This window comes from Streptopelia decaocto (assembly GCF_964273445.1).
Source record: "Streptopelia decaocto genome assembly, chromosome: 2".
NCBI lineage: Eukaryota > Metazoa > Chordata > Aves > Columbiformes > Columbidae > Streptopelia > Streptopelia decaocto.
Genome location: NC_138655.1, coordinates 138274200 through 138499947, shown reverse-complemented (window position 1 = coordinate 138499947; position 225748 = coordinate 138274200). Strand labels below are relative to the sequence as shown.

General features: G+C 39.3%; 1 protein-coding gene across 2 annotated transcripts; it reads right to left on the bottom strand.

The window, feature by feature from the left end:
- Positions 1-23668: 23668 nt before the first annotated feature.
- Positions 23669-187200, bottom strand: CALCR (calcitonin receptor). 2 transcript variants are annotated; one of them, XM_082045848.1, is made up of 13 exons: positions 186887-187200; positions 96120-96207; positions 86139-86292; positions 82367-82477; positions 73536-73648; positions 69331-69422; positions 63504-63630; positions 47784-47937; positions 42907-42967; positions 42750-42816; positions 39927-40145; positions 32214-32255; positions 23669-24664 (listed from the first exon to the last, which is right to left on the bottom strand). In XM_082045848.1, the coding sequence occupies exons 2-13, from the start codon at positions 96189-96191 to the stop codon at positions 24443-24445; spliced, it is 1434 nt and encodes a 477-aa protein (XP_081901974.1). In that variant the 5' UTR covers positions 96192-96207; positions 186887-187200; the 3' UTR covers positions 23669-24442. The 2 variants fall into 2 exon arrangements, with proteins under 2 accessions (XP_081901974.1, XP_081901975.1); XM_082045849.1 differs by lacking the exon at positions 186887-187200 and adding an exon at positions 141085-141473.
- Between the last annotated feature and the right edge of the window lie 38548 nt (positions 187201-225748).

Sequence of the window (225748 nt, the reverse complement as noted above, 5' to 3'; positions counted from 1 at the left end):
TTTTCAGTATTTCTATAGGTTACTGCTATGTTTCTCTGACAATAAAGCTTCTCAGCAGTGAGCACTAACCTAGTGTGAAAACTCGTGCATGTAGATATGTCCAAGAGAATACTTATCACAACATGCAGCCTATGACTGGGCTGCCAATGCAGTTTGTAACTGTGCTAACCTGTACCAAAACACGTCAGCAGTGTTTTTTTTTTCATGAGATCTGTTTATCCTTTCAACAGAGTTCTCCAGGAAACTGCCTGCCTTGTCTGTTCTGAAAGCTGTGTCTTTGCTGTGTCTTCAGTCAGCAGAGCTACAGGAGACAGGACCAGATACGTGCAAAATGAGACACACATCTCTTTCCTGGACAATAGCTTTGGTAACAACAGTTATATATGCCATGGGCTGCATGGAGGGTCTATGTCCTTTGCTGCTCCCCAGTCCTCTGTAACACTAAATCTGAATTGCCAGTCTTCACTTTGAGTCCAAGAAGCTCACCGTGGTCTCTACCCTGCCCACAATGACAGCTCTTCTCCCCATATTGACCAATTTCCAAATGACTATATTTGTGCTTTCTCTTGTTCTGTGCCTTGTGTCTGGGGAAAAATGACTTACCAATAACACCCTCCCACTGACCCTACTGCTCTTCTGCAGATCACTCCTTCAAATTCTTTCCTTTGCTTCAAAATTTTTAAAACATAAGGAACTTCATATTTCCAATACTAGCATCTGTCATGGTGACCAGCACTATCTCCCTGGTTTCCTGAACTCCCTGGCTGTCTGTACTTGTTTCTCTATGGTGCTGAGAACAACGATGAGAGTGACACCCACACAACAGCATAACACAGAAACGATAACAACATCTCATAAAATAATGGATGAGCAGTTAAAATAAAAGCATCTATTAAGGGAGCTGAGGGAAAAAAAAGAAAAAGCTTAGCTGTTTGGCTTGACTCAGTAGCAAGTGGACAGCACAGAGCAGAGGACAGGCATAAAAGGAATACTTATGGAAGGATGACTGTATGATGCACAGATTACAGGTATGTGTTCTGATGGGAGAACTGGCACTCCCCAGATTTTTCTGGGGGAAGGTAGGTTCTTAGAAACGTTGTGAGACTTGTTGACTAAGTTGACTCTTTGTATACAGTTCTCTTGCTACTACCTAATAATGATTTCTGGCTACAGAACTCACGCTTGAGCACCATGTGCAAGTATTTTTGTAAGCAGACACTGCTACAAGCCTGCCTCTGCATCACAAGCGGAATTGTGCCCTATGGTCCCTTCAGTGTGAGTGCAGGGTGTAGGGACAAAAGAGAGGTGCTTTGTGTCAAGAAGTACAGTAGAAGGCTACGGTCAAGCTGTATTATGAAATGGAAATTCATGTAGAAAAGAAAAAAGGTGTGTGAGTGAAAAGCAACGAATCAGATGTCTCCTCAGATTAATTTATGTTACCCTAGAGGCCCAAAGTGTCTGAGATGTCAGACTAGGACTGGCAGGGAGGACATGGGATCTACAGAAAATCTGTACCTTTCTGGAGGGGCAGCACCTGGCCAGGGTATACCAAGACATCTAACTTAGCGCTAGATAGGACTTGTGCAACGAACAATAGACTTGCTTTCTCTTTCTAGACCTCAGTTTTGGGCTTTAAGGAAACTGGACATTTTACATAAAATATAGATCTTCCTGTGAAATTACTTTAACAATGAGTTTTTTAATCCACTAGTATGCATCAATTATCGTCATCTTTGATGGCTTCAGTTTTCATGTACCAACTATTAAAATGCAGTTTCAAGATGTGTTGATTTTTAACTGAACAAAATAAATATACTGAACATGGCATCCTATGTTTGTATGCCCAGTTAAAAAGTAACATATACTCACTATCACTTTTTATGTCCCTTGATATCTTCCATTTTGTTCAGAAACTTAAAAAAAACCCCAAACTATTTTACTGTAGGATAATCATTTAAGTCACTTCACCAAGGTTGCTGGATGTGACAAATTACTTCCCTGACAAATGCCAGGACCATTAAATGCTTCCTTGTTTAGCAACAGATGTAGAAATGGCAAGCTTAGCTTCACACAGGTTTAAGCAGGGGTTCAGGCAGCTGGTTGAACAGATTGCTTTAGGGACCCAACATTTAATATAAAGGTAATTTGTATTTTGGTTTCTTTGGCTCTGAGTGTATCAGTATGTATACAGAAGTGGCAGAGAAAGGGTGAGAAAATCAAGAAGAAATTCAGAGCAGATGCAATGATGGTGACCTGGAAGCAGATCAAAAACAGAGAGAGAGTGAGTGACTAATTTTTTGGGATTAGATGTGGCTGAAGGAGGCATGGAATTAGTAGCAAAGGGTCTGCCTTCCTGTGTCCTTGGAACGAAGGGTAGGTACATAGTAAGTTTGCCTTATTAAAATAAGTTAAAGCTGTTTGATAAACTAAACAGCTGTGGACGGTAATGAAACTGAAAAGAAATTCATAAACCACAGGTTACAAACTGAGGCTGGCTGTTTCTGAAGAGAGTGAGGGAATGAATGCTGATCTCCCCATAATTTTAGAAAATAAAAATTTAAATATAAGAGCGAGGTTGATGTCCTCTCACTTTACCCATGTGAAGACAGAGTCCATCAATAATGTCTAGAAATGTCACTTCACTCTCTCTTCACTGACTGTGAATGAAATTTAGCCGTTTAACAGACTAGATACAAAATAAAGTGAACAGAGAGCTAAAGCGAGGTGAAAATAAATCTCAGATGTGCCTCTTGCATATCTAGAAGGATGATATAAATTAGTAATATCCTCTGAATGGAGGAGTTTCATTCAGTCTGGCAAGGACTGATGGATTATTTTTCTGTGTAAAGGGCCATTACTTTGGATTTTTTTTTCCAAGTTTCACTGTTGTTTTTGTGATATAAATATAAAGAAAACCATCAACCTAGACACTGTCTGTTCTGCATTGCCACACTTTTTTTGGTTTGTAAGAGGCAAGCATTACAAAAAAATGAGTAATGATGGTAAACTTGCAGGCTGTCTTTAACATTTGTGAAAATATCCTTTGGGAAGAGTTGGTGGACATCGGACCGTATATGCCACAAAATGACAAGGACAAAATTAGACAATGACTTGTTGCTGTCTGTATGCTGTTTATGATGCTCTGACATGAATGTGGAAAATGCAGCAACAAAAAGTGAGCATTGTGCTCGCCTGGAAGCTGTGGGGTACAGATCAGGTAGGATGGGTGATGAGTCCCCACTGTCACTTTTGCTGCCATGAAAGAGTTGCCTGGGTCACATATTGGTGAAAGCACGGACTGGCTCTTTAGGATTTTCAAGCCAGCATTTTTATTTGCATACACATTGAAATACTGATAAAATTCCCAGTCACGTGGCCGCATGCAAGGCCTTAATTACTGTGAGATTCTAACAGCCACTTTTGCACACAGGAGAGTGACCCACAACCTGTAAAATTTATTTCTGGCAGGACAGTACATTGCATTTGCCAGGTCTTACAGTTACCTGCTCAGTAACATGATGACTTGTGCCCTGGGATGTGCTGCTCGACACACACAGGCAAGTGGCCATATATGCCAGGGTGGCAGGGAATGTCAGCAGGGAGGACGCAGAACCTGAGTGACCAGGGTGAGGGACATCTCAGTCCAAAGCTCTTCTGGCCTTCACAAATGGGAGTGCTGCTGAGTTGGGCATGGCTTGTTGTGAACAAAGGCACAAAATTTAATGTCGTAGCTGAGGCAAACATGTGGCAATGGTGTCCTGTATCAGTCCTGATGGGCAGGGAATAATGTAGGCAGCTTTCCTCTGTCTGAGTGCAAGCACAGGAATGAGCTCGCTGAATTAGAGAAGTCCAACATGGGGTGAGTCTCCTGTCAAATGGCAATCTTCAGGAGGAAAGAGTTATAAGAAATTATTGTCATCTTTAAGATGTTCCCAGTTTATGTGATGAAGCTCATGAGAGGAAGGCAGATCTAATAGAAAATTTGAAAATGCATTATTTGACCCTGAGACAGAGGGAACAGTGAAAAATTTCTTCTAACAAATTAGAACCACCTGAGATTTCTTCCCCTTACATTATAAAATAAATTATTCCTCCCAAGCCTTTCAAAAGATGGCGAGAAAATAAAATTAGTTAATATTGCTTTTTACATCAAATTTCAATCTTTCAACCTATTTTTATAAGAAAAATATTTGCTGGAGTAAGCAGTTCTGGAAGATTGTTGCATGATTTATTTTTCCTTATTGTTACATAGCATTTCTGCTCTGCAGGTGTCAGATAGATGAAGTAAAATTGTCTCTCATTTCACCAAATAGCTTGTGAAAATAAGATGATGAAAAAAAAGAATATTTCACAGGATTGAGATCCCTAGAAAAAAGCTCCATATTTAGCAGAGTCCCTCAAGATTTCCCAGAGAAGTCTTTGGACAATTCTTGAGGTCTTTCCTTTGCCTGTTATATGAAGTTATTTTTCTGTTAACTTTAGGGAATATTTAATGTCACTGCTGAAGTCAGAGAGAACTTAGTACCTCCTTGAACTCAGTAAAGACTTCAGGATGTGAACAAGTTCAATTTCTTTCATTCGGCTCTAGGTAGGGAAAGCATGTTTTACAGAACAACCACTGAATTTCGAAAAATAATAATTAGGGCCTCACTTCAGTGAAACACTTAGGAAAGTGCTTAGCTAAACTTTGAATAGGGAAGTGTTTTATGGCTACTACATTGTTTATCTGAACAAAACTATTTTATTTTCATTCATTTTAAATGGTCACCTTCTTTCTATGGTGAGATCAGTTTTCAAACCTGTGACTTCAGACATAACGAACGAAGAAATGAATAGGGTGGGTGTTCAGAAGAGGAATTGAGGTTATCTGAGTCTTTTTCATCAACTACCTTTTGTTTACCTAAAAAAAAATGGTCTTATTTAGCTTAAAGATTGCAGCTGTATCATTTTTCCTTATAGTCAGAAAGAGTCTTGCTACACCAAGGGAAGAGCCTTCACAGGGTTTAAACAGTTGGGGAAGCTGGAAGATGTCCACTTGTGCTGTTTGTTGCTAGAGCCATCAATCTTGATCAGAGCTGGCAAACATATCAGGCTTTTGTACCACTGTCTGAGATAATATTCCTCACTGATTGAGTGAAAGAGCCATTCGGGAAAATTTCTCGGAGAAAAAATCGACAGCTTTTTCTCTTCACCCCATTAATTAAAATTGCCACATTCTGCCTGTCAATATGTCCTTTGAAGGCAGTGGAAAAACAGAGAGCTGATTTTTGCCTAAGGACTTATTAGTTCCAAAAGCAATGTAGTTCTGCACTTGCAGTCCTAAGGGTCTGTCCACTTGGCTGACGGCAGAGTCAGAAAACCAAAACATTTTTCCTACACCTTGTCATCAAGTTTATCTATTAATGATCCAAAGACGGTAAACTTTCCCTATTCTCGGTAACTTTTGTGAAGCATATCAAATGTGCAAAGCTTCAGAGAAAACTATAACTTGTCCTTAAAATGCCCTTCTGTTTTCGTTTATCCTATTGGTTACGGAATAGTTATTAAGGCTGTTTGTCCTGGTGCAGTGTTCTTCTCACACAGGCAGCAGAAGATATGTTATCCTCTGGTGTAAGCTAGAACAGAATAGGAAAGAAATGGGTGACTGAATATGAAACTGAAGTAAAAAGGAATTTTATTCCTTTCACTGAGGTCCTCCCCACTTGGACCCTTAACCCTCCCCATCCTTGTGCCCCTGATCCTGCACCCCTTCATTTATAGGTAGACCTGTGGCCCTGACTATAGCTGAGGCTGAAAATAGCCCTACTCTCTGCAGGCAGATCACAGCCCAGAAGAAAATGTCAGGGGATGCTGCCACAGAAGCAGCTGGATCAGGAACCACACCACTCATGTGAGCCTTGGGGTCTCTGGTGTTTTAGTTACAGCCACTACTCTGGGGATGAACTGGGAAGCAAGAGCTTCTGCATGCCACTTCAAGAACCCTCATTATTAGTATTTTTCCTAATGCTAACAGCTAGTGTTGAACCGTGTGGTTTTTTTTCTGAAGTAAAAGGTGTTGCAAGACACCTTTGTAAGACACCTGTGTTTGTATCACAAGCCCTCTCAGTGTCTGGCCAAATGAAACCTCCAAAAGTGTATATTTCTCTTTGCCTAGCCATCTGATTTTATTCTTTCTGGCTGTGGAATTACTTGTTCATTTGTCTTAAAGGCAGGGGAAAAGTTGTCAAAATTTTCTTAAGAATAATCGAGCTCTTAAAGTAATGTTAAATAGCCTCAGAAGATTTTTTTTACTTGTGCAAAGGTGCTGGTTTTCTTTGCTAGAAGAAAATGAGATGATTATAAAAGCAGTTTTAAATCTGTTCTGCTGAAGACAGGGTAGTGTATACTCTTCTGCAGCATCCACACGTGGATGTTCTTGCCAAGTCTGAAACAAACCTGTGCTGACAATTTGATCATCTTGTCCATCTGGTTTTCTGCTTGCACTGCTCCATCAAAAGCCTTCTGTGTTGCTGGCTCCAAATACCCTGTCAGGTTTAAGAGGAGATACTAGTCCAAGGTGTATCCAAGAGAGTTGTGGAGATTTCAAATAAAATCACTGGGATCCTGTGGGGATGTGACACCTCACAGATGCCTCTTATGTGCTATCAGACAACAGATGGTATGTATTTTTTGTCTTAAATAAAGCTGCAAAAGCAGGATGAGATTGGAGCACTAAATGTTGTTTAGTTAAATCAGAGAACCTACTACTTTTACTACTTCTTGAAGCCTTAGAATTAAGCACCTTTGCTCGGGTGGTACAACTGTCTTCTGGACCTTACAAACTCCCTGTTGGGCATCTCCTTGCTACAGACCACTTTACAGCCCACAGGGTAAAATACCAAACCATTTCCTCCACTCCAGTTAGGATTGTCTCTGAAGCAGCAGATATAAAGGCTGTAATTAGGGTAAAGAGGGTGACAGTGCCAGGCTCTGCCTCACTGCCCCTCTCAGCAGCTCCCACCAAACTGCTGTAGACTGCAGGTGATGAAGCCAAGGGCTGGAGGTCATGGTCAGCTGTTTTACGTGCCTGTGTGGCACAGTGCAGCTGCACTGCAGGAATCATGGCTATGAGTCTGAGCAAAGATAACTCACCTTGCTTTTCCTGCCCTTTCCTGTCTGTCCCACTGATTCTTAGCGTTTTGCCTCAGGGACTAGCTGACACTATACACCCATGTGTGGGTCAGCGGGGATGAGAACTACTTTTGTCATACAAAGACAAGTAGTCTTGTTAGTGAATCACAACCTTAACCCTGTTTGAGCTGATGTGAGTTACCTGTGTGACCAGAAAGCAGTTCTGATGCATCGTCAGGATGTGTTCCCAGCTCTGCTCCAGCTCCTGCCTGTTGTCAGGGCTGCACTACATTGGGCCATGTGCATCAGTCCAACCATCGTGCAGATCATGGTGCTCCCTGCTCTAACATACTTTTGAATGAGTTTGCAATCTGCTCACTCTGCTTCATTTTAATGAAACTTTGAATTACTGTGAGACTTGACCTTCACCTCAGGTGCAGTGCTGCTATCCAAGCCTCTTTTTTTTTCCCTCCAGCAGTACCCAACACATTGCAGTACAGCTGTGGAGTTCGGATCTTCATGTAGCCATCTCCGGCATGCAGAATATGTGCTTACCACGTCCTTGGTTGGCTTGTTGGGAACAGGACTCCAGGCAAGGAAATTCATCTCCAAACCCCAAGTGGGTATGAACAAAGGGAAAGTGGCTTGGATGTAACACTCCATGTGTTTGGAGTGTATTTCTTTCCTATGAGCAGTTTATTCCAGATCGTTTTACAACACATCTGCATCCTCTTCTGCCAACATGCTGCTTTGAGGCGGTGCCCATGAAATAAAATACTTTAATTTTTATGTGTGCTTTTATTTCTTTACAAAAACTGCAATACAGGTTTTTTCTTCCCTCATCTCTTTTGTACCACTGGTACTTTTCCCAGATGGCAACCAGAAGCCTTACATAAGGCAGCCTTACATAAGGCATGGTTCAACCACCAAAAAGAAATACATATATTATATAGAAATGTAATATCATTATATCATAATACAATAAAATATTAATATATAATATATAAATACATATCATAGCAATATGATATAATGCAATATAATGTAATGATACTATATATTATGTCATCCCTGGGGCACCCTTCAGAGCAGATGTCGCCAGTGCAGACTCTGTTGAGTATTTGACCTATGAAACCATAGCTCCTTTAAGGTGAATCCAAGTCTGGAAATTCTAATTACAGTAATACAAAGTTGCTAATAACTTCTGGGAAAATGCCCCAAACCCCCTGTACTTTCCTTTCAAAGACCCGGACAATTATATTTTTTCTTTATTCACACAAAACAATTTTTTTTTTTTTTTTTTTTTAATTTTCATGCTAAGCACATTTTCATGGTGGATATTGTGTGTTTTGCAACCAGAGATAAAATGCTATTTATTGGCTTCCTTTGCAAGATTTCTGAATAAAAGTAGTCGCTACTGTTTATTTTCATGAAATGATGAGATTATTTTTTTCCATTTCAATTATAGATATTTGGAACCTACAACCAACATAATTATTGTATTAGCCTTCTGACACTGGGTTTGGAGTTTTCCAGTTTGGTAAATTGTTTGAAAATATGTTAATAGAATATGCTTTTCTCTTACATTTTTTAATGTAATTTTATAGCAAAGTATAATTACTTTTGCTTCTACAATTACTTATTTTGTTCTATGTCATTGGCACATCTGGCAAAATGACTCAAGGAAAAGGACAAGTGTACATATTCCTTGAACCTAATTTGTCAGAAAATTCATAGAATACTCACTATCAGTTAAAACATTGATAGTGATTTGGGGTCTGAAGGGTACTTTCCCTAAATCAGAGGCAGCAAAAGTGCTTTCAGCTCAGTCTAAGACCTGAATTGACAGAGATTTGACTTCATTCTGACCAGAAAAATGATATATTTCTGTATCAGCTGTGAAGACAGTAACATCTGGCAGAATGAAGGGTAGGCAACATGGGAATAATAATTTTCTTTTAGAGCCTTTCCATCAATCTTTTTGGTTTCAGTGCTTGGAGGCTGAACTAATTTTGGTCCTATCAGCCTGTTCTGAATCTTCAGTGAATGTATAATATGGCTGTTACAGGGAGACGTGTTTCAGTCAGCCTTAAAGTGGGATTTGGATCTGCCTAGAATTTAATACTAAAACTCCTGAAAATGGAGACAGTAAAAAACTGCAGACAGCCAATTAATGAAATAGATAATTGAGAGGGTCAGTCCATCAGACTGAGTCTCTGCCATTCTCAGCTCATTGTTTTGATCATCAGCTGCAGTGGTGTAAAATTCCAGTGCATCAGTGTTGGAGAAACCAATAGATTTTCATTTGTGAGTCCTATTTTGTGGAGATTGGCAGTTGTGATAGTTTGGAACCATAGACCTGAAAACATAACTAAAAGGTTTGTAATTAGAACAATTGCTTAAGTTTCCATGTCCTAATGAATTTCTGGAGACTGAGGTCTTTTGCGATAAACTATAGAACATTTATGTTGAAAGTCAGACCAGATAATTTCCAGACTTCATGTTAGTGGAAAATGGAGAATGACTTGTTTGTTGAGGTCTTCAACTGGACAAAAAAGAAAAAAAAAGAGGTTTTGAGAAATGACAGGAAGGCCACATTTAATTTTCAGGGAGAAAAATGTGTTTCCAAATCCTTCCTGTTATATTTCTGCCTGTCTTCCAGATAAACACATAACAGGTGTTCCCTATATGGTTTTTCAGGTCTGAGAGCCTATGAAACCTTTCTTCTCATATTCTCACAGTGTCCAACCCATATAATTATGGTATAAAATACCTTCAAAAGCTGAGCTTGAGCATTAAAGTATTAAACAACAAACACCTTAAGAGAAGTAGAGTTTTGATTTTTTTGCACTTTTCTCCGTGCTCATCTTCTGCCAACTCATCTTCTCTTTAACAGGTGACATCAGCTCTTCTGCCATCTCCTTCAGCTCTACTGGTGTGAAGTGTGTTTGTCGCTTCCAGAGCATAACTGAAGAAGAATGTCCACGTATTCAACCTTCAGGATGAAGGAAATTCAACACAAGAAGTGTTTTCACACTGCATTTTCTCTGGAAACCAAGCCAATGCCAGGGTCTTCCTTTTCCCTTTCTTTTCCTGTATTGCAGTTTACCATCTCCTCACTGCCTCACTGCACTTTCCTCTACAAAATCTATGAACCGTTTGAGATAGATGTAGGAAAAAAACAACCAACCAACCAAACAAAAAAACCAGAATGGTTTCGGAGGTGTGGTGTTGTTTTGTTTTGTGGGGTTTTTTTGTGTGTTTTTGTTTGTTTGTTTTGTTTTGTTTTGTTTTTTTAGAGAGAAAATAATCAAAATTCATCCTGGTGGTGTAGAAAAGTCTCTTGATCTCAGAGAAGGAGGAGTGGAAACACTTAAGGTACTTCCATAAATGTGCATTAGTCTGGTTAGTAACAAATGCTGTTCTACCTGGATAAGGAATCTGGCCTAAGAGAAGGTAAGAATAGATTAATGCACATCAGAATTAAGTAGTCAATATACTTGGACCCCCAAGACAAAAATGTGACACTATTTAGTTCATAAAAGACTACACTCCCCTGACTAAGGCACTGTGAAAAAATGTCAAAGGAATTAATTAGTAAGTGAGAGATTTTTGAAAACTAAAAAAAACCCCAAAACGAAAAACAACACTCCCCAAAAAAACCCCACAACACTAAATAAAAAGAATAAATGTGTTATAGACAAGAAGGTCAAGAAGCCAAGTGGCCCTACTGATGTGCATGGTCTCATGATATTCTGACACTCTCAAACCACATTTTGACTGAGTCAGTTGTAGCAGAGAATTAGGTAGACAATGAGAGTTTTGTGAAATATAGAGGTGAAGGAATGAAAAAATGTGCAGTAAGAAAAGATGTCCAAAATCTGAGTCTGGTTTAAATTTTGCATATTGAATTCTGTGCAAAAATGCAACTACAACACCTATATTCTACTGCCATAGTCCACCATGGCTCTTTGTTAATCCCACTTTCTCCTTAGTTCCAGTTGTAACATTGTATTTTGCATATTGTAGTTTCCATCTTGGAAATTAGTGTTTAATATTTCAGCTGCTTCTGACCACACTGAAACTTGACTTTACTACTTACTCAGATATATTTCCCAAGGAATCCGATGATCTGTGTTTTTTAAAGTGCAATAAAAATAGCAAACCTCTGTTGATTTCAGATATTTTTTTCCAAGTTACTATATCCAACACAGCTTGGTTTTGAGAAAATTGAAATGTGCAGGAAAATTGCTCTTGGTTCTTGTCTATTCTGGATCACTCACAGCTAACACACCAATGGTGGAGATGGATTCCAAACCTAAAAAAAGCTGATGGAGATTAGCAAGGACTTTTACTGCTGTAGCTCTTGCCAGTGGAAGACAAAACAACACTTTTCATGTGAAGCAGAATGTCCCCAGTGAAATCAGTCTGAGAAAGGCAAAAGGATGGAGGCTTTGCAGCATGAAGCAGTGGGAATTTTTAAAGGCTTTCACTAGAGGGAAGAGTTTGGCCTTTTAGGAGAATAAAGTGGCTATTTTGTGGGAGCAGTCAAGGGCTATAGTCACAATAGGGGTACGGATCTGCTATGAATCCATCCTGCTATGGCGGATTATTTGGGATGTTATTTTAAGCTTAGACTTGCGGAAGTATTCACTGCCTTGCTCCTATGCCATTAAGGATCAGAGTCTTGCATTGGAGATATTACTATGACATAATGTTGATAACATCTTTCATGCTGTGCCACATGGCATCGTGAAAATGTGAGAGATTTTTCAGGATGAATGGTACAGATATTTGAGCTACCAGAGACAGTAGGACTATTTTCTAAGCTTGACCCTCTAATGCATTTGGAGAATTCATGTTACTAAATACATTTAAAGAGCTAGGCTTTTCCTATTCTTGTAACATGTAAAAGATTTCATGACCATTCTACATGTCTCTGCCACACAGTCTGAACACTAACCACCCCTTACCCATGATCTTGAAATCCATATGAGCAAAAATGTTTGATTTTGTTTTGTTTGTTTGTTTCGGTATTATAAAATTCATTCACACTCAACAGCCATTTGTGAAAATCAGTAATATCTCTCAGCAGAGAAGAACCTCAGAGCAATACCTGAAAACAGCAGAGAAACATACAAAATTCTCTGTGAAGCAGAGTGGTTTTCAGTTTTGAAATGGAGTGATCATCTTTGGCTGTTGCTTTTAAACTGCAGCCATGCATACAATTATTCTGCATTTCAAATCAGAACTACTAGCAATATGATGGAAAAATATTGGTAGAGATGAAGTCTATTTTGATGTGCAATATCGTGAATGCTTTGCTACCAGGAGAAATAAAAAGCAGCCCTCCAAAATTCAGGTGAACATTTGAGGCTTTTAGGGGAGTTCCCCATTGAAAATGAGATATTGCAAACTAGTAGTTATTTGTTATTACATATTATTCTGTGATGGAGTGACTACATCAGTGGACAAAGGAAGAGCTATGGATGCCATCTATCTATACTTCTGTAAGGGCCTTTGACATAGTCCCCCACAACATCCTTCTATCTGAATTGGAGAGATATGGATTTGATGGGTGGACTGTTCAGTGAGTAAGCAACTGGTTGGATGGCCACATCCAGAGGGTAGTGGTCAACGGCTCAATGTCCAGATGGAGACTGGTGACAAGTGGTGTCCCTCAGGGGTCTGTACTGAGACCAGTACTGTTTAATATCCTCATCAATTACATCAATTACATAGACAGTGGAATCCAGTACACCCTCAGCAAGTTTGCAGATGACACCAAGCTGAGTGGTGCAGTTGACATGCCTAAGGGACAGGATGCCATCCAGAGGGACCTGGATGAGCTTGAGAGGTAGGCCCATGCAAACATCACGGGGTTCAACAAGGCCAAGTGCAAGGTCCTGCACCTGAGTTGGGGCACAGGCTGTAGGATGAAAGCACTGAGAGCAGCTCTGCACAGGACTTGGGACTTGGTTCTACAGTTATAAACTAAAAGAGGGTATATTTAGATCAGCTATAAGGAAGAAATTTTTTACAATAAGGGTGATGAAACACTGGAACAGGTTGCCCAGAGAGGCAATAGATGTCCCATCCCTGGAAACATTCAAGGTCAGGTTGGATGAGGCTCTGAGCAACCTGATCTAGTCAAAGATGTCCCTGGTCATTGCCGGAGGGATTGAACTAGAGGGCCTTTGAAGGTCCCTTCCAACCAAAACTATTCTATGATTCTATGATTATCAAAGACAACAGTTAAGTCCATATCCATCAGTTCTGAGTTTGTCTAATTTCCTTAAAATATCTCCCAAGACAGACACTCAGGATCTCCTGGGGCCATCCGTCCCCCAGATGAGGAAGGACTTTCTAAGACAGAAATGTGTAACTGCTAATTGAAACACATTAGACTTGGAATTTATCCAAACAATATGAAAAAAGGTTTTTCCCCCTTTTTCTTTGCAGATACTGTTTGGGTGCAGAAGGCTTCATTAAATAAGACATACTTGATGCCAAAAAATCATTTATTTCAGAGTTACATTTGTCAGCCCAAGGAACCTGATGGGTAGTGATGCTCCAGCATCTCCTGAGCAGCTTTATTATTCACGGAGCAGAATAGCAAATGCAACTGTATTCAGGAGGTGCCACTGAAAGATTTCATCTGTTGGATGAATGAAAACATTCTTAGGATATGCTTGACTGCCACCGTGCCTCATGCTTGTCTAATTGCCTAATGTTATTTGTGTATATTGACCACCGGTGATGCTTTGTCTAATAATATACCTTGTTCTGGGCCGGGACATTTTTCTCTTCCACTGTCTTCCTGTGCTAGCTGGCTGCTGCAGCTCATCTGCATTGCTTTAGAAGCCGGTCTCTCTTGGCAGGTTGACAAATTCTCTGCCAAAATGAATTCTGCTGAAGACCTGGTGGTTTTGAATGTTATAGAACCAGTTTGGGAAAGGGCTTTGGGGTTTTGTCTTTCTGAGGACTGCTGACATTCACAGACAGTGTAGGGATGCTTTGCCTAAGTCTGTTTTGCCTTTGTGCCAACAGAGGTGTCATCGTGATGTGAAGGAGACTTTAACTTTCTTGCTGACTTTGTCACGGGTAGTACCCACGGTGTTTTTCAGTGTTCTCTTGTTGCCCAGAAAGAGGCAGTTTTATAGCAGAAGTTGAGAAAATGAATACCAAAAGGTTACTAGCAAGGCATACAAATAGTACTGTGTGTGTTGCATGCATTTGATATGCTCATCCTTTTTTTTTTTTTTTTTTTTTTTAATATATACTAATATACAGATGGGCCTAATTAATGGAGAAGGGCTCAGTTCTCTCAGCTACATGAGACATCTAAAAAGTATGAGCAATTTAGTCAGGCCTTCTGCACCCCAACCCCTCCTCAGCTTAATAGCCACCTTTAAGCAAAGTAGTTGCTGGAGTGCAAGAGCTGAATCCACTCCCTGACCAACACTGCCTGAAATTGCATCACTTTCACCCTAGTCAGACAATTGGGACTATAAGTGTAGAGTCTATGTAGGTATTTTGTATTATATGTGCATGTTTAAATATATGCATGTATGTAGTCTCTGAATGCTAGAGGGCTCCCTAAGACACAGCTCTCAGAAAAAACTGTTGAATATTTTTATTTCTAATACTTCAGAATGTTTTAAATATTTTGAAAAATTCACTAACTACAGGGAAGAAATCGTTTATCTCATGGCTAAGCACTATTGTGAAGAAAGAGATTTTGGTATGAAATTCTGATCAGAGAGCAGAAAGACAGGTAGTCACTCAGGAATAGGTGGTTCAGGGGGAGGAAGGGACAGCTTTTCCACACTGACTCCTGTGAGAACTTTGGTTAGGACTTAGAGGCAGTTTTAGATGTGTCTAGAATACAATGATCTGACAGGTTGTGAGTTTTTACCAATGAAAACATGCTTGGAGGAAAAGTTTAAATTTTGAGTGTAGGAGCCTAAATCTGCCAGTGGTAGCTTAAATGGATTCAGTGAGGCTAGCACTTTGTTTGTGATCATTTATCTCAGGACCACACAGTAAGTTTGTGGCAGGGAAATGACCCAAATGTAGCTCTGCTGAGTCTATGAATTTCAGTGTCTTAACCACAGGTTTTTGCTTGATTTTAATAGGTATTTCTGTGACTTTTAATGCTATTGTGCTACTAGCTCATTTTTAGAGACTTTAAGAAAGTTCTTGATGGGGTCAGGGTTATTAAACTGTTTAAGTAATAGTTGTTTTGTATTCATTTATACTTGATTAACTTAAGAGATGAAGACATTCTAACATTTTAAAAATGAGTCTGACTTTAATTGCAAAAATAGAAGCCTCTCATAAAGCCAAAATTTCCTGAATGCTCAGTTCCACACCAAAGAAATTGCATGTAAAACTCACCTGTGCAACACAGAAAGTAAACTAAAGAAGGGGCAATTGACTGGCACCCAGCTCAGCATGGGCCCCATCAGGCATCACCTGATCCGAGGGCTGGAGCAGGCCAGGTGTTCCAGGATATCTGAAACCTCTCTCTTGGGCTCCATCCTGCTGTATCTGATGTGATGGGAAATGTCAGAGTGAGGTTTCACTTCTGTGTTGTTGCCTCCATCACTGCTCTCTGAGCAATCTCCCCGGTTCTTTGGGGGAGTGACCTGAAGAGACGACAGCAGCCTCCACACATTTGCAGCTCCCGTGGAGGAAGTGTGTGTTGCAGGGGCAGTACCAACCATCCCCTCTCTGATCCATCCGTAGCCATTAAAGTTCATATTATGGGAACCGTAAAGGGTGAAATCCTGGTTTCCACAGAACTCAAGCAGCTGATGTTTTTGATTTTAGTAAGCTCAAGATTTCAATTACATCAGTCAGTATTTCTTCTAAGAAGGTTTTCTACAAGACCACTTATTTACAGCAAGGTTTAGCTTACGTACAGCACACAATGAAAAAGAATAATCGGTTTACAATCAGAAATATACATCACCTGGTGTATAAAATCATTAGGATATTTTTATGGCATAAAAACACATTATGCAGTAAATGCTAAAGTAGACAGTTTCCCAGCTTATACAAAAGCAAAGGGATAATTCAGTTAGAACTGTGTTTTCATCCATATCTGTCATAAACAATGAATTTGTGGCTTATAGACTGTCCTTCAGATTTGCCAACATGGGAAGCCTTGCTATGTTTTCAAGCCTTTTCAAATTTGTGGACCATGCCTTTCAAGTATAATGCAAGAAAAAATGATCGTATAAAAATTTTCTGTCATGAACATACAGCAATATTTTATCTAGAGGTTAATTAAAAAAAGGGAAACTTTTTGTATACACAGAGAATCATTCAAAATATATCCAGATGTTATTGTATATGTTTTGATTCCTGAAGTTCTATTGATAATTTACAAAGATTGTATATGCTAAGCATAACATGAATTTATTATGTTTCTGTGTCCTGATTGTATTAATTTATTTTGCTGAAGTGCATTATTGGTAACTGATACACCATCCTGCACTCAAGAGTTTTAGTACTCGTGTAATGTAATAGAAATGGCTGATAAGCAGGGACCTTTGTTCACAACATCTTGATCTATTAGAAAAATTGTTACCAAGTTATTCCTACATGGACCATAGATAGAAAGGAGAAACATGCTCTGACTCTTTTTTGGCATTTTCCCAAATTTGACAAGTCATGACAAACTGTCCATCACGTATGTGGCAGTACCTGTGTAGGTGATGGGACATCTAGAGTGACCTGTTATTCTTCCACATCCTTACTGACTCTGACTTCCCAAGGAGTCTCTCATTGAGGAGAAATTCTACAGCAGAGGAAAAAAGGAAAAATCCTTGCACTCCTTTTGAAAATGAAGGCTGCAGTACAGATTGTATCTACTTTGTGCTGGACATACTCGTACTCTAATTCTTGTGAAGGCTCTAAATCACTGCCACTTCAAAGCTACAGGCTCTGCCAGAGGGGCATCTCGCTTCGGTTGCTGGAAAGAAATTGCAAGCATGAGGTCTAAGTCCTTGGGAGTTAAATAGTTGCTATACACCCTAAGACAATACAAGTGCTTGTAAAAAAAAAAAAAAAGCCCATCGTACAATACAATTCAATAAGCAAAACCTTCAGCTATTTCCTGTTCATTTGCTGTGGGCCTGAACTTGATAAACCTACCCATGCAATCTGCAGCAAGGAGAATATGAGCTCTGACCATTTGTAGAGCAACACTCATTATAAGCAGCTATTCTATGTAACTTGCCTCCCTTCGGAGGCCAATAGTGGTCATGATATCTCTAAACCAGAGACATGGCCTCTTTCTTCATGAAACTCATGTTGTTTAAATCACACGGTACTCCCTCCCAGATCCTTCTCAGAAGGGATGTTAATCATTATGGTATTTATCCATTAAGTGTTTATTCATTAAAAATGTGTGTGCATGTGCACACACATATGCATTGGGAGAAGTTAATCCCTTGCAATGATTATTGGGAAAAACTGTACATCTCCTTGCATTCCAGTCGCCTCCCAGAAGCACCTATCCTTGCAATGCACTGGTGATCAGCCTTGTGCCACCATCTGCATTGAGATACATTGGCCTTGCTTGTTCAAAACTAAAGAAATATCAGCCTATAGGTAGCATAATAGAGATTAATCGGGTTCTTTCATGTTAAATCGAAGGTGAGACTGTATTTCACCAAGTGTTTTCAATGTTTGCTAGATATTTAGCTAACCTCTAAAGTCAGAGAGGGAGAAATCCTGCCCTTAGCCACACTGCTGAAGTCAGTGAGAACTACTGTGTTACACAGAGTACAGTGAAATAAGATGTTATCCATAGCAAGGAGCTCTCCGGTCTCTGATCAGTCTTTTTCACAACAGTGGGTCTTATGCTGGTGACATGAATGAGGTTACCTGTTGGAGAGCAGCCATGCAGCTGGCAAAAAGGTTATTTCTGCTCACCTCCCAATCAGCCTCTTTCATCAGCTCAGTGTTGTTTTAGCAAGCTGAGAAATACAATGCAGCACACCTCTTGGCCCAGTGGTTCCCATCAGGAACCCATCATAAACCCATCTGGTGTGGGAGTGGGCAGATGGGTGAACCTGGTTGCCTGTGCTCCATATGGAGTCCCCAGAAAGCATTAAGGTAGATAAAAGAGGCTACATATCTTCTCCGCCTCACAGTTTCTCCCACTCATGACTTCTGCTTTGTGCATTTTGTGGGGACTGTGGGTCACTGTCTACCTGAACAGAGTTCTTATAAAAATTCAGTGTATATATATTCATATATATAATATATATACATATGTATGTATGCTATCTTGAATTTTCAGATATTTTCTTTTTTGTACCTTTTATCTAAAATTCAACTTCTCAAGAGCTTTTAGATGTGGTGTTTTTTTTTTTTTTTTTTTTTTTTTTTTAGATGCCAGGATTACATTCTGTCAAAATGAGAAAGGTAGTGTTATTCTGCTTCTAAAGATACTTGATCTTTGTGCTCAAACTTTAATCCCCAATTTAGTTCTAAATCTGCACCTACCATTTCATAGTTCCAGTTCTGTATATTTTTATTTTTAAACAGGATGTTGGCCAAACACCTGAATTCCATGAACTGGTTTGGAATAAAATGCATACTTTCCAGTCTGACTTTCTGTGATTACATCCTGGATCAACAGCAAGACACACAGGGTGCAAACTGTAAAAGAGAAATGTTCCTCCTGAAAATGCGTAGGGTGTACAGATCGGGGAGTAAACACTTCTTGTGCTGGTGATACTGAGGTGGGGAGAAATGCAGGGCAGATGAGGGAAGGAGCTGTATCCCCTTGACCATATTTAGGTAAACTAACCTCACCTGCAGTTGGGAGTGGAGGAGTTGCATCTAGTCACACTGCTGCACATTAGATACCTCCTGGAGTCACTTCTAAAAGTTGCATTTGCTCACAGTGACAGAAAAGGAACCAGATTCTTAAAATCAGTGTAGGCATATGATGTCCTTTAAAAACTGACTGAAGATAATTTTTTCTTTTAAAGGTAGGCTTACAAGAGTCTGAAACTCGGCTATGAAGAAAATCTCAAATGGCATACAATGAGAGTTAAGTACCTTCCTGGCCCAGCAGAACACAGTGCCCATCTCTGTTGCTATAAAATCATAGAAAATACATCTTGACAGGAGTTTGACAGGTCATCTTAATGGTCCCTCTGCCAAGGCAGATGAATGAGGTCTAAATCATCCCTAATACTTCCTGTGTCTATTTGTGTTTTATAACACTCAGATACAACACTCTGGTTAGTCTCATTATGATGCTTTCTTTTTATGCAGCAGTTTCACATACTCAGTAATGATAACCTTCTCAACACTTAATTTTACTGATTAAAACAGTTGCCCTTTATTAGGCTGAGAGAAGTATACTGATCTATACTTGAGATTCTGAGAAATACCTTATTTTATTTTCTTGATATGGTCTGAGAACTCAGCAAAGGAGTGCTTAAATATAGATTTGTGATTCATCTGGAAGTACCTGCAAAATTTTGTGCTGCACAGAAAAATCTGCAGGTCATAAAAAGGATATTTTGAAATTAAACCTTACAGGTACCTTTATTACTACAACTGCCACAGAACTACAGGTGTCAAAGCAGCATAACTGGCACAATCCAAAATCCCAGGGCTGACCAGAGACTTGAACTTCACTAGAGAGTTGACTAAGGAGTTGATCATGTTCTTCCTCCCTGCTGTTATTTCAAGCTGGAGGTCTGACTTTCCCTCACTGTTGGCTGATGACATTTTCTGCGTAGGATTCACACTTTCCTTTAGCCAAGTCCCTCTGAAACAGGTATTCCCGGAGCAAGGACAACATGGTACACCGCAACGATCCAGCTGCCCCAGGAGTTCAACATTCCTGGTTTGGCACGAGCATTTCCCCTCCATGTGTTTAGCACTGAGTCCAAATTGCAAGTGGTTGGGTTTAGGCTCTCTATGTAGCCAGAGGGCAAAGAGGGCATATTCACATGCTGCAGAGTCTCATTGGCTTGGGATCAACTTCTATTTTGATGCAAATGACTTTTAGCTTACAAATGCTCATATTTTTGAGCAGTAATCAAATAACTGTGTATATTTAGCTTCATGATGACATTTCTGACTCTTAAAATTCCAAGCACTGGAAATGCAAATATCCCCACATTGTTAGTGTTTAGGATTTTCACCTCTGAAAAATGGCTCAGATTTTGTTTATTAAGGTTGGCAAAGGATGGAGGATGGTTCAGGAAAAGGGGACAAAAATTGGCCACATTTGCATGGTTGGTTTTATACCAAAAGAAAGTTAAGTTGCTACATTATAAACACATGAGCACTTTTTAATGGCAATATTGTCAGACATCTAATTAAGGTAGCACGATTGCTAAGAATTTTTATACAGAGAAAATTGCCTGTTCTACATTTGTTACTGTTCTATTTCAGCTATAACATATTTATTAAGTAAATAAAATTAAAAAGAAGTCTTACTTTTGGCATCCCATACCACAACAAGTCTTTTAATTTGTGCTGTGTTTCTGTACCTAGTAAAGAACAAACACTAGCATCTTCCTGATATAGCAACTGCACAAACCCATCTGCCAGAGTGAATGTTCACTGAACTGGGTTTTCATTTGTCAGGTGTGGTGTATGAGAGGAAATTGGTACTGCAGAGTTGATTAATGTAAGGTTGGTTTCCTTTTAAAATACACCTTCAATGCACTGATTCAACTGTCACTTCCTTTCCTATTTTTTGATACACTGATACATTAATTATGCATTTCTTCTGTTCCTGTGAAATGTATTAGAGACAAAACACCCTACTGCCAAGACATTGTAATTATTGAGGTCACATTGGAGTTTCCAATATTGCTGTCACTAGTGTATGGTACTGTTTATAAAGCAGAGAAGTGAAATTCATCTTATGTGTGCAATGACAACATTTCAAACCATCTTGAGATGAAGAAAAATAGCATTTTCCATTGGAAAATATTTTGAGTAGAAATTATTAAGGCTCTACAAAACCAGCATTTCCTGCAAAGCCCAAGGGTGATGCCAACCCTAAACTCAGAATGTATGTTCAATCAAATTTTTAGTCGCTCTAAATTATCATCACTCCAGTGAAACCAAAGCTGCCACAAGGACTGACATAACCATACAGTATTTCCACCACCTGAAGCTCAAACCGAGATCCTAAACCCCAGATCCTGAATTTGGCTCTTCAGAAGAGCATTCTACTGAACAGAGCAATATAATTAGTGAAGAACAAAAACAACCACTATGATGGCAAAGCATTTCCTTTTTGTACATCCACATGAGCATAATAGACTGTAAGACAACTCATACTTACATGTTGCAAACATGTACATTACTAAAACCAACATGTTCATTATTAAACTTGCTGTATTATGTACACTTCTTTTACAATCAGCTCATTTGTGTCTTTAGAAACTAATAATGCCTTCTGGAGTTCTCCAGGAAAGTATGGTGTGCACCAAAGCTATTCAGAAATACAGAATTCATAGCAGAGCCCCATTATTGTCTTTAATAACTATAATAAATCCTCCACTTCCCATTTTTCACTGGTAAAAGTAGAAATAAGGATACATGAAATACTGTTGTCTGAAAAAATAAGTGCCTTCATATTTCTTGAAGTCTGAAAAACAGGTATGTGGCTTGAAGGAATGCACAGGATCATATTTTCTTGCAAATGTTCCACTGGATTAATAATGTGATGAACCACATCATGGTGGACAGTTAGTTCTTGTTTCCTGGCTCCTCTCTTGTTCTACGGTGGCAGTCCCAGCAGCTCACTCCTCCCAATGGGGAGGAAGCTTTGGTGGAGCACAGTGACTCTGTGCATGTGCCGGTGACACAAACGGAGCAAACTCCTTCCCTGCAAGGCAACAGTAGGAATTTGGTCCCCTCTCATAGTGCTGGGTTTACACCTATCCCTCACGAGCTCATTCCTTTTCCACTGAGATGGCTACTCATGTAGGTAGACACATACAAGGGACCTCCATTTAAAATTTACAAGTGAAGGATAAAACTTTGTGTCTAGCTGAGTCAGTGAAGGAAAAGCTGCACCTGACTGAACACAAAACTAAAAATGGTTTCAAATTGCTAAGGACAAAATTGTCTTTGGTTTTCAAGGTCTACACTGAACTATGTTGCATGTCATTCATGAATACTGAAGAGAGTTGTTCACTACTCATCTAAGTCAATGGGGATTTGTCTGCTAATTTCAATAGAATCTGAAATAGATTATCAAGATTTATGGCGGGACTAGCTTATAATCTCTTTCTATGGAACTCTCTAAGGTGTGTTTCACCCTGTGGTATACAGACTGTCCTGCAGCCCTTCCTCCACAGTTCTGCAGGATTAGGTCCTCTGTCTGTAGGCTCCAAAGTCGCCTCAAAAAACCTGACATTTAGCTCAAGTGCCTTATTTTGGTTTTTCTCTTCTCCTTTACCACCTGACAAGATCTAGATTTAAGACTATTCTAACCCATGATATTTTAAGTACCTTTTTCAGTGTTAAAGAAAAAAATCATTATGGATGGAACTGCAGCAAGCAAATGAAGGAAAGGAAAAAATTTTACACCAGCAGAACTCTCAGGTGAATGCAACTGCAGTATAGAAGATGGTATTCTGCCTCTCCCCATTCACCTGCCATGCAGGGCAGTATTTTTACAGCTCCCAGGACAGGTATTCAGACATTTGAGATGAGCAAACATCACCACTGGCACTTGCAGCTGCCTCCACCTCTGGCCATGTCTTCCTGCTTGGTCTGGAGTTGCAACATCAAATGCAAGGGTATTTAGCAGAGAAAACAAAGGAGACTGGTACCTTTCCAGCTTCCTTCAAAGTTAAAGACTGTGATGAGTACCTTGGAGTTGTTAGCATTTGCAATGCTCCATGCATATCTCATCTGAAGGCAAAGGAGTGGAAAATGTGTAGGACACTTTTTCAGAGATACACAAGAAGGAATTACATTATATTCATTAGACATTTTATGCATAAAACTCCATAAGAGTCACAGGCCTGCAAAAATTCCTTGGCACCAGTCTTGCTGCTTGAAGATTCTTTACTGTTAGAATGTAGAATGTACTATTCATATGGGAAATTAATCTATTTTATTTCTTTTGTGGTTTGCAGAACTTTTGCAGTGACAGTACTGTAACTTCTAACTGCAAATCAGCTTCTCCCTGACCTGATTTCTGCCTCATTAATCAGAGACTCTAATGCTGATTTGAACGTGTGATAAGAAGTCCTTGTTACTCACAAAACTGTATATTCGTCATGTTATCCTGATGACAGACTGACATATGAAACCATCACTTTCAACAATTAGGGACTCAGAGCAGCAACCAGTTTCTAAAAATAAATGCTTCCTGTGCTAAGACATTAGTTTCTTATTTCTTACCTGGGATCCTTTACTGCCATGATCATACTTTTATAACAGAGACAAGCATTCATCTAGCGTTCATCTCAGAATAGCTATTAAAGAAAAACATAATTTCCAAACAAACTGCACAGTTTATTCAGAGTGAAAGAATTGTGCCTCCATGATGAGTTTCTGGGCAAAGTAATAGGGTGACATTTTTGCCTATAAATAAATATTCTTTTACTACTAGCATTGTTGAACCAAAACTAGTTTGACTTCAGGACTTGTGTGATGCTGCTTACAATACTGATCTGTTTCTTTGAGGGTGTTTGAGATCTTGGCATGCAATTACTATTTCACCATCATTTGCTTTATGCTCCTGCTAATGGTTTGATAATATCCTTTGGAGATCGTCAGAATTGGAATACTTTGGAGTGACTCTTTTTCTATTTTTCTGATTTTTCTTTCAATGTGCAAAATATTTCAAGCAGTCATCGAGCTCATTAAAAGGGGAAAATAAAAGACTCCAAGCCAGTTAAATCTTTTGAATGTTGAAAGTTCAAAAGCTAGAGTTAAAGAAAATTTCTGAAAGCAAAAACTGCTGAAAGTTTCCAATTGCCAGGTACTGGTTCTTTCTTCCCTATTTGCTATGGAATACCTGATACCGTTACTACCTGTTGCATGGTCACTTCATACAGCTGGTATCAGGAGAGGTGGAGATGACAGAGCCTGGTGGGCAGGTCCGTGTTCACTCCCTGCTGCAGCACACAGGGAGAAATGCTGTTCCCAGGTCTGTGTCAGACTCTCTCTATGCCATCACTGTCAGAGGATGATGTGGTTTGAATATGATGTGTCCTTTCACCTGGTCTTGCCCTCTCATTGTGGCTCCCACCCTTTTCCCCACTTTGTTCAGAAGCAGAATGTAAATGATGAGTTAGCAATGGCTGGTACTGAGCTAGGCAGATGTCTCTCCAGATTTTAATGCAACGAGTTCAGAGTCCTCTAAGTATCTTCCATTTAACTGTTCGTTATTGGAATCATGATGGTACAGGTAAACGGGGACCTCTGTGATTGATGTTGCAGTGTAGGAGGTAGATCGTGTGGAATAGTGCTCTCGGCGCCTTTGGCCCCACTGGGTTTTGTACTGTGTCCATTGCCTCTTCAAAGCTCCTTGTACCTGTTAAAGAAACACATGCTTAGGGTGAAGCATAATCTAAACCCCCATAATTGTAGCAATTTTAAAATTTGCTACAGGAAATTAAAAAAAAAAAAAAAGAAAAAAAGAAGAGGAAGGGGAAAAAAAAGAAAAAAGAAAAAAAGGAAAAGAAATAAAAAAAAATAAAAAAGAAATAAAAAGAAAAAGGAAAAGAAAGAGAAAAGAAAAGAAAAAGAAAAATATATAGAAAAAGAAAAAGAAGGAAAAGAAGAAGAAAACAAAAAAGAAGAAAAAAGAAGAAAAAAGGAAGAAAAGGAAAATGAAGAAGAAGAAGAAAAAGAAGAAAAAGAAAAAGAAGAAAAAGAAGAAATAGAAGAGAAGGGGAAAGAGAAAGAGAGAGAGAGAAAGAAAGAGCAAGAGCAAGAGCAAGCTCCAGGTCTAGATCCATCAGGTTCAGTCTGCCTCTCTTCTCCCCTCTGCTCCCAGCTCCAGAAGCAGAAGCAGTTGCTCATCTCTTGGCCTTAACTCTGTCCCTGCCTACCCTATGGCAGCAATTAGAGTTTCTGCAATTGTTGTTGCTTATGAAGAGCAGGTATGGGTTAGCTGTTCCCGTAAAAGGTAAATGTGGAACAGATGCTGCACAGGAACACAGTAGGGTGCTGTGGTAGAAGAGGGAAGAAGGATGGGGTTTAAAACCCATCTGATGCTACAGCTGGATCATTGCCCCTGGAATGGCTAATGCATTGTGATCCCTGAAGAAACTTAACCTTGAGTAAAACTGTCCATGATTGGCAAAGTGTGAGCACACTTCAAGAGCTTGCCAGGCCTAATTTTGTAGAGAAAAAGAGCTAGAGGATTAGTAGAGCAAAACAGATTTTGTTCTGGTAATTTAAGAAGAGGTTCTGTGCTGGCAAAACACCCTAGCACTGGACTCTGTGTACTAGAGAATTTCAACCTTTCAACATTCATCTACTAGGAATAAAATATTTTATTCAGCATTTACATTAAGAGTGATATATATGTCTCTAGGATATGCCTTTAAACTTTTGAGTCCTGCCAGAGAGTAAGAAGCCCTTCTCCAGCTACATGTTCAGGCATGCTGGCGCACTCTAGCTCCTTCCCAATGGTACGGTGTGGGCAAACCCTGGCTCTGACCCTTGAGCTCAACTATTCCAGCCATCAAAATATGAGAACTGGAGCAGTTTCCTGTAATAATCTGCTGTTAATGACCACTCTTCCAGAGGATGGCAGGTGCAGGTGAGGCACTGTGACCACTGGAGTGTCCCAGAAATTCTGTGCTCCTGTTCAGGTGGACGTTGTATGTCATTTTTGCTCAGAGAGCAGTCTGAAGTCACTCTCTGCACAACAATATCTTTGATTCACTTAGATAAATCTAAATGACTTTAATATTTCCCAAGTCTCCACAAATCTAATCCTCTATTAATATGTATATAGCAAAAAGTTCTCTACTCACCACCCACAGCTGCCTGGAAGAAAGCAGTTTCATGTCACATAAGGACAAGGCTTCATAAGGAATTACTGTGAACCTGAGATGCTTACTGAGTGTACAGCATGACTGCAGCATGCCAAGAGTGGATATTTCAATTGCTTTGGCTTTTTATTTTTAATCCTAGATGCAAGCCAAGGAATGAGGATTGATGCCTTAAATCCTTACTCATGCAAGTAGTTGCACTGACTTTGGTCTGACTCCTTTCTTGAGTAAACAAATGTTTGCTGGACTAGTCCTTTAAAACTAACTGAAAACTATATCCATGCTCAGTTTCCAATACTAACTCTTCTTTGCTATTGTTTTGCTTAAGACAAAGTAGTTAAGAGTTCTTTTCATCTGATGATATGTATTCCTGTTCACCTTCTCCTAAGACATAAAGAAAACAAAGGGCTGAGTGCATGATAATTAGGTATCAAGCACAGAAAAGGCATATGGTTACAATGGAACTTTAATTACTGGGGCTGTGAGCAAATCTTACTATGCTAATATTGAGATTTAAAGTGAAATGTTTGCATGGAAGGATGTTTCATATCACACCATCACCAAAGTTTACTAGTGAGAAAGAATTACTGCATGAAAGAACAATGCAGTTGTAGCATATGATACAGAAATATTACACATAAGGTAAACCCTGTAAAGATTTTAGTCACTTTAAGAATGCCTCTTGATATTACAGTATGAATATTTTAGCTTAGCAACCCTAGAAACTATAGGAGGGACTGAAAGAAGAAATCTTCAGAAGGATTAAGTCAGTGACTTTCCCCAGTGTCACGCTGGAGCAGCAGTTCCTGTGACCTATGGCCAGACACAACGAGGACAATGCAGAAACCTTTGGTGGGCACAGCAGCTCTGTGTGCCTGCAGCCGTGTCTCCAACACTGCCACCATGGTCATTAGCAACTGTAGCCACTGTGCAACTCTGGCCATCACCTCTGCCCCTAAGTATTGAGAGTGTTTGCACTTCACATCAGTTCATCCATTCAGAATAATCTCAGTGTATTTAGTGAAAGTAGCAAGAACATGCTCTTACAGCCTTACTGTTCCTTTCCTAGACCCCTGTCCCCTGCAGAGACACCAGGACTTTGCCCACTTTTGCGTGGGGAGAAGAGTCACTGTGAAGGTGATGAGCTCCTGCTGAGCTGTCAAACTGCCCTCGGTTGAATTGTAAACTGATGGGCCACCAGGGCAACCACAGGTCTAGAGATAACACAGTTAACTGAAGAGGGAAGAACAGTGTCACTGAGTTATATAAATCCTGCTGTGAGGAGCTTACAGGCTTGTTCTCAGAAGGGAGTGACACTTATATTTTATATATGGTCAGGGAGAGAACAGGCACGTCCCTTCTAGTTCAGCCCATGATTAGAAGTGCCAGGTATAGCCAGGTTTAAAAGGTTCCACAGAGCAGTGAGAGCACGAGGTCAAAGCAGCTGTGTTTTTATTCTCCACTGAACTGCTGGCCAGTACAGGAATCTGACCACAAATAGATGATGGATAGTACAAGCTGCTGCACTTCAGTAAAACAATGCGTTAATCTAGATTTTTGCTATGATTCCAGGGATCTCAGATGATGATAATTCAGTGCCAAATAAAACTGTTCATGCATAGGGTTTAAATGTGTAAGCAACATTACTGAAAATCACATGAACAGGCATAACATATTAATGACCAGGGAGGCTCCTCGGGACAAGGCTGGTCAGGGCGATACCTGCCACATTTTCCTCTGTGGTAGCAGATGAAAGAAAGTAAAGTCTAAAGAAATGAAAAGCCTGAGTTTATTTACTCTGCTCTTCAGGACTTAGAAGATTTTCTGTTCTCTGTTATCCATTCACGCCTTTCTGGCACACAAGATATATGGCTGGTTTTCTTCTAGCAGACTTTCCATTTTGTTGGCCAGCCTTGCAGTCTAGAAGCAATTTCAGGCCTGGAAATATGGTCTGGTGAGCAGACTATTGCAGAGACCTTGTATCATCTGTACAACACTATTGTTGTTGGACAGAAAAACTACAGTGTTGCTGGACACTGAGATTTCATATGAAAATGCACCAGATCTGTCATTTTGAAAGTCCAAACCAAATCCGTTGTTTATGTGTTCTTCCACATGAATGCAGGCAGCGCTACAGCTTCTTATTACTATTTTTACATTTCTTTCTGTAGATGGGCTCATGATACTAAAGTGAGGTTGGTGAGGTAGTAGGCGATGAATGCAATACAAAACAGTCAGGAGGTACTGAGTTTAGCATTATTTGTCCTGGCTAAATGTCATGTATTTCAGCCTTGAAGTTAAATATTCCAATAGGAAAAAGTAAATCCTAGTACATCCAGGCTCCTATGGTAATAAAATCAATTTCCTCACCCCACACTGAATTTTCTCATGAGAAATAATTTTGAGCTCTATGGCAGCAGATGTACACAGCAGCTTGGAAACAATCTGCTACCATGACTGGAGACCAAACTGTGGCTTTGGTCTATGTCCTACTACACACAGCAAAAGACTAGGGGAGGTTATCTCAACTTAATTCTCTTGGGCTGCCAAACTCAGATCACTGCTTCCTTTGAAAGCACTTAATGCCATCTTGGCATCAGTCTGTTGCTGCTCCTCTATATATTTTGTGTTATACATCTGCACCTTGTGTAACTTCAGGAATAAATGGGATTTGGAGGAAAGGGATCATAATCCTTTCATCTTCTTTTCTGGTGCAGCCCAGCACAACTACTCCAGTACATAAACTTGCTTGATTTTGCTTGGTAATGTGCTGATGTGAGTAGCACCAAACTGTCTTGAGTCTATATGAGAGGTGTCATCCTTGGCTTTCTGTCCACCTTAATGGGAAATTAAAAAAAAACCCTTCTCTTATTGTTTGGTAAATAAAATTTTGTATGATAAAATAATGAGAGTGTTTCTCAGCATCCCAGCCATTGTGCATGTTAGACAGTCTGTAAGTCTGCAGTAGATATAATTTTAAAAATGGGTGTCATGTTATAAAGTTACCCAAGCACCAACAAAAATCACACTCAACCTGTCTGAAAAGCCTAAATCCCCATGGTTGTTCTGTGGGGGACTACGGTGGGTCCGTGGATTCCCTGACGGAGGGCATGGGAACAGAAATTAGCCTTGAAGATATGAAGGCCTACCCGTGAGAAAGATGGGAGTAAAGGAGTATCCGGAGATGTTAAGGATGTACCCGTGAGAGAGAAGGGAGTAGAAGAGTAACATTGATGATAGCAAAAATAGCCAATGACATGTTACTGCTGTAACTTGTAACCAATAGTGAAGAGACACATGAATTAGTAAAACTGTATAAAAATGCACTTGTGGCAATAAATGGCATCTACTACTTTCTTCTTGAAAGAACTTGATCCATGTCGTTTGTCCGTCTCAACCGCGACATTGTTCTTGCTGCCTGACACTGATGAACGTTTCTGATCACCCACTGAACCGAGGAGTCATTAATCCTGCATGCAGTCTGGAGCCACCCAGAGGTAGTTAAACCATCCACGTGATTACTTATGGGAACAACTGAGTAAAAAAACGGAAACCACATTTCAATATCCAATTCATTTTTGTCTCATTTTGGACACCATCCTTTCTAGATGTGTACCCTCAGTGATGGCTGCTGACAATTCAAGTATCAAAAGTAGATATCCAGGTGAGAGCCTTTCACAAGGAAGAGGTGGTTTTCCAAGGCGACTAGGGCCTTGGTCACTACTGCTGTTATTCAAGATGTGGATCTAGACCATGCATCTCCAGTCCGTGTAAGGAATGACTGGCTGCTATTGCCACTTCCTAACAGCAGCCCAAACAGTGCAGAAGTCCACAAGGTGTAGTATGTCTCTGAGGTTGGACATCTGAATATCATGTAGGAATGTGGTATATTTTGTTAGTTCAATTATATTTATTCTGGATTCTAAATGTAATATAATACTTAATGAACAACAACAGCAAAAAGAGATGTGCATTTATTTTAGACTAATTTTCATATCTGGAATGTGGCTTTTAGTATTCTGCCTTGCACACTGTAGTTTTGTTCATGTGACAGATAAACCCATTCATATCCTGCAATCTAATTTTGAATTAAATTATGTGGTCTGCCATGTCACTGGTAAGCAGAACCTCCAGATATATTAATTATTGGGTAACTTGCAAATTGTATTACTGGACTTGTAAAGATAGATATACTTTTCTGACATTGTGGCATTGCCAAAAGTGCTTTCGAATTAGAGCTATCTGATGAAACACATCTAAAGAAAAACAGCCTTTAAGATACTTCACATTTTCAGTGCATTTTCTTGCCGCCTTTCCTCATTTTTAGCAGTGCTACAGCACAAATCCATATGTTCTCATTAGAGCTGGAGAATTGCAGAGTAACTGACCTTTTGCCCTAAAGCTATAAAATGTTGAGCAAATATATTTTGCAAAATCTAATCTGAAAAAAATGAAGCTGACACTGGGGAGAATGAAGAAGGCAATGTTCAAGACCAGGATTTTGCAGGTAACACACTGTTTGGAGGCAAATGAAAGACATTGGAGCTCTGCCTGTACATAGCTATGCAGTCATTGCTATGTGAGTTCAAAAATTGCATGGCTGGTCTCTTCTTTCTCCATGCCAGGTCCTCCCTACCAGAGAGAATCAGAAGTCTTCCTGTGTTTCCAGGGCATGGAGACTGGACTGTACCAGGAAGCGATGACACTAAGGGAGAAGGAGAAATGCAGTAGTAGCATGCAGATTCCGGGGATAGAAATGTGGTAGGAAAAAGTGTTGTACATCTCTCCAACTTTGTTTAGTTGGACTCATGAAAGCATAAATTTCTGTAGCATTGATCTTTATAGATGTCGTTTCACATTAGGTTCTGGTGTCATTAACTGCCCATATTTTGCCTTTCTCTTTTATTCTACTGAGAAGTCACGCTGCAGAATTACAGTGGGAGGCCTCTCATCTTTTCTGCTGTTTCATTTCTCTGTACATTTATGCAGCAGGCTAACCAGAAGCAAATTAATAGAGATGTTGACGACTAGTAGCATAATTTAATACTCTTTTCCATCCCAAGAGTTAGTAAAACAGCCAGTAGCACCTTATCCATAACATAACTTTAAGCAAGTCACTATCAAAACTTCAGTATGGTCACATCATTACTGGGAATTTACTGCTTTCTAGTAGTATACAGGGATAAACAGAAACACTAATATCTCTTTAGGGCAACATACTGAATGTTAGCATCACAAAGCTTCCTCTGTATCTAATTCATCTGTGCTGGATTAAAAAATAACCTTTAAACAGCCTTTCTAGCTTTTCTAAGATGTAGCGTTTTATGTTGCTACAGTTGAATGCTCCTGATGTATTGAAATAGCATTTTTCTGCTAATGATTTTTGGTAAATGGCTTGCTGAAGGAATTTAAATGATTCTTGACATATTTTAACCTGCTATTTTTTTGTAAAAAAAAAGATGTAGTGAAGTGGACCTAAAATCAGCTGTAGGCATATTAATCCAGCTCTAAGAGAATGGAAGACATCTTTGACTCAAGGGGCTTTTTTTCTCAGTTACTACATGAGAAACACGGACCTTAGAAAGGCCAGCACCAATCCTCAAAGAAGTTCAAGTAATCACACTCTTCCAGGCTCCTCTGCTCTGTCAGTGCTATCGGGGATGGCATCTGCCACAGTTCTGTTTACAGGACAGACCCCCAAGATGGCCACTACTTCTTATGGGGCACTGTGGTTCTTCCTGCTGTTCCAGAGAGGGAAGGGAGGTAGAACATTTGTCTCTTCTACTTAGATCTCTGTCTCAAAATCGCAGAAGGTGTGGGGAGAGACTCATGCCTGTACCTCATTTGGTGCCCTCTGCTTTGTAATGGTAACACTCCTAATTCATCTGCTCAGAGATATTGAAGTCACGCTCTGCACAGAACTTTCAAAAATGCACACTGCTGCTTATATACAGACACTAAAGAGTGACTCTGTGTGGTTTCAAATTTTGTAGCATGACCTGCTTCGTTTCTGCATCAATGACCAACAAAGTGACTATTTTTCAAGTTCTTTTCATTTGCTGTATTTTACAAGCTTACCTCACCATTGAAGAAGCAGAATATAGTTGCCACAAGTAAGCCCTAAGAGAAAGGAAAATAAAATAGTTAAATATCAGAATATATAATTTTGTTGTTGTTGTTTGGAAATTTGGGCTTGATGGATACAAGATAAAAACTCAAGTCCACTTCCTCTGCATCACAGACACTTCACACAACTTCCCTGCCATTTCACAGTTATGCTTTTACACTGATTTTAGTCTTTTCAACATGTTTTGCCGTTTTCTTCTATACTACTAGCATTTATAAATTATCTATTTTGCCTATTAAGTTATTTTTCTGCAAAGGGCCTAGAGAAGGAAAACTAAATGCTTACAGTGGAGTACGATACCACACTGTTACTGATGTTGCTGAAAAGATGGCAGAGTAATTGTGTCCTACATGCTGCCACTCATTTTAAAGTGTTGGCCAAGGAGAATCCAGTTGACCCAGGAAGGCTTTAAACTGAAGTGTGTGCCAGAATAACTGAACTTGTACATGGAGAATCATAATGGATGGAGAGTATAGGAAAAGAAGTATAAGTGGTAAGAAAAAGAAAAAAACCCCAAACAGAACAGGTGAATTAGAAAATAGGGGGGCAGAAAAAAAAAAAAGAGCAATTGCAGACCATACCTTGGTCCTAAATGGCTTAAAGTTAATTATTACCACAGATGCTCAGACCGTATTTCACTACTGCTACAAGATTAAACAGGGCCAAGGCAGGAACACGAGGAGAAAAAGTATGAAATTAATGAGAGAAAACTCTCACACACAGAACCTGCCATTCAGAGTCATGTAGTTACACTATTCCGTGTTCTAAACTGCACCTGCTCTTATTAAAACAGCATTACACAGCATCATTGGGAGCTAAATGCCTTCATTTTAAATTACTTAAAGCAGTTATTATAAACTAAAAGCATGGCAGTTTACGAAATTATGGGGAAAATGGCAATACAAAAGTTTGTGTTCCCAAGGGCTGCTTTGAAAAGCTTTACAGCTGTATCTTTTTTATAAACCCTTGTTTAATTGATTACCAGTTAAATTGTAGCTAACATTTTGTAAAATGTCTTGGACTCTCAAGTGTATACATTAGACCACAAATATCAGGTAAGTAATAACTGTTTTAACAAAATACTTATGCATTAGGAACACACAGGCTGGTTTGAAAAGGTGATGACCACCTGAATTTTGGCAACTATTTTACTCCAATAAATTTCCTCTAATGCACAACGTGTAGTTTGATATGACTTCAAATATAAAAACAGAAGAGCATGTGTGAGGAGGAAGAAGGGTAGACATAGTGAGAAAAGGAAAGTTTCTTTTCATGTTTTGGAAAAACAGTGAGTATTCTCAAAAAAATAAAATCCCAGTATATGATATGCAATGCACAGTAGTTTGTCCATAAGCTCTGGTCTGAGAAACACCCCAAAGTCAACTAAAACCATACACCTCTAAAGCAGGACTTTGCCAGACCAAAGATTCCTGAATCGAAAATTTATGCAAGGGGAGAAAATGTGTCACTTCCTGGTGGCCTATATTGATTTTTTCCTGTGCCGTGTGCTTTACATGAATTTGCATACCCCTGCAAAACATCTGATATTGAACTGCGTGGTACATGGTTGCAGCACAGGTCCTGCTACTGTGCTAAAGTGTGTTTTTATCAACATCAGTCAGGGAAGTGAGATGGATCTTGATCTCCTCTGAGAGTACAGATGCTCAATGGGCAGTCCACGTGACGCACAGCAGGTATGAAAGACAGCAGGAGAAGAGAAAGAAGCAAACAAATTTTCTAAGTCTGTTCTTCAGTGAGAGTGTTTATGGGTAATCTTGGAATTGTAGTACCTTAAGGCAGAAATTGAACCTGAACTGTCGAAGTGAAGCCATTTTCCATTTCAGTTCCTGTATGGTATTCAGATTCCTCTGTTACATCCTGCAATTTCTCTACTTTTCTTCTGTTGGAGATTGTAGTTCCCTTAACTGATGTTTTCTCCGGACAACTTCTGACAGAAAAGCTCAAAAGGAAGCTGCGGTGATGCCTCGTATCCCTTCAGTTGCCTTTCTGGTTCAGAGTGTACTGAGAGCAGACCTGGCTTCTTGTTATTTTGAGACCATGGATGCTGTACATCTCGCTGAAGAAAATATTTTCTCTAGTTTGTCCCATGTAAGTCTCAATGCTGTTCTTCTATCAGCAATAGCTCCCTGGGCTCTGCCATCTCTATTTCTATTTCTATTTCTATTTCTATTTCTATTTCTATTTCTATTTCTATTTCTATTTCTATTTCTATTTCTATTTCTATTTCTATTTCTATTTCTATTTCTATTTCTATTTCTATTTCTATTTCTATTTCTATATTTCTATTTCTATTTCTATTTCTATTTCTATTTTGTTCTTCCAATTATACATAAAGTTTTTCCCATAGTTCAGGGTACTATTGTTATCTTCAGCTGTAAACCTACAGAGATATCAGTAGCAGACACCAGCTTGGTCTCTTCAGAGCCATGAGGTCTTGGAATTTTGATAATTTTATAGTGAATCTATGAAAAAATATGACAGGCTGGATGTAAGTTAATAATTGAATGTAAGGCCCATGGCTTATTTCTCATATCTCTTTGACATATATCTTACATAGCTTCTCTAACGGCTGCTGGTTTTTGCTCAGAGTGCAATTCTTGTTGAGGATGATATCTCTAGGTAATTTTTTTCCTTCTGCCACTGTGTGGAGTTGTAAAACTGACCTGTAATATATTGTCTGCTGCCAACAGGATCAAATTGGCTGTGTTACTGAAAGTAAAGATGAAGAATACATTTATTTTGAGATTAAGGCCTCTAATGACTGCTTCTGAAATTCTTTATTTCTGGACCATGTGAAGAGTAGGTGAATGAGAATTTCAACTGAATCATGCCTTAGGGATTGCCAAGACTCAGCAGCTGTCAGATCTTCATGTACCATACTGATGCTGTAGTGAGTTTTTCCCTGTTGTTTATGTGTCTATACTGGTTCAAGGTCATTCTTTGCTCAGCAGGTATTTAATCTGTATCTCACTCTCTAAGAGGACATAAGTGTCTTCAAGAGAAGTTCCAATAATTTGCTTAGGTTAAAAAGAAGCAAACAAAAATACCTATGCAGATACTGCAAATTTACATGTTTCTGATACCTCAGTTGTTTTTCTTCTAGCTTATGTCTCCATAAAACAAATAAAGCATATATAGAAGCGCTGTTTCTTTTGTTCATGACCATGTCCCTGGCCTTACTCTCTGCCCTAATTACACACTGTGTTGCCATCCAGGCTTTAGTGGGGTGATATATTCATTGTTGATGGTAGAAGATGATGGCACATGCAAGTGTACAGATGGCCATAACATAAACAGTTTCTGATTTGCTGTGTGGGTTTTCGTCCATATCCGTTCACTTCTCACTTCTGGATATGAAGGTCCAAGTCCTTCATTCAGGTGATCCCCATTCCCATCTCTTTCCTTTCAGAAAAGATAAAGAACTTTGAGAAAAAAAATACTATGTCCCTCATCATCTTCATTTACAGCACATTCATACAGCAGCTGTGAGGTAAATGGCTATGTTATAAAGTGTTCATTTATATTAGGTTAAAAAAAATAAGCAAATCAAAGAATGCATCTGTGTGGTTTCTGCTGCTACTGAGGTAGGAGGTTGTCACACTTGCTGCAAAATGAGGCATCCCATCAGCCAAAGCTCACACTTTGCTTCTTCTCCCTCTTTCTGCTGGAGGTTTCATTTCTGTAATTTTGTACATGATTTCTTCATACAAAAATGGCACTTTATACTATCCAGCTTTCAAAAAACTAATTTTTCCCAACTTTTATTGGTTCAAAATATTAGAAAGTTTTGAAATTACTAACAATGCAAAGAAAAAAAAGAATGGGAAACAAAAAAATCACTTATGTTACCAAAAGCAATCTGATGACCTTAACTTTGCACAGAAGCAGAAAATGTTTCTGTGTGGTTTGGCATCACAGGGCATATTTATTTCCCTTTAAATGGAGAAACAGATGGAATGAATGCCTTCTAAAATGCATTGAAATATCTTACTGTTTTTAAGACATTACTTTTAAATTTTTAATTTTATTATGCATAAAGCTGCATAGAAAGTTAAATTCACAACTTGGAGGCAGGGTGGATATTCATGTGACCCAAATCCATGCCTAAAAAATACAAAATAACCTCTACACAAAGGTAGCCCCTAGGATCTATATCTTGCTGTGTTGCAGGGTGTTGCAGGCCTGAGTATGCTGCTTGGAAGCTGCTGACTGAAACAGAAGTAATTGTAGTTGGGGAGCAAGAAAACTGATTATTCTCCATTTAATTAAAAAAAAACAACCCTTATTTGCCAATAAGAGCCAAGACTCTTATACTGAATAACATTTTAATTTATCATTAGAGGCAGACTCGCATATTTAGGGCCACAGTCAGCAAGGTATTAAGAAGAGTAATTTAAAGTGCTTGCATAATGCTGTTGATTCAGGGACTATTTCTCCACCACACCAAGGGGACCTCCACAGCTAAATCTTCTCTGGCATAGTGACAGTGCCATGCCAGGTAACGTGATGGCCTCTACAAACCCAGATACAAGATGCTGGAGAGAGAATTCTGTGAGAAGCTTTCAAGTAGGAGTGTGTTAATTGCTGGGCCTATTTGAGAACATCTGGTGTGGGAAAGGGGCAGGAGGGGGTGTCTATATGTGGGATTAACCGATGTATCATGGGGTTATTACATTTTTCTACTCTCCCTTTTTTCTTGTGAGGCCTCTGCTATGAACCAATGTTGGGGATCAGAAGCTGGGATAATGGGCTGTCCTCACTTGCAGCAGACCCTCTGACAGGAGCTCAGCACCCTGATCTCTTTGCAGCCTCGACTCCTCAAAAGATGCCCGGTGATTCCTGGGGTGGGGGAACCGGCAGCAGCAGCCCCAGGGCCAATGGAGGTGCAGGCAGCTCTGGCGTGTTGTGAGGCATGAGCGACATCCCTCCTGCCCTCTCGCTGCAGAGACCTGAGTGCAGTTACAGGCAGAACACAGGGCTGCTGCTGCCTCACTCCTTTCTAGAAGGCACCCTCTTTGCCCAGGTGTAACCATTTCATCTTCGCTGGGCAGCACGATGGGTCTTTTCAGGCTTTGAAGTGACAGTTTTCACAGCAGAGGTGTGTAAGGAGCCAGTGCATCCTGCACCTTAATGTTTTACACCCTGAGGAAGATTACATCTTTCATGTGCTTCCAGCATCATCTAACAGGCTTTTGCAAGTCAGGTCCTCTGGGAAAATCTGCATCTCACTGGCTCTTCTGGAGTGCAAATGTTTGCTTTGTGGTTCCTACTTCAGGAACTCTGTTTAATAAGCTGTGTGTTCAGCAATGCACCTATAGCACCCCACTCTCTGCATAAGTTATTCCACTTAAGGTCTTGATTTGGTTTGGTGCAGTCTTCATTTCAGCAGTCTGGAGACTGAAGAACTGATACTGGTGATGGTGAGGGGAGATACTAATCTTTACTTTTACAGGATCCATGGGAAGTTGGCTTGCTGGGCTAGAAAAGTACAAGAGTTCATATTTGCAGCATAAAAGCCAATCTTCATTTTTTTATCATTTATACATTTACTGTACAGATCTATTCAGAAGAATCTGGTCTATGTGATGAAACAGACACAAGCTGATATAGGGGAGGTAGACATACAGTGTTTTTGTGAATTGTTCATATACAGTATTTACAAATTGCTCATATAGTCATATTTGAAAAAACATTTCTGCCAAAAATGTGAGCATTGATGACAGTAATTCAAAAAGAGCAGGTCAATTAAAAACCAGACTGGCTTCTGTAGTTCAAAAGTGCCTTCAGCAGAGGAAACCTAGCACATGACCTCTTGATGCATTATTTTTCAACCGGGAAAAACATTCTCTGAAACAAATACCATTACACAGTTTCTTGTGGGAACAAATTCTTTCTTATTCATCATCTTCAATCCTCTGATTTTTACAATAGACTGCAGTGCTTGTTCGCACTATTTTTGTGTACACAGACAATGTAACTAATATGTCAAACTAGTGTGCTCACTTAAAGCAGTGATGTGCTGTTGAAAAACAGTCTCTCTTTTTGTTCTAGAAAAGGTATAAAAAATTAATTATTTAACCAGTGCAGAAATGGAAAATGTATTGTATCTACCACTAAAAAAACCCATAATCTTCTGTGAGGTCTGGATTGCAGCCCTGGCTGGGGGACAACTCTGGGTGGCCTGTCACACCTTGGCATGCCCCGTGGCCTTCCCTGGACACAGCGGCAGTGGGAGAGAGGCAGCCTCCACCATGTGCCCGTGCTGGTGTCCCCAGCATTGTCCCCACTGCTGAAACAGGACAAAATTTATTGGCAGGGGTTGATCAGGATCAACAAGCCATGAAGAGACATTCATTCCTGATCATGGAGACAATGGCAGGAAGAACCCACTGGAGATGAAACTTTGCCTCCTTGGATCCCTCCCTCATCTAATCCCATCCATCAGTACAACAGTTTCTCTATACTTTGAGTTTGTTTCCAGTTTCCTTTTAACCCGCTTGGTGACTTTCTATTGCATAATGATTATAATTAGGATTGTTAATTAACTTAATCATTTTTTTTTTTAAATTCTCCAACAACTTCATAGGATTTTGAAGAAGTTTTAAGAGTAAAATGATTAATTTAGCACTATCTTATCCTAACTTGCTAAAACTTAAAGCAACTTGTGACCAAAAAGACACCACTGAAAAGATGCTCCTTTATAGCTCTTGAGACTGAAGATGTCACAACACAGGTAACAATAGAAGAAACAAACCTATAACTTCAGTTATTCTGGCACACAGTAGCATGCACATCTACAGTTTTGAAGGGACAAAGGTGATAAGCAGAAAGTATAATCTAAGATGACAGGATGCATAGATTTTGGTAACTTTATCACTTCATTTAAGGAACAAAGCACCACAGTTTTGTTTTTTTTGTTTGTGTTTTTTTTGGTTTGTTTTTAACTGTTTTCATACTACAGCATTAAAATAACTTCTGCATTTAGCTTCTGTATGAAATGAAACAAGAACTGTGTACTTGCCCATGTTGACTGCTACTCACAAATGCAATAGAAACCTGCCATTCCTAGTCAATATAGGACAGGATATATTACAACCAGTCACGAAGCATTTAAAGTCACTTAGGTTTGTTTTGGTTTACTTTTACAAGAAAATAAACCAGGCTTACTGAATGAGGCTGTATTTTTGAAGCATTTCTGACATGAAAATGTTAGTGCTACATCTTAATTTAAACTGCCTAAAAATTTTAACTCCTAAATGAAGCCTCATTGTCTCAGTTTTTTCTTCTGTGTAATGGCATTCCCTCTGTACAACAGCTTGCATACACAATAAATAAATTTGAGCACTTCAACAGGAATCGTGCTTTGAACATAAGACCCCTCGGTAATCTCAGTTTACAGGCTCAGTTTAAGTCTCTGCTTAGTCTAGTAGTAGTGCCATCTGATCATTTGTTTCCCCTATCTTTTCGTTCTTTATGTAGAGAGGCTACTTGTGCCAAGGCAGATAATCCAATAATGTGAAAGTACTTGGAAAAGAACTGCAAAAAACACAGTTGTGCTCAATTTCAGGGCAAAACAACTGGAAACAGCACCTTCTGCTAAATTAACAGCAAGCACCTCCCCTAAGCTGAAGTTGATACAATACCTGGTAATGCATCAGTATATGCATGATGTAATCATATATTTCTCCAGCAAGTCGGTTTTCTGGTCTCCAGGGAATAATCACAAACTGAATTCCCAGTAAGGGCACCAAGATTAAAGTGGCTCTGACAGCTTTCATATACATGTTGGACTCAGCACGGTGGGTATCTCTTAGCTTTGTCACCAAAACTCGGACAATGTTAAGCAAAAAGAAAAAATTGACCTGCAAAAGCAAAGCCATTATAGGTGAAAGCATTCAAATTAAACAGCCATTCAAAATAGAAATACATAAAGCATATAAATGGCAGTAAATGTAACTTTCTAGCTATATCGTAGCTCACAGCAGTGCTATGTTAATGCTTGGACTTGATGATCCTGAAAGTCTTTTTTAACTTAAATGATTCTATGATAATGGGCAACTCCTTGGTAGTCAGGCCTTGGAAAGTACCTTGAATGTCTTCAGAAAAGAGATATTAAGCTGCTCTACACGCTTCCCTTAGGAAGCCTTCATGGATGTTTCAGGCAGGCAGGGATCAGTTCCAGGAAGCACTCGGTATTTTGATACTGATGTGAGCAAATTTAAGATTTCCAGGGAACAATTAATCTGATTTTTATGTCTAAAGTTCAAATAGGATGGATGGATTGTCCCTTAAGAGTAACAATGTCTCTTTTCTGAGTCTAAAGGTCACCTAAGTATCTTGCTTCAGTCTGCACTGAAGATGTCTGCAGCCAGGTGAGAGAAACTCCAGTGTGTCCCTGGGCATATGGGACCTATGGAGGCAACAGAGTTCTCCCAGGAACATACTCCAGCTTACATGGGCCAATACTTCAGGCTTGTGTATGAGCAGGCAGGCAAGGCTACCTAGACTATCCCTCGCCTCCACCCACCTGCACAGACTCTGTGGTATATTACCCACAACTAAATTTACCATGTACTGGCTCAGGGCAAGAATGCCAGACACTTCAGAAAGTTTTGCCCCTGCCCCTTATGGTCAGCTATGTCAAGCAGCTCAGCATTGCACCTTAGTCATTTCTGGAAATCGGATTCCACCTGTGGGTACTTAGCACATGGAAACCTGCTCTTGATTCACAGAGACCTTCTGGTGTAATGTGCTGAGAGCTGCTGAAGGAATAGGGAGGGCAGACCCAGGCTGATAATGAGCCCAGAGGGCACCCTGTGGATGCTCTATGTATCACAGACCTCCTCTCTCTTCAGTGTACCCAGATCACTCTTTCCCACTCTGTTACAGTTAATATCAGGCACCTATGCTTCTGGACTTCAACAGACTTTTTTTTCCTATGATTTTTGTTAAATAAGCATGTAAGTTGCATAACTTACACAGATATTTTAATAGCCTAAATTCAATAGATACGTGAGAAATTTCAGTGGAAGCTTTCAGAACAATAAAATATGAATCAGTAGGCTTTAGTAAAACATTTCATCACTTCTTAACTACTGAGAGACCTTCCAACTGTTTTACATTTGTGTTCTACTGGAAAAAGGGAATAATAAATGATTTCTGAGATCCCATTCAGCATTAAATATAAACCTTATTCTCCATCTTCCTCTGACTTCATTCACTCTGCTTAACCTTCACTTAGAATTTCTGGAAGTAACTATGAAAAGTGGATAAAAGACTTTACAAATGTAAAAATCCTCAGCTCTTCTGAGTCAGTCTGTCACTATGAGATTTTTGTGGCAAATCATGCAGGACATTCTGTAGACACTGACATCTTCACAAGAAAAATAAGACTGGAAATGGCATAAGTGCAAGGCAAAAATTATAATGCCTTATTCTGAAAACAGTTGAAGATTGCTCTTTTTCCATTAAAAAGCCAAGTCCCTCTTTTTTACTTTGTAGCTAAGATGTACAGACTTAGAGCATGGTGATAAAAATAAAGGTTGAATGGCCTTTCCTAGAATTTATTTGGTATTACAACAATAAACAATTAAACAATAAACAATAAAGATTGAACCAGCAAACCCACACAGATGTGATCTTATGATGGGATTCTATGGCACAGAGGAATGGGCTTCTTCACATTGTTGATGTGCAAGACTGCCTCTCAAGAAAGGGTGGAAAGATTTCCAGATTTTTCAGCTATTAGATGGAAGGTTGTTTCTTTATTCAAAGTTGTCCCCATTGTTCACTGCTCTACTGTTTAATTTCCAAGGTAACTATTGCAGATACATCCATGCTGATGTTTTCAAGCAAGAGACAGCTCAAAAGCTGAAAGTGCATTTTGGGTGACACACTGAGGTGAGTTTGGGGCTTGGGTTGAAAAAGCCCTTTCCGCACCTTTCGGGAAGATCAGCTTTACCACGCCCAATAGCACCACTGGCATATAACATGCTATATGTATACACATTGCCAAGGTGCACTTTGAATCTTGTCATCCTACTCAGACAGTCCCTGCCCTGGACTAGCTTATCATCTCCCTACCTTTGGACCATACCAGTTCAGTGACCAATAGAACTTGTGCTGAATGACCAGCCTGCACTCAGCTCACCCCAGCTAGGGCATAAACAAATACCTCATCGATGTCACATAAATGCAGTGCTTTTGTGTCAAAAAAGTTACACTGGAGGAAGAGTGACCACCCTGATTCTCAAAGGCAGTGGGTGATTCGGTTTGCCTCAAAATCTGATTGTTTTTCAGGGTATGTTTTTGAAAAGTATTGTGAATCTGAAATCTTAGTACTGAAAACCTCTAGTTACTTCTGAGTTTTGACCAGAATGCTTAAAGTACAGAAACCTCTACTCTATGCAGGTTAGCAGCATTTCTAAAATAATTATTAAACTGTCAATAGCAAATAATGTTCTTACCAATAAAGCTGCCATTACAGGTCCATGAACAATATAGAGCAAGTGTGTGTCAACACTCATCCAGCAACTGGAGGAGAAATACACCATTAAAATGTATTATTATATGTTACACAGTTAAATAATGCTAAGATCCTTCAAAAACAGGCATACTACTCACTTGTCATTGAAGTACTTGGCTCTTGCAACCGCATGAATAGATGCTGGAACTAAAGGGAACCCTGAAACAATTAAATAGATATATCAGTCTTGGTATTTTTTTTTAGCTTGGATTTCATGTGTCACACACAATTATAAGATCTCTTGTCCGTAAAATACATGTATTTGAAATCACAGATTTTGGGAAGGAACTGCAATCCCATTTCACCCTATCATTACCTCAATGGTGAGATGCAAAAGGGAATAATGTTTAAGGCAGGCTGAAAGGAGAACCAAAGAACAGGGGCCATGCTCCCCTGGGGCTGTTGCCAGGCTCCCCTGCACTGCTGCAGCTTGTGCAGGGAAGGGTGTGAGCAGGCAGCGTGGGAAGGAGGCAGGGATCAGTCGGTTCTCAGCAGAGTATTCCCTCGGGAAACCAGGGACACTTGTTAAAACCATGTAAATCACTGTTGAGCAAGAAAGAGGCACATTAACTTGCATGACAGATAACATAATAAACAACAGAGTGAGGAGTTGCTCTTTTGGAGCCTATGGCAAGAGAAAATGTTAGGAGTAAGGATTTTTGGGATGGGGATTTGGGATGTCTTCTGCACATTCCCAGCCTCTGTGCAGCCAAGCCCACCCCATGCAGCTTTATCTCAGCAAGTAGTGGAGCTGTGGATACCATAAATCCACATCTCCTCACTTATTCATGAAGCCTCATGGGAGACCACTGCTCTGACAAAGAGATTCCGGGAGGAAATTTGCACCGGGCCAAAAACTTGGGAACATGCTTAGCAAACTGGAAGCCTCAGATTCTTATTTCCAGCCTGACATTAGAAGTGACAATCTGGTCCACTCTCGTCCATCTTCCTTCAACTTGTTTATATGCTCTGTCTCCCTCCAGTAGGCTGGAAACCTGGAATTGGGGAGTCCACACTATAACACTGACCCTAGTTTGTACAACCTTGCACATACAGATAGCTGGTCGGTGGGGAGATGATCTACTGCCTTGTCTCTCCTGTGCAGAGAGCTTTGTGGACACCTTTAGTGTTACTGCTGCCTGTTCCCTATAAACTGTGCACATTTCTTCTGAGCTTTGGATGTTCTATAATTATAAATAAAAATGTGTGAAAATGTCCTGCTGATGCTATGATTAGTCACAGAGAGATGAATGTGGCTCCTTGTTTCTTTTTGTGTTAGTGAATTCATGAACACTTTTATAAAAGACAGAGCCCTAGCCAAATTCTCAGGAAACCTTACCTCAGAGCACAGGCCAGTCAAGGTTGGAGTGAGAATAAGGTCAAAAAGGTATGTAAATAGGACACTGCTGTCACTAGGTATCTTTAAGCAACAGCTACTTACTCTACTGCCAAAAAAAGTTCTTACTGCAGTGTACACTGGGAGGACAATGCAGCTGTGGGAGAACAAAATGGATTGCCTTTTCCTTTATATATTGTTAGAAAATGATTACTTGGCCTCTGGCTTCAGAATGCCTTTTTATCAGGTGATGATGCATAGTAGAACAACAAAAAGCTCAGAAAAGAAAGGAGTTCCCAACTTCAGGATGAGCTTATGGGATTGACAGCTTGAAAAAATCCTTTTTATTTGGAAATAGGGCAAGTCTGAGCCAATTTTGTTGACAAATAGATTGAAGTGAAATTTTTAAGGGGCCTTTCTGCAATAGCAAAAAGTCTAAATCTGAAAGCTCTGGCCTGGAGTATTGCAAGTGGAGTGCTCCACACAATGCCAAGGGATCTTTTTCTTCTGTTAAATGCATTAGCCTAGAATAGTTTGGCTCAACAAACTCACAAGCAAATCTTGAGAATGTGATGGAAAGATTTCATTACAGGGTAAGAAGCTCATGAGTGTCTATGGCTCAAATTTCCAGCTGCGGGCTGGTCCACAGGGCTAGATGTTGTTCCTCCCTTGTAAAGGGCCAAAAAGCAAAGAGGTGATGGGAAGTAGGGCACTAAGAAGGCCTGTTAGGTCTGAGTGGCACAACATGTGTCACTCCAGGAGTATCATCTACGTGTGGTCAGCACTGAGCAACATAGAAAAGGTCTCACCCCAGCCATCCCAGAGAAGTATGGCATATCCCTTTAGGTCATGCCACGTCCTTTATGACAACTGACAATTATGCTTAATTGTATTTCCAGTTCAATTTGGAGGGCAATCTGTCTGAATAAATGATTCGCTTTTCACTTTTATGTGGATGGAGCTGCCTGAAGCAGTCAGAGGGGACTGTAGCTGGATACACATCAGAGGGGACTGTAGCTGGATACACATATTTGATACTGTTTTCTTGCCCTGCGTAAGGGTGATTTCACAGTATCACACAGTATCACAGTATGTTTGGGATTGGAAGGGACCTCAAAAGATCAGATTTCCTGACCCAGTGAAACAATAACAAATTAAAAATGACATACTCAGCAGCAGTTCCCAGAGTAGGGGTCACCTGAAGGCATCGGCCTTAAAATACATCTGTCCATGTCAGATTCCATTCCATCATCTCAAATCTTTTGCAGAAGTGTTTTATATTTGCTCAGATTTTTATTTTTCTTATAGTTATTTTACAAATGTCATTAGTGATTTTTCCAAATAAAATAATCTAGATCTTCTTGCACAGGGATTAGTTCTAACAATGAATAATGAGTGTATTCATTTTGTGTTGTACATTTACCTTGATCTTTTGAATTGTAATTCAGAGCGCAACCTGCTCTGGTTGCTCTGCATTGCCCTTTGGAGAAATGTATCACTCTTCATTGATAAACAGAGCTGGATGTTTAAAGTTAGACTGTGTGACTACTGCTTCTGGAATCACTTGAATTACATTGATTTATGCAAACTTAAGGGTGGCCAGATAGTCGTAATTAGATCATTTTGCCTTAGTTAGGAGATGCTAATTATTACTTTTTCTGTGGAAGTATTCACCTAGTTTCATTAAAAAGGCTGTGGACTTCATAATCAAAGAATTGTGTCTATTTTTATTAATCTTTTTCTTCTCAAGATATCATCACCCTATTACCACAGCCACCACCCTGATTATTTTTTGGGTAGTGCTGCAGATACCGATGAGTATCTTAACAGATAACTTCACTGAATTACCCACCGTGATGCTACTGTTGTTCTCAGCAATATTACAGCTAGCTCATAAGCTTTCACTGCAGGCTACCTGTCCCAGTTGCATTAAATTTCACTGCATTAATTGAATGCCACCTGAAAAAATATGTTTATGACCATTTTACTTCCGCGTAATTGGATATGGAATTACACTATTTTGGGAAGGCTTATGCTGCAAGACATGAAAATGGCAAGGAAACATTTACAATGGACTCTTTGCATAGGGCTGCCATTTCAAAAGCAGAGCCCTACCACACTTTGTATATTCAAATATTCTGAATTATGAAAACTTTGTGATAACACAGTTGCTTGTTCCAAGAGGCCTCAGCTATTTGGATTGACAGACAGTCCAGAAACCTTGACTCAATTTAGGGTTCTTCAGCAATGTTGTCTTCACTTAAGAGCTGATGATGTTGCACATACTTTAATTCCAAGAGCATGACAGGTCCCTGTCTTCTCAGAAAAGATGCCATTCTCACAAGAAAAAAAGAGTGCATGCTGGCATTCTCAAAAATAATAATAATAAAAAAGTTCTTAAATGCCTGGAAAATTTTACCTGGCACAATAATCCATATAAACTAGAAAGTCATGCTAGTTTTCTAGGTATCTAATGTAGGTAACTAAAGAGCACTAAGTTGTATACCAAAAGAATAAAGTAAGTTACTAGAATCTTAAATTAAAATATAAATAGGGGAAGAACAACCTTCCACTGTGAGGTTACTGCCTATTTAGAATCTGATATTGAATGTCTAACTAGTGGTCGAAGTCAGAATTTTAAAGTTCCTCAGAACATCCTGAACTGGCTCATTTTTCTCTGATCTAGTTATTTCCTAATTTTTTTTAAGAAGTAGGAATATTTATTTATTCTCATGCTATAAATGAAATCATGTTGAACAAGTATAACATCTCCCAAGAAGGAGAAGATAAATTCTGTCTGCTTCAGACTGGAATTGCAAGATATGAATGCAAGCAAACATCCTTAAGTGCAGATAAAGGTCCATAATCTGCTGCTTAGCTGCACCAGTGGTTTCAAAATACAGGGAGCAGCTCACCAGAAACAGGAATGAGGCCAGAGATTCATGGTTCACAAAATAGGAAAAAGCTCTTGATAGTGATTTTCTGTCAATATTGATGTGGACTAGATTTACAATAGGGATTTAACTGTGAAAGAGACTGCACTCCACTGTAACACATTGGTTAGATTTATCTCAGCTCTGAGAGCAGAACATTATCTACTCCTGTGTCGGTAAAATTGTATCTTCTCCTTTAAAACTACATCTACCAAAGTATATCTGATACTGCATTTAGTTCCAGGGAAATTCTGGTTACTCTTTTTATGTGCTGTGTTTTTTCACTTTGGGAGACATAGATACTGATTTTCCTCCTTTTCATTACAGACTAAATGTATCCTTATAGGTACTGTCACGGATTAATATTTTCACATATAAGAGATGAAAATAGACAGTTTTTGTTCAGATGAGAGTTGTGCATGGATAAAAAATAGAAATCTATTTCTCTCCCAAAGATTTGCTTAACAAAACTTAAGCATTACTTTTGTCAAATCCCAAGATGCAGCAAATAATGGATACTGACCGCTGCTGAATTTTCTAAGTCTCTAGGTGTATCCAAATAAATGCATTCAAATTTAGGACCCAAGAACTCAATCTTGAAACATGATCTACTGGCATAAATGCGACAATTCAGGTGTACAAGTGCCAGAAGAATTCAAACCTCTGAAAGATTTTACCATCCTGCTACAAATTATTACATACATACCCCAGCCCAAGAGGTAATACCAGTGCAAACGCTGCTCTTCAGCAAACACTGCCACCACTATCAACGTATGAAGATAAATGCCTTCGCAGAGCATCCAGAAATAGTTGCAGCCCAACATGTACTGGTGAAAGAACTGCAGCACTTTGCAGCTTACCTGTTAGACAAATGAGATAATGTCACACAACTGATAAGCATTTTGCATTTAAGTAGGCAAAGATAAATGTTACTGCTAGGCTGTATGAAAGCAAAGTGGAACAAAAATCCTCAGCTCTTGCTGTGTTTCTTCAGCACCTATCAGTGGCAGGGATTTTAAACTTTTATAAAGGAGATTAATGGAACAAACGGCCCTGACAAAAGGAGAAAAAATATTATAACAGCACTCAAAAAAGTACCACATTAAAAAACCTCATTCAAAATTTGGTAATCTGACTATTTTTAGAACTGAAACAAGCAACTTGTTCTAGATGTACAAGAAAGGCTGTGAAGAAGACAGTAACTTAGAGCTCCAGCCTGGGTGAATTTTTTTGCTTTTAATCAAACTATTCCAAGGCTTGTCAGCTTGCCCATCTGAGCCAGAGTCACTCAATCTTTAAACTACAATCAGCTCTGAATTCAATTCTTTGGGAATGGCAAGTGCTGTTGGCAGTGGAGATTGTTTTGGTAGTGTGTCAGGGACACTGGCTTCACCCCTGTGTGAGAAGATGGGGTAACTTTATTTTGTCCAAATAACAAAGCAATACATGGAGCTAAACAGAGCTGGTGAAGCTGGGATGTGGTTCCCACCTGTGGTTCAGATGGGGTTGCAGACATACACCTTGGCAAGAGACTGTGGCTTCAAAATGCTGGGAAGTGGTGGGCAGATGGTGGAAGGAAGTGCTTCGTGTCCACTACCAGAGAGTCATCTGGTGTGGGACAATGCTGTTCCTTTTCTGAGAGGACCTCATGTCCATCTGCTTCCTCAGAGAAGGCAATGGGGTCCTCCACATGGCCTCCATGTCACCAGCACCCAGGAGGGCCAGGAGGAGTGGGAGGGCATAGCTGTGCCAGCAGAGATCCACTGCTCCTTGGGGAGCACCATGTGCTCCTTGGAAATCTGAGGTCACAGGAATGATGGCAAAGTGACAGTTATCATCTGTGGCCACAAGAAAATACTCCTTCCTCTTAACTTCTGCAAAAGTTTACCTAGGCTGTAAGAGATATTTTGAAGATTTACTTGTCTTTTTAAGCAGGCATTTTGGCAATTCAGCAGGTAGAGGACTGCATGTTCTGTGCCCACCTGAGGGACTCAGACTGACACTACAGACCAGAAAAGCTTGTTAGCCATCCAGTGCACCACCTTCTCTTGCTGAGAAACATTCCCAAAGCAATTGCCCAAACATGTGCATTTAGTTCTCTTTCAATATTTGCAGTGCAGCTTAGTGCTCATGAAAATATATGATTATTGATAGGTTAGGATATAGGATTCTGACAGGATTGACTTTAAGGACTGATTTTTATTTTGGGTGATTCATTTTCTCTGCTCGCCACACATGGCAGACACGTCTTTTTTCACGTCTTTTTTCCACACCGTATCTGAGCAGTTCTTACAAAGTGTGCCCAAAAAGGTTTGTATAGTGGTTTAAAAAGGTTTAACAAAAAAAAAAAAAACAAAAAACAAACCCCAAAATAAGAAGTATTTGCTCCTTTTTCTGTTGGCAAATGTGTTCATCAAGGTTCTTAAATTATCCTTGGAATGTTTTTCACAGTCTGGGTCAATATATTTCTTGCCTTGTTCCCATGCCTGTGCCTGAGGCAGCCTCCCAGCTGACAGCTTTCCCTTATGGATCACCCATCCCCAAAAGGGCTGGCTTGACTGACAGGTGTTTCTCAAAGGCTGCACACATGTGCAGGTGTAACCCTTCCTGACACCAGCCAGCTAACCCAGCCTCTAAAAATTCAGCAAACTTTCTGAGCCATCACAGCAATTTTCCAGACAGGCTTGATAAAATCTGCTATGTCCCAAATTTGGCCTGGGCCAGCCCCAGCTCCCCTGTGGGGATCTCCTTGGAGAAGTTGCTGGTCAGGGGGTTATTTCCCCAATGGCTGTGGCAGGAGGGACTGGGGGTGCCTGCACATTGCACAGAGGCTGGCCCTGCTCCAGTTGGTGCCAAAGCATCCCCAGATTTCCATCCACCCAGCGGGGCTCTAGGAACTGTCTCATGCTGCAGTCTGGCAGCTGGAGGGGAGCAGAGAATGGCTGCTGAGGTCTGCAACAAAATCCATGGTATGTTCTCAAACCTGTCATTTTAACTTAATGCTTTCAGCATTTCATGTTGCTGAACTGAAAGGGAGATGATTATGGAGTACCCTTACCTCTCTTTGTCAGCTGTTTGCACAAAATATAATGTGAAATAAACTGCTTTTTTGAGCAGGTCTTCATAGTAATTCAGTCAGAGCAAAAGCACTGACTCAGTTTTGGCACAGGAAAGTTGTCTTGGTGTACATTAGGTGGGAAAACTGCAGAACCAATAAGTTTTATTAAGTGTTTATTCTCATAGAAATAAGTAAAATTGCAAGGTGATAGAGAAGCAAATCTTCCATGACTTCCATGCTGACTAAATGTTAACTTTAAGACAAAAAAAAACATGTCTAGGGGTTTTGTCTTCTGCTGAAGTCAAATGTGTTTTGTTGCAAGTTCTTTGACACAGCGGCTCTGACCTTGTTATACTATATGCAGCAGAGTCAAATCTAGGACTCAAAGGATTTTCACAGCACCTTCACACTATGAAGGAGCGTAAGATGTCATGAGCTTTCAGTCTATGGGTGTGTAGGTGACTTAGCTATTGGGTACTAATTTGTGAGCAGGATGGGCTGAGAGGAAACTGCTGGTCCTTTCTAGTGCAGCCCAGTGCTTTATGTACTTGTGTCCTAAACAAAGGAATAAGCAGATGCTCCTCTTTTCGACAGCCTGGAGACAGCATTGCACTGCACAGGTTGGTGGCTATGAAGTAAAGTGTGATACAATTATCAGGAGAGCCCGCAAAGCCAGGTAGCCACCTAAGAAAGCAGCTCCTTTGTGCCTCCGGGAGTATGGCCAAGAGTAAACCATTTTTTGGCAGAATACAGACTGGCAAGAAACTCAGTCTGCAAGCAAGGGGGCTGCCTTCTGCTACTTGTTCTCACTGCATTGATAAACATAAAAGCTCAGGAAAGTTCTTTATAGATTTGCAGGAGAACACCCAAAAAGAAATATATTTTATTGTTAATTTTCCTTCCTCATGAAAGCAACCTGCAATGGCCTTAAATTCTGGCTAACTGCTCAGGGGCAAAAAGGGTCAACATGAATTCAGTTAGCCATTCTCTCTTGCAAATCTTGCTAGGAGTCATGTAACTCTCGTGAACATCTCAGCTGCAACATGTAATGAAGGTACTTCAAAAAGATGCTGGAACCATTTCACAGAGAAGAAATAAAATAATTTATACTTCTTTTACAAGAAGGAGCTAGAACTGGTGTCTATGATGGTTGGTGGGATATATTGGTGTATTATAAATGCTGATAATGTTTCAGTTGTCAAAGGAGTTCCAAAGGTCTGTCTGCCTACGCAGGACTCTGCAATTGTGCAGTGATGTAATTGTCGTGCCACTCTCTTTGGCTGATCCAGCAGTCCCTCATCACATTTACTTGTCGTTTCTCTGTTAAGACTCTCCTTGGTTATTGGTTAATAGCTTTTGGATAGAAAGCTGCAACATTAATTATTATCACTACCCATTAGGTCAAATCAAACCAAAACACTCAGACTACATATAACCCAGAATACTGTCTTCAACGACAGTAACAAAATATAATGTGAAATAAACTGCTTTTTGGAGCAGGTCTTCATAGTAATTCAGTCAGAGCAAAAGCACTGACTCAGTTTTGGCACAGGAAAGTTGTCCAGATCCCTGTCTGTCCTCATTCCTGTGATGGTTTCCTGAGTGAAGGAACCCAGGCCGGTAAGCAAAGAGGTCCGTGTTTTATACCAGTCCTTGCCAGCTCTGGAGACCTGCCCTGTGTAAAGCGAGGGCAGGATAGCCCATTGGTATGTATGATGAAACCTCTCTTTGCAAATGCTAACTGTCCATTGAAATGCTGCCAAATGACATTTCAAATAAATAAATCCTTAAGAATAGGCCAACCAAGGTTATTGATTTCGAAGCAAGCCAGCTACATGGTCCAGCACTACAGATGTGCATTTATTTGTTTAAAGGGAAATAAACACATCTGACCTTACTGAGGATATGTCAATGTGGTTCCTTTTCACCTCTCTGAACCTCTCGTGTGCACAGCAGCAAAGGACACTCCTCAAGGAGAGTTTGTACTGCTTTCCACAGAGGTCAGATGTGGTTTATTAAAATTCAGTTTGAAGGCAAGAAAATGTATACTCAGATATTCTTAACTTAGGATTTTAAAGGAGTGGCTTGAAGTTTGATCACTGATGTGCCTTACATGCTTATTTGGTTGGTTAGTTTGGGTTTTTTTCTGGTTAGTTGAACACTATTCTATGAAAAAATTATTAAATTCCAAGTATCCATATATTACACAAATAAGCAATAAAATGACTTTCCAAAGCAAGACGGTGCTAACTATTGTAGCTGTAAATCACTGGCTATCAGAACGTCATACCGTTATACAATATATCTACTCTGAGTCACCCATTAAATTGTGTTCCAGTCAGAAACCTGGCACACAGGGGTCTGGGCTAAGAGATTAATGTTTTAATATACTTTTAAACCATTTACAGGACAAAATGTACACAGTTGCTCAGAGGGATCCTAGGCTTTGTGTTACAAGAAAGCAAAATATGAAATTAAACAACGGGGGATATTTTTAGAACAGTATTTGTGTCTATATCTACTCTATAGAAAAGCAGCCAGCCCAGAATTAGGCATTCTGGACAGAAGTTAATCTGGCTACATCTGCACGTTCCTGAGTCCCAGCTGCTGCAGCGATGGCTCTCCCGGGGCTGTAGCTTTGCTCTCCACAGGGCACCATGCTGGGCTGGGCTCCCGTGGGCCTCCCATGGCACATCCAGCATTGCCAGTGCCGGCGGGGTGCACCCCGGTAGGTGTCATGCAGTGTGCAAGGCAGACAAAAATGCAGACTCACCACCCCAATGGGGCTTATTAGCTGGGTTTCTGAGCTGGGCTTGCTGGAGGGAGGCATTTTAAGTATGAGTCTGAGTGATGGATTGGGGCAAAGAGGCTGTCAGAGAGGGGCCCAGAGAAGAAGAAAACTGGGGCAGCCAGTGTAGCCCCAAAAAATAGTCCAGGAACTACCTGACCTGGAGTCAGAGTGCTCACAAGGTCTGCTGCCATCTTCTCCCCAATGAAAACAGTAAGAGCTCCAGTTCATAGAATCACTGAATGTCCTGAGTTGGAAAGGACACAGAAGGATCACCAAGTCCAACTCCTGTCCATGCATAGGATACCCCCCAAATTCATACCATGTGTCTGGGGGCATTGCCTAACTGCTTCTTGAACACTGCCAGGCTTGGGGCCATGACTACCTCCCTAGGGAGACTGTTCCAGTGTTCCACCACCCTCTGCATGCAGAAATTTTCCTAATGTCCAACCTAAACCTCCCCTGGCACATGTTCCTGCCATTCTCTCAGGCCGTATCTTCCTGCCGTTCCCTTGGATACGAGTTAGTTCAGGCACCTCTCTTCCTTCATCACAACTGAGCAAGAGTCACTGGGCACAGGAGGATAGGTTAGACAGAGGTTAATCAGATATTATGAGGTGACTTGGCTGATTTTGCAGTCATACCTGAGCTCTGGGCATGTTGTTGTTGCACAGTGAGCCAGGCTAGTTTAAGACTACATGGAGTACATCTAACAGCTGACTGTACTTATGCTTAGGTTTCAGGTGTAAGATCTAGACCTGCAAAAGTTTTTCCTAGGGACTAGATACACATATAACTTATGGCATGGATATAACTACTTCATAATTCACTTAAATACTCCATGGATTTTCTAATGATACGACTGGGATTTGTGAGACTAAATATAGTCACCTAAGCTGTTTCTTCTGTAGTCAAAAGATAATGAATCAATATAGGTGATGGAGATTACAGCAAAAATTACCTCAACCTGAATGAGATATCTAAAATAAGTCATATGGATTGTGCCTTGAATGTGCCTTTGTCTATCTTTAGCTATAAAAGGTGTGGGCGGTGACTAGTTCAGCTGTGTGTATGTACAAAGTAGGTGTCCAAAGGTAAGACATACCTGACCTCAAATGCTCATGGGTGTTTTAACTCTCTAGATGGACTCAGACTTCTCCAGTGCCTTTTCTGGGGTGACCTGCTGCCAGGAGGAGTGCCCAACATTTTGGGGTGCTGGGGCAAGAGGGCACCAGAAAATTTGGAAAACAGTCAGTTTGGTGTATGCAACCATAGGCTGTTCAGAGGTGAAATTATAAGAAAAGGAGCTTAATCATCCAGATAATTGATCTATTATTGGCTGATAGCTCATTCTGGCAACTAAAGCTAAAGGCTATGTACATAACTAGCCCAAGACTCTTGCCTTCTTCTCCTGCTCAGAATCATTACTGTTTTTTCTCCCATACTGCTACCCCATGTGCTTGGCTGTCATCTGTAAAGACACTTTGATACCCTTTCATTAATTTATCTTCTGTTTCAGGCTACTTTTGTTTGGTCTTAAATACCTTAAAGAGAAGCAGAGTGGTTGGGTCATGACTGAAAATAGGCAATAATACAGATCTACACAGCCGTTACCAAAGGGCAATGAAATAACACAGATGCCATTCATCTCGCCTAACCTGGATGTCTGACTTCATGGTATAGATGCATAGACTAAAGGAGTCCCTGGAGAGGAATGAGCACTGCATTTTATTTACCTGGCCTGTTTTAGCTACCTGCATCAGAGGAAGGGGAATGGTCTCCTGTATTCAGACACAGCTGCCTGCACTGGCAGCACTGCCATTTAATCAGAAAAATTCCAGTGAGGAAAGTAGCTATAGCAGCATGGTACAAGGGGAATATTGTGTTTTGGAAATGTTATGGTATTGCCCTTCTGAGGGGAATTCCTTTTGGAGATGTACATCTTTTGAGGGATTTTGAAAAATCTACTTTCCAGGCAGATCTTTTTAAAGACAAGCTAAAGAAAACTTGGAGAGGAACCTCAAGTTTAATTTGAATTATCCTGAACTGGTAGTTGTATCTAGAGCAGCAAAGTTTCTAAACATAATTGCTTTATATTACCTAAAAAATATCAAAGCCTAAGCTGCTTTAAATGTACTGTTCATGTGCAAGGCCTCGTGTGGAAAGTACAGGAGCAGTTCCATCCAGTGTAGCACAGAACCCACCAAAAAGGCAAAGGTTAGCATTTGTACTTGTTGATCTGACATTTAAGAAGATGACGTTACTTGACATATTTCCATGCCTCCATTTTTAGGATCTATATGATGCATCATCTATTCACCTTTCAGTCTCTCAGATGCAATTGACAGAAATTTATGGTCACCTGGGTCCCACCCTACGTTTTTAGGTCATCTGCACTTTGTAATTACAAACCTGTCCCATCTCTTGAGGAAAAGCAATGGGAAAATTTATAAAAAGCCTCAGTAAAGCATGGAGAATTGAATTAGTGTCAGGACTCAGTCAAGCCCCACTCCACACCATGAATGACTAACAGTCTTTCAGGGGCTGCTGCAGCAGTACACCTTTCTTGAGCAGCAGTTCTGATGGCATGTCATGAATTTTAGCAAATCAGGATTCACTCATTTTGCACACAGAGACAGCGCGTGCTTTGCTAAGACAACCTCATATAAAAGCCCCAGTGGTTGCAAATGGCCTCTGTGGCCAGACAGGAGAACTGCAGTTGATGACAGCAAGACCAGGGAAGCTAAGGTTTTGCTGATTTTGAAAACAACTGTCCCACGAGTGCTCACTTCTCGCTGCCACAATGGCAGAGCTTCAGGGCCCAGAGATAGTGCAGGTGCACAACGATTAAGCAGCATGACAGGTTAAATCAGACTTTTCACAGAGACTGCAGTTTAGCCTGTGTGCTGTGTGCCTCCATCCTTGCTGTGGCTGAGAGTGCAGGTACGATGCTCACCTGAGCAGAAAAAATGCAGCCTGAAAACCTGGTAACAAGCCCCAGGGCCCAATACTTTCAGCTTCAGGACCAAAATGCATTTGGCAGTATGAGGTCCTTTCTGGAATCACATTTCTGAAGAAAATGGCCTTCTAAATAAGAGGCAGTGTATAAGGATTACACTGCTGAAGTACCATCCACAGGATCCAATAGAGCCTGGGTTATTTGACCTGGAATTCCTTGGGACTGGGCTACACAAAAGCTATCATCCCTCCCTTTGTGATGCTGCAACAGTTTTGAGAAACCTGAGCCTACTAATAGATACTACTTTAAAAGAAGAGCAAGCAACTGAAATGTAGATAGAATAATAATTCCTGAGGAAAGTAAGATGAAGGAGTCTGTCCCAAAATAAATACTTACTCTGAGACTCTTAAATGTCTTTTTTCACCTCCTGATGGCAACAGTTAACTGGATGGTGCCTTCCCATTGAGAAAGGAACCATAATAACATTGTTGAGAAAGCACAGATCTTTCTCAGAGATGATGACTGACTGACTTCTTTGCAGCCTAGATTCAGTTGTTCCACATAAACCATAAATACTCTTCACAGAAGTGTCCTTTAATCATCCATACTTCATATCCTGAGCATGGCATGCCACATCAGATCAGTGCATCTGACAGCACCAGGTTTATATGGTGCTTCTTTCTCTCATTACTCTGAGATTTTTGAGAATATAAACAAGAATATAAAGACGTTGGGGAAAATGATGGAGTACTCTGACAGATGTGTCTTTAAATGAATGCAGATATTATTCAAGACTGAAATTTTGTGATAATTCTTTGAATATTGGCTGGTTCTGAATTCACAATGTCCCTTAGTCTGCATTAATCTTGGGGAACTTCATGGGAAAGGGAAGACTTGATATTTCCTAGGATGGAAGGAGAGATTCTGATTTACATCCGCATTACTGCAGTGTTGCACCAGTGGAACCCAGTGATTTCAATGAGGGTGAAGCTGGTGCAGCACAGTCCTGGCACTGCCCGTGAGCTTACTGCTGTCAGAAACTTCATTCATAAATGATTCACCAGCATAAAGCATAAAAACACCTCATCCTCTTGAAGGTGTTCCTGAACCAAAGTCACAGTCAAGGAGGGTCACACTCCCCTGGAGGGAAACCTGGATTTGCTCCCAGGCACTGGACACTGTCAATGATGTCACGCTGGCCATGTCTGGGTGCCAGAGCTCTCGATCAGGAGATCCTGCCACTGTGTATCCTGCACATTACCGCTCCATTTTCTGTGTCCCCGCAGCTTAGCAAGGCTGGACAGCAAATGCTGTTAGGAAGCAAAGAATTATACACTCAGAAGTGCAATTCTTCTGAGACTGGAGAAACAGAAATGCAGGAGGAGTGACTGTCCTCTCCATGTGTCAGTTCTGTCTTGTCAATGAGGGAAGAGGCAGACAGAGCAGAAATTTCCTTTCCCTGACAACTCCTGAGGTGAGCCCCCTGTACTTACTTGCACATCTCAGGTTCTGCCATAGCACCTATGAACCTCAGAAAATGACATATGGTGCTTTGTAGTCCAGTTCAGAAATGCTCCTTAGCTGGGACAGCTTCTCTCCAAATGTGAGCATTAGAGCCAAACCTTACTGTCTTCCCTCTTTTTTATTGATTTCCCAATTACCAATGATGTTCTTTTTGTGCTTAAAACAAACAAACAAACAAACAAACAAAAAACAACACCAAAATTAAATGGAACTTAGAAGAATGTTAGTGACCACCCACTCCTATTTCAAAAGATAGTTTGTGACTCCCCTATCCTGGTATAGCATTTACTATGTCAGAAAAGAACTTGTGCCACTCAGACATGCACTCTTCTCTGCTTTACTGGTGATAACTAATGACAAGATGGGTTGCTGTCACAGGGGAAATGGGAGGGCTGGGAGATGTGGGCTTGTCTTCATGAACTTCCTCAGGCAAAGGAAAACTAATGGGATCTGGCTATCCCTTTGTAGATGGCAAAAAGTATTCTGGGGCATCTGCAAAATATAAAGCACAACCTCAGTCCTTTGCTTGTAAATGACAAATTAAAAGGTTCAGTTCGCTCACCCAAACCAAGAACTTTTACTCCATGTTTTACTCTGGAGGTGAACAAAAAAAGGTCAGAACTTCATCACTCAGTGTGGTGTGGTGAGACACAAAACTAATGGAAAACCTTTGACTTCAATAGGGCTTGGCATGGATGCAACTGGAGGCTGACTTTGGCCCTCTTTGACTTACACAAAAGCAAGTATTACATTTTACTCTCTCGGGTTAACTTTGCTGAGTCAGTTTGTACTAGTGAAGTCAATGTACAAATATAATCTGCAAATGCACAAAAACACACAATTTGTAAATTCATAGATGCACACTAGACCCAGTCTCACCAAGCCTCATTCCTACACCTGAGGCAGCAGAAGTTCAATGTTTTAAACAGCCAGTTGGACTCTTGATTAGACTAAGGACTCCTAGGCAAGATGCTGACAGCTTTCAGGAGAACATCAACCGTCTTCTAGGATAGGAGATACTCTCAGAAGGCATGACTGCTAAGTATTGGCAAGTAATTCACTGTTAGAAGTTTGGTCTTTGATTACTTTTGCATGTAGAGAAAACTCTAGAATAGCTTTGTGTCATCTCTTGGTGGCTAAACTCACTGTGGAGGCCCTTGTAAGTAATCTAATGGAAACAGGATGGAGGAACAGATGTACTAAGATGAATAACTTTGGAGATGCTTTGAGAGTGACAGAAAGCTCTGGAAATAGTTACATTAACAAAGAATCTGATTAATTTAACAAGAATGGAGGCTCCTGAAGCTCTATCCCAAGCATAATACATGAAACAACTCAGATGATCAAAGCGCACTTCTTTGTGGAGCTCCACCTTTGCTGCTTCCAGCCGAGACAGCACTGTGGGAACTGCTGGGACTGCTGAGGCAAACACAAGTCACATGGGGCAGCGCTTTTGCCATTTATCTTCACTATTATCAGCTATTGGCCTCTCATTTGAGAAAAATATGTTTTAATCCCTACCAGTCTCTGCCAGGATACATCAAAAGGAAGAAAAAACAAGAGACGAGGAAGGTAACATTGATATGGTAAAAAGACCTAAAATTAACACTGTTCTTGAAATACCATGAACCCCCTTTGTTTTCCAGGCTCTCATTTCCTTCTTATTCCTTTGAGAACAGGGGAAGTCACCAGTATCATAATCCCATAAATCCCATAAATCACAGTAACTATCCTTTATGCACTCCTTATCTTTCCACACAACTCAACATTTTATTTCTACTTTTTTCCTCTGGTAGGGAGGAACACCTAATATGCTTGGGCAGGCATGGTTTTCACCTTAATTAGTCAATGGTGAGATTATTTATAGTGTTCTAGTGTTTATGAGGACAAGAATTTTTTTAATATCACTACTATCATGGCATTGCTTTAAAGATTGTAATTCTAGTGGACACCAGCTTTTGTGCTTTCCTTCTCTCTTTCTTTTGGTCTCACTAATAACGCTGAGTGGGAAGCAGCTTAGTGGTTTCTCCTGAAGGCTTGCTGGGATTTGGGCAGTACAGATAAACTGAGAGCATTTTGTCATCCCACCTCATACTCACAGTGATAGCAACTTCAGCAAAATGCTTGGGAAGAGGAAGGGACTATGTGCTGCCTGTCCTGTTAGAGACAGAGGAGGCATGCTGCACCATCAGCTAGTGTGGTAAACTAGCTCAGGATCTTTAAAGAATATTTACATCTATAAAAGGAGGCCAGAACAGGCTTCAGCATATCACACCCCATGTCCAAGATACTTTCCACCTCAAAAAGAGCTGAGTTACAGATACTGCTAGTGGAAAGAACTGCTCCAGGCTCAGCCTAGCCCACACTCAGTCCCTCCTTGCTGAGAAAATGAAACCACTGTGCTTGTAATGAAACACGGGTTGCTTTGGGTTGTCCCTTACTGGCTTTGCTGCTGTACCCATGCAAGAGGGGGAACAGATTATTTACACATTTAGGCATAAATAAGCTGTGTGGCAGAAAGCTGGGACTTGAAAATTAAATTGGAGCATGCCGGAACAGATGCTGGGTCCTTACTCTCTGATATACCATGGCTAAGCATGAGAGCCCACAACTTTTGCTCCACATAGTGCCAGAAACAAGGGCGAATCTTCTACATGAAAAGTGAAGATGCTACAGAACAGCCTGGAGAAAGAAGAGAACAGATATCTCCACCAGAACAAGAAAGTGATAAAAAATGCAGTACGATTTCTTAAAGCTTTTCTGGACGAGTTTCCAATTACTGAGCCACTACTGATTTGTGACCAAATAGTCTTATCTACAAATGTATTTATATTAGTGTCCATGGAGCTGATCAATTATTCAGTTTCTCATTAGTAAGAACTGTCCCTCCAGTCATTAGCTGTATCTTCCTTTACCCCCATCGCTATTTACTCTTAAAATTACTAGGCTTGTGGAATAAGAAAAATGAGAAATACAGATCTGATGTGAAAGACTATATTAAAAGATGAGGCAGCAAAGGTTTTATTTATATTTCCAGGGTTTTTAATGGAGAATATAATATGCTGTTCACAGATTACCCTTCTTCTATGGGTCAGTCTCATTTAATGTGGTGATAGAAGATACGCCTTCCTATAAAATATGTTCCAGTAACAGTGTAATTAATGCAGTTGCTACTTTAGATACAACATTTAAAAAATTAGCTCACATTACATTTTTCATTGTATGTAAATACGTGTTCATGCATGTGTCCTGTTTATTTTGTTCAAGTGATCCTGAACCTTTTTCATTGCTTCTTTGATTCTTGTGTGGTCATGAGTTCACATCTTTTGCTTCCACCATTTGAGATCCAGACAAATCAGAAAGAAAAAGAGAAAGAGAGAAAATTATATAACCAGGAAAAAAAAAGAGGTAAAAGAAGAAAATTAAGATCTATTGATAAAGTGGCTTGACTTACCATTTTACATGATCAGAATGATGATCAAAGGGTTTATCTCTGTGCAGCAAACTATACGCAAGTAAGGATGCAGTACAACCTCTCCTCATGCAAATGATGCTTTGGATTGTCTCAGATCTTATTTATCTGGATACAGGGAGAATGTACGTGTCTTGGTGTTAGGGATGAATTTCCTCTCTTGATCCTCCTGTCTTTTCTCTTTGTTATTTAACAGAACTTTCTTTCTTGTTTCAAAATTATATGGATTTGTTGATATCTTCATAAATATGTATTCACTGTAAGTATTTTTCCCATGGTGTTGCATATTTAAAATCTATTGTGAAACTTTAGGCAGGAAAAAAAAAGTGCAGGGTCTATTGGGGTTGAAACACATTTATTATTTTGCAGAATAAATGCTACCAAGTGCATCTCTGTATATGATCATTACATACAGGGTGTCTGTGACTATTTAAAATTCCTTCTACACACTTCAGTGTTTCTGTATAGGTTACAGGTAGGAGCCACACACATACATGAGCCTGTAAAGCTCAGGAGTTGCACAGAAGGAAAGGGGATAAATGCAGAAAACTATAGGAAGGAAGGTAGAGGTAGTAATCCTAAAACAGACTTAATAAAACAGAGCGTGTAGTAGAGACAGAAAAAAAAAATAAAAAAGAAAACCAAAACAAGCTATAAAGCCTTCATTTGCTCTCCTAGTCAGCACTAAAATAAAAATATTATGGGAATTTACCTGATGGAATAAGTAAAGTTTTAACATAAATCCTCTAAGTCGTCATATACTCATATGGAGCCCCTATGTATTTTCATCATGTGTTAAAAGCCTGTCCCTGGCAGTTCATTTTTTTTTAAGGAAGGGAAATTTAGAAAGTGAGGCAAGATAAAGCAGTGAGTGTATCCTCATCCCATACTTGACAGCAGAACAAAAACGGGAGGCCCCAGGTCTTCTGGCCCCAGGCTTTGTACCTTGCCTCTAGACAGCAGTTCACTGCCAAGTCAAAGACATGCAAATTCTGTTCTGAAGAAGAAAGTAGAAACAAGGGCTTTGTTCATCCAAGCATGTGCTTAGCTAAGTAGCTGAGGCCAGATTTAGTAAACATGGACATATTCAGTAACATCGGTGGAAGGGCACCAGCTTGGGTGATTTCCGTGGCTGTACTCAGCACTACGGGTCCTCTTCATAGCCTGGCCTGAGACCTGAAAGATTACTGCACACATGAACCTCTCCACTGGTCTGGAGCTCCCCAGTCTTCAAAGGTACCATTTATGTCATTTCTATAGTGTCTGTTGCCTTAGCAACTTAGGTTGGGGTTTTCATCGGGTGATGTTCAGCATACTGGCTATGTGGCTTTCCCAAAGTCTCCGAGAGTTTTGTCATTGGCTTCACTGGGGTCAAGATTTCATTCAAAATAAAGATTCAGCCCAAAGGCACTAGGTACAGCTTTTTAATGAAATCTTAGAGCACAAGAGTCCTTGCTGCAGCTTCAACTTTTAGTTTAAAGCACTTCTAATAATTTACTTGTGCTGTCAGGAAGCATCATTCTTAACCCTGAGGTAATGATCTTACTTCAATTTAGGTGCCTGATATCACGTGCCAGCTTTCTATCTTCAAATATAAAGTGTATTTTCATTGCATCTCTTGCACAGGCTACCTCTGTATGGTGCTTATGCAGTAAGAAGAAACAAAACCTGTGATTTTTTAATTATTCTTCTGCTCTTCTATTTTTTAGTCTCCAGATGGTCCTTGGAACTGGCGATTTTTTTTAGTCTATGTATTTCCCGCTTTAATTAGCTTACTTAACAGGTAAGCTTTAATTAGCTTACTTAACCAGCCACATTTGAGAGACACACACCTGATCAGATAATCTTGGGTGCTAATGTTTAATGGCTTTCATAAAATTAGAAACGGATAAATGGTTGAACTGTAATTGAACAATTTTATGAGAAGACAAGCTGATCAGTGTTGTGACATAACTTGAGAGATTCCCAGGCTTGTTTTAATTTCACATCAGCCAAGGCTGCTGTTAACAACGGCAAACACAATGTGATGGCTCTGTTAGAGAGCAAGATCAGAGATGGGTAACTGAGATCTGCTATACATATTTATCAGCTGAGGGATCAGTACAATTTGTATCACTATCTAAGAGCAGTGAAGCAAGCTATTGCCCTGATTTACCACCTCCCAAGAAAAATAATGCAGCAAAAGATATTTTGGGGAGGCATTTTGAAAATAGTCATATCTCTCTCCACTCCTGCCCCCTGGCCCCTGCAATGTATGTGCCTGTGAGGAAGGACAGGTGACCACCAAGAGCATTTGTTCTTTCTGGGGCTTTGTTTGGAAACATCAGGAAGTTAGTGCTGAGAGTGATGGGGATCTGACACAAGAGCAGTGGGCATCTGACACGTTTGTATGGATGGGCTGGCTGAAGCAAGTCTGGGGCTTCTCTCACTTGTATCAAATTCAAATATTTTTATTGCTTGAGGAAAGATCTGAACAGGATTGAGTGAAATTCTCAGAATCTGCAGCCTCTGTACATGTTTTACCAGACAGCTATCATTAACAGGTGAATGGGAATGTCTGATTTTGGAGTGGCCATAGTAATTTTACTTGGGTGTTGAGATGGAGAGGAGTCATGCAGTACTTACAGGATCCCTTTTTACAAGGCCTGGGTTAGGCACAACAGCAATGAGGTGGGCGATTGTAAACACGGAGTTCAGCACATAAGAAAAAAACAAATTCTTATGCAGTGTTATCCTTTGACAGCTGAGGCTCCTGAAAAATATGTAGAACACATCGTAAATTAGTGTTTCTCTTCTGATGTCACTTTAACAAGCTCTTTCTGGCAACATTCTCTCAAAAATGCCTTTTGGCAAGGCGTAATCGGAAAATACATGCCTTACATTGCAGCCATAACCTCTGACAAATTTTTGGGTTTGTTTTTACACCTGTTTAGTACCACATGCTTTTTAGACCATGGTGTAAAGAGCTATCCGGCTACTTTCTCAGCCCTCGATGCCTTTCTTTATTTCATGGTAATCAAGATATTAAGTGTTGAAGCAGAACTTTGAGAATTAAGCTGCACAAGATACAAGTAATCAACACCAGGAATAGTGATTTATAAGTAACTCTTCCCTGGAGACTCAGTTTCTCAGATATTCAGATTAAAATTATTTGTTACTTTGCAAATTAGTGGTGAGACAGGATGGGAAGTTTGGGTATGAGTCCCCTTAAATTACAGGGGGATTTGAGTTGTCATCCTGCACGTTTCTAACTCCATCTGAGATCTCAAATCAGAAGAAGTTGTTTTCTTGCTCAGAAGGAGCACTAATGTTTTCGGAATGGTACTGTGAGTAGCAGATTTTCCCAAGGGAATTTCACAGGATTCTTGTGCAACCAAATCATGCCTGCAGTTTCAGACCTGAAGCATCTCCCTTTTCTAATTAATGCCCAAATCCTCATGCCCCCTCCTCAGCTACCCTGGACGCAGAGAACAACACCCGCACAGCACTCCAAGCCCCAGAGCACAGCCTGGGGCTGACAGGAGGTGATTGCAGAAAGGCAATCATGGTGTTGTTAGGTAATGCTGTGATGTTTGTATCCAGTGATCACTGAGAGCAAGCAGGCAAAACCAGTAGGTAAAAAAACAGCCAAGAGCAAGTATCACTGTCTCAGCAAATCAAGGCTTCCCCTCTGCACTAGGAGTCTTTTTCAGTCTGGAACAAAGCACAGGCTGTGACTTTCTGATGATTTGCATATGGAGGCTAACACAGAATGCACATTCTTTAAAAACAGAGAGCTAATTTAACCAGCTGAACTCTTTTCTGATTATTTTGCTTGTTTGTTTATTTTTTTTCATCGCTTAGCACCTGCCACTTATTCCTAGCTCTCCATACACCTATTTTCTGAGTCATGAGATGGAATTCTTCCTTCAGCTTGAGGCTGTTGTTTCTGGTTATGGTCACCAGCATCCTGCAATGCTCATCACTTTTGTTGACCTCCTTATTTCCCAAGACACCTTCTTTGGTTCAGGATGACCATGAGATGCAGGTTCATGGGTCTAGGAAGGAGAATATATTTTTACACTTGCCCTGATTTTATGTTCTTACTTTAGCATCAGCTATTGGCAACTGTTGAGTACCAGATATGGGGCTAGGCACACTTGCAGTGTGATCCACTGTAGGAAAGGTTATTGGGCAAAACAGACCATGCTTTGGAGCTATTTTTCCTACACTGTGTTCTTGTGATTATTCCATCTATATTTGCTTCCATCACAAATCCAGGTTAACTTTCCTTTTCTGCTCCTAAGCTCTGGTGGTATTTGTCCAGTCCTCATTCTTCTTTCCTCCCCATTCTCCATCACTTTACTTTGTCTATGCTACTAATCCTACTTTTCTTGGGATGCTGTCATGTGCTCATCTGCCTCTGTCTTCCTCTTGCAGTCCTGGGAACAGGATTGGTGTGATGTAAATTCTTGTTCCCAATAAGTAAAAATTTCCCTGTTACTTAGAGCTGTCTCTTCAGCTTCTGGACACAGAGATGCAGACCCTTGTCTCTCCAGCTGCCTCTCTACATAGCAACCAATACAGAGAGACAGTCTTTTATGATAATCTCTGCCAGGTACATGTGCTTTCACTCACATACTTGTCCTTCTTCACTCCTCCACTTGACTTTTGCCAATCTTACTCCTCTATTAAATTGGACTGTCCTTCACTGCATGTTGTCTTCATCTGCTGTCCAAGCTCCTTTCCCTACCTGCCTTCCTCTCTTAGTTTTACTCCTCACTTTTTAATTTGATCTTCAGTGTTTGCCATCAAAATGACATTAGCACCTGCTTGACTCAGTCAACACCAAGAGGAGAACATTCTAGTAAATCCAAACCCCTTGATTCATCCTCTTTGTGTAATCTCCTTCTCCAATCTCTCTTAGGTGTCTCCAGACCCTCCTCCTGATTTCGTAATTATTCCTTTGTGGTGTTTTTGAAGGCTTCTTTTCACACACCACCCATCTTTCTTAATGCTCCCTAATCTACTTTATTAATCAATATGGAAGAAGGCATCACTAAGACAGTTATCAGGGTTTAAAACTTGTGAGGTTCTTGAGTCTTTATCAATTGTGTCTCAGAGTTTCAATCTCCTGTGTTTCTCATGGTCCCTCAATGCTTCACATTTATCCTATGTCTTCTACATTTCCTTTGACAGAGATAAGTGCTATATACTCACAGAGTCATCATTACTTTTGAGTTCCTATCTCTACTTCTCTATTGCATCTAGGATATTTTGACTTCCAAGGAGGTATTAGCATTATTTTCTTCATAGATCTACACTTCCAATACATCTTTTCTTTTCATTAATGAATAATGAGAACACAGATTTTCACCCTCAGACAGCTATTTCTACCTCCTACCCAGTTGTTTAGTTTTCAAATTATTTTCGTGCTTTCTACCATGCTCTCCCTTACCCATGAGGAAAGCCCCCAACAATCCTTCCACCCATTGTCCTTCAACTCCTTTTAAAAGCCTTGGAGACTGCAGGTGCATTCACAACATCTACTATTCTGGCAAATCTAGATGTATTGTACTCCCTATCTGTTTATACAAATGTCTTTGTTTTAGTAATTCAATTGGAAGTGATTTGGAGCTAGAAGTCCCCTTTTTATTTTGTGTTTTATCATATAAGATAATGGGGTCTCAGTTTGCAATTACAAAAATATTGCAGTAATGTGATGATACATGTAACTGTTAGAGACTCTATTTTATGAATACTCTGTCTGCTGTTATGAGTTATTATTGCTTAGCGATGCTCATCACTACTGGTTCTGTATTCCCTTCCAAATGTACGGCAACATTTCTCATCATTATGAACCCTGATACCCAAAATAGAAAGGAAAATGAACCTCTGTCAGGAAAGACCTACATGTGGGAAACAGCAACCTCTGCAAGCTATTTGTTGCCACCTCTATAGTCAAAGGCTATTATGTAGCCCTGAAACCATCTTTTGCTGTCTGATTGACTGTCTGATTGACAGCTTGCCTTCTATTGAAGGTCAAATAATCTATCACTGTCATAGCCAGATGATAGAAAACAACTGAAGGCAACATGACCCCTGCTCCCAACACAGCTTTATTCTCACTTTCTTATGATCGTGGTTTGGTTTCCACTTTCTCATCATTTTGCAGTACTTCATCTTAATTCCTTTCTCTACTTCCTCCTGTAACCTTTGTGTCATGGATTAGTCATGAAGGGAAAGCAGAGAAGGAAATAGAGGAGGAGACGTATTGCTGTCTGGAAGGCTGCTGCAAAGATGAGTGTTCCAGCGCATCTTGGGACTGGTCAGGATCGCGCGTTATCCATGAGTCAGAGATAGGAGTGAGTCAGACAGCCTCATCCTGCCTTGCTTGATGCAAGGTATCACCTTCTTGGTTCATTTTGGGCAGCCAGTTTAACCAGATCCTGTCTTTACTATTCCAAAGAACTCTAAAGCCTGAGTATAAGATTCCAAATCAGATTAAATTGTGCTCTTCCCAGTTTTCTCAAAGCATTACTGTGTCTGTGGTTTTCTGCTCTTTATCTTTACCTAGATGGGAAGGGAACACATCCGTTTCTAGCTATCTCTGTATCTGATTACTGCATGTTATCACAGTCACTCATCAAACTGCCTCTCTGGAAATCAGCAGAGTTCACAACCTGTATTTTGGATCCACCTATTTTAAGCTTGCAATCTTACAGACACTTACAGTCTCTGCAAAGTCCAACCTTTTCATTTTCTTATGTTTGCTAGACTCACTCTTGGTGGTGATGATGTTGGGGACTTTTTCTTTTACTACCATTACTGTCTGACAGTTGAGGCACAGACATCTAACTGTATAACCCTAAGATTTATGCCACCTTCTTCTGGCCTCTCAGTTTACTAAGTATACCCTTGTCCAGCCTACATGGACACCTTCCTCCATGGTGTACCTTTCCAGGAGCATATGAAGTAACCAGGGAGAAGCTTTGCATAATGTTACTAACAATATTATGAAAAGGAACACAACCTGAACATATCCATAGATATGTAGTACATATAGATCAAAATTGGGACCAGAAATAGGCTGAGGTGCCTCATGTAAGATTTAGATTAAAAAATACAGGGACTCTGATGCTAGAACTGATTAAAGCACTGTCACAAGGTATCCGGGGTTTTGTGGAGCACCTTTCAGTACAGATTTTTGAAGCAAGGTACCCATCCCTTGTGCACTAGAGACTGATGTTCAGCAAGGGGTTATTTTTATCCCCATATTTATTCAATTACTGTGCATGTGTAGGCTGGAATTTTGTTTTTGCTATGTACTGATGGATTCTACAAATCTTCATGTGTGTATTTGTGGCCAAAATACACATCTCAGAAATTCAGACAATGAAGATGATGATATCCCACAGTCCAGCATCTCACAATCCAGTTATCTCTATATGTACTATACTGATGGGGAGCATTTCCCTACCTCTGGTTATGAACTGATGTTCTGGCTATCTGATTGCAAGTAACTGACGCACCTTTGCTGAAATCAATAAGATGCTACCCATTTGGGTCATTATACCGGATGTATCATTCTGTTTCATCAAAGTATCTGTGAACAGACATTGCAACCCTGATTTATGAGTGTGCTATCAGCCTGGGTAGTTTGTAGTTTATGATAATATTACAAAAGTGAAATAACTTAAAGAGATTGCTTAAGAGCTAGCTTATAGAAATCATTATAGCTCTGGATGTTTATTCTTGAATATTTTCCCCATTGCCTTTGGTGTCTTCCAGTGCTTACCATTTCCCTGAGCTGAAAACCAAAGGCAGTTCCCAGACAGCCCCTCACTACTGATTTTGACTGAAGCTTCATATACATGCCTGACAGCAAATCTGTGCTCACTCTGCTCCTTCACTGCAGACACATTATAATAAATAGTGTGCAGGCAGGTTCACTAAGGGATAAGATTTTAATCCTCCACTTAAGTTGCCATACAGTAGCTTCAATGCTTTCTGTGATTATCAGTTTAGTTTCCTTTAAAGTTCTGTCACACACATCACTGTTTTTCCTTTTAATGATGATGAAAGGCTACACAGATTCACACTTATTGCTGAGGGCCGTAAGCACCTACTAAAGTCAATAGCTCAGCCCTTCAGCATCAGATGAAGGTTTTCCTGTTTTTCAGGCAACTGGTAAATGAAGGGCCTTACTGCACCCCTCATTACACCATTTCCCTATGGGCTGCACTTTTATACCACTCTTGATAAATGTGAGAGCATGATCTTGGCTACACACCACTGGGAGATGTTCCATTGGTGAGAGGACCCTGTGCTGAGACTTTTTTACCAGGAATATATAAAAAGGATTTTGGAAGAGCTGTTTCTCCCTGCCATGTCCCCTTCTGAGCTTTTCTTTGGTTACCATTTGAAATCCCTCAGGGAAAGAAGAGAGGGTGTGTCTGTAAGAAGCACTTACTTGAAATAGAAGAAAATTGCCAAGGAAATTAATAGGGATGTTATAGACAAAGCATGGCCAACGATCGCCATATAATAAAGTATGAACGCCATCTGCAATTTAACAAAAACAAAAGGCAAACATGAACCATTTGCAGGCAATATGTCTTTTTGTTTCTTATTGATGAAGAATCTACAAAATCAACCTCCTATTTTGTATTTATTTTCTTTCAAAGTTTCTTTTTAAATATGCTTTTAATATCAGCAATCTATTAAATAGCATGACTCATGGTGTAAATGTGAGATAAGTGTCTCTTACATGAGTTAATCTGTTTCTGCAGCACTGAAGTAACTGGCTCACGCTATGCGTCACTAACTTTCCCGAGCTCTGGGACAGCACAGCATATGTAACACATTTGGATTTTCAAATAGGTTGCTGCAGGATTGGTATAAAGCTTTTATGGTTGGAAAGCAGCTTAAATAGCAGAGAGCAAAAGCTTAATGGTCACTTTTGGAGATGAGTCAGTGGTTAGGTGGCCTTGGGACTGGAATCAGGGCTGGCCTTTTGTTCACCCTCTTCACCAGTGACCTGCTGTAGAGAAATCTCGAAGTTTCTGGGTAATACTCAGGTCTTGCAGTTAATAGTGAGGGACTCCAGAAGGGCCTCACATAACTGAGGAGATAAGAAGATGCCATAAGCTTTCATAAAGAAAAAAGTGGGGTGATACACCTAGGGACAAACAATCTAAACTCTGCCTACGCAATGCTGAACTCAAATGGAAAGCAAACTCAGGAAGGAGATTTTGGAGTCCTCCTGGCCAGTTCTCTGAATCATTGACTTAGTATGTAATGATATCAAAAAAGTCACCAAAATGTTGGATATCATCAGGATGGGCACTGAGGGTAAAACAATCTTGTACCTCTGTTTAAAATTTACATCGCACATGTCAAATGCATGTGTGTTTCTCATGTCCACACCTTATGGACATGGCAGAGCTAGAAAAGGTGCAAAGAAGGCATCGAAAATAACTGAGGTAGAGTAGCTGTGTTATGACAAGTGGGTCCAAATGTTGGGATTCTGCCCTTTAGAGATAAGTCTTATGATTAAGGCCTACAAAGTCATGAAAGCAGCAGATGAGATAAAAATTATCCTCAACCCCTACCACACTAGAAAAGCACACCCTGAAACAAATTCTGGTTCACATTGGTATGAACCTCACTCTTGGGCAACTAAATGGTCTTACAGTGCTGTGAAACCAGTATGCATGAAGAGAAAATTGGGCTTTCACTTTGACTATTATAATATCAGTGAAATCTGAGATAGGCCTATCCATATTTTGTGTGCCAGTAGTGAAATAAAATCACAGGACAGCACCTGGGTTGTAGAATGCTGCAATATTAAATGTCATACTTTGGTCTCAGACAAGCTCTTAGGCATCAACCAGCTGTCAGAAGACCATAGGAAGCTAAATGGGATGCCAGGCTTCACCATTGCTTTCTTTTTTGAAAGCACTAATAATAGTATCAGCCTGTCCTGAAAAAAAGACTAGATAGCAGGCTTTAGTTCCTCTGCTGCATTTATTTTCTTTTCAGCTCCACTTCATTCATTTTTCTTTCGTTATACATGAACAATTTTCTTTTTTTCAGTGATTAAATGAATTGCTTTCTGTAGCCCCAAGTTTTGCCACTTTTTTTTTTTTGTGTGTTTGCAAGTAATTTTAAACTTTCATTTGAAAACAAATATGAATAAAATCCAGAAAACAAAACTGTTCCTCTTAGCAAAGGTGCACATCTTCATATTTCATTTGTTCACTTTGGAATCAGCTCCTGCTTACATTAAGTGGTGCAGGTCTGACTCAGATTTAAACCAAAGTCACATTTACACCATCTTGACCAATGTAGAACAAGATTCTGAATGTAAATATCATTCACCAAGTTATAGAACTATGCATACTAACTGCAAATATCCTAGCTCTCCTAGTTTTTCTTCACAAGGACAAACCACAGCATTGCTAGTGAGTGTAAATACTTGACAATTTGTTCTGAGAGCACAAGAAACCCCAGAGAGGGAAAACAAGAGTGCAGATATTGTGAGACAACTTTCTGAATACAGAGTAGTGGGAGAGGTTTTGAACTCTGTGCATGTAACATTTCTTCCACTTCATACTCAGTGGTAATGTTTTTTCACAGTATGAGATTGATATAATTTTTAAGCCTGAGTTTAATTTGCAGATGAGCTGTTCAAAAATAAGTTATTTTGCTGCATATCCTGTATGCATACCCCTTACCCTGAAATAGGTAGAAGTAGGAAAGTCTTCCAGATAGGTACGTGCAAATCTATGGGCACCTCAGAGGACTCTTGGTTATTCAAGTTATCTGCCTTTCAGCTTAAAACGATCAATCAGTTTAACTGTATATATGGGACTTGGCAATAGCATTTTTGATTACTCCATGTAAACTTACTATCGTAACCGCTCAAAAAAGCTTTCCAAATACAACAACAAAGACAGACCAGAATGAACCGTCAGCTAACAAAGCATATGATCCGTCACTGTATTTTTAAGAACTGGCTGCAATGTTATTTTTTTTTTAAGTTATCTGTCTCAGAAATATAGCATATTGGCATTTCCAGTTAAATAAATAATGAACTATTTTATTAATTTGTTCACTCCATGAAGCGATAATCTGTCACGTTCCTTCTGACAGATAAGGCTTCTAACATGCTGACTCACCAAATTTTTAGCCTATACAGATTTTTTTCATCTTGGGCTTAGGATACTTCTAAAAGAAACACTTAAAATTTTCTTTTCTTGTCCTCCTAGAATTCTTGCCTTGAGGAGAGAAAATTCTCTAATGGGAATATCTCCTACTCATTTAATATTAATATATTATCCATAGGTACATGGAAATGGTCTACAAATGAAGCATACTCCTATTTTTGAATACTTGGATTCAAGGGCAGGATCTAACTTGACATTTCTGTAAATAAAGATTCTTTCTGCATTTTCCATTATTTTTTGTTTCAAAAGAATCTCAATGTACGTATAATTTTCCTTTGTGTTCTATCTGCACTTTGAGTGAATGATGTTCAGAACAGTTCTTCTGGAAGGCATAGATAATAGGTAACAGAACTACATTTTTTGTCTCCATACATGGGCCAACAACTGGAAAGATTGTATTTTATGGTGCTTCCATTTAATGCCTCTGTGAGCTCAGATTGTTACTATTATTATCTCTTCGTCACATAGGTGAGCCCTGTTTTACCATGACGATTCCTCATGCTGCAAAAACGTTTAGAATTCACCTCCTGCCTAGTCCAGTAGACTTTTCCAAGGCCCCTTGGGCTGGATCATCATTTAATATAACCACATACTGCTTTTTGGCTACATAAAAAAAGATCCTCCAACACAAACCTCAAATCAAATAACTTTTTGACTCTTTTCCTTCCACAATTCCAAATAGTCACAAATTTTTCTGTCACAAATCTGCAATCAGATTTTCCTGGAGCTTGACTCATCTGAAAAATGCTTATTTTCATGAGTTTCCTCCTCCTCCCCCCCCCCCCCTTTTTTTTTAAGCTTTTCTCAGATTTCTTTCTCTTTGTTTCTTTTGGTGCTTGAATATTTAGTTCTCTTTCAGCTTAGCAACCTGATTTTGGAAATATTGAGGTAAATGCTTAATTCATTATTGTAAATAGTCTCAATGACCTAGTCAAACTGTTAAACGTGTTCAGGCTTGTAGGATTTTCTGGATTAATGGTACCTTCCTATATATTTCTTTTCAAAGGAAGTGAGTGATATTTTTTGCTTAAGAAAAATAATTTTGACTTATGTTAATATTTCTAGCCCTGAAGACATCAACAGTTTGGAAGATACTTGTTGCGGAGGGCAAAATTGAAATTCTAAAGGATCATTTTATAACTATTGGACAATCAGGGAAAATCATACGAATTAAAAAAATGCATTTGAAAAATAGTGCGAAACTTGTTGCATGAATTGGTACTAAAATATCAAACCTATAGCAAACCATAGCAAACCTATATTTAGTTTTGAGCACTCATCAAATCATTTTAATAAGATAAAGTCAGGAAGACAATGTTATTGAATTCTTGTGCAACAAATAAAGCTAAAAGATAGGACTATTCTGAACCTCTCTTATATGTGTCTTACTGCTAGCTCAGCCCAAAACCATTCCCAAGCAAACGCTGCCTTTTTAACTGTAGCATACCTTCAGTTTTTCAGAGGTGAAAGAGTTGCACAGGGTATAGTTGGACCATGTTCGGTTGCTCTCAGGGTGCCGGAACCAGTTTCCAGTTTCATCACAGTATTTTGAAGCCCTTTCTGATGAAAAATTGCAATAAGAGTTATTTTAGCATATGCATATTACACATTTAAAAATCCATACAAGAATAATTTCTATGTTTGGAAATAAAATACCTGTGTAACAAAATTAAAAGGATTTTCAACTTGTGCAATTAATATACAGTGCAATTAATATACAGTTGTCTGGTTTGATTTGTTTTTCTCAGAGATTTATCTGATGTCATTTATGTGTCTCCTTTTTTTCTTGAAAGAATGCAGTAAATTATATATACCTAGCCTTCATTCAGATGCAGGTATTTATTGCATGAATTAATAATAATTCATTTAAAGAGGTTGCTGAAATCCATTTATGGAAGAGAAAGTAATGTTAGGTCCTGACACCAAACCTGGTGGAAGTGTGCACGGGCAGGCAAACACAGTGGTGTCTGCATATTGTTAGTTCTTGTCCCAAGTTGCAACATTGATATTAGAAAATGGATGGGCCCACAGGCTAGCATGCAAATCTGACTTTTTGTTTTCAAATCAGACACCTGTTGGTATCCACACATAGATGCTACTGAACTGAATCTTGCAGCAGAGTTTCAGGTATCAAGGGAAATACTTAGTTAAAAATACTGCGCATGGAAAGGGCAGCAGGCAGTGTACAAACAGGAGTGGGTGCTGGAGATGGTGACAGCCCCAGTGCCAGCGCTGCCCTTGTGCAGAGGGGGAAGGGTCCTGCCCAGCCTCTCTGCTCGCCTTCCTCGGAGGCTGCAAAGCATGTGGGCGCTGGAAGGAGCAGCCTCACGAACATTTTGGCACATGTCCCAGGTGTCCAGTTTAATTTAGGCTGGCCACAGAGTACTCCGTTTAAATGATTGGATATGCACTTGGCTTCTCCTCGTGTCTCTCTGGTGCTGGTTCCTGCGCCACAGGTGGCTCTGGTGTCCTTCCCCAAAGCCTGCTGCACCCATGGCTCTGCAGGCTCGTGCTCCCTCGCATGTGTCCTGTTGCTGTTGTAGGGGGACGGTCGGGGCCTCAGCATCATACAGCACTGAGTGCTGCTGGAACTGCAGGTGTGTGCTGTGTCTGTGTCCTCCTGGCCATGCTCACGTTTCTGCCTGGGAAACCCTGGATGCTGAGGTGCAGACAGTCACTCTTAATCACCTGTTGAGTTTTGGATTAGTTCCTTTGGCCTTCCCTCAAGCATTACCCACATGGGAGTCAAGGAAAAGTTTGCTCGAGTAACAAAGGCAGGATAAGATCCGAAATTTAAATTATTTGATGTTTCCTTAGGTAGTGACACAGCTGTTTCTTTATGAAAATAATGATATTTCAAGGCTGATTTTTATGTAGTCTAAAAAGCCTATATTGACTTCCTTTTACCTATTCTAGCTTTATAATTTTATTGCATTTATACACAGATTATCAACATTTCCAGTCAACACACTTTTACAGAGCAAATTATCATTTGAACATAACTTCATCTGTTCTGTTCAACATTTCCATTTATTTTTTTAAGCAGCCCCTATGGTTAATGATTCTATTAATTTGGAAAATTCATATTCCCTCCATATATCCTAAGGAAAGCAATCAATCATATGGCAAGGTAAGGATTGTATAGTCGGAGCTATCTTCCTCTGACTAGAAATGCACTTTACATAGTGCCGTTAGAAAAAACAAGAAAAAAAAAAAACCAACCCACAATCCTCCAGAACACATTATACTTTCAAAATTACTGTGAGTTTCATATAATAGATTTGGGGGAGTTGCTGAAATCAATACGTGCATCAACACCACCAAGAGGGACAGTACATGTTATCTCAGCCTTCCATCACTGCAGCTTGTAGATAAACTCAGACCGCCTGTGTAGCAAAGTTCCCGTTGTACTCATTGCCAGATATTATCTAAAGCTGGAAAAAAGTTTTCAGTCATAGATATAAGATTAATGATTATGCTACCATGGAACACAGTGTACAAATGTACCTACTATCCTATGCACTCTGCAAAGTACACGGCTTTTCTTAACATGCTATAGGGTTTAATGCTAATATCATCTATCATGTCTATGCTTTAGTGCCTAGGTAGGCACTCTGCCGAAGTTTAATGTGGCCTCTGTACTTTTCCTTGAAGCCAGACAAACACAACTGATCCCAACATGGACACAGCCACGACCCACTGATTTCTTGCTGTGATGTTGTCAGAAGATGTGACTGGGGGATAAGACTCCCTGCTGTCCACCCCAGTGACTCAGACAGGTCAAACACCTTTTCTAAATCTATGATTTATACAGAAATGTGAGTCTGTAACCCAGCCACTGTTCTACTGGAAGTCACTCTACAGTGGCCCAGTAGCAGGTGTGGGATTATGAACCTGGGCATGTGTTGGTTTTTATGCCAACCAGAAGAATCTAGTAAGCTCTGAAGAAATACACAATGTGTAAGAATGGGTAAGGCAACACGAGCAAGGCAAAATGCAAGGGTAGACTTTAATACAATTCAGATACTATGTAAACACTAATTATAGGCCCTGTCTGTACCCTATTATCTTGGATAGGGCACCACTTGGGCATCATATTATTAAAAGTGGAGAAATGGTGACATTGCCTTGGATTTGTCTACCTGACTTCAGCAACCATAAAGTTATGCAATTCATAGGCAACTGCGCAGGCTCTCTGTAGTTACCTTAGAAAGACAGACTCTTCGAGGAAGGGAAAAATGGATAAGAGAAATCTCATCTACAAGGTCAGTTTCATGGAAGTAGTGAAGTGTCTAAGAAGATTAACCGGTAGTAATAATTTTGCATGTGGTATTGATTGTGCTACCAATAGTGCTTGTATTTTCATAAAAACAGCTCGGTCATTTGTATATAACAAATATTTTAACCCAATAACTGTGGAACAAACATGATAGCTCTTTCAACCAGGTTTTTACAATTAGACCAACTCTATAACTAGTATGTGTTAAAAGAGTCAACATCAGTTTTTCATTTATTGTTGAGTTATAAACTGGAAATAGAAGTTTTCCTCTCTTGTGGTGCATGCTCAGCACATACTAGACATTGGATTCTTTGCCATTGTTTGGATAGACCTGTGCAGTGCTTTGTTTTGCAGATGAGGAAATAGCTCATGTAGCACATTTGACTGACTTACATCTTCAGTAAAAATATTCTAGAAGAAATTTTTTCAGAAATGGAAAGAACATCTGATATAATACAATGGAGACCCTAGAAATCTTTAATTCCAGTGTCCTAATAATGAAGGATCATCACTATCATCAGAGTCCATCAGTCATCAGAATGGCAATGTGTATAATAGAGTCATATTGTGCATTGTGGGAATAAGAATTGATTTTTAAAATACAGCTGTCAAGTTTGCTAAGAAGCGGGACAGAAATACACAGAAATGTAGGGGGAAAAGAAGCAGCTGGACAAAGAGTTCAGATTTGTTTTATATATCACTATCTAAATGATATCACCCCAAGACAGGAAAATAGGACCAGCAGAAATCCAGAGCTGTTTTTTTTAGTCAGAAAATTTGCATTTCGTGGCAGGAAGAGAAGGGCTCTGCCAGGCTCAGCTGCTCAGGGTGCTCCAGCATGTCCCTGGGGCTCCTGCCCACCAAGGATTCTGCTCCTGCCTGCAGCCCGCAGCGAGTGCAGGCACGTCACCCTGCCGAGGCACCGGGCTGGGTGGGAAGGAGCACGTGATGGACTGGGTACACAGGAGTCGACATCACAGTTGGGAAGGTGCTTGAATAAGGGGATGCTTGAGGAAGTGACCTTCCTGCCTTCCAGAACCCAGGAAGGTGGAAGGAGCTGCAGCTGCTGCCATGATCCAAAAGGTCTCTCTCCCTCTCCAGTTTGTGCAAGGCCATGATTTCTCATCTGCAATAACTGCTCTTGTCAGCTTGACAACATACTCAGCTGAATGCTTTTTGCATTTTGCCAGCTGTGAGAAGGGTGTGCTCGTGTCCCTCAAATGCAGTCCCTTGTGGTCATAAGCAACACAGCTGGTAAATCCAAAAAGATCAGCAAGAACCATCCAATCTGCTCCTCCTCCTTCTGCATGGAGCATTTATCCTTATTTATTTAAAGGCATTTTGTAAGAAAGACAAAGCAATCCAGAGACCGCAGTATGGCACAAGAAGAGAGCTGCAGAGAGCACAAATACCACAGTGCATCTGCTGCCTCCCCTGCCATAATCCACACTCCAGAGCAAGTGGACATCAGCCCCTCTAGTCAGTGTCAGAGCAGGAGGGCAAGGCTTTCATGTTCCTCAGTTGTGAGAGGTAGCAACATATTAATCATCCTCTGAGGTAACTGCTTATGGATACACATGGATCTGTTTGCAAATTGCACTTCTAGAAACTTTGCTCTTGGAGCCACATGAAGAGTTATGAACAACTGGTTTACAAAATGGAACCAAAGACAGAAACCCAATAAAGTGGAGAACAGAGTGAAGTTTAGCTAAAAGCAGCCTCGGATCACAAAGTTAGGCTGGGCTTGCTCCCTGCTGGGGTGGTTGCTGCTCTTAACCACTGCTCTTTGCCAAAGAGGAAAGGGAGTGAAAGTGAAACAAAAAAGTAAGGCTGCCACAGTGCAACTTGTACTTTCAGTTCCATTTCTGTATGTGACTGAACCAAACTAATCTTGATCAAATGAACCATGCAGGGAGAGTAAGGTGGATAATGTCACACTCACCTGCCATAAACCCAACAGCGTATGGACAGCACAGGGCAACTTTCTGCTCCTCCTGCTGCCCTCAGTAAATTGGCCTTGCTAGAAGGCCATTACAACCACAATATATTTCCCCCTTTTTTTATTAGCAAGAATATTACTTGCATTAATTACATACTACATTCCTATCAAATTCAATTCCTAGCAGTTTCAGCATGCCCTCGAACAATTTCAAAGGGATTACACCAAAAATTAATCTAGATAAAATATGAATATAAAGTACAATTCAAGAGAAACCAGGCAGTTGCCTGAATAGAGGAGTATAAAACTCAGCCCTGCTCAGAACTTCACAGTCAGGAGTGGATGAGACAATGAATTTCCTGCTGTCACTGGAGTTAAAGCAGTAGGTCTTGGTATGTTTTCCAGACAAATTGATTTGTTTTTATGCATTATCACACTGCGTGTGATCATCATTATGAGGAAGATTGCTACAAGAGGCAGCAGTTGTTTGTTGAAAAGGACAAAGTTGTTAAAGCTTGTAGACAGGGGTTTCTGTTTGTCTCTTAACTTTAAGATCCTCATTTCCTTTCACAAGGTAGAGCTTCCTCAGGTGGGAAAAGCAGCATGGGAGCCCGGGCTAACTGAACAGACTAGATGGTCCTTCCTCCTTTCAGAACACAGACTTCTCTCTAGTATGAACTCATGTAGGTTCAGTAAAATAAACAAGACTACATCTAGTAGTACTGAAGTTGTCTGACACAAAATTAATGGAGTAGTGAGTGTGTTCCCCATCATTTTGCTTCTGGGCCCTTTTCTCCACAATATTATTTCATCTTATTTACCTTCTATCATACTCCAGCAATTTCTTGTTGGCATCAATGCTGAATCTTATTTGGGGTTCAGATATCGAGCTGCTATAAAGCACCCACAGGTGGATATGGGAGGAAGATCTGATCCTGTGCTGTCAGATAATATTCCAATTTTCCAGTTATAAGTGATGAGTATCAAAGCACAAAAGCAAGGCTGTATGACCTAACTTTATTCTAGGACTCGAAGTTATAGATAACCTCAAACAAAACCGACTTAAGCCACCAGTGAACTGATATAAAATGATTTTGCAGATCTCAGGGCAGTCCAAAGCAGCACAGCATGAAATATTAATTTCAAAAGTCCGTGGGGCTACTTGCATGCCTAAAATACATGCTGAGATGGTTTCATATCATGGAGACTTAATCGGAAGAAAATCTGACAGTCATTGCAGTTTTCATCTTGTAAAACTGTTGTTCTTTAAGAGGAATTTTCTGTTTCTCAGCAGAAAATCTATCTGTATTTTGTTTAACAGGCAGAAGTTACCAAAGGAAATAATGACTTGTGACACAAAACCTGACAGATTTCTCAAGACAGCTGAACCTGTGCTTTTGGCCACCTGTAAGTGGCAGCCACTTCCATTAGCAGCTGAAAGACTTCTAGTCACCCCCATGATTTCTTGTCTCCCTCCTACTTTATTAAGTCCCAGTGTGACAATCAGCCACCTGCAAAGCAAAGTCTGCCTGCCTGCTGGTTTGATGCCGCAGCTCTAATAGATGCTGGGGAACCCAACAGCTACTTTAGGAAAGTGGCTCTCGCTCAGCGAGGAGATGCTGAGCTGCCACTGAGCCAGTGAAACAGTGTCAACTGACCAGAATGCAGGCAAAGAGGCTGACAGAGGTGCTGACAAGAGAGATGTGCCAGAGGAAAATACTGAGTCCAGGAGACCATAGGTTTTGTTTCTAAACATGATAGCAGAGAGAACAGCAGGAAATCAGTTATGGAAGCAGGCTTCCCCCCCCCTCATGGCTGTGTAAAGAGAACAGGAATACTAAAAAATTCCCAAATCTGCAAGTTTTAAGACATGGCAGAAAGAGTAACCACAGTACTCACACACTGTGGGCCAAACTCTGCTGCGTGCATCTGCACATTAAAGGGTGATTTGCAATCAGCTGTACAAGCCACAGACCTTGGTGTTAAGAAGCATTAACAAGTGAAGTGAGGAGCTTCTCCATGGATGGGTTGAATTACTACTTTGAAGAGTGCTGTTGTAGTGGAGCAATTAGTTCAGAACAAGTCACTGGAGACAAGTGCGCAAGTGGAAAAGCTGGAAATAGGTGGGTTGGGAGTGAGCAGGAGAGTGGCTCTGTCATCAACCCCACGCACTGAGGGATGAGGACTGTGATTCATGGGGAGACTTCTGTGATCACAGAGCTGCCCAACACACACTTTTGCAGGTAATAGCTGAACGGCACATGAAGTATACGGGACTGTTAGTGCCCCATTTTTTTCTATGGAAACCACGGAAGCAGCAAAAGCAGAAGCCTTGTAGTAAATTGTGCTATTCCTCAGAGGGGCTGTTGCTACATGGGGATGATATCACAAACAAATTGGGGGCTGAAGCAGGAGGTACAGACCCTGTCCAAGAGGCACCTCTAACATGCATGTAGGAATAGGCTCATGTAACCTCATGATTCAGAGACTCAAGGGCTCTCCTGAACATGAGCACTTCTTTATGGGAACTGAACCAAGTTTGGCCAATTCTTTTAAACTGCCCTTCTGACATCTTTTGTCCAAATAGCCTAACGGTTGAAGCACTTGTCCGTAGAAAGGGAGACCTAGGTCAAAGGCACTCCTCCAGTTGAGGGTCTCAGGTCCTCAGCCTGTTTCCCCCTGGTGCTCCAATGATTAGTTGTGAGCATGGCCCTGCTGCCAGACTCCTCCTAGAAAACTATGACACTGTACAGAAAAGAGCTCAAGACTGTGTCAGAAAGCAAAAAGAGGTCACAAAGGACAAGACTGCAATTTGTTGCCTTTTGTGTGTCTCAGGGAGGTAAACTCCTGTAAGATTTGTGGGGTAGGTCTCAGGGTGTTTCCACAAGAGGTGGACAGTCACATCACCACATGAGCCCACTCTCCAGGCATACAAATCCTTCAGTCCATCCTGTCCAATGCCTGCTTCCACTGGAAAGGGGGAGGTTCCTCCATCAAAGTTGGGATGCAGGTTTGAATCCCCTCAGACTGGGGCTGACACTGGAAGTTTCCCACTTGCTGGGTGAATTCTCTAACCATGGATAGCTTGATTTAGAACAAACAGAAATATTGATCAATCTGACTGCTACTGCAAATGGAATTCAGCAAACTGCATACCAGGTCTGATCCAATCTGGAACCTCTTCTGTTTCTAAGTAGGCAACAAGCACAAAAAAAATCAACAGTTTTAGCTGCTGTACTGGGTAATTAATTCACATCTATGCAATAGTCTGTTTCTTTACTTTCCAGTTGGGCATATATATTTTGGTTTAAACTTGTGGAAAATATTTAGATTTATATAACCTCCTTTCCAAATGTTTAGTTTCATGGGTTTTAATTGCAAGTGGTAGCACACCGTGGCATCAAGCATCATCTATAAGCAATATGCCCTGAGTGTGGAATACATAACTGTGTCTTTCTTCAAACAATGCTCTTTGTGGGGTTTTACTTGTGTCCAGTATTTCCTTGTATCTATTCAGCAATATTTATGTACTTGATTTTACCTTTACTTTGTCCTTCTAAACTTTCTGGAATTGTTTCTCTTGGTTTGTATGGCTGCTAATATTTGTAAGAAGAATTCAATAAACAACCGAAACTTGGAGACTGAGAGAACATTATTTCTGCTCAACTTCTTCCATAAAAGGGTATTTTCCAATAAAAAATGAATAAAGAACATGCTGATATATATTTCATGCACGTTAGAGTTTCCTGTTAATTACAAAAACTTAGAATGAGGTGTTATAAATGTTTTGATATCATAATTAAATAGTTAATATTTTCATAAACTAGGTTTCATAAATCCATGGGTTATATTTACAAAAATGTAAATTTATAATAACTATTTTAAAACTGAAAATATATAAATTAGACAATCTGAAAGCTTGTTATATTTTAATTTCAGCCAAACTCTCTGAGATGTCACAATGCTGCAGAAATGCCATTGGAAACATGCTTCCGCTCAATGGCACGAATGTTTTGGATATTCCCTTCACAAGACAAAATGATAAAAAGTAATACTGTACCAGTTGGATCAAAGTCTGGAAAATAATCTGGACAATTCTGAGCAGTGATTCTTCCAGCAGGTGTGTCGTCCCAGCACAACCACCCGTCCCATGTTCTGTTGCAGAACAGACCTGGACATTGAAGAGGAATGCAGTAGTTAATTCACACACAGTCACTCCTGAACCTGCTCTGTTCTAGCCTCCCAAGGAATATTGCTGTCTGCAGACAATCTTCTTTTTGCAATAAACTCCCCTGTTATTGCTACACTTTGTGTGGCATTCAGGTGCTGCAAGGTACTTGTTTTTGCTGACCTGATGTTAGCGGTGTTAATTTTACTGGAAAGCGAATGCTTTTAAGCCCGTTGAACCGAATTTTGAATGTACGGTCTAATCTTCTGATCGTCCTTCCATCCTTTGCTGTAAATTTGAACACTAGTGGCAGGGGGGGCCTCAGTTATCCAAAGACTTTACAGACACCCAATTTTCATTTCACTTCCTGCTGTTCAGCAGGTCTGAAAATCAAGTCTGTGTTATGTAAAGGTAGAAAGGGCTTTCAGGGCCATCTTTGCAAAAGATAACGTTTGCAGAGACAGGTCCCTGTGAGGTTGTTGCATTGTTTAGCACTAGAGATCAGTCAGATAACTACAGGTGCAGTGAAGTGAGGTGCAAGACCAATTCGTAACAGGCAAACTCTGCCTGCTGATGCTGACTGAGCAGGCATGCTGTGATCCCGTCCTCATCACACCTCCCTGGGAAGGCGGCATTCTCGAGGCTGTGTCCCCTACAAGGACTGTTACCAGCCCCAGAAACAATGGCCACACTAGAGAGGCAGAACACAGCTCATTCTTGATTTGTGTTACAGAACTATTACAAACTACAGTCCACAGAAATCGCACTATAAGACTGCTGGCTATGACATAATTTCCTGACTGATTGTGGATTTATTCAAGTGAAAAAAAAAAAAAAAGAAAAGAAAAGAGAAAGAAACAACACCCCTATACTTAGTTATTTTCCATTTAAAATCAGTTTGTGTTGAGGAAGGGTATTTATCGTCATGACCATCAGGTTAAAATTAAAAACAGGGAGAAGGTACATCTTGCTTTTTTTGCTCTGGTCCTGAGAAAGTTTCAAAATTGCTACTATGACCATGAAGGTTGTTTTTGAAAGAATCATATGGAAGGGGCCTAATAACTATTGAAAGTTAATAAAATATGGGCAGTTAATTGTTTATAGTGCTTTTTAAATTATCCACAGATAAGCTTTCTTACTGAAGCAAGAAAGCTGTAAAAAGATGTCTGAATTGTTCAAATTTGCACCAATAAGTGGTTTTATGGATTAAAAATTGAAAGCATAAAACTTCCAAATTTTTTCCCAGATATGGAGAGCAAAAAAGATATTTTTATGAACACTCTTTTTTTCATTAGCTAAGATTTTATGCAGCTATATTTTTCCACTGTCAAGTTAAATATGCTAATGCTACTTGCTCACTTAATTAACCAACCATCATATCAGCAGTTTGTTATCTTTCCTTCAGGCATTCTCATGTTCTTCTCCAGCCTTGAAATGTATCTGAAAGACTTTTAGGAATAATTTTGTAATATCAAAGAAACAGAAAAGTGAAAAATGTTTGCAATTTTTGCAACTTAAGCTTGCATCTGAAAGACTGAAGAATGGGTTTGTTAGGAATTTCTAGCTTTAAATCCTTTGCCTTGCCTGATAAAGGAAAAAAATCACTGATGATGATATATACCTTGTAGAATGTGTCATTCAAGGTAAGTAACAGGATCTATATGCACACATACATCCATAAATACATATACTTACACACACACACATATATATACATAGAAATACATATGTGTTTTTAAGTGCTCTGGGAAAAAAACAGTAGAAGTAATAAAACAGAAGGGTTGAACACTGAACTCTTTTATCATCAGCTAAAAATATTACATTTTTGGATGGACAGAGAGTGCTGGAGCACTGCGCCATCCTGTCGGGATGGTCAGGTGTTCCCATGTAACTGGGCACCGCATTTTGATATTTCTTTGGGATTCAAAAGAATCAATTCTATCATGAAATGGGCAAGATAAGTGTGTGCACAGTCTGTTACTTCAGCCCTGCTGACACATGGCTGTTTGTAATGCTGCCACAGTTCACCTCTATTGTATCACCTCTCTGGCTTCTGAGTGTGAGATACTGTGCAGTTCTCTGCAGTTCATTGCCACCAGCTTTGAGACACAGGATTACGAAGGATTTAAACCACTTTTGCACCAGCCTATAAATGAGTGACACCAGGGACTGCAGAGATGCCAGGGAAAAATTAAACACATCTTGGCTGGCTCTGTAAAGTTGTACCAGACAGTGGGTTTTCCTCATGTGTTGGGCTTTTCCTCTCAGAAGACACCCCTATGGTTGTCCTTTACATTAAAGGAATTTCCCATCTTTCCTTTCATATTTGCAGCCAAGAGACTTAGACCCTTGTTCCCTTCCATCCCTTTTTGAAATTTAAATGTTGGATGGCCAGTGAGGATCCTGTAATTCAGTTGAAAATGCAACTTTGGTTGTATTGGCATAATTCCTTAGTCACCCATTATCTTCAGTCTGGGTGTTAAATGAATTAAGTGTGTGTTGCTATGATCATAACAGTCCCTAATGGCAAATCTAGCTGCCAGTCAAAGGAATGCAGGAACTGCTGTGCGGTATCCGATGGCTGCGGGTCTGCCACCACTGTCCTCCTGGGACAACGCTGCCCTTGAGAACATTACCAGGAATTCAAGTCATGAGACATATGAATTTTCTGCTCATGCTAGGAAGACATTTCAGTCCTTTGCAAGGGCTGAAGGTGCAAAAGAAAGGTAAATGCAGCAGAATAATAGATGCATCAAAAAATTACATATTTATAGAGCTGGAGACTAAAAGACTAATCTGAGCAGACAGTAAGGTTGTTTTCATCCATCAAGGCTTGTATTACAAAAATCCCACATTATCTCCACCCCATTTATTAGTTTGGGTTTTAAGTAATGATTTAAAAAATATTTTTAATACATTTTCTTTTTAAATTGTGGCCTCAGTATCTCTGTTTTTACTTGCATAAACCCCCACAGTGCCTCCAACACTTTTTCTCTAGCCTGCCCATAACTTCCATATTTTCTGTGAGAAATAGTTACCAGAACACTAAGCCCCAATCGGGAATGCTTCTTATTCATTGGTGCCATTGTAACACCACTATTATTTGTCATTTCCCTTTTTATTAATCTTAATGTGAGCCTTGTATTCAGTAAAGATGTGTCCCCCAGTGTTTTAAAAACCTCTTTTTGCTACTGTTATTGATGAATACAGACACCTGGCACATCTGTTTTGCTACAGAGCATGACAGCTATCAGTCAATACACGAATGACAGAAAAACAAAACAGTGAGTGAAACAAACAGCATGATATTTATATTTAAGAGATCACCATTCACAAGCAGGTCTTTGTGCAAGCTTGCTGAAAAGATTCTGGAGAATGTCATTCCCTAAGCAAGAACAAGAGATATTCAAGTAGCAAAGCACTGAGCCAGAAATATAGATGACTGAGGTACAATCTGTGTGGGGAGGAAGGAAGAGCTGATCATTCCTTGGGCTCATTCCAGGCTTTTTTCTTTCTTTGCACTTAAGAGGATTCTAAGTAAGTATGAATTTGACTACTGAACCCCAAGCAAGACTATGGGTTAGTATAGAGAAGAAAATGTTTCTTTATAGCCATATAAGTAAGCATAGGAATATACGAAGAAATATTTTAAAATCTTTTTTACCTTTTTTCTTATATGGAGGAGCTCTGTTCATCCTCTCATAGCATTTGAACTGTGAATCTATTATCTTCTGTCGTATGACTGAATTTTCAGTTGCTACAGGCTCTAATGTAGGATCAGTATAATTTACAGTAGAAGAAAGACTTGGGACCGTTCTCTGTGCAGAAAGGAAAAACTGTTAGTAGAAGTGAATAAACCAAGAGGGTAAAATAAAAAAGTGAGGATCGGAAATTTGTACTATGAATTCTTCAAAGGCCTTTTATTTGCACATGTTTAGCATTATGATAGGCCTTATACCTCTTGCAAAACAAATGCTGAATTTTTACTAGTTTACCTCGTTATAAACATAGGATTCAGATCAAGCTCTTTTTCTTGGCAAAACAGAGGACCATTAAAACTTGATAAAGTCTTTAAAATCTTTTCATTTAGCTTAGTGATCTGCAAAAAAATTTTGTATTTTCCCAAAGTTACACGCATGTATTTCCACTCACTTGTGCCCAGACAAAATACCTCAGTGCCACAGTCAGAAACTGATTATTTCATGTTTTATACCACCTGCTTTGAGCTCCTTCAACTGTTAAAATTATAGAAACACCAGGCAGAGAGTTTAAACCTTTCTACCTGGCCTTAGCTCCTACTTAAGTACCAAAGCAAAGTGTCCCTAAATTTAAGTCTGAAAAACAACGTCCTCTTTGATCAAGTGGTGTCTTCTGACTTTCGACTCTGAGCTGCTTGCATGGCAAAGGGGAAGGATCATTGCCTCTGGAAAGCAAAAATCTCAGGTAGAGAGGCCAGATATACTTTTTCCCATCCACCCACCCATCCACCCATTCATCCATCCATCCATCCATCCCTCTGTTGCACAGCCCAGGTCTGTGAGCCAGGGTGGAAATGAAAGTGAGGAGCTTTAGCTAATTCTGTTTTGCCTTAATCCTCTATCAGGACACTTCTCTGCATGAAGGTGATAGGAAAGGATTAGTTCCTCTGCTTTCTCAAGTGAAAGCAATGCTGCCTTCATTGCATGACCCTCTGGTTTTTTTCCTATACTAAACCATACCAAAGCCATCAGAAACACCTACAGAGTCATTTACAGGCTGCTTCAAAATTTACAAGTCTCGTAAGCACAAAGACTTGGCATTTTTAGCACCAAATACTAACACACAGATCTTTAAGAAAGCATTTGTAGTCCAAATTAAAAACATGACAGGTTTGAAAATTCTAATACCATCTTACTTCTTAAATTGTTGTTTCCTTTTTTTTCCTATTGAACATCACAAGTAATTATGGCTCATTAATATATCACTTTCTGTTCAATTTGCACAACTAGAATACCTTGATAAATACACAGCAAAACCACAGCAGATTTGAGTGAGGTGAAAAAAAATGCATTACTTTATCTTAATATTTCTCAGTTTAATTTTTTTGTGCTCATATACCAAATTATTTTTCCTCATTCAATCTAATATCTTTTGATACTAACATTTTCATTTTGAACTGTATACAGATACTGTCTGAAGGTTGGAGAACAGTGAAGGCAGGTTATCTCATTGCACTTAAAAAGGTGCTTGAAATAAAAAGGGAGGAATAAGAGGGAAGATATTTTCTGGTAGATACAATTTTATATAAATTTTATGTACACACACACAGATTTACTTGGACAGTGAAGCCATTTGGAACATTTCATCTGGCCATCCAAGTGAAGAATGAAGCAAGTAGAAAGCCAGAACATGAAATACAGAAGCAAAGCCAATCTTATCACAGAACCCCCACTTGTGAAAAGATTAAGAAGAGTAGCTGGAATCTATGAGGATCATTTAAAAACCAGTCAAGCAATATCCTAAATCCAGCATATAGCATACGAAAATGCAGATAAGGCTCTTGGGATGCTCTCAGGTCTCTCTTAGCCCTTTGTGTCTGTGTATCACCACAGGCTTCTGTACTTCTCTGAAGTGATTCATAGACACTCCATGATAATTTTTTCTTTTGAATAATACCTCAGCTCCAAGCTGTTTGAAGTCAAGAGAGGAATAATGGTACTGTCAAAGAAAGCTAGGAAGGCTTCCATGGCATCACCTCCCTTCTTGATGATTCTTCTGTTATTCTGGGCCAGTTTGGCAACAAACTCATGTTTTGAAAGCATAACCATCTGATTGTGCTTGGAAAATATCACCAATTTTCCTTCCCCTGCCACAATGTTTTTATTTTATTTTTGTTTTCTTCTAGGAAGGAGATGATCTGTTCTTCAGATCTGTTTGACCAAACAAGATCAAAAACATTTCACACTTATAGAGGACAGAAAGACAGGTGTTGCTTGCCATAAATAGTTGCCATTTTTTCATTTGCTTTATCTGTACAGAATGAAGCACAACACAGATGATGAAACAATTGGCAAATGCTGGTTACACAGATAGAAAACGTAGAAACTGTTCAGTGCTTCAGAATATCTTTTCCCCCTTCTAACTTTCTATCCTCTTTTATTCACCATTCTCAGAAGATTGCACACTACAGAAACATGTAAGTTGAAATCAAAAGTACAATCTGTCTTTAGAAAAGGAATGTTCTATTTGCATCTTTTAACTACTGGAGATGTAACAGTTTTTAACTAGGAATTATGATTTTGAGGGGTAAGATACAATTTGGAAACCAAAGGTCGTTTTTGTATCTTGCTGTGTGTAAGGGACTAATACAATTCCTGGAGAAGTTTGCTCTTGTTTTGTACAGGTTAATAGAAATAATATTTGGAGGCAGAGAGTTTATGTGGTGTTGAGTAGCATAAACAACTTGGATTGTGCACAAAATTACTTAAAGTGCTCAACTGTGTAACCAGGTGGGCTGCCCATTCTACAGCCTCTGAGCAAGGCAAACATGGCCCAGCTGAAATTCCCAGAAAAATGTCTATTGCCCACATTTGGGACAAGAATTAACTCAGAGAGATTAAAAGTATAGATGAGACCATGTCAGTAAAGCTCAGTGAAAATTACTTCATCAGTAGAAATCACTTAATGGTCTACAGTAAATCTAAAGCAAGTTCGGATAAAGACTGGCATAATAATGTTAGATTACAGCTATCTTTTAAATTATCTTTTTTTTTTTTTTTTTTTTTTCTTTTTCTTATTACCAAACACAAAGACGCAAGCACTTGCAATGTAATTGAACAGCTTGTGCATGAAATCCAATTATGGGGCTATATGCAAGTGCATTACTGGTATTGTTCATCTGTGATATGCCCTTTAAAAGTGCTCTTCCCTTTGGCTCCTATTATTCGTTTTTTTTTTGCCTAGATTTGAAAATCTGGCCATGGAAGTTTGAACAATATTTTCTTCTACCTTAAAATCAGATGGCCGTTTCAGCAGGCTAATGAAAAATAAATTTGTTGGATTGTTCATGTTGAGCAGCCACACTTCTATTTGCAATGCTGGTGTTTTCTACCATGCCTATGAGAATCACACATCCACCACCACTCTGGGACTTGGACCCTAAAGCCCAATCTCCCCAAAGTCAGTTCAGTGGGCTGATGATCCAGCCTTGAATTCTTGGGGCTCAGTCAGACAGAAATCTTGGTACAGTTTGTGATGTCAGATACTCTTGTTTCATTTTTCTCACACTCCTTACGTTAGGGGTCAGGAAAGGGCAAATGGGGCAGGAAGAAATCACTGGGTCATTATTCTCTTACTAAAGGAGCAGAAGCTTGGGCATGGCTACATGTGGGAAAGCTTAGTGTGTAGCATGGGAAAGGCTGGGAATGCCCCACGAGTCTGTGTGAGCGTGTGTGCTGTCATGGAATTAATGATTAGAAACCTCTGCTACCATGTTTTCATGATTGTACCTAGGTATTTTAGGAACTAAGTTTTAAAACATGTTCTCACCATAAAAAAATTTCATGTGTTTACTACCTACAGTATTAAACAAATTTTGAATGTTCAGAGTCCTGCAGGTTTAGAACTCTTCCCATCCATCCATCAGTTACTTCAGATGGAAATACAGGTGATGTTGATACAATAAAGGAATGCCTCATTTGTTTATAAATATTCTTTATTAAAGAGAAAGAAATAATTCACAACTTAATAATCAGGATGTGTTCATAGCCTGAAAATGGTTGGTATGATTTCTTCAGAAGAGAACTGTTTAAGTGATGTCCCATGCAGCAGTTTAGCAGCCGTACATATGATGTCACTCCTAAAAGTCCAAGTAAATGACGTCATACATACGACCACCAAGCCACCACGTGACAAATGACTGTTACAAGAAAATGAATTATTATTACAAAGAGAAAAAACAGGCTGCTGGGAATGCTGAAGTTCACTGTATACCTAGAATTAATAAAGGAATCTACATAAATCAATTTGGCTTCATTATTAAACTGCATAGAAATGAACAAATAGTGCCCCAGTTTCTGTAAGAGATACCTGCTATTAACCTGCGCAAGACTGTGCCCATTTCTACAAGAGAGAATCCAGATAAAGCAAACATAATATTCTTTGGGTTTTTTTCCACAAAATTGTGGACATAATGAACAAGCATCCCCAGGTATTCTTCCACCATCAAGGAGCTTGAAGTATACTAAATGTTGACTTCTATTTTCCTAAGGAATTTGTATTTTTCTTTGCTGTTGTTTTTTCCCTCCTTCCACTAAATACTGCACTTTCGCAACATTTATTGTTGAGCTGGGTCAAAATATATTTCAAATTCTGTGTGCTCCAACTGTTTGGTAGTGATTTCTATAACTCAAGCATTCATTTGGTACATTTATTTTAAAACTGCTATGTGTAGTCACCATTTTGTGGGTCACTGAACTTCTGTCCTTCAATACATCACAACTTTGAGTGAGAGCTCAGCATGATTTAGAGAGGTTGCAGAGCCCCTCTCATACCTCGACTATGTTTGAACTACTCTTCACAGCTGATAGTGTTAGGACAGACGAGAAAACAACTGTACTACCTCAGGAATGTCATTAGTGCATGGTACTCTGTAAACACAACAACTTCTTATCCATCACAAATCTGCTAGGAAACAGCAGTTTCTTTGGTGAAATACCTTGACATGATGTGTTTTACTTAACCACTGAATGTTAAAATTTTCCCATACTCAATTGCTATTGAAGTAGGATGGAAATTATCTCACAGTGAGATCCCATATGACTTAGATCACAGATTTTGGCAGCTGTTTAAACAAGCTCAAGATTATCAGCCACAGCAGATGAAGATAAGGCACTTCTAATGAAAAGCAACTCATGAATCTTACAGTTCTTTTCCATTGCTGCAGGATTTGTGAGGAAGCTTTAGTCCCAGAGTAGCCTGATGCAAACTGTGGGCTTAAAGGAAGACTGCAGAATACTTCATGGGTTTTTGCTTGTAGCTCTGAGTATCATCTTGGGAGAGGCCTCTTTATAGCAATCAGCTGCATAGCAACATTCTTATATTTTTAAAAAGCAAAGATGGAGACAAGAAGTCCTGATCACCCCTGAAACTGGGGTGAACAGAACACAATATGCCATTCCTCTCCCTCTTGGGAAACCAGGAGCATCTTGAGTCTCAAATTCTCATACTAAATCTCCCCACCTTAAATCACCAGGAACTTGCTTTCCTGAGTTTTCCTTGTGCAAGAAGAGGTCCAGAACTTGCAAGTCCAATTCCTTACAGCTTGAAGCAACCCACAGTTATAAAGAGAAGTGCACACTTCAGAACAACAGCTTTCAAAGGCACAGGCTCAGGTGATGAAACCATCTCTGCCAATCTGAGAGAGCATGGAGGCCATGAGCACCTGTGTCACCCACAGGCACACGGAGCCAATGGTCTGATGCACATGGTCAGTGCAGCTCCACTGACCAGCTGGACAGTCCAAGGGGTACATCCCGAGTGGCTGGGGAAGCCCCTGCGCTCTCAGCAGTCCCAAACAGCCAGCATGACAAAGCATGCCAAGGGAATCTGCCACAGATCTTCAGCAGCTCTTCTGGCTCATTGAAGGTTGGGACCAGCTCTGGACCACACGCTGGAAGAGCCACTGTCTAAGCAGGAAAAGGCTTGTGCTTATGGTGCCTGCACAAACGGGTTTTAGAGACTTGTGGTGAGAGCTGCTGAGGTGGACAGGTGGCAGAGGCCAGGGGGGCTCATGGCTGCACCACCTCACCTGGGCATTTTGCACTTCCAGCTGTGAGGATCTAGTGGGTACACCATAAGCGTGCCCTCATAACAGTCTACTAATCAGCTTTTGGAGACTTGAACCTACTGTAACTGTGTTGCAAAACATGCCAGTTTGTGCAGTTACCAAAAATTACATTCAGGCTTTCATGTAACTGATTTTCCATGTGTTGTGAATGGGAATTATTCACAAGTGTTTCAGGAGCAGACATAATGTTCCAGACTGTGCATAGGTTAGTGACTGAGGCTTGGTAACAATTTGGCAGATTTGGATGTAATGAACTTGTACAATTTGTTTTTTACTCAAAATAAGTTTATTCTAAAATACAAAATTGGCCTAATGGACCTAATTGAATAATAGCGTGGGCTCCAGCTGCAGCATCCATTTTGTCCTTACTGAGCACTTTGTGATTGGCTTAGGACAACAAAATTGGAATATGTGAGAAGAACTACTCCATCAATCCTCATCTACAGGATAAGACCAAACTACTGTTTGTAGGTACTAGATGACAATTCTTACTTGACTAAATCATGCAAAGAACAGAATTCTCTTTTTCAATGTCCCGCAAAAATGATTGGTCACAGGGGAAAGAGACTCAAGCTTGTTTCCTTCTCCTCATTCTCTGCAGTTTGATGCCCCTGGACACGCTGTGCTGATGCTCTATCTCTCTTGCAGAGAGAAATGTGCATTGAGGAGGTAAACTAATTGCTCTGGTGTACAGGGGCTCACGTATTTGAGGAAATAATTCTCAATCACATTCTGTGACTCTCAATAATTACAAACCACTTGAGAGTAACAGGAATAAAGTGAACTAAGAAATAATGAACAGTTAAATTTTCCAATGGAATCCACCTTGAATTGTAGAGAACTATCCGGTAATGCTGCAAGCGTTGCCATTATTGTGTATGCAAAAGCAAGGGAAGCCATTAAAGAGGAAAACAATAAGGAATTACTTTTATTTCTAAATTAAGTTTTGGAGTAACTGGTGCTCTAGTGTTTGTTTGGTAAAGGCAAGTTATTATGGACTTGTACACAGAAGAGTGAAGTGCTCTTTATTCTTGCAAAGAATGACATGTGTAAGAGAGCTGGATTCTATCAGAAGGTACCAAAATCCTTAGTGACAGGTCTAAAGGCTGGAGACTGTGGGGAGGGGTGGTCTATGGATACATTGTAGCTAGGGTCTAAGGACAAAACATTCAAGAGATAGGGGATGAATCTGGCACCAAGTGTGGGGCAAATGGCATAAACAGAGAGCCTGGAGCCCAGAGGGGAAAGCAAGGACCTCAGAAGGTTGTGTTGCTTTGCAGAAACTTGCAGTTACCAGCTGGTAGTGCAGGACACAGACAAGAGGATGACAGTAAACTATCAAAGCCATCAAAGAGAAAAGATGGTTTTTGGGGTGGGTAAAGAATAAGAATGGGAGATCACCCCTGTGTCACAAACCACTTTAATTACTGTATCTTCCTGAACCTCAGACAGCAGCTGACATGTAAGTCCCAGGGGCTCATGGCCCTGGGAACACAGGAGTGATTAGAAGAACAAACAGAGCAGGAACAGTCTTTTTGGAAGAGAAAGTAAGACACACTTTTCTTGTTACAGGTCAAAAATAAAATGTAAAAAAATGAACGTTTTCTACTAGCTACTGGTGGGGAAATTTTTGTAAAAATGACTGATGCCAAATATTTTTCATATTTGATCTAACAGCAGTGTTCTGGCAAGTGTCACCAAGGAAACAGAGCTTGTTCATGGTCTACTTCTATGACTGTTGCTTCTCCCTTACTAGAAAGATAAATTAGTCTAGGAGGTGTCTAAGTAAATCAGTCTGGCCACTGCAGCAGGGAAGGAAGGAATGTAGAGATTGGAAAAGTGAAAATGTAAGGAAATTTGTGCTTAAATTAACCATGGAAATCAGAAGTTGTAGAGTCCTGTCGTGCAAACGCACCTAAAAGGAAGCGGATGCATATTTCACTGCAGAGTTTCTTAAAGAAATCCTGGCCCTGGAGTGCTGCAGGATTGAGCACAGAACTAACCTTGAACACACACTGTCATGGGTAAGAAATTTGAAAGATTTATAAACAAAATAGCAAGGATCACCCTGGTCCTTCAGGGTGACCTACAAATCCATGCTGTTAGGTCAGGGCACCTCAGACACTCAGAAATGCTGTTAACAATTTTAGTTATCAGAATATTTACAGTCCTGTTACTTGACTGGGGAAGAAAAATAATCTGGAGCTGTTCCATCAGTCAGCATTGGCTTGTTCTAGGAACACTCACTGTTTTTTTTGCCAAGGTCTCTGACAGGCTATGCAGATCAGCTGGGATTCAAGAATCAAGACCAAGGAAGTTGGTCTCTGTCAGGTTATTTTGTTAGAGATCACTGACTATAGCTGATGTCCCAGCCAGTGCATTGCTATGTGCATCCCTTGCAGGGCTATGTGTAACAGCCACAAAAGGTCGCAAATATCAGGATACTCCAACATACCTCAAAGTAGAAGATTTCTGTCAAATACAGGGATGATCCTTCAAGTCATTAACTAATTCTAGACAAATTCTTTTGAGACCAAGTTAGCAGAAATGTATTAGCTCTCCTCCATTCGTTCTCCTGCTGTCCAGATCTTCTTTGGTTGAGGGTCCTAATCCTGAGCCATGAATTCAGTATTTTACCAAAATCAGGTGTTTTTCTGGATTCACTCTGATCTCGTTTAATTGTTTTCTTTTTACCTCCTTCTACTCATCATTTGTTTACTCTTCTCTACTTTCCTTCTCTCCTTTTTATCCACATCAACTGGGAAACAGTACTGTGGGCAAGTTATGGTAGGCCAAAAGGAGGGACACAGCCCAACAAACAAACCTGGGAGAGCAGTCTCTACTGTTCCCCAACATGCCTTCTAGCCCTGTTTCTACAGCTTACAGCCAGAAAAGATGTGAGTTGATTTGGAGACATGCTCAAATGTTCCACATTAGGGTGTTGGAAGATAAGATGAGAAACAGAGGGGCATGAGGAGCTAAAGAACAAAATATAAGAAGAATAAGAATCAAGGCTTTCTTCAGGAACAGAGAGATAAATAGTTGTGGAATAAGGTGGGAACTGGCGCGCAAGTGACTCATACTGCACCAAGGTAGAGAGGTGCTTGTTGCCAGTGGCATCATTCAGGCATACTCTGACTGTTCTGTAACTGAGGCTTTGGGCAGTGATCTCATTTCTGACTACCTCTAATGTCTACGGTTTTATTATAATTGCTAACAATTTGAGGTTTCACAAGTAGAGATCAGAGAAAGCACTCAACTTACATGAGAGGTATTTAGTCAGCCAGCAATTCATTTACTATATATTTAGAACAACAGTTACTCAGTCATGTTCAATACATTTAAATAACTTTAATATTGATATTAAACAGTTGAAAATAGCATAATAACTAAACTTTATATTGTTATTTTCCATTTCAGTTTCTTTCCTCATAGCAGAGTAATTATAAACAGTGAAAATCCATGATTACTTAATTCAGTCTATGTTTCACACAACAATGTTAAGGAAGTTTTCAAACACTTAAGTTTCTGTGTCACTGGTACATTGTAGCCTGTAAAACACAGAAATGAAAAATCACATGCATTACCCTCTTCAGACTTGCAGTTCTGTCTCATCAAGAAAAAAGAGTTTTAAGTTCAAACTTTTATGAGATATCTTATTTAAAAACTTTATTAACCTTACTTTGAAATTTATCAGTAAGGGAACTCATTCCTTCACCTCTGCAATAAAACAAATACAACTCATACTCATTTTTCTAGATATCACCACAAGTATAAATTTGGTAGGTGTCATGAGCAGTTCAGTTTTCTTGTACTTACAATTAGAAGTATGATCAGTAAGAAACAACTGTGGCTTATTTTTTTCATTTTGGAGTCTTCTTGGAGAGACATGTTGTAGCTGACCCTTCTGGGAATTAAACAACAAGAACAAAAGCAGTATTAGACTTTATTTGTTAAGAAAAATTCCTTCTCTTCACTTAAAAGCATTGTTTTAGACTTAAAGTGGACTCTGCATATATGTGTGTGCCACCAGCCTTGTGTATGCTTTTAATTTGGTCTCCTCCATGGATCTCTAGTGCTAAATTTGTCTGATATGGAGTACAGCTCCATGGTACTACATCATCATCATCAGATCTGGGTCAAGCTCTGTGTCTTTTCCTGTTGAGGCTACCTTGATTGTCCTGATCCATCTGCTTCTAACCTACACATACAGCTGCAGACCTATAAAGAATCTGGATATTTAAAAAATTATCTGAAAAACCCATAAAGATTTAGTTTGCAGATAGGCTTAATGGTAGCTCACAAGGCATATTTGTGGGGCTAGAGAAAGCCAGAGGTTGGGTAATATCTAGCAAGTGTGGCAGGAAAAGAGAAAGTGGGAACAACACCATCGGATTTCATGCTCCCTAATGCAGCTTGCTCTGCTGTACTGTCAATAGACACATGGCAGAGCAACCCTCAGGCTGTTGAGAATGACTACTTCAGCCACACAAAGTACTGGAGGGATAGAGGATGGCCATGACTCCACAGACCTGGAGGGAAATGGATCAGCAGATTTGGGGTTTTGTTTTTTTTATTTTTTTCCTTATCAATACCCATCTGGTCTTTCTGGGAAAAATATCCAGAGGTCGCCTTCTACCATCATATTTCTTTGCAGTTGTAGGAGCTCAAGCAAGCAAAACTCTTTGCCTTCTGATGTCTCATGGGCCACTAGTAGTTACAGATGCCACAGGCTGAGTAACATGCCTATGGGTAACCTTCAGCCACAGTAAGCCAGCAAGCACTCACATACTGTTATTTTTCAGAGAGCTTGAAAACTAAGAGGCAGGTGTTTTCTGCCTGGGCAAAAATCCCATGAGCACTCTACATATCTGAAACCTCAGAATTTAATGGGAAAATGGCACATGGACTTCGATGCTTAGTCTACGTGTAGTGAGACACAAAATCACTTGTGTAACATCTGTCTCTGCAACGGCACTGTAACAGCTTTTCTTGTCTTGAAATTGTCTGGAAAGTCACTGATATTCAGAGGGGAAGAAAAACATTAGCTCAGTCATAGCTGTCCTCATCTAAAGGAGAAATATGTTAGGGATTGGAAGGGACCTCATAAGATCATCTAGTCCAATCCCCCCACTGGAGTAGGAACACCTAGATGAGGTTACACAGGAATGTGTCCAGGCGGGTTTTGAATGTCTCTAGAGAAGGAGACTCCACAACCTCCCTGGGCAGCCTGTTCCAGTGTTCTGTCACCCTCACTGAGAAGAAGTTTCTTCTCAAATTTAAGTGGAACCTTTTGTGTTCCATTTTGAACCCGTTACCCCTTGTCCTATCATTGGTTGTCACCGAGAAGAGCCTGGCTCCATCCTCATGAGACTCCCCCTTTCCATATTTATAAACATTAATGAGGTCACTCCTCACTCTCCACCAAGCTAAAAAGACCCAGCTCTCTCAGCCTTTCCTCATAAAGGAGATGTTCCACTCCCTTAATCATCTTTGTTGCCCTGTGCTGGACTCTCTCCAGCAGTTCCCTGTCTTCTTGAACTGAGGGGCCCAGAACTGGACACAATATTCCAGATGTGGTCTCACCATGGCAGAGTAGAGGGGGAGGAGAACCTCTCTCAACCTACTAACCACCCCCCTTCTAATACACCCCAGCATACCATTGGCCTTCTTGGCCACAAGGGCACAGTGCTGGCCCAAGGTCATCCTGCTGTCTACCATCATAGCACATGTGGATGTAATCTCTTACCAGATCCACACAGGAGTGTTGTCATGTGTCACTAACATTACATAAAACACAAAGTGATGGAAAAGAGGATTCAGTGGATTTACCTCTAATAAGAAGTAGCCTTATTATTATCTGAGCCTTTCCAGCATCATTCTGGTGTGCTAGAGGTAATGGGACAGGCAAATGACACAGAAATAATATGTAATTATGCTGTCAGCCACGTATTTGTATTTGATCAGCGATGACAGACAACTCAATTGAAGCAAAAATTGGACAGCTAGATCAAAGGAAAATGCCTGCAACTGTCTACATCTCCCTCAGACTATTCACTGCAATGTGTATTGGGCCAAAACTGCCAAAATATTCATGGACAAATAAACAACTGGGCTTGGTCAGCTGTGCAATGCCCAGACATACAAGCATGAATACAGGTGTTCATAGTTATGTACTGTAATGTAAAGCATTCTGTAGTGTAAAACCAGTCTGGTAGGTGCCTCTGATCTTCTTGCCAGCCTCATTACTTCTGTCACATATGGATTTGGTAAAAAGCAGGCCTTACAAACTGTCAGCAATTTTCCATTTTCCACAAATGGCACAGAGATATTTTGACCTAGAAAGCATCAGCAAAATAAACAGCAGTTGAAGTTACTTGTGATATATCTACTTTTCCTGTACTTTGTGCTGGGAGTGCTTGCAGAACTATGTTGGGTTATAGCTGTAGCTGCAGGTAAATCTTATCCTTGTGAGATTTTGTAAGCATTTGTTATTATGTGGTGAAAGAGCTATTGAAAATGTCTCTTGCTCCTGTTTCAACTAAAAAAAATAAGTAATCTGTAAAATACTTAACACTTGATTTCCCCCTATATTAACTGTGATGACTGTGCCATATGATACTATATATGAGTAAATGGGTAAGAATTATTTCCCACACTAAATTTTATGTAGTCTTTCTTTTTTTAGTCAGCTCTAACCACAGGAATGGCTGACATGCTGCACAAAATCCAGTACCTGTTTTTCCTTCTTCTTCAAATGGAGTATTTTCCAGTTACAAAAATTTTAATCATTGTTAAACAACAATATTTTTACATTCTTGTTATAAAGCCCCTAACCAATAAGTGTTTTTTCTCTAACCATAATGGCTCATAGGACTACAGCACACTTGAATTGACATCAGTATTTGATCAAGGGTGATGATTGCATTGAAGTGAAAAGGTACATACAGGTAAAAAGTGTTGGTCAATGGGCAGGACAGAAACAAAAGGGAGGCAGAAAGACTAGCATCAAGGGGAGCCCCAAGAGATGGACCCTATCAGTCTCCAGATGGAGGAACAGAGCAACAGTTCCGTAGCTCTTCCCCCATCTCCAGCGATCCAGGTCCAGGTGTGACATGACAGGCATGCTGGGATGTGCAAAGAAGTGCCTTGGCTTTTGGGTCTTCTCTGCTAGAACTAACACTTTTTCACACCAATTGACACTACTGCCCCTGGACAGCCTGCTTGCAGCTCAAGGGAGGCTGGACAACCCAGAGCAGCCTCATGGACTGTGTAGTTCCACTGGAGCTGTGCTACCAGGAAGATGGGGAGAAACCAGAGATGAGCCCAGTCCCTGGCACATACTCACACCGTGATTCAATCACACATTGGTTTTCATGACAGTGCTCCTGAAAGGTGTTTCTTCTTGCCTCCTTCTGGCTGCTTATTACCACCTGACTTGTGTTACCCCCACAGCCAAACTATAGGGCCACACTATGAATCAGGTCAGAAAATCAGTTTTCAGCTACACACTTTTAGAATAGAATACATGTTTTCTGCCATTACAGATGGAGGAACAATAAATTCTAGTCTTTCAAGATGTTTTATGCATAGGTATTTTAGATGGCTCATAATTGCAGATGTTTCAAGGTATATATGAGGTTTTCCTGAGATTATGCTTATTACAAAAAACCAACAGAAATTATAGATAATCTACTGAGAGGTCCTCACATCACTGGAGCTAATATAAGAACAATTATTACAGAGATTTAATACGGTTTACAGTAACCCCAAAATTTGTTTCATTTACTGAGGTTCTCAAGCATGCTTTAGGTGCTGTCCTGATTCCTGTTTCTATACTATTCATCCTTTTTCTGTCAGTGAAACAATGTCCTTACTCGATGATAAGATAATGTGCTTCATGCATTTCAGTGTTAGAATATCTATATTTAGTAATTAACCATAAGCACATTGCTAAAGCCCAGTACTTTTTTTTTTATTAATTCTTTACCCTCTGTTGCTTATAATAGCTACATATGAAATTCCCATCTGTTTTTTAAACTATAATATTGTTCTTTCTTTCTTCCTAAATGTAGCATAGCTCATTATGTGCTAAAATATTCCTCCTGCTTTAGCTATTAGAGTAATAGTATTGACACCTCGGGATTAGTCCTGAAGCTCATCTGAAGATAAGCACAATGTTCTACTAGTAATGACATCTCTTTTGTCTGTGTCCCGATTTCTACAACTGTAGTACTAAGGTGAACAGGGCTTCAATAACAATTACCGTTGTGTTACCAAGAACATGGGACAACCCTCCCTGCACTGCCATTTGCTCAAGGCCAACAAGGGGAATCAGATTTAGTCAGAATGGAGGGTATAAGGAGGAAGAATCAAAAGAGGGCAATAGAGCAACATTTATTTGTTGAGGTCTGAAGAAACTATAAGAAAGAAAGGCTTTTCTGGAGGAAGAACTGGAAAAGACTTCTCATTTAGTTATTCTGCTCTGATAATTCTGCAATGTCATCTTTCACAACAGTGCTGACATACCTTTGAAGGAAGAAGTGGTTTTAATGGCACAAAACAGGACTTGGGAGGTTTGTGACTAAGTACAGAAGCGTGATGCAAATACGTCTCTTTCTTAGTTGGCACATTACCCACAGAAACTTTAAAAATTCACTTGCCACCTCCTTGTTTGGCTGCAAGTTCCTTAGACAGCTTCCTTTCCACCTCATTAAGCTTTTTCAGGGCAAATAGCTGGGTACCCACCTCCAGTCCCAAGGTCTCTAGGATTTCTAAACTAACAGAGAGGCCTGCAGACCCTCCTAGGGAGTGCCTTGCCACTCATCACAGAAGGGCACCAACCCACTCTGCCCATGTTAACACTGGAGGGAGAAACACAGGGCAGAGACACCTGGGCAAGACAGAAGCAAGCCAGCAGACCTCCCTGCTGAGTGTGCAGGGAATTTCGATCCAAGAAGGAGGGTGTAGGTCTGTTTGCTTTGCCAAATGCACAGGTAGTCTGCAAGAAAGTATTATAATTGTGCCCTTATTTGCAGCTGGACATTTTACCCCTAGGTTCCTAATTTGGGCTACTGCTTTGGGCCAGGAGTGAGCTGTACATCACACTTCTATAATCCCAGGACCTGCACAGACCAGCATTGTAGCTCTTGTCCCTTCAGGCAGAGTAAATGCCATGGGTGTGATCCCCATGCATGAGAAGGGAACAGAGCCAGTCTCTCCTATTTCCCAAGCACATGCTTTAGCCATTAGCTTGCAGTGGTCAGTAAAATGTTTAGCCGGCACCAGGATCTTTGGGCAACCAAAGGAAATGGTAAGCTCTGCTCTGTTCTTCCTAATATGCCGGAAAGCTGATAACTGTCAATCCCAGGTGGAGAGACGTGCCTCCCTACAACCTCTAGTGAAGTGTCCAGGAAGATGAGACGAGGCAGAAGGCATGTCTAGTGTCTTGCATTGCTGTATTCCCAACTGGTTACCTTTATACAGATCCCTGATCTTTTGTCTAACCCTCCTCAAGTTTTCATATGAAAATCTCCTGAAAAATACAGGATCCAAATTCTCAAATGCAGGTGTCAGGTACCTAAAGATGTTGCTACATGAAAATTGTGAGCATCTAGGTCACTTGGTGCATCTTACCTCATCCCTTTTGGTAGTCTTGGAGATAATTTCACTATCAGGGAGCCAAATGCTCAGTTGTGTGATGACTAGTCAGTTGTTACGCAAGCAGATCACCATTAATTTCCATTAACTTGCCTGGTGGAGGTGGTGAACTGTGTCTTTTAGAGATCAGTGCATGCCTTCTTAACAGATTGAAACTATTACCCTTTGGAAATAGGTAATTTCAGACCTACACAGACCCAGTGATCAAATAAATCTACTTTATCGATTCATTTGGATTACACGGGGGCTGCAAATTTGATGCTTCATTTTCCCATCGAAAACCAGTCAACAAGAAAGGGATATTGTACCTTAGGCTTCCCATTAACCAAATCCTTGCCAGGAAACTGGACAAAAATAGAAAAAAACCCAGAAACTAGCTACAAACTTGTCTGTGCTTACTTTTAAGGTAATCACAAAGTTTTGAAAAGCCCCCTCACTACATATTTGAGCAGCCAATGTGATCATATACACTACAGGCAAAACTGAAGATGGTTATTGTTAGACTGGGTAATATGAGAGTGATAAATATACTTTGAAAGAACAAAAAATACAAGAAAATGTGCTTTGAATGAAAATTATTTACCTAGGACTCTAATAATATACAAGCCAAATTGTCCAGAAGGTTTTCAGAAAAGGTTAAACTTCTTTTATGAAATAAAAGACAGTAAATTTTTAAGGCATTAGGGGAGCTGATTCCTTCCACTTGCCAGGGGCACCTGGGATGAATGGCTCTTGGAGGTTTCCATTACCTAGGTGGGGAGCTGAGGCAGCCAGCTGATTGCTGGCACCTAATTTTTAGGTCCCTGAAGTTAAATTAATCCCATTTGTGTTATATGTAGATCTGAGTATGGTATATCTGCATCCTCTAATGGCTATTATTGGCAGTTGATTCCTACCATGTATTAGTAAGCAAGAAAATTACTACTTTTTCTGTACTTATCTGACTATCTGGTGGTCTAATCCCAGTTCTGGTGGCCAAAGGGCTTTGTGATGTTTTAAAACAAGTAAAAGCAAAGAAAATTTCAGGAAGGGACTAGAAAAGTATTTCAGGGGATTTGCTGGTAGCCGAACTTTGAAATACTTACAAAGACTGGAAGGTGTAAAACTCGAAGTATTTTAGTTCAAAGTATTAACAGAAGTATTTGAAAAGAAGTATTCCAAACACTTCTGGAGTTTAGTCTCTACAGGATTCCTTGTACCTCATTGCACTTCTTTGAAATTGGTAAAATCGTTCTGTTTTACCCAAGAATAGTTGTCTGAACAATATATATGACCCTATTTTGTAATCTTAGGAATGTTCATCTGGTTTAAGCTGGACATGAACTTATCCCAGGAAAAATACTTTTTGTCTAAAAAAATAGAAAGAAAAAAAAGAAAAGAAAAAAATTGTAAAATTAATCTTTAAATATAAGTAATAAGCATTTATTGCTGCAATAAATAACATGCCTATTGCTTTTTTGTGTACCGTGCCTCAGCTGCATGTTTCTAGCCCTCCCCTGTGCTCTTGTTGTGAAGACATGGCCCAGATAGAAACTGAGCCCTGGAGTGCATGAGTGACTATGTTTTTTGCCTCCGCAGTTCTCTGAACTTACTGCAGACTCGGGTGATATAAGCTGTAGCAAAAGGAAGGTGGTAGAAATACTTAGTTCAGAGGAGATGGTGAGTAACAACAGCACATCTGCCCTGATATAGATCAGTTTAAGCTGTTGCGGAATTGAAATTAAAAGAAAATTGACTTTGGTGCTTTGGCAGTGAAAGAAGTGACAACACATGCAATTACACTTATACTCAAGACATAATGCAATATAGAGAGCGGATCACGCTGCATCTCTGGAAAACGAGTTTGTCCTCTTCAATCACTATTCAAAGGATGCACTCTTAAAATAATCTCACTGTAACAAAACAATAATGGTTCACATAAGAATTAACTCAGGTTCTTAGCACCTTTCAAAGAATCATAGAATTGTTTGGATTGGAAGGGTCCTTTAAAATCATCACATCCAACCTTTGCCATGGGCAGGGCCATCTTTCAATAGAACAGGTTGCTCAAAGTCCCACCCGGCCTGACCTTAAACACTTCCAAAGATGGGACACCTACAACTTCTGATGAACCTGCTCCAGGGTCTCACCTCCCTCATCATAAATGATTACTTCCTTATGTTTAATCTAAATCTACTCTCAGTTTAAAACCATTGTTTCTTATCCTGTCACTGCAGACTCTGGTCAAAAAGTCTCTCTCCATTTCTTATATGCCCCCTTAAAGTATTGAAAGGCTGCAGTAAGGTCTCCCTGGCGCCTTCTCTTCTCCAGGGTGAACAGTCCCAGCTCTCTCAGCCTGTCCTCATAGGAGAGGTGTTCCAGCCCTCTGATCATTTTTGTGACCCTCCTCTGGCCCCTCTCCAATAGGTCCATGTCTTTCCTGTACTGAGAGCCCCAGAGTTGGATGCAGGACTCCAGGTGGGGTCTCACCAGAGCTGAGTAGGGGAGCAGAATCACCTCCCTCAACCTGCTGGCCATGCTTCTCTTTATGCAGATCAGGATGACTGCCATATCACATTGTCCGTACCAGATGCTGAAGAAGTTATTATTGTTTGTTTTTACAATCAGATTTCTATGGCTAATGTTAAATAAAAACCTTGCATTTCTGAAGTATTACACATGATTTTACTAGCTCTGCTTTCAATAATGGATAGCAAGATAAAACCAGCAATATTTTTAAAAAAGCTTACTGAATGTCAGTAAATGTTATCAAGTAACAAAGCAGAGAAGTAAAATCTATAGCAGAGCATTCCTGCTATTCTAAGAGTACCTGAATAATGAGATTAAATGAAACAGCTTTGGCTTGTGGTCTAGCAAGTGCTAGAAGAAAGACCCACACTCCAGGAATGCCAAGTTCATCACCAAACATTCCGCAAAGCAGAACACTTCCTTGCCATTTTACTACACTGCGAAGCTATGATTTAGCATCTCACATAGTAGCACATATAATTTTAGCCTTTTAGGCACAGCTGTGAAAGGTCTTTTTGAAAGTGTTTGTAATTTTGAGAGGGCTTTGCAGAAGTGCTTGTAAAATGAGTAAGTATGCAATTATCTAATCTTGGTGACACTGCAGCTTGAACACATCCAGAAGCTGGGGATGAACACTACCCTGCTGTAGGGTAAAGACTTCAAAGGGATTGCATACATTTATGTCAGATTATAATCTTTTGCATAGCCTGAAAAATTAAAGCAGATATTTTGAATGACTCTGTATCTATAATTGTCTTTATTTTTTTTTTTTTTTCAGAGAAAAAAGTTTTCACAGTCCTAACCACCTGCAAAATAACCTTTATGGCTATCATTAATAACAACATAATTTACAATAAGAATTGTGAGAGGTACAGTTAAATAAACATTGCTAAATAAACTAAAATATATTACACAGCTTCAGTCAAAACTCTGGGAGTTAAGGAAAGAGCCACCTCCATGGTTGTGTTATGACTTTAACTGGATCGGCATCATGACTGCACTGTACATACAGCTTAGGTCTTATGTAAATCAATACATTCAAAAATATTCTAACAAGAATCTGAGTTCAGTGGAAGAGGAATATAATGACAAGGCAGATCTGGATGGACTTTGAAAGCACTCATGAAGAATTAGGGAGAAGCAAGAAAAAATTCAGTATACAGGTTGAATGTAATGTCATTCTTTATTCCAGTTCCCAAATATTTTCTTGATCATATTGGAAGAATCTTCATCTACATTGGTGAACGCAACCTCATATGGCACATTCTTCCCTCTCAGATCAATACTTTTTTGCATCAACACTTTTTTGATTCTATAAATTGAGATTTTTGTTATATTTCTTTTCTTCTGGTTGCAGCATATACTGGAAAGAAAAATAGTTATTTAATATTTATTTGTGGCCAATTCTCTCTCAGTTTTCCATTTGATCCTTCCCCAGGCAAACTCCCACTGGTCCTTTTTTTGTAACCATACATTCCTATAGATTATTTCAAGCAAGTGAATATTTTATGGGGTGGGCAAAGAAACAAGAAAAATATGATACTTTCTTATTATGTAACTGTTTTTATATAAATCATATAAAGTGTGAAAAGTCCTGTGAGTGGATTGTTATAAATCAAATGGACAAGACACACATTTAAAGCATTTTGTTCCCATTTGGCAGCAGAATAGCCCATGCTACAGCTGGATGTAGGTTTAATTTCTTCCCTGACAAAAAGAAGCCTGTGTTGAAATGATAATACTTTTTTTTTCTTGAGTCTGGTTCTAATTTTATGCAGATCTGCTAATAATACATAGAAATTCTGATAAGAATTTGAAATCAGAATATGTCACTGTTGATCTGGAAGGTTTGTATTTAACGGGGCATGTTAAATTCCCTAATAGACAGAGGCAGTCTTTGGGGCATGCAATTCCTCTTGTGACAGCCTGTGAAGAAACCTTTGTGTGTCTGAGGTCTTGGCTAACTTCTACAGATACACCGTTTGGTCTACTTAGAGTTATTACCTCTGTTGGTAAATCTTGCTTTGCCTGTGCACTCTAAACTATTATATCTACTGCAACACTGATATTTCTGTTACCACACCTACACTATAATAAATAGAAAAGTGACCAGAAGGTTTCATTGCATTTTAGACCATTTTTACCACTGATGTAATGGTGAATGAAGATATAATGATGTAATGAATGATGCAGATACAAGGAAATGGGTAGCTCAGTAAAAACAAGATTAGCTCCACCAGTTATTACAGATTAATTATCATAGCTGTAGTGCTTGGATACAGTGGTATCACTGTCAGGAATTACCACACTATAAAGGGTTAGATTGTAAGTAACAGTCTAAATTTCTACTTTCAATTAGGGCAGAATCCACACATTGCTCACTATGGCATTACGCTTTCATTATAAAAATTCAACAGGGCAATTTACACATGGTAGATTACTAGGAAACAACATTTTACAAAGAGGTAACTATTAGCCACTTAGATTAAAATTCTCTGGAAGACTTCCAAGCTAACATACATGAAGAGATTTACTTTCAGCAGTAACTCGACAACTGAGGTTTGTAGTGGACACACATGTGCTTAGGTTAGAGTAAAGGAGGGAATGGGTGTTTGCAGAGACTTGCAGAGAGATTGTTGGTATTTTCTTTATGGTTCCTGTTTTCTTCTGTGAATTTGAGTGGTTTAACAAGAGATACAGGTGAGGCAATGGAAATTACTTGAACAGTGAGACAAGCCATTACTGGTATAACTTGCTCACTCATTCCTAGAAAACTTTATGAAAAGCTTAGGTTTGTTGTCCCAAACATCCTTCCAATCTTGCAGTCTGGAGTCCGGGGTTCATCTAGGTGTCCCAGAGGAATAGATGGGTCCAGGTGAGACACAAGGTTTTTGCAAGAAAACAAGCCCAGAAGATAGCTAAATTTGGTGGCTGGAATGTGTGCATGTGTCTTGTGAATGGAAAGGTCTGTCATTACTTGCTACCAAGATTAGATTTGACCTTTCAAGGAAATCAGCTGCCAGCCTCCATGCCATGTAAACAGCAGCTCTGGTGACCTCTTCCCCTGCTCATAAATATTAATATGCAGAATTATTGTAACTACTTGTGGTGTTCAGAGTCTCAACAAAGACCTCTCATAGATGCTAAATACACATGACTATCAATGGTCAACCACCTATCACAGAAGTTTTATTCACATGCAAGTATCCAGGTCCATGGAAGAAGGCTTTATTTTCTGGTAGATCAGAGGTGGAAGTAATGTTCCCCCACCTTGCCAAAAAAAAAAAAAAAAAACATGAGCATAAGCAACCCAGTACAACAGAGAAACAAGCCCTTTCTCCACAACCTTGCCAGCCAGGAAGAGCGGAGCACAGACTTTGGATCTGTAGGTCTTTGACTGCATCATTCTGCTGAGATGAGCTACTGTTATTAAGTTCTTGAGGAGTTAGGGAAGCTCTGCTTGTATTAATCTGCATTTCTTGAAGATCTCTTCCTATCCTGCAATATGAGGACAACAATGAGAATTTGGGCTGTTTCTCATAGATTGACAACTGACATGTTGCTCTTGCTGTCCACTATGCTGAGAGTAATATCAGTGCTTGATCCTCCAAAGCACCAAGGTTCTCACTGCCTTCAGCAGAAGCTGCAACATAGACATAGAGCAGGAGAACTGCCATTCTGTGAGCCCTGGGTTTTCTTCTTCCATTATACATGTTAGGAGGAGCCCTGAGACAGTACTGGGAAGCTAACCTCTACACTTTGAAAAGGAAAATGGCGTAGCTTGGAAACGTTTTGTTGTCATCAGTGTGAGGTCCCTAGAACCTTTTAAATGCAATACAGATCATTTTATTGGCCACTTGGCATTGTCACTGTCCTATTTGCTATTACTGTGACTATTTCAAATTCATGTATCTGTTTTTTATCTCCCTTCATGCATTTTATTTGTGAAATTCCAGTCAGAGAGAGAATGCGTATCCTAATTTTGTGCTGGACAGGACACTAGTGGGGAACAGAGCCTGCTCTGAAGCATTGTATCAGCCAGGGCCAGTGAGACACACTGTGGGTAAAGCATCATGTGGCCTGGCTCTCACCTGCTCCATTGTTAGGACTGAGAGCCTCTGAGGCCATTGCAATTCTCAAGCAACTCAGTCAAAGACAATTTATGATCACTTATAACATGATGGATTTCTTAAGGCTGCCAAAACTAACTCTGCATGCCTTCTTATGCCAAGGTTTCCTTTCAGGAAAATCTTGATGCACATTGGCCAAAGCCTACCTTTAGGAGGGTTTGATTTTGCTAGGGCTGCTGAATTGAATTACTGGGTCCACTACCCAAGGAATTCAGAATCAACCCCAAAATGACAGCTGAAGTCACTAATAAGGACCAGCCTCCAAGTTTTGAGTCAGCTGAAAATGTAGAGTCAGTTTTGCTTTTCTGAGCACAGCCCAGAGCTGTGCGGGTTCCATGGGGTTGTTCTCCAGTTTAGCCTATAGCGCTACAACTTGGACACTTATGTATCAGCCAGGCTTTGTGTTGCCCCAAGTCTTCCTACCAAATCCAGATGCAGAGGCAAAGGATAATCTGGACCACAAATGATAAAAATTAAACAGGAAAAGAAATGTCTCCAACATAGCAGCCTATTTGTAAGGCTTTTCAAAATAAAAACCTGGAAGTAATCTGTAATTCTCAGCAAGACTTTTCCTGTTACACTATGGGTTGCCAACTTCGGTATTTATTTCAATGGCAATGAGTAAAAAGACCTGAAACTTTAGTCCCTCTGTGCTGTTAATAACTGCGAATATCCATCCATGATCAAAAGCTTAATGTGGAAAAATAATAGATGGTCTCTTCCATAAATTACATTGCCAGATAAAGTGCCTTCATATGGAAAGTACTTTATATAGCAGATAGAGGACAAAAGGGAAGCTTATTTGGATGAGTGCTGAGATTCAGAAAAGGTTTCTAATGGCTTTGGAAAGAAGTCAGCACAGTCTATTCAACAGCAGCTAAGGTTGACCTTGCTTGGCATCCTGACTGTCTCGCTAAATCCAAGCAAGTGTCCATGTGTGTATGTGTAAGCTTCTGCAGAGCTATATAAAATCTCAAGACGTAAAGAATTTAACACAGCCTAGCTCTAATGTGGTCTGTAGAGGTTGTGTCTTGAGGCTTTTTGCCCTTCTTCTGGTGTTGATTTGGCTTTCTGGTGATGCAGAGTTCAGGTTTTTATTTGCCCATAAGCTCTAAATCTTGCCAAATATTCATCCTGATGAAGCATCTGGTCTTTCCATGAAGTATGTTTTTCAGGCACCACCAAATTAAATAGAAGTTAAAGAATATTTTTCTCAAACAATCTAAATATTTCTGATTATTGCTGCATTTTGAATCTTCTGCACTTCACCACCTTCACCAAGGTAGTGAGAGGTACGACTCTGGTTTCTTCAAGTAAGATCTAGTTTTGCATATCATATAGCTCACACATTGCACATATACAAGCAAAAATGTAAAAGCCACAAGAGTGTGGTTTTTGTGGTTTTTTTTTGGTTGGTTGGTTGGTTTTTTTTTTTTGTTGTTTTCCTGTTTTTTTTTGTTGTTTGGTTGTTTGGTTGGTTTGTTTTGTTTTTTTTTTATGGATGGCAAACAACATCTGGATGTTTTTTTCTTTATTATGAGAAACTATACTTCATATTTTAATTGTTGAGGTTTTTTTATTGACCCATTTCATATTAGTACGTGCAAGATAATATTACTTTTGTAGCCTCATTCATTGATCCATTGATGCCATTTGAATAGGTGTTTCACAGAGCTATAAGGAAAAGAAAAAGCAATGCTTTAATAGAGGAAGACATCACCATAAAGCAACAAATGAGCTCAGGAGCAGGACTGGCATCAGAAAACAAATTTGTATGTTTGCATAGCTCTGTAGCCTGGATCTTATAGTGAACGGGTAGTCTTGTTTGAAATGGAAGGAACTGCAGTTTCTACAAAATCAGCCTTTTTGTAGAATAAGTGTTGCTGAACAAGCTGACATTTCAGCTGTGGAAAAACACTTTGACAATTTCTATTTAAGTGTACAGCTCACAGCAAAGACATGAGTAGCAGAATTTGCTTTTCCATGGCTCTGTGTCCTAAAATCTTTTCTTCCAGACCTTGTAGTCATAGTTCTCTTCCCTATACTTAGCACTTTCCTGCTATCCTTTATCGTCTTTTCCTACTGCATTTTTTTCCAGAAGATATTATTCCCATCTTCTTTAATTATATTTGTAATGCAGTCCTATACTGACAGCACAGAGCTCCACAGCATACGAGAATGGAAAACCTGGTGCAACATTAACTTAGTTTACTGTCAGTTAATATTGCTTTTCTTGTTGATTCAGTAAAACACCCATGTGGAATTTATCTTAAAAGTTTACAGCATGCCTAGCTGGCTATACCATATCTGCAAAATCCCCAGCCCTTTGCTACAGAACTAGGCTACACTTATTGAGCTCTGATTATACATTTCTACTCCAGGGATTGCATTGTGTCCAAATCATTCAACTTGACTTCCTCTCTTAATGAATGGGGTCAGCAATCCAGGTTCAGCTGCAATCAATGAGAAATCCCACAATCGTTTGGAAACATTTAAAAAGAAACAGCAAAAACACCAATAGGAAAAAAAAAAAACAAACCCAAAAAACAACTAAGCAAAGGAACTATTCCCCAACTCTTCTGCAAGAATCACTAAGAAAAGGATTAAATTAATTCACATTGTACAGTTCTAACAGCTGCTATGAAAGGAATGACTAAGTCCACGCATCCTTCTTGGGCAGTCTGGTTTAGGTACAACTCCTTCAGAAATGCCCTTCTCAGCAGGCTGCTTTCAGACACCCACTGTATCACCAAACATGCAATTACACATTGTGATATAGAAAGAACAGCTGCTGGACATGGGAATGGTACATGCTGCTGAATATCTTTATGTATTTGTTAATTTACCACAACTGGCAAAAGATAACAATCTTCCACTTTTGTTCGTCAGTCCTGAATGCCTGAAATGCCGCTTTTATTCCAGTGTCATCATAATATGGACAGTGCTCAAAGATGATTGGTCAAATTTGTGAATTTTGCTGTTTTGGAGTGTTTTAACTATGTGAATCATTACTTCATCAATCTGCTGTTACCATTCTGATAGTAATGGAAGAGTACCTGAAAAATCACACTGCTCCTATGATGCAACAACAGTTGCTCCTTGAATTTTTAAGTAGAACTCTTGCCCAGCCATTCTATTAGATTAGCTTGCTTATTTTAAATTTGAGTTAAAATAATGGTCGAAAATCAAAAAATGAACTAAATTTCTGACTGGCATAATATAGTTTCATACCACTCCCTTCTTGTGTGGTCTGACCTACGTACAGTAAAACCATCTTTTGGTACAGCATTGCCAATGCCACTCTAGCTAATGGACAGATCTTGAATCCTTTTCTCAGCGTTACTTTGCCCAGCAGAAACCAGATGTTGGTTCAAAAGTTTTGACACCTATGACTGGATCATTAACTTAATCTTTGATCATTAGCAGCACACACCTAGCTTTATTTTAATGAATTCTGCCAGGAAAAGTAGAAGATACATGGGAAGAAAAAATCTGTACATGAAATGAACTACAAACATTACCTTTGACATTAAAGGCAGCATAAAACACCTTAAGACAATGCACTTCTTCAGTTAACACAGTTTATTATAATAGCACAGATTTTAGGGGATTGGTATCTGGTAAAAAAATACATTGTAAAGGACAGATTGTCCACTGTGACATTTGTCTTTTGTGACCTGCTTACCCAGGTAATGACAACTACAAAAATGAAGTGCCTACAACATGTTTAGATTAGGTCAGTAGCTTCCATTCAGGGCAATGAGCACAATATCCTTGCACAAGAGGAGGCCATCACAGTGAAAAGATTTGACAGAGCCCTTTTATTTATTTCATGTCACAGGATGAAAAAAAAGGTCTCACTGAGTCCTAGAAAATCTTTGCTTGAGGTATTTGAGATTGTTTTCCACCAATATAGCTTCCAGGTAGTAGTAACACACATTTTTCTCCCTTGTGCTGGACTCAGGCCTTGTTTGCAGGAAACACTCTCCTTTATTTCACTGGATTTTACCTGAGCAAAGTTACTTTGCCTTCAAGCAACATTCCCTCATCAACATCAAAACAGAGCAGAAATACTGCTGAAAATGTCTGTGGGACATTTTTGTATTTCCACAAGGGAGAGTCTACACTCACAGTCTGTGCTTTGAACGTGATTCAACAGAAGTCTGAAACACGTCTCTTTGACATGCACTACACTCAATCCCTGTTTAGCACAACATCTAAGCGCAACCCTAGCTTTACATACCATTTTAAAATGTTATTTAACTGCTTTGCTAAAATGGGTCTCTGCTGTTCAAGAGTTGTAGTCATTCAGATGATGCAATGAGCTTATTCATTGGAGGCTGTGCTGTTGACCACACAAGCAGCAGTACAGGTGTGTTTGATGGACTCTGTGTTTAAAAGGATGCACTGCAAAATGAGATTGCTTCCAGCTGGGAACTTCAGTGATCTCACTGGGCAAATGCCACGAAGACTTCAGGCAGATAGCAATGACTCTAGACTTACATTTGATTAGACATCATGTAACTTTTGGCAGAAGGAGGAGAGAGTCCAGTTTCCTTCAGTTTTATCCACTTCCACCAAAACTGCCCAATCAATTTCTGCCTTGGTGAAGTAAGGGTGAAATTTGTATGCCATGAGTCCTTAAGCACAATTTTTGAAGAACTATCTTAAGTTACTGAATGTGTAAGTAGATTAAAAATTGATTGTTTAAGAAAAAGCTCAAAAAGTTCGCTTATCATCTGACAGGGTTTACTGAGTGGTCTGCAAGCCAGAATTACAGTGTACAGTGTACTCTTGGTTATATACCAAAAAAGGCCTGAGTGGAAGATGAAAAAATGTCATGTTTCTGTCATCTGCCTGAGAAGCCCCCCATTTGGTTCCTCATCCAGAATGAAGTTCTGTCCTGCCAAGTACTGAGGAACCAAACAAGGTGCCCAAGAGACAGGCAGCCACAAGATTTTAAGATATCTTTCGTTAACCAATGATATATTTTGCCTCCCAGCTGAAGCAGCTGCTGGCTGATGGTCAGTATCTGAAGAAAGAGGGGAGGAATGAGAAGATGAATTTTTTGCAGGAACCAAATGCTCATTATTCTTGACTAGTGATTATGTAAAAATGTAACTATCAGGTTTTCCTGGGTTTTCAAGTCAACAGGTATGTACAGAACACACAACTATCAAAGAATAAAATTTTATCAATGAAATATATAATTACACATATAAATATGACACAAATAGTTATTGCAGTGGCTCAAACTTGCAATCTGTCTTTAGGCAATATTTCTTCAGAGATCAGTGAACCATGTCTGCTTCATTTTCTGATATAAATCAGGATTAGCTCTGTTAAATGGAATGAAAGTCTCCCATAGTTCCTTTGGTAGAAATGAGGGGTGAAATTTGAGCACTCTTGAAAACTGCAGGGTATGTCCCTATTGGAATTTTCATTGAATCAGATAAAAAGCATGTGTTAGTTCATCTAGAACAAGCTCTGTAAGCTTCACAACAAATCAAAATATCCCCAAGCTGACGTAAAAGATAGAATTTCCTGTGTTCTATTTTATGCTCATTGTCTCACTGGGCACCACTGAGAAGACCCTGGCTCCATCTTATTTACTCTGTTCATCAGGCATTTATACAAACTGAAAAAAGTTCCACCTTTAGCACCCTCTTCTCATATGAGAGATGCTCCAGTCTTTTAATCATCTTCCTGTTAACTGTATGCAATCATGTTTTAGTCCCTGAGGAGTTTGTGAGGAGAGTATTAATCTGTAACCACATATCATAACAAAATTAACTGTTTGATTATATTAAAAAATTAACTAGTTTTAAATTTCTTTTTTAATTTTATACCATTTAGGTTATCATTTAGGCTAAAAATATCACACACACCAAGTACATCTTGACTAATACCTCCTAGTTAAAAGACTATAAAATATTTGTTTCTATGCAATAAAAGGCTGCTGATTAAAACAAAAGACACTAAGCAAAGCTTAGACAAAAAGATTTGGTTTGGAAGATTAAGACTTTTTCACATCTCTTTTGAAACAAAATAATGATAACTTTTTTGAATTTTATTTTCTGTGAAGTACAGAAGAAGACAAACAACTGAGTTTAGCTAAGATAAGTAAAGGCTTCCATTAAAAACTAGCTTTAAAATTTTTGTCTTGTACCTGTACTGTAATTTTTACAATGTTCAATAATTTTTAAATAATACATGAATGAACCTATTTATTTTTCTGATTAAAGTAGCTGATTTTGATCCCTTTGAAATCAGAGGAATACATTGTTTGATTTTGGTAAGTTCAGGTCTTTTATCTTATGGAATCGTATTCCTGCATAACCAAGGCTTATTCTTGTAGTCAAGTAGTTATGATTGCATATAGTATTAGCCTAGATGTGGCCAAGCAGTCCTGCATTATACCCTTGAGTAGAGACAATGAGAACAAGATATTTCATAAATCAGCTCATTTAAATGTTTGTATTGATCCAACCAAACACCAAATGCTTCAATTAAATATTACTAGTTAAATTTTGACTTCATATATTTCCTTCTCCATTTAGGGTAATTAATCTGAAATTAATGACGTTAAAGGTATGAGACTGGGGCTCAGATTGCGCATGAACTGGTGTTACCTTGTTGCACATTTGCCGTGTTTGCTTTCTGTTGTGTTGGTCAGCTGAGAGCTCTAACTCCTGCAGCCTTGCAGCGCCTGTGGTTATGAGACCTGACTTTTGTAGTATTTCCAGATTGAAAAAATAATTCTAAAAGTGTTATTTTCCAATCAGCAATCTCATCTTATTTTGATATCTTAGTAACATAATAGACTATTAAACACAGTAAATTAGAAACAAGTTAATAGTAGATGCTAATCTCTATTGACCTTACCTATTTTAAGATGTGTATTGGATCAGTATTTCCTTTCTGTTGTGAATATAGTTACTTGAACGGTCTGCTTATTGTATCTTTCTAAAAGGTGCATCTTATTTCCCCTCTGTAGCTGTTGATCAGAAAACCATCAAATTTCTCTGCTCTGGTGAGATATTTAAGGAGTTACCAGCAGATACACAAAAGCAACTAAAAAACATTTGCCTATTACGGGACCTAGGAATTTTTCTAGGAAATTTCTGTTTACATGTGTTGACAATCTACGATGTATATTGAGTGCTGCAATTTTAACTCTTATTATGCTGCATTTCAATTTCAGCTTTTATTTTCAAAGGAAAGGCAATGAAGTCATGATATTGTTTTAGAGCTGCGTTGGATGCTGGATACTCAGTAAAGCAGAGCTCCCTCTTGGCAGAACTCCCCAGTGCTTTATTAAACACTGAGTCCCTTTTCAAATAGCTGCAGTGACAACTCTTTGAAAAAAATGCTTATTTGGTAAGGTTTACTTTTTGGAAGAGGACTGTCACCTTTCAGACTGAAAGTCTGTATCTTTCTGTTTGAACAGGAGTTATTCCCCATTGAAGATAAGTGATGCTGTCAGTAGCACATACAACTGGGTCTCACTGGGAACTCTTGTGCCAGGATAGAGGTCAGTGGTTCAAGCAGACTTTTATAGCTAAATAAATATCTCATATGACATTCTAATTATAGAAGTAACGGCTTTGGGCATGATTGTTTGGCAACTTCATTTCAGCATCAAATTCTTCAAGTTGATCTGAGTTTGGGATTTCGAACATTGCACGGCAGCACTCGTAACAGGTACAATACCGCTGGCTGCTGAACTTCTGACTTTAAATTTGTGAAGGCAGAATAAAGACTGTCAGACATGTAAAATGCCCAAAATATGGGCAATTTTCTGGAAGAAATTATTGTTCTATTTACTTCCATACAAATCAACATATGCACTTAATTAAACTAATTTTTAAGTGAAAAATATTTTGAAGTAGATTAATTTCTGCATTTTGTTTCAGGATTTAATTCCAGGTCTCAGTCATTAATAATATTACATTCTGCTAACTAAATAGAAATAAGCATCTGCCCCATATATTGTAAATGAAATGTAATAACTGTTCAATTGCTATCGATTTGGAAGCTCTAAGAAATACTTATTCTGATTTAACTTTGGGCTTACTTTGGGCCAATGGTGCTACTCAAACAAAGTCAACATGTGGTATTGATTTCAATGAAAACAAGTTTGTAGCAGAGAGAGAAAAAGAATGCTGTTGCGAGGAGAAGGGCAGGCTCCCTCAGTGAGCAAAGCTGACAAAAACACAAACATTTTACTCATCACGGATTTCTTACTAAAACATCCTCCCTGATAATTGTGATTCTGAGCTGGGGCACACAACACTGTCCACGAAAACAACCATGCCTTCCTTGAATCAAATTTAATAAAGAGGGCTTAGGAGAAAGCTAAATACGCAGTTTAATTAAAAGTCTTATAGACTTTAACAAAATGCCTGTACTGAATTGTTACCATCACACTTGGAAATAACCTTTTTTATTCTGAAGAGACAGGATGAAAAACCCTATGGATTGTGACAATGAAATATCAGAAAGAAGAAATATGATTTCTAATGCCAACACAGAAGAAAAGCTGTTTCTTTTTTGTTTTCCCGGCTACAAATTAAGGACTTTTCCCACTCTATGGCTTGAACAGTGACATTGCACCTCACTTCAAGTTAGTAAAATACAATAGAAAAACTTCCCAATCAGCCTTGAGATTGAAAAAAAAAAAAAAAAAAAATCTAAAATGGGAATGAGGTAGTACTGTGAAAACTAATGCAATTCTTTACCGATACAGTTCCGTCAGATAGTAACGTTAAACACACTCTACCAATGCTGATAGTTAAAGTAAATTCATCTGAGCTTAGATAACTGCTTTCTAATTTTGTATGTACAAAATGTCCTTTCTGCCTTCAGGCTTGTTTTTTAATGAAACGATGCAATATTCTTACTTTGCCTTGAAAATAAAAGGATTATTTTTGTATTGGTACAACTGCACTTTTAAAAAAACTTCATAGCAAAGATGGTGACAGAGACATATATGTCTTGCTCAGGTACAGCAGCCTGCTCAGAGATTATGGTCGCTAAAATAATTTGAGGAATTATATCACTGCAATTAGCAACATTATAATACTATTTACGTACTTCAGAGAGAAACACTTGCTTTGGGATGCATGAAAATACATTAGGCAGCTTGTGTAATTATTATAAAAAATGCATTCTTGCAGAAAATATGTGGGACTCAAGTACATGTTATGTTCTTTGAAGTTATGAAGGCTGCAAGAATGCTTTTTCCACCTGTGTGACAGATATTCCACAACAAAGAATATACCATTCTGTCTTTCCACACAGATCAAGCCACACATTTTTGTTTTACAGGTTTTTAGATAGGCTACTCCAGCAGCATACCATACTGGTGTCACAAAGACAAACAGTTAAAATAGACATCATAATGGGATCTGCAAACTTCCTTTTCAATTTCATGTTACTCTATACTGTTTTCCCACATTTCCTGTTGTCTGTAAGGGTAATATAAAATCTGTATATCCTACTATCTTTGATGCAGTTAGAGACACAAAAGGTATGAAGAGGGGACCAAAGTCAAGCTGGGTGTACAGTTTTCTGTACTCAGGACAGAGCTATGTGGGACAACTTTATGCCTCTTTAAGCACAGCAAATGTCCTTGGCTGGCACTGCTGTAGAATTACCAGTCAATCATTTAATTTCCATTTGTTTTATGTTAGAGTAAGGGGAAACGGTTCAGGCCTACAGTGTCTCAGACATCTACAGATTAAGAAATTAATGTCAAGACAAGTGTGATCCCTTTTTTAAGTGTGCAGGGAACTGAAGCAGGGCAAAAGTTTGAAAGCTGAAGACCTGAACTGCAGTTTTCTGTACTCTGTGGAGCAGAGTTAATACATTTTTTTTTTGTATAAAAAAAAGAAGATTGTTTACTTCATTACTGGGAGCCACAAGGAAAGAAAAGAGGAATTTGCAAGGTTGGGACTGAGGATGCAAATTGTGTGTTAGATTCATATTCCAACAGCCTTAAACTTTTCAGTGTTCTCTACACAAGGAAAGCAACAGGCTACTTCAGGACAGAAGAGATACTGGGGCATGGTGCTAGCTAGAGGTTCTGACTGAGGAAGGAATGATGATGGGAAAGGTGGTATTTTTCTGATCCATTTTTTGCACATTTACAAAGGCACCTGTTCAAAATGGAAAAAAATAGAGGGCAGAATACAAAGACTTGTAAATTTTAACCAAAAAAATAAAACTAAGACCAAAGTATGTTTAAATTGTCATTAAATAGTCAGCTTTTATTTAACTAAACATCTAATACAAATACCATTGCTATGTTTTATCCAGTGTAAGAAATTGTAAACTCTGGTTTCTATCCCTCCTTGGAAAAATACTCCAGCATGCTCTTTACAAGTCATTTCTTTCTCTAACAAATGCACGAGCAAGACAACTGAGAGAAAAAAAAAGTTAAGTGGTCAAATAAACATAAACCAAGTAAAAGACACAGAAGTCTCACTTTATTTTCTCCAAGTGAAACAAACCAACATTTTTTAACAGTCAAATGTAGTGATTTTTTGTGGTGCTGCTGACATGCAAATTTTTATTTAGCTAATTTAGCCAAAATAGCAAAAGCAGTTTAAATGCCATAGAAAAAACAACCCTTATACTGCCCTTTGAAAGAACACCCAGAAGGAGAAAACTGCGAACATATGTTCTTGAAGAGCCAGAATTAATTAGGTTTTCTTTCTGAAGGACTCCATGTCCTAAGACTGATCTCAAAGTGTGAACACAGATATTTTGGATGCAGAGACATTTATTATGCCCTATTCAGGTAGCCTGTTATCTAACAAAGAACTCACACTGGCAATTTTCTTCTCAGTCAAGAGACTCACAGGACACTGGGTTTCCATCATCTACTTGTGTACCTATTTGTAAGGAAATCTATTGATCCTTGAGTCATACCTAGTTTGGGAAAAATGGACAAACATATTCAAAAGTTATTAACAGAGTACAGGAAGGTTCATAGATGTACACCCAGGTGGTACCATCAGAGTAGCCTTAGTTCCCAAGAAATAAAATGTTGCTTTCTCTATGAATTATTCTCATTTTGTATAGAGATTCCTTTTTAGTTTTTAGATTAAATTTTCAATTGACTTATAAAAATACAGTCAAAAGTTATTATACTTCCATCTGCAAACTATTAGATGTCCACAGTGTTACGCATACAGCTATCCATGTTTTTAGACAGCCCTTTGTATGTAATGTGGAACCAACAGTTGTATCCAGGTACATTCACAAATGTGCTTGCAAGTAATAGGGACACTATTGGGAGGCAAATTAAGACTTCTTCCTGGTGTGCTACTTGGATGATGCAAATGGGTTTTAGTTAGGTGAATGGTGAATCTCCTGGTCTCATTTGATTTAATCTTTTCACACTCTGCAAAACCTTATTTTTGTTTGATGAGGCTGGAAAAGGCACAGGGAAAGGCTATAAAACCAGATTGGTTTGGGGCTAATCTGAGAGGAAAGGATCTAGTTTGCATTCTGCGTATGGAAGTTGTGGTACAAGCTGCAGGACAAGGCATGGATATTAGCAAGACTCCTGCCCTTTTGGATACAATACGAACAAAACCAGCACAAGCTTTTCTGTTATGCCTCTGGTCCACATTTAGCTGTTTTCCTGGAGGACGGTAACCATTGCTTCCTCTGAAACATCTACTGCTGGGAAAAGCTGCAGACAAGCCCAGACTAGAGGAAACATGGAACTCAGCTAGCACAGCAAAGTTTGAATACCTAATCCTGACTACAAATCGTTTTGTCTCCTTTGGGTGGACTATGTGAGAATGACTTGATTTCAAATGTGCAGTCGTTTCTAATGTTGGCAAGAGAAACAAGTCCAAATAATTTACTTCACTTTACACATGGAGGAGGATGCGTTTAACAACATGAGGGGCCTCAACCACAAGTGGATAATCCAGTTCTTTTGGGGACCAACTGACTAAGTTCTCCTTTTCCTCATCTAGAAAATTTGCTTCCTGATCTTGTTTCTTCCTGCATCGTGAGGTGGAGAAGGCCAGGGCCAGCATCTCAGCACTGTGTGCCTCTTATATATACAAAGTTCATGCCTATACAGAAGCAGCTGATCAGTGCTTCTTTCCATACCAAGCAGTCCCAGGAAAGGACTGTATAAGGAGAGTAAAGGTCCACTGCCCACGCCATCGAAATGAATGCGAACAGTGAGGTGACCCTGGGCTGCCCACCACATGGAGTGGCACCACAGCAGCTGCGGTGCCATGGAAAGCCTGGAAAGAGCAAGAAAGAGGAATTCTTTCTGGCAGCAGATCAAAGAGAGCTGAAGAGAGTTCCCCAAAGAATTCATTTCTTAGTAAGTTGTTAAACAAATTTATACTTTCTTCCTAATTCAGCTGTCAGAGCCCTCAAGATCAGTTTGTTTATGAATTTAGTTATACAACTATAAATTGGATAACTATATTTTCTGTACATCCAGGCTAAAGTGAATCACCAGCACAGAAATCTTGCTTCAGTGGCTTTATGAAATACACTGATGTGTTTTATTCAATTTCCTGCCAGTATATCTGTCCAACCAAATTGCACTGTTCGGAAGCTATCACAGTTCAATGTCAAAGCCTTTTTAAACAGAGCAGTGCTAATAATAAAGTACCAGTCCTGCAGTCCCAAACAGAATCTTTGCCTTGGAAACACAACAGATGAACAATTTGAAATCTTCATCCTTTATCATAGGTAAGTGGGAGTTAATCCCATACACGGCAGCACTATCACTATACGTAGAGATCTGCTTTTTAATCTCAAAAGAAAACCATTTAGGCCAAAGTACACTTTCTATAGAGTGCTTGGTTCCTTAATTAAACCCTAACTGTATCTAAGAATATGCATGTCCAGATTGATTAAAGTATGATGAGCAGTCATCAAAAATCTTCCTTGGTGTTTAATTACAAACTCTGAAATAAATCTCTACATGGAGACTACTGATTCACAGCCTAATTTCTGCATTCCCCCTGAAATGTTAAGCATGTGGTAATCCATTCATAAGACACTGGAGGATTTTCTTAGCTAAGGAAAGGAAATGGCTTAAGTAAGTTTTTTTTCCAGAATAAAGATGTAAACTATGTTAGTTCATCATCTTAGTTACTGTATCATAGCTACAGTACATATCCTGTCCTAAATCTTTTTCATACCAAATGCCTAGGAATGCACTTACTCATAAAATAATGGTGACTTTACATTATCCATCCCTTATTGCTATGTTGCACAGGAGACAGAGATGCAATTGGCACAGGAAGTCAGCGCATTGGTTTCATAGCAAGCAAAATCTTGGCAAATGGAATAGCTTGGCAATGTATAACAGCAATGAAATGCAAATTAGTGTCAAAAGTCGGCTATCACAGCAGGCTCCATTATCTCAGCGGTAGGAAAACCTCTGTGGCAGGAATTGATTTTTGCAGAAATATGAGTGTCTAATACTACTAGGACTTTATATCCCTTGCTTTTCTAAATGTATTTTCATTCGCTTTGTTTTTTTAATGCTACCTCTGAAATCCTACACCTCTACCTTTTGTAATGCTGGTAATGCCAGTACATCATTCCTCAGACACAAGCAGAGAAGATACATCCAAACCTTTTCCCTCTTAAGGGAGGTGACTATGGAACTTGGAGACTTGGCTTCAGAATTTCAGTGGACTAGCAGCAGTGTACTAACCAAGGTGGGGAAAAGAAAAACACACTTGGATGCAGGTTTGCAACAAATTGCCTCTCAAGAGCAGACAAAAGAGGATGGAAAGTAGCTTTAGTCTGAATCACTGTTACATCCCAAAGGCTTTCCTATTGTGAGGCAATTATGATAGTGTCCTTACCCAGAGATAAGTGTGCAGGTTTAATTTAATGCTTAAGGAAGGTGATTAATCAACTTAACAAACCGAATTCTCAGTCTGAATTGTGAAACTGTGACTCATGCCAAAGAGCCTTTTACTTCCCAAGCAGACACATGTATTTCAATGTCACCATTCAAGGGATCACCTCAGCATGAGCAAAAGTAGTGGGATCCAGCCAGCGTGTCTTTTCTTATGGTACTTCAGACACATCCAGAGTAATCAGATATAAGAACAAGCACAGTTCCCTTCAACAAAACCCCTTCCCAGAACTGGCCTGACATCACTAGTTATACAAATTACAGTTGTAATTAAATAAAGAAAGCTGTTGCTTTATATTTTACCAAAAACGCAGGTGGGGGATGTCCATTTCTCTCTGAGGAAAAATAGAATATCATATGAAAAAGAAACAATGCTTCTCTTTTTGTAGCTGTTATTTTCTGGTACATAAAACTTCTGAGCAATTTAATGTTTACAGCACAAAGCAAGTGTGCTCAAATGATTATGCTAATAAGTTTGTGCCTGATTTCTTATGAATGTTATATTTATAAGAGCATGTTCTGTCCCCCTTCACTTCCCTTCTCTTTGCAAAGACACTCTTAAAGGATGCCTGAAGGTAAAAGACGGACCCAGGAATATTAAATGTCCCTCTCTGAATGATACTTGCAAAATCTGGTCTTTCCACATTAATGTTATTTTTAAAAGGGAAATATTAGAAACACTACCACTTGCAGGTGAGAGTCAGCTCCCACAGAGATGGCTATAGCTGAATTATACATCCACCTTTCCATTCATACTCAGTTGAGACAAACAGGCACCTGTAGCACATGATTCATTCACATTCTGGTTTAAACGTTTATTTTAGGATTGCTACAAATTAGTGTTTTAAAATGTCTGTTTCTACATAATCTGTGAATTTCTCCATTGGTCACATGAACACCATCCCATGGTTATGATGAAACTGCAAAAGAACATCTACTGGCAAATAGCAGGAACAAGCACTGCAAGCACTGCCCTTGCCTGATACTTCAGGGTGCTTTAGTACATTACAAACCAATATATACAACCAAATAATCCTGATGACATCAGACTAGAGTTTGTCCAAGTCAAAGACATAACTCAGGATGATCGCCAAAAAATCTATGTCAGCTGTATGGTTAGAGATAGGGCAAAAAAGACCGGTTTATTACTTCACCCCAGTCGTGTTTAATTCCTACTACCTGCTGTCCCTCTGGACTGTGATACCATTGGTTGAATCAGAATGAGGAAATCCTTAAGATAGGCAACTGGGGAAGGTCGGGCATCTGAATACTGATTTTTTCTTTCTCTTCATTTGAATCACTTATTATTCTGAATTTGAATGCCACAGCTGATAGCTACATTGAGTTTGAGCTCCAGAGTAAGTAGCCTGACTACAGCCCATTGGTCTCCACCTTATAGCAATGAAAGGTGTGGCTTGAGCACCTTTCATGCTGGACAAAAGTATCGTGTGTCATAGAAATGTTTAGATCACTCGAATGGAGAATGAATGGGAATATCTGGTGGAAGCACTGGAAGGAACAACTCCCAGGATAATGGTCATGGGAATGGCATGTGCTGATGGCAAGTATATTAGTGGTCACCAAGATGCCAACTCACTTTTGTGCATCATCTCAGGGCACTCAGCACCAAGGCAACAAAGGACAGACTGAAAGTGGCATCCTAAAATAAAGGCAGCCCACAAGCAGACTAAAGCAAAGACTCAGTGTGTTTAGAGATGATAGTGGGAAGACAGTGGACAGAGTAGGAGCCACAAGAGACCCACACAAGCAGACAAAAAGCAGTGTACAAATCCTGATGATTCACGGAGCTTGGACAAGAGAGATAGGAAAAAATACTGTCCACTTCTAAAAGGTCAAACAGAGCAACCCAGTATTGGCAAGGGTTTCCAAGCTAGGAAGTACCCAGGATAAGGGAGGAGGAGGATTCAACAGGTTGACTCCCTTGTCCTCCAAACAACTTCAAGAAAACTTGGACAGGACCTTGGATACAATATGGTGACTGTGTGCTGAACAGATGACCTGGGCATACATATCTTGCAGCTTGTGAATATGTGGAACAAGAGTGTGACTGAGTAAAACTGATTTTTTTTTTTTAATAAAACCACCTTTCTCTCACTTCACGTCTCACATTGGGCTTTGCTACGCTACAGTGTTGCAACATTACTTCCTACAATCATGATAGTTGACCCCTCTCAGTTGTTTCAATTAATATTTCATAACTCATACAAATAGTGAGAGCTTCAGCAATGAGGACTAGTTATGACTGGCTAAGACCTATGTGTTTAGCACATGCTCAATAAAATGTAGGTGATTTATTTCCATTCTGCCCTGTCTGACTCAGATTAGACCCTTACAATCTCACGCATCCCAGGTTTAGCAAAGACTTGCAGTCTTTTTACCCTTTTCTGTTTGTTTGCAAATGGTCCATCCTGAACCTGATAAACTTTTCCACATAAGAAAATTATTGAAATGTATATATTCCTGCAGGTTTTTTATTTCAACAAATTGGCATTGTCCACCAAAATAACCAGGCAGACAAAACATTTTGAGACAATCAATCCAAGCAACATCAGAGAACAGAAAATGGCTCATTATTAGTTATGTGTGATTCAGACTAGAAATATATTTACATTCTCATGTATACACAGTTATTTAGGATACACAAAATAAATTATAACAATTTTCTACAATGCAGCTTTATGAGATTAAATCCCTCAAATGAGCCACTTGTAGATAACACATGAAATAAAATATTGTATTGTGTCACCAAACACTATGGTCAAAGGGTCAAGCAATAATTTGTTCATTGGTTACAGTAAAAATTCCCATCTCATTTTTTTAAAAGTATCTACACCACAGATGCTGGATTTCTATCAAAGATTTCCAATACCCTTTCAAGCTCTTTTGAACTGAGCTTTTATTAATTCCTCTCACTTGGTCTATTCTGATCCTTGTAGGAAAAAATTCTATTACAATTAAATTTTTAGTAGTGTTGCAGGAAAGAAGCTCTCAGAGAAAAACAGCTGTCCAATTTCTCAGTATTACTTCACAAGGTTTGTTATTTCAATATTTTACACATCATTCAAATAAATACAAAGTAAAGTGTGACTTGACAATGTTTTTATTTATTCTTTGCCATTTCATGGTGATATAATCTTTGCATTGCAATTATATGTTGTATGCTTTGTGACAGAATTTATCCTTCTGTTTCACAGGTATATCTGTTTTCAGCTACAATGCATTAGTGGGCACAGTGGAATATGCAGTACTGAAAACTAGGGCACAGTGGCAATGGTTGCATTAAGTTTCTCAGGAAGGCAAAAATGTGCCAAGGAGTGAAGAAGACAGGAGACTCTCTGCATTTCTCTGAGGTAAATACAGTTGGATATTGCATTGGTACAGGGAATAATTTGCAAATCTACATTTATGAGGAACTTCTGGGGCCTATTGCCTGGATTTAGGTCTCTCCAGTCATACCTAGGGTGGAAGTGGCACCAGAAGGAGTTCTAGAAAGGGCCCCATGGCACGAGCTTTGCCATAGCACTCAGAAGCTGCTACCTTGACACGAGACCAAGATGTGCACCATAACTCCAGCAAGAAAATTTAGTCCCAGTCCCACCTCTCTAGGCATTGTTCACATTTTAGTTAATTGATCTCATTAAACACTATGGAAAATGCAGCAAGACTTACTGCATTCAGTTTTCAGATGTGGAAGCTGAGGTCCAACAAAAGGGCAACATTATGTATTAAGCTGGCACTGAATCCAAGACAGAATTTCTGGCAAGACTGACTCCAGGACTGGTGTTTGGTTCTCATATACTTACATCCTTCTCATGACACTCTTTATTGGGACAGCTATAGTTTGGAAAGGTTTGCTAGCAATTTTTGAGAGAACAATTTATTACAGAGGGCTTCAGCTATGGAAGTATGGGCTTTGGATGTGATTCTATTTCTGGAATGTTGTACTTGAACACTAGAAATATGGTGGTATCTGGATTTTCAGGGACTGAAAAGCCAAGTTTGACAGAGAGCATTATCTTAAAATAAAATTTTAAATTTTCCTTTCTAATGAAACTTTCTTGCTGTCGTTCCTTCCTTCAACAAGTGGTGCCTTGTCAGAATGGATCCTTTGAACAACACAGCAGTAACACTGAACTTAAACATACTGGCTGAAAACACCTGAACAAGTAAATTGGCATCGCCTCCAACTTCACCCCAGTCAGTCAATCAACATCTCACTTGATGAACCATAAAAAGCAGCAAGTTCTTTCTGTTTATATTTCATGAAATTTAGAAACCAGAACATCAAAGAAAAAGATTCTAAGACTTAAATCACCTTCTAATACTGCTATTTTTACTTGAGATTCAAGTGGTCCCTCTCTGTGTTCCACAATAAACTGTGGCAAACAAACTCATGCTTCAGTCAGCCTGCATGAGTACGTAACCTTTTCTGGATGCTCTGTTTTTATGAAAATATTGGTTTCAAGACCTGTTTGCTGCAGATGAAGAAGATACAAGACAGCAGAACAACATATCACAGTGGCTGGGCAAATAATTGTACATAAAGATATTGGCAGCCTTCAGGTTTGCTTTCATCTCATGGCTGACAGGTGCAAGTGCATGGTGTTGAGTATAGCACATTCTTTCAAGTACACTTGTGAGACATATCTGTGAATATCTGAATGGTTTGTGAACAGCTCTTCTCACTCTGTCAGATCACATCAAGAGCAGAGGTAAAGACTGTGCTGCTAATTTGTGGAAAAACAACACCAGAATAAAACTGTAGTATCTAGGTGTTGTTTCACACATATTTATATGATTTTGTGACACACTGTTTATCTCTAGAGTTATGTACCTATAAAATGTAAGTCATAGCTAGAACTCTATAGATATATGAATATATAGATAAGCAGTATGCCACAAACTACCACAAACACACGGCAAACCTCACATTCCAGGTTTATGTATTTAGAACTGATGCTTGTCCTCACTTTCAAACATATGAACAGAGGTTTGGGTTGCTCTAACTTCAGTACAATTCCAAGGATGACATCTTTATAGATATTACTCATAATCCCAGTGGAAGCATTGCCTGAACATACTGCAGTCAGTGCAAGGCTTGAAAGTGCAGGATTTTGCAAGAGAGAACTGGTGTGAGCAGGGGAGCATTCAAGACTGTGACTCTGGATCTGTCAACAGCGTTAGTTCCTCCTTTACCACAAAGCTAGGCTCCGATACTTGCCATTTCATCCTAATACATGTAACTCATCTGGGTATTCTTCAGCAAAATCTGGTTCAGCATTCCCAGTTCTTCCCACAGGTGGATGGAGAGCCATGCATGAGACAGGACAACACAATGTCCTTTAGGGGATCAGCTGTAAATCTCTCACAAGATGTCTCAAGAAAGACTGCCCAACACCTGGATTACATTTGATGCCTCTCTTGTCCATGTGATTTGTGTCATCTGGAGAATGTTTGTGGGACATTTGCTCTATATAGGTTATTGACCTAATTTCAAAGAATTATCTATTATAATTCTGTCAATCAGAACCTGTCTTTCTTCTTTACTGAGAGTGGAATGGTGAGGGTTATGACAAGAGAGGTGAGACAATTTGATGAAAGAGATAGGGAAGGTTTCTTGAATATCTGGATAGAAGACAGCTTTATCAGAAATTCTACCCAGTTACTTCAAGCCTTGTCTTAAAGTCAGTGGTGCATGGTATACACGGATATTAGAAATATGTAGCCACCCTTATCTCTAGGGAGCAGTGCTGTTCTTTTATACTGCTAGAATTTAATTAGATGAAACATTAAACTGGACTCTTTTAGCATATAAACTCAGCAATACAGTTTCATCTGTAATTGGCTCCATCTCAGGAGAATTACAGGACCCCAATGAGATAAAGCAATTGTTTTCTTGCTTGCTAATAAGCAATAATAAAGCTCAGCTATCATACCAAGAATTAGTAGGCCACTTCTATAGTTCTTTCATCTTTCTCAGTCTTTTTTTTTTCTCTTCAAGTCCAACCTCTGCCTGTCAGAAATTTACTTCATGTCAAGAAGTTATGAAGAGTGAAAGGCAAACACTACTAAGTGACAGCTGTACTCCAGAGAACAGCAACATCCGTTCTGGAATCAGCTGCTGCATTTCATGAATCAGTCAAGTGTTCTCCTAGGAGCCACTGGTTCAGTCAAGCTTTGGGTATATTTATTTTGAAGTAAACAAGAGAACATATGTTATGATTCTAAAGAGCAGCACTTTCTGGTTGAACAGACTGTAATAGAAAACTCTTGTACTTTACATGGACTTGGATATGGGACTGAGCTGTGGTGCAGAGCCTGCACTCTCTGTTTGGGATGCTGCACGACCAGCCTGCCTTGAAGTTACAAGCGCGGCATGCTTGGCTTAGACCAAGAACACCTGGCATCAGGTCTGTGTTCTGTTACCAGGAAAAATGAGAAAACGGAAATAAAATTATTTTCATTATGGTTTGACTGAACAATAAAAAGTCCCAAGAAATACACTTGCAAAAATATTACATAATTAATTTCTTGTTGATAATACGAGTTTTATTCATTAACACTACATTTATTCTGAGTCCTAACCTGTGCCTGAACTGAGAGCTTGGAAGGTAAAACCTTCAGTTTTATCGGTTCTGTAGGAATATGCTCAGCTTCTTCTTTTAAGAAAACAAATGCTGTAATGAAGTCCTATTCTGGCTTTTGCATTCTGATTATTTGCGAGTAGCTATTCACAATGCACTTTGTATTCTGACATAAAAAAGATTGCATGACAAGGGCCAAATCCAAGTCTTTACTCAGTACTGAAGTAAATCTCAGCAGGAGTTCAGTGAAATCTGGAAAGGGTGAATAGAATTTAGCCAAGTGCATTTTTAGGCCTTAAATCTGCAAGCACTTTTCTGTCTATTTAATTTTATGGACATGAATAGTTGTGGAGATCGCAAAAGTTAGTTGGAGTGTTTCTTTGGTTGTGTTTTTTTTTCTTTTTTTACTTTTTTCCTTGCTTATAAATTTAACTTGCCTGTTTTAACTGGAAAAGCCCTCAGCTGCTAAGAGGAGAGAAAAATAGAATGCTGCTGAGTGTGATTATGAGAATTCAGAACAAGCCAGAAGCAGATAAAAGGCCTTCTTTGATTATTTTTCTAACACAATACATGGACTATGTTCCTTTTTTACAGATAGTATTGAGAAAGGTGATTTTTTCTTGGTTACAGAAGGAACGAAATAGTTTTAAAAGTCTAATGTTCTGCACAGTAGAAAAAAATATTCTGCATATTATTCCTAAAACACATCTCAGATCCCAGACATATTTTTAAAAAATCATCTAAGTGGTTAAATATGGCCTATATTCAGAAATTAATTTTATTCTTACTAACATCATAGTATTTGAACTGTGTTTTCTGACTCATCTTGATTCCTCATGTAGTTCCCAGAAAAACAAACAAACAAAGCAATTTAGCAAAATTAATTTATATTTCACTACAAGAGACAATGCTAGTGATTTCAGGGATAGTGAAGTAGAATAGTCCTGCAGCAGGCATTTATCACAACTTGGACTTCCATTTTTTTCCTTTGTGAAAGAACCAGTTGGCTTTCATCTGACCAAAAGATATAGCAAGTGTTCTTTCTTTTTTATTTACTTCATATAATGTATTTTCTAATACAAGTATCAATTATTTCTGAACTATGGTTAGTAATACTGTTTAGTTTAAATCTTCGTCACTATGATATGGTGAACTTAATTTAAAAGAAGCATGTTTGCATTTCTCTTTTCACAGTATTTTCAATACAGAATTATATTCATCGTCGACATATCATCAGCAAATTTTCTGTTGCTGCCAACTGCTGCAGTTTCTCATTAATCTATGACATCTGAGAACTTGAAACCATAAATTAATTCAAATTATCATTTAACTGAATTACATATTTATAAGAGAAGATATACAACGCAGATTGCTGCACCATCATACTGATTACTGACTTCTTCTTTTTTTAGGACTGTATGTAGATTTATAACTATAATGAAGTATTGTAACAGTTTGCCAGATATCAATACTAATGCTTCTTTGTTAATTAAATATGGCATTTGTAATATAGTACTCTGATTAAATCAGTGTGGTAAAGGACTCACTCCAATTGGTTGGAAGCACTAAAGAAAATTAATTAAAAAATTAGTGAATTGATTTTCATTGAACAAAGCCATTCATATATTAAGCTAATCTCCTGCTAGCTTTTTGGAGCCAATTTCAATAATCATCTCCATGAGCAAAATCTAAACATGGAAAACTTGAGTGCCATGGTTTAACCCCAGCCGACAACTAGGACCACACAGTCACTTGTTCACTCCTTGCTCCACCACAAGTGGGATGGAGGAGACAATCAGAAAAACAAAAACCACCAAAAAAACCCCAACAACTCATGGGTTGAGATAAGAATAGCTTAATAGGACAGTGAAGCTAGAGAAGATAATGATGATGATGATTGATGATGATGATGATGATAATAGAATATACAAAACAAGTGATGCACAATGCAACTGCTCATCACCCATGGCACTGATTACCCATTCATTCCCAAGCAGTGGTATTTGACCCCTGGCCAAGTCGAGTTTATATACCAAGCATGACATTATATGGTAAGGAATAGCCCTTTGGCCAGTTTGGGTCAGTTGTCCTGGCTTTGCTCCCTCACAACTTCCTGTGCACCTGATAGAGTATGGGGAGATGAAAAGTCCATGACTACGTGGCAACAATGGAAACAGAAATGTATGATCAACATTCTTCTCACACTAAACCCAAACCAGAGCTGCTAGAAAGAAAATTAACTCTATTCCAGACAGAACCAGGACAATGAGAAATAAGGAGTCCCAAAGAAGTACAAGCTTTTGCACACCAATGTCCAGAATACCTGTAAGAATACCAATGTAATATTTTTGTTTTGTTTTGGCAGGTAATAAATAGCCTGTTGTTGGGCTAATCATGTGAGGCTGATGAGTACTAGCAATCTCATGAAATGTGAAAAAGGAAGAAAAAGCCTAAGCATTTCCAGAAAAACTGATACTATATCTTTGTGCATAAAGCACAGCATCACACACACATCAACTCCGTGTTGCATGCATCCTTGGTTACTAATCATCAAATTAGGAAAATATTGGACTTGTGCATGATGTGTCCACATGTATACCCATCTTTGAAAAATGGAGGAGTTGTTTGATTCCTAGAGGTATAGCCTGGAGGGATAAAACCAGCTAGTGAAATATTTATATCCAATTATGTGGGAAGGTCATTTTGTATGAACTCTTCTCCAGTCAAACATCTGTTTGCCTCACTCTTTGTCTTCTAGCCTATGACCAGCAGGACTGTCTGCATCCTCATTCGTGCCCCCAGGCTTTACCAGGGGCTGTGGGGTGGTTCTTCCCTGGGGAAGAGCTGGGCAGAGGGACTTATCCATCAGGATAAGGTAGATCAGTGAAGGGAAGAAGGCATTCAAATATTTAGCTGCCTCTAAGACTCACTTTACTTCCCCAGTGCTCTCATTTTACACTCAGAGTGATGCACAATAAAAGCATGAACTAGGAATCTCCAGAGAACCTCTAAATATTCGAAAATAAAACAAAATGAAACAGTCTGTCTTATCCCCAGCATCACTTTCTGATTTCACCAGCCCCATGTGCTCATACACCTTAAAAAAATTATAAAAGAGCATAAATGAAATTAATTGCTTTATTTCTGGAAATAGCTTGTAATTCTACTACATTGTGAATTTATTGTTTGTCCAAATGATAAAGACATTTAGCTCATGCCTATTTCTGCTTTAGGGAGGAAAGCAATGTGAGTGGGAGCAGGATGAAAGTATTACTGGTCTATTAATTTGCACTACTGCAATGACATGGGGTCTCAAAATTAGAACTCCAGTTCTACCATGATAACTACGATCCAAACTGGTACAGCAACCTGTTCTAGAGAGTGCCAAACCACACACAGGACTCAGGTTACACAGTAAGACACAAGTGGAAAAAATGAAGGAAGAAAAAAGTGTGATAAAACCACTACAGCTCACAGGATGCTTGGAACCACACAACTCATTTAACAGTAATACTCAGTTCTGGTCATTTGCATTGTTTAGTGTTATACACAGTGGACTCATTTCACAGCTGCTTGAAACAAACAGTGTCATCCACAGTGCCTTTTTATTTACTGTGCTGCCTGTAGGGATGGACAGGCTACATGGAATTAAATTAAATGTTTAATTAAAACTTTTAGGTGTCTGGATGTGTGCAGAGTCCCCTCAAGCTACAAAACTGCCGAAGTTGCTTAGAGTATTTTGCCAAACTTTCCCTAATTTGTGATCAAAAGATGCACAGAAAAGGGAGGTATGGCAGATCTCACTTTGAAAAAGAAACTACAGCCTTCACAGAGGACTTCATACTGAGACACAGTATCAAAATATGTTTACTTAGCTGATATACCTTCACTGCATCCAACACAGAATGAGTACCTCTCTCCAAAACCTCAGAGAAAGGCAGAATGTTTTAGAGAGGGAGGAAGCCCTCCCTGATGGGCTGTGTGGGGCACAAAGCCTGAGTCAAGAAAGTTAAAGAGACTACTTGATCTCTGGAAGACCAACACCTGAGTGTGAGTGTGTGTGTGTGTGTGTTGCCTTGACAGACAGAGCCTTCTCATGTTCATGAATTCAGGTTACCTCAAAATAAATTATAATTCACATCTTGTCCCAAAACTACAGCCAACACAAGGTCTGAGTCACCTCTTTCAGGGAACAGTCTCACAAGAAGTAATCACTAACAGCATTACAAACATTTCCTTGTGCCAGACCTGCAATCTTTTTTCTTTGAGGCTGGTTTCCAAAAAAGTCCAAGATAATATCACTTAGTGTACTCCGTAGAAGAGCATTGGAACAGACAGGTGAATACGGTAAGAGAAATAAAACAAGATTTGCTTAGTACATTATCCTCCTTTTGTCACTTTTGGAAACTTTGTGAAAACCTGTGGAGAAGGCTAATTTAGCAAAATATGGCAGCAAGCTGAGTTTCCAACAGCTATTGATCTGTGCCGTGGAGGTCAGCACTAAGGTTTCTATTTTGAAAACATCCTGCTTCTTAAGGCCTTTTTCCCAGCATCTAAACATTCCTGCAAAAAGGAAGAGAAAGTGTCTTAACAGCAGGTTAAGATGAGATTTCAAGGGAAAAGGGATGGATGAGAACCCTCAGAATAGGTACAAATAGGTGGAATTGGAGCAATGTGTCTGGCTGCTCATGCTTAAAATGCTGAAGTCCTTTTTCCAGAATTAGCCCTCCTAACTTAGCCCACTCAAGTCAATGGCATTTTACATTGATTTGTCTCAGTTCACACTTGTAAACTGTAGTACAGCAAGGAAATATATCTTCATCTTCACAGGTCAAATCAACCCCTCAGCTACAAGACTTTTAACTATACATTGATATAACCTCCATCCTTTCCCTAAGCCCATCACAGCCCAAATTCAGTCCTATTACAATAGGCACATTTAAAGAACTGAATCACTGGAATATATTGCATTTAGATCGATATCTTCTAAGTCTGGTACCCTGTTATTTTTGAATGTTGTAAAAATACATTGCTCTAATACTGAGTAAGTAATTTTAGTACTAAATATGACAGCAATAAATCTAGGAATGAGAGAGGCATTTAATATATACAAATCCAAAGAATAATAAGACATATTACCCTCTGGAAATTTTTTTTTCCAGCAGTTACACACACATTGTTGGCATAGTGTAATTAGAAGTTATGAACTGATTACCATTTAAAGAGCTGGAAGCAGCAGAAGTGACACCTCTGGCAAGGCAGAGTCCTATAGCAGGATGCAGCTGCTCAGAGCAGATGGACACATCCACAGCTCCAGCTACAGGAGAGCCCAGGGTTTCTCTGGGCCCTACTTCAGCTGCTGAGCTGCTGGAGAAAGGAGCTGGTGAGCAGATTGTGTGGCACCAGCAAGGCTGCACCAGAGACTGACAGATTCTGCAGGGACCAGAGAACCAACCCCACATTGCACAGGAAGATATATGCCCAGAGGCTGAAAATTTGGACTTCTAGCACCTTTGAAGCTGAGAGTCTGTGACTACCACTGCAGATGTTTACTGCAAAAATCTTGAAGCCAATAGGAACGCTTTATTAAAGGGGAGAAACAGGATGGAAAGAGAGGGAACATGCCCATAACTTATGAACTGAAAGAAGCAATAGTTACAGATATGAAAATCATAAGGGGAAAAGAACTGGGGAAGAAGTCCAGAGGAAAGACTTATGGAAAGTAATGTAGCCAAACAGTACAAACAGGACATACTGGAGACTGACATCAAAACAATCTGACCAGCATGGGCTATCTAATGGAGCAGCCACACCATTTGAAGGTCTGCAGTGAGCAACAGAGGCCCCAAAGCCACTATCTTTCTTCTCCTGTCCTGCACTGACCTGAGAGGATAGGCAAGAGAGTGGCATGGGCCCACAGAGCCACCAGCAAAGCTTCCTGCAGTTTCCCTCAGCAATGAGCCAAGCTTCTTTCTCTTTAATACATCTCACTGTTGTCCCAACATGAAGGCTAAAGGGCCATTCACAGAAAGTTTCCATTTCTGCCTTCTCTGAAGATCCTGCTGTTCCTTAGGCTCTGCCACCCTGGATAGAGGTAGACTGAGGACTAGGTGTGTTTGGGCGCCTTTAAACCACAGCTTCCCTGTCCTCCCACACTCCTCTCCCCTCCTCTTCTCTTTGAGCCCTGCTACCATGACTTTTCAGTTCCAGGCAAGATCCGTGAAGGCACAGGAATGGGTGAGGAAGCCTCAGTAGACAGACTGCGTGATTTCTGCCCACAGTCATCCACAGACTAAAGGCAAGTGACCCTGGGGCTTTCTGATGGTATGTGCTTGTGGAGAGAGGAAAGGACATCACCACAACAGAGTGCTGTTTGTGTCCCTCTATCTGCTCAGCAGCTTGAAACAGGAGAAACCCTCCGAAACTGCTAATTTCTCTGGGTGTTTGTGGGACAGGAGGGGGTCTGCAGTTTTACTGTATGTGGTGTCATGTCATCAGCCCTTAACCTGCTCTGCTAGGAGAGGGAAGGAGCCACTAGACAAGACCTTTATCTGGAAAGGTGAGAGAGTTATATTGTCATGAGATATTGCAGGTGCCAGGGTTGAGCTATCTGGGCAGATATCAAAAGCAGGCAGTTTCTAATATAGTTACACCAAGATTTCTCTCAAAGCTCACAGCCTTGGGGGAATTTTATGGTTCTAAATGTGTATTTTTGTGCTGTGAAAAAGCACAGTAATCCTTTTGAGCAGGCAAATTATAAACAGTTTTTTCACCACAGCTCTGAGCTCAAACTTAGACTCCACTAGAAGCCCCATGCACTGCCTGTCCTTCAAACCCAAAGATCTGCATAAAACAGTAATTCATTTACCTGGTTTGGACTCTGGTTCATGGGACTGTTGAAGGCAGCTGTGGTGCAGCCAGCCTAAGAGGTATCCCTAGATGTGCCCTGTAGCAGTAGTGAGACAGAGCCAGAAAGAGAAGACACACTGGAGAGCATTCTCTCCTCCAGACCGCCCTGCACAGTGGTCCTGGTGCCCAGGCATACAGATGAGTGGGAGGCTTTGTGCTGTGCTCCCACCCAAAGCTATCATCTTCAATCTCCCCATAGCAGGCATGTCTGCTGTTTTAGCCAAAAAGAATGGTGCAAAGTTGTATCTTCAAGAATGCAGCCTTCATGTTCTTGACTGTAATGGTGCACTGCTCACCAGTCTTATTTTATCTACTGGTGCTCAGGAGAAGCAACCTCCCAATACTACCACAGAGTTATACTGTTTTCTGGAGTGTCTCTCACTGCACAAATTTATTCAAATTTACTTCCCGGAAGATCCAGGCTATACTGTATTAGTTTTCCGAGATACTGGAGGTGCCATGGATGTCACAAGTGCAAGAAAGAGAAGTAGGGAAAAGGGATAATTTTAGAAGGTGGTAAAAGAAACAAGGAGTTCACCATGTGGTTCAGCATAGAAGGTAAAGGATGAGGATTTCAAATCAGAAGGACAGATGGAGGAGTCTGGAGCAGCAGAATCTCAAAGGAGTGAGGGCTTGATGTTAAGGACTAACAGGAAGGTGTACATGCTCTTTATCCTCTTACGGAAGACACAAAGTGTGTCAGGATGTCTTGGGAGCTGTTGATAGTTAAGAATTGTTTGTGGACACAAACACACTAGGTATGCCTTTGGGGACCTTGTGGGTGTACAGGCTTGTGAGCTCAGGCCCTAACGTTCCCTCAAGCACTGGAGCACAGCTCCAGTGTGTAGGATGCATTGTTTATGCACACCAAAACTACATCTCAGAACCAAAGCAGAGAGGACAACAGGGCATGAGCAGTGAGGGGTAGGAGTTGCTTTAAAACTGTTCAGATGAAATCAGTAGTGTAGGTACAGCCCCACTGATCTTCATTCTGAGTGGAGCAGAAGAAACCATGCATCACCAATCCCTTCACCTTTATTTATCAGAAGGAGAAACTATGAAGGATGCAAAATGACAGACTGTTCTAAAGTCCTCAAGCTTAGCCTTTTTGCATGTAAGGTCATTTTCCAATATTCAGTGAAGTCAATGGAAATCTGTGATTAGTGGTGGCAGGCCCCAGGTTTCATGTTCAGTAACAATACTCCTTTTGAGAACAGCATCTACCCATGAATAACTGATTCAAAGTAGCTGTGCCACAGATGGAATACTAATTTGGGGAAGCAGACATGTCTTTCCAGTGTGACCACAGCCAGGAGTTGATATACAACCCCTTGTTGACTAAACACTGATTAATGTAAAAGCAGATCTATTAATAAAAGCAGTCACTTGCATGTTCCAGCAGCCAAACCACCCTCACAGGCAAAAGAAGAGCTCAAGACTTCTTAATCTTAGCAGTTCACAGTTCACCAGCTACAAAGAAACTCACACAGAAACATCCCTTACTCTAGGATTAAGTCTTCTGTAAATCAGCATAATTTGTAGTAAAGGAGGATGGATCAGGATTATGGATTCTGGTATCTCAAAAGCTGTTTCTGTATAGTATGAGACTAACAGTCCCTTTCAGGAAAATCTTATTCCGTAGAGGATATAAATGCATACGTAAATCTAAGCATCCATTGAAGTCTCATTGCAATCAGCAAAGCCAAAGATAATTTAAGGTAAACAGATTTAGGTCTGCATTTTCATGCTTTTCTAAATTGAAACCAATAGAAACAGAATTTAATAGGACCATTGACCATGGGTTGGGCCATTACTCTGTATTACTGAACTCAGCATTGCCTGCTGTGCACTTCAGGTTCTTATCTCATTACATTTACTCTGGAGATCTTTCCTTGAATGTACAGCATGAGGGCTTGTAAGCACCAATTAATAGATAAGTAGAGGAAATGACAGATGGCTTAATTTAGAAAAAGGAAATATTTAACATCCACACACAGAAAGCACTCAGGTTCTGTTCAGCTGTCACTCTTCATCACTGCTTTCTTGCATGCATGCTAAGTCTCATAGTTACGTATACCTGCTTGTCTTAACAGGGAGACATGCACATTCGTCATATTTGTTTAACCTAAGTTATCTTTTAACCTAGTGGCAACTCGGCATGCTAATTTGTGCACTGTCTTTCATAGAGTCCTGAATTCCTGTCAGAGCTTTGCAATTCAAGGGAGGATTTCTCCATGGTAGGTAGTAACTCAAGATCAATGAGTATTAAGAAGTGGCAGCAAGCACAGCTTCAAGACAGTCCTTTCATATTGATCCTTAATCACTTTCTCAGAAGAGTAATGGCCACCGTTTTGTTTCCACAGTTTCACTTCACCACATTTGCTGGATAAAGGTGCTTTGTGCACAAAGTGATGGTTAGTCTGCAAAGATGCTAACTGGAGCTTTGGGAATGCAGGTGCACTTAGGCAGACAACAGTTCTCAAAATGCCTCTCTGTAGTCCTTACAAACAGTTTACGACATTATATTTGTGGAAAATAGCCCAATGACTACAGATAAATAGAATTATTTTCAAAAACTACCATATAAGCATTAATAAAAAGTCAGAATTTGGTACTCAAAGTGCAGCAGGTTTCTGTTGAAATTAAAACAAGTCACTTAAGCTCTAATCTCCTTTGAAATATAAATAATATGTTAAGTCTCAAAATAAATAAATGCATTTTCGAAATGTTTTATTTATTTATTTATTTATTTAAAGCTCTAGTCACAGGATGTAGGTGTAAATCTCAACCCAGGTTTTTTGTATCCCCGTATTATAGAGACGTAAGATCTGGGTTTCAGTTTGTAAAGCAATTCAATTATATGGTAGGGTCTAGACCTCCTCCTTCCAAGAAAATAACACACCCATTTCAGTTTTATTCCCATAATCAGCCTACTAAAGACAATATTTTGGTCTTCTGTAATATACACTATTTCACCTTAGATGTTTCCTCAAGATTTGATGGTGAGCTGATTACTGAGACAGGCAGTGAGTTAGGAAAAATGTTTAGTGAATGTCACATGATACAGGATTTTTTTTTTCTGTTTTCATATTGCTCTCTTTTTATTTCTATTGCCAAATGGTAAAGTTGTGCACAGAGGCCTGAGGGACTTGCATTTGCAAATACATATTTATGTGCAAAGGAGTGTATATTAGAAAGGCGACAGACAGATTTCAGATCTCTTTAGCTTGGATATACCCAGAAAAAATATTTCCTTTTATTAGTGTTAAACATAACTCATGAAGAAAACTTTTAACTAGATTCCAGAAAATAGTTTTCTTAGAAGTTTTATATACTGAGTGTCCAGGAGCTGTAATAAATGATAAATTTAGAAATGGCTAAAACATTTCAGGAAGCTGAATGAATGGTTGTTGACAAAGCACTTACACCGATTTGCACGATTTTGTTATAGCTGAGAGCACTCAAACTGCAGGGAGAGCTATGAAGTCCACTAAAAACTTCATACTGACTTCATCTGAAGCAAATATTGATACCAAATGACATTAGTGAGAGTCTATATGGAAGAAGGGACAAAGGTGAAGGAAATGGATTTAATATCTTGTACTTGTTGTCACCTTGTAAATTGGAAGGGTGACTAAATTCTCAAGGGAAAATACATAATTTTCATCATGTGGAGAATCAGGTGAATACCCCATTGCCTGCTCCTAACTCTTTTTTTAGCCAAATGACCTTCTCAGGCTGCTTCATTAACATGCAATGCTTGCAAGATTTGCATCTCCACAGGAGTCAGTTCACCCACAGTCCTGGGTTGGGGAGGAATGCCCATGTGGGACAGGGCCAGCTGTGGCACACAGGGCTGCATGATAGCTTCGGCAATGGGCAGTCTGCCGTTGCTCATAGAATCAAAGAGAAGAACAAACTTGCCCCATACACATGCTTTTTATGTATTTAGTGATACCTTCCTATTGAAATGGTATAATTCTTATGAATTTTCCTGCTTCTTAGGAAGAAGATGACTGTGTTGGAATTATTATGGCAGATTACTGGAGACTCTAAGACCTTGTAATTGTTTTCCAAGCAATCCAAAGGACTTCCAAAATATGTTTCCTGTTTTCAATAGAAGAGCATGGAAAAAATTAATGAGAATTTTAAACTTTTCATTTTAGCCTGGTAAGCTGAGACGAGAATGGTGTTCCACAGTGTGACTTTTGCAAAAACAGAGGAATGCTGCTGAGTGGACTGGTTCAAGACACTGCTAAAACAAAATATTATGAATTTTTACCTTTCTGAAATGGAGCATTGATTTGGAATTTCATCTATAACTATGAGCACAAAAGTACTGTGACTGACTTCTGTTGTAATAATTATGGGGTTTTGATGACGAAGGGACATAGGTGGGGAAGAGAAAGTCAATTTTATCTGAAATCAAGTTTATTAATATTGCACAAAATTCAACAGAAATTCACTAGAAATAGGATTTTTGGTTCACTGACACTACATGCAAAACTGGCTTAACAATGTTGTCTAATTTGAAGTGACAAAAATGAGTTAGTACAAGATTTTTACCTTTTGTTTTAAAATGGTACCTTTCTATCACCATTTGCTTAAATATAATGATAATAAGCCACCAAAAAACCAAACCTGAAAACAAAGAAACAGACCAAACCCATAACAAAACACAGCAAAACACTCCTACCAACCAACAAAACACCAACAGAAAAAAAAATGCTTTCATCATTCTGCAACAACAGGTTAGTGCTTTTGTGATGGTTTCTTCTTCATTCTCAAGTCAACATCAACATTTTTAAAACCTTATTTTCTAAGGAGTTTGAAGTACATAATCTTTTTGTGTTCCAACATTTAGGATAAAATCACATAACACAGGTGTTAGGACACTGACAAAAGGAAAGAATTTTAAAATGATTGGCCTGTATTTCAGGGCATGGGGAAGGACACTAGATATCGCTGTCTAGTTGAAGTGTTCTGCAACCTGCACCCCAGACCTCACCCCTCTATGACAGAGAATACAAAGAGCCTGGATGAAGATCTACCTTTGAATCCTGTGTCTGGTGCCTTTTCCAGCTCACCTGGAGATGTGGCTCTTGTTTCCTCACAGTTACATCACTGCTGATAGTCTGTCTCAGAAAAGAATGGTTTACTAAGAGAGACACAATCACAACTCAGTTTCCATTAACTCTGTCTGGCCTGTTACAGCAGAAACTCTTTCCACATTTCCAGTCTTTACTTTTAACAAAAGGTCCATCCTTTAGAAGTGTGGCTTGCACTTCAGCATATGCCATGGAACTTTCTGAAAGCCCGTATTTCAATACCTCTGCTGGAAAGACAATACAAATTGAGAATCACACTAGACTAGCATTTCACCAGGAAATCCACAGTCCGGCAGACTAAATATGGCACAACAGGAATGCAAGTATATCCAGAACTGTTAATCTTCACTGTTTTTTCTGGTAGTCACACTGGTGAATGACTCATTTCAGCCATTCTTGATGTCTTCCATGGAGCACTGACCAGGAATGAGAAGTGCCATCTTCTGGCAAGCAGCCCCAGGGGAGCAGCAGTGGAAATCCCAAACTCTTTCCATGCAAAGAACAAAAACTCAGATCAGGGTTTTTTAAAAGTCACTTCTGATTTGGAGTGACTCAGTCTTTGGACAACAAATGAAAGGAGCTGACTAATATCAGTCTTGTATGTAGAACTCAGAAACACATGTTTGATTGAAAATAGAAGTCCTGACTAAAACACTGTCCTAAAAACAGCAATGAACTGCCTTAAGTAATTTTGAAAAATTCCCACCACTACTGAGTCACAGGCATTCTTATTTTCTTCTTTTTTAATTTGTTGTGGAGACTGAAAGAAGCCTTCTTAGTACTGCCATGAGAGTGCATTCAAATCGATTGTCAACAATGCCACTTTCATCTGAAGGAAACGGGCATGCTATTTGTAGTTGCTCTACACATAGCAATTCTCAAATGCTAATCTGTGCTTCTCTATTCCCAGGAAAAAAGAACATATTTCTCAGATGAAAACAAAGCAAGCATAGCAAAAGCTTCTGGAATATGTTTACTTTTGAAATCTAAATCACTGAGAGGGGTAGTAAATTCAAGTGTTCAAGGATATTTTCAGTTGAGTATTTTTTTTTAATTACACAAATAAAATGTTTTGCAATTTTGATACAGAGAGAGGTCATATTTCATAAAGGATAATCAAGAAATTTGTTGTGGATTGGTCGATCCAAATCAGCTGTTGTCTACTCACTCATGCAAATTTATAGAAGGAAAATGACTGAAACCTCGGGCAGGTTTGACAATTCCCAGTTAAGTCTATCAAGAAAAAACATATTTTGATCCTGGTGAAGGAAAAATTTCTTAACAGAAAAGTGCTTCATCAGAAAGATTAGGTTTGAAAAACAGCAGAAGGGACACTGAAGAAACAGAAAACACTCTTCCACAGCAGAACAGAAATTTTTCAAGCTACCATCATACGATCAGTTCTATTTGCTTTGCTTTTAACTCAAAATAAATGAATTTCAGGTAATCTGCAATTGTAAATGAAATTTCATTCTATAGCTGACTGACAGAGCTGTGTTGGAAACACGTCTTATTAATACAATATTCTGCTGTTTTCAACACTTTAAAACATACAGAACTATCATTAATTTTCCCTTTTTCTGGGGACCTGGATTTGTGCTTTTTTACAAAAGTGAGAACTATTTTACTTAGAACGGTAGAGCACAGTATTTTTATGTCATATACAACATTTAGCATAGGATGGAAAAGTTTGTGTCTCTAGCAGTAAGAACTGCTAGAAAAACACAGGAAGAATGTCTACAGTGACTGGTATATTTTAGGAGTGTTTAATGCCTGTCACAATAATTCTAGAAAGCAAATGTACAGATAGGGAATGAGATTAAATAAAAATGCCAGAGGAGGGACAAAGCGTTAGAAAATGTTGTGCTTTTTTTTTTCTTTTCTTTTTTTTTTTTTTTCCCAGTAATATTACTGAATTAGTATATTTTAATGAAATATTTTAATATTACCAGAAGCTGATTTTTAAAATTATATAGAAGCTTTGAAATGTCATGTCATAACTGATTTAACTGAATTACAGATGTAAAGTCTTTTTTCTAGGAGAACAATATGATTTATCCAGATTAACTAGGTGTTATTGGAATTTAAAAGAATTTAAAAGATCTTAAACTCTATTTTTTCAAGAAAGAGAGATGTATTAGTGTTAGGAGTGTATTTTCAACACACGCTGAAGTAATTAAACAATATCTTCTGGTTTGAATTAACATTTTGTTTGTGTTTTGTTCTTTCTTTTACTATGAAACTATGAGACTTAATATACCAAGGAAGTTACCATAATCATATTTTGTTTTTAACTTGTAGACTGATTCCTCAACCTCTATTATTAATCATTATTCGTACTATTACAATATATGGGAGACCTTGTCACAGACCAGTAACCTCTTGTGTTTAACAAAGTAAAAATAGGTAAAAAAAAAAAAAAAGTCCATGCAAGCAAACAAGTTAATTGTGCAACAAGAGAAACAATTCAATGCAGAGGGACCGTGAAGAAAAAGAAAAAAGATCTCCAGCGTAATGGCCAGTGGTCTCAACAGCCTGACCACTTCCCAGGTCAATTAAAAAATTACAGAAAAAGTAGATTTGTAAAGGAACAGCAAAGTGTATATTCACCAGGGGCTACCCTGAAGGAGAAGAGACAGTCCAGGAAACAGAATGCTTTCTCAGCACTTAATGAGTTGTTGGTGTGTTATTGACATACACCAGGATTACCTAGAATCAGAAAGAGAAGCTGACTAACTGATAATGTCTGAGAAATAAGAGTGTCGGTCTCTCTGACTGTTAGAACAGTGCAGGCTAGAAGAGCCCCAAAAGTAAAGGAAAAAAGACTGTGAGCCCGGGGAGGTTGAACTCCCAGAAGGATACAGGAGCAGGGGTGATGTCTCTGAAGATGGTGAAAGACCTATTAGTAAAAAATGGAAATGAGAAGGCATTGGAGACATTATACAAGTCAGACATGTAGGTGTTACATTATCTTCTGCTGGGTAATGGATTTGAATGATAGGCAGAATGGACATTTCTGGTTTTACACATACCCTGCAATACTGTATTTCAGGTGGAACCTGATAGGCAAAAATGGTGCCAAAGCCACACCCATAATGCCAATGAATGCAAATCTATCTGCTGGTTCTGTTTAATCATACTATTGCCTTGTACCTGCATGTCAGAGGAACACTTCACATCATCCATTCCAACACTGTCACCATTGTGGTTGAGTGCTGGAAGTCATTTGCTTTTGACCTTTTGTTTACAATACCAGTTGAGCCATCTTCCTAAATAACAAATTGTCATTTGTGTCTCTTCACCAAGACACGATAGGAGAGGTCACTGAAATATTACAGCCAGATGCAGAATTACACCTGGAAAACAGGAGTGAAGCTAATGGAACAACGCAACAACCCTCCCCCATCAGTATTTTCAATTCAGACAGGGAAAGGAGCCAAATGAAATGTCTGAGTAACTCTTACCCTGCATTCCCTGAAAATTCAATGTGGTTCTGTTCACAACTTCTGTTTTCATTGTAGTTTTACAAGCAGGCTCATACACTACCTTTTCACTACTTTGGTAAGCAGTTCTGGTATTACATGAAAATAACCTTTATGTGGTGACTGGCTCAATACACAAGATGAGACACCAGCACACACATTAAACATGGAGAGACTTCTTGCTTAATGAAAAGTAGATCCCAAAACCTGATAAGAGACAAAGGCACTAAGAGAAGAATAAGCAACTACATTAGAAAACATCTCACAAAATTACTGAAGTATTTGTTCTGCTATACAAAGGGTCTAAGAGTGAAAAAATATATCCTTACAATAATGTATTGAGATAATGTTGACTACCCCTGTGAAGAAATGAACCTAGAAGTTTTAAGTATCAGCTCCAAAAGTTTACTAAGAAGAAGATAAAAAGTTAGAGGACGTGTATGTATCAGTGTGATTATGGAGTGTCCCATGAAAACGTGGGTCCATAGGGATGGGTGGCTCAGATGCCTGACAAGGCTCTGGCTTTGCTGATTGGCATCACGGTCAGATGCATCTTACACGTTGCAGAAGGAGACTGCACTGCTGTGCAAGGCCCTGTCAGGAGCAGGCGTTCAGCCTACAAGCGGTGGTGTACATTTTCTTTCTGTCCCACATTGTGATGACAACTGTAGCAGAGCAGCTTTGTGATGGCTGGATGCACAGTCATGACATCACTTTTTGTTTACCTTTGTTGTCCCTTGATGAATGACAGATAAATACAACACTGTGAGACTGTCCCTTAGCAGCAGTAGCAGCTTATAAATGACAGTAAAGTCTACCAAAATATCAAGCTTCCAACTCTCAAAATCATTAAATTGAATACAATTAACCAACTCTGTTGTACTTCAGATAACCTAGTACATACAAATGAGTCAGGTTTATTGCCAATTTACAGGACTGCCTCCTTAAAGTATCTGAAATAAATTTGGTTTAAAATTTCCAGTGACACCTGTGTCATGATATTCCGCGATTTTGCATCAGTTCCTAAGGGTTAAAAGTGTTTGAGTCCCAACCTCATGGTGAAATACCTACAACTGTGAAGATGTGAGGTCACCTACCTGGCTACTCCAGAATCCTTGATAATTCCCACAGTTTACATGGACTGCCCGAATGAGTAAAACAGAAAATGTGCACAAACTAAAATCTAGGACTCATTTTTACTGCCCCCAAGTTGGGTGCAAAAAGGCTCACCCTTGATGCTTGTGTTCTTCCCTGCACAATAGCCCAGCCTCAACCTCAGCCCAAGTGTACACCTTCATCACTGTCACCACAGCACTCACCAAATGGGTGATATGACACTATTGCGATACTGCAGTGACAAGCCTTCACAAGAACAAGTCAGTAAAAAGCCTGGATCCTTTACAATGTGGTAATCACACATAAATAAAGAAATGCTCAACATTTTAAAGGGTGTTAGCCCTCATCAGCTCTTGGATGGGGGAGGGGAAAAAAAGAGTCAGCGGACACCTACATATAAAGAAAGTATCCCAACTGGGAAGCACTGCCTGACTGAACATCCTCTGTTGCTGACTGAATCCATCCCTAAGGCAGAGTGGTGAGAAGGCTGACGGTTCATCCCACAATGCTGTTTTAAGCATAACTTTTCTTTATCAAGGTTTTCCACACTGTCCCTATTAGCCACATTAGAACTTTATGGCCTGGATGAGAAGATGGGTGGGCCAAAAACTGCTTGGATGGCGAGGCTCAGAGGTTAGCAGTTAATGGGTCACATCCTACCTGGATGTCTGGAACAAGCACACTGCCACATGGCTCTGTACAGGACCTGTCCTGTTCAACATCTTTATCAATGAACTGGAGGAGGTGACGGAGTATACTCGCAACAAAGTTGCAGATGATACCACACTGGGAGGAATATACTTGAGGGCATGTCTGTCATTCAGAGAGACCTAGACAGGCTGAAGAAACAGGCTGACAGGAACACTATGAAATTTGACAATAATCTATGCAGTCCTACACCTGGATGTCTTGGCAGACAGAAAGCTGAACGTGGGCCAGCAGCATGCTCTGGCACCCAAGATGGCCAACAGTATCCCATGCTGTACTAAGCACAGACAGAAGATCCAAGTAAGTGACTATCACTCTTTACTTGGCACTTGTTAGATCACGTCTAGAATACTGCATACAGTTTTAGGTTCCCAACAAAAACAAAGGTGCTAATGAACTGAAGGGAGTTCAGTAGAGAGCCACAAAGATGGTTGAGGACAAGAGACAATGAACAGAAATTGAAGCAAGGGTTTCGGACAGGACATAAGAAAAACTTTTTCACCACGAGGACAGCCAAACATTACAGCAGGTTGCCCAGAGAGGTTGTACAGTCTCCATCCTTTCAGATTTTCAAGACTCAGCTGAATAAAACCATCAGCAAACTGATTTCATCTCCTAGCTGATTCTGATTTAAGTAAAACATTGGACTGTAGACCTCCTGAGGTAGCCAACCTCAACTAGGCTGTGATTCTGTGGTTCTATGACTCCTGATTGCTTTAAAGCTAAAGTTTTACAATATAATTCTGTGGGCTTTACTGAAATAATTCAGCATTCTTCTGGTTTCTTTGTGGTTATGTAGTTTGAATTAGAATCATCTTATTGTTCCAATAGTCAGCTGAACGGTTCATTTTAACAAAGACGACTGGAAGTGCTAATTAAGTGGATGAATTATGAATTGTCAGTTTGGGTATCTCAGCCATCACAGTAATGTTGAAATAAATTATATGCATTATTAAGGGGTGAATATCATCACACCCATGTTATAACTCAGAACACTAAGGAAGTCTCCAAAGAGAAGACTTAATTTTCTCATTTTCCTGAAGAAAATGAGCTGTATTCCCATACCACAGAACATGAATTTTAAACCACTAACCAAATTTATCAAACTTAAATACTTAAAGGGTGGTTTGAAAGAACTTAAGAATGTGTTCTTATGAATTTTGGGATATTTCTAACACAGTAAAACCTACTAATATTAGCAGATGTATTTATGTAGACAATGTGTGTCAACTAAAAATCAACATCTGGGAAATAAAAAGACAAGTTTTTTTCCAATGCAGATCTCACAGACATCATGACATCTAGGCAATATTTTTTTTTTAAGTTTTTTGTTACTGAATTCAAGGTGAAAACATTCATTTTTGGCCACTTGAAGAGAATTGTGTCCAACGTTAGCACTTCCTTAAATGTGGTGTTACTTATTTATCTATGAGAAAGGAAGCAGGTCCAGCAATACAGAACAGCTTTTCCACAACTTTGCAGCTCAATCAACCAGTATTACAATCACACAAGTGTCCAATAAAAATATCAAATGCAAGTGTCGAAAGGAGCGTGTTCATGGGATTTGTCTGTGGTGGAAACAGAGCTGTCCTCACGGCTTATTCAGCTGCAGACTGCAGGGTGGATGCTCTGGATCTAGTCTGCAGAGCACTCTCTGAGTTTTGTGTTGCAAGCTGAAACAAGACCTTACAGGTAAAGGATTTTTTTTTTTTTTTTAACAAAACACACTGTTTGAAAACAGCAAGCAAGCAGTTAATTGTCGGGTCTAAATGAGTGAGCCATGCTGTCCTACACAATATGTTTAAAGTAGCAAAAAGACATTGAACATAGGAACCCCTTAAGCAGAGAGCAGTAAAGAGACATGTTTGACCTTTATTCTTTAAGAGAGAGACAGGGAAGAAAAGATAATGTCAGCTAAGGTAGCAGCAGATGAGACCAAATAATTTCAGATGGTTGAAAGCAAAAGCTGCAGGATGTACTTTACCATCAAGTGGGTACTTGATAGGAGCTATTTATGTATGAAGTGTTGCCTGAGACAACCCACAGGAAAAAAAAAAAAGTGCCTGAGTACTAGAGATGCAGCTGGAAATCAGGATGGAATTCAGGCAAGATCTGAGGACAGGATGAAGGGAGGAAGATGGTTTGGCAAAGAACAGTACCTGAGGAGCATGGCTGAACACCGTCATGAGGAAGAAAAGACAGGCACTGAGGAAGAAATAAAGAATAATAAAAACTTCCAGAATGGATTTGTTGCTCCAGAAAACAAAGATAAGAAAAAGGAAGAAAGAGAAGATGGATGACAATGAGAAAAAAGAGCTAGTGTCCCAAGAAGAGCAGACAAGGATACTTGAAGACTAGAAAAATAGTTGGGAAAAGGATAACACTGATGACTGTGCAGGCAAAAAAAAAAAAAAAAAAAAAAACATAATGAGGCCTTATCTGCTACCCCTGGAGCAGCAGACGGCTCTGGCCCACTCTTCCGTCAGTGCATGCTAAAAATCAATGTGAGGAAACAATATCCCTCTAGGAGACTCCTTCCACTCTCACCACTTAACATCAAATCTCCAGCCTGTTGTTCCCCACTTGCCATCAGTCTTATTGCCCAGGTGTAGAGGCACAGGGGTAAGTTTTGGTCAAGGGACCAGAATAACCCTACACTGGAGTAAAATCCCCAAATGTGCATGATGCAGATGTGAGAAACATAAACACCACCTGCTTTGATCTATTGATTTATTCCTGTTGTACCAAATTACTTGCCAAGACAGCCCCAGATAGGAGTACAAGAACTGACAGGTCTCTTGCTGCAGTGCATGTAGGAAATGGAGGGATCAGTTTGCTATGTGGCAGATGCAAAGATAAAAATGGGGGCTTTTCAGATAAATTAATAATTCTTATAGCTGCAAAATGTAGCTGGTCGGAAAAACAGCTGTAACTGCTATTCTTCATAACACATTAAAAAGAGACTATCCTTAACTGTTTAGACAGAAAGAAAACATAGATCTACACCTGTATTCTCGGCAAACATAAATCAGAATGAAAGTCAATGCAGTTATATGGATATACATCAGTTGTCTAGTTTCAGCAATCCTGTCAGGAACAGCTATAAATTGTGGAAGATCTTTTCTACAAACATGTTGGAAAGAAATCAAATCAATTTTTGTGCCAACATCAAGAAGAAATAAAGGGTGTGTGGATAAAGGAAAGTGAAGGCTGGCAGAAAACACTGAAATATCAGCTGTAATTATAAAAGGAAAAAACAATTTTTGCATGCATTTCAGAGTTTAGTCACAGAGCTAAGTGCATCTTTATTTTATGAGCTTCCCTATTATCAGGCTGGGCAACAGTGCCATGAAATTAACAGTCAAATATGGGCCTTAATCCTGACACAAATAACATTCCCACAGACAGCACTGGGGGATTTGTCAGAAAAGTGTAGTCAGAACTTGACCTCTAAAAATGAATACAGCGTTGGTGGGTCCCTAATTATAATATCTCATTTAGCTACCACAGTAAGGCAACTGAAGCAGTAAGAAGTAAAAAGAAGTCACTTGCTGACAGATGGCTCAGTCTTTGCAGTCATTACTCACAGAAATAATATCTGCTCGCAGAAGAAGGCCCATGGCATTCACTGGAGTGTAATACACGCATTAGAGGAATTCAAGCTGCTGATAAATCTTTCTGAAAACAAGTTGTGGTGGAGAATCAATCTATTTTTTCAAGCACGTAGTTTTTTGGGGCAAATTCACTACTTTTCACTAAAGTAATAATGGACAAATTACTTGTTTCAGTGACTGAAACAGTCCATGATTAATTTATGATTCAGGAAAATTTTAAGTGTTCTTTTAAACTAAACAGCTAGCTTGCAATCTGTATTTGACGTAGTATTAGAATATGTCCTTCCAACTCATCAACAATGAAAGTTCACTACAACAGGGTCTTTATTAAGTACTATTTTAACTATTGTCAAATGAGTTTTTATACTTTGTAAGCAGTTTTCTGACATAAGTGAAAGTTGTTATTTGGCCTTATGCTGGAAGTGCTCAAGCCTGATTTGAAGCCCATTGACATCAACAGGAAACTTCTCTAACTTAGTAGCTCCAGATTACTCATAGGACAGATTCAGACCAGCCAATATATCTGTGGGAATAATGGTACCAATCAACCCCCAAAAGCAATGAGAAAACTCTTATTGACTTCAGCAATTGTGGGACAAAGCCCATAGCTCTGGACAGGGATCAACTTCTGCTAATAAAAGCCACCACATCTCTCAGAAAGAAACTTTATCTGACTGGCATCTCCCAGTTATAGAGGAAAGCTGGATTCCTCAAGTCTTCAGTTAGACCTGTATGTGCCATTCAGTCACTTACATCCTTAAATTCTGTAGAGTCTTATTATTTCAAAACTATTTTTCTCTTAAGTATCTTACATAAAAATGAAAGAAAGGTACAAGGAAAAGTACAGTCTCAGAACCATACATTCAGAAAATGAAAAAGGAAGCACAAAGGAATTCAAGTTCCTGTTCTCCTCAGCAGTGAAGGAAGGCAGGTCATGCTCCTTTTTCTTCCACAGTAACTGGCAAAATAACAGCTCCCCAGAAACAGAACTATATCTGGTTATTTGGTTTCTCAGTTGCCAAATATCCTTTAAGGCAAAATCAGAGAAGGAATGTGTCATGTTCCACTGTGGTACAACAATCCAGTCTTTCACTAATGAAGTTTATTTTCTACGTGAGAAGACAGTAGAAGATCCTTTTCTGCTATTTCCAAAAAGAAAACTAGGGGAGTCTGTTCATCCCATGTTCTGCATCGCTTTCCAATTTGTTCTGATCTGTGCCAAGTAGCTCAGGCAGTTTTTGCAGCATAAGGCTCTGGAGTCCAACTAATACTGTCCAAAAGTAGGATAAAGGTCCAGTGATTTATAGGTCCACTCTCACCCCAGGAGAGAAAGATTTGATTCTAGGCAGTGTATATAGAATCATAGAATCATTTTGTTTGGAAAAGACCCTCAAGAGCATTGAGTCCAACCATTAACTTAACACTGTCACTAAACCATGTCCCTAAGACTATCGTGCATTTGATACAGAATACAGAATTTCTGAGTTGAAAAAAGATTACCTCTGAATACAATAATACAGGCAATAATATATGACCTGTTTTCCAGGAACAAAATTTTGGGATGAAAACTCTAATGAAAGTGTTTGTCTCATGTCCCTTATATTTGCATTTACAGACAGCAGCTGTTGATGTGTCTTCCAAGCACGGTTGCTTCAGATTCAGAGTTAAGCTGCTTCTGATGGCAAAGCAAGCAATTCATTACCATGAAGACCTGAAATGAGACCTCCTTGGTAAAATATAGGGCACAACTAATAATTCAGATATTCTGCAGAGTATCTATTAAACATACTTCATGAAGGGCTCAACTAACTTTCTAAGCACAGACAGAAATACTGAAGAATGGGATTCTTCTTGGCACATTGTTCGTTAGTGTCTGCTATATCTGACACTTTATTTTCAAAAGAAAAATATGAGAGGCTTCTGATATTACCCATGAAACTGCATTAATAATGGACATACGGAAATCCATGGCACCTCAATTGCACGGATGGTTTCTGAGGTTCTGCTGTTACTGATACCAAAGAAACTAAAGCCAACTAGTCAAAGCAATTGTAATTAATTGAGAAAGCATACACTCATAGGAAGGCTTTATTATCTTATTTGTCCTAGAAAATTAATTATGTGTATTCAAAGGGACTCTAACCACAGTGTTGTCATTCCATAAGCAGTAAAAGAAAACAGAACAACCCACGAGTGCAGCAATTTTAGTAATTACAAATTCGAGGCACATTTCTTTCTCATTATGTTTGATTATACAAACTACCATGCAGTAAACTTGGGTTTAGGCATGATGTTGCATTCTTGCTTCTCTTTTACATAAAGCTATCCAGTTCGGTAGCAGTATAAAAGGAAAGAACAAATCCTATTCTCTTCAGTAAGATGTGAATATCAAAATGTAACTGAAGTACTACCTGCTGAATTCATTAATTTAAAAAAAATGCAATTAATTAGACACAAGAATATATCCCAATGCAGCAGAATGGCTGCATACTTGAAACAGGAATAGACAGGAAATGCAAACTTACCACTCCAAAGCTTGTCCAGCCTTGTTGCCTATCGGGTATTTTATTTTGTTGTTTACAGTCAAACTTACAGCATAACACTAGTTAGACTGTAAACAGGGTTTCTGCAGCAGTACAATCAGAATTCAGCAGCATTTCATTTTGTCCTGATGCCTATATAATAGCTGGAGGAAGATATTTTATTTACACAGCTGTGATTTGTTTTATAAACAGGTCGGTTCTGACTTTCTGAAAGTTCATGGAGAATTATTGTAAAGGGAAAAAGAAAAAAAGACAGGCAGATACATGTTCCCATGTGTTTGACATCTTGCCATGTTTACAGATAGGACTACAAACTACTACTTTTGTCCTGTTTCTCTGGAAAGGGGACAAAGCTTTTTAGGGACAAAGCTTTTTAGGGACAAGAAGCCCAACTGGTCCCTATCGAGCATGGCTGCACCAGCCACTGACTCATAGTCCCAAAGTAATATGACCAATCCCAAAGCAGTGCGACTGGTCCCCGCTGCCAGATTAATGTAACTCCTGGGTTAAACATCATCTAGTACATTAATTCTTTTTTAATAAGAAAAGTTCATTTGCAAAGCAGAGGCTGCTTCTACATCATTTTTATAATGGTGCTGGTATGACGGATACTGCTGTCATAATTTCTGTTGTCAACACAGCTCCCAAGTGGAAAAGCAGGATTTTAAACTCCAGCAGCATCTGTTTTCCTCAGATAACCACGTTCTTTATCAGAAACGCTTTCTCTTCATCATGCATTATCAATAATATTACACTAGACTTGCCTCACAACAGCTTATGCACAAATGATGATCTGATTTAACAAAATCCCCAGTCATATTTGTTTAGCATATTGCATGAGTAGAAAGTTTTAACCCAATCTGTTAGCTGAAGGTCTTTTGGACTGCTGAGTCAAACACTATTAATTCTAACAATATTTTAATTTCCTTCATGATTAGGTAACTAATGATTTGAAATTAGAATGGATGTTCTAAACTGAATCAGAATTAGGGGTTTTTTTGTTTGATGAATTAATTATAATTGATTTATGAAGTGGCACTCTCTATGGGCCTGACTTTGCAGTGCTTACTGATGAGGCTAAATTCCCACTGAAACCAATGAGCAATTTTCCTCAATAAGCATTGAAGGATCTGCCCTTAAGACTTAGAAGGTAAAACTAGTGATAGCTTTTGAGCCACTCTTAGGACTACAACTACAAACACTGCAGAGCTATAATCCTAAAAATACCTTTTGCTAAGAGCTACAACAGAATTTCTGAATAATGTGCACATGGAGTTATCCCAAGAGTTTTATGTTTTCCCATGAATTTAGTATTTCACTGGCAAAATAAAGGCAGGAAACTTGAGTTAGAAGCACGTGGGCAGTACAGTGCTAGTCTTCTCCATCAAAACAACAGTGGATACCCTATGCAGATGCAATCCAGTTATCTCCATAATACCCATTCCTCTTAATGTTTTTCTTGTGATTTCTTGATGAACTCTCATGATCAAGATTAAGAAGCTGACTGCTTTTCGTGGTCTAGGAAGGGATTCACAGTCACATCAATGCAGTTTTGGGGTGTTTTCTTAATTGATTGCTTCCCATTATTAAATAAAGCTATTTGTTTTTTATATACCAAATTAATAAATGCTATTTTTTCCCAACAATGTGATTATAAAACCTTCCAGTTTTGTGCTTGCAATGAAATATTTTGTGACTTTTTCTTTCTTCCTTTCTTTTTTTTTAATCAAAGTGATGGCCTTTCAAGATTCTCTTCTTTATAGACTTATTTATCAAGAAGCAAGTCTCTCAAAAATGAACATGTTTTAGAACCATTTTGCTAAGATAATTTTTTATATTGCTTTTTAAAGCAATTTGGAAAGTATTTTTGATCAAAAAGCTCCTAAACTAAAGTGGTTGCACTTTTAATGCTTCAATTTGAGAACAATTTTAAAAAGCAGTTTATCAGATATTAGTACATCTTCATTATTGAACCAGCTGTTGTAGTAAATCTGCACATGAGTTATAGCATCTGTCATCTTCTGATGTCATTAGGTTGCTATGTAAGGATTTGAATGGACTATTCTCCATTGGCATCAGCAGGTGTTGAATCAGCCATGCAGCCTCAGTCCTGTGAGAGCTGAGGTTCAGTAGACTAAGAATGACCCCTGATGACTGAACACAACTTTGGTTTGCATTTCAAATCTTTAAGAGATTTCAGCTTTTATAGGATACTTCAGGGAGGGAAACAGGGTTTGCACTGACATTTCATAAAGACATCTCAAGGAGTTTTAGGAAAAGATCTGCTAATTCTCTACAAAAAGCAATTATTTCAATAGTGACCTTGAAAATAAAAACAGGAAACAGAGGTATCTCCCTGTTGAGCTGAAGTGGGAGGGCACCTGAAGCTGGAAAATACTTATTTCCTGAACTCTCAATATTTTATGCAAAATAAAGCATCTTCTAGAAGCTTCTATGACGAATGGACATTATTCCTGGTGTTCATTATGTAGCCAAGTATTTCTCTGTTGTTTTCAAAAAACCACAATTATTATTGTTCATTTCTACAGAGACACTCATATATCGCACAGTAGTACATAGCTGTGCAACCACTGCTAAGGTAACTATTTTATTATGACATTGCAATCTCAAACCCAATAGCATGTTTAAAAGATATATTCTTATATTCTGTGATTAAAATAATCTGATATCACATTAAAAATATTATCTGTAAAACCCTCTGGAACATATCAGAAAACTGCAATCCACGAAGGACTCAGTTTCATTATGTTACTGTTCTCCTTTTTCGAGCAGCATAACTTCAGCCTGCCCTCTGAAGATATGCAATAATCCTTTATTGTATCCCTCTGGATGGTACTGATTGAATACCACCTTGCAGGAAGTGATGCATGCACAGAAAAATCTTTTGTCTCTTTATAGAATCATAGAATCACTTTGGTTGGAAAAGACCTTTAAGATCACTGAGTCCAACCATCAACTGACACTGCCAAGTCCACCTCTAAACCATGTCCCTAAGAACCTCATCTACGTGTATTTTAAACACCTCCAGGAATGGTGACTCAATCACTTTCCTGGGCAGCCTGTTCCAATGCCTGACAACCCTTTCAGTCAAGAAGCTTTTCCTCAGACCAAATCTAAACCTTCCCTTCCACAACTTGAGGCCATTTCCTCTTGTCCTGTAACGTGTTACCTGGGAAAAGAGACCAACACCCTCCATTCTACAACATCCTTTCAGGTAGTTGTAGAGGGTGACACAGTCTCGCCTCAGCCTCCTTTTCTCCAGGCTAAACAACCCCAGTTCCCTCAGCTGCTTCTCATCAGACTTGTGCTCCATGCCCTTCACCAGCTTTGTTGCCCTTCTCTGAACTCTCTTCAGCACCTCAATGTCTTTCCTGTATTTAGAGGCCCAAAGCTGAACACAGGCCTCATCAGTGCGGAGTATAGGAGGAAAATCACTTCCCCAGTTCTGCTGGCCATGCTATTTCTTACACATGCCAGGATGTTATTTGCCTTCCTGGCCACCTGGGCACACTGCTGCCTCATATTCAGCCAGGTGTTGACGAGTGCCCCAGGTCCTTTTCCATGGGGCAGCTTTCCATCTCACTTTTCTACTCTTTACATGTGGAAGAAACGGATTTATTTTTATGCTTTTTCCCCTAACAGATCAGAGACTATGTTCAAATAAAACAGATTATCAAGGGGCAGAGGCTGGCTAAAGTAACTAGTTCAAGCCATATTTTACTAGTCTTCCATGTTAAATTAGTAGCATCATCTTCTGTCTGAAGCCACTGGCATTTGCACAGACACTGCTTAGTAAGTGCTCAGGGGGCTAGGAAAACCACAAGTTCTGTAAGCTCAGCCTGGGGTGCCTACATTAACCACAGCTCCCCAGTCTCCAACCATGTCACCAAAGAGTAGAGGCAGAGTGAATCGCAGCACTGAGGACACCAGAATTCACTTTTCCTACATATGCTGAGATCTCCCAACCCTTACTCAGAATTAACTAGGAGCTCCAGTGGCGAGCTCGCTATCTCACCGCAGCTGAAGATTCACTTTATTTACCATCCAGTTCCTGACAGCGACAGAACTTTGCTGGCTAGTTTCTCCACACTAACGTAAAATTGTGCAGTCCACTGCAAGCAGTAATTGCCAGTTGCCCAGAGCTGTTTGTCTTGCAAGTGTGAAGATACTGTCCTGGCTGTAACACAGGACTGAGCTGAGACCTCAGGAACCAGATGCAAAATCTACTACAGGGGACTGTAATGATTCACACTCTCTGTAAACTAGACCACAAATTCAACAGATGGTGACATATCTTCCCATCAAAAAAGCCCCTTGTCCTAAGGATCTATGGCACACTGATGAATCCTAGACAAAACCCCACTGATGGGAATGGCTGTTTTCTTGGCCAACACATCAGGCATTTAACCGGGGATGGTCAAGACCAAGAATATAAATACAAGTTTAAAAATAAATCCTGAGTAGTAAGAGGTGTAAAAATTACTACCTGGCACAGGGTGACCCCTACAAACATGCTTCCCAGAAAGGCATTTAATAAATTCTGAAGATGTTCCTACTTAGATGCGATATAGATTAAGGAAGCTTGTTCCACATCTGCAATTTCTCCCTGAAAAACATTATTGTGTTTTCTGCCACAGCATGAAAGCAGGCTTCCACTATTTGGATGTCTTCTTTGCTTGGGTTTCATGTGATTTAGATATCATTCTTAGTACTCACATTTAACATCTACAGTGTGAGTTGTGTTTTAATATTTCAAACATTCAGGAAATAGGCATCAGGCTCTCTAATCCAAATGTTAATTTGGTTTTCTGAAGAGCATTGGGATGAATTCTGATCAGCATTTCTGTTTTAGCTTCTGATCTGAGTTTTAATACTGTATGTGAAGATGAAAGACATGTTCAAATGTAGAAATTACCAGCTGATTTAGAAGGTCAATATTACAATAGGTAAATTGTCTAAGATTAGATTTCCACTTTCAACCTTGCATTGGCCTGCAAAATCAGATCTCAGTCCAAGCATGAATAATGTGCATTCTCTCAGAAGAATCTGGTCTGTTTGTTGAGTGAAGCTGGCTGAACAGTAGGATTTCTGATTTGTGAGAAAGGTTTAGGGGGAAGCAATAAGGGTTATTTGGTTTTACTCTGAATCAGACCAAAACTATTCTTTTTTTTTTTTATTATTTTTAATTTCCCACGAACTGGAAAGCAAGGGAATATTTCATTCCTACAAGCCCAGCACGTGAAACTTCCTGCAGAAAAAAAACCTCACTGCACCCAGCAGCTGCTCAGTGAAATCAACATTCTCAGTACTTTCACGCTTGTCAATCGCCCACCTGGGTTTCCCTGGCAGCTGCAGGGGCTCCCAGTCGCACAGCAGCCCCGCACATCTGGCCTGCTCGTGCCCTGCCTCTCCTGCCCCGGGCCCACCTCGCCTGCCCGGGGCCCCACTCACCAGCTTGGGGTTTGCCTCCCCACTCCTGCCCCAGCACCCACACCCCAGCTGCAATTTGCACAGCAGCTGGCCCAAAATGCCCCATTCATACAGGTGTGCAACTGGGCCTGTCAAGCCTTTTGGCTCTAGAGGAGAAACATGGGGAGCCCCAGGGCTTGTGGCTTTCTCAGGGCTCAGCTCTTGGGGAGCCCCAGTCCACCACTGCTGCGTCAGGTGATCCAGTGCATCTGACTGAAAGTTTATTTAACATGAATGTTTGCAGAGAAACATTTTTGAGTCAGCAAAAAAGCACTAGTTCTCAGGCCTCTGGCATGCACAGGTGACTCCTACAAAATAAGAGAAACGGTAGTGGCAGGCAGACCTCTTGCAAAATCTCTCTTTTACCCTCTTTGTCTCATCACAGTCTCACTTTCCCTGAAGGCAGATATATGGACATGGAGAAGAGAAATAGATCCTCTTCTTTATTGTTGCCTTAGCAGTGAAATAGACTTCCACTGAAGGCAATGGATTTTCTGTGCAGGATTCCAGGGTACAATTTATTCCAGCATGAAAAAAATCTGTCTTTAATAAGTTAATGACAAAAATCCTGTCAGTGCAGTCCTTGATTTAGAATTGTAGACTGCTGTATTTCATGGGACTTTTAAGACTAAGTTTGGATTAATATTAGCAAGATGCACTTAAAAAGATAAATTTACATACATGCATTGTAAAACAATACTACAATTGTTCTTTTCTAAAGTACAGTCTATATAAATAGCAAATTATTAATGAAACTTCTGAATGAGCACAACGTAAAACGTAGCACATACAAGACACCAAGATTGCATCTATACTACCAATCTGAACATCTGCAAAACAGTTCCCTGGCACTAAGGTATGCAATAACCAGCATACACACTATTAAACTGTCTTCTCTTTGAAAACAGCCACTTATTACGCACATCGTTGGCCTATGCTAGTTCCCAAACTGCACCCAGCAATCCTTGGGAGAAGTCTAAATTGCCTGAGGCCAAGAGTGAACCACAAGCTCTTCCAACAGTTTGGAACTATGATGATGCTGCAGGGCTCAGGAGTGTAGTCCAAGATGTAGCCACACTTCAAAAGCCTTGAAAGCTCTGAGTTACTTAATAGTCAGAACAGTGTAAATATGAATCAAGTACGCAATGTTTTTATCATATCAGAAAGCCACTGGAGTGTGGTATGTATAATCTGGGTGGCTTATTAATGAGCATGAGCCAAATGAAAGCCTTGTTTAAGTACAGCATGCTGCCTAGAAGCCTTAGTTTCAGTCTTTCAGGATTCTTCTGCACCCTAAGGGCAATTACCCACAAAATACTAGATGTATGTAAGAATGACAGCAGGTCATGAATTTGTCTTCAAGTTTTTTCCAAGGGAAAAATCAGTATTTCACCAAAGTGTTTTGATTTTCCATTGGGAAACGTCATGCTTCCATTAGAAAAATCTAAGTACCTTTTTTTTGTGGGGAGACATAGGGGAAAAGAGTTATCGTATTATTTATGCTGTTAAACTAAAATGACACACTTATTGTCTGATTCCTTTTACAATTTTCTGCAGCTGCCTGAACTACTATAGTCTCACGTGAGCTGAGTTCACATTCCCTCTGTCCATATTTTCCTCTATGAGCTAATATCGTTCAACAAACCATTGAAAAATTTTATTTGGAAATATCAAAATGCTTTGCATCTGCCTACTGTTAACATTGCTTATTTGGGATCCTTTTGAACTTTTTGTTCCCTATTATCTTCTGGTTAAATTGTAAATTAACAAAGTTTTCCACTATAGAAATTGATTGTTGAACAACTTTTACCTAATTTTTCTTACCTGTCTGATGAAACGAAAAAAAGAAATGAAGGCCTCTCAAAATTACTATGTCACTGTACATTGTTTAAAATTATGACTTCTATTACACCTATAACACTTCAGAAAAGTCAATTATATGGTTCATGTTTTTTGGCACAAGTAATTTTTCTCTTTTGATAATGTCAATACAACTATTGATGTAATGAAATGATTGGTGTAAAGTCATAAAGCAAGTCAAGAAGATAATCTAAATCATGTTACTCTTAATCCCAATCACGTATACTGGCAACCAGTCTATGTAAACACACTGAGATCATATAGAAGACAAACTAACCAATTCTGCACATTTACCTGGTCATTAATGACACGTTTAAGTTTTTATTGGACCCTATGACATACTTAATTCATCAGCCTTTTTTTTCTATGCAGTTTCAAAAGAAAACAGGCACGAACATGCCCAGAAGTCTTTTTGTCTATGCTGTCCACAATCCATATACGAAAAGGTGGAAAGAAAAATCTTTCACAGTGGTAAATTCATCAAGTTGTATTTTTTATGATTAAGATGTGTTCATTTCACTGATACCGCTATGTACAATGCAAATCTTTTGCCATGCCTTCAGACTCTTTTCGTATGCTTGTCAGAGCAATATATATAATTGCATAATAAAAACCATGACTACAATGAGAGACAGAAGTTTTGTACTAGTAATACTCATTAGAGAAATCTGAGCCATAAGGCCTTTTTTTACCCCAATAATATTACACTCAGTAGAAAATATCAAAGGTCTTGTAGTGCGCTCCCTTGAGAATCTTCTTAAAATTGGGTTGAGTTAGCCATTCTGCATCTATTAATTTTGCCTTTCTGGTTTTTACCTTGTCCTTATACATTTTTCTTTTCATCAATTCCCCCCTACAATGGGATTTTAGGAAACTGTTGCCACATTTTGTTAATGCCATTTTAAAAAATTAGTTTCTAATAAATCACCCAGTCCAACCTTGATGTAAAGGCTACTACAGAGGAATCTCTATCATAATAAAAATAAATTTAACCTGCAGAGTTTGGCGAGAGGGAAAAGTAGTTCTTATTATCAAGCTAAAAATGAAGAATTCACTCAAACTAGCAGCAACTAAATCTATAATCTGAAATATTATGATTGCTTCTACAGACAGTTGCATACAGAACTGCTTAGCCTAGACCATTGCTTTTCTATAAGTCATCAATATCGGGCAAAAATGCCGTAGTATTTTTTTCTATATAGCCATTACACTAATAACCAATATTATATCCCAACATTAAACATGCTTACATAGTCCTCACTTGAAATCCTAAAATACTTAGCCCTTAATTATTCTATCACACAATATTAATCCATTAGGAAGTTAATAAATAGTTTTAAGACTGAGTTTTGATACACAATCAAAAGGAAGCTATGGGTAGTAGGAAATGTTTTCATTCTTATTTTACTGATTCTAAGCTGGGATATGGTCAAGCTTCCATTTCCCAGCTTGTGTTAATAACAAAGTCATATTTTTCATGGTCGATGGTGTCACCTTTAAGTAGTACAGAAACATGAGTAATAAAGTAACTTTGTAGTTACATTTCCAGTAAAGAGTTCACTCAAAATCCAGATGTGACAACAGTCATAAAAATAACATTATTTTCTCATATTGTTTTTTCATGGTAAGAACTATCATCAAAGTTATGTCTTTGCAAGTGTGAGGGCATAGGTTACCAAAAAAACCTGAAATGTTCTAAGTACTTTTTTGTTATTTTGATTAAAACTGATCCTAAGACCTTAATGTGAATTTGATCTGTAATTAGATCATAGTAACCAACAAATGTGAGTTTATCAAGATTTATAGCAGAAGAGTATAATGTAGTATAGATGCAACACAATGCTTTATAATGGAGCTAACAAATAAGAGAATAAAGGGAAGGAGACTGGAATCAAGAAAATATAAACTATTCATGGAGATTCAGAGTGCATGGAATGAAGAGGAACAACTCATATAGGCATATACATGAATATTACATATAGGCAGACATGACAGACTAGAAAGAGGTAGAATCAGAGAATTATAGATTCTTTTGGCTTGGAAGGGACCTTTAAAGAACATCTAGTCCACCGCCCTGCAATGAGCAGGGACATCTTTAACTAAATCAGGTTGCTCAGGTACTGTTACACAGACAGACATTCACATTAGGGATCATTTGGTCATATGGAAGGCAACCTGTTCACATACAACTCTTCATTTCTGAATAATAAAGTATTTTCTGAATCAAAGAAAGTCAGTTGTGTTAGAGTTACACTAGTGTCCATAGTCAAGATGATTTGGTGCAAGACCTGAACTGGTTTGCTTTCTTGGACAGCAAAGGGTGGTTAGGGTTCAAGACTTTAAAGCCGCACCAATTTGAGGACACCTTTATAGCAAGAGAGAGAACACTTTCCTCTGGAAGAGAAGAAAATGTAGCTTCTTGTATGTATGCAGGGAGCTCCAAACTTATACTGACAGAAAATTTCTGAAAGACTGACTTCAAGAGGCTAATTATAATTTCTACAAGTTTTACTGACAAGAAACTCAAAAAATACTTTTTGTACAGCTGCACATCATTTGAACACAACTGCAAAGTGATCTAGTAATGCTCATGTTGTTTCTAATTGAAGTTTTGATGTGAACAGCTTGTTATTAATTAACACTTAATTACAGCCCAACACCCAGAACAGATGCCAGAAATACACCAGAACTTCTCTTCTGATCAGGAACCAGACTGGGTTCTACTGCTGCAGTGACAGAATGATCAAGAACTACATGCAGTAAAATGGTGGCAAAGGAGGAGATGTCTTGACTTAACTTAAAACTGAAGCAGAGCAGGGAAACCACTTCCCTTCCCCGGTGCAGCTGCTTGGAGGTTAAACGTAGCCTTTCTTTCAGTGCAAAAATTGAAGAGGCACTTTTGATTTCAGGCTACTAAGCCCCAATTTTTTTTTTTTTTTGTTCCCCTGAACAAATTTTAACAAAAAGAGAATTTGCACTGATCTTCCGTCTCTCTGCATGATCTGAAATATGAACTTCCTTTCCCTTCAGGACTTCACAGACCTCATTTTCATTCATTTCTAAAATCTGAGATCCACAATGCTACACTGGTTTCAATCTCAAAAAACAGTTCTGTTCCTCCTCAGAATCCTGTTTTACCCCACATCTGTTGCTCACATGGAAAGAACTAATACTAGGAAACTAATGTATTTTTAGCCAAGTTCAATGTGACTTAGCAGCTAGAAACAAGGACAGCTTGTTCCACAAGAATGCCACCTAGCATTCCATCATGGACATCAGTTAGGAAAGTATCGGTACAACTTCAAATAATTTTCTCCAGACAGACATGCTTTCCAGGAACCTTTGCCATCTCCAGAGCTCAAATCAGGCTCCCCATACCATGTAGTCTCAGTTGTGACAGCTCCCTTGCACTCAGCTGCCAGCAAGGAGCTCCCACATCAGCAAGGAAGCCACCCCCAGTCAGAAGAAGCAGCAGGAGATACTGCAGGCCATGTAGCCATGGTGATGCAAGGAGATGCAGGAAACAAGAAAATGCAACAGGAGTCATGCATTTAATTATTTTCTAAAGAGAAAAAAAATATATATTCACAATTGTTTGCAATAAAAAACATATCTAATATTTTCACCATGCAGTTGTCTTAATGATAACTTTTTAAGTCTCCAAACTCTAAGTTCCTTTCAACTTAATCTGAGAAACAACTAAGATTTTTTTTTTTCTGTCCTGGGGTTTATAGCAGCATTTCTCAACTTATCTTAAACAAAGGACCACCTTACTCTTTTGAAAAAATACCTGTAGGTCATCTTGAAAAAATCCTTTACACTTTTCCTGTGAAAAACAACTGAAAGTTTGCATGTTTGTGCATTTTCCCCAGAGCCCTAAAAATGTTGATGCTTACTATCCATTATTTTCCTGCTGTTCATTTTTATTACCAGAATAAATGTAAAACTCCTTGCTGACTGCTACAAATGAGCACAACAGAAAAGTCATTCTGGTTGATTACTATTTTGAAATGATTCATTTTCCTTCTAATACAGGTCAGAGCTCTCTTTCCACACCCTGGAGGAATATCTGCATCAGGCCAACATCTTCTGCAGGATTTATCTTTCCATCATATATGCAGACTCAGTTCCCTCAGTTGGCTGGGGTACGTACCTTCAGTATCACGAGAGTGCAATCACTGTACAGCTGAGCTGCAGACATTCATAACGGCAACGAGTGTCGTGTTTTGGATGTCTGAGCAGAACATCAGCTTAAAATAAAATGTGCTGCCTCCTTATACTTGTTCATGTTTATACTAGCAATACAGTGAAGTTCATCTGCGAACTTTGTGTGATTTAGCTTCCATTTAACTAAACTAAAACCACAGATTAGGGAAGGATTTGCATTGTGAACTGTTTCTGTTCTCTGACAGACATTCATGGACTAATTCTGATGACAATAAAATCCAGAGAAATTTCAGGAAAAAAAAAAAAAAAACTATGCAAAGCTGAATACACAATGCTAACCATATAACCCAATTTTAGCAGAAAATGCATTCATATTTTAAGCTTGTATTATTGCACAGTGAAGCTAAAGAGCTTGCTAACTTCTCTCTAGTGATCCTAATTTTATTTTAAACTGCTTTTCCCCATTTGAAATTTGCAATTCAATGCAATCAATTTCGCTTTGGTTAAACACTTTAATGTTCTCTAATAAAAAAAAAGGCAATTGATATTCTAATTCTGTTGTATTAAAACTAGCACTGTATTATGAACACACATGACAAAATGTAGTAAGCATTCTGGCAGTTCTGTAAAGGACATTTCTTCCTCAGTTGCTTGTGTGAGATACAATACCAGTTTGTATGGCACTTTTAATTCCTAAGGGTTATAAGGTACTTCACAAATTACACCTTTAAATACCAAGTCACCTTAATTTCTATCTACTGTTTCTGAGATGCATCATGGTAAGCTTTCAACACTTCCCAGCAGTAACACATCACAGGTTAAGGACCACTCTTGCACATAGCTGTTGTACATGCTTCAACTGGGAGCACTTAAACTGTAGTGGGTTGACCCTGGCTGGACTCCAGGTGCCCACCAAAGCTGTTCTATCACTCCCCTCCTCAGCTGAACAGGGGAGAGAAAACATAAAGAAAGGCTTGTGGGTTGAGATAAGGACAGGGAGAGATCACTAAACAACTAGCATCACAGGCAAAACAGACTTGACTTGGGAAAATTAATTTAATTTATTACCAATCAAATCAGAGTAGTATAATGAGAAATAAAACTAAATCTTAAAACACCTTCTCCCCACCCCTCCTTCTTCCCAGGCTCAACTTCACTCACAATTTTATCTACCCCCTCCCTGCCAGCGGCACAGGGGGACAGGGAATGGGGGTTGTGGTCAGTTCATCACACATTGTCTCTACTGTTCCTTCCTACTCATGAGGAGGACTCCTCACACTCTCTCCCTGCTCCAGTGTGGAGTCCCTCCCATGGGATACAGTCCTCCATTGACTTCTCCAATGTGAGTCCTTCCTACGGATCATCATATTCAAGACAAATGTATTTTGTGTTACATTATCAAAAGGGAGCAGAAGGATTAATGGATTTGCATTGATGAAATATTGCAATACACAAGACAGATAATTATTCGTCTTACAGTTGATACTTCTCTCTCTTACATATTCTACATAATAGCACTGATTTAATAATTATTTCTTCTGAATTAGTGTCAGATCAATTTTCCCACAGAAAGCCAATCTCATTTGTGAATCAATTAACTGCTATGTGTTTTTTATGCTATTATTTTTTCATCATTTCTTGACAAATGGGAAGCTACTAAATTTGGCCAAATATTTTTACAAATAAGTTGGTAGGTAGGCAACAATAACAATATTGGAAAGATTTCCATAGAAATGAGCTCATTACCTCTCTCTGTCTGTGGTGAAATAATTCTAAGTGGGTTTTGCATATGTGTTGCCAGTCTGGTAGGCAGAGATAGTTGTAGAAAATGTAATTAATAGATAAATGACACAAAGTATGGGAGGATATGTTCTGAACTGCTCAGTTCTTTAGTTAACTTATACCATGTGTAATTCCTGATCAACAAATCAGCAAAGAAATCAATAATTTCTTCTCAGAATTAACCATACTGGGTATGGCAAGGAGTTAATAAGGACTTGCCTGATCTGCTCTAACTGTGTTGGTCTTAGTGCTGGTTTCAGCTGGAGGACGATTAGATCCTGAAGGTGTGACCAAATATCAAGTCAGGTGTGTAAGCAGGAACCAGAAAAACAAACATCATGACATACCTAATTTGATCTAGCCGGTAATAATTATTAATACCCAGACTGCTTTACATTATGAAAACAAATGTGTACTAGCTCAGTAAAATATTTGCATGTCCAAACCCTGCATTGTTTTGTAACTGTACTGTCAACAGCTCTCCTTTCTAATGAGATAAAGCAACTGAAAGGTGCTTCAAGTTACCAGGTTCAAAAGCAAAATAAAGGATCAAGTATTGATTATAAATCAGATGTTACTACACTCATGAAGTTTGCTTTCTTTTACAAGGTTTGTATTCTAAAAGATATCAAACGCAGGAGACAAATCTGGGGGACATTTACAAACAAGCACAGTAGAAATAAAAGCAGTAAGCTGCTGTGTAACCAAACACTAATCCAACAATCCAATAACTACAAACCTATCTAGGGGATCACCAAATGCAGATGTTTCTAAAGAAATATTACAGTCAAGCAGAAAGGATAAAAGGAAAACCATCAAGCCAGAAAAAAAATACTGGATTGCAGCCACAAGCCACTACTGCCTACACAGCTCTCTTTTTCTGACAGTTTATCCAGTGTAGCTATTTTTTGAAACTCTTTTCAAGACTAACTCTCCAGAAATTAGCTGTCTAGAGAGATTTCTTACTTAAACACCCATACCTATTTACCACATCCTCCCTTAACTTCAATGACTCATAATTATTTTTGGATCCTTTTCAAAATTATTTTTCTTGCTTCAAACTTCCCATGTACTTGCTCCTATATTCTGGATCTCTTCAGTATTTTCTTTTTTAATATTGGGATTTCTTTTGCACTGATGTTTGTGAGAACCTAATACCAGACCTCTGCCATGTCTTCTCTATTTATATTAGCTGATGCTGTGTCAAAAGCATGCTTAGTTCATCTTATCTCTTTTCTTTTCTTGTCTCTTAGCTTTACACACACTTCTGTTTTCAAAGCTGATTTATAAAAACCCTTTTCCTTCCTGATTACAGTTCCTAATTTCACTCAGTGCCTGCTATAATTTCTTAATTACCTCTGTAACTACGTAATTAAATTTTGTCACATTTGCTGAAACATCTGGCAGGAAAGAAGCACTCCAAATAAGCTTGTATTATTATTGAGTAGGTTACTATTAACTATTGTCTATCACCCTAACTAGCTCTATTTCTATCAACATTGACTACACCTTTCTCTTGGATCAGCTGGTAAACCTTCTGGGACACAGGAACAGTGTTTTTGTTTGGTGTTTGAAGTGTCTTGAAGAGCAGGCTCCAACTGCTCTGAGACTGACAATAGTATAATTTACAGAGACTGCAATGGTACATAGGGATAAAAGTTTCCTATGGAATTGGACATAATTAAGAATTCACTGACATTCTTCAAAAACTGTTCCTTTCTTCAAACTAGACCTCAGTTTGCCCAAAAATGTGTGTGTCAGTCCTACAGACCACTTCTTAGCACAGCAATAAAGGGTACCTTTTATTGGAAAGAAAATAAACTTCCCTTACATGCCCCTTCTCAGGTACCTGCTGGCAGGTATTTGGTTCTGCACACCTCTCAGCTAAACCTAAAATCAAGCTCCAACACACAAAGACTTGAAACATCCTTGGGGAACCCTGGGGGTCCCTGTGTCGGCACAGTGCTACGTGCTTGCACATTAACCTGTGACAGATGCACTGACTGGGCTGCTGGTGTGTCAAGCAATCGCCACAGAGCTTGAGTTATGCTTATGGCCAGACACCTACTGCTTTAACATCAACAATGAAGATGAGTCATTAAAGCAGCTTCAGAGCACCAGTGAGCAAGTGCTGAGACAAATACATCTGTCTGCTGTGACGGTGTATGATGTGACGTCTGAGAGAGCACTTCCCAGGGGTTGTCTTTGTTTTATTATCTCTCTCTCTCTGTGTAATGTGTATCTCAAATATTGAAACTCCACACCTGCCATAAGCTGAGAAGGAGAAGGAATTTTGCCCTTTCACTTTCCTCCAACATCCTGCTTATTTTAGAAAATTGTATCAGTCCATCCAAGTCTGAAACTTTGTTTATTGGGGTCTTTCCTATGACCCTAGCAATACAGCTACTCTGAGCTTTTTTGAAACAGCAGCTGAAGTTTCATAAATCAGCACGATTCATATATTGTCACTCAGACTCTGAAGGGTGAGTATGGAGCTATCATGTGAATTTCAGACTGGTACAACCTGGGAAAGTTATGCTTGGCAGCAGATAAACTGAAATGGTGTGTCTGCACACTCAGGAAGATGACTTTGCAGTTCACACTTGGGTAGAAGATTATCGTTGAAATCCTCAGAGACATTTATTTAATGTGTTACTGCTTTTTAACACTTCCACCAGGAAAAGTTTCCCCATATTCTTGCTGTGAAAGGGATGGAAGAAGTTATAGAGATGGACTCTTTGATCAGTCAATACGTGAGAAGTACAACACTGAGCAAGAATGTAAAGACGACATTAAAAGAGCTGTATGCCCCTTAAAACAACATCCCCAACACAATTCGTGATGAAATATACAGTCAGAATAAATTTTCACTTAAACAACAGAAGGAATGAAAATAGGTCAGTATCTCAACCTCACTTTTTAAAACTTTACTTCTCAGAATAACCTGACAATCTGATGCAAATTAACTGGATAACTGACTTGTTACAGTACTAGGATTTGTGATATGATTTGATCTATTGCAGATAAGCAAACGACAGTATGGAGTGTTTAATCTCATGGTAATTCATAAACTTCAGAGCAGTCAATTGAAGAAAAATGCTTCAAAAAATCACAGTCTGTGTTCCATTTGATGCAGATCTGTCAATCCTATTCCATGAAAAGAGAACCTTAGAACTAGTGAGACTTGCTCAGCTACCAAGTATGTTTGTTTCAGATCCTGTATTATTAGACAGTGGCTGGGATTTTTTTGAGGTTGTTTCATTAAGAACTGGAGCAGACTTCTGCCACTTTTCTCCTCTAAGGAAAGTGAACCTGCAGAGAAACCAGGAGGTGGCTGTTCAATTTAAGGAACAGAGGTCTGAAAAGCTTTCTCAAGACATCCCTGGCTGCTTGATATCTTGATCCACTACACATTCCCAAACACTTTAAGCATATTTGTTTTCCACCTGCAGTCAGTCTGTGAATTACCTATGTGCTTTCAGACAGGGAACTGCTTTAACTGAATGGACAGCTGGTACCTGATACTGATATTCTGTACCAAATGCTAACAGCTTGAAGCATCTGCCTATTCAAACTACATCAAATGACATTATTCCTGTGTAGAATCACATGCAAACACATAAGCAGAGATGGGTTTGTAACAACACACACTTCCCCAGCTATCATCAGTATTTCTTAGCAAGAAAAAACTGAACATGTTACAAAAATAAATAAGATGTAACAGAGGTAAATTAAATGCAGACAGTAAGGTGTCACAAACTCCATTGAGGTATAACATCCTAATCCTTACATTGCAAAAATGAGTCCTTAAGTTAGACCAGAGTTATTAAGTTAGAAACCACAGAAGTGGTTTCAGTAGATTTCAGTGAAGCTGTAGCTTGTTGTAAACTCCCTCAGCAACTTTCTCTTAACCAATGAGGGAAAACGTGTTCCCCCTCTTTCTTTTCCCTTTAGATTCTTAAATACATATTTTTTTTCTAAGGTTGAACATTCCAGATTTGAGAGTTTTGGCATAAAGTCCTTGCAACAATAGAACTTCTGCATATGCCGGTTCAATTTAAATTCTGCAGAAAAATGCTTTTAAGAAAAAAAATATGAAGAGCTACTAGCACTGTGTTAAAAGGATGCCACCTACCGGGCATCTCATCATGCTCCGGTGAAAGACCCGGAGAGGTAAATAAGTAGGTCTGAAAAAACTGGAAAAGCCTACGGTGCAGAAAAGCTCCCTAAAATGGGGAGAAAAAAAAAAAAAAAAAAAAGCAAAAAAAAAGCCCTCCGTGCTCCTTAAGCTCCAGGTTTCCCGAAAGTCTGTGGTTTTCTCTCTCTTCTGCCAGCTCTCTCATGTGTCCTTTTAACTTTTGCAGTAGTAGCAGCAGTAACAGCTGTGTTTCACGAGCACTTATTCTTCATATTCTCCTCTTAACTCTTCTCCTTCTGGTGCCTATATTTTCCTACCGAGAAGGTTGCATCTTAACAACCTGTTCAGAAGTTTTTTCTGTTCTCCTTCCTTAGGCTCACAGGCACTGTCCAGGCTTCCCACCGAAAACAATCAAAAGATGCAATATATGCACACACATGCAGACATATGCACAGGCAAACATGATGGAATTAATATTTCCCCTAAAGGGAAAATCAAACTTTGCTTTAGGGTCTCCTTGATATGTGGTCAAAAATAAAAGTTAAAAATGAGGCTTCAGCTTTGAATTTGTATTTTTTTGTTTTCTGAGATTATCTCAGCCATCTTACTTAATTGTGCTACCACTACATTTTGCTTTAACTATTGGTTTTCCTTTTATTTAAAACATTGTTTTTTTAGTAGGAAATTGTGAGACACATAGGAAACTACTTTTGTTATATCTAATGTCCCTTGCAGCTGTGGAGTGCAAAATATAAAAAAAAAAAAAAAAAGCAGAATTGGGAAGAGTTTGTAAAGTCTCCAAGATAAAACATAAACCTTCAGAAAAGTGTGCAGTTCTTGTGTAGTTTGTTAGTCAGGGAACTAACAAAACAGAGGGCCATGTTTGCATTTACCATTGGGACCAATTATACTATTCCAGCAGAGTTAAAAGACTTTGAAACAAAGATGCTTTACATTTATAGCTACTGTCTCTAGACTAATTTTCACTATCAGATTAATGCAAAGGGACCTTAATTATATAAACAAGCAGTAATTCTTTGCACTAGGTCCTATTCTCATTTTCACTATGGTCACTCTTCACTGCGTTGATAGTATAAAGGGGACTTTATATGAGTCAACCATTTGCGAGTAAGAATTACGGCTTTAACATAGTAAGTGTGATGTACAGTGCGTCACAAGGCTGGTTTAGGTAGTTTGAAAATCAGCATCAGTATGCCTACTAAGGGTATCCTTTTCTTTTGTAATTAGAAAAAGTATTTGGTGTTGCAACTGATGTGGTAACAGCACAGACACACATTTTATCCAACCGCATAGTTTCTTCCTCTCACCTACATCAGGATGAGCCCACTCACATTGTTCTACCTACCCACTACGTGGGAACTGCTGGATTTTACCATTCTACTTCTAGTAGCACAGCACAACAGTTGGTGCTCAGCCAGCACCTGGGTGTCAGCAAGTCAAGCCCACTCTTTAAATACATGACCACAGAGCTTTCATGCCTGTGACTCTCAAAAGAGACAATTCCGTTACAAACCCCTCAGAGTCCTCTGGCACAGTGGAGGGACAAGCAGCTGCCTTTGTGCCAGGCTTGAGCGTGGGGAAATGTGCGCCTATCTGAGAGCGACAGCGAGGCAGCTTGTGGCAGTGAGTGGAGAGCAGGATACAGTCCCATGTGTTTGGTGCCACCTCAGCCTGGCAACATCACTTTGGGCCCCAGCAGCACCAGAGCGAGCTGGCATGGCTCGGAGCAGCATCACTGCAACAGCCACATCCCTGTGTATGCGTGGCCAGAAAAAGCAGAAAGCGCTGCTGGAATCGAGTTTCCCTGGATTACATGAAGCCACCACATACAGCCCCAGTGCTGGGAGCACCTGAGATCAGCCAGGTCTCCCCATTAGACACTGAGGAGATTATATCATGCAATTTTATTGTATTTTACTATTCTGCTCCAGGCATGAAAGCACAGATGCTCTTCATAGCCATTGATTCAAATGTACAAATTCAGGTCAGTGAATTAAGTGATTTTGACTTGTTTATGGAAATCACCATTATACACTGTTTCCCAGTCCCTGAAAACAAGAGTTCTACCTGAGGGTGGCAGTAATTATGGGAACAAAAATGCAAAAGAGAGGGATTTTTTTTATTGCTGGCCAACTAGATTGGCTCAAAGTAGGATGGCAAAACAAGATCTGTAGGCAGATGGGGCAGGGACATTGTTTCAGAGTGACAGGAATTTGCATCATGCACACAGACCTTACTTTATATCTCCTAACTACATAAAAAAACTAAACCTGCCTACGTCCATGTGGCAGATAGATTTTGGTTTCCTCCTCTTGGGAAAAGTTGTAGGGCACTAGTTAACTTGTATAGTACTTGGAGAAGTACTACATTCCTCCTGTCTGTGTGGCAGTGCTTCTTACTTTCTATGGTTGTCTAAAAAGTTCACTTAGGATGAGGACATCATTGAAAATAGTTTGGGAAATGCTGCTTTAATGCAATAAAAAAAAACATCTAATTCACCAACTTTTAAGAACACCAAGGCCGCCTTCTCACCCTTTCCACCCTCATGCTTGGACCATACCCAGGGATTCAAGGTAATACCTTGCTGAAATGTCAAACAGAATTAAGAAGGAAAAAACTGTCAGGAATAACAGTGTGCAAGTTAAACAAGAAGGAGAAAGAGGAAAGATAGTTTTCCACTAGATCTCTCTCTCTCAAATGGGTATGTGAATACCTGAAGTGATTTCCTCCCTCTCCAAAAGTCTATCCCTCTCTTTTTTTACTATTAACTGTGAGTTCTGTCATACATAATTGTACTGCACTGGCATTCAGCAGAATCTGAGGAAGTCAGTGTACCAAAGAGGATTTTACCAGAATCGTATTCCTCTCTTCCTGTTATGCACACATTGCAGTAGGTATGAAAATGTACGAGTAACGCTAGAGGGGTCTTAAGTATGGTAAAGCAGTTAAGTATCTTTACTATTTTACAGTATCCTGTACTCAAAGTACTCTGAATAGCAGATCACATTTTGTATTAGTTACTTTGACATGCTTCAGGCTCACTGGCAGGATGGCAGCACTTGCAGTTACAGATACTAACTCCTGTGCAAACACTACTTCTTCTCTTTTAGTGTGTGCAACCGACTCTTAAAAATACCTTAAAAGGAAGCAGATGAAGCAGAACAGAGGTCTGTCTCTTGTAACAGGCTAATGCCAGTGATCCACAGAGAAAATGAGGTTCTCATGGACTAGCATTAAACATGAAAGTTAACAGACTGGCTGTCATATTGCCACGGTCTTTAAGATTGATGAGCTTCAACTTTTCAGTGGCGTCAAGACCACTATAATATTAGCTCTCAATGGTATCCTAAGTATATCAGTTTCAGTTTTCTGAAATTTTTGTTTGCAGCCTAAGGCTCTTAAATTTCTGCATTGTTGTTACTTTCCACCTTAGATTTTACTAAGGGATTAGATTTTTTGAAAAAACTGTTTTCAATTATGTTAAAAGGTCTTATAAACAACAGCAAATGGCATTTTCCTTTGTATGAAGGATGAAGAAGAAAGATCTAAGGCATGGAAGAAATAATGTTTAAAAGACAGTTGACAGTGTATTGTTGTGTTTTCATAAATGTTGCTGTGTACACCGCTAGCGGAATGCCCTCAGCTCATGCAGCACATCCTGTAGAGGTACCTCCCCATGGAATGTTTCATTTTATTTCAAGGTAAACTGTGTCCATATTTTATACAGTTCTAGAGCCATTCTTGGACTATACAATAGAATCACTTCTCCCTTCAAGTTCTTACAGAGATGCTATTATTTCTGCTACTTAGCAGGTAAGTTGCTACCCCTACTCTGAGTTTCAGTTCCTTTGGGGCAATTAGTGCCCTCAGTCTTTTAGCCTTCCTCCTGTTTTTGGATGTGCTTGGATTTCTCTTTTCCAGACCAGAGTAATTACCTGAGTCATAGAAAAAAATAGTCTGGAATGGACTTCTAGAGATAATCTAGTAACCCTCATGCTCAAAGCAGGGCTACCTTTGAAGTCAGACCTGGTAATTCAGGGTCATATACAGGCTAGTTTTGGTTTTCTGGAAGGATAGGAATTCCACAGCCTTTCTGGGCAATCTGTTCCAAAGCTCAACTGTTCTCATTCATCTGCTGGCTAATGATTTGGATCTGTGATTTAGAAATGTCCTCAGTATCATGTGATGAACACTAGTGGTTTTAAGTGGCATTCAGTCTGGTAAGAGGGTGAGAATTTCTGCTATTTCAAGACCTCTCTTCTTCAATAGATCTTGCACAGATGATTTATCAGCAGGCATTTTTGAAATGCTGCCTTCAGAATAAAGTGTTTGAAGGCATTAATTAGCTGCCCTCTCTATCCTATCTGACTTTCCAGTACCAAATTGTGCATCTAACATAATGAATATGCTTGTTAGAGAGGGCTTGGAAGTGATGTCATTTAGTGTGAGTGGGTTGTTTTGTTCCTGTATCATTGTAGGATTGTTCTTGTGTTGATTTCTGCCTGATTCATTGCCTTGAAGATCTTTAATATCTATGCATATGTGGAATACCCTATCATTTTTCTTCTCTACTGCCATCAGTAAGTGTACCCTTTCCTGTGGCTTCTTCGCTTTTCTAATTAATGTCTTTATTGCCATGGGACTCAAAGTGGAAATAATAGTTATCACAGTGCAGTATGGATTTCTGGTACTGCCCTATAGCTAGGTTTTGCAGCAAGCATTCGACATTCTCTGTCTTCAAACGCATATGGAAACTTAGTATTACACAGGCCTAACAGGCTACATCCTTTTCCAGTTTTCACTCCTCTTAATGTATTTATCAAATTTAATGAATAGCTAAAGTTCACATTTAAAATTAATTCTGCAGTAGTGTCTATTATAGAGATATCTGGACACTTACTTGTATCCTTGGACTTTTATCTACCTAGAATGAATGTTCTCATATTCTACTTCACCTTGTTTTGTGCCACAGTTCAATTTTTCCTGTAGTCAGTCCCAAAAATTGCACCCAAATACTGATGCTATTTTTTATGGCTATTTCTTCTTAATTTATTTTAAAAGTTCCATGTCTCATGACTATAAATCTCCTTCCTTCCTTTCTTTAACAGCAGCATTGCTGCTGGCTGCTTTCCCCAGAGACATTCCTCAGCTGCACACATTGAAGGCTTTGATCTCAGTTTGCTTTGCAGTATTTAATATACATCTTCTCAAACACCTGCTTTTCATTTTTCATTGCATGATACTTTCACACTCACCAGCAATTTGCTGCATTTGTGCCTCCACAGTATACTTCTCTTCTACTGTGAACTCTGGTTGATGTTTCTCTTTTGTACTATGCCTATGAGTGACTACTGGCCTCCCATAGTTTATCATCTACATGTCATCACCATTACTGAAGTGTCCTATCATCTGCTCTGTATTTCCAATGCTCTAGCCATTACAATGGTGTTTTAGGATGTCCAAGTGTCTCCCATTAACATACATACTTTTATTTCTTTTTCACCTCATCATATTAGAATTTTCCAGAAGCCCACCAGAAATCTTCACAGAATACCTGCTGACAGCAGAAGACTGGTGAAACTCTAGGTCATGTATGACTGGCACATTGTTGAGGGTATTACCTCTCTCATCTTGAGCTCCTCCATTATGAACTTTCTTCTCTTCTGCTGCTGTCTCCTCCAAGACCTCAGCTGCTTCTTCTCACTTATTTCTATTCTCCGTTCTTTCAGTGCCCTTCACAATTCCCAGTCAGACCTAGATCCTTCCAAACTTTCTGCCACTGCAGTACCAACCTTCTTCCCTGGCCTTCAGCTCCTACCCTTCTTAACTATCTTGTTTTCTTGGCTTCATGACTCCAGTATATTTATTTAGTAGGGAAGAGAAGGGAGGAAATTAAGATGATTAAGAGGGGAGATGATTAAGGGAGTGGAGCATCTCCCTTATGAGGAAAGGCTGAGGGAGCTGGGTCTCTATAGCTTGGAGGAGACTGAGGGGTGACCTCATTAATGTTTACAGATATATAAAGGGTGAGTGTCACAAGGATGGAGCCAAGCTCTTCTCGGTGACAACCAATGATAGGACAAGGGGTAATAGGTTCAACCTGGAACACAAAAGGTTCCACTTAAATTTGAGAAGAAACTTCTTCTCAGTGAGAGTAACAGAACACTGGCACAGGCTGCCCAGGGAGGTTGTGGAGTCTCCTACTCTGGAGACATTCAAAACCCGCCTGTGTAACCTCATCTAGGTGTTCCTGCTCCGGTAGGGGGATTGGACTAGATAATCTTTCGAGGTCCCTTCCAATCCCTAACATTCTGTGATTCTGTGAATTCTCTCTCTTTCAATGTGTCTTCCTCCTATTGCACTGGTGTCCTGCCAGCTCCCATCCCTGCTTGCACCAAAATGCCTCTTCCTGGGAATGTCAGCGGTTTTCAGACATCAGTTTGTCCTTCAGCATCTAACTTGTCAAACAAACTTGTCCTTCTCAAATGCTTCCTGTCTCTGACTCCAATTGCACTCAATACTAATTTCTAGTCCCTGTTTCAGTATCCCTCTTCCTGAAACCATTCCCATTTTCCCACAATCCACACTATTTTTGTATCTTCCTCCCCCTCCTTTGTGTTTTAGTCTTGTTCTGTCTGCTCTCAGTTAGACAGCATAAACTGGCTTACATTACCTCAAAACTGGTTGCAGAGCAAAGCTCTGGGAAGATCAGGGCTGCACATGTATGGGTGTGTTCCTACACAAGTGGTAGAAGGTTCAGTCCTGTCTCAGAAACCATCTACTGCCAAGTCCATTTTTCACCACATGGTAGCACAAAAATTTCGCAGAGAAAAATAGTGGCCAGAATTCCCAAACATAAACAAAACAATAAATCCTGCACTAGAGGAGATTTTCAGAGACTATGGAAATTATCTGTCTAAGATTTTCCAAATAAATTCGACAGATTGAAGACTGAAACAGTTAACTTCGCTTTTTTTTTCATAAGTATGCAGTGTGAATAGGGCTGCATTATCTCCCAATATCTCCTCCAGGCTGTCACATCCTTGTCCATCCAAACCATTCCCATTGCAGAGTACAAGATGTTTATTATATTATGGTGCAGTTGTTTGAATTAAAATACGATTTTAATATGAATAAAATACTTTTTTATGTAATTAAAATTCCTCACACCTGCAAAAGAATTTTATATTAATAGTAAAAATCTAGATTTCATTTAAAAAATCCCGAAATTCAGTAATATGTTTCCTTTTTTATTGAAAAAAATTGACCATTTTCAACAGTAAAATTAGTTCTGAGATACATTTTATAAAATTCTACAGTGAAGCAACTGGCATAACTACCTTTAAATGTTTATGCATTTGATTTCTCCATGTGCAACTACATAGGAGTTGAAAACCACAATTCATCACTTCAAGAAACCTCTTATCAAACGTATTCTTTAATGTGGTGTGTGACTTGGCTGTAACATATTTGACGACCTGCATTATAGTAAATAATATACTGATCATATGTTGCAAATTTTTTTATGTAAATAGAGAAATTATAAGCTTTTATACTAATAAAACACTGTCCCCGTATTCTGTGAGGGTATGAAGACACCTTCAGTTAATAGCTGAGATTCCACAGGACCTTTTCTGTGTACAGCGCAAACAAAAAAATCTTTCTGCCTTAACCATACTAATTTCTCACACTCTATAGGCCATTAAGTCCCACTTCTTTTCCTCTTATTAAAAGTGTAGGCTGCTACATTTTTCACCATGAACTAATTTAAATACAAAGATTTGTGTCATTGCTATCACTGCACAGACAACTCAAACAGCTATAGCAATGACAATGCTGGAGTGGGCTTGGATTTTTAGTTTGCATTTAGATCTCAGACACAAATTATTTTGGACAGTGGGTGAAAAAGAAGAAGTGAGAGAGTTATATGGTGAGTACCTACAGGTTTTTTCCACTGATAACCTCTGATTATATTAGGCATTTCATGGCATGAACGTGTTTCCTTCAAAACACTGCAGATCTGATTACCAATAAAGTCAACTGGCGGTTAAACACATAAATCCAAACATACATGTGTTTTTTTTCAGCCCTGAAATTACTCCAGTCTTTAGGAAACACATACTATCAAATGCAATGAGATAATAAAAACAAAAAATACTATAAAAAACAGCAGATAGAACATACTGGGTCTGCTTTATCTGTGAGAACATATGGTAACAATGGTTATTATTTATTACTTGATCCTGCTTCAACTCCAAATGTACTTGGCAATATTTGAACACAGGGGAAAATATTGTATTGTAATGCAAACAGCTCGAGGCTTAAATGAGTCAAGTCCTTGAGCAGCCTGTAGTAGAGGAAGTGGCCCAGAGGTTAAAGGATTTGCTAAACTCCAAGCTCTACACCTCTTCACAGTCAGGAGCAGATGATCAGCTGTCTATGGGTTACTCTTTCAGTTTCTCAATGAATGTTCTTAAACAGCCTGAAGCAAAGCCAAAGAATTACCAGAGATGCTCTAAATTGGTCAGACTAAACTACCCTTTGAATCAGCCTCACATTAACCCTGTTTGCCATTTTCCTTTGCTAGATACAGAATTCCCGGAAAAGCTGCAGTATAAAAAGTTAAGATCCAATAATCCACTCATGCAACTGTAAAAGCAATGAAACCAGTACCAGTGATCTTGTCTGCAATACATTGCAAGTGCAAAATTGAAAATGTATTGCGGTATAAATGCAATTTCCTCTGCTAGAATATTTGTAAATCTAAGACAGTGCTGTCTATTAATTAGGAGTTTTGTAACATAACTTTCCAAAAGGTCATCTCTATCATGAAATGCACAGGTGTGTGTACCATTCAAAGTACCTCTTTCTTCTGAGTTCTTCAAAACACTTCCTTCCTTTTTTGTTATTTGATGTCATTTCTGCATCCCATACATATCCTTCAGTCTTCATAGTGTTTCCACCCCAGCAGCAATAGCACAGCTGAGGGTAACAACAGCGAACCAACCCTTTCACCTTCCATATTGTTTGTAGAGTAGGAATTTGGATGTGGTGATGAGGAACGATGCATGCAGATGCAGACAGAGATGCACAGACAGAGTTCTTGTTAGCAGCGAGAGCAGAGCCAGGCAGAGCTGAGCCAGGCTGAGCTCACTTTTATTAACAGTTCTCAATTTATAGGTTTACAGATATGGGCCCAGACCAAGAGGTTAGACAGTATGTTTTTTCAATAATATTTATTCCAAACACACCACACTCATGTTGTGTCTGCAGTCACGTTCCCATACATATCTTGTGGGCAGTGTTCCGACCCACTCATTCACACGCCCACGTCCAACATTCACACATCATACATATGGGGGGCATTTTTCCAATGTGAGATATCATTCTCAATGGCCTGGGCTATCACTCCTTACACTTACAAAAACATACTTCTGTATAACCTGCCCAAGGCCCTTTAGCTGGAACTGCACATCCTGCCGTTCCCACATTTGGAGAAAAAAGAAAATGAGGATCCCATTGGGAGCTGGAGTCACTTGTAAGAACAGAAGGAGTTCTTATAAAGAGAGATCCCATTTTCAGTTGCATGAGGAAACTCAGCAGTCTCAGATACCCTTCTCTACCAAAGCCAAGAAAAAATGAAGAAGGCAGAAGCAACCTCTCTCTCCTGTCCTCCAATATTTAAGGCTGGCAGAGACTGCACACAACATGATTAAGAGTACGAAATGTTCACACCCACAGAAGTGTTCCAGGCTGTGAGTATGGTTTGGAGATGGACTTCCATGACAATCTAAAGATCGTCAAGTATCTTTTGGTGTTCATTGTACTCCAATGGATGAGAGATGACAGCCCATTACATATAAAGAGCTGTAACTTTATGGTACATCATTCATTTCTCTTTTGTGAGGAATCATACTTATCCATCCAAAGATTCTTACCATCTGCTTGTCAGCTGACTTACAGCAAATTACATCATCATGTTTCAATGATGAAAGGGAAGCACAATGTAAGAGAAGAGCCTAGGGATGAAGCAGCTCCACAGCTAGAGGTAACTAAGACTACATGAGTGGAGACAAACATCAAGGAATCAAGCCGGAGCAAATCACATGGTGACAGATTTGCACAAAAGAATGTAGTTTAGGAAACAGAAAGTGTGACACAAACAGGTTCTGTACTGAAGGCAGTGTGGGGCATCACCAGTTTGGTACTGCCTCATAATGGGGGTTAATTTAAAAGGGAAAACCACTTGTGGGGGTCATGTCACTGCTTCACAGATCACTTAAATCAAGACAGCTTGATTTGTTGCAGATAAGTGCTCTGGCACACACAACCTGCAGGGAAGATCCAAATACAAACAATATCGATGGAATACAACTACAGAGCAACCTGTGATTTTTCTAAGTAGTTCACACTCACCACTGATATCAGCTGGAGGGAAATCAAAACTAAATGAAATGGAGTATTCCATCTGCATACATGACAGCTGAAATGCTACAGTCACATGAGCTTTGTCATGTTAGAACATGCCTCAGTGCTGCCTGAGAGAAACAGAAGTGCCTAATTCACTCTATAAATTTATTCAGTCTTTGATTACCATCTTCACTCTTCCATCAAGCTCTAAGCAGTGTCATAGATTACAGCAATTTTATGTGAGCACTGAAAACTAAGTATATATTTCATCATAAAAAACTACATACAAAAAATTCAGCCGACCTTTGAAGGGACACTGTGCCAAATGTGGAGTCTCATTCTAGTCACTAATAAAAAAGTAAAATAGGAGTTTAGTTTCTTTTTCTTTTCTAAGTGTATCTCAGCACAATCTTAACCATGGATCCTTGACATCTTTGCAATAACAACAGACTTTTCAGAAGCATTTCACATTATTTAAAAGAGATATTTTTAATTGTCAACTTAGTTCTCAGAAGACAACTCTGAAAATAAGACGTAATTCGTTTTCACTCAAGCAACCTCCAAATATGTCTGTGAACTCAGTTGGCATTGCCTGCAGAAGTGTCCAGTTTCTAGGACAAAACAACAGAATAAAGATCTGCTTTTCTAATTGTGGAGGGTAGTTCAGCACTTTGCAGCACATCCAAGAGGAAAAAGTAATTTTAGACACCTGCTTTTGAATAATAGCAATTTTCTAGCCTGAACTTCAGCCCATGCTAATGATGACATCACCAACTGAAGTTAACAAGTCAAAGCCACTAACAAGCTACCATTAATAAAATATAGTGAAACCATAGATTCAAAAAGACTGCAAATTTTATAAAATGTATTATTCCTTTAAATCTTGACAATAGCTAAAAATATTCATCAAAAGCAACAGACAAAGAGTGATATGGTTCTTACATACACTGCTGGATATGACCAAGCAGGAAATTATTTTCTAAACAATGTCACATGAAACACTAGCACTGAAAGGTGACACATGAAACTGAAATGCACGCTTATTTCCAAAAATATTAATAAATGGGTGATGTGAACAGAAAATTCTGCCCAATCTGTGCCAGGTCTTTTATTAAGTATAACTGAAGTAAACGACAAAAAAAAGCCAAGGTCCAGAAGCTTATTTTAAAATAGATGTCATTCCATGTCACCTTCACTGAACCACACAGGATTACTATGAATAAAAAAGCAGGAGTACTGCAATCATGTCGAGCTGCAGTAGATAGGGTGCATTTGCATTAACTGCATGTTTCAGTTTGTTTTGTGTATGGTTTGTACAGGTAAGAGCACTAGTACTGCACCACCAGTCCATCCCCTCCTGGATCCAGGAGAGCTCCTCCCGGCAGTTTCCCTGAGTTTCTGGTTCACAGCTTAAGCTGATCCTTGCAATAAACCACCTTTGGGGGCTACTGCACTTCAGTATGCAATGTGCTAAAAGTGTTACTACCTTGCCTGTTGACCATATGATCCTAATTCAGAAGGCATTTGGGGAACCATGGAAAAATCCACAACAGCACAGCTCTAATGTGCTTTGTATCTACTCGTACTCTCAATGCTGTTTCCTATCAACTATGTTTAATAGCTCCACTTTCTCCTTATATCTGAACACCAAAACTTCTTGTTCTTCCTTCCTCTTCCAGAGCCATGAAGATGATTAAGGGAGTGGAACATCTCCCTTATGAGGAAACGCTGAGAGAGCTGGTTCTCTTTAGCTTGGAGGAGACTGAGGGGTGACCTCATTAATGTTTATAAATATGTAAAGGGTGAGCATCACGAGGATGGAGCCAGGCTCTTCTCGGTGACAACCAATGATAGGACAAGGGGCAATGGGTTCAAACTGGAACACAAGAGGTTCCACTTAAAGTTGAGAAGAAACTTCTTCTCAGTGAGGGTGACAGAGCACTGGAACAGGCCACCCAGGGGGATTGTGGAGTCTCCTACTCTGGAGACATTCAAAACCTGCCTGGATACCTTCCTGTGTAACCTCATCTAGGTGTTCCTGCTCCAGCAGGGGGATTGGACTAGGTGATCATTTGAGGTCCCTTCCAATCCCTAACATTCTGTGATTCTGTGATTCTGTGATTCCTTGGTTTAGTGATAAGTCTCTGCATACATCATACAAGGCAGCATAGGCACTCAAATGGAGCTCACTACCAGAGGGTAACTACCATCTCCAGGCTCTCCCCACCCTGGGGACCCTTGTCCTTAACTAATGGTCATGTCAAGAGCATGGAGCCAACTAAATGGCTCACAGGCTCACTGGTGAGGTAAATCCATGTCCTTGGTTTGTTCAGCAGATCACCTGAAGTAAGACTCTTCCAACACCTGTGGATACCACCTTGAGGAAAAAAGTGTCCAGCTGAAACATGCCCATAAATACAACCAGTAGCACGAGGTATGCATTTTCCAGTTGTAACTTTTGGGTGAGCACCAAGCCCAGCATTTTTAGCAGTGTTGCATATTGACTGAGATGTGGCAAATATCTCTGCCATAATCATCTTGTTTTAGCTAGTTCTCCATATAAGCAATTCAGTGTGTCTTTCCATTTCATAGGCAAAATCAGTTCAAATTTTATCCAATACAAGGGACTGTTTTAAAACCAGTCTTACACACAGATTCTCCATTCTTTCCATCTGCCAAATCCCATCATCAAAAGTAATGCATGGAAGCATAAATGTAACAAAAATAACAAAAAGCTTCAGCACAAAATATCTAGGGTACATGCGTCCAACTTCAGATAAAACTATTTTTTTTTTAAATTAACGGTGCTATTTAGCTGTGTGGGCTTTCACAGTTGCTTCTCCTGCTTCAGAAGAATGAGAATTATCTTTTAGGAAATTTACATCTAGGCTTTCTCTGCATCAGAAACACTCATTACAACATCTGTATTGTAGCAAGCCCTCAGACAAAACACCACCTCTCTAACACAGTACCATGCAGAGGTCCCAGGGTCCCTCCTGAAGGGGTTCTGTCACTTAGGCACAGCAGCCATCCGAAGACCAGTGGTTTGCTTCTCAGGACTGGGCCACAAGGAACGTCTGGCCACTGGCACTTGCATTGCACTTGTGTACCAGAGGCTTCTAGCAGCAAGACCCCCTCCTTCTTAAGCAGGGAAGTGACTAAAAGCAATGTCAAATGCAAAGTGGGTGTAAGACCAAAAAACAGCACAGAACAAACAACTTGTAATCATGTGCTGTTCTTTGGCATGCTAGTAAATATTGAGGGTAAAACTGAAGCAAACAAGATTAGAAGGAAATAACATACACCCTTAAGGCACTAATCCTTCATTTCTGGGCACCTCTATTGAAGAATGAATTAACATTCAAACTTATTAAAAGGTGCTCAGCATACCCTTGTTAAGTATGGAGTACTCATGTTCACACCTAGATCATCTGTTGGCCTCCTACATGGCCTTCCACAAGATGTCTCAGTCTCTCTTGACTATTTGCATTACAAATTTTTCAAGACAGTGAATTTTACTCTGTGCTTGTAGCTCAAGGCAGGGACCTGACTTGATGCCACTCTAACACAAACAGCAGTTGGAAGTGCTCAGCACATAACAGGATCACCCCAGAATGGCCCAGGTATGATCTGTGCTAGCATTGATATGAGTTTCAATATTGACTTAATGGCAACAGATAGAACCCAAATATCAATTAAAAGAAATAAAAGTGAGCTTACCAGCTTGCTAATATATAGAACCAGTGGGCATTTTCAGAACTAAATTTCAGGATACAATTTTCAGTCAAGTACAGATCAATTATGTAGTTGCTCATTTTCTCAAAAACTGTATTTGCATGCATGACCTTAAAAATACATATAGAAGAGTATTTTTTTTTCTATATAATAATTTTCAGGAACTCTAAGTCATTATATGCTCTTTCTCCTTCCCTTTTCACTTATACAAAATTAGTGGAAATTATTGTCAGTTATGTTGGTCATGCCAGTATTATAATACAACAGGACTTGCAAATGCCCATTTACCTTCTCATACGTCCATAGTTACAGATTTGAAACTAACATATAATACTAACTGGCTAGCTTTTAAACATTGTGCTATTCTACTTTGATCTGGAAGACAGTTGGAAGAAAAATAATTCAGCAAATACTTTGTAGAATGTTGTTTACATCTTCGCTGAAAATTTTCAACTTTTTCAGATAGTTTTCAAAACCATTCTGCTTTAGACATGAAGAAAAAGGAGTTTGCTAAACTGGATTCAGTCAGTTTATTAAGCTAATCTTTGTGAATATATTATTCAATAATATTCAACAAGGTTTTTAGAAAAGATGCTTCTGTTCCCTCATTTCCCGCTAAAGCTTATGAGCTACAGAGAACTGTAACATAGCTCAATTGTTTCCTGACATTTTATAGTAAGTCAAATATTTAGCAGTTTATTTGTGAACTTCTTCGTCATATGAAACGCAATCTGACAATATTCCCCCCATACTATCTGAATACTTCTGTTAAAATATGGTATATGTGCAAACTGCAATCCAACTTGTTTATGATCCATTCTGATGAAACTGCCTGTAAAAGAGTATAAGGCAAATTTGAACTGCCTACTCCTCTTGAAAGCACAATACAGTTTATTATATGTAGGTTTTAAAAAAAAATCTTAAGACTTGTGTGGCTCTTACCCATGATTCTAAAGCAGTACTATGGAGAGTTGTTAGAAGTGCCATCTCTAGTCAGATTTAAACATCGCCACTTGAATTTCTAACCAAAGTTGGCTGCCTCTCACTATAAATGAAGACCTACAGTGAAGCCCACTATTTGGAGGGGTTAATTGGGACTTTTTCATTGGTCTTAACAGGGCCAACATTTACTCAAGATTTATAAAGCTAGTATACTTTACTACAGGCTGGTAGGTAGTGAAACACAATGTTTTACTTCATAATAATTTCCTGTCAGCCCACATAAAACAGCTATATTAAGCACCAGAAAGGTAAGATAGCAAAGGTTACCTACTGGTAAATGTTGTCAGATGTCTGAAGAAATTAAAAAGAAATATTAGCTCTCCTGAATTAAATTTACCTACTTGACAATTATGCTTAGGATTCTGAGCGGTGAATTAAATTCCCTCTTCAGCTTGACACCACCTGCAGTTTGAGCTGTTGGTAGCAGAGAAACGTTACTCTGGTCAGCCCTGATACTTTCAGCCCTAGAGCAGTGTAGGGACCCTTTCACTACCAAACACAAGGGTTCCCCACCTGAATACCATCCTACGAACACTGCAGGGGAAAAGAAGCAGAAGCAAGGGCTTTTTTTTCATTCAGTGCCTACAAAAAAAAAAAAAAAAAGGCATTTTAATGCGACGGTTTGATTAATTCATTCTAAACTCCCTTTAGCCAGACTGCTTAGCTCTATTGTAACAAGAAAAGTGCATGGTCCTAGGAAGAACATCTCATGCTGTATTACCCTAAAGAAGTTCAAATGGTAGCCACTGTATGTAAAAGTGTGGCAGGAAGGCATCTGTTAGATATTGACAATATTGACTACAAGAGGTCTCCGGATATGCATCTTTCTATTTACCCTTTTTATGAATGATTTTTTTTTTTTTCATTCATCATTTTGGTTACAATTGACATCCTGTAATTAAAATAAAACAGAAGTTTTCCTCTTTTCTTTACAATTTGTCAACTACTTTACCCTTGTCAGAAAGTCGACAAGAATGAAATCAATGTAGCAGTTTAAAGACAAAATTGGCAGGCATTTATATTGTACTTGAACACATCCAGTAAATAGTCTCATGCATCAATCTACGGTCATGGCAATACCCTGAAACCTACTAGTGTTGGTTTTACATTGACAGTGTGAAATGACAAAGAAAGTACGGATATCAGTGCAGCAGATAAAAAATATCACGGAAATAATATCTGACATGAATGAGCAACATGGACTGGTGACTCAGGTGTCATTTAAATGCCCTGTATTTCCAGGGTGGAGAGCGGCTGTTCTCTGTAATCTATACCGGATCGGCAGCGACCTGCTCGCCAGTGCAAAAGCCGCAGCGGAAACTCCGGGACTGACCGTTCCCCGTCACCCCGCGGAGACTGCGTTCACCTCCGCGCCCTGACCGACGCCGGGAAGTGGCACCGGCGCCCGCCCGCACCCCCGCGCCCCCTCCTCCGGGATGGCACCGCACACGCCGCTGATGCGGGTTCTGAGCTTCAGAAATCCCCTCCTTCTTTTTTTTCCCCTTTTCCCCCCTATTTTTGTCTGCAATACCAGCCCGAGTCTATCCCCCTTCTCGGGTAGCTCCCTCCTCGCCGCTCGCTGGACCCCCCGCGGCTCTCCCTCGCCGCCTGCCCCGTGGCCGCTCTCTCGGTGGCGGCGGTTGGGGAAGGGCAGGCGGCGAAGTTACCGGGACTTACGGTGGCAGCGCTCCCGGCGCTGGCGCGGCACTTCTCCCGGCCTCCCAGTCACCTCGGGCCACCTCCGCGGCGGTTCGGCGCCCGCACCGGTGCAGCCCGGACGGCCCTTCACTCCTCGGAGGGGTGCATGACGCCGTCCGCTCCCCGACACTCGCCCGGTGGGTCCTCGCGTCCCGGAGGGGGCGGGCGGGCCGAACACTTCAGCCGGTGCACGGACAGGCACTGGCCACGGCCGAGCCCCTCCAGCGGGGTTGTGCCTCGGGAAGCATCTGCCTCCTCTCGGCCGCCTCGCCCGCGACGCGTCCACCCCACACTCCCCCCCGGACGCCGGCGGGGCTTCGCGCGACGTCGGTGCGGGGCGGACGGAGAGCGCCCGGCGGCGGTGGCAGCGCCTCCCCCGCGCCCGCCTCCCCGCGGATCCCGGCCGCCTGCTGCCGGCGGGGCGGCCGCGCAGGAGCCGGCGCTGCGCTGGCGGGCGGGGCGGGGGCGGCGAGGCGAGAGGGTCGCGCGTCGCTCCCGCCGCACCGGTGGAGGGGCGTCTGTTTCGCGGAGGGGAGATGACACCCGCCCCGTGGTCCATAGAGGCTTCCTGCTGCTCGGCCCCACGGAGGAGGTGGGGGCAGCAGCGCTGCTGCCCACGGCCGAAAGCGCTTTTTCTCGGTTGTCCCCCCCGTGCGCGGCCGGGCACTGACCGCTTTGAGGGTGAGTCGCCTCCGGGCGCCCCGCTCCTCTCGGGACCGGCACCTCGCAGCAGCGCGGACCCTGAGCGCCCAGGGGTCCGGCCGGAGCCCCCATCACCCTTCTCCCCCTCTCGGAGAAGTTTCTCTGGCCGGAGCCAGCGTTTCGGTCCTGTTGCGGGCACCTTTCGGAAGGGGAAAGCCGGGGGAAAGGAGGGCGCGGAGCGTGAGACAGCAGGGTCTGGGCGGCCGGGTGGCCCAGCCCGTGCCGGGGATGCTGCTCCGTGTCCTCCTGTCTGCCCCGTGTCCTCCGCTGCTCTTCCAGCTTGCGTGAACCATTTACCTACCGTCCACCGAGCTGGCGAGGACCAACAAGGGGTGGCCGCAGCGTTCACCGGACGGCAGTCATCGAAATTCCCGTTTCTGCTACAGAAGTTATATAAGGAGAGGCCGAGGAAGATTCTGTTCCGATCGCCTCTGGTCTCAGAAGAGCAGCCTCCTGCTACAGTGGCAACCAGAGGCAACTGAGCCCACGTTGCGGGAGAGTGTCGGGTGATTGTGCGTGAAGTATTGCAGGGGAGGACTTCTTCGCTATGACTGCTCCAAGCTGCCAAATATTTAAATATCCAGAGAGTCCCAGTAAGGCTGGGAGAGTGAGCGAACGCACGGTGATTCACCTCTGCGCTCCTGCCAAACGTGGCAGCGCGGACAGCGGGTAGTAGGGTGTCTTCCCAGCAGATGGAGTCAGGAGGCAAACAAACTTGCTCGAAAGGTACCACCACCCGGCTAAGAGTAGCTTTTTTCTTTCATCTCTCTTCACGAAGGGCGTTTCTGCCATCAAATAAAAGGAACTTTGATACTGGCTTTCAAGTCGTCTGGCTCACTTTCGAATGGAAAGTTAGCTCCTATTGAAGTGTTTTTTCAGTGTTTTTCTTCCGAATACTGCTTTCTTTTACAGACTACAGTCAAATTTTTCAGCTTGCCCTTCTCATAGAAACCTCCATGCAAACCCAGCTGCAGGCCTTTCTGCCTGCTTCCACACAGCTCGGGCTGTGCTGAGGAGGGAGAGGAGCAAGGGACCTTAGTGCTGATAAGGAAATGCTGGGTTGAGTGCACACCAATTTCCAAGAAAAAGTAACCTCTTCTCACGCCTTCCAGCAGCTGTTTGAAAGGGTGCCTCTAGATAGTACCATAAAATAAATTTGTCCTTCTTAGGATATATTTGGGTGGGGGGGCAAGAGGGCAGGGGCAAACTTATGATGAAAGATGAGACACTCAAGGAGTACTGATGTAAATCATCATCCCTCTAAGATTTAAACTTTTCACTGTAGGTTTCTCTCTTTACTCTTGTGGAGATAGCAAAGAGAATCAGTGGGATCTGCTTTTATGAGCTCTCATAATGCCACAATTACTTCATAGCTTTCTCTGGCAGGAACAGCAAAGTTAGGGAAGGTTTTCATCAGCTGCACTAGGTCTGGAGCCATGGAGCAGCACCCCTACAGATCAGTCACAGTCGTGTCCCTCTTATACTCCCTGTGCCCTTTGGTGGGCTTGGATGAATCATGGTTCTAAGTACCTGAGTTGTTTGTGGACAAGGAATTGCTGAGAAGCAAACCCTAAGGTGAAGCCTAGGGAGTGTAGGAGAATCTCCCTTTATGTCATTGCAGCAGTAAGTTCACAGAGGGAAAAAAGAAAGCTTTTTTCATATCTGGTAGCCTGGAATATTTTCCAGAGGTTTTAGAGGGGTTTGAGTGGGTCACAAAATAAGTACAGATTGCTTTAAAATATAAAGAAAGCAGCTGAGCTATGTGAAGGCAGGTTTATCACCAGTTTATTCCATAGTCCACCCCTTTAGGTTTTTTGCATGTTGCCTGGCTAATACTGTTTGTTCTATTATTGGAAAGCATCACATTCTCAGTGACTGTTTTTATACTTATTTCTAAACAGATTTTATGTTGCTCTGTTTTCTTACTGAGTAGTGTTCATCTGCTGAAGTATAAATCTGTCATCCCATAATCCGGAAATAGCTTTTCTAAGGTTTGGGTGTGGTGTTTTTTAATAAACTCCCATTTTTTTAACCGTTACCTTGCTCACAAAAGCACCACTTTCTGATTTGTTCTGCTCTAAGCAATTCCATTGTGCCCCATGGGACTGCAAGCATGAGTAGTTGCTACTTGGCAGGCATGTAAAATACTGGTCAGGCCCATAAATAACTACTGAAAAATTATTATTAGCTGTACCTTGAAGGTTTTATTTCTGTTTGTGCACAGGAGTCATTAGAGCATTCTGACTTCTACACAAAAGAGGTGGCTGAGCTACTGTTATATGTTGTGAGATTATAGTGTTGCTTTGTATGTGAGAAGTTAAGAAAGTCAAAACCTGATTCCAAGATTTCTATTATTTCATTCTGTTATGAAGGAAAACATTTTTCTATACAGTATGGAAAGTTGTGCATTTCTGTAGTTTGTCTCCTTTACTCCATTTTTTTTCCTATTTTGTGTACTTTTAGTGGTCTACAAGTAGGGGTACCACTTATGAAACAGACACTGTCCAAATTTTGTTTCTCACGTGCAAAATTTGAAAAAAAAAAACAAACAAAAAACTTTCCAGTTGGACCTGTAAGCTTTCCATGAACCGGACAGCAATATTTCCACAATCTTTTGCAGATGCCTGCATTGTGAGCTGTTTGAAGGTGAACTATTTCCTGTCATCATTTGTACATCTTCACTACATGGCATGGTACACCTCATAGGGACTACCTGGAGCACAGTATCATCAGATAAGGGTTTGTTCGTGGTTAGTTTGTTTGAAGCATAGGAAGAGTGAGCACCGAGCTGTCTCCAGAAGACTCTGCCGTCTTGTTGTACCCTTTGATAAACAGATTATAAATTATGTATTTGAGTAAAGGCTTCATTCTATATTAGATGGAAAAACTGAAGGAGTAAAAGACAACATTTAAACAAAAATGGCAATAAATATGGTTGAATACAGTTCAGGGTGAAAAGAATGGAAATTTTCCATTAGATTCAGCACAAGTTAGATTATCCTTATTAAGACTGTTTAAGAATGTTTAATTCTTTTGCATATAACTCTGTAATCATGACTTTGCACCCCTAGAAGTGACTTGATTGAAAAGTATGAGGATGGTTGCAGCACTATCAGCAGCAATGCAGGCTTCCTAACCCTGCCTGCCTGTAAACATGTCAGCTCTGTGAGAAGGAAGTTCATGGAGTGGGTATAGCTGCTGTACTGGCCATACATCCCTAATCGGATAACTTCTTTTTATTTTCAGAAAAAGATGTAAGGGATTTGAAGAATGACAAGTAAACAGCTTTATGAAGCTGCTGCCAGTTGAAGAAGCCCATTCCAAATATGAAAAGCAACATCAGGAAAACTATAGAAATGCTCAAGTGGATGGAAGGCATATAAACAATTTAGACTAGGATTACTGGGGAACAGAACAGTTCTGTGCCATGAGAGACAAATGTAAATTAGGAAAGTTGCTACAGGAAGGTCTGTGAGTACATTTGATCAATGCGGAGGCGTAAAACCAGAAGAGCAGAACTGACATGAGGCACAATGTGTGAGTTATTCACTAAACTCAGGCTCTGATGTACTGCAGTGGGTTAGTTAATGGTGTAAAAAGACCTACTGCATAACACGATACAAGACATCTTCCCCATATATTCCTTTCATCAGCAAATACAGAGAATATAAAATACAGCAGTATCATTGGTCTTACTCATATTTGAAGTCCTGTAATAGGAGAAGCAACTTCCTACCAGGCAAAATACTGCAAATTTCTCATATACCTTTCAGTGTCATGTTGACCCATTTCTCCTTGCTTGAAATAAGAGAACAGCTGTGCTTGGGTAAGTATTAATTTGGATTAAGCTACAATGTAAATGCTACTTCCACTGCCATTGGACCCTCTGTGAAACCACCTCCAACTTGAAGCTCTAATTCTACCAAATAAGTTAAGGATGGAGAAAGTTTTCAGGAACAGCATTGTTAGAGATGTGATAGGATTAATACATGTTACAGAGACCAAAGAGAAAGTTTAAAGAACGGATGAGAGAGAAGTGGAAAAGATTGCATGTCCGAACAATTCCTCTAATGCTTTGGACACACAAGAGTGTTCGTGTTTAGAAATAGTTTGAGAGAATAAATGACATGATTGGGAAACAAACTGGTGGAAGTGCCAGGAGGAGACCATATCTGGGTCACAAACAACTGAGTGGTGGGAATTCTGTGTGTGTTTTATTTCTAATCCCAGAAACCATCAAGTTATCCAAGAAGAAACTGTTGGTTTTTTAAGACAGCCCTTTTCAAAATTAATGGATGATATTTTACTTTACATTGGCTTTGTTTTTAGGAACCTGAAAATCAAGACTTCTTATTTATTTATCCACCATCACGCATCTCATTAAAATGATGTACAAATTGTCTGAATGTCACAACAGATATATTTCAATCACTTGCTTAATGTACAATAATTTAAATTGGTTTCTTAATGTACAATAAAACATGAGTAATTACATTTGCCTCCTTGCTTAAACTTCTAGTTTTAATTTATGTTATTGAATCTATCCAAGTATTGATTCTTCAGTTCACGACTCAGGACATTCTTAGATTATCTCCAAAACATTTTGGAATAAGAGAAATTGAGACAGATGCCTCTAAAAGGGAAAGACTTTTCTAAAGACAAAATCCTTCAATCAGTAATTAGGAAACACACCAAAAAAATATAGGAAATGAGAAATACAGGATCATTAGTTGTGTGCATGTTTTCAAAGAACAAGGAAAAAATTAATAGATTCCCTAATATAGAAAATTCAGTTATTAGTTTTTATGTCATATTCAGTTTTCTATGTAGAAGAGACTTTTAATTTAGAAGTTAGCAATACATGCTAACTTAATTAATAGAGCACTCAGTAATTATACATGTTGATGGCAGAAACACAGTGGACTTGGCTTGTTCTGGGCAGAGGAAGGAAAAGGAAAGAAAACAGGGTAATGAAAATCTAGGCAGTGGGAAAGTTTCCAAAGAGTGAGCACCTGATTCACTCAGAGTCAGCAGGTATTTTCCAGCTTCACTCAGAATCTGATACCCTGGTCCTCGCTAAGCCAGTATGTAGCTGTACATGACTCTAGAGAAAACCTCAGCCATGCATCAAAAAGTAGAACTTTTCAAAACAAAATGAACCAACAGCTGCTAGAAATGTCTTCCCTGGTCTATGTATGGTATGCAACTCATAAAATATTGTAGATTGTACAAATCTTCTCTGGAAACTATTGCTAGAGCCCTATGAAATTTCTACAATCCCCCAGCAGGCATATTTCATAAATAAAACATACTTGGAAGGTCCTATCAACATAAACTTTACATTAATTGATTCAGTAATGTATTTTTAATATAGGAATTTTCACATTATTCAGAGTTACAGGCAATGCAAGAATATATATTAATACTCAAGACTCATCATATAATGATAACTTTTCATATATTTGTAAGAGTGGCCCAGGACCTGTGTATCATTCAGGCTTTACTTATACCCTTAAAATATGTTTCAAGTAAAACTAAAGCAGTGCTATAAGCTTATAGTTGTTCTGTGAACAAAGTTGAATTTTACCTCAAATCTTTATTCTACTAGGCAGAATTTTTTATTATAGGTCTGACCGGCACATTAGTTTTGAAAGTCATGTTGCCTGGAAAATGTAACTGTAGTGGGCACATAACTGACTAAACCCCAGCTCTTGACAGTAAGTGTAATCGTAATCATTCTCATTATCCTCATTAGTTTGTCACTCAGTCTGATATGTGTAAAATAAACTCCTGCCCCTCCAAACAAATGGTACATAGGAATCTCCTTATGTTGGATGTGAAAGTTCTCCTGCAGTAGTAGAGGAGTGACTGATACAGAGTTACTCGGGTGCAGAAATGTTACAGGATGGAGCCATTAATCATCTTTAGGAGGAAACTATACTGTCTCTGACCAATAAAATGCATGCCAGAGTTTTAGGACATATATCATGCACATACTTGAGCAATGCGAAGGTAGATGCCTCATGCATATAGTTTAAGAAAGCCGGAAAATGTTTCATCTGCCTTTATGGTTGGTTAACAATATTGCAAAGACACAGAGAAGAAATCTTCTGGATTTTTCCTTAGCTTTTTTAGTAAGGACAAAATAGGCAGAATTAATTTCAAACTGGTAACCACCTTTATGCAGTATTGAGACAGTGCAGCTGAATTGAAGAAGTAAAGGTTCAGATGATTTTGAGCAGATAAATCTGTATTCCCTTGTAGTCTTTGCTTCTTGACTCTGCAGTCTGTAAGGACCCTGTGGAATCTGTGAAGTAGAGACTAATTTTCAGCATTTCATGCAGCATCATAATTATAACTCATGTTAGTCTAGAGAGTTTGATTAGCATGAGAAGATCAGTTACTACTCTTATATTTAACCTTTCTGTAAGGAATATTGAGCATAATTAGGCGTAGATCTGTAAATATATAGCACATATTAAAGACAGTAGAATGAGGATGTTTGCACCTCAAATGGCTTAAATTTAGGTTCTGATGACAGAACAAGTAGAGGATTGTGTGGATTGTGGACAAACACTAGCCTGGAAAAGGGAACTAGCAGGAAGGTATTAGTGAGACAAGATGTGTGCTTAGCATGTTGATTCACATGATTTAAATTTTCACCTCCTCATTTCCACTGTTATTCTCCTCTCATTTCTCTTGACATATGCACACAAGTGCAAGTATACATTTATTCCAGCAATGTTATTGATTGACTGTCTGTGACACTGGTTTCCCTGTAGCAGCTGCCCATTTAAATCTCACCAGCTAAACTGTTAACAGAAACTAAACAAAGTTACTGAAGGTCAGATGCCCAGAGAGCTGCAAATCACAGAACACAAGTATTGAGGGAAATGTCTGAGCAAAAAAATTCTTGCTTATTTTCATCTGGACCTAGTGATTCACTTTGTATTTCACTTTGTATGGCGGTCCTAGCTATGCCTCTGAGGTCTACCTTACTTGCATCTCCTTTTCTCCTGATACATAAATGAAAACACATGCAGAGCTTCTATCTCAGTCCCATGTTTCTGAAAAAGCACTGTAAGACTGGTCCTTCTTCAGTTACAACAGATATGGAGACACATTGCAGAAAGACATCTGGCTCTAGATCTTCCAGACATTAAAATCTAGGAAGATCTCCCATAGAAACCTTGTTTTCTCTGGCACTTTTTCTGTTCCCAGTCTAGATATATTTTATGGCTTTGAGGTACAGCCCTTTCCTTAATTCTCCTAATGATCATAAAGGCTTTGCAGGTAGTCATGTCTAAAATCCTCCTTTGTGTTGTGTTTTTGAACACACTGTTATTTCAAAGGAAAAAAATGAGTTGGAGAGGGATGAGATGCAGGGACTGTCACCCTTGGAAATCCAAACCGGTCATTTTAGCTATTGCCATATATTGAGAAGCAAGAGTATTGGAAGCTTTCAGTCAGAAGGCTGCCACTGCATTTCAGTCTTGGCTGACAACAGTTTTCTATTTGAGATCTGGACCTTGGCTGTAGAATAAATTTTGGATAAGATTCAAGGTGGTGTTTTTGTTTTGGTTTGGTTTGGTTTTTTTTGTTTGGTTGGTTTGGTTTTGTTTGTTTGCTTGCTTGTTTGTTTGTTTTTTACCAGTAAGTGAAAAATATTAAATTTGTACATAAATAACAAATACCTCAGCCAATAAATTGCAATTGGAAAATACTTCTGCCATAACTTCCTGTGTGAATGCATTTTTAATGCCCATTTTTAAAACTGTAATCTATTTCAAAGTGTTACTTTTTGCTGCCATGTACTAAAAATAAAAATACAGCATGGTTTTTAGTACTGTTATGCTCTGATTTGTACTTCACCTCATAAGGGTTTAACAAGGTCCATCTTTTCAAATATTTCATAGCCTGATTTCCATGACTTAACTTGCAGTTTTACAAAGGAGTGTGAAAATCATTCAAGTATATCACGGACTGTCACCTCTCTCCACACCGCTCAAGCATACACATGTACACAACTACATCTTTATTCTAGCAATATTATTGATCCACCTGTTTTTCAGTTAAATATCACCAACTGAACTGTGAACACAAGTTGAATATGATCAGTGATACCTGGATACTCAAAAGAGGCTGTAAATCACAAAAGAACAATTTTCAAAAGAAAATTTGAGAGAGATGTGCTTAAAATTTCTGGTCCCAGTTTGAGCATGTGTTATTAATTCAATAGTTATAATTTCCATGTACTCTCTAAAGAGGGTGAATTGCAAGGACAACATTTGGGATGTGGTGGGACCAGTTTGAATGCATGTCAATCCAATGAAAATCCTGATCCTTTGTGCAAGTTGACATCATCTATCCGAATGTAGCATCACTGAACTCACTTTGCTTGTATCTGGTTGCATGCTTGGAGATTATTTTTCTTAGTGATTTACTCATCCAGATTTCAATATTGAGTGATGATTAATGAATTTTTTGAGGCATGGAAACTGGATCACTGAATGTTTCTACAAGATCTGGCCCTTAGAATCTAAGTTGGAAACTCATGCTCAGTAACTTTTATTACCCAAATAAAGCATCTAACAGTAATATTATTCCGTATTTATTAAATCGCAATGAAAACGGAAGCATTGACGATTTTCATTCTTTCTGTGTTGCTATTTATAGGGCCCTACAAGAGTGTCAGATGGTGTGTGGTATGAAATATGTTTCAGATGACACAATTCTTATTAAAGGTCTAACAAATGAATTTAAATGTGTTTTCAATCCATTCTAAGGAAAGTCATACAGAATATAATTCCCTTCTTCCCAAAACAACTTCAGTCATACATCACTAGTATCATGTATGTCATTTAATAAAAATATGCACATGATGTTCAGTGGTCTGTAAATTCATTTTACTTTCCAGTACAGCCTATTAATTGTTCATGAGATATTCTTTCAACTGTTCAACATTCAAGAAAGCTTTTTCCTGTAAGGTGAAGGACTCTGTTCTGTTTGCTGCTGTTGCTTTATGTTTTGATTTTTTTCAGGACAAGGTTGAGAATGAAGAAATGTTTAGAAAAAGGAACTACAGATTTTGTTTGATTTGCCCTTTTCTTTTTTGTAGCTATTATGAAGCTGCTAGAGATCTTTATGCCCAGAGTAAGGCCCTTATACCAAGATGAATTCTCTTACTGTATGAATGTGTTTAGTTTAGACAATAAAGAAATCCAAATATTGGAGGTTCGCATAGTGGGACCATGTCTACAGTCCGTGGAAATAATTTTTTCCTCTGAGTTCACAACATTGAGGGCAGGACATTATCTTTTGATTCAGCAACCTTTACAAGAAGGGGTGTTATTCAAATACTAAGTACCCCGGAAGCATATAGTCGTCAGCCCAGTGGAGCGAAATAAAAACCATCTAACTGGGATACCTTAGTAAAAGATGACAGTGAAACCTTCACTGACATCAAGGCTACATAACCCCTGAAAAACAGGGCACTTTTATAGTTGCCTAAAAATAGATTTGAGTAGCCTACTGAGAATGTTTTCTCAAGAACATAACTTCTGCAGTTCTCTCTGTACAGCAGAATGAAGAAAGGAATACAGAAATGCTGAGCGGAAGTTTGCTTTGCTTTTGACTACTGATGTTGCTATTTCTAGGAAACAGATGACAAAGTTGGTTGAAGTTTTTTACATGAAACTGCACATATTTTGTCAGCTTGTTGACGAGCATTCAGACTAACTACATATGTACTTTACTAGCTAACTAATTAGCTAGCTAGCTATGTAACTGAAAGAAGAGTTGTAGCAAGCAAGTACTGAAGTTGCAAATTTCATAATTTGTAAGGAGTATGAATAGTAGATGAGAAACTGGAAAAAATAACACATTGAGAAGGAAAATTTGGGAGAAGAGAAATTTTGTTCTCTTCATGCTGCCCAACATTCTAAGTTGATGAAATTTGGTAATTTTTAGGTATGGTTGCTTAGTGGAAAGTCACAGTATCACAGTATGTTTGGGATTGGAAGGGACCTCAAAAGATCATCTAGTCCAATCCCTCAAGTCCACTAGGACTTGTTTTCTTTTCAACTTTTTTGAACTTATTGAATATTTCAGACATATGTATTTATGGAAAAAACATCCAAAACAATGAATCAAAAAAATCCCAGCCCCAAAATACAAGGAAAGCAGTTCACAGTGCCTCAGGCAGCCAACTTTAACATTATTCAAAGATTTCCAAGAGATTTTACAATAAAATATTGCTTTATAAGTGTATATTCCAAAATGAATGAACATTTTTGAAGCTTGATATAGAGCTAGTGCAGGATGAAAATTCATTTAATTGAACTAAATTATGCTTTTTTTTTTTTTTTTTTTTAAATGATAGAACAGGGAGTCATCTTAGTGATGATTCCTGTAACTTACCACTAAATCTCAAACTAAAGGTTACACAACCAGTCTCTTCAGTCCTGATTTCACTGATGCTGCCTGGAATTTGACTGTTTAGACTTGTCATGCAGAGAAGTCCATCTGAAGTAGCTATTGTGCTGGGTATTGTTTTCTTACTTTAGACACAGTGATTTCCTCCAAGACCATGCAAAAGGCAAGACAGTACTTTCTGTTTTCAAAGCATGATAGGTTACCTGGCACAAAGACATTCTCTGTGCATATTGACAGTGTCACTAAGAAACGATCTCAGAGGAGTGATTGCCTGGTAAATTTTTGCCTTAACTTCCTTTCTACTAGTTTCTCTTTATAGGCATCCTGTTGGCTTTGGTGACAGGGCATGTCATTTCTATTCTATTACTGCCGTCTATGATTGTATGAAAGCTGTTCAAGTTAGAGCAGCTTCAGAATATAGAATCAATTTGGGTTTTTTCCTTGTTTTTCATAGTAGGATCTCTAGCTAAGGATTGTTACCCTTTGCTTATTTATAGCCTTTTCCGCCTTCTGTTGGTCTTACTTTCTCCCTCCTTTTCTCCTTTTCGATGACAGATGTTATACTTCTAAATTCCCTCTTAAACAGGAGGGTCAAATTGTGAGCAATAACCCTGGCATTCTTTTAGCACATTCTTCCTGCAAGCCAAGTTACTTGATAGAGTTTTAAAAGCCAGTTTACCCAATTTCATATTGTGCTAGTACTCTCCTAAGTAAGAGTGCAACTTTGCTTTTCATATTAAAGGTTTTGTTAATAGAGCTAATAGCTCTTTCTGTATCCAAACCATGTTTTTATAACCCAGCTCCTTTGCTCCTCCTTAAATATTTGTGTTGAAGCTTTCCTTGCTGGGTAAGTACTTTTTCATTTGTGCCTTAGGTTGAGTTTTCCAGGAAGTCCTGAAAGAATTTTAGTTAAAATTTTGTGTCTGGTAAGAGCACATCAATTCAGTAGTGTTCAGCTATGATGACTCTTTCACTGATGCAAACTCCTGTCTTTAGGATTTTAAGATATGAGTTGAAATTTAGTACATGGTCTGCACATATATCAGAGATCTACTTGTGCTTTTGAGAGAAGATCAATTTGAAATACACTGTAAACCTCCATAGAGGAATGGAAACCTCCTTCTCTTATGCTACAGCAAGGATTTTGATAAGTTAGCAATAAATTTGTTGGAGATGTCATTTGAAGCTAGTGTATACTACCTATCCTCCCTGCCTACGTGCTGACCAAACGGGATATGTTTACATGTGTGTGCTCCATCCTGGATGTACGTAAACTTTCTCTGCTCTCCCTTTTTCAGGCTGCTTCCTCACCCTTTGTCTATCCACGCTTATGGCGGTAGTGATGCTGAAATCAAGAACAGAAAGTCTGCCTCCCATGTTGCTTGGTTATTTTCTTACCCAGCAGTTCTGTAAAGTTCCAGATAATGCTGTTTCTTGTTCACTGTCTCAATTTTTCAAGAGAAGGAGATGACTTTCAGCTATGTCTTGGACCCCTGTGTTTCAGGCAGAACATGATTTTCCAGCACCTTGGGATAAAACTGTCCACCTTCTTCTTGCATTACAGATGCTCAAGTGATCCCACAGTCTTTCGATCACTACAGAAGACTTGAATAGAATAAGCAGGGAAAGCTTCCTCTTCAGGCAGGGCAAATATTGATGTGTTGGGTGAGACATTAAACAGAAAGGTTAAAAATTAATGTTCTTACTGACAGTTGTGTCCTCAGGTGTGTATCCTTTCTTCCAGTCCTTCTTCATAGTTCACAGGTTCAGCAAACTTCACCCAGGTCTTTCTGAGCCCAGAGGAAATCTCTTTCTTTGTGTCTCTTTGGCACCTTTGTGCAGACTTGCTACAGGCCTTTCTGCTTCCAATCTTTCCTACTCCCCATCTGCCTCAGCCCAGAAGGCTGCCCAAGCTCAGCCTGCTCAGTCTCTTCTGGGGACTCCTCTGCTCTCCAGAGGGTTATGCTGGACTCAGAGTAACCGTAAGTCTTCCTTGCATCTCCTTGTTGCTACTGACTCTTAGCAGGACATAAGATGTAGAATATTTATATGGCAAGTTGGAGTCAAATGTTATGACATAATTGCACATGGTCATGTATGAACAAAGTTTTGAAATGCTTATATTTCTCTGCAAAATTTAAGCTTTAGATGACTGAATGTGCTTTTTACAAATAAATAAATTTATTGCAACTGTCTTTTGTTTGTTTGTTTGTTTCCATTTTTTTTTCCTCCACCTTTCCCTTTACCTCCTTCGTTGCCAAATTCGGGAGAACATAATTTTTCTGTTTATAAAACCAGTCTCTTTCACTCCATGCTGCCAAATTTCTGCAGCATGTAAATCACTTTTAAAGATGTTTTCTGCTGCCTCTGGAGAATGGCATATTCTCCTTGTTGCTTTCAGGAAGTTACTAGATAATACTTAGCAATCTATTTCAACAGCATTTTTCACATCAACCACTAATTGTCTGTTCCATGTTTTCATGAAACATCTGGGATCTGAATAGCACAAAGTCTGAGCATTAATTGCAGTGGTGTCTGCAGTTACAGCAGCCTATAGCTGGATGGTGGATGCATCAAAAGCTCTAAAAAGCAAATTGTTTCAAAAATCAGATTCTTCTGGGTTCTGCTTCCTCTATTCATTATTGCTTGGAAACTGGTTAAACAACTGCTGCATTTTAAAATACTAGTTTTTCCTTAGAGCATTGTTGAACAGGCAGATTTTCCCATCCACTGCCTGGTATTCTAGGAATTTGGTTGCTTCATGATTCAATGACTGAGCAGACAATAAAAGTGATACCAGATATAAGTTTTAAAGTTCTTGGGAAGATGTATGAACCTAACCTAGTTTTCATGCTCTTTGAAGCAAAGGCAGTACCCCTCCCTTGAGCAGAAAATTCAGGTGTAGAATGTATGTGGGCATATTCTCCTGCAACTCTTGTAAAGACTCCTGACAGGCAATGATTTAGAAATCATCCCTATCTTCTGTATTTCCCCACTAGCCAGTTAAATGTTGTTTCACATTGAAGAAAGTCAACCTGGTGTCTTCCTGTTTATCTTATTGTCTGCTTTTGTTCACCATTCTGATGTTCCTAATCTGGGTATGCAATAAGGGATCCTAGATGAATCCTGCTCCAGGATCCTAAAAGTCTTTTACCAATTCTGCTTTCAGCATCTGTTTTGTAGATTTTGATAAGGTTTTAAAAATAAAATGTTATTTGTTTTCAGTTTGGTACTCATAGATTGAACACCTATCACCTTTCCTTTTTGTATAGGATGCCTCTAGTATCTCTTTGTCATTGTATCTGATTTTTTTTGTTGTTGTTTTAATCATCTTTATACACTTTCCCTGATGACTTTTGGAGCTGCTTGAGATAGAAAGAAACAGTTGCTAGCAATGTAGGAGCAGCTCTTCGGAAAGTTAGGAATTGAGAGAAGCTTATTTGTTCATGGTCCAAGCCTTTTTTCCCTACATGAAGATGATTTGTGTTTCCCCACCCACAACTCTGCTGTGTTCTGCTATGGGCAAATCTAGTGTGGAAGCAACCAGTGAGTGCACACCTAAACTGAGGACAACCCAAGGGATGCTTCAATCAGCATACTTTTGCCTCTAGAGGTCTCCCAACTCTTCTCACATTTCAAAACCCAAACATAGGCATTTGGCACCACTGCCAGCTGTCTTTAGCATGTTGCCTCTCCTTTCCTCTCCCTCCCCTGATGCCCTGGGCCTCTAAATCAGCTCTGTAGCATTTGTGTTTTATGGGTCACAACCATTTTTTCTTATCACTATCTAATGTTACTGTAATCTGTCAACTGACCTTAAAACAGCTCATACAAGGAGATTCGCTGATACACTTTTAGGAGCTATTTTTAGGGAAAATACTGGTTAATGTAGACAGTTTGTGTCCTATTGGGTAAGTCTCGTGACTGGAAATGAACATTTAATTGATGTGGCCCATAAACATGTTTCTGAGCAAAGTGTATGCAAAACTGAATTAATTTGAACTGTCTTTGCAGCACTTGTCTGCAGAAAAATGAATTCTCCACAGACATTTGTATAATGGTCTTGCTCCACTCCTTGTAGCATCTTATAATGTGTCAGCTGGAAAAGCACCTCTGCCAAGTTTCTTCCTTCCTCAAGGCTGGTGGGTGCCTGTCTGACCCAGCTTTTGCAGATGGGATTTAGGAGCTACTTCACTGGGGTTAGTCAGCCTGCTTCATGCTGTTGTTTTCCATAGGTGTCAGGACTTCAAAGAGGTTTCATCTAGTTCATGTCAGTATAGTGAGAAGATAGGTTCTCTCACTGAATCAGTACAGTATAACACTTTCCTACTAGCATGAGCCACATGCAGACTGAGGCAGAATAAGGTGGCATATTATAGCACCCCTTTCTATGTGAATTTAGACCTATTTTCCCACTCTGGAGGAGGAGAAAGCGGCTGCATTCAGAATGCTGGCAGGAACTCAGCAGGAGCTGCTGCCTCTCGGGCACAAGACAGAGGCAATCAGGTGCTTCCTGCAGGTGCTGTGGAGCTGCTGGGTTCGGATTGCTTCCTCTCACCCCAGCGGGATGCTCTTGGTCCTGCCCCAAAGAAAGGCAGCAGGTCCTGGCCCGCAGCCAGCAGCCTGGCAGCAGCTCGTATCTCTCTGTCATGCACCTTGCCCCTGGAAAAGAAGGGTTTCCACTTACTCTGGCATTTTAAACACCAAATATAGTGAGTTAAAATGGCCACCTTTATTTAAATCAAGCAAAACCTAAGGCATCCAGGTAATACAAAAAATGGGGAAGAATACACTTACAGGGTAGCTAGCTAGAGGATCAACCTTCACAGGAAAAGCTTTTTGTGAATGTGAAGAAAACAGGAACACACATTATCTCGAATGTACAGCAATGCTATTGTACCCCAGCTGAAGTCTAGAGTCCAGGGCTGAAGAGAGATCTGGTTGACTAATGGCTATGCAAGTGAGTGGGAAAATGTTGTTTCTAAATATCTGTTCTGATTCAGTGGAAAATGATCAGAGATTTGGAGGCAATAGGGTTTTTCATAGGGTGCATTGTGCTAGGCAGAAAATCATTTTCCAAAATATTAAAAACCATGCATAATTCACATCATAAGTCTTTAAAATAATACAATATTCTTTTATAAATGTATGTATCAGATGTTTTAAAAAATGAAATTTGAGATTTGTTTAAAAGCTAATTTTTGTGGTTAGGAATTTCCTGGATTTTTAAAATTTGCATTAAAATATTCAGACACATATGACATTTTTTTATTTTAGTGAAAATAAATCAAAGGATTTCCTGACTTACACATTTGGTTGTTAACTATGTTTCATATATATAGGAATTCTTTCTACATATATATAGGGATTCTTTCTTGCTGAATGGATTTAGGTGGGAGTATTGAGCTTTTGAATGAGATCTCTAACATTTGTGATTTTTGTTTAAACTTACAGCAAGTTTCATTAAGAAAAAGATATTCAAACCTTTCTGCAAAAATGAAAAGAGACTGCATGGCCCTTTTTAGGAAACTAACTGTAGCAAAGAATGATCTTGTTTCCATACTCATTTAGCTTTCAAATGTCACACCCAGACAGAAAGCAAGCAGGACCATGACTGTGGCTTTTAATGAGACAGCTGCTTCTTTTTGAAGAATTGTATTTAACCATCAAACAGCAGCTGGATATAAAAGGGCCACCAAAGAGCTGAAAGACTGATCAGCAGCCAAGCAAGCATGGTTTAAGAAGATTTAAGGAAATTTGTTCAGTCGAATAGATACTCCGAGAAGACCTAAGAGATCACCAAAAAGAAAAGCAGATCATGATCACTTACTTGCTGCAGGTAAGAAGTCAGATGTCATAGCCTTAACTTTAAATAACCAAGATTTAGAGCTGGTTAGCAGGAAGCATATTTTGATGGTAAGCAGGGTGAAATAGAGGAATACATTACCTGTGAAAGCGTCATATCTTTCTCACTGGAAGATCTGAAAAATTGATTATACAGTCCAAAATGTTTTGTGATACAGGCCACTGAGCTCCTATGTCTGGGTGAGATCTTACTGTGTCCTGTGTCCGAACAGAATAATCATAATCTCCTTCCTTTTCCCTGCCCTGCTTTCCTGGCAAAGTAAAACAAAGTGTGTAGGCCACAAAGGAAATAAAATGACTTCCAGCAGGTCCCTGATCTGGCTGATATGAGGGGTACGACTCTGAATTTTCATCACGAATTGCAGCTATTTAACAGCCACCATCCTGGATTAGGTAGAGACATGAGCAGGCTGACCTCTCTCCAGATTCCTTTCAGTCTTATTTTTTTGTGATCTCTTGCAGAAAATAATCACAGGCAGGTTTGAGCTGGCAGACAAACTGGTTGGTCATCTAGTCACACTCTTTCATACAGACTAAGAGTGGAAAACCCCATGCCCTAGCACAACATTTGTACCCCATAATGGAACTGTGTGGAGGTGACAACTTACTGGCAGTTGTAGGATTAGAGACCTGAAGCCACAGGGACAACACATTATTCTGACCCCATAGTCCAGAAGGCAAGATATTTTGTGAGGCTGTGACAGCCTTGGGGATGCTGTGATAGGAAGAGAAAGCAGCTAACTCCGTGAACTTCTGCAGGTGCTTGCCTGTGTAAGAAGACACTCATTAAAAACCATTTCAGATTCCTCTGTTACAATTCTGCCCCTCAAGTGTGAAATGAATTCATTTTGACAGTTCCAGTGGTGATGGGAAGATATGCACTGAGCTACTTAACCCTTTTCCTCTCTGCTCCCTTTCTTCCCCTTGGCAATCTCATGCCTGTCCACCAGGTTCAAGGGGCAAATATATAAGATATTCAGATACTTCAGCAACGGCCTCAGTCTCCTACGGCCCTTGGAAACTTCTCCAAGGACTTTCTCCTTCATCGTCCTCCTTACTTCAAGAGTTCTCTACAAGCCTAGCAAATTCATTCGAATCTAAATTGATAAACTTGTGCCACAGCAATAAAATGCTATCTTCAGAACTAGTATCAGTATCTGCTGTTGGAGACCTCTCCAAAACCACTCCATAGGTCAAAGATGAGGCACTGAAGAAACACTCAGAAGACTCAGAATAATTTTCTCATTCCCCAGCTATCCTTTTAAAAACAGCTCCCAGAGTATTGTGCACTGCATGTTAGACAAAAGAAAAAAATAGTCTGGCAGCACAATTTAGAAAAGCTGATGACTTTAAAGACCTTCAACATAGAGAGAGCTGCCCCTGATAAAAACTTGCTGTGACTCAGCTATGCTTTGCGTGAGAGCAAGTAATTTTGCTACTTACTGTTGATTACTGAATTTGAAACCCTCTGAGGTCTTCCAAAGGTCTGAGAACTGTCAAGGAGTGAATGCTAAGAAGGAGATCTATTATTGGAAAAAGTGGGTTTAAAAGACAGTTTAATAAATTTTTAAATAACAATTATTTATTTAAATTAATAAAATTTCAAATTAATTATTTTAATGAATTAATAGATTCAATTAATACATTATTTAAAATAATAATTAATAATAATTAATGATATTCAGGTCCATTTACATAATAAAGGGCCCATTTTTTATCTTATTCTACCGTAAAGCACAACAGCACTCACAAATAAAAACAGGTGGAAAAAGTTTATTCACTTGAGGCTATAAAAGGATTACTCACTTCTGTATGCAAAGCAAGAGAGAGGCTGGGGTCAAACCAAGACAATCTGCTTTTGTGTTTGGTATTACCTGAAAAAGTAAAGCAGGAATGTTAACCAAGTAAAGTGATAAAAATGCTCCAGAAAAAAAGGACTTGGTCAAAATCAGTGATTGTGTATATATAAAGATAAATACAAAGACTATTCCATACTATTTAAATAAAAAATAAATTAAATAGATAGATGGATAGATAGATAGATAGATAGATAGACAGACAGACAGACAGATAGATAGACAGATAAACAGAATAATGCAGCTGGGTACAAACTGGACAGAAAGCAACCAGGCATGGGTGCTTTGGAGGCCAGCAAGTTTAGCACCAGTCAATTGTGTGCCCTTGCATGCAAAGAAACCACCTACCGAGTTGCATTAATAAGATCATACCAATGGGTCAAAAAATGGGCTGATTTCTGGGAGGTGCTTCTGAAGCCACATTTGAAGTGCTGTGTCTAGGTATCTCCCTCTTGTAAGGTGGGGCTGACAAAAACAGGAATGACAAATTGGAGAGTCCAGCAGAAGATCTCTAAAATGGTCTAGGAGGTGGGGCATGTGATTTATGAGGACAACCTAAGCGAGCTCGTTTTGCTTAGCCTGGAGAAGAAAAGAATATGGAGAGACCTAATATTTGTCTTCAACTACCTAAAGATGAATTCCAGATAAGACAAAACTAGACTTTTCTCAGATTGACACAGCAAGAAGAAGAGGCAACAGTCACGAGCTGACTGTAAGGAAGATTTTTTCAAGGTGAAAGTGATTAAACGACAGAATATATTGCCCAAAGAGGGTGTGAAGTCTCCAACCCTGGAAATCTTCAAAACTCAGCAAGTCAAGACCCCACACAATTGGGTCTAAAGTGGAAACTACACCTTCTGTGAACAGGGGCTTGACCTAGATGATGCTCCTACCAAATTAAATTATTCCACAATCCTATGATTCTATGGTATTTGTCTGGTCTGTTTTTAAAGATTTCTTGTGATGAAGACTCCACTGTCTCCCCAGATAATCTATTGCAGTGCTTCCACACAGATGAAAAAATTTTCAAAGCAACTGTATTTTTCGACTGGACTAACTCAGCTTCTTGAAGTATTTGCACCCCTTACATTACAATGCTATGGCAATGCCTAGCAGCCAGAGGGTGAGACTGAATACACTGTATTTCTTATAGATGAGTTGAAGGAAATGAAAATAGTTAAACATTTCAAATCATAACACTGCATAATCCAAAGCAGGGGTTAGCAGCCTATTTCTTGCTCAAGAATGGATATGTATTTCAAACACCTTTGGTAGCCCCTGTATAAAAGTTTTCCAGTATCAATGATAAAAAAGATATGGCTGCAGAACATATGAAATTATTTAATGGCTGTAGTTCCCTATCCCTCTTTTTGTAAGAGAAGTAAGAATATACATCAAATATCTGATTTACTGATATTCCAGGAAGTTAATTACCCCAAATCCGTTGTTGTGTTGCTTGAAGATTTTTAGTTCTGGATATTTAGGATGAACCCAAAAATACACGCTTCTGAAAACTAAACAAAACAAAGCAAAACAATGCAACAACATCAAAAAACCACCACCACAAAAAAACACCAAAAAACAAATAAACACACAAAAAACCCACTACCACCAACAAGAAAAATCCACATAAGATCTGAATCTTCAATCTTGTCCTCATTTATTTTTTTTGCCATTGCACGAAATGGTATCATAGTATCTAATTCAGTTATGCTCCCAGGATCACTAACCAATCTTTCAGTTAATTTTGAATCCATTGTCTACCTTCTTACTCATTTCATTTTCTTGTTTATTTTAAAACTAATGCTGATCAACCTCTTTCTCTGTAAGAATGTATTTTATTTATATCATACTATTTGAAATTTAATTTGTTCCTTTGCTCTCAGTAACAGGCACATACCATCAGCTCAGTGGTCTCCAGTCTCATCAGAAACACATATGTCAAAATGCCTTTTTAAACAATACAGAAATGGTGTTGAACAGAAAATAACACTGTAAATAAATCAAGAGAGTATATGAAGTGTGCATTTTCTTTAAATACCAAGATTCATATTCATCAGATATATGTATATCATCTCTACTTCCAAGTCTCATTTCTACTGTTAGTAACTATGGTTGAAAGATTTTTACTTGTCTGTAGTTACTGAAATGACCTTGTTTTTGCAGAGGGTCTAGTCTCATGTTTTCAGGGCCCCCAGTTGCATGCTTAAATTCAGTAGTACCATTCTACCAAATAAAATACTTGTATTAAGAATGGCAGAATCAGGTTGTCAGTTCCCAACAGAAATCAAATGGCTGTTTTTTTTTTTTGTTCTAACAAACATAGCTCTGACACTCCCAGCATTTTGAGCATTGTCCTAGTTTATGGCTTGATCCATTGTAACATCTTGTATGCCGTGAAAGATTTTGAGGTTAGATTAACACTTCCCAGGTGTATTTTTTATAGTTCATGTGGGATAATCTGTAAATTGCAGGCACAGCACTAGTGATATGAGGAATTGGTAAGTCTAAATCCAGATCTTACCTTTTCCTGTCTTATAAACTACTACAATATATTTTTTCAAAGGCTGCTACATATCTATATTTTACATTTCTTGGAATTGTTTTCATGAACATACACGGATTGAACTTAATTTTTAAAAGAGTACCAAGAGTAAGTGCAAACAAGCCTCATACTTTTTGAAGTGGTGAAAATGCAGGTGTATCCTACAAAAGTGAAAAATATCCTTTTCAGGGTAGCATTTCTTTACTTTGAAGAGAAACTAAATAAACAGATTTTGGTTTATGGAAGAATCCTCTCCCCTTAGTTTATAGCCAGGACAGGAAGTGACTCTGTTTGCCTCAGAGACTTTGACAGGCAATTGGGCCACAACCTTTGCACTCCACAAAAGGTAGATAAAATATTAATGAGAACACGACTGTAATGAGCACATCTTCCCTCATGTGTCCTGAGTGCTGTTCAGGGTATGTCTGTGAGTGTGGTTCTGTAAGGGCTGCAGAGGCTCCTGCGTAGCTTTTCTGAGGGCTGGTCTCCCTTTGCAGCAGAATTGTGCTCTAGAGTTGCTCTGGGAAATGCTTGCACCTGGATGGAGAGGGAAAACAGCATACAGGGGATGTGTGAGGTAGCATTTCTGCAGGTTTTATATTTCAAACCCTCAAAACAACCAAGCTGAGGATAAAACCAGGGATTACATTGATTATTTTGGGTATTAGTCAAGTTAATTCAATGTGACTGAAACTCATTTCTTCTAAGAGTTACATGAGTCAGACCTGTCAGATTGAAATATATTAAAGTATATAAGGCATTTTTCCAAATAAATTGATTTGACAGTGATCGTCTAAGTCAAAACATCATGGACAGGACACCTGTCCCCTGATTTTAAATGTTTGCTCCTAACAAACATCCTTGAAAACTAGTATAATTTCTCTTACAACTTATGAAGGGAAATAAATAAACTTTAAAGCTATGATCTAACCCATTTTAGACCTACTTTCCAATGAAATAAGTTGCTCAGAAGAGTTCCCTGACAAACTCTTGATTAACAATAAACAGGGCCCACTCTGATTAACTGAGAACAGGTAGTCAGTGCTCTTCACATGAAATTTGCTGAACTGTAGAGCCCCGTTGACAACAGGTTCATTTAGGTTTATGGTCTTTTTTTCAGGGCTGATTTAAGACTTCGAGCTGTTGCTCAGCATTCCTGGCTTTGCTGTATGTGTTCTCTCTCTTCCCAGCTTCCTGTACTCTGAGCATCTCCATCCTGACCAGCAGAATAAAAGGCTTAACTAAAAGATTTTGATTGATTTCAGCTTCGTGTGACTTCAGTAAGGAAGCAGCAGTGCTTGAGCTGTGACAGGATCCTGAAGGCATCTGTAGAATTGCACAACATAGCCCAGAGACATGCTTTTACAGACTCTGGCTTTTCACTAAAATGCTTAGATGTATCAATAGGGATGTGACTGGTCTGGCAGCAAAAGTCCTCTTCTCCTAACAAAAACCATTCTCTTTAGTGCATGATAGGAATTTGTACCTGAAGTTAAGCAGTTAAATACCCATCTGGTGTTGATGTGCTACACAGAAATCCTATTACTCTTTACTGTCACCAGTAGCACAAAGCATGCCGTCTGACCCATTGATACTTGTGATACTAAAGGAGACATTCAGAGCACACAGATTTGTGGTCAGAGATCTTTTCACAGCCCTGGCTCTATCTAGCTACTTTCAGTCACCTTTGGTCTGTTCCTTATAATTTCATTTCATGCATGTCATCCTTCCTTTTCCCATAAGTACTTCTGACCTTTTCTCCATGCTACTGTCCTCTAATGAGCCCTCTGTCATTACAGTTTCTATTCCATCATTTAAAATACTGTCATCAAATCCTGTTTGTCACTTATTTTTTTTTATCTTCAGGACATACTATTATCTTAGATTAATAGGAAAAAAGAAGCATAATCAAGAAAATATTAAGAAAAAAACCCTATACAAATCTCTAAATGTCACTGTATTTTGTTTTGGAAATTTTACTTCCTGCTCATGCCCTCTCTTCATTATCTCCATCACAGAGTGCCCTGAAAGGCCAGGACCCATCTTTGCTGTGTCAGTAAATCATCTTGTACATCTGATCCTTCATCCTAGAAAGTGTTTAAGAGTTTGGCCCTCAGTCAACTTTGAGATTTACCATGCATCTTACATATTCAGTCAGTATTGAAGTGCTTTGCCAGATCAGCAATGTATAAATAACAAGTAATGCTATCCAGCTCTCAGCCTTTGCCTTTACCTTAGCAACTAAAAATTACTTTGAAAGCTAAGTATTGTATATGGGGTAAAAATATGGAAACTGATGATGCATAAGCCATTCACATGGACAGCAAAGGATGCTTCTTGCTTGTTAGAGGTATTTTGTGCGGGTGGTGAGCTGCAGTTATAATCAGAGGAAGTGAATTGTAACAGGGAAGAGTGTGAGGTGCCCTTGCATATTTTGTATAACTTCTCTGCCTGATTGCCTAAGAGAACAAGACACCAGTGATTGTACTCTCCCTTTGTTATCCTGTTTATCTACCGTATGTAGCATTTAAAGTAATTAGTTCATTTCAACCAAAATTGATAATGGATCAGATATTCCAAAATGTTAAATTCTAAAAAGTATAATGAAGTGACTGGGTAGACAGGCAAGATCCAATTGGTCATACTACTGAAGAAAAAGGTGGTTTAGCTCTGTCCCATATACACCCCAAAGAGAAGCAGCAGAGCATTGAGCAGCTCTTGCTTTGAACTAGTCCTACATCTGCTGCCACTTAGTTCAGCTGGTGTGGAGCCTGGGATGGAGCTGGAGGCAGCCTGGGAGACAGGACACAGAAAAGATTCAGCAGTATCATGTGTGGGTAGAGATGCACAGGAGACCTGGACATGGAATCAGTAGGAGCTGGGATCTGTTGCTACCACGGCTTGTGGAAAACTGGTGTTGTATTTTAGATTGTGCATCCCTGGAACATTTAAGGAAAAATACTTTAAAGGTGAAATCCTTTAAAGGAGAAATACAGTAAACATAATGCTGTCTTTATTTTTATTGTTGTTACTACTGTTTTTATTGTGGTAACCCTAAGCAACCTTCTTTGTGGCTACTTAAATACCTTTGAGAATGAGACCTAGAAGTCAATCAGCCAGTGGCACTGAATTCTACCCATCTGAATCTTATTATGGAATCTAATCCTATTCCGCTCTATGGGTTAAGCAGATCTGTAAATTTTTATGGTACTAAGTATTCAAAGTTTTGTAACAAATGTGTCATGAGATGCTCTGCTCTGGGCAGTCTGAAATGTATACAGCAGGATACACTTTCAAAGGACTGCAAACTCATTCTGTCCACCCATATTTTTAAATACATGGAGCATAATGGAAAGGGATTTCATAATTTGCAGCATAGTTTCTGAAAAGCGAGTTTATCTAATCTGTCACAGGTTTATAACTTAATGAAACTAGATTTTATAATTGCTTTTCAACAAGCAGTTTGTGAATGATGCCCTCAAATTAGATGGGAATCCCACTTTGTTTTTACTTCAGGATAAAGCTGACTTCATGGGCTTCACATAAGAGAGGTCATATCATCTTGCTCTAGGAGCTTATTCTCTTGGGATATAATAACTATCGTTATAATGTACCTTTATGGAAAGTACCATAATAGAATTATGCAGAAGGAGCTTTGTCTGTGAAATGTACCATTTGGGAGTTCAGGTCTGCATAAATATCATCTATAAATTACTACATCTTGTGGTGCCACCCAGCTTACTCTGTGAAAGCAACAAATTATGTCTGATATTCTGTTTGGTTTTGGTTTGGTTTTGGTTTTTGTTTGTTTTGGTTTTGGTTTGGTTGGTTGGTTGTTTTTTGTTGGGTTTTTTTTGGTTTTGGTTTTGGTTTTTTCTGTAAACAATATCTGCTCCATCTCCACAAATGCTGGTTATCCTCTCTCAAGCTGTCTTAATTTGATCAGCATCTTTCCTTCAACCCAGAAAAACTTGTGCTTTGCTCAAAATGTGTTGCTTCTGTTATAGAAGGCACGTGATTTTCTTAGAATGTAGAAAAGCATTTTCCTCCTTCTATCTGTGTCTTCTGGTTTACTATAAAATACAATTTACAAAAGTTGCCTTAGAAGGGTAGTCTATTTAAGCATTTTAATAACTTTTATAATTTTTTTACTTCAAAATTAGCTTTTCTGAAAGCCATTTTCACTACATATTTATAGAAATTAAAATGACTGGACAGTTAGTAATTTGTCTCTCTAATCATAGATGATGAGGATTTGGCTTATAATACCTATTGCTGATGCATATCATTGCATATTAAATGTATTCATTCCAATGTGCTTTTCCAAGTATGCAAACTAGTCTGCAGTTGCTTGTAGAGATTTCCACTCTCAGCACAGGCCAGGAAACATCTGACCACTTTAAGCAGGAATGCCAGAATTATGACTCTTTTGCTTTTTAGAACAACTTTGTAGAGTACCCTCTTTCAATTTAATTAACTTTGATGTTTCTGACAGCAATACTTTGGCAGTTGTAAAATCTCTGATATAAATGCTACTTGAATATTGATGTCACTCTTCAAATAAAGGCTTTCTAACTTCATTTAGAAAAAGCACAAAATATTTATGTTTATGTACAATTTAGCTTCAGTACATATCACTTGTTGGGAAACCCAGTGACATGATGGCATCATACTGATCATGTCATTGTACGATCAATTTGATGAAGGAAAAAAGCAGGTGAGACAACAAAAGGGCATGTCTTTGAAATGCCTTATTTCTCTTGTTACATTGATTTTAAATAAAATACTTTCAGCTTCCATTTGCCGTATGCAGTTACATTGTGGCCCTACTCTTGTGTCTCTCTTGTGTACGCATCCCACTGCCAGCTGACCCTATTAACTGGGTGCAGATTTGACGGCATTGACTGAAGGACCACATGCAGATTCTGTTTCTGTAGATCTGGTCACATTTAATCAATAGGTTGAAATGCATGAAACTGTGCTGCAAGGCACCACAGATTTTGCTTACATTCTTCTGCTTCTCAGTATTCAACTATTTCCTTTTGGCTTTCGGGATCAGATCATCAAAGAGCTGTAAATCTGAAAAGCCTCATCAACTGCAATGGAAAAAAGATTGATTTCTCAAGCTTGTGTTTAAATCATAAATAATAACACAACCTTTCAGGGCTACTTCCTTCTGCCTATTCCCTTGACATACTTCAATCAATGAAAGGACAAATCTTGCTCCCTAACAGAAACAGTAACATGGATCATAAAGGAACAAATCTCAAATTATAGAAATTAAAAAGAATATCAGCCCTGAACTGGTGCAAACAGTGATTTCTTTGCTTTTTACTTAACAGGGTTTGTTGCTACCATGTCTCCAAATAACAGTTATTTGTTTGGATAGCAATATTATCTGACAGTGGATTTGCTGGTACAGTTGTATCTAGACTGTGTTTTTCTTTCTGCCTGTTCTCTTTGCAGTTTTCTAAGCTACTTGTTTAATGACATGCAAATGCCTGAACATTAATTGCAGAGAAGGAAGTATTTTATTTCAAGGGTCAGAGGGATTTTATTATTTTATTTTATTGATTCATGAATTTAAGTATTAGCTAAGAACAAATATTTTATTACTTGTTTGTTCCTTACGTGCTGGTTTATTAATTTTTAATTGATTTTATATCCCAGGGCTATTTGCTTTGTTCTCGTAGAAAAGATACAATGGAGCAATTTTCACATTACATCAAATTGCTCTGGTCTATTTTTGGAAAAATCAATAAAACAAGGGGAAAATAAAGGCTGTGACTCACTGGCTGTTATACACAGAAGAATGTTACTCTGTAATGCATTCTTTTTAAAATGACCACTTAAAAATTCAGTCTGGCTTGGTTCAGATTTGATCTCTCCATAGCTCTAATATTCTGCTTGTTTACCGCTGACATTGTCACAAGGAAATTCCATGCGAACCAGTGGATCACAATATTACTGGAGCAGAATGTCACGGTGTCTCTTGGTCGGCTTTTGACTGCATTTCCATGGAAGGAGTCTTCAGATGCTGCAAGCTGACAATAACAGCTGAGAAGTGGGAACCTCTCAAAGCTCTGGAAGCTCAGAGTCTCCTCTAGAGCCTTTCTGACCCACTGCTGAGGGGAGGCAGGTTGAGCCTGGGGGGCTACAGGGTGGATGGATGGTGTCTGCCTGCACCATAAATCCACCTGCAATGCTACAGGAGCAGTGCTTGCTTATTTTATAACTCCCAGACATACTTTAGGTGTGTTTAATATGGATTAATTTGCTGCTTCTCTTTCCATGGGGTGATGAGTAATTGAATTTGCTTTTTCTTTTCCTCTAGTTGTTAAGATGAAATGCATAATTTATGGTAAGGCTGTGGGATACTTTCAAAATGGGTGTTTTTCATCACAGCTTATCTAGATGCACATTCCTCGTAATAAAACATTAGCATTTTACCTGCCACAGTGTTTGCAGTCTTCAAAAAGACAGACTCATTGTCTCTTGGCCTTTCTTTAGCATAGAACAAATTGCCCTTAAATTGATATTGTGTATAGTATTGTTATTGTTATCTAACACGATTATTGCTGCTCAGACTTGACAAGGATGAAATTATAGACCATCTGTATTAAGGGCCATACAGCACAGAATAATGTAAGGTCTTTGCCCCCAAAGACTCTGCAGTAATTAGACATTTTAATCAAAGCTGTTGGTTTACTTTCAAAGAGTATTATGCTCCAAACTTATTCATGAACCACAGATATTTTAACTCCTGTTTCATATTTTACAAAGTATTTTTCTTTCTGGTTTCTTGATCTCATTTCTGGACTTGACACGATTTCTTTCCTCTTCATGATTTCCTGTGGAGTGTGAATTATTTCTTTGTGTGTCTGTTTTGTCCCACAGGCTCTTCCATTCATCAGGTATTCACAGTGGTTTTGTATCTTTTCTCCATGATCCAACAGCTAGGCTTCCTTTAATTTCTCAAATTTTGCTTTAATGAAGTTGATTACCAATCAAGAATGTCAGGAGTACAGGCTATGATTAGACACATGGAGATCAGACCCACAGAAATATAAGTGTGCTTAGACTATACTTGTATAATCAAGATACTCTGCAAAACATCCAGTAGATCTTAGAGCAGCAGAGGCAATTTCTGTGAGAAATGTTATATGTATGATTAAAAATGCTACAAAGAAGGATCTGATATAACACAGCAGCTGCTCCGTTCATGCTTCAATTTTAAGACATTGTTACCATTGAGGAAGTAGAGCAAGAAACATAAATCAGGTATAGCAAGATACTAAGTATTTCTATGTTGAATTAGATTCAGTATCATAGATTTTGGCTGCATTTGTACCCACTTTTAACAAGTTCCAGAGTAATTATTTGTGAGAGAAGTTTTTTACTCTGAGTCCAGGTGGGATGAATTTTGTTCACATTTTCCTCTAGACTTTCAAAAACCACTGCCTGAATTCCATAGCAAAAGACAGGGTGCATATATATTTAAGTTCTGGGGCATTTTATTGTCAAATTATAGATTATCTTTCAAAAGGAACAGGCATGCAGCTGCACATGCACAATTACATAGATTTATTATGTGCATGTACATCCTGTAAGTGCAGAAAAACTAGGGTATCTGGGTACATAACTGATGTTAAGATATCTCAGGCTATAGTATTATTGCTATGTTGTTCGTCTATTCATTATAGTGCATGCATTAAATGAAAAAAATCAAAGCCTCTGAAGTTAAAGAGTCAGCATCTTCCACAAACAACTATGAATTTTAAAAAATGTCAACTTAAAAAAACACTGATCACAGGCTACCTAGTGTCAATACTACTATTAATATGTGTCAGTATTACTAGTGTCAGTTCTAATATGTTTTGCAAAGTTAAAAGAAATTGAGTGATATGGAAAATAAACATAAAGTCACTGAAGTTATTGGGGAAAGATTTGCTGTGTAGCTCTTTCAAACTGCAAGACAATGTCTCTCTCAGAGTCAGAAGTGTCTCCCTTGTCAATGTGATTTTGCAAACAACTCCTGTAAGAGGAAATGTGTATGGCAGAAATGCAACCTCTGGTTCCAACTAATGAGAGAATAAATCAGTTCAAATTGCCACAGGGAAAGAAGTTTTTTAAATGTGATAGGTCTGAACTTCTTAGCTTATGTGAAGCAAGATAGTGAATTTCATACCCAGAGCTGTCTCAACAGTGTCACAATGGTAACTACCTAGGTGTGAAGAAAAGGCACAGTAAGTAAGAAAAAAAAGAGGAGTGGAAGTTTATGTTTTCCTGTGCTGATTGAATTTGTTCTGGCAGTAGCTATCTGCATTCAAAGAAGTGATCTAGAGATTCATGGTGGATTGGGATAGGAAAGTAATGAAAATATTAAGAAATTCTGGAAATATATATATTTTTAACCATATATTTCTGAATGATCTCTATATTTCCTACACATCTCAAGTTTCTATTCTGCAATAGCTCTACATCTTAATTAAGGAGGAATGGTTCTGTGCCTTTGAATCAAATAAGTTGTATGTGCAATACAGAATAGGATGCTGTGATTTATATTTGTGTTCTCTGCTGTAGTTCTTATTTTAACATCATGCAGCCTTGCTTTCTGGTTTGTGTACTTTGTGATAGACTGGGCTCGAATGAGTTTTTTAATATCTTTACACTTTTGTATAATAAGTAACTATATCAGGCATGAACTTTTGCTGGGGATTTTAATATCTCAGCAGGTGTTCAGGTCTCATACTTCTACAACAGACGTAAAAAATGCAAGTCAGCTGCAGGTCTCTTTTGTAAATTGAGTGTGTCTGAAAAAGTTAGTTTGTCTCTGAGGCAATCCTAAAGAATTTTGTTTGTGAGAAGAAGTATTTGAATGCTGATTGTCATTGTGTTCTAGTTTGTCATTCTCTTGTGTGCTTCTCTGTGTCACTTGCTCATTATGCTGTGGTTAAATAAGTCACGAGATCTGAACCTTAATTTCAGTGAGTTTTGGGGAAGTATATATACACTACAGTCAATATGGAAATTCAATAAAAAAGAGATTACAGATAAGCATGTCTGCCCACTTTTGTTTGCAAGCTGTAAACAGCTGATGAGAGAATTATTTCTCTGGGTGAGCATCTAGTGAGTCAAATGCTTTTTTTACAGTTAATAAGTTTATACAATATTTTTTTGTTAGATTAACCTCGGTCCCAAAATGGATTGAGAGAGTTATTCCATTTTGATAAGGCCTCATACCTCTGCTTACCATTTCCAGGCTTACTATAGAAATCTTTAGAGCAAGGGCTTAATTCAGCTTGAGCAGTTTAGCAGATCTCATTTTGTGCTTTGTAATCCATTTCATCTCTATCTGAATTAAAGAATATCCTGAGCAAGACCGTCATCTGTGCAGAAGGTTACTAGCAAGGACAAACTTTTAAGACTTTAGGTGCCAGCTTCAGCATCTGAAAGCTCTGTGCCTTCTTTTGAGCTGCAAGCTCTTTTCCAAGTGTCACTCATATTCTTCTAACTGTAGAATCTGTTGGCAGGGAACTCAGTTTGGGTTTTCCAATCCTTGTATTTTAACACATGATATTATATAACCATTTCTATAGCTTATTGTAATATATAAAGGCATTAATAAACATCTAGGAGCATGTGTGTTTTGATTTGCCATGATTTAACAACCCACTTCAGATTGTTATTAGAACTTACCTACTATCAGTTTGTCTTTCAGAGATCCTTAGCTTTCAAACACAGCATTTTTCATTGGTCATTTTCTTGCTGCTCATTTCTTGCTTCATTTATAGTCAGGACCTTCATATTCAATGTCTAGAATGTGACTGAAAATATGGAAGATAAATCTGGAAAAGAAAACCTATACACTTTATGGCTTTTGACTAAGAAGTGAAACTCAGGCTTGTATTAATTGCTTGACCTTGTGGTGTACCTACTAATAAGGTCAGAAGTTGTATTCCTGAGTAAAGATTTGATTAGCAATGATCAAGTTGAGACAGAGCTCACTGGAAATACGTAAAACATTTTTTATCTGGACATGTTTCATCTTCATCTCAGATGTTTATGGCTGGTTGCTTACAGCTAAAAGAAATATTTTTCCTTTTGAGCTTTCATTAGGTTTGGCAACCAAAGGCTCTTTACAGATTTACCATAAAAATTACTCCCATTTATCAAAGAAGCCTGCTATCATCTCTTACGATTTCTGATGAGGGTGTTAAGAGTCACTGACCAAGTGATAGCCAGGTCCTAAGAAACTACTCGGAAAGGTAAAAGCATGGCATCTTTTCTCCTTCATACAGGAAGCATGGAAAGTCCCAGCCCTATTTAAATGTATGCAAAGAAAATCAATGGCTTTTCTTTTTTTTATCTGGTCATTTAATGAGTTGCTAGCTGCAAAACTGGCGGAAAATTGAACAGTGCTTTGCCAAGGACTGTAGTCGAAGGACTCCAGTCAGTTTCTTGTATCCTACACTACAGGAACAGATTCAAATCACTACAAGCTTTGGACATTTGATTTGGGACTTAAACACTGAAGCCTGCAGACAATGGTTTATTGTAGCTGGCCTTTTACACTGTTACTGACAGACATTATTTCCTTAGCTGTAACAAGTAGAGCCTTTTCAACAGCATGTATATAAATATATAGAATCCATTTCCTGGTGTGAGCAGGATACAGGCTCGGTTTTCAAATGTCTGTGCCCAAATTCTGCACATACAGGCTACTGTGTAAACTAACTATGCTTTTGATCACTTAACATAGATAATTCCCAGTGAAAAATGCATATTGAAAATACAAAGCTGGTAAGTGTTTTGGCAACAACTCATTAACACCAGTACCAATGTGTCTTGGGGGTCTAGAGCTGAGCTGGCCCAAGACATCAATAAATGGATAGTTTCATTAATCAAAATGTGAAGTTCATTCAGATCTGCTTTCTATACTTTTATTAGGTTTTATAAAGGCTAATCTGCTTTTTCATTGTAAGTCACCCTCCTTGATCAGCTCTAACTGACAGTTTCTGATAAGGTCATAGTCTCCATCATATGCAGCTATTTGCATCTTGCTGATGTCTGTTCAGGTCACAAGCACACTGAACACTCTCTGCAGAGTTAATGAAAGCAAAAACATATTTGGATTTCAGAGTTTTGACAAAAACTTATGGGGAAAAAAATCACACTTTCTAAACAACTTAAATAGTTTTTTATTATGTGTCAGAGTTTTTAGGAATATATAAAAGTTCTTGACATGCTACCAGTACTGCTTTTTGGATCTGTTTATCTGTAACTTGGGGATGTCTTTCTACTTTATGTAAAAATCTATAGCTTTCTGGTGGGGGAACAGAAGCAACAAAAACCAATGAGATAATTAATAGATAACTGTTCTACATCACAGTAAATAGCTTTTCTCTGTACAAAATTGTTAGCCAACTTCTAAACTTGTCCATCCCCCAGATGAAAGAAATCTTACAGAAAGACTTGAAATGGCAGTGAGATGGTCTGTTAAACAAGCTGATGCACTGGCTCTCCTGAAAACCATAACAAATCTAAAATATGTCCTCAATTCAAGACAAATCTGAAATTCCCAGGGAACAGTGTATGATATGTATTTCTTTTGTTACTTTCATTATGGGAACTAGTAAATAATATTGTATTTTAAAATAATAATTTCCCTAAAGTAATAGCAAAAGGGGAAAAAGATAAATTTATTTTTCCATAAAAAAGAAAATTGAAACTCAGATCCACATACAGTTATACATGGGAAAAAGTTAATAATGAATGTATTCAGAATTCTTTACCAAATTTCATTTATTTATAAATCCATCCTAAAATGCAGAGAAGCTAAGAACCCTTGGGACCATTTTGATTGCTCATATTCAAATTAGGAAAAGACAAGTAAATATGTGTTATGTATATATGCATACATATTCAGATATTCAATTGTATTGCATAGCTTTTTCACAGGAGCTTATTCTGCAAAGGGATTTGTGAAAACAGTCACAATTTTGTGAGTACAGATTTGACGATTTGCTTGTAAAGTAACCAAAACAAAAGGAAGCTGCTCTTTTTAATGCTAAATTTTCTATATATCTCTGGATATATTTTGAAGTGGAAAATATATTCTCATAGATTGTCTTCTTTCCCTTCTTGGTTAAAAAAAAAAAAAAAAAAAAAAGTCTGAAAAAATTTAATAGCCCTAGTTGAAAAAAATATTCCCCTATTCATTACTATTCACTGATGGGTATTAAAGTCATTGATATCCAATAACAATTTTATGAATAAAATATTCAAATGAGGAAGTTTGATTACCTTTCAACCTCAGTCACCATCATGATTTCAGCAAGACTGAGCAGAGGTGAAAGCATCAGTTCACGCTGAACTTGTGGCAGGATGGGGTCCAGAGAGGAGAGCAGAACTGTGATACAACTGCATATTAATCTCTACAACCAATGTGGTGATAGTAGCATGATCACTACTTTGAATGCTAAGACTGGAGCTTGGAAGGACAACTTCTCATTCAAGGTCTGTTTAACTATGGAACTTCTTCCCTAAAAGTGCATTTCTAGTAGTGAGAACAATCAACTACCAATGTTTTAAGAACATCATATAATTATCAGGTAAAAGCAAGGGCTCCAGGTGTGCTAGAAGCATTCACTTAGACAAGGAAGTGAGAGCAGCTATTAAAGGAGCTTGGTTTTTATTTCTTTACAATATAATCTCATTGCATGGAGAAGGTTTTCCAAATCCAAGAGAGATCATAATCTATATAACTGCTGCCAGGGATTTCTGTATGAGGTAGGTATTGACTGAGCTTGCTTTCTGATGAAGTGGTTGTGAAATTAAAGCTTGAATCTTGAAAATATTGATGTATTTTGACACCAGTGTTGGCCCTGAGGAGGTATGCTGTTTCTCAACTGGCAAAGGAGACCACCATTCTCAGAACTGTTGTCATACAAAGCAAAGTTCAGCTACCACTATCAAAAAGCTCAGCTAACTCGTACTTCTCATCACTAGAAAATGATTGAAGATCACTTTGTCTTCAGGAATCCTTTGTTCATAGAGTGCAATTTTACTAACAGGATGACCTTTTTAAATGATGATCTTTATCCATCATTTTACTCAGTGTGTTTCAGGACCCTGGTTGTTCTTTGCAGACAAACACAAACAAGCATAGGCAAGCGTCACAGAAGGATTTAGATGAAATACAAACTCCTGGAAAAAACACTGCAGTTCCCTGTAAAATACACAGAAAAACACTGATGCCTTAGGATGGGAGCAGGGCATCCATCCTCCATTGAATGAACGAATCGTAAATATTAAGGATGAGTCTTATAACACTGCTACTTCTGCTGTACAATACCCAGCCTCTGTATGGGTGATGGGTGTTCAATTATATTTCAGCCTGAGACAGTGAGGTAGGAGCACTGCATTAAAAAGAAAACATATTAAGACAGGTGTTTATATAATATTAGCTGTTCTGAGATGATCTCCATTTCCGCTCTGAACAAGAGAACTATCTGCTATTCAGCCACACTGTTTTGCAGCAAATACATTACCTACAGGTTCAGAGGAGCTTGACCTGATGGCTGTATGCAAGCGACAATCTGGCAATATCTTCTAGATCTGATCCCACAGGGGCCTTAGGTGGTGAGACTTTAGCTGTACTTAGGGGCAGGCTGCAACTATCTGACCGGGAACGTTTTGGGTACATGAAAAGTAGATCTAAGCACCTGGAGGGCCTTAGGGAGCTATCCAGGGAGTTAACTGCATGACGTCTGTTTTGGATAACAATTTATTTTTCAGGTGCCTTAAATTCCCCTTCTGCCCTTTTCTGGGATCGGTGTGGGATCTAAACCTGAGACTTGTGTTTCTTAAGGTTTCAGCATCACATCATGCAAGCCAAGACTGATGAATGCTTAGCACTACCATCCAGAAGCTTTTGCTTAAATTTTTTGATTGCATTCCCAACTGTGCGGTCATAAGACATAGCAGGGGATTCAGATGTGCTCTTCAGCCACCAGAGACACACTTGGGTGAATTACTAATCTCCCCAGACACCTGCAATGCAGATAATGACTTTTGTATGTACAGCCTGATCATCCTCCTGGGTAAATCGGATCATTCCTTGCTCTGCTGTGGCAGGAGGATTTTAAGGCCGCTAGTCTGAAATTCCCCTCTTGGCATGACTAGGTCCTCCAGATCACTCACACCTGTGCTGCCTTTTAACAGCCATTCCTTCAAAAAGGGATAAATGATGAATTCAGCAACATTAGGTTAAGCTGATAGAACACACAGACATATGCAGTCCAAAATAATCCTTTGAAGCAGCAGCTGATTTACGATTCATGGTATAAAGCCTGATGGCTTGGCTGCATGAGAATTCTAATTGTTGTGGGTTTGCCCTGTTCTTCTAGCTACAGGCCAGCATTACTGCTGAAGCTGGGAGACCCAGCTTTTAGTAAAAGGAACAATTCAGAAACATCAACATACACATAGATAGGAGATGTTCCTCTACAACTGGCAGGATGCTGGCCTCTTCTCTCTGTGAGTGATTGTCATTATCTTTGCCAGGAACTCCCTCTGCTTCCAGCAGCAGCCCAGTGCTTTGCTGGGATTTATTCCCAGCTGTGTGAGAGCACACCTGCAGCACACCATGCTGTCCTCAAATAGCACCATTAAGTCCTGCAGATGTTGTACTCTTGTGTTTATAGAGAAGCAAACACTGGGGAAGGCTAAAGCCATCTCCAGCAAACACACACCCCTAGAAAGGAATGTCCTAGAAGTGCCTTTTTCTGTGTGTGACTGTAAGTCTGGGTGCATGAAGAGCCACCTGAAAACAGCAGGCCAAAGAGGGGAAAAGGCTGAGAAAGTGGTGTGTGAAATCTCTGCAGAGTGCTAGGCTCTGAGGCCGTTGAGTCTCCAGGAATCGATAAGCTCACACCACCAAGAGACAGCTGAATTTGCACAAGGCCATCAACACACATTAGTGTCAACAGTGATTTGTATAAGCCAGTCTGCATCCACAAGGGCAATGGCTGCTGTATACAGATGAAGTCTACATGACGATGGACCCACCTCATAGAACAAAGGACTTCTGAGACACTTTCCAGAATCTGACCTTGAAGCCACTAGAGTGGCAGTCCAGCCCTCCACTTCTGAATGTACAGCTGGAGCTGGTCTCCCAGCTCTTGCTCCTACTGGGTATCAACGACGACAGTATGAGTGAATTAGATCCCCTCCATCCCCTCTCAATGAAAAAGGAGCTTTCAACAGGAAAAATGAGGTGTCCAAACCTCTACATTTGCTCAGAAAATAGAATGATGACTGGTCACAGTTCTTATAGCTCCACTTACATATGGTAAAATACCGTGCTTGGACTACATTTCCTCTTTACCTTTTGAAGAAATTTGGTGTCCTGTAACTTTATCACTGTGTCAGAAATGGAGGATCCTGCAACTGAGGTTGTGGACAGTCTCCTTTACTTTGAAGAGATAAACCTTTCAGCTTTATCTTTCTTGTGCAAGCTTTATGTTTCTTGTTGCTCAGGTGTTCTTTGGCAGGGTGAGAAGATTTTGTGGGTTACAAGTCAAGCATATGAGAGTGAAGGAGAGATAAATCAGTATTGAGCTTTCCTTATACCTCAAGGAACTTAATTTCTGCTAAAGCTCAGACAAGACCCAGGGGTGAAAATGAAAGAGACCACCTTAACAATGAGGCAACCTTAAAATGAATAAGTAACCTGAATGAGCATTTTAGATTTGCCTTTCAAGTAGCCATCAATACAGTTCAGACAAAAGTGTCTTTTAGGCTTCCCTTAAAATAGCAGTTTTCTCCTGCTCTATTCCTAGCCTTGGTGCTGTTCCTTTTGTTTGAAAGGGTTTTTGCAAACTTATGCAAGGAGGGAACATGGTCCATTCTAGTGATGCCTTTGTCTTTTCAAAGGTCCTTGTATTTGTCAAGTATAAACCAACAACTGACAGAGGTGCAAAGACCATCTATCTTCTACTCTGAATAAATCACTTGAAACTAGAGAGTGTTTTCTTTGGTTTCCTCTTTTTTTTTTATAAAAGTTCCTATGCTAGCTTTTCTTTTAAAGTGCATTTTGAAGAGGAGGTCATCTTCAGAGAGTTCTGTATGAGCTTATTTCATGTTTGTTTATCAGATGTTTTCTGTAAGAAACTGCTAATTAATTACTAATTGACAAAAACGAAGTAGGCTGCCAGCATTCCCTGAAGCAGCAAGCAGCAGCTGAAGCCAGTACTTTGAGGAAGAAGTTTTTTTGGGGACTGTTGGTCTTATGAATACTTTGACACAACAGGTCAATTGCTTCTTCTCAGGTGGAGCTTTGTACCTTCTTCCTCTAACACAGCCTAGACTATGTTAATAATATGGGCACCTCCCTGCATATTATTAACCTCTAATTCACTCAAGTAGTTTGCTGCTGAAGGAATCAGAGTTTTGGTGAAAGGTAAGGTTTTGATGTGATTTCTTTTCGTGGTATCATTTTGACTATTTCATCCCATTGACCAAACGGGGACGGTGGTAGTCAGTCAAATATTTCCATGGCTGATCTCTAGCCTGTGGCAAAAACCTTCCAACAGTACAAAAGTCACTTATTTAAAAAGTGCATTTTTATTTTTTTATTGAGCATCCTTTCCTCTCCAGTAGAATATAATGACATGAAGTCACTCTCATCAGCCAGGCTCAAGAGGAACAGAAACCTTTCCAAGAACAGCTGTTCCTTCAGTGTAGAAACATCTGCTGAAGTATACCATGGGCTCAGCCTTTTTTTTAAAAAAAATATTTATTTATTTATTTTTATTTAATAGGGATGGAATCAGTGCCATAATAAATTGTCACAGGTTCATCAGCCATCCTAAAAGTAAATCCTATCTCTATTTTCTGTCTTAAGAAGTGGTTTGATTTTTTAGGGTAAAATGAGAGGTCACTGCTTTGAGGAAACATTCTGAGGTACTTTATCTGCCTCATCAACACTTAGTTTCAAATGTCAAGAGGACCTAGTCATGTGGTAAAACCACGTAGGTACTTTGTGAATAAAGATGTAACTATACGTATGTTTAAGTAGCCATTGGATCAGGGCCAAAGAGTGAATCTGTTGACTTCCAGGTTTTAAATGAAAGTGGAGAACTGAGGGAATGATCAAGCATGACACTTATTTAGATGTGTATGAGAGAGTCTTTTCTGATATGGTAACCAGGCAAAGCAATAATTCCTGAAGATTTTACCTGAAAATAAACTTCTGAACTTACACTCCTGAAATGCAAAGGCAAACTTTCTCCTACAAATTTTTGCTTCTTTTTTTTTTTAACTTTCAAAGTCAGGCAAATTGCTTGTCAAAATGTCATATCAAGAGAAAAAATAAAATTTCATTTAAAGTGTTTAAGAATGCTCCTGAATTTCTTTGAAAAGCTATTTTTTATG

Coding starts and splice junctions, on each gene's coding strand:
- CALCR (XM_082045848.1), bottom strand. CDS start 96,191: ATGTCTCTCCAAGAAGACTCCAAAATGAAAAAAATAAGCCACAGTTGT. Junction 73,649..82,366: donor TCCAGACTTTGATCCAACTG/GTACAGTATTAC, acceptor ATTTTTCATCAG/AAAGGGCTTCAAAATACTGT. Junction 42,817..42,906: donor GCCAAGTACTTCAATGACAA/GTGAGTAGTATG, acceptor TTTCTCCTCCAG/TTGCTGGATGAGTGTTGACA.